Source organism: Bos indicus x Bos taurus, chromosome 26 (assembly GCF_003369695.1).
Source record: "Bos indicus x Bos taurus breed Angus x Brahman F1 hybrid chromosome 26, Bos_hybrid_MaternalHap_v2.0, whole genome shotgun sequence".
NCBI classification, from domain to species: Eukaryota; Metazoa; Chordata; class Mammalia; order Artiodactyla; family Bovidae; genus Bos; species Bos indicus x Bos taurus.
In genome coordinates this window covers 22,642,417-22,930,774 of record NC_040101.1, presented here as the reverse complement: position 1 = coordinate 22,930,774, position 288,358 = coordinate 22,642,417, and positions in this window count along the sequence as shown.

The window sequence follows — 288,358 nt, the reverse complement described above, 5'->3', positions numbered from 1 at the left end:
CATTGTTGGTATATAGGAATGCAAGGGATTTCTCTGTGTATTAATTTTATATCCTGCAATTTTACTATATTCATTGATTAGCTCTAGTAATTTTCTGGTGGTGTCTTTAGGGTTTTCTATCTAGAGGATCATGTCATCTGCAAACAGTGAGAGTTTTACTTCTTCTTTTCCAGTATGGATTCCTTTTATTTCTTTTTCTTCTCTGATTTCTGTGGCTAAAACTTCCAAAACTGTGTCGAATAGTAGTGGTGAGAGTGGGCACCCTTGTCTTTTTTCCTGACTTTAGGGGAAATGCTTTCAATTTTTCACCATTGAGGATAATGTTTGCTGTGGGTTTATCATATATGGCTTTTATTATGTTGAGGTATGTTCCTTCTATGCCTGCTTTCTGGAGGGTTTTTTATCATAAATGAGTATTGAATTTTGTCAAAGGCTTTCTCTGCATTTTTTATCGAGTAGATTTTGGCATTTTGGTTTCCTGTAATGCTGCTATGAAGTTCATATATAAGACTCTGTATGGATATGCTTTCATTCTTAAGTGATAATCTGGGAGTAGAATTGCTGGATCACAAGGTGTTGTCAACTGAAATTAAAAAAAAAAAAAAAAGACCCAACCTAAAATTTGATTTATGTTTTATTCAGTGGACAAAACTGAGGACATAAGTTTGGGACATAGCATCTCCAATAACTCTGATTGCTATTGGAATGGTGGGGAGTCAGGATATATAGATTTTTCAACAAAGATGAAGGTGGTCAGAACTTCAGAAGATGACTGTTAATTAAGGAAAACCAGATTATCTCAAGGTAACGAATTTAGCATGTTTCAGAATATGGGAAGATGCAAAAGCCTAGGTTCATTAAAATCACTCCTTTCATATGCACCTCAGCTGCCTGGAGCCAATACCCTGTGTTTTCTTGTCCTGCATTTTCTTAGGGTGCACCATGGGGGAGAGGGTGACTGTTGTGTGATAAATTGATAGCAGGATTATATTTTATCCTAAGTTCTCTCAGGGCTTATCATCAGGGCAGGCATAACACGATGGCTTGATGCCTGCAACATCCTTTGTTTACTAATATGGCAGGCAATGTTTTTCATTTACATTCTCTATGTATTTTTTTAAAGAAGTTATCTGTTTTCCAAAGAGGTTGAACCATCTTGAATTCCATTGGCACTTTGTGAGAAATCTGGTTCCACCATATCCTAAACAATTAGTTTGGCAGTAGTATTTTCCTTTTCAACCTGAATTGAAATGGCCTTAAAATGGCCTTAAGAAAAAGCCTTAAAACGACTTTTTTCTTACTTTTTACTCCTCTGAACAGAACCTCCAGTTCAGTGGAGAGGTGAATGCTAATGTAAATACCTGGTAGACAACAATAGATCATATGTTACCTATGTACCATCCCTAGAACCTAGCACAAAACAAGCATGCCGTAGGTGCTTTCTGGATAGTCATTAAAGAGTTCATAAGACTGTCTTCTCTACCATGGTCAGATCTGTGATGTGGGGAGAAAGCTTTTTGTGTTCTGTGAGGAGTGATTCAGATTGTGCAAGAATGTGAGAGACCATGTAGGAGACCAGTCCAGGCAAGAAGCAAGGATGGCTTTGGGTGGTTATCAGGATGTATTCAAGCAAACTATCAATAAAAAAGATAGGTGGGAAAGGAAACCTAGCATTATGTCTGGTACACAAGTGGAACTCAAATACTTGTTCTGAGTGGTGATGAAGGAGGGAAGGGGAAGAAGAATCAGAAGTTAAGTTTTACATGTAAATCAAAGAATCAAAGTTCTATGTTTCCCAGTGGTATTAGTGAGAATCCAGATAGACTAATGGCAACCCATGCCAGTATTCTTGCCTGGAGAATCCCCATGGACAAAGTAGCCTGGCAGGCTACAGTCCATAACGTCGCAGAGTCCAACACTATGAAGCGGCTTAGCGAATACACACAGGTAGACTAAACTTCCTCCCAAAATGTGTTGGCTCCTACTTGAAATATCTCTGAACACTTAAAGTCATGTCTAGTTAGCAGTATTTCTCTCATAAGACTGGATGCTTCCCTTTTGATCAAGTAATATTCATGATAATTCCTTTCTAAACCCCTCTCTAAAATTCATTTCCATATTTTAGGTATAATAATTACTATCAAGTGACAAATGTCCTTTCCATAATTTTTTTAAATAACATCAGCTTAAAATGATCAATTCTGAGACATTTCTGAGAAATGAACTATTTCATTTGATGTATACTATAATTCCTTAGTTAAGAATAGACAAGATAATTGAAATGGACTAATAAGCTCTAGTTTATAAGCTTAAATTTGATTTCCCTGGCACGGATCAGATAGAGTTGATTATTCAGTGTGCAAAAGATAGGATTGAGCAGGTTTTCTGACTGTGATGCTGGTTGCCTATGTAATAGTAATCTGCCCTTGCCTGTGTGTATATTTAGAGTGCAATTCATAGGAAAGAGAAAATGCCCTTCACCAGCTGGAGGTCTCAAGTCTAATCTTATTGGCCTAGAGTTATACTCAATATCTGACTGACGAATATTTCCTGCCACATGAATAAACAAAAATGTCACAGTCCTCAGCAATTGCAGCCTTCCAATGTGAGCTGGTGGAGAAGGAAATGGCAACCCACTCCAGTATTCTTGCCTGGAGAATCCTAGGGACCAAGGAGCCTGGCTGCTGTCTATGGGGTCATACAGAGTTGGACATGACTGAAGTGACTTAGCAGCAGCAGCAATGTGAGCTGGTGAATCCTCAGAACGCTGGGCTGGAAGAAGCACAAACTGGAATCAAGATTGCCAGGAGAAATATCAATAACCTCAGATATGCAGATGACACCACCCTTATGGCAGAAAGTGAAGACGAACTAAAAAGCCTCTTGATGAAAGTGAAAGAGGAGAGTGAAAAAGTTGGCTTAAAGCTCAACATTCAGAAAACTAAGATCATGGCATCTGGTCTCATCACTTCGTGGGAAATAGATGGGGAAACAGTGGAAACAGTGTCAGGCTTTTTTGGGGGGCCTCCAAAATCGCTGCAGATGTTGATTGCAGCCATGAAATTAAAAGACGCTTACTCCTTGGAAGAAAAGTTATAACCAACCTAGATAGCATATTGAAAAGCAGAGACATTACTTTGCCAACAAAGGTCCGTCTAGTCAAAGCTATGGTTTTTCCAGTAGTCATGTATGGATGTGAGAGTTGGACTGTAAAGAAGGCTGAGCACCGAAGAATTGATGCTTTTGAACTGTGGTGTTGGAGAAGACTCTTGAGAGTCCCTTGGACTGCAAGGAGATCCAACCAGTCCATTCTAAAGGGGATCAACCCTGGGTGTTCTTTGGAAGGAATGATGCTGAAGCTGAAACTCCAGTATGAAGGGCACTCAAAAAGGAGAAGAATACCTGTGATCTAGTAGCTATCAGACCACCATAGCCACTCCAAGTGAACGCCAAGGAAGCTCAGGATGTGAAAACACAGGATACTGGCCCCAGATAGCTAAGATGCACATAAGAGGAATGATTTCAGTAGGCCCAGATTCTTGCGTATTCCAATACACAGAAAAACACTAAATTCCTTAATTTGGAATATCTGGTTTTCATTAACAATAATCTTTCAATATTGACACTTTGTTGCAAAATTTATGTATAATTTCTGTATAACCAGGTTGCCTCCTTGAAGCAGTTCTGTCAGGGTTACTGGAGATGTGTCTCCCAGGTTTGAAGTCCTAAAAATTCCCATCGAAAAAGACATAACTCTCAACTTTAAGGCTGTGAATATTTTTTAATTCAACAAGACACTGTGCAGATTAGTACTTTGCCTCTACAGTCTTCTAGCAGATCATAGAACTCTGTTGGCAAAACTTGTGAGACTATTTCTAAAGACAGCAGACATTTATGGTATCTCCTGTATTTTAAATACTTCTATTCATCTGTCATCTGAGCCCTCTTCTAGAGATGAGAAATTATTAATATCATTAGCATAAAATAATTGGGAAAATATGAGTTTGAATTGACTAATATTGCCATGAAGAACATAGATGCTAAAAATAGAGAATAATGGCCCTTAACTGAGCTTAATATGTAGGGCATTAAGGAGACTTGACCAAGGAAGTCTGTAAAACTAGGGATAAAACAAATAGCAGCTTGTAAAATTTTAAGCTTTTTGTATTGAACCATACCTCGACCAGAATATTTAGAGAGCCGCATCATGAAAATGGCTTTGGGCTTGAAGTTAAGAAATATGAATCTATGAGATGTCTTTGCAGGACAGGTTGTATAGAAAGTATATGCTGAATATTATTAAATCCAGATTTTTACTGGACTATTAGCTATACAGAACAAACAGGACTGATGTGGAAGCATAGGATTTGGCCAGGGAAGTGGAAAAAATATGACAGCCTTACCAAGCATTTGCCCTTAGGGCACAGAAGAGCAAAGATTACCTATTAGAAGAATTCCATGTTGGGTGAAATTGTACAGTTGATTTACTCAGTCATTGGTTCAGATAAGATCAGATCAGTCATTCAGTTGTGTCTGACTCTTTGCGACCCCATGAATCGCAGCACGCCAGGCCTCCCTGTCTGTCATCAACTCCCGGAGTTCACTGAGACTCACATCCATCGAGTCAGTGATGCCATCCAGCCATTTCATCCTCTGTTGTCCCCTTCTCCTCCTGCCCCCAATCCCTCCCAGCATCAGAGTCTTTTCCAATGAGTCAACTCTTTGCATCAGGTGGCCAAAGTACTGGAGTTTCAGCTTTAGCATCATTCCTTCCAAAGAAATCCCAGGGTTGATCTCCTTCAGAATGGACTGGTTGGTTCTCCTTGCAGTCCAAGGGACTCTCAAGAGTCTTCTCCAACACCACAGTTCAAAAGCATCAATTCTTTGGTGCTCAGCCTTCACAGTCCAACTCTCACATCCATACATGACCACAGGAAAAACCATAGCCTTGACTAGACGAACCTTTGTTGGCAAAGTAATGTCTCTGCTTTTGAACATGCTATCTAGGTTGGTCATAACTTTCCTTCCAAGGAGTAAGCGTCTTTTAATTTCAATAAGACTTGCCCTTAAGTATCATTGTCTTGTTCAGCAATTGGCTAAGATCATCACATACACAATAAAACCTCAGTTCAAAGATTAAGATGAATCCTGAAGAAGTTACTAACAAAAGTTTCCAGGTACTTTTTGCAGCTGTCTTGAATTATCCTTGTTTGAAGAGAACTTTGGTGGATCCACAAACATTGTGATACCAGCATATACCAACCATGAGTGCTAGTTTGATTAGGACTACAGACTTATGTAAGCCTGATTTTTAATTTTTCTTCAGAAAAAATAATACACATTAACATAACCGTATATAATTACATTACAGAAGGCATTGGTCCGCTAGTTTTTTTTTTGTTTGTTTGTTTGTTTCTGTTGTGTTGTTGCTGTCATATAGCCCCAAAATACTTAATTTAGAAGGATGACATCATGCTATGGTATTGAGTCAGGAGGGTTACTCTATAATAGATTAATAGGAATACTTTTCTCAGACAAGAGAAATCAAAGGATGTTCAGACAAGGGGATAGGAGTAAACAATGGCACCAGGTGAATGAAATTCAGGTGGCTAAATGTGACGTTTTCCACAGTGGTATATTCTGTAATACAACTGACCAGAGCCCCAGCGTGTACAGCTTGTGGTGGGCCAGGTGCTCTGGACACAGCTGTACCTCCAAGGCAGTGACAAAGGTCCAAAAAGATTGGCTACTTGTTTCAAATCCTTCTGTGTGACCTGCTTCTGAGCATGGACCTGCCACCGGCTGGAGCATGTAGGATTTTGAAACGTATAAGTGTCCAAAGAGGGAGAAGCTCTAGTAGTGGAGAGTTACTTGGGGTAGAAGTCTGCCAACCAGAGTGGAGAATCTCATTTTCTATAATGCAAAGGTAATAGAACATCATTCAAAATATTACTGAATTTCTCACTTCTTTTAGATGAAAGTGAGTGTGAGCTGAGTGACTGGGATGTAATTGAATGGACACAAGAAGGGCATCAGGAGATCTAACCTTGTGCTTAATTCTTATTCTATCTTCTTTTATGATCCTAAGTTAATCCTTTTCTCACTTGATTTCATTAGAAGTTATTTGTTCTATTTAAACTAGTATTTTATTATAAAGTCTTTTAATTTAAGTGATAATAGTTAACCTTGTAGGAATGTTTGGAAGAAGGCTCAAGAACACTTCCAGGGTTTGGTAATGTTCACTTCTTCTGAATGGCAATTACATGGGTGTATTAACTTGGGTAGGAAATTCATCAAGTTATATCTGTGCTTAAAAAAAAAAAAAAACACCACCAGTCTAGTAACGATCTTAAATCCTTACCGAAAAAAGGTCAGATAAAAGTATATTTCTGTCTATCCTGCTTTGTGGTCATAATCGTAGGGGTTACCCATTTCCAGAAGAAATCTGAGATGAGAAGTAACTGTTGGTAGAAGAATAACAATAGTAACCTCAGCATTAAACCAGAATGGTCCATTCTTGTAGTTAATCCTTATTTAAATAATGATTTAATGTGGTTTTTTTTCCCCTTAAATAATAAGACCTGAATACTTCATTGTGAAATTGTGTTGAGGCATTATATATTTAATAAATTTGAGGCATTAGCAGAAAGCTATAGTTAGTTATCAAGACCTTAGAATCTTAGCAGCCATATTATCACTCTGTGGTGATATTATTTCACATCACCATGAAACAGCTTATTAAGCTTGTCAGAACAGAGAGACTAGAGCATATGAACCAGATTGCAACCTATCTTGTTAGAACAGATCACATTTAGATAAATGTAGCCCATCATTTGTCATTAAACCAAAATTTCACTTACACTAGGGCTGTGTTTTAAAATGAGAGTGTTCAAAATAGTTGAGAGTTAGGAAGAAGGAACTCCTATATTTTTGGCACTGAACTCTGGTGGTTTCAGGCCATAAAATTAGAGTTGGGACCCACTGAAATATGGTCATATTGAATCCCTCCTCTTGAAGAAATGGAAGAATGAATTGGAAATTTTGAGATACAGTCCCTTGAACAAAATTGAGAGCAAAGAATATCCTACAAATACCAGTGCCAAAAGGGCTAAGTTAGACTGCTGTTTTTAGGAGAGGAATCATAAGGGTATAAATTATACAACCATTTTGGAGAGTTATCTGGAAAAACTTAAAAAAATGAAGTTATATGCAGGCTAAGAGTCAGCATTTCTACTAGACATGACTACATCAAATGTACACAGATGTTTCATTCCAACATGGTAGTAACAATGGAATTAGGGTTATTTCTAGTTTTCACTAAAAACAGAAAGAACATTGTGTGATCATAAAAAGGATACTAAAACTAGTGGAAATGAGTGCAATAGAAAGACATGACTGAACATGAGTTTACCTTACAGACATTTATTGGTGAAAAAGCAAGTTGTAGACACTGGGTAAAAATATTTTATAAAGCTTAAAAAACATGGAAGAGGAATGTCCTATATTACAGGAATCCACATATGAGTGGGAAAGAGATGAATGGGAATGATAAACATCAGACTTGTTATAGCAATTACCTCTGAGAAATTGAGGGACAGGTGCAGTTTTGCAATGAGTCCAATGTATATGGTTACTCATTAGTTGTTTTGCTTTTTTGTTTGTGTGTCAAATATTTATAAAATCTGGAAAGATCAAATTTGTATTTCTTTACTTATCCATTTACCCACATACTCATTCATTAAGTATGCGTAGCTTCTACTTTGGATGTGTGCATGTGTGTGTGTGTGTGTGTGTGTGTACACGCACAGTCAGTCGTGTCCAACTCTTTGGGGCCCCATGAACTGTAGCCCCTCCAGGCTTCTCTGTCCATGGGATTTTCCAGGCAAGGATACATACGGAAGTGGATTGCCATTTCCTACTCCAGGGGATCTTCCCAACCCAGGGATCGAACTCACATCTCTTGCATCTCCTGGATTGGCATGTGGATTCTTTACCACTGCACTACCTGGGAAGTCCAGTTTGGATGAGACCATCATCTAAAAGCTAAGAAAGCAGAAAATTATAAGCCATCTCCTTTTCCTCAAAGAGTTTATATTTCAGCTGGGATTATAAATCTATCAGAAATGGGTATTTAATATCTAAAGTATCCAATTATTTTTAGAAACAAACTTTAGTTTTTAGAGTATTTTCAGGTTTACAGCATAAGTGAGCAGAAATCACAGGAAGTTCCCATATAGCATCAACCCACCCACAAACGCACAGCCTACCCCATTATACACATCCAGCACCAGGATGGCATATTTGTTATAACTGATGAACCCGCACTGTCGTGTCTTTCCCATAAGCCATAGTTTACTTTAGGCTTCACTTAGTATTGTATAGTCTATGGGTTTTTACAAATACATAACACTTCTCTGCCATTTTGGTGTTATAGAAAATGTTCCTCTGATTCGTATCCATCCTTCCTCTTACCCACAACTGACAATCACTGGTATTTTCACTGTCACCTTAATTTAACCTCTTCTAGAATATCATGTAGGAGAAGGCAATGGCAACCCACTCCATTACCCTTGCCTGGAAAATCCCATGGACGGAGGAGCCTGGTAGGCTGCAGTCCATGGGGTCGCACAGAGTCGGACACGACTGGAGCGACTTAGCAGCAGCATCAGAATATCATGTAGCTGAGCTTATACAGTAGAAAGTCTTCAAATTGGGTTGTTTTGCTTAGGAATATGCATTTAATATTCCTCTTCATCTTTGCATAGCTTGATGGCTCATTTCTTTTTAGTGCTGAAAATAAGTCCATTTCTTGGGTATACTACAGTTTATTTAGCCATCTACCAGATGAAAGAAATCTCAGTGTATCCAAGTTTTGACAATTACAAAGCTTCTATAAATATCCATGTTTAGGTTAAATGTGGACATCAGTTTTCAGCTCACTTGGATAAATACCAAAGAACATGACTGCTGGATCTTATGGTAAGCATAATTTTAACTTTGGAAGAAATTATGGTAGTTTCTTGTAAAGTGTGTACTACTTTGCATTCCTACCAGCACTGAATGAGATTTGTTTTTGTTCTAGATCCTCATCAGAATTTGTCAGTTTTGAGTTTCACAATTCTATAGGTGGGTAGTGCATTTTACTGTATTTTTATTTGCAGAACTCTAACTGCAAATAAATTGCATATGGTGTTGGGCATTTTTAATCAGTATATATTCTGTAAGGTGTCTGATCAGGTGTCTTTACCTTTTTAAGTAGCTGATTGATATCTGTGTTGAATTAAGAGTGTTTGTGTATTTTAAATAACTGTCTATCATATTTCACAAAGATTTCTCCTAGTCTGTGGTGTATCTTACTCTCTTGGCCGTTTCTTTTGTAGAGCAGATTTTAATTTTAATGCATTCCAGCTTGTCAATTTTGTCAAGAATTATGCCATTTTGATTTGTACCTAAAAGTCACGGGGATACTCAAGGTCATCTAATTTTTTCTCCTGTGTTCTGGTAGTCTTGAAATTTTGTGTTCTATGTTAGGTCTATGATCAACATTTAGTTAAGTTTTGTGAAAAGTGAGATATATGTCTATTTTTCTTTTCTTCCTTTTGCAGGCAGGTAGATGTCCACTTCTTCTACTAGCAATTATTGAACTCTTATCTTTACTCCATTGTATTGACTTTTCTCTTTTTGTCAAAGAGGAGTTGGCTACATCTTGTGACTTTCTGGGCTCCTTATGCTGTGTAAGTGAATTGTTTGTAGTATTTTTTTCTGACATAACAATTACTGAAGCTTTATACTAAGTGCTGAGGTTGTGTGGCGTCAGTCGTCTTTGTTCCTCTCCATTGAGTTGGTTATTCTGGATCTTTTGCTTCTCCCTATTACTTTTTGAACAAGATAATGTTCTGGGATTTTGATTTGCATTGCATTGACTCTAGAGGTCATTTTGGAAAGAACTGACATCTTTGCAGTATTGAGTCTTCCTATTCACTGACATGGACTATCTCTCCATTTCTACAGAAGGAAATGGCAACCCACTCCAGTAGTCTTGCCTGGGAAATCCCATGGACAGAGGAGCCTGGTGGGCTACAGTCCATGGGATGGCAGAAGAGTTAGACACAACTTAACAACTAAATAACAAACAAAAATCTTTCCATCTGTTTACTTTCTTTATTTGATTAGTTTTATGGTTTTATTGGATGTTTTTGCTAGTTTTATACCTACATCATTGAGGAGGGTACTGTTAATGTAAAGAATAATGTGTTTTTTAGTTTCAAATTCCAGTTGTCCATTGCTGGTATATAGGAAAGCAATTGATTTTCATATAGTGTCCTTATATCTTGTATCCCTACTTTAATTATTGCTTAGGTTTAGGGCTTTTTTGGTCATTCTTTCAGATTTTATATGTAGAAAATAATAGCACATGTGATCATTTTTATTTCTTCTGTATTAATCTCTATGACTTGCATGTCCTTTTCCTATTGCATTAGTTAGGAGTTCCAGATATTCAAAAGTTGTGTGAGGGAACATCTGGCCTTCTTCTTAATCTTAACAGAAATGATTCTAGTGTCTAACCATTAAATATAGTGCTATATGTAAGTTCTTGGTAGATATTTTTATCGTGTTAAAGAATTTTCCTTTTATCCCTAGCTTGCTGAGAGTTTTTCATGAACAGATTTAAAAAACTGTCAAATGTTTTTTCTTTATCTTTTGATATAATCATATGGTTTTTATCCTTAGCATCTTGATATGTTGTATTATATTGATTTCTGAATGTTAAACCAACCTTTCATAACTGAGATATTCACACTTGATCATAAAATATAATCCACATACATGGAATTCAATTTGTTATTATTTTATGGAGGATTTTTGTGTCTGTGTTCATGAGAGATACTCAACTATAGTTTTCTAGTTGAGAAATTTCATTTTTGTTTGTTTTTGGTATCAGAGTAATGCTGTCCTTGTAGAAAGAATTAAATATTTCCAGTGCTTCTATCTTCTGAAAGATTATAGTGAAGTGGTATAATTTTCCTTAGAATTCACAAGTAAGTTAATCTGACATTTTGCTTTCTCTTTTGGAAGATTATTCTGCTTTTTAATAATCTTGAGGACTGTATTTCTTTTTTTTTCTTTCAGATTCATTGAGATATAATCAATATACATGGCTTTAAATTTAAATTGTACAATTAAATGATTTGACTTACATCAGGAAATGATTACCATAATGGGTTTAGTGAATATCCATCATCTCAAATAGGTACAACATTAAAGAAACAAAATATTTTTAATTGTGGTGACAATTACTGGATTTATTCTCTTAATAATTTTTGTATGTAACATTCAGCAGTGTTATCTTAATCGTGTTGTATATTACTACTACTTCTACTTTACTTCTCTTCAGTTCAATTCAGTTCAGTCGCTCAGTCATGTCCAACTCTTTGGGACCCCATAAATTGCAGCACACCAGGCTTCCCTGTCCATCACCAACTCCGAGAGTTCACTCAGACTCACGTCCATCGAGTCAGTGATGCCATCCAGCCATCTCATCCTCTGTCGTCCCCTTCTCCTCCTGCCCCCAATCCCTCCCAGCATCAGAGTCTTTTCCAATGAGTCAACTCTTCGCATAAGGTGGCCAGAGTACTGGAGTTTCAGCTTTAGCATCATTCCTTCCAAAGAAATCCCAGGGCTGATCTCCTTCAGAATGGACTGGTTGGATCTCCTTGCAGTCCAAGGGACTCTCAAGAGTCTTCTCCAACACCACAGTTCAAAAGCATCAATTCTTTGGTGCTCAGCCTTCACAGTCCAACTCTCACATTCATACATGACTACAAGAAAAACCATAGCCTTGACTAGATGGACCTTTGTTGGCAAAGTAATGTCTCTGCTTTTGAATATGCTATCTAGGTTGGACATAACTTTCCTTCCAAGGAGTAAGCATCTTTTAATTTCATGGCTGCAGTCACCATCTGCAGTGATTCTGGAGCCCAAAAAAATAAAGTCTGCCACTGTTTCCACTGTTTCCCCATCTATTTGCCATGAAGTGATGGGACCAGATGCCATGATCTTCATTTTCTGAATGTTGAGCTTTAAGCCAACTTTTTCACTCTCCTCTTTCACTTTCGTCAAAAGGCTTTTTAGTTCCTCTTCACTTTCTGCCATAAGGGTGATGTTGTCTGCATGTCTGAGGTTATTGATATTTCTCCTGGCAATCTTGATTCCAGCTTGTGTTAATTTGATATATTTCATTTTTAAAAATTGGTCCATTTTTATGTAAGTTATCAAATTTGTGGGCATAGGGCTGTTCATAGTATTTATTATCTTTTTAATGTCCATGGTATTTAAAATGATGTTTTTCTTGTTTCTGATATCATTACTGACCCTTTTTTACTGATCTATCTAGGGGTGTATCAATTTAATTGATATTCTCAATGAACTCCCTTTGGATTTCATTGTAGTTTTCCTGAATTTAGTCTTCAGTTTTCTTTATTTCTGCTCTAAATTATTTTTCTTTCCCTTGCTTTGAATGTAACTTTCTCCTTCCCTAAGGCAAAAGTTAAGATTATTAAATTTTAGATCATTTTTTTTCCTAACATGTTGTCAATGGCTCCTACAAATTTTGATAAGTTGTACTTTTTTTTGTTAGTTCAAATTTTTTTTCATCTAGGTGTTATTTATGAGTTTTTTTGTTTAATCTCCTTGTGTAGTGGGATTTTCTATTTATTATTCTGTTACTGATTTATAGTTTAATTCTATTGTAGTTTGACAGCCTACATTATATCCTTTCTTTTCATTTGTTTAGGTGTGTATAGCCCAGATGGAGTCTATCTAGTGACTTTTCCATATCAGCTTAAATAATGTATGTTCTACTTTTTGGAAATAGTCCGTAGATGTCAATTGCATACAGTTGATTTATAATGCTGTCAAGTTCAATTATATCCTATGATTTTGACTGCTGTATACATTTCTAATAGTTAAAAGTCTCCAACTATGATAGAATTGCAGGAAAATAGATTTCCTACAATTAGCTTTTGCTCCATGTTTGAAATTCTCTTGTTAAGGATTGTTATGTCTTTTTGGAGATTTAAGAACTTCATCTGTATGTAATGCCCTTGTTTATCCCTGAGAAACTTTCCCTTTTTGAAGTTGTTGCTGTATCTGAAATTATTGCAAACTACTTGCCCTTTCTTTACTAATGTTAGCATGGCATATTTCCCCATTTTGTTTTTTAACATATGTATACTTAAATTGTGTTTCTTATTGACAATATGTAATAGTTTTTTTTTTAATTGAGTCTAACAATCCGTATTAATTGGAGTATTTATGTTTAAAGTGACTATTGATGCAATTGGGTTAATATCTATCATATTTGTTACCATTAGCTATACATTGCTCTTGATGCAATTGGATTAATATCTATCATATTTGTTACCATTAGCTATACATTGCTCTTGTTTTTATATTCCACTTTTCCCACTTTTATTAAGCATCTTATGATTGTTTACTCTCTACTTCAGCATAGCATGCTCAGTCATGTCTGACCCCATGGACTATAGCCTGCCATGTTCCTCTATCCATGAGATTTCCCAGGCAAGAATACTGGAGTGGGTAGCCATTCTTTTCTCCAGGGGATCTTTTTGACCCAGGGATGGAACCTGTGTCTCCTGTTACTCTATTCAGAGTGTATCACTATACTGTTTTACTACTTTTTTTTTTTTTAATTAGTTGCCCTAGGATTTTCTATATTCACTTACAACTAACCTGCTTCCTTTCAAATAATACTGTGCCTCTTTATTAGTAGTGTAGATATATTTTATCATACTGAATATTCCTAACTTTTCTCTCTTATTCCTTATATCTTTGTTGTTGTTCATTTCACTTATACAAAATCATCCATACTTAGGTACACACACATATAACGTACATACTTGAATACATTATTGCTGTTACTTGGAACAAACTCTGCTAAGAATATGAAAAATGAGAGGCTAGCCATTATTTTTTACCTTCTTCCTTATTAAGTGTTCTTCCTTTTATATCTAAGTTTCTGACCTATATGATTTTCCTTCAATCTGAAAAGCTTAATATTTCTAATTGGGAAAGTTTACCTGAAATGAATTCTCTCAAATTTTGCCTACTGAGAATCTTTTATTTTCTTTTTTACTTATGAAGGATAATTTCTCAGGGTACAGATTTGTTGATTTTCCTGTTAATTCTTTAAATATTTCACTTCAGTCTCCTTGCTTACAGGGTTTCTGAGAAGTCTGATGGAGCTCTTTCAATTTTGATTGATTATTTTTCCTGTATTTTGGATATGCTATGCCTAAGTGTGTATTCTTTCCATTTTTGCCTTTTTCTTATTTGGTGTTCCCTAAGGGTCCTGGATCTGTGGTTTGGTGTCTGACATTAACTTGGAGAAATCCTCAGCCATTATTACTTCAGATATTTGTTTCTTTCTCCTTATGGTATTTCCATTATGTGTTCAGTTCAGTTCAGTCACTCAGTCGTGTCCAACTCTTTGCGACCCCATGAACCACAGCACGCCAGGCCTCCCTGTCCATCACCAACTCCCAGAGGCCACCCAAACCAATGTCCATTGTGTTGGTGATACCATCCAACCATCTTATCCTCTATCATTATGTGTAAGTAACAACTTTTTCCCAGAGTTCTTGGATACTAACTTTTTTCTAGATGTTTTTTATTTGCTTTTCAGTTTTGAAAGTTTCCACTTATGTGTAATCAAGTTCAGATTCTTTTCTTAGCCACATTCAGTCTACTTGGAGCCCATCAAAAACATTCTTTACTTTTATTAGTATTTTTTTTGCCTCATTTTTATTTATTTACTTATTTTGATTTTTTTTTCATCCCTCTGCTTTCATCATCTTTCTGTTTTGGTATGTTGTCAATTTTGTCCATTAGATTACATAGGATATTAATCATTATTCTTGTTCTTTAAAATCCTGATGTCACTCTAACATTCTTGACACATCTGACTTTGGTTTTGATGTGGCTCAGTTTCTTTGGACTATGCTTTCTGACTTTTAGCATTCTTTGTATTTTTTTCTGCAATAGCTAGACATGATGTACTAGACAAAACTATAGTAAATATGTTATTTATGTAATGAGTCAGCAAAAACAAGACCGGGAGCTGACTGTGGCTCAGATCGTGAACTTCTTATTGCCAAATTCAGACTGAAATTGAAGAACGTGGGGAAAACCACTAGATCATTCAGGTATGACCTAAATCAAATCCCTTAGGGTTATACAGTGGAAGTGAGAAATAGATTTAAGGGAAGAGATCTGATAGACAGAGTGCCTGATGAACTATGGACGGAGGTTTGTGACATTGTACAGGAGACAGGGGTCAAGACCATCCTCAAGAAAAAGAAATGCAAAGACAAAATGACTGTCTGAGGAGGCCTTACAAATAGCTGTGAAAGGAAGAGAAGTGAAAAGCAAAGGAGAAAAGGAAAGATATAAGCATCCGAATATAGAGTTCCAAAGAATAACGAGGAGAGATAAGAAAGCCTTCCTCAGCAATCAGTGCAAAGAAATAGAGGAAAACAATAGAGTAGGAAAGACTAGAGATCTCTTCAAGGAAATTGGAGATATCAAGGGGACATTTCATGCAAAGATGGGCTCGATAAAGGACAAATGGGATGGACCTAACAGAAGCAGAAGATATTGAGAAGAGGTGGCAAGAATACACAGAAGACTGTACAAAAAAGAGCTTCATGACCCAGATAATCACGATGGTGTGACCACTCACCTAGAGCCAGACATCCTGGAATGTGAAGTCAAGTGAGCCTTAGGAAGCATCACTACGAACAAAGCTAGTGGAGGTGATGGCATTCCAAATCCTTAAAGATGATGCTGTGAAAGTGCTGCACTCAATATGCCAGTAGATGTGGGAAACTCAGCAGTGGCCACAGGACTGGAAAAGGTCAGTTTTCATTCCAATCCCAAAGAAAGGCATGCCAAAGAATGCTCAAACTACCACACAATTGCACTCATCTCACACGCTAGTAAAGTAATGCTCAAAATTCTTCAAGACAGGCTTTACCAATACGTGAAGTGTGAACTTCCAGATGTTCAGGCTGGTTTTAGAAAAGGCAAAGGAACCAGAGATCAAATTGCCAACATCTGCTGGAACATTTAAAAAGCAAGAGAGTTCCAGGAAAACATCAATTTCTGTTTTATTAACTATGCCAAAGCCTTTGACTGTGTGGATCACAATAAACTGTGGAAAATTCTGAAAGAGATGGGAATACCAAACCACATGACCTGACTCTTGAGAAACCCTGCAGATCAGGAAGCAACAGTTAGGACTGGACATGGAACAACAGACTTGTTCCAAATAGGAAAAGGATTATATCAAGGCTGTATATTGTCACCCTACTTATTTAACATACGTGCAGAATACATCATGAGAAATGCTGGGCTGGAGGAACACAAGCTGGAATCAAGATTGCCGAGAGAAATATCAATAACCTCAGATATGCAGATGACACCACCCTTATGGCAGAAAGTGAAGAGGAACTAAAAAGCCTCTTGATGAAAGTGAAAGAGGAGAGTGAAAAAATTGGCTTAAAGCTCAACATTCAGAAAACTAAGATAATGGCATCTGGTCCCATCACTTCATGGCAAATAGATGGGGAAACAGTTTTGAACTTTATATTTTTTTGGCTCCAAAATCACTGCAGATGGTGATTGCAGCCTTGAAATTAAAAGACGCTTACTCTTTGGGAGGAAAGTTAAGACCAACCTAGATAGCATATTAAAAAGCAGTGACATTACTTTGTCAACAAAGTTCCATCAAGTCAAGGCTATAGTTTTTCCAGTAGTCATGTGTAGATGTGAGAGTTGGACTATAAAGAAAGCTGAGCACCGAAGAATTGATGCTTTTGAACTGTGATTTTGGAGAAGACTCTTGAGAGTCCCTTGGACTGCAAGGAGATCCAACCAGTCCATCCTAAAGGAGATCAGTCTTGGGTGTTCATTGGAAGTACTGATGCTGAAGCTGAAACTCGAGTACTTTGGCCACCTGATGCAAAGAGCTGATTCTTTTGAAAAAACCCTGATGCTGGGAAAGATTTAAGGCAGGAAGAGAGGGGACAATAGAGGATGAGATGGTTAGATGGCATCACCTACTCAAAGGACATGAGTTTGGGTAAACTCTGGGAGTTGGTGATGGACAGGGAGGCCTGGCGTGCTGCACTTAATGGGTCCCAAAGAGTCAGACACAACTGAGTGACTGAACTGAACTGATGTAATGTGTGTTAAGGGAGTCAGGGGAAAAGAAGTGTTCTGCAATGTTGTCATTTTGTGTTAGTGTTCTAGTGAGCCTGTGCCCTTATTGTGTAAACTTCAATATATTTCTTAATACCTGCTACCTCACATGGGACAGGATGAGTGGAAGGGGCTAAATTTGTGTATTTCCCTTTTCCCATGTAGAAGACTAAAGGTAGCTGAAGTTGGGTATTTCCTTTTCTCCACTCAGGCCAGCTGATTTAAAAAACAATGCCAGTTTTAGGTTTTGGTAACATTTACCTTGATGGCATTCTCTGTTAACAGCAGACCTAGGGTATTTTAACATGACTGTTTTCCTCTTCCCTTGGCTGGAAGCCAGAGAGGAGTTTTCTGATTGTCACATGAAGACCTGGTAGAACCCTTGGAGTGAAAACTCATGAAAATATGGGGACCAGTCATGACTGTGTCCCTCTGGAATTTTTAATCATCACATTGAGCTTCAGCAATGTATCAGTTACAACTTAGGCTTTCCTGCCTTGTTGCTGTTTCCCACAGAGGTTTCTGCTAGTGGGTTTCTCCTTTGGTAAATTATACTTCCCTGTATCCCTCCTGTCTTTCCCCATTTGGAGGGATGGGGAATGATTTGTATTGTGATTTCACTCCTCTGATTGATCTTAGATGACTCTTTTTTCCTACTTTCTTTGGCCATTTATGTGTTGGGGCAGAGTAACTTAGAAGCTTCTTACCTGACAGAAATCAAAAGTCCTCTCAGCTATTCCATAAAGGTATTAACTTTCTAAAAATCACTAAGCAATAGCATACAAATAACCAGTATCCTAGAAACATGGCAAAAAAATGAGGGAGATATAAGGAGTAAGGGATTTCCTGGTGGCTCAGACAATAAAGAATCCACCTGTAATGTGGAAGACCTGGGTTTGATCCCTGCATTGGGAAGGTTCCCTGGGGAAGGGCCTGGCAACCCACCCCAGTATTCCTGCCTAGAGAATCCCCATGGACAGAGGAGCCTGATGGACTATATAGTCCATGGGGTCGCCAAAAGTTGGATAGGACTGAGTGACTAAGCACTGCACAGCACATAAGGAGTAAAGCAACACCAACGTTACAAGCATAACTGTTTTTACTTAGACACCTTGCTTTTTCTCCAGGCTATGGTAAAATTCATTAAATTGACAAGTACTCCTACTCAATTCTAGATTATTTAAAAAATTCTCTATAATCACCAAGATTCTACAAAGAGTAAAATTTGTTGTGTTGACTGCCTTTTTATTATGTCTTGTTCCGCACAGTAGATTTTCAGATAAGTAAATTAAAGCATGGAAGTATTACACTTTGCCTAATGTCCCTAGTGGCCATTTTCAAGTCTGAGTTTAAGCTGTGGAGCCAGATACTTGGCCTCTAGCCTAATAACTTTATGTTTTTGGAGCTAGCCTAGCTTATTTATGTACCAGTCCCATAATGTGATAATGGAGGAATGAGGAAGTCCCCCAGGGTATAGATTCCTGGGTTCACTGTACATTTAATTTCTGTCAAGAGCTGTCCTTCACAATTTCATAAAATGTTCTACCTCAAGAAACCCTGGAAAAGATCTCTTCATCTATTCTGAAATTTCTTTATATATTCCTAGGCAATTCTCTGAGGTGTTTGTCAACTACTGTTACTCAAATAAGATGTCATGAATAGATGTATCCAGGATATACTAGGTTAATTAAAATGAATCAGGTTTCCATTCTGCAGGATTTTCAATCTTTCAAATGGTAACATGATAGCACACCTGAGAGAAGATGGAGTTTGCAGCACTTCCTGAACATTTTCATCCATAGAACCATATAGCTTTTATTTTATTGCAAATAACTAGTCCTATTTTGGGAAGCACAGGTTTAAACAAACAAAAAGTTTTACTGAAGAGACGTCTAGGGCAAAGAGGTACAAGGATTTATTGGTGGTCATACAGTTGATGAGTGGGTGATGGAAGAAACTGAGTAGGGAAAGAAGTTCAGGGAGATAATGAACTAAAAATTTTATTCAAAGAGCTACAACATGTTGCAATACTTCACAGTTTGCCTAATGATAACAAAACTAAACTTGATGGCAAAACAAACTAGGAAGTGATGTGCATAAATTATGTTTCATACTTTTAAAAGTTGTCCCTCGTAATATTACAGACCCATATGGAAAGCTCACATATTGTTTTTGGCAAAAATGATAACTCTTGCATTAAATTTCTATTTGACATCTGGAGTACAAAAGAGATTTACTTAGGTAGTTATTCCCGTATTGTTGTTCAGTCACTCAGTTGTGTCCAACTCTTTATAACCCCATGGACCACAGCACACCAGGCTTCCCCATCCTTCACGATCTCCTGGAGCTTGCTCAAACTCATGTCTACTGAGTCGGTGATACTTCCAACTGTCTTGTCCTCTGTCATCCCCTTCTCCTCACATAGAAATGTTTTAATTTAGCATGTGTTAAATTATACTATAGGTCCAGATTATTAAAGAAGTTCAAGCTGCTCTACCTACACTTGGCATTTTCTATGAGGGCACTAAACAGAGACCCATCTGGGTTAAATAGCAAGGTCTCACAATTTTGAGTGGATGTATTTGTGCATGTATGTGGCAGAGCTGGGACAGGCACCTAGTTCTCTTCATTCCTGCAGCACAATACTTTCAATCCTGTTGTTGACATTGACATTACAATGTCAACTTTTGGGCAATGACAACACTATATTTGTAGTTCAACTTTATTTTTGTAGGAAAGAGGGATGATCCAAGAATACAAAACACACACAATACATTTTTCCCTGTTCTGCTATCGCAGGCTGTGTCTATTACATGCTTAAAGTCCCTTAAATTCAGCTTGTTTAAAACAACTATATCACCAGTAACTGCTTCTCCTTGTCATGGGCCAGTATTGAACAAAGCCATTTGTTATGGATCTGTCATTAGCGTGCTCAACACTCCTGGGGAACAGGATTGACCCTGAAGCAGAATAAACATATTCTGTGTCTGCAAGGACAACATTCCTAACAAAATCAATGTAAGACCAGATGTAGATTTGAACCAATAAAAACTCAGGGAAAGAATACTCGCTCTGTATTAGAATATGACTTCCTGTGTAATAAGTGATCTTGTAAAATTTTACAACATTCGAGTGTATCCTAGGAGGCTTTTTCTTATTTCTCAGGTTGGAATCAAACTAAACAAAGAAGGTAGATAGGCAAATAAAGGAGAATAGAATTGCCTGATTAAATTTCATCCTATGTTAGCTGAAAATAGTTTCATAAGAAAAAAATTAAATTAAAAACCCTTCAGTTAAAATATGCTTTATTAGCTTGAGTGTTTTATTTCTAAATTTATCCAAAGCTAGAATGTGTGCTTTAATTTTCTATTCTAGCTTCCCAAGAACTGATAATTTGTCTTGAATTTCTTCCATCCAGTACCTATGTATCTAATACACCCTGAACCTCAGAAACCACTGCAAGGGATAAGGTTAAGATTAAGATAAGGTAACCTTAAGATAACTTGCAAGATGGTAACTTATCAGTAAAAGCCAGTTCACATTAAGGGAATGGAACTTGGAGAAACCTTTAAAACCACTTAATCAGTAGTTCCCTTTACAAAGTTTCTGTGTGCAGAAAGACATTCAAAGCATAGGAAATAACAGAAAATAGAAAGGTATATTTGCAGCTTTCTCAGCTTCACAGTTTAGACTTTTGTTCAGAACCAGCTTCAGTCTTATTTTAATTGAAAGTTTTTAACATGATCTGTGAAGCAGTAAGATTCCAGCAGGTAGAATTCATTGAGGGAAATAGTTTCCTGCAATAATATGTGATTTATCCACTAACATCTCTGCTATATAGAGGAAAGTATTCACGCGGTTGTCATTAGTTTAAAAGCTGCTACAGTTCTGTCAGTATAATTTTAAGCCATTTAAGATTGTTAGTTGGAAAAACATATTTGAATAGGTATATAATTGTTTCCAAAGTAACAGCCTCTGCATTTTTTTCTTTATTTTGATTTTTAAAAAAATATTTTATTGGAGTATAGTTGATTTATAACGTTGTATTAGTTTCAGGTACACAGCAAAGTGAATAAGCTGCACGCGCACACACACACACACACACACACACACACGTATCCCTATGTTTTAGATTATTTTCCATAAAGGCCATGACAGAGTACTGGGTAGAGTTCTCTACCGCTATACAGTAGGTCCTTATTAGTTATCTATTTTGTATATACTAGTGTGTATATCGGAGAAGGCAATGGCATTCCACTCCAGTACTCTTGCCTGGAAAATCCCATGGATGGAGGAGCCTGGTAGGCTGCAGCCCATGGGGTCGCTAAGAGTTGGACACGACTGAGTGACTTCAGTTTCACTTTTCACTTTCATGAATTGGAGAAGGAAATGGCAACCCACTCCAGTATTCTTGCCTGGATAATCCCAGGGACGGGGGAGCCTGGTGAGCTGCCGTCTATGGGATTGCACAGTCGGACACGACTGAAGCGATTTAGCAGCAGCAGCAGCAGCAGCAGTGTGTATATGTTAATCCCTGTCTCCCAGTTTATCCCTCCTCTCCTTACCCCTGGTGAACTTAAGTTTGTTTTCTATCAATACATCTGTAACTATTTCTGTTTTTTAGGTAAGTTCATTTGTATATTTTAAGTTTCTAGATATAAGCAATATCATGATAATTGTCTTTCTCTGTCTGACTTACTTTACTTAGTATGTTTATCTCTGGGTCCATTAATGTTTCTGCAAATGACGTTATCTCATTCTTTTTATGGCTTATATTCCATTGTATATATGTATCATATCTTCTTCATCCATTCCAATGTTAATGGACATTTTTGCTGCATCTATGTCCTGGCTATTATAGAAAGTGCTTCAAGGAACATTGTGGTGAATATATCTATTTGAATTATGGCTTTTTACAGATATATGCCCAGGAGTTGGATTGGTGGATCTTAAGGCAACTCTATCTTTAGTTTTTAAAGGTACCTTTGTACTGTTCTCCAAAGTGGTTGTACCAGTTTGGAACCATGCCTTTTCATTTGTAACTAGTTACACTAAAACAGAATTAGCCCTTTTCTACAGATGTGAAAAACAAACACCTTCCAAGTCCTTCATTAGAAGAAAGAACATTTCAGACCCAGTTTTGCCTGGCCCTGAGTATGAGAAAGATATCTTAATTTCTCTCTTAAATGCTTATCTAATTGATTATCCAAAAGTATCAGTTGAGTCTCTGAGATTCCTATTGTTTTAAGGTTATTTCTCCAAATTTTATATGAAATTATTTTATCCTAAATAATTCTTGCTAAAATTTAAGCATGATGTGTTTGTATTCAAGGAAACTTCCTAAAACATATGCAAATATATACACACATACGTATAAAATAGCAAAAAGAAAATCAGAAGGGGAACACTCAGAACACTTGAAATTAACTTAATAGAATATATTGTATCTTTCTTAGAGCAATTATTAAATGTTCAAAACATTATGAAAAATGTTGGATATAAAAGTAGCTCTTGAAAGAGAATTACAAATAGCAGGGTAGGTCAGGAATATCAAAATAATCTGCTTTAGATTTAAAAAGCAAAAGAATAAGATGAATTTGTTTACCTATATGGGTAAATTGTGTATATTCCTGTTTCATAAGGTTATGGGTTCATACACACTGCAGACTAAGAGGCCAGTCATGCTGTGTTCCAACATAAGTTTCTACCTGGAAATTTTCTGGACTCATCTTTCTGAGATACGCCTAAGTCAAGAATTGAGTGAGTGTCATGCTTTCCCCATTTACCAGCCTCATTATTCTGAAGTGGGTAGGCAAAGCAAAGTGAAAAGTGGTATATTGTTACTTTAGGGGAAATACATATTTTAAAGGTTCTCAAAGTTTTTACTATGTCTACTAAGCCTTGACTGGGGTTTTTCAACATTTGTCCAGATGTGTGAGATACTCTTCCTCTTGTAGTTGGGTCATTGCAGCACTTAGGTACAGGTATTGCTATAGCCACTATCATTACTTGGCAACTCTGTTTACTGAAAACCAACTCTACAATTAGGACTGTGCCAGGAAACTTACAAGTACCTCATATACTTGCAAGGCAAAAGAGGTGCCCATGTTTCTTGGAGCAGTCATTGCTTAATATACTAGCTCAAGGTCTTTGAGAAATTCTTTTACTTTCTGAATCTCTCTCTCTCTCTCTCTCTCTTTTTTTTTTCCATGTGTAAAGTGAGTCTTCTAGTGTCATTGACCTATAGGGTTTTTTAGTATTCAAGTGCTCAACACATTTCCTGAAACACATGGTATCTGATAAGGCTTTAATATCTAGAATATTTTCAACAACCTAATTCAAAATGGAGAAAGGGCTCAAAAAGCCTTCTCTCCAAAGAAGATGTGCAAGTTGCCACTAAGCACATAAAAAGATGTTCATCACTAATCATTAGAGAAGTGAAAATCAAAAACTACAATGATATACCACTTGATTCCAACTAACATACTAACGTGCATCCAATTAAAAAATAAATGCTGGTTTAAAACTTAAAAAAAAAAATCCTAAAATTAAAAAAAATCAAAAACTAAAATCATGGCATCTGATCCCATTATTTCATGGTAAATGAATGGGAAAAAGTGGAAACAGTGGCAGATTTTATTTTCTTGGGTTCCAAAATCACTGTGGACAGTGATTGTAGTCGTGGAATTAAAAGATGCTTACCTCTTGGAAGAAAAGCTTTGACACACTTAGGGTGTTGAAAAGTAGAGAAATCACTTTGGCAAATGGAGATCCTTTTAGTCAAAGCTACAGTTTCTCCAGTAGAGTTGGACCATAAAAAAAGCTGAGCGCCAAAGAACTGATGCTTTCAAATTCTGGTGCTGGAGAAGACTCTCGAGAGTCCCTTGGACTGCAAGGTGATCAAATCAGTCAAGCCTAAAGGAAATCAACCTGAATATTCATTGGAAGGACTCATGCTGAAGCTCCAATACTTTGGCCACCTGATGCAAAGAGCCAACTCATTGAAAAAGACTCTGATACTGGGAAAGATTGAGGGCAGGAGGTATGGGGGCATAAGAGGATGAGATGATTTGATGGCATCACCAACTCAATGGACAGAAGTTGGAGCAAACTCAGAAAGATAGTGGATAGTGAAGGACAGGGAAGCCTGGTGTGCTTCAGCCCATGGGGTTACAAAGAGTCAGACATGACTTAGCAACTGAAAAACAATCCAAAACAAAACAATACTGACAATATGTGGAGAAACTTGAACCCTTCTGTTCTGTTGGTGGGAATGTAAAATGATGTAACTCCTATGCAAATCAAAATGGTGGTTACAAAATGTTAAAAATAGAATTATCAGATTATTCAGTACCTGTATTTCTGAGTCAAAAGAATTGAAAGCAGAGTCTTGAGAGGTTTGTTCATAACAGCATCATTTGCAATAGCTAAAATGTGAGTGACTGAAGTTCTGTGAATCCATGAATTAATAATCAAAATGTGGTACCTATGCACATTATTCAGTCTTAAGGAAACTCTAACTTGCTACACTACATGTGATACTTGGGGGTATTTAAGTGAGATGAACCAGTCACAAAATACTAATACCGTATAACTTCAGTTGTGTAAGGTATTCAGAGTAGTCAAAACCATAATGACAGAAAGTAGAATAGTGTTTGCCAGGGGCTGGGTGAAAGAGGGAACAGATAGTTACTGTCTAAAGGATATAGAGTTCCAGCTGTGCAAGGTGATGAGTTTTGAGGATGGAAGATAGAGATAGTTGCACAACAATATGAATGGACTTAATACCCCTAAACTGAATACTTAAAACTGATCAAAACGGTACATTTTGTGTGTTTTCCTACAATAAAAATTGAAAGAAAAAAATCATATCCGATTCTTTAGAACTTTGCTGATTCTACTACATACAGGACTTTGTACACTTTGAAGGCTGCCTGTGTACCTACCTCTAGCAATTTTAAGCATTTGGGGAAAGACTTCTACTCATCTTGTATCACTTTTAAGTTAATAACTTGTTAATTCAATAGTAACTTATTAAATCCCTTCTGATATGCTTGACACTATGATAAGCCTAATTTACCTTCCTAAATATTCATAACACATTCTTTAGATTTCAAAACCTTAACATATTCTTTAGATTTTAAAAATGATTCCATTCATTTTGCTTTATTTAAGAAAGTGTTTTGAACTATTTTGGTTTTACCTTTTGCTAGTTGCTTCTGTGTAACTCGTCTGTTCACGGACAACACCATCAGTGTGTTAACCTGTCTTTGATAGATTCTCTTTCTGTGCCTTCATTTTTATCTTTTTTTTTTTCCTGTTCTTAAGAAACTTAAAAAAATATATCTAGTTCTTATTTTTATTTTTCTGCAATTCAAATTCTGTTCTTGAAAGCCTCCAATGTGAATTGCTTTGTTTCCTAGTTATCTTTTGTTACTTCACTCACATGGTTTTATTTCTCTTTTATCCTTTTACCCTGTTGTTTCTCTTTTTCTCTCTTTGGATTTATATTTCAGCCATGTATTCATTAATTCCTGAAATTTCTTTGGGTTTATATTATTTTAGTCATCTTTCCAATACCATTCTTTGCCATGATCTGCATTTTCATGCATTGAACCTAAATTATTCATATTTTCTTTAGTACAAGTGAGAACTTTTAAAGTGGCACATAAATGGTGTTTCTTGCTCCATATCTGTTGCTATAATTATCAAATTCCTTAATAGGAATTTAAGGGATGATTCGATTTTTTTTTTTCTGATGCCTACTTTATAAGCAATAAAACTAAGGTAATACGAAACTTGCCTAAGGAAACACAGCTAGTAAACAGTAAGCAGAGTTAGGCAGTTAGCTTATACCAGACGTTGCTTTTAGAGTTCATGGCATGGGACCCTGTCAAATACTTTTCTTTTACTATTTATTTACAAATACTATAAACAGAGAAATGCATATATAGCATAAGTTTACCACTTAATTAATATTTATAGAAGGAACACACTTATATAACCAACCCCTAAAATATGACCAGCTAACCAGAAGCTTGCTCTTTCTTTTTCCTCTTCCAGTCTTCTACCAGACCTTGTGGTTTATCAGGGTTCTACTTTTAACAGTAAAGAATAATTTGTTTGTTTTTGTACCTTATAAAAATGGAAAATACAGGATCTACTTTGCTTTATTTCTTTCTTCAGTCAGTTCAGTTCAGTCACTCAGTCATGTCCAACTCCGCAACCCCATGGACTGCAGCATGCCAGGCTTCCCTGTCCATCACGAACTCATGGAGACTTGCTCAAACTCATGTCCATCGAGTCAGTGATACCATCCAACAATCTCATCCTTGTCATCCCCTTCTCTTTCTGCCTTCAATCTTTCCCAGCATCAGGGTCTTTTCCAATGAGTCAGTTCTATGCATCAGGTGGCCAAAGGTTTGGAGCTTCAGCATCAGTTCTTCCAATAAATATTCAGGACTGACTTCCTAGGGTTGACTGGCTGGATCTCCTTGCACTCCAAGGGACTCTTGAGAGTCTTCTACAAAACTACAGTTCAAAAGCATTCATTCTTTGGCACTCAGCTTTCTTCACAGTCCAACTCTTACATCCATACATGACTGCTGGGAAAAATCATAGCTTTGACTAGATGGACCTTTGTCCTAAAAGTAATATTTCTGCTTTTTAATGGGCTGTCTAGGTTTGCCAGAGCTTTTCATCCAAGGAGCAAGTGTCTTTTAATTTAATGGTTGCAGTCACCATCTGCAGTGATTTTAGAGTCCAAGAAAATAAACTCTTGTCACTGTTTTTATTGTTTCTCCATCTATTTGCCATGAAGTGATGGAACTGGAGGCTATGATCTTAGTTTTCTGAATGTTGAGATTTAAGCCAACTTTTTCACTCTCCTCTTTCACTTTCATCAAGAGGCTCTTCAGTTCGCTTTCTGCCATAAGGGTGGTGTCATCTGCATATCTGAGGTTATTGATATTTCTCCCGGCAATCTTCACTCAAGCTTGTGCTTCATCCAGCCCAGCATTTTGCATGATGAACTCTGCATATAAGTTAAATGAGCAGGGTGAGAATATATAGCCTTGACATATTCCTTTCCCAATTTGGAACCAGCTCATTGCTCCATGTCCAGTTCTAACTGTTGCTTCTTGAACTGCATATAGATTTCTCAGGAGGCAGGTAAGTTGGTGTGGTATTCCCATCTGTTTAAGAATTTTCCAGTTTGTTGTGATCCACACAGTCAAAGGCTTTGGCATAGTCAATAAAACAGAAGTAGATATGTTTCTGGCATACAGTCCATGGAATTCTCCAGGCCAGAATACTGGAATGGGTAGTCTTTCCCTTCTCCAGGAGATCTTCCTAACCCAGGATTGAACCCAGGTCTCCTGCATTGAAGGTGCATTCTTTACCAGCTGAGCCAGAAGGGAAGCCCATTTCTTTCTTAAAAGATATTCATCATATCCATCTAGTAATTTTTGTTGCTATGCAATATTGCCATTGTGAGCATATTCTTCAATTTTTCCATTCTAATGTTGATGTGAATAGTTGTTTTTTTTTCCTATAACAAATATTGCTTTATTCCTATATTTTCATCTTGCTTAACGTTTCCAGTAAGTATAACCATAGGCTTCCTGGGTCATATCATGTGCTTTATTAGATTACCCTGAATAGTGTAATGGATGTGCAAATTAACTCACCAACAGTGTGTTAGAACTCTGTTTTATTGATAGCTTGAATATCTCACAGCCAGTGGTTGGCACTTATCTTTTAATTTACGCCATTCATATTTTATTTTACTATGATGTCTAAAGTTGAATATATTCATAAATTTATTGCCTGTTTTGGTATGTTTTTGTTTTTTTTTATAAAGAGACGAACCTTTTTTTCCATTTTTTTCTGTTGGGTTCTGTGACTTTTTCTTAGTAATTTGTAGGTGTTCTTCACAAATTGTAAATTGCAATGCCTTTGTCATATGTACTGCTGCCAGTATGTTCTGCCAGTAATTTGCCTTCTACTCTTATGTTAATGTCCTGTAGGGAACATACATTTTTGTTTTAATACATTTTGGTATGTTTTCCTTCTTGTTATAGTTTTTGTGTTCTATTAAAGGGCTTTACTCACTCTACAGTAAAATGATGTCCTCTATTTTTTGTGTTCAAAAAAGATTTTTTACCACTTCTTGTATTTATATCTGACATCAATTTGGAACTTATTTCTTTTTTTTAATTAATTAATTAATTATTTTAATTTAATTTTATTTTTTAAACTTTACAATATTGTATTAGTTTTGCCAAATATCGAAATGAATCTGCCACAGGTATACCTGTGTTCCCCATCCTGAACCCTCCTCCCTCCTCCTTCCCCATACCATCCCTCTGGGTCGTCCCAGTGCACCAGCCCCAAGCATCCCATATCATGCATCGAACCTGGACTGGCGACTCGTTTCATACATGATATTATACATGTTTCAATGCCATTCGAACTTATTTTTAAGAAATGAAATTAATGTCTCTATATATCTTCTAATCTGAATTACCTAGGTGAGATGACCATTTCCCCCCACTTTACTGCAGTTAACTTTGTCAGTGTGAGAAGTCTAGCATAATTTTTGTTATTTATGTGTATACTAATTCTAGATGTTTGATTTTTGAATGCTTATTTTTTTACAATTTAATGCTCTTGTAAATGGTATCATTTACAATTTATTTGTGTGTGCATGTAGAATAACATTTTGGAGTATTTAATCATGTGTTCTGTGACTTTGCTACATAGACCAATTATTATTAATGTTTTGTCTGATATCATTTTGATTTTCTAGATAAGCAGACTTGTCTTCCATAAAGTATAATTTTATTATTTTAAAAGCCATAGGGTGTTTTTTCATTGTTTTATTTCATTTGCTAGTACTCCTAGCATAATATGAAATAGAAGTTGTAATTTTTAAACTTAAAAACACACAACAAGAGAGGAGTGGGCTTAGTTTTATTCAGTGTCTTACTGAGGACTGTAGACTGGGAGACAGCCTTTCAGTAACTCAGAGTATATTGCTCTCAAGAGATAGGGGAAGAGCCAGTAGATATATGAATTTGGGGGCTAGGAAATGCATGTAGTCAAGCACACATCTTCTAAAATATTACTGCTAATCATGAAAAACAGATATCTTAAGTTAATGATTTTAGTCTTTTTCTGTGTGTGGGAAGATGCAACAATCTGGGGTCACCTAGAAATGCTTCCTGAGATGTACATTTTAAGTGTCTAGAGGTCTGTTTATCCAAAGCACACAATGGTTCATCCTGTTTTTTTCATCCTGAATTCCAATCAGGGCATACTGTGAGTGGGTTACTATAGTTGGTTTCTACTAAATTCTTGTATAACTGGATTATGAGTGACAATTTTTGTTCTTTTTGAAATTCACATGTAATAGAGATTATTTTCTGTTGCCTACTCTCAACGGGGAAGCATTTCAGTATTTAAGTATTGTGGGTTATCAGAGGTCACCTGTCAAGTGTTGGCATGCACGTCTGGTTCTGTGTGAGAGGGCAGCAATTATCTTCCTTCCTATCACTCAGTGTTTTTTTTTTTTTTTTTCTTTAATAATCTGTCTCATGTTTTCACTAACCATTCTGTGGCTGTCACTAACATTGTCATCACTGTTACACTGGTGCTTCTTTTTTTCTGTAATGAAGCCACCAATCCAGATTCCATGGAGAGATTCTGATGGAGAGTATTTCCTTCAAGATGATGTACAAAAGTACAGAGACCTCATGGTTGAGTTCAAAATTTGTTTCTAGACAAATTGATGGCCAAGACACATTATATACTCCTTAGGTATTGCTCTCCCAGCATCCACCAGAATAATATGATATCCTCAAACACTTCCTAATCCAGTGCCACTCAGCTCTGTGTCCACTGCTTTTGAGGGTTTCCTGGGGTCTTCCTCTCTAGTTGGTATGAAATTTAAATTGTGGAGATTTCCCAGAGCATTGACGTTCACAATGTTTTCTATTTCTTTGGAATAAGAGTGGCATCTTCAGCCTTAACTAGCTTCCTGGATTCTCTGGCTGCTAAAGGAATTGATATTTTTAACTCCAATATCTTCTGCCTCTGAGCTCATGAAGAGATTCATCTGATCTACTATATAATGTCCAAGTCATTTTTTTGCCTCATTCAGGCCAAGAGTTTCTCTTATTAATAGAATTCAAATAAAATCTGAAGCTAAGGAATATAATTCACATTCTGAGTAGGGGAAATTTTGCAAGCAGTCTTTAAAATTCTGCTTCTTCACAATTTGCCATTGTTCAGCTCAGAAAGCAAAGCTGTAGAATCTCTTAATATTGTGGTAATTAATACCCAATGTGTAATGTCTCATTTTATTCAATTTATACTTAGTGTGCCCTGCCAAAATGTAATAAAGAAAACACTTAAAAAGCCACAAAGGCATAAATTATTAAAACATTTCCTCCTGAAGCATGATTTTAAATAATACTTAGTGCAATGTCATCTAGGGCATTTGGAGATTATAGTTTACTAATAAATATCTTGGCTGAGGTTCATTCTGCAGGCAGGGATAAATGCAAGTTAGATGTATCTGTCTTCAAAGGTGAATAGATGCCTGCACAGGAAGGGTGTTGGATGCCTTTCATCTGTCCTAAGAAAGCTTGGTTGGTGAGACTTTCTGGAAAAATTGAAGAGAGTAGTGAAGGGTGGGAACTAGGAGCATCCCTGACCCCAAATCCTTTCAGAAAGGATACTTGCTCCAGGATAAGGATAAGCAGAGAACAAGTAGAAGACATGCTCTCAAGATTTGTTAGGATAGGGAGAGAAGATACGGAGAGTGCTAGAGGTAGAGAGATGCCAGCCTCTACGGAGATCAGATAGTAGGAAAGAAGAAAACCAAAGGTCATGGATCATGGTTTTTACTGATTTCTCTCTTTTTAAAAATCTTTAGATGTGAATAGAATGGTCTCTTAATAGTTTCACAGCAAAAAGTCTGTGTGTCCCTAAATTGCTTAGTATTTTTCCTACTTTTATGATCAAAATGAAGAAATATTAAATGTTCCAATGATACTGGACACAACAGAAACAGAAGAGACCTATTTATAATGTCATATTTTGTTGAAAAGCTTTCACAGGTCCCAACTATAAACCCTATACAGAGCCCACAGGGGAAAAAAGAAGGAAAGGGGATATGAACTGCTTTAGCCAGAGTAAGCCTTTCTGTAGCACAGGTGCTGAAGTTACTGTTTACAAAAGGCATGAGGTTGTTCTCCAGACGGGGGCATGTACAGCAGCTCTTGATCCCCTTATGGAGGCCATTTTTAAGGGTGTGACTCCACTCTGCCTGGAACAAGTATCTTTTCTGGAAGGCTCTCCAGGAGTATCCTGGGAAATTCTGTCATATCCAAATGTGACTTCCTGGTTGGAGAGGAACCCATAGACAGAACTCAATTAAAAGCAGTTTTACAGCTTAAAACTAAAATATAATACTCCCAAATGCATTCTCTATTTAAAAATGAGTAGGTCAGACTTGGTACTTCAACATTCCATTGCCTTATCCTTTAATTCCCCTCTATTTTTCTATGCCTTCTTTACATTCATTCTCCCTGGAGAGTCTATTTCAAATCATTTTGAGATACATAACAAAAATAACTTTTGTGCCTACATACTTTGGTTCTTGTTCCAATTGGAACTTGTTAAAACAAAAAAAAAAACGTGGGATTAGTTCTCACTGGTTGAAGCTTAGTTTTTCTACTGTGTTTAAAGTGAGTAGAGGGAACTTGTAACAGACAGCTTGTCTTATTTTAAAATCTGAAACTTTGTACAGGAAATATTTAAGATACTTTTATTGTAGCATTTTTGTCATAGAAAAGAATAAAGAATAACTGAAACTACCAAAAATAAAAGAATAGTTGTATAAATGATGGTGTATCAACATTGTATTAATGGAATGCTATGCAGTTGTTCAAAAGCATAAGATAGAACTACATAATGATAGGAGAAGATTTATAAGTCTTAAGTGAAAAAGGAAAATTACAGACTAATATGAACAATCCAAAACCATTTAGTAAACTCTCAATAATGTATACACACAAATATAAGACACACATACATGCATGTATAGAAGTAGATCTGAAAGGGTGCGCATCAAAATGATAACTATGAGTACTTCTGAGGATGTCCCGAAACTGTGAATGGAAAGAAGACATAGATTAAAAGAGTATTATGTCATGTGTGATAAATAAAAAGAATACAAAGACAATAATAGTCTATATGTTACCTCTGAGAATTAACCAGAGTAACATCTTGTCTATTTGTTTTTGTTCTTTTTGGTTAAAAGTTACATGCAAATTATAAAGAGTTTAAACAATGATGAAAAATATCAAAGTGAATTTGAAAGCCTAATCTTTATATTAGGTGAGCATGATTCAAGACAGCTCTAAGTATGTAAATATGCAGATACACATTCATTAAAAATAATTAAAATCAAAATTCATAAAAGATGCATTAATGCCAAGTTCACTTAATTATAAGGGGGAGAAACTGAAACAGTTGCTGAATTTCAAGTAAATGTCTCCTCATCACAAGATGTACCGTTTCTTAATTTATTCCTTTAAGGTTAAGATAAAGGTATTAAAGATGACGATAGAGTCATTACGGGTTTCTTGTTTTGGTTTTCATATTTATTTTTAGACTAAGATTTTTCTATGAAAGATGAAAATTGATCTCTCACATTAGTTCTTATAATCCTTTTCCTTTAACTGTTTATTTTTGCTAGCTATGCTAATATTTTACTGTTTTTAACATTTTTTTCTGTGATCATCAATTCAATTTAAGACAGAGTCTAAATAAGAATGGATCTGCTTCTCACCATCAGTTCCCTTTTTAAAATCAGTTTCTTCAGTCCTGAGTTCTTTGTTTATACTGCTATACTTTAGACAGATTTTGAAAGATTTTTTTCCCCAAAAAATGAGTTTATGGGCATTTTATTCACTGAGGAATTCATATTTGGGCCTCTTAGATAGCTGTTATCCACACTTTCAGAACACAGATGTTCATCTTTTATTTTTTGTTATTGACTTTTTATGTAGGGAAGTCTGAGACTTGTTATATTTAAGGGATTTCTGTGAAAAATCAACTTTTTGTTCATATATGACAGAAAATTTTGTTCTTATTCTTGAGTAAAGTAGCATAACTTGTATGAGTTAGGATTAAGTGCTGATTGTCAAATTTTTATAACAGACTGTATGTTTCTCTAATATTCAAGTCATGTATGGATGTGAGAGTTGGACTGTGAAGAAAGCTGAGCACTGAAGAGTTGATGCTTTTGAACTGTGGTGTTAGAGAAGACTCTTGAGAGTCCCTTGGACTGTAAGGAGATCCAACCAGTCCATCCTAAAGGAGATCGGTCCTGGGTGTTCATTGGAAGGACTGATGTTGAAGCTGAAACTCCAATACTTTGGCTACCTGATGTGAAGAGCTGACTCATTTGAAAAGACCCCGATGCTGGGAGGAATTGAAGGCAGAATAAGGGGATGACAGAGGATGAGATGGCTGGATGGCATCACCGACTCGATGGACATGGGTTTGGGTGGACTCTGGGAATTGGTGATGGACAGGGAGGCCTGGTGTGCTGCGGTTCATGGGATTGCAAAGAGCTGGACACAACTAGTGACTGAACAGAACTGAGTATTCCAGTTTTAAAAATCAATTTTAGAGAAATATAGATATTTCAATTTCTTGAACTCTTTTGCTAACTGACACCAAATTTTACCTGGGGACATCTTTAAAATGTCCTCTAATTATTTGATCTCTACTTACTTCTTCATATTTGAACATGTTATATTTTTTCTTCTGTACTAATTTAACATTTTAGTGGCAACTATGTTTCATGCTTTTTACAAGTTGTTCATCAAGTCAACCTTGATACTGAATTTATCTGAGGTTTATACTAATCCCCCTCATCTACTTCTGTTGTTTTTTCCTCTTGTCTTTAAGGTCCTCTTTCATTAAATGGAAGTTTTTGTTGGTGTTTCTACTGCGGTGAGACTTGAGGAGATCTAATTAAAAATAAAACCTCCTCCGAACTCAGAAAACTCCTCCAAAACATTGAGGATACAGAATGTCTTACTATTGAATAAATATTAAAACAGAATGGCAATAGGATAACAATAGTAGGTAACCTTTCCCAATATTTGCCATGTTCCCCACTCAAAGATAATTGGTTGACATTCAGCAGTGCATTTAGTTCTCATAAAATCTTTATAAGGTGATTTTTAAAAAATTCTCATTTTACAATGAGGCTCAGAAATAAGAGTAACATATATTGTCACACAACTGGTAGAGACTGCATTTAAGCTTAGGTTTCTCCAACTCTAGAAAGCCTATTCTCACCACTTTGTCTTATTGCTTTCTTCCTTCCAAAGTTGTTTATGATACATCAGTAATACAACTTACATTAGAATATATAAATATAAAAACAGCATTGTTGGGGGCCAGCGTGAGGCACTCTGCCCATGGCAAAGGTCATGAGGAAGGAGGCTCGACATACGCAAAGGCGGGATCCAGCCTCAGGAGTCCCCCTGGAAATCCTCGAGCATCTACCCCCATAACCAGAGCCTGCCTACTTTACTACTTTGTGCTCTACACCTCTGACTTTACGGGGGCCTGTCCCCCACCACCTCTTTTGGAGAAGGAGTTAACTTAGAGCTCCAGTTAATAATAATTCCTGGGCGTGATAAGAGTGTTTTAACCTACAAACTCCTCTGAAGTTTCTCTAGCCTGCCTGACAGGCTTGTCCGGCCACATGTGATTGCTCACAGCCTCCCAACTGTCAGAGGCATGAGATGCTTTAAACCTTCTAAAACCAGGTTCTTTAGAGAAGTTAGAAAATTATTAGTATAAGTATAGTGGGCTGATTAGAAACTGTATTGGTGAAGGGTTTTTCATTTGTTGAGCCAATGTTTACTGCTAAGTCTCCACATCCCCTGCCCTTATACACATTAATGAATATATAGAAGAAATAAGTATTAACCTTTGATATAAATCACGTTAGACCTTAGGCCAAGTAAGGCCTTCTTTCCTTAACTAAAACCCACTACACCCTCACCCTATAGGAATGTAACTTTATTTGAGTGACGTCTGTTTTAAGAATAATCACCCCTGTAGAAATAAGTGTTGACTGACCGCTGTCACAAGGAGAGGGTTGTAAATTGTCAGCAGGTCCCCCTGGCCAGAAGATGATGTAACACCCCTAAGACCTCTGTATACATTTGTGTGAAGCACCTGACTTTAATAAATGTCAGGACTGCTGTCCCCGTGTGACTTTTGTATAACATCTCAGTGTATAAAAACAGACTCTGGAAAATAAAGAATTGGAATCAGTTCCTCGAAATACTGGTCTCCCCATGTCTCTCTCTCTCTCTCAAACTCTGGCTGAGTCTCCATCTGGAGCACGGAACCTGCCATGCTTACTAATTATGCCTGGGCTTCTAAGATCTGACTGGGGAGGCCTCAGTGTCTCCTCTCCTTCGGGAGAACAGAAGGACGCCTGCGGCCTGTGTAAGTGGTGCAAGCTACTTGTCTTGAAGTTTTATTGGTCTCCCACGTAAACCAAGCTACTCAGCCTCTTTTCTCCACTGAATTTTCCTACTGAGCTATCCTCATTCTATTACTCTTTATATCTTTGATGAATATTTAAATAGTCACCGACACTGTCTCCCCTTCAAATACCCTGGATCAGTGGGGGCTGGACCCCGGCACAGCATGTCATTATTTTATTTTTGTCCTTGCATTAAAACCTATGTGATGCTTCCTTTTGTCACAGAAAATTCTCTGAGCCTTGTAAAATGAAGTATAATACTGAGCATTATAAAATGAAGGTTCCTACTGAAGTTTTTATCTTGAATATGATTTTTTTTCTATATTTTTTTAATTTTTTCTTTTTTTTGAATATGATTTACTTACTTATTCATTTTACACTTATTCAATAAAATTTTTTAACTCCCTTACATGACAGAAATCTTCCTACATGATAAGAAGAGATTATGAATTAATAAAAACTCCCCTCAAATTCCACTGGTAGTGATTATAAATAAAAACATTAAAATTAAAGAAAATATATCTAAGAAGTAAGGAATGTAAAAGATTTTCTTTAAGAAAAAAAGATGTGGTATTTCAAGAGGTGATTTTAGAACAGAAATTTGAATAAAGTGAGGGTGAGAGGTGATTGCAACCATGAAATTAAAAGATGCTTACTCCTTGGAAGGAAAGTTATGACCAACCTAGACAGCATATTAAAAAGCAGAGACATTACTTTGTTAACAAAGGTCCCTCTAGTCAAGGCTATGGTTTTTCCAGTGGTCATGTATAGATGTGTGAGTTGGACTACAGAGGAAGCTGAGTGCATAAGAATTGATGCTTTTGAACTGTAGTGTTGGGGAAGACTCTTGAGAGTCCCTTGGACTGCAAGGGACTTCAAACAGTCCATCCTAAAAGAGATCAGTCTTGGGTATTCTTTGGAAGGACTGATGTTGAAGCTGAAACTCGAATACTTACACCTGATGCGAAGAGCTGACTCATTTGAAAAGACCCTGATGCTGGGAAATTTTGAGGGCAGGAGGAGAAGGGGACAACAGAGGATGAGATGGTTTGATGGCATCACCGACTCAATGGACATGGATTTGGGGGTACTCCAGGAGTTGGTGATGTACAGGGAGGCCTGGCCTGCTGCGGTTCATGGGGTTGCAAAGAGTTGGACACGACTGAGCGACTGAACTGAACTTAACTGAGAGAGATGTTAAGGCCTAAGGAGGTAACTTTCCAGGTCACATAAAGGCACATTTAGAGGTCATGACATGAGAAATAATTTAGAATGTTCAATAAATAATAGGTTGAGTTGAAATGAATTAGAAATGCTTTGCAGATTTTGCCCTGGAAAATTTTTTAAAAAATCTTTCACGTTATATTTTTCTTTATTTTGTGTTAGAGAACATTTAAATTCTTGGTCACCTGCAAGTTATTAAGTCACAGTGACTTAATGATACTAGCAATGGATATGCAGTTAGAGTTTATACATTATATACTTGGCATATTTTCGAGGTCTAGTTTTGTGGAAAATAACTCCCATATGACCCTTATTCCATTCTCATCTCTATGATTATCAATAAGGAAGTAGCCATTTTGGATTATATGAACCATGATTGCAGAGAGGCCTCTGATCCAAAATTTTTGTGTCTTCCTCTCAATAATGTATTTAGCACCAAAAAAAGGTGTCAGAGCTGTTTTCCTTTTTTCTAATTGCTGAAGGAAAAATAACCAAAGCTGTGGAATCCCTTCTTGTTCCCTTCTACCCTGTGGAAATTGTGTTTAAAAGAGAAATAAAATGAACTATAAAGAGGAAAATATACACGAGTGGTATGAGAAAGTACTGCTGACATATATTCAATTCCTAGTTCCATTTCTTCCTGAAGTCTTGCAGTCTTCCCATCACTGAATTACCTGAGATACTACAATAATTTTTTTTATTGTTTTCCTTTTGATTAGGTTATTTTGGACTGAGTTTATTTAACAAAACTATACTACTGCTTTTTAACATGTACAATTTTATCTGATTATAGAAATAATTGTTAGTTGCTCAGTCATTTCCGACTCTTTGTGACCCCATAGACTATAGTCTTCCAGGTTCCTCTGTCTGTGGAATTCTCAAGGCAAGAATACTTGAGTGGGTTGCCATTCCCTTCACCAGGGGATCTTCCAAACCCAGGGATTGAACCCAGGTCTCCTGCACTACAGATAGATTCTTTACTGTCTGAGCCATATATCCTTATATGAAAAGGCATTTTCTTAAGGCATTTGTATCAGGTTCCTCATCTATTAATTCTTAATGTCTTTATAAGATCATGTAAGTAGTAAATTGGATACCTTCATTCAGATTGCTAAGGCACAGAAAATCATGTAGAAAAAAAGGGATGACAGATTTAGTGTATAGGACTTGCATTACTGACAATTTCTTTGACTTTTTATACCTAAAGATTGAAGGCAAAAGGAGAAGGGGTTGGCAGAGGATGAAATGGTTAGACAGAATCACTGACTCATTGACCATGAATCTGAACAAACTCCAAGACACAGTGAAGGACAGAGGAGCCTGGCATGTTGCTGTCCATGGGCTTGCAGAGTTGGGCGTGATTTAGTGACTGAACAACAAGAGCAATGGATGGCAGGGGAATTTAATTCAGATGATACTGACCTGCGGAGTTACAGTTGGGCATATTAAACTGCATGCCAGTGAATACAGGAAGGGAACTGAGGAGAGACGTAGATGAGCACATGTTTGCTGCCCGTTGCTGTTCAGTTTCTAAGTCGTGTCTACTTTTTGCAGTTGCTTCATTATCTTGTGGTTCTTGATCATGGATTTGGTTGTTTTTCCAAGGACAATGGGCTTCTCTGGTGGCTCAGTGGTAAAGACTCTGCCTGCCAATGCAGGAGACCCATGAAATGCAGGATCAATCCCTGGGTTGAGAAGATCTCCTGGAGGAGGAAATGGCAACCCACTCTAGTATTCTTGCCTGGAAAATTCCATGGACAGAAGAGCCTGGCAGGCTATAGTCCATGGGGTCACAAAGAGGTGGACATGACTGACCACACAAATACAAGCAGTCTGTCTACAATTTAGGTACCTGCCTATCTTTGGACTTCCCTGATAGCTCAGCTGGTAAAGAATTTGCCTGCAGTGAAGGAGACCCTGGTTTGATTTCTGGATCAGGAAGATCCCCTGCAGAAGGGATAGGCTACCCACTCTAGTATTCTTGAACTTCCCTTTTGGCTCAGACAGTAAATAATCTACCTGCAAAGCAGGAGACCTGGGTTTGATCCCTCTTGGGAAGGTCCCCTGGAGGAGGGCATGACAACTCACTCCAGTATTCTTGCCTGGAGAAACCCCATGGATAGAGGAGCCTGGCAGGCTACAATCCATGTGGTCACAGAGTTGAACAGGATTGAAGGACTAATCATAGCATAGCTAAGTCCAAGTAGGTTAAAATTCAGTATGTTTGAAAGAGGAAGTTTGGTTTTAGAGAAGGAATGACATCAGCTGCTGGGATAGTAGAAGTGCAGACAGACTGCACTAGAAGAATACTTTTTGAGTGTTTTTTATTTAAATTCTCTGGCTCATTACTTCCACTAACTTCCTACTCATAAATTGACCTCCATTGGTATGTATTGTCTCAATTTTCTCTTCTGTTAAAATGAAAAATGTGCCACTTAAATCTAATTATTCTATTGTGTATCTCTACTTATCCTAGCCTCCTATTTAGAAATTCTGCTCCCCTGGTTAGACCACATTCTTTCCTATATTTTCACTTCTCAAACACACACACACACACACATACACACACACACACAGCAAAATGTAATTTTCTTCAAGTTCCTGTCTTGTTTCTAATTTCTCTTTATAGAAGAATATTTTGAAGAGTGGCATATATTGGCTCCATTAATCATTTCTCATCAGTTATTCCCATGGCCACAAATACTGTTCTATGATGAAATTCCAATTGATTTTTCTTAATCCTTATTATCCTCAAACTCAGTTCAGTTCAGTTCAGTCACTTAGTCATGTCTGACTCTTTGTGAGCCCATGGACGGCAGCATGCCAGCCTTCCCTGTCTATTACCAACTTCTGGAGCTTACTCAAACTCATGTCCATTGAATCAGTGATGCTATGAAACCATCTCATCATCTGTCATCCCATTCTCCTCCTACCTTCAATATTTCCCAGCATCAGGGTCTTTTCAGATGAGTCAGTTCTTCACATCAGGTGGCCAAAGTATTGGAGTTTCAGCTTTAGCATCAGTTCTACCAATGAACACCCAGGACTGTTTTCCTTTAGGTTGGACTGGTTGGATCTCCTTGCAGTCCAAGAGACTCTCAAGAGTCTTCTCCAGCACCACAGTTCAAAAGCATCAATTTTTCTGCTCTCAACTTTCTTTATAGTCCAACTCTCTCATCCATACATGACTACTGGAAAATACAAAGCTTTGACTGGATGGACCTTTGTTAGCAAAGTAATGTCTCTGCTTTTTTAATATGCTGTCTAGGTTGGTCATAACTTTTCTTCCAAGGAGCAAATATATTTTAATTTCATGTCTGCAGTCACCATCTGCAATGATTTTGGAGCCCCCAAAAATAAAGATTTGGATTAAAGATTTACTGAGCATGGCCCCATCTATCAGAACAAGACCCAGTTTCCTCCTCAGTCAGTCTCTCCCACCAGGAAGCTTCCATAAGCCTCTTATCTTCCTCCATCAGAGGGCAGACAGAATGAAAACCACAATCACAGAAAAACTAACTAATCTGATCACATGGACCACAGTCTTGTCCAACTCAATGAAACTATGAGCCATGCCATGTAGGGCCACCCAAGACAGACGGGTCATGGTGGAGAGTTCTGTCAAAACATGGTCCACTGGAGAAGGGAATGGCAAACCACTTCAGTATTCTTGCCTTGATAACCCCATGAATAGTATGAAAAGGCAAAAAGATAGGACACTGAAAGATGAACTCCTCTCAAACTCAGGGTAGAATTCAACATTACTGAACATTTTTATTCCTTAAAATATCCTCTTAGTTTTTCTCCCAACTCTAAACCATTTCCTCATTATTTATAATTGATCTCAGTTTTTAAATTACAACCAATATTTATCTTTCTCTCACTCTGTACAGTCTCTTGAATCACCTGTACTTCCATGGCTTCTGTGGCTGTTAGTATTCTGATTAGTCTACATTCTGTTTCTCCATCTAGGCTTAGCCTCTCATCTAGATATTAAATATATCCTTTTATGAGTGTGACACCACAAATGAGACTATAATATCCCTCCCCACCAACAATGACTGTCAATACCATCAACAAAGTTTCTTAAATCAGAAAATGAGAAGTCATTCTTGACTCCTTTTTCCCCATTGGCTTTACATGTTTAAGAGCATCAGGTTAACCATGTAATTACATCCCTACTCTCTCTCCATCTCCACTGTCACAGATATCTTGAGGCACCATTCAAGTCTCTTCTTCAGAATGTAGTCACTGTTCTTTTAGTTTCCAGAGGTATTGCCTGATGCCAGCTCCCATGAGTGTCTCTGTTGCAACGGCCCCCATTTGAGGGGTTTAATTTCATTCAGTGTTAAGCTCCTCCCCACATACAGCCCATAGCCTAAGACAGGTCCATTTGCTTTAAAAAGGAAAAACACTCTTGCCTCAATGTGAAATTGCCTCAGGGATTCCCAGGTGGCGCTAGTGGTAAAGAATCCATCTGCCAGTGCAGGAGATGCAAGAGATGTGGATTCCATCCCTGGGTCGGGAAGCTTCCCTGGAGGAGTAAGTGGTGGCCCACTCCAGTATGCTTGCTGGGAGAATCCCATGGACAGAGAAGCCTGATAGACTACAGACCATAGGGTCGCAAAGAGTCAGACAGGACTAAAGTGACTTAGCATGCAGGATTTTTAAGGGCTAGTTGAGACCTGTGTTTTATCAGCAGCATCATTTAATCTCTTCCTCTGCCCAAGCCTTCTTCACTCACCCAGCTTCTCCAATAAAGACCTGCATATTGGTCTCTTTGTAAGAATCTGTTGTGAGATTAACTATCACTTTTTCCTACACTAGTTTCTCTTGCTTGCCTCCCTGACTCTACTTTTGTACTTCTGGTAAATTTGCCACACTGTAGCTAAAGTGATCATACTAATATCCCACTTGGTTCTGTGGAATCTTTGCTAAAAACAATAACATAAATTCCAATTATAGTTAGGAGAGATTTTAACATCTTCTACTTTACATGATAAATGTGAGATCAAGGAGTATGCCTGTCTTATAAATTCCATAATCTCAAATTCCTGACATTTAGTAAATACTTAATATTTTAATATAAATACATGATTGGTTATGTACCCTATGTCTGAACTCCTTTATCAATAATAGTGAGGAAAAAAAAAAACTAGTAAACTAAATAATCTAATCCTACCTTCTGCTTTGCCTTGAATTAGCTACACGACCTTATGTTACTTTGGAAGAATTTTGCAGGCAATATAATTAGGAGATTTTTCAGATAGCTGATTTCCAAGAAGTCTACAAGAATGATATTATGCAGTGTTTATGTCTATCAAATTATTTATCAACCTGTGTCTGAGTTCACAAGTAAGCAAGTGAAGAATATAAGAACAGTTTACAATGATCAATAAAGTATTATTTTTACTTGTCTGAATTATTCATATTGCCCTTAAAATGAGAAAATGCTCCCCTATATCTGTCCCCATCACTCTTTAAGTACTGAATTAGGCACCTGGAATACATGTGCCAGATATTCAATACATGAGTACTAAGCAGAGGTTAACTAATGTCTCCAGGATAAAGCAGAGCAGAGATTAAAACAAAGCTGTGTAGATTTTGGTTAGCTTGTAATCACTAAGATGTACTTTGTAGAAGGTCACAGTGGTCAAACCATAATTGCAATGTAAGATTATTTTTCTTTCTAAGTGAGTCAAAATGTAAATATTCATATGTTGAGGAAATATCTGTCAATTTCATGTTTATAAAAAAAAGAGCACTGGTTGGCCTTCAGTTAGTTCAGTTCAGTCACTCAGTTGTGTCCAACTCTTTGCCATCCCATGAATTGCAGCACGCCAGGCCTCCATCACCAACTTCTGGAGTTCACTTAAACTCATGTCCATCAAGTCGGTGATGTCATCCAACCATATTATCCTCTGTCATCCCCTTCTCCTCCTGCCCCCAATCCCTCCCAGCATTAGGGTATTTTCCAATGAGTCAACTCTTTGCATGAGGTGGCCAAAGTATTGGAGTTTCAGCTTTAGCATCAGTTCTACCAATGAACACCCAGGACTGATCTCCTTTAGGATGGACTGGTTGGACCTCCTTGCAGTCCAAGGGACTCTTAAGAGTCTTCTCCAACACCACAGTTCAAAAGCATCAATTCTTTGGCGCTCAGCTTTCTTCACAGTCCAATTCTCACATCCATATATGATCACTGGAAAAACCATAACCTTGACTAGATGGACCTTTGTTGGCAAAGTAATATCTCTGCTTTTGAATATGCTATCTAGGTTGGTCATAACTTTCCTTCCAAGGAGAAAGTGTCTTTTAATTTCATGGCTGCAATCACCATCTGCAGTGATTTTGGAGCCCCCCAAAATAAAGTCTGCCACTGTTTTCACTGTCTCCCCATCTATTTCCCATGAAGTGATGGGACCAGATGCCATGATCTTAGTTTTCTGAATATTGAGCTTTAAGCCAACTTTTTCACTCTCCTCTCACTTTCATCAAGTGGTTTTAGTTCCTCTTTTCTTTCTGCCATAAGGGTGGTTGGCCTTACCTGTGTGTAATTTTACAAAACAGTAAACTCCTATTGAAAAATTTGGAAATCATCTCTTATGCAGTAAATGGTAAATCACTAAAAATCTCTCTTCAGTAAATAGAATTTCAGTATCCTGGTGTAAATTCTTCTAGAGTCAAGATAGTTTCCTTTTCCTAATTTAGTAATCTTTAATATAATAGACAATTTTAGGTAATATTTGATAAGTTTAGTAATAAACTTATATTGCCAGAAAGATATATCGATAGAATTCCAGGAAATGACATACTGCCTCTGGAAACCTTGACTCAGTGGAGCCAAATGTATTAAGACTGCTATGATTAATGGTTTCAGAACTGTTAATGATCAAAATAAATGCTCATCACCATGCTAAGACAGATGTGTTAGTCTCCGAACACAGTGGCAACTGTGTTGATTGCTGTGGTGACAAAGAAATGCAATCACAGTGGCTGGAGATGTTACTGTTAATCATGGGTGTAATCTTTCTTACACACTTTCTTACTTTACACACATGAGTTGAATGTTAGTGGGGAAATTGTGGTGGAGAGAAGGTGATCTTCAAGGTTTCCCCACTTAACTTTTAGAGACTTGATTTCTGTGCAAAATGTAAATAAGACATGCAGGTCATTTAGCAGGATTGTATATTGTTAATGTCTTTGCTTCTGTGATTATATTTGGTTACAGAAAATGTTAAACATTTGGGGAAGCTGGTTGAAGGGTAACACAGATACTCTTCATTTAACAAAAAATCTGCAAAATTCAGCTCTCTTATTGCAAAATAAGACAGGGGTGGCTTTGGACCAGACATGTATAATAATGAATCCCTGGCCCTATTACTCTAAAGGGTCATCACTCTGTCTCTGGATCCCAGTCTGTTCGTCCATTAGAGCAGAATGTCACAACTTTTGAATGAAACTGAGGTTGTTAGCTCATTCCAAAGCATACCACAATTTTAGGAAGTATAAGTGCTTTTATGAATGGTGTCACCTCTGTAAACACTAGACTTCTATTTCTCTGAAACCTGAGCATTGCCATTACTGCCTGGAGAATGGGATGAGAGTAGAATATTTACAGCTTAAAAGGCTTGGTAATAAATTATTAACCTCAGCAAAATATGTCAACCTAGTTTACAGAAAGAATGGCACATCACTACGTTTTCCCTGTTAAAGTGAGCCATAGGCCTTCTGTCTGCCCCTTTTGGTAACCTGAATGGTCTAGGTTGAGGACACTTGAAGTTTCATCAACGCGTCAGAGGCCCTAAATAACTGAAGTTCAAGAAAGCACATCTTGCTTGTATGGTTTGTGTTTGTTATGTGAGGGTGGCAGTATTCAGTCGCTCAGTCATGTCCAACTCTTTGTGACCCACGGACTGCAGCACTTCAGGCTTCCTTATTCTTCATCATCTCCCAGAGCTTGCTCAAACTCATGTATATTGTCAGTGAGGCTATCCAACCATCTTCCTCTGTTGTCCCCTTCTCCTCCTGCCTTCAGTCTTTCCCAACATCAGGGTCTTTTCCAATGAGTCAGCTCTTCACATCAGGTGGCCAAAGTACTGGAGCTTCAGCCTCAGTTCAGCATCAGTCCCTCCAATGAATATTCAGGATTGATTTCCTTTTGGATTGACTGGTTTGATTTCCTTGCAGTTCTAGGGATTCTCAAGTTTCATATTTCAGTGTATAAGCCTTAAGAGAGAGAAGCTTTTATTTGTATTTTGGATGAAGAAGAAGCTTAAGTTAATGAGTCCTGTACCCATGACCAGGTATTCATCTAGAAGGTTTGGATATTCAGAGCTAATGGATAGCCAGATGCCTTTGGAACACATAAGACTTTGGCTCTCAAATCTCTATTTTATGTTTTATGAGATAAGGAAAAGGCAAATGGGAGACTAAAGGAAAAATGAGTTCAGAAAAATAGGAAAAATGAGATAAATAAAAGAGAGTAAAATAATAGTTGCTAAAAATAAATTATAAGAAATTAAAATCTGAAATCATGATCTTTCTGTAATTGGCTGGCTGTCTACTCATCAGGCAGTATCTAATGTGATGCTTATTTTTATTTTTGGGGGCGACCTGTTGGAGATGCATCTGCTCTGTCTCCTCTGATTTAAGAAACTAAAAAATCCCAGACATTCTAACATCTTGACAGGCATTCCAAATCACACTGGCTTTAAGTCCCTCTGATTGTTCTGACTTTCCTGAAGCAGCTCTGGGGTCTCAGCTTGCCTGGCTCACAGGCCTTATGCACCAGTTTTTGACTTCTGAGGATAAGAGAGAGATTATCTAACATGAGAAGTTGTGAAACAGTCCCTCAGTTTTCCCTGGAGAGATGGCTGTACCGTCTCTCTCAGTGGGTTATGTTGTGAGTGCTCGCTCTTCTTCCAAGTCATTGATTAAAGAGACTCTGGGGTCTCTTTAATGACTCTATCTGAGAAACCATCCATTCATGCTTACTTATAACACTTATTACTATTATAATTTTCTTTACTACTGGTGTTCTCATGATTCAGAACATCTTCCTTCTCTTTTAGATCATTGTCACTCCATGATGATGGTTCTAACTCTGAAAATTTAAACCAGGCTATAAGTCAAGAAACACCTGGAGTAACAGGCAAATTTGGCCCTGGAATATGGAATGAAGCAGGGCAAAGACTGATAGAGTTTTGCCAAGAAAATGCACTGGTCATAACAAACACCCTCTTCCAACAACACAAGAGAAGACTATACATGGACATCACCAGATGGTCAACACTGAAATCAGATTGATTATATTCTTTGCAGTCAAAGATGGAGAAGCTCTATACAGTCAGCAAAAACAAGACCAGGAGCTGACTGTGGCTCAGACCATGAACTCTTTATTGCCAAATTCAGACTTAAATTGAAGAAAGTAGGGAAAACCACTAGACCATTCAGGTATGACCTAAATTAAATCCCTTATGGTTATACAGTGGAAGTGAGAAATAGATTTAAGGGCCTAGATCTGATAGATAGAGTGCCTGATGAACTATGGAATGAGGTTCATGACATTGTACAGGAGACAGGGATCAAGACCATCCCCATGGAAAAGAAACACAAAAAAGCAGAATGGCTGTCTGGGGAGGCCTTACAAATAGCTGTGAAAAGAAGAGAAGCAAAAAGCAAAGGAGAAAAGGAAAGATATAAGCATCTGAATGCAGAGTTCCAAAGAATAGCAAGAAGAGATAAGAAAGCCTTCTTCAGCGATCAATGCAAAGAAATAGAGGAAAACAACAGAATGGGAAAGACTAGGGATCTCTTCAAGAAAATCAGAGATACCAAAGGAACATTTCATGCAATGATGAGCTCAATAAAGGACAGAAATTGTATGGCCCTAACAGAAGCAGAAGATATTAAGAAGAGATGGCAAGAATACACAGAAGAACTGTACAAAAAAGATCTTCACAACCCAGATAATCACGATGGTGTGATCACTGACCTAGAGCCAGACATCCTGGAATGTGAAGTCAAGTGGGCCTTAGAAAGCATCACTACAAACAAAGCTAGTGGAGGTAATGGAATTCCAGTTGAGCTATTCCAAATGTTGAAAGATGATGCTGTGAAAGTGCTGCATTCAATATGTCAGCAAATTTGGAAAACTCAGCAGTGGCCACAGGACTGGAAAAGGTCAGTTTGCATTCCAATCCCAAAGAAAGGCAATGCCAAAGAATGCTCAAACTACCACACAATTGCACTCATCTCACACGCTAGTAAAGTAATGCTCAAAATTCTCCAAGCCAGGCTTCAGCAATATGTGAACTGTGAACTTCCTGTTGTTCAAGCTGGTTTTAGAAAAGGCAGAGGAACCAGAGGTCAAATTGCCAACATCCACTGGAACGTGAAAAAGCAAGAGAGTTCCAGAAAAACATCTATTTCTGCTTTATTGACGATGCCAAAGCCTTTGACTGTGTGGATCACAATAAACTGTGGAAAATTATGAAAGAGATGTGAATACCAGACCACTTGATCTGCCTCTTGAGAAATTTGTATGCAGGTCAGGAAGCAACAGTTAGAACTGGACATGGAACAACAGACTGGTTCCAAATAGGAAAAGGAGTTCCTCCAGGCTGTATATTGTCACCCTGTTTATTTAACTTATATGCAGAGTATATCATGAAAACGCTGGACTGGAAGAAACACAAGCTGAAATCAAGATTGCCGGGAGAAATATCAATAACCTCAGATATGCAGATGACACCACCCTTATGGCAGAAAGTGAAGAGGAACTCAAAAGCCTCTTGATGAAAGTGAAAGAGGAGAGTGAAAAAGTTGGCTTAAAACTCAACATTCAGAAAGATCATGGCATGAGTCCCATCACTTCATGGGAAATAGATGGGGAAACAGTGGAAACAGTGGCTGACTTTATTTTTCTGGGCTCCAAAATCACTGCAGATGGTGACTGCAGCCATGAAATTAAAAGATGCTTACTCCTTGAAAGGAAAGTTATGACCAACCTAGATAGCATGTTAAAAACCAGAGACATTACTTTGTCAACAAAGCTCCGTCTAGTCAGATCAGATCAGTCACTCAGTCATGTCCGACTCTTTGCAACCCCATGAATCGCAGCACGCCAGGCCTCCCTGTCCATCACTAGCTCCCGGAGTTCACTCAGACTCACATCCATTGAGTCAGTGATTCCATCCAGCCAGGTCATCCTCTGTCGTCCCCTTCTCCTCCTGCCCCCAATCCCTCCCAGCATCAGAGTCTTCTCCAATGAGTCAACTCTTCACATGAGGTGGCCAAAGTACTGGAGTTTCAGCTTTAGCATCGTTCCTTCCAAAGAAATCCCAGGGCTGATCTCCTTCAGGATGGACTGGTTGAGTCTCCTTGCAGGCCAAGGGACTCTCAAGAGTCTTCTCCAACACCACAGTTCAAAAGCATCAATTCTTCAGTGCTCAGCCTTCTTCACAGTCCAACTCTCTCATCCATACATGACCAATGGAAAAACCATAGCCTTGTTCCATTGGTCATGTGTGGATGTGAGAGTTAGACTATACAGAATGCTGAGTGTGGAAGAATTGATGCTTTTGAACTGTGGTGTTGGAGAAGACCCTTGAGAGTCCCTTGGACTGCAAGGAGATACAACCAGTCCATCCTAAAAGAGATCAGTCCTGGGTGTTCATTGGAAGGACCAATGTTGAAGCTGAAACTCCAATACTTTGGCCACCTGATGCAAAGAGCTGAGTCATTTGAAAAGACCCTGATGCTGGCAAAGATTGAGGGCAGGAGGAGAAGGGGATGACAGAGGATGAGATGGTTGGAAGGCATCATCGACTTGATGGACACGAGTTTGGGTGGACTCCAGGAGTTGATGATGGACAGGGAGGCCTGGCGTGCTGTGGTTCATGGGGTCGCAAAGAGTCGGCCATGACTGAGCGACTGAACTGAACTGAACATAGATTTAGGAAATGTTCTTGGAGAATTCAAAGTCCTATAAGGGACTCAGAAGTCCACAACAATATTTTACTAATATATTGTAAACCTTATAATTCTGGTTATGGTAGAGTTACTTTCAGACTCACTTTTGTATCCTAAGAAATTACAGATATTGGCCAAGATTATAAATCCACTATCTTAAGGCATTAGATGTTGGACTGAGTGGGGTGTTTTTCCTTGAAGAAAGGAAATTCATTAGATGAGTATTATATTCAACCCAAATGTCTGCTAGGAACAGTTCGCAAATGTGCTAAATGTTGGAGCATGAGCAGAGAGTTATAGTTTCATTGTATGGATGATATAGCCAAGTTTAGAGAAGTCAAGATAACTTCAGTTTGCAAGACAGGGTACACTAAAGAAGTACCTGAAATTTTCTTGGGATTTATTCCTTTGTCCTTTGGTAAATTCTAGGTGGCATGTGGGCAGAGTACATTTACACAAGGCCTAGCAGAAACTACATGAGGAGTTGAGATCTGGACAAAAATTTCAGATGTTGCAGCCACCTGCGGATATGTTGAAGTTTTGACCTAGCTAGAGTGAAAATGATTTAAAGAATAACATGAGTTTTCAGTTGGGATCCTAGAATGGCAGTGAATTTGTACCTTATTAAAGAGGAAGATAATAAACTTTCATTAATAAAACTAAAAACTAATCCTTTACAGGATCAAATCTAACAATTAAACTGTTTTTCTTTAAAAAATGAAAACACATACAAACACACAGAATAGATATTTATACAGTATATATGTGCACATAGATAAATATGAAGTATTTGTATATATACACATATAGTATAGAATAAAGAATATTTTCAAAATATAAGCAGATATGAATACACACAGAAAAATATAATATAGTAGAAAAAAATTAGTAGTTACATATGAGACAGACATTGGAATTGGCATACATGCTTTAAAAATGTTGACTTTAGAGGAAAATTAACTAGATAAATATAAATTTAAAATGTTCACATAGGAATTCTAATTCTTAAAATATTTGAAATTTAAAATCCAGTGGATGCATTTAGAAACAGATTGTATGTAATAAAAGTTTAAAAGTAAAACCAAAGATGGTTGAAAAAAAGCATGCAAAGATAAAAAAGAATATGATAGAACTATGAGAAAATATCAAACATTTTATCACACATATAATAGTAGTCACAAAATCAGAAGAGAGAAAGTGCAGCAGAGAAAACATATCAAGAAATAATGACTTAATAATATAAGTCGTATTAACCCAAACATTCAAAAATCTTAGAGCCACAAACAATAAATAAAACTAAAACCTAAGACATCATAGAAAAACTGCTGAAAATCAAAGTATTACAAGGAGAAAGATAGACAGTAAATAATAGACTTAGGTTTGATTCTTCAGGAAGAGAAAAAATCCAAAATATGTACTCATCCTACAATATAGTTTCAAAAAAATGGAGAAAATTGATATAAAAAGCAAGTGATGGTGGGGTGGGGTGAGGAGAAGGGATTAATGGACAAAAAACAGAGGATATTTTAGGGCAGTGAAGATACTGATACTGTAATGATGGATACATGTTATTCTGCTGCTGCTGCTGCATCACTTCAGTCGTGTCCGACTCTGTGGGACCCCAGAGATGGCAGCCCATCAGGATCCCCCATCTCTGGGATTCTCCAGGCAAGAACACTGGAGTGGCTTGCCATTTCCTTCTCCAATGCATGAAAGTGAAAACTGAAAGTGAAGTCTTTCAGTCATTTCCGACTCCTAGCGACCCCATGGACTGCAGCCTACCAGGCTCCTCCGTCCATGGGATTTTCCAGGCAAGAGTACTGGAGTGGGGTGCCATTGCCTTCTCCATACATGTTATTCTACATTTGTCTAAACCCATGGAATGTAAAATACCAAGAATGAACCCTAATAAAACTATGGACTTTGGGTCATTATCATGTGTCAGAGTAGGTTAATCAACTGTTACAAATATACCCCTCTGAGAGATGTTGATAATATGCATTTTTTTTTCATCTTAAAAAAATGTGTTGAAGAAATGCAAGATGGTGATCACTTACATAAAACTCACTCCTGGGGTTATATTCTTTTTATTTATATGTTTTTTTCCCAATAAAGTTTTAATTAAAACAAGAACAGCAAGTACTTATGTAATTTTCAATACTCCTCTCAAGGTAATAGATTAAATAGAAACACAGATCAATGGAAAATATAGAATCCAGAAATAGAAAACTTGAAGAAAACATAAGAGAAAATCTAGGTGATCGTTAGTTTGGCAGTGATTTTTAATATACAGCATCAAAAGCAGAATGTATGAAAGAAAATAAATTGGTATGTTGATCTTTATTTAAATCGAATCCCTGGGTCACGGCTTTGCCAGTAGAGGGGTCCCACCTGAGCAGAAATGACCAGGCACTGGTACACTCACCACGCTTAGTCACTGGTTGGAAGCTGCCTGAGGATGTATAGTCTTGAGTGAAAAATTCAGGGAGATTGTATAGTTGCTAACACTTGGAGGTTGCTAGTGCCAGCAGCACTTCTTGAAGCTGAATGGAAAATTCTTTTTCTTAAATTAAAAAACATATTGGAGTATAGTTGATTTATAATTCTTAGATGAATATCTGAGCAGAAAAAGCAGGAAGAAAGTCAGCCAGCAACACTTATGGCTCTGTTTGTAAGGTGTCTTGTAGTGTTTCCATTTAAAGTAGACCATTACCCCCATCAGGCCATGATTCATGACCTGTACACTTTTTATATAATTCATAGCTTGCATTCTGTTTGGATACTGAGTTGGTCCTATTAATGTTCAAAAAACAAAGACAAAAGCCCTTACTAATTTCCTACTCTGGTGACAGGCACTGGAGTACAGTTTTGATGCTGGAGAAATAATGAGAAAACATAGTCCCTTTTCCCTTTCTGCATGCGGCCTCAAATTTGCCTCAGTATAAGTGAATAAAATGTTAAGTTGTCATGTTACTAACATTTCTGTGCCAAGGATCCTTTATTGGGAACCTCTGAGGTTACCGACTGATACCTATTTAACTCTGTATGTCTTTGACTTTCAAAGGCACTTAATAGTTATTTTTAAAAGGTTCATCTTGCTGGGAGGATAAAGCATAAATATATTAAAGAGTTAAACATTATATATATATATATATATATATATATTGCATTAATGAAACAATACAAACGGGATTACAGGTAATTCATTCTCAACAGATAGTGTTAAATGAAATGGAGTTTTGAGTACAGAAGAGAAAAATAGAAAACCTAGCTATTTTGCCACAAATACTCCACACTTTCCAAAATTAGGAAAACAGGTAGGAAAAATTCTAAATTATTTTGGAAAGAAACATGCAAAAACATTGGAAAAAGAAGTGTATGGAGAGTGTGGGAAAGGTAGAGATCAAGGCGCTTTTTCAGCCCAGTGTTTACCATCGTATAAATTACTGTTTAGTAAGTTGGTAGTTGGTAAGTGAGCACCTCAGATTAAGGTGAATGAGGGTGAATGTGGGGATGAGGGTTGGGTGACAGACTCATAATTTTGGAAACAATAACTGGCCTGCAGTAGGCACCTCTTTTGAATTCACGGTCATGGTTTTCACATGTTGAAGAGTTTTGAAAATATTCTGTTCCCAGGATTAATGACCACAGCATCTCACTGGGCACCGAGGAAGCTATTTTCTCTCATCTCTTCACTTAAAATTGATTGTTTTTACCTTCAGTTTACTATCTTAGTGTTCTTGGTAGTTTTACACATTTGTTAGCTTTTTTTAAAAAAATCAACCATTTATTTTAAACAGAAATCAAAACCATCTCCAGATTTAGTTTTTGCTAACAAGTAGGGTCAAGGTTAATGATTGAGTATGTTTTGCTATACTGCCCATTTAAGCCCATCCCGGTAACCTTGGCTGGTAAATCATCTGTGTGCTGTTCTGCAGCTTTTAGAATTAAATAATTTCTTCATCTAATTTTTCTATTTCCCCTGAAGAATAAAACCCTGAGATCCTACCTCAGTTCATGGAGCTGCAAAGATATTAATCCTTTTACACTCTTGCCAGAGAATTCTACCATTTGTGTTTCCAATTCCCATATTCAAATAGGCAAAAGCAGTGAAAGATGTTGACTTTGCAGGTAATATTCTCCTTGTGACCTTTCTGAGGGCATTACAGAGAGTGGGGAGCCTGGATGTAGACAATGAAGGCAAGGAGCAACTCTCAGTGTGCACTTTTATACTCCCTGCAGTTATTATCAGAACAGCTTTTGTGTGAAAATAGGGCAGGAGAGATCCAGGTTTGGTGGGGCCTAAAATGTGTGAATCAGGCACTCTCTGTTTTAAACAAGATGACGTAAATACAAATTTAGGAATAAAGTTTCAGCTTCATTAGTTCCCAGTGATTAGTATTTTATCCACTGTAGTTAATGCAAAGCTACAGAAACTCAGGACCGTGTGAGTGAATTTCACAGAGCAGTTAGACTTCAGAAGAGACTCCTATAGGCACGTCGGGAGTGGTGAAGGAGGGCTTAACATAGGAGCGAAACATGGTTCAGTTCACCCAACCTACCTGGACCCAGCCTGACTCTCCCTGTTTGAGGTCTTTCGTGTTGGGCTTTTTGGGTCTTGAACCTGACAGTTCAGTGTAAGCCATTATGTTAATGTCCACTGTTGAAATTGGTGTTCAACTCAGAATGTTTGGAAAAGTTGAGAACACAACCTTTTGTTTCTGATTCTGCCTTGTGTCTTCCACTGTCTACCATAATATGTATGAGAAACTTCACTAACTTAACCTTAACACGATGGTAATAGTCACAGTCCAACTTATATGTTTTCCAAGACCCTGTGTTTTTCTCTCAGGACATCATTACAATAAATTTACTTTCGTTTCTGCCAGCATTTAAATGTTTTTCTCCTGTGGTGCTCAGGAACCGTTTCCTTTCTCTGAACTGAAGTCACATCCTTCATTCATTGCAGAGACCTGCAACCAGTGGATTCTTTATGCACTAGTTCCATTTATTCGTGACTTTGAATGATGCACCTTCCGAATGATTGATGATTTCTGCCTACCTGTCTAATGCCAGGAAATCTCTTCACTCTAGTAATCCAAAAGTAAACTTGAATTTAAACATCAATTAGAAACTTGCTCTGTAAGGGGAAAATGTTAAATGAGGACCTCTTAATTTGTTATCGTGTCGGTTCTCAGGTGTTAATGTAAGCAGTGTTTAACAGTGCACTACCTGTGGGGAAAGACATTTAAACAAAGATGGACATTGCAGCTTAGACTTTGCACTTTGGAAAGATGTATTTGCATTTCCAAATATGTGTGTGTGTGTGTGTGTGTGTGTGCGCGCACACACAAGTGTGCATTCCTATGCATTCTTTATCTATCTCTGTCTCCTCACACTGAGAATACAGGGAAAGCCTAAGGGTAAACTGGAAAGAATGACCTGGAAAATAGAAGCTACTAGATCATTAGTTAGTGCTGTGTTTTGTATATGTAAGAATGTGTGTTAAGTGCTATTACAAAATTCAGAGCCAGTTAAGAAGGCACTAGTGAAACTCTTAGAACATATTTGATTTAAAAAGGCAGCAAACAAGTTTTCACATGGAAACTTTTTTTTATCTTGGAGCAGATAAGAGGTAATAGTTCTAATAGTTTAGAAAATCTGTCTACACACCTCTGAATTCGAGCAGGTTCCATTTGATTATTTTCAGTGCCTGATAGTTCATTATGATGAATCTATTTTCAACAACATATACAATCATTTACCTGACAAAAGTGTATAGCATCACCACTAGGTACCAAGTTCTAGTCTAGGTACCAGAAATAAGACAGTACACAAAAGAGAAGGTTTCTATTCTGTCAGAGTTTATAGTCTAACTGGAGGAATATATTTCCATGTGTTTAATTATAATTGCTGTAAAGAGTAAGGAATAAGAAAGTCTAAGGGAATGGCTACCCACTACAGTATTCTTACTGGAGAATCCCAAGGACAGAGGAGACTGGAGAGCTACAATCTCCGGGTGTCAAAGAATTGGACACAACTGAGCAACTAATACCTGAATATGTACAAAGCAAGTAATATTTACAATGATTCTCCTATTTGGAATTCAACTACCAAAGGACCTGAAAAGATGCATCTAATGGTTTTTAAACATTAGACCACCTGACCTGCCTCTTGAGAAACCTGTATGCGAGTCAGGAAGCAACAGTTAGAACTGGACATAGAACAACAGACTGGTTCCAAATAGGAAAAGGAGTACATCAAGGCTGTATATTGTCACCCTGCTTATTTAACTTCTATGCAGAGTACATCATGAGAAATGCTGGGCTGGAGGAAGCACAAGCTGGAATCAAGATTGCCAGGAGAAATATCAATAACCTCAGATATGCAGATGACACCACCCTTATGGCAGAGAGTGAAGAAGAACTAAAGAGCCTATGATGAAAGTAAAAGAGGAGAGTGAAAAAGTTGGCTTGAAAATCAACATTCAGAAAACTAAGATCATGGCATCCAGTCCCATCACTTCATGGGAAATAGATGGGGAAACAGTGACAGACTTTATCTTTTCGGGCTCCAAAATCACTGCAGATGGTGACTGCAGCCATGAAATTAAAAGACGTTTACTCCTTGGAAGCAAAGTTATGACCAACCTAGATAGCATATTACAAAGCAGAGACATTACTTTGCCAACAAATGTCTATCTAGTCAAGGCTATGGTTTTTCCAGTAGTCATGTATGGATGTGAGAGTTGGACTATAAGGAAAGCTGAGCACTGAAGAACTGATGCTTTTGAACTGTGGTGTTGGAGAAGACTCTTGAGAGTCCCTTGGACAGCAAAGAGATACAACTAGTCCATCCTAAAGGAAATCAGTCCTGAATATTCATTGGAAGGACTGATGTTGAAGCTGAAACTCCAATACTTTGGCCACCTAATCTGAAGAACTGATTCATCTGAAAAGACCCTGATGCTGAGAAAGATTGAGGGCAGGAGGAGAAGGGTACGACAGAGGATGAGACGGTTGGAAAGCATCACTGACTCAATGGCTATGAGTTTGAGTAAACTCTGGGAGTTGGTGATGGACTGGGAGGCCTGATGTGCTGCAGTCCATGGGGTCACAAAGAGTCAAACACAACTGAGAGACTGAACTGAACTGAATATTCATTTAGAATTTCTGCTATTGATGCAATGTAAAGGATGAGGGGGAAAAATATTTGGCTCTGGTGACTGTAGAGAACTCTTGTGGGCTACCTGCCCCTTGTTGTTAGTTTGCTTGTGTGTGTGTGTGTAATTTTTTTTTTTTCCTGAGGATCCAGGGTTCAAAAACTGATAACCATTGAGGAAGGCAGAAATGAGGGCAGAGGGTATGGGAGTCTTCAGAAAAGCAACAGCTTTTTACAATGTAGGGCAAACTCAAACCACGTTCTTGGTTCAGTTGGCTCAACTGCCCTCCCACCAGGTTTTGTTCAAACCTTGGTTATGTATGGAAATACATTACAGATAGCAATGGATATTTTTAATGGGTTAAATATCACCTATGTTTGCTATTGAAAATAATATTCATTCTGCTGCTGTCAGGTAAAAATTTCTACAGTTATCTGTTGGGTCTTGCCAGTTTACAATGTTGTTCAAGTCTTCCACTTTCTTACTGATACTCTGACTAGATTGTGAATTATTGCAAGTAGGTATTGATATCTCAAACAATATTGAAAATTTTAATTTCTTACTTCAGCCCAGTCATATTTTGCTTCACACATTTTAAGGCTCTGCTGGTAGGAGTTTATCTGTTTATAATTTCTATCTTACATATGGATTGATGCTTTTTATCATTATAAAATATGTTCCTTGTCTCTAGACACATTTTTTTAAAATCTTTTTTGTTTTTTATTTCTTATTAATTTTTATTGGAATATAGTTTTTATAATTCTAGACACATTTTAAATGTACTTTATCTAATATTAATATTGCTACTCCAGCTCTTAAGTTTACTGTGCACATTTCATATATTTTATTTTTATATAAATAAAAATAATATTTTATATATTTTATATTTTCATATGTATAAAATAATAATTTTATATATTTTCATCCTCCTGTGTTCAATGCCTTTTTGTCTTTGAAAATGTCTCTTTTATAAAGCTTACTCTTGGATTTAAAAGAAAAATCTGACAGTCTCTGTGTTTGGATTGGATTGCTTAATCCATTCAAATTTAATGCTGTTATTTGTATGATTGGTGTTATTTCTGACATTTTGGGTTTACTTTCTACTCATATCCTTTTGTTCCTCATTACTTTTTATTGCCTTGTCATTTCTAACTGCATATTTTCTAGTGTACCATTTTAAAATTATTTTTATTGGAATGTGGCTGAATTACAATGTTGTTAGTGTCAGGTGTATAGCAAAGTGAATCAGGTATACGTATACAAATATCCACTCTGTTTTAGATTATTATCCCATTTAGGCCATTGCAGAGTGGCATTTCCTGTGCTATACAATAGTTCCTTATTAGTAGTGTGTATATGTCAATCCAGGTCTCCCAATTCACTCCTCTCCCTTTATCCCCTGGTGACCATAAGTTTGTTTTCTACATTTGTAAACTATTTCTATTTTGTAGATGAATGCATTTGTACCCTCCTTTTTTTTTCCACGTTAGTTGGTGATGGACAGGGAGGCCTAGGGTGCTGCGGTTAATGGGGTCGCAAAGAGTTGGGTATGACTGAGTGACTGAACTGAACTAATGTGTTAGTCGCTCAGTCATGTCTGAGTCTGTGATCCCATGGACTGAAGCCTGCCAGGCTCCTCTGTCCATGGGATTTCCCAGGCAAGAATACTGGAGTGGGTGGCCATTCCCTTCTCTAGGGTATCTTCCTGACCCCAGGATTGAACCCGGGTCTCGAGCACTGCAGACAGATTCTTCACCGTCTGAGCCTAGATTCCACATTTAAGTGAAATCATATGATGTTTGTCATACTGAATGAAGTAAGTCAGACTCAGAAAGATAATTGCTAGCTCTATCCATGTTGCTGCCACTGGAATTATTTTGTTCTTTTTTGTGGCTGAGTAATATTCCATTGTATATGTGTTCTACATCTTCTGTGTCTATTCCTCTGTCCATGGACAATTAGGTTGTTTTCGTGTCCTGGCTGTTGTACATAGTTCTGCAGTGAACTCTGTGGTGCATGCAACTTTTCAAATTATGGTTTTCTCCAGGTATATACCTAGGAGTGGATGGCTGGATCATATAGTAGCTGTAATTTCAATGGGTTGGCCAATAAGTTAGTTCAGATTTTTCCATGAGATGTAACAGAAAAGCCTGAATTAACTTTTTTGGCCAACCTAATAGTTTAGTTAGAAAACATAGGCAGAATACTTGCTTACATAAATTGCAGCAAGATCTTTTTTGATCTCCCTGTTAGCGTAATGAAAATAAAAACAAAAATGGGATTTAATTAAAATTAAAATCTTTGCCTAGCAAAGGAAACAAAACAAAAAGTAACCATCAGAATGAGAGAAAATATTTGCAAATGAACTGACCAAGGGATTAATCTCCAAAACATACAAGCAACTCATGCAACTCAGTATTAAAGACAAACAAACAAACAAAAAAAACAAAACAAAAGTCCAGTCAAAAAATGGTCAAGAGATCTAAAGAGACATTTACTCAAAAAAGACAAATATATGGCCCAAAAGCACATAAAAGATGCTCACAGTTACTAATTATTAGTGAGATGCAAATCAAAACTACAATGAGGTATCACCTCACATCTGTCAGAATGGCCATTAACAACAACTTTACAAACAATAAATGCTGTAAAGGATGTGGAGAAAAGGGAACCCTCCTACAATGTTGGTGGGAATGTAAATTGGTACAGCCACTATGGAGAACGGTATGGAGTTAAATTGTGCAGATTAGATGGTGCTACTGTTGACCAGGGTTCAAAGTTTTTTGCAGTTATCATTATTACCCTACTGTTTTAAAGAATTAAGCTGAGAGTACTAATAAGCATCTGAAACTCTATGTATGTTTCTCAAAAAAGTAGATAAAATTCTAATCAAGTGTTCATGTTATACCAAAAAAATTAAAGATGAAAACAAATTAAAAAAAAAGTAAAAAACTAGCTTAAATTTCCTTTTTAAAATTTATTGTATTTGCTTTTTAATTAATGCTTTTCCTAGAAATTATAAATTTTTTCTTAACTGGTTTGAAATACTACAGATTATTTTCAATTTTATACAAAAATTTTTCTCTGGTACAGCTTTATTCTCTCCCTCTTTTGTGCTATTACTGTCACAGAAATTATATCTTTATAAATGTCTACATAGTATTACAAATTTTCTGTATTCAACAAACAAAATTATAATTTATAATAAATTTACTGATATATTTACTTATGTGTATTTGGATGACTATATAGTTACACTTTATTTCAGTCTAAAAGATTTTTTGTTTTTGTACACCGGGTTATTGTTACCATCTTTCTAAATTCCATATATATGCGTTAGTATACTGTATTGGTGTTTTTCTTTCTGGCTTACTTCACTCTGTATAATAGGCTCCAGTTTCATCCACCTCATTAGAACTGATTCAAATGAATTCTTTTTAATGGCTGAGTAATACTCCATTGTGTATATGTACCACTGCTTTCTTATCCATTCATCTGCTGATGGACATCTAGGTTGCTTCCATGTCCTGGCTATTATAAACAGTGCTGCGATGAACATTGGGGTACACGTGTCTCTTTCCCTTCTGGTTTCCTCAGTGTGTATGCCCAGCAGTGGGATTGCTGGATCATAAGGCAGTTCTATTTCCAGTTTTTTAAGGAATCTCCACACTGTTCTCCATAGTGGCTGTACTAGTTTGCATTCCCACCAACAGTGTAAGAGGGTTCCCTTTTCTCCACACCCTCTCCAGCATTTATTATTTGTAGACTTTTGGATTGCAGCCATTCTGACTGGCGTGAAATGGTACCTCATAGTGGTCTTGATTTGCATTTCTCTGATAATGAGTGATGTTGAGCATCTTTTCATGTGTTTGTTAGCCATCTGTATGTCTTCTTTGGAGAAATGTCTATTTAGTTCTTTGGCCCATTTTTTGATTGGGTCATTTATTTTTCTGGAGTTGAGCTGTAGGAGTTGCTTGTATATTTTTGAGATTAGTTGTTTGTCAGTTGCTTCATTTGCTATTATTTTCTCCCATTCTGAAGGCTGTCTTTTCACCTTGCTGATAGTTTCCTTTGATGTGCAGAAGCTTTTAAGGTTAATCAGGTCCCATTTGTTTATTTTTGATTTTATTTCCAATATTCTGGGAGGTGGGTCATAGAGGATCCTGCTGTGATGTATGTCAGAGAGTGTTTTGCCTATGTTCTCCTCTAGGAGTTTTATAGTTTCTGGTCTTACGTTTAGATCTGTAATCCATTTTGAGTTTATTTTTGTGTATAGTGTTAGAAAGTGGTCTAGTTTCATTCTTTTACAAGTGGTTGACCAGATTTCCCAGCACCACTTGTTAATATTTTGTATCTCAAATCTGCTAGCAACAAATTGTCTCAGTTTTCATTTATCTGGGAATTTCTCAATTTCTCCCTCCCTTTTTAAGATAGTTTTCTCAGATGTAAAATTCTTATAGTCATATTTTTTCATCTTTTTGTCTGTGTCATCCCACTGCCTTTTCAACTCCATGATTTCTAATAAGCTACCTATTATCAAGTCTTCTCCTGGTAAAAATGAATTTTATTTTTCTTGCTGTTTTCAAGAATTTGTCTTTTGCTTAAAGTTTGTTTATGACATCTTTAGGTGTGGTTACATTTGAGTTTATTCTCTTTGAAGTTTATTGAGCTTCTTGGCTTGTAGATTGTTTTTCTTTTCCAAACTTGGAAAGTTTTCAGCAATTATTTATTTAAATAGTCTTTATTCCATTTTGTCTCTATCTTTTCCTCTAATACTGTGTTTATGAAAATATTGAGATATTTGATGGTGTCCTTCAATACTGAGTCTTCTTTTTTTTTTCATTTTTTTCTATTTCTCAGACCAAGTAATTTCAAGCTTTTTTTTTTAAATTTTAAATCTACCATCTCAAATGTGCTATATTATTTTAAAAATCAAAGCTTTTGTACTTTTTAACTCTAAAATCTGTTTGATTTTTAAAATCATATCCATCTCTTTTTTGATAATCTATTTGGTGAGACATCATCCTCATGCTTTCTTTAGACATGTCTTCAATTAATTGGATTTAAAGTTTTTGTTTAGTAAATCCAACATTTTCAGGGATAGTATTTATTGAGTTTTTATTCCTATGAAAAATAATAAACATTATTTTATATTTCCTTTTTCTTTATATGTCATGTTATTTTTTGTTTAAATCTCTCCAGTCATTTTTTTTTGGATAAAGTATCATCAGATTGTTGAAAGTTTTCGGTTAGTCTTCAAAGTTCCAAAAAAGTTTATTTTACTAATTGTTTCCTAGTGTTCTCATTGCTTTTATGAAGAAGACCTATTTCCTATGTTCTTATGCCCCCACACTGGAATCCCTTCTTTTTTTCCCCCTAATCATTTTTAAGCACAATATTCTAGTGATCTGAAGGCCAGAGATCTGTGAAGATTTTCTTTTTTTATATTATTTTTGTTATATCCAGAGGAAGTTGTTATCTTTATTCACTAGCATCCTTTCTTGCCATCAAAGAATATTCATGTAGGTGGAAGCACTGAATAACTGTTGATATATCAATATGAACTAATGTCATGTTTATTTAAAATTTTCTTAGGTATATTGTTGCAATGTGTTTTACTTTGCATGCAATGCCAAAAAATATATGAATAGTCAGTTTTAAGGACAAAGATATGTTTCTCTTCATATCTTTTCAAATCCCATATCTGCTGTGGCATGATTTCTCTAAAAGGCAGTATATTGATTAGGTGGTACTTTGGTATTGAAAGTGAAGGTATTAGTCACTTGGTCATGTCTGGCTCTTTGCAACCCCATTAACTGCAGCCCTCTCCATGGATTTTCCAGGCAAGAACACTGGAGGGGGTAGCCCTACCTTCTCCAGTGGATTTTCCCAACCCAGGGATAGAACCTGGGTCTTCGGCATTGTAGGCAGATTCTTTACTGTCTGAGCCTCCTTCTGATTCTTTACTGTTTGAGCCATCTACTGGTATTAGCACTTTCATTTCTATAAAATCAAATTGTCACATGAAATCCCCAGGAGACGCATCCTTGAGATAGTCCTTTTACCTGGGGCTTTTACCTTTTTTTTTTTTAACAATGTTTAGGTGAATTCAATTTTCTGAGGCTGTAAATCATTTCTTTCTGCCCCAGGTGTCAGATTTTTCTTTAATTTCAGGTCTTCTATGACTTTATGAAGTTGAAACAAAAGATCATGCAATGACATCAAACAAAGGAGTCTTTTCCCTAGAATTTGGGAGAATGTAATAAGGAATTTTAGATAATTATTTACATGGACTCTGAAGCATTATTGGTGCACCAGATTCCTGGAACTTCAAAATAACAGCATCAAGTTTAGTGTAAAGTTCTGTTTAACTTATAACTGAGCACCTGAACTGACTGACCTTAGCACTGGAAATCAAAACCAGAGTTCGTTTAGGCTGAACACTAGAAATCAGCCTAGTAAGGCTGAACCTGGAGATGTAAGCCTATGTGATTTCACCTGTTCCAGCCTGTCTCCTCAGATAGAAACAAATTCTTGAGATGCTTTTTACTGTAAGAAATTGAACTGAGTTAGTAATACCTGGTACTCACCTAAGAGTCAAATTCCATCTCTTCCATTCTCTTTCTCTACCCTCTTCCTATGTTTTTCTTTCACTCATTTTGATTCAGCAAATATTTATTGACTCACTTCAGTTTAGTTCAGTCGCTCAGTCGTGTCTGACTCTTTGAGACCCCATGAATCACAGCATGCCAGGCCTCCCTGTCCATCACCATCTCCCGGAGTTCACTCAAACTCACATCCATCGAGTGGGTGATGCCATCCAGCCATCTCATCCTCTGTCATTCCCCTTTCCTCCTGCCCCAATCCCTCCCAGCATCAGAGTCTTTTCCAATGAGTCAACTCTTTGCATGAGGTGGCCAAAGTACTGGAGTTTCAGCTTTAGCATCATTCTTTCCAAGAACATCCAGGGCTGATCTCCTTTAGAATGGACTGGTTGGATCTCCTTGCAGTCCAAGGGACTCTCAAGAGTCTTCTCCAACACCACAGTTCAAAAGCATCAATTCTTCAGCGCTCAGCTTTCTTCACAGTCCAACTCTCAAATCCATACATGACCACAGGAAAAACCATAGCCTTGACTAGACAAACCTTTGTTGGCAAAGTAATGTCTCTACTTCTCAATATGCTATTTAGGTTGGTCATAACTTTCCTTCCAAGGAGTAAGCGTCTTTTAATTTCATGGCTGCAGTCACCATCTGCAGTGATTTTTATTGACTTCTATGTGACAAATTCTAGGGTATACAACTTTATTAACACAAGTAAATGATACTGACACCATCTTTCAGGGAACTTGTTTTTATGAAAGAAGGTAGCTACTTTTTTTCTATTTCTGTTTCTATTCCTACTAAATATGTCTACAATAAATGACAGGGATAATACTCTAGAAATTTTGCTTTTTTGCTAATGCTTGGTGATTCATATTATGAAAATAGTCAGTTCTTAGATCAGTGCTAAGGCTGGATTCAGCATCTGAATGTGTCCCATGTATTTCATCTCTTTTCTTTTTGACAGTGTATATGCTGCTTTTATTCACCTCTGTATTCACGTGGAACATGAATTAATACTGTCCGAAGACTTTGAAGCTTGAAATAGTTGTAAGAGATAATGACCCGTGGAGTAGTGAAGCCTTTCTTTCCCTCTGCTCTTCCCACAAACTAACCCCACATTCTTTGGTTTTCCTGATGCATGTGTTCTCCTGAACTGGAATGCCAGCATTCCATTTCACCTTTGTGTGTAAATATCTTTGAAAAGCAGAGGCAAGACCAGAAAGTGGATTTTCTTCGATGAATGTGGTGAATGAAAACAGAGCATGGTAACTGGCCCTCTGAAGGGTGGGGAGGGATAAACCATTTCAGGAAAGGGTGAAGAGTCTGGATTTTAGTTATGTAAAATACATATTTATCCAGAAAAAACAATAAATAAAATTTAAAACTTTATTTTGTTTTAAAACATTGTATCCATTTATCTATGTGCTGTGCTGTGCTTAGTCGCTCAGTCATGTCTGACTCTTTGTGACCCCATGGCTCCCCTGTCCATGGAGATTCTCCAGGCAAGAACACTAGAGTGGGTTGCCATGCCCTCCTACAGAGGATCTTCCCAACGCAGGGATAGAACCCAGGTCTCCAGAATTGCAGGCAGATTCTTTACTGTCTGATCCACCAGGGAAGCCCTTATGTATCTGTACTCCATGACAAATACAGTCATTCTTTTCACTATTTAACCTTAGATAAAACGAGTTTTTCTGTTCTGCAACTAAATTAATATATTTTTTTCAGGACAAAGATTCCCATTTCAATAAGCTTGTCATTTCCACAAAGACTTAATAAGGAGCCATGAGATTTTTCATGTAGATTTGACTTTTCTAGATGAGAGATGATAATTTCCGATATTTGCATAGTACATCAGACATGACAGACTTTAATATTGATACATAATATTTTATTACACACTCAAAACCAGTTCTTTAATTCCTTTATGGTAAGTAACATGCTTTGTATGATTTCAATTCTTTTATATTGTCAAGATTTGTTTTATGAACTAGGATAGGGTTATCTTGTTTAATGTTGCATGCACACTTAAAAAAATCTGTTTTTTACTATTTGGGTGTAAAATATCCTATGAAAGGGATTAGAACCCATTGATTGATTATATTATTTAATTATTTTGTATTCTTTGAGGATTTTGTCTATAAGTTTTATTTATGACTAATAAAAACTCCACCACTATAAAAACAAAACAAAAAAACAGTTCTGTGAAATGGAGGCCATAAGAACCATTATCCTTATTTTACTTTTTGATAGAAACATATTCACATAATATTGAGTATCTACTATGTGTTATTGGCTTCCCTGGTGGTGCTAGTGGTAGAGAACCTGCCTGCCAATGCAGAAGACTTAAGACTCATGGCTTCAATCCCTGTGTTGGGAAGATCCCCTGGAAGAGGTCATGACAACCCACTCCAGTATTCTTGCATGGAGAATCCCATGGACAGAGGAACCTTGCAGGTTGCAGTCCATAAGACCACCCTGTGTGTTATCACTGTGCTATATATTGCATATACATATTTGAGGAATGCATTTCTTGCCTATTAGAGACTCACATCTAATAGGACATTCAAGCATGTGGACAAATAATTAGAATATGATAAACTGATTCTGTTAACACTGTATTATCTTACATGCAAGGTACTAATGAGTGTTAGAAGTTGCCATTATTATCACCAAGGATCCCATGTTTCCAGTCAACTCCAAAAGGGAAATAAAGGGATAATGTATATTTGTGCAGTAATGCTTGAGCTGAAATATAAAGAAGATAATTTTACCAGGAAGATATTGTCAAGAGGGAGGAAAACATTCTCTAAAAAGTGATAATTTTATGCAAAAGTATGACAGCATGCAATAGTTTGATGTATTGTGTTTTCATGTAATTTCATAGGAGGTGACATGCCTTTTCCAAGATCATGCAACTATTTCACAGTAGACATTTGGTTTGAATTCACTGTCCTTTTCATAGCAATCCTTCTCTCCAGTTGCAAATGGCCAGACTATGCCTATCACAATGCTTTGAGAGTCTTTAATAGACTGGTGCCAAACCTCCCTCAAATGTGAGCTCAAAACAAATCATCTTGGATATTCTGAGTTCCATGCAACATTTTTTTGCCAAGAGGAATACCTTTTTAACAGAAAATTGAAACGATTGTGCTCATGGAATTATTATCGCAGGAATAATTAAGTGTAATTGAAAAAAAAGTAAGCCAATTTGCCATAGGTTTTAGCTATTGCACTGACTGTTTAAGTTTAATGAGCTTCTTGATTCCCTAGATGTTCAAGCAGACTGTCCTCTAAAATATGGTTTTGTTTGGCAATTTATCTCTGTTCACCTCTCCAATTTGAAAGGGGAACCGACCAAGTTGCTCCAATCAGGACTAAAATAATGAAGGATGGTCAATTTATAATCAAATTATTATTACTGTTGGGAACAGATTAATTTGGTGTAAATTTATGAGTGAGTTACCTTTGAGCAATAATTAGCTCATCATCTCAGAACTTATTATCATGTTTCTGAAGCTGGTTAGAGGATACAGTCTCTTGCTTAGAGTCAATAGTCTTATTTCAGATGTTCTGGTAATTTTTAGTAGTGTGCTTAGAAACAGTGAATACTTTCATATATCTGTTGGCCATTTATATGTGTTCTTTGGAAAAATGGCTATTTATGTCTTATGCTCACTTTAATTATTTGCTTTTAATATTGAGTTATATGAGATTCTTATTTATTTTGGATATTAACTCCTTCAGATCAGATCAGATCAGTCACTCAGTCGTGTTCGACTCTTTGCAACCCCATGAATTGCAGCACGCCAGGCCTCTATTGATACTATTTGTAGACTGTTGTTGTTTAGTCACTAAGTCATTTCCATCTGTTTGCAACCCCAAGGCCTACAGGACCCAGGGCTCCTCTGTCCTCCATATCTCCCAAAGTTTATTCAGATTCATGTCCATTGAGTTGGTGATGCTATAAACTCCATCTCATCCTCTGAAATCCCATTGTTCTTTTGCTTTCAATCTATCCCATTATCAGGATCTTTCCCAGTGAGTCATCTATTTGCATCAGGTGGCCAAAATATTGGAGCTTTAGCTTCAGCATCAGTCCTTCTAATGAAATTTCAGGGTTGATTTCCTTTTGAATTTGAATTGATGTCCATCTGAATGCAGAGGTCCAAAGAATAGCAAGGAGAGATTAGAAAGCCTTCTTCAGCGATCAATGCAGAGACATAGAGGAAGACAATAGAATGGGAAAGACTAGATCTCTTAAAGGAAATTAGAGATACCAAGGGAACATTTTATGCAAAGAAGGCTCAATAAAGGACACAAATGGTATCGACCTAACAGAAGAAGAAGATATTAAGAAGAGGTGGCAAGAATATACAGAAGAACTGTTCAAAAAAGTTCTTCAAGACCTAGATAATCATGATGGTGTGATCACTCATACTCTCCTAGAGCCAGACATCCTGGAATGTGAAGTCAAGTGGGCCTTAGGAAGCATCACTATGAACCAAACTAGTGGAGGTGATGGAATTCCAGTTGAGCTATTTCAAATCTTGAAAGATGATGCTGTGAAAATGTTACAATCAATATGTCAGCAAATTTGGAAAATGCAGCAGTGGCCACAGGACTGGAAAAGGTCAGTTTTCATTTCAATCCCAAAGAAAGGCAATGCCAAAGAATGCTCAAACTACTGCACAATTATACTCATCTCACACGATCGTAAACTAATGCTCAAAATTTTGCTCCAAGCCAGGCATCAGCAATACGTAAACGTGAACTTCCAGGTGTTCAAGCTGGTTTTATAAAAGGCAGAGAAACTAGAGATCAAATTGTCAACATCCAATGGATCACCGAAAAAGCAAGAGAGCGCCAGAAAAACATCTACTTGTGCTCTACTGACTATGTCAAAGCCTTTGACTGTGTGGATCACAGTAAACTGTGGAAAATTCTGAAAGAGATGGGAATACCAGACCACCTGACCTGCCTCTTGAAAAACCTGTCTGCAGGTCAGGAAGCAACAGTTAGAACTGGACATGGAACACAGACTGGTTCTAAATAGGAAAAGGAGTACATCAAGGCTGTATATTGTCACCCTGCTTATTTAACTTCTATGCAGAGTACATCATGAGAAACGCTGGGCTGGAGGAAGCACAAGCTGGAATCAAGATTGCCGGGAGAAGTATCAATAACCTCAGATATGCAGATGATACCACCCATATGGCGGAAAGCAAAGAAGAACTCAAAAGCCTCTTGATGAAAGTGAAAGAGGAGAGTGAAAAAGTTGGCTTAAAGCTCAACATTCAGATAACAAAGATCATGGCATCCAGTCCCATCACTTCATGGGAAATAGATGGGGAAATAGTGGCTGACTTTATTTTTCTGGGTTCCAAAATCACTGCAGATGGTAATTGCAGCCATGAAATTAAAAGACACTTACTCCTTGGAAGGAAAGTTGTGACCAACCTAGACAGCATATTCAAAAGCAGAGACATTACTTTGCCAACAAAGGCCCATCTAGTCAAGGCTATGACTTGTCCTTCCAAAGAATACCGAGGACTGGTCTCCCTTAGGTTGGACAGGTTGGATCTCCTTGCAGTCCAAGGGACTCTCAAGAGTTTTCTCCAACACCACAGTTCAAAAGCATCAATTCTTCAGTGTTCAGCTTTCTTTATAGTCCAACTCTCACATCCATACATGACTACTGGAAAAACTATAGCTTTGACTAGACAAATCTTTGTCAGCAATGTATTGTCTCTGCTTTTTAATATGTTGTCTAAGCTAGTCATAGCTATTCATGCAAGGAGAAAGCATCTTTTAATTTCATGGCTGCAGTCACCATCTGCACTGATTTTGGAGTTCAAGAAAATAAATTCTGTCACTGTTTCTATTGTTTCTTCATATATTTACCATGAGGTGATGGGACCACATGTCATAATCTTAGGTTTTTGAATGTTGAGTTTTAGGCCAGCTTTTTCACTGTCTTTCACTTTCATCAAGAGATTCTTTAGTTCCTCTTCTCTTTCTGGCAGTGTCATCTGCACATCTGAGGTTGTTGATATTTCTCCCAGCAATCTTGATTCTAGCTTATGCTTCATCCAGCCCAGCATTTTGCATGATGTACTCTTCATATACATTAAATAAGTGGGTGACACAGCCTTGATGTACTCCTTTCCCAATTTTGAACCTGTCCGTAGTTCCAAGTCTGGTTCTAACTGTTGCTTTTTGACCTGCATACAGATTTCTCAGGAGGCAGGTAAGGCAGTCTGTTATTCCCTCTCTTTAAGATTTTTTCAGTTTTTTGTGATCCAACAGTCAAAGACTTTAGCATAGTCAATAAAGCAGAAGTAGATATTTTTCTATAACTCTTGCTTTTTCTATGATCCAATGGATGTAGGCAATTTGATCTCTGGTTCCTCTGCCTTTTTTAAATGCAGTTTGAACACCTGGAAGTTCTTGGTACACATACTGTTGAAGCCTCTGTTGGAGAACTTTGCTAGTATGTGAGGTGAGTGCAATTGTGTGGCAGTTTGAGCATTCTTAGATGTTTCCTTTCTTTGAATTTGGAATGAAAACTGACCTTTTCCAGTCCTGTGCCACTGCTGAGTTTCCCACATCTACTGGCATATTGAGTGCAGCACTTTCACAGCATCATCTTTTAGGATATGAAATAGTTCAGCTGGAATTCCATAACCTCCACTAGCTTTGTTCATAGTAATGTTTCCTAAGGTTCACTTGACTTCACATTCCAAGATGTTTGGTTCTAGTTGAGTGGTCACTCCATGACGTTAACTGGGTCATTAAAATCTTTTTTGTTTAGTTCTTCTGTATATTCTGTTTCTTTTGTATAGTTCTTCATTACTTAACCTGCTTTATTTACAAATATTTTTCCTGTTCAATAAGTTGCCTTTTTATTTCACTAGTGGTTTTTTTTCACTGCATAACAGATTTTATTAGGCCTCATTTTTTTGTTTTGGTTTTATGCCTCTCTCTTTTGATCCAAAAATATTGGTATATGTAAAAATGTGTTCTGTCTATGCTTTTTTCCTAGGAGATTTATGATTTCAGGTCTTACATTAAGGTCTTTAATCAATTTTCAGTTTATTTTTCTATATGGTATGACAAGATGTTCCAATTTCAGTCTTTTATATGCAGCTGTCCATTTTTCCCAGCACTAATTATTCAAGAGACTGTTTTTGCCCATTATATATTCTTGCCTCCTTTGTCATTGACTAATTGCCCATAAATGTGTGGATTTATTTCCACGCTCTCTGTTTTGTTCCATTGATTTGTCTTGTGCTAGTACCATGCTAGATTTTTAATGTTGTCTGAATTCAAGAAAATTTACATGTCCAGCTTTGTTTTTTCTAAAGATTGCATTGGCAATTCAGGATGTTTCTTTGGTCCATGTAATATTTAGAATTATTCTAGTTCAGTGAAAAATGTCATGGAAAATTTGATAGTTCAGTTTAGTCACTCAGTCGTATCCGACTCTTTGTGACCCCATGGACTGCAGCACACCAGGATTCCCTGTCCATCACCAACTCGCAGAGATTACTCAAACTCAGCCATTGAGTTGGTGATGCCATCCAACCATTTTATCCTCTGTTGTCCCCTTCTCCTCCTGCCCTCAATCTTTCCAAGCATCACGGTCTTTTCAAATGAATTAGCTCTTCACATCAGGTGCCAAAGTATTGGAGTTTCAGCTTCAACATCTGTCCTTCCAATGAACACCCAGGACTGATCTCCTTTAGGATGGACTGGTTGGATCTCCTTGCAGTCCAAGGGACTCTCAAGAGTCTTCTCCAACACCACAGTTCAAAAGCATCAATTCTTCAGTGCTCAGCTTTCTTTATAGTCCAACTCTCACATCCATACGTGACTACTGGAAAGCTATTACATAGCTTTGACTAGACAGACAAAGTAATGTCTCTGTTTTTTAATATGCTGTCTAAGTTGGTCATTGCTTTTCTTCCAAGGAGCAAGTGTCTTAATTTCATGGCCGCAGTTGCCATCTGCAGTGATTGCTTTGGGTAGTGCAGACATTTTAGCAATTTTAAGTCTTCCCATTCAAGACAATGGATTATCTTTCCATTTCTTTGTATCATTTTCATATTCCTTCTTTAATGTTTACAGTTTTCAGAGTTTAGGTCTTTTACTTCCTCACTAAAGTTTATTCCTATGTGCAATAGCTTCCTATTGTTCTTTTAGAGTATTATTTGGGACATAGTGTCTGCCTGTCCCCAGTGGCTTTAGTGGGAGTATTGGATTTTATGAGAATGCAAGTTGCATCTTGAGCTTCCCTAATGCCTCAGCTAGTAAAGAATCTGCCTGCAATGCAGGAAACCTGGGTTCAACCCCTGGGTTGTGAAGAGTCCCTGGAGAAGGGAAAGGCTACGGATTCCAGTATTTTGGCCTGGAGAATCCCATGGACTATATAGTCGCAAAGAGTCAGACATGGTGATCGACTTTCACTTCTCAAGTTGCATCTTTCTTCAGGGTGTGCTGTCAGCTGTCACCTTGATTGGAGGTGGCAAGTCTAGGGCCAGAGCCAGATGTGAGCCAGAGCTTCACCTATGTTTGGTGACTGTCATCACTCTATCAAGGGCAGTGTCAGGTCGCAAGTAACTGTAGCAGAAGGCCCTTGGTTGGATTCGAGTCTGTTCAATTTCTTTCAAGTGTGTGCTCTCTCCCTTCTGAGCACTTCACCCTCAACCAAGAGCAGTGTTGGCATGGGCACTCGGCAAAGACCAGAGTGTGGGCTATGACAGTGATGCTCTCTGGCTGCTGTTGGTGTTCTAGACTGTCTCTGATGTGCCACCTGTGTAAGCACCAGCACTTGATGCCCCACCCTGCTCAGTTGCCTCTTTGGGTTTGAGCTGCATCAGTGTCTCATAGCCAGTCTTTCCTTGATCATAACAACTTTCACTCTAGGGTGAAGCGAGCTGAGGCTAGCAGGGCGGGAGTATTTGCTCAGCTCAGGCTGTGGTGTTTGTTAGGGCTAAGGGCAGTGTGGGATACCAGTCAGCCATCTATGTGGTTTCAATGTGCCCTCCATGAACTGCCCATGGAGCAAGTAAATGTTCATGCGTTCCTCATGAAAAAAGTCCAGGCTTTTCTTAGGCCTCCTGCTAGTCCCGTAGCCCTCCAACCAGCCAAGTAGACTTATCTTTCCTTCTATGGACCCCTGGGCTGGGGCACCCAATATGTGGCTGAAACCACTCACTCCCCAGGGAAGATGTCCGCTCACACAGTTTCCCTTTTCCTCGAAGTCCTCTCCCAGGGGAATGGGTCCTGAACTGATGGCTTCTGTTTCCTTCTTGCATATGGACTTTTCTTACAGCCTTGGTTGTGCAGGGAGTCTTTCTCCCAGTCTCTGGCTAGTTTTCAGTGAGAATTTTTCTACATGTAGATGTGTATTTGATATGTTCCTGGGGGTTAGGGGTGATTGCTATGTCCTTCTGCTCTGCCATCTTGACCTGAGTTCAGCGTGGATCCCACTTTAACAATAGTTCTCTGGTTTTGAATTTCACTGTGGCTGTTTACTGACCTCATCTGTTGAGGCCTTGTTTGCCTGAGTGAGATGCCTGTGCTCTTCACTCCCCTTCTCCATTGTGAGAAGCTGTTGAGTGGTGCAGGCTTGCATCTTTGGGATGGTCCAGGGTGTCACAAACCATCACAGTGAGGACCCTGGTGTTAGCATTCAACTAGTTTCTTAGAGAAAGTGAAGTAAAAGCTCCTGTGCTGCCAGTTTGAGCAAAATGCAGTAATTTCCAAGAGGGAGTTGGCTATAGCTTTTCCTAAGGTGGTTGTGGTCAAGTCAATGCAAACCCAGCATTTTTTGACTCGCGCACATTTTAAGACATTAAGTTAAAAATGACAGGAATATTTTAACTATCACATGCTGGATGAAGTTCATAAAATATATGGGAAATTAGTACAGATATTTCTGCTTGGAAGAGCAGGGTTCCTGAGAACCATAGTGCCATGAGGCATTATCTTGCTCATAAGCAGTTCAGTGGTCATTTTGAGTGAATGTAGGAAGCTTCTGTCCTTTGGCAATTCATCTTTCACCACACAGATAAAACCCCTATACAGAATTCTCCATTTTGAAAGATACTTTTGTTTGTCAGTACCGCAGGATCAATAAAAACATTCAAAATGAGTTGTTAGCCAGCTATTGTACATTCATAATATGCATTGAGAATTTATGTTCAGAGAGTGCAGTTAAGTGGTTAAGGGTGCTGCATGGGTCATCTCCTTAACTCCCACTGCCTCATGTGAAATCCTCTTATAAATAAAGGAAGCTGAAGCAAAGAGAGGGTAAGTCTGCACAGTTAGTAAATGGAGCTGCTGCTGCTGCTGCTAAGTTGCTTCAGTCGTGCCCGACTCTGTGCGACCCCATAGATGGCAGCCTTCCAGGCTCCTCTGTCCATGGGATTTTCCAGGCAAGAGTAAATGGAGCAGTGGGTTGTAAATCTGGGAGGATGTGATTCCAAAGTTCACATCCTCAATCTTCGTGCTTTCCTGGCACCTGTCAAATATGGTGTGCATAATCAAGCACTAGAGAAAACATATCCATCCTTCTCACTTCTTCATTTCTATAAAAGCATGGTTCTTTAACAGGCACCCCTAGTGGGTGTATCACTACCCAGTACTCTCCCGGTGGGGAGCATGCTGAAATCGGTTCTTATAGACTGACAGCTGTTGTGAGGGAGTGTTGAATCCACCTGGGTTTTATCTCCTTGTAGTTACCTCTCAGAATAAACTGCTCATTTTAACTCTGGTATCAGGAGATAAAGAAAGCATCTTATGTTACAGTATGTCTGGGTAGTTTGTATTTGGACCACAGAATAAAGGGCAGATCTGTATCTTGGCTCTTGGAGGCATCAGTCATCTGGCCATCTCTAAGCTTTTCAGTCTAATCCTTAACACTCCTCTTCGTCTACCATATCCTGCAAGTTTATCTGGATTACCACATGGCCACTACGCTACGCTAAGTCGCTTCAGTCGTGTCCGACTCTGTGCGACCCCATAGACGGCAGCCCACCAGGCTCGCCCGTCCCTGGGATTCTCCAGGCAAGAACACTGAAGTGGGTTGCCATGTTCTAAAGAATTAGGTTCTTTACTTCCCAACTATAGCTGTTAAGAGTTAGAGGAATAACATTTGTCAAATATAACTTTTGGTTTGATGATGAGTCCAATGCTTTCCCAACTTATTAACCTATTTACAACAATGAGAAGAGGTTTGTCATTATCTGATACAAAAACTAACTTCTTTTATGAACTAAGAATTCTATGCCACTTTTAACCAGTAAAGACCTACTGTATAGCACACAGAACTCTGCTCAGTGTTATGTGGCAGCTATGGATGGGAGGGAAGTTTCAGGGAGAATGCATACATGTATATGTATGGCTGAGTTACTTCACTGTTCACCTGAAACTATCACACCATTGTTAATCAGCTGTACCCCAATACAAAATAAAGTTATTTTTTAAAAAGGAATTCTATGCCGTTTTTATGGCACCGGGAGATTAGGAGACCAAGACCCAGGAGGCTATTCTTACATCCTGAGGAAAGCTTAGTCTTGCTTCTATTGTGAGAGACTTAGAATTAGCTATTGACTAGTAACCTTTTTTTTTTTTTTTTCCTTCTGCTTTGAAACATTAGACACATACACCTGTAATCACAGTAAAATTTTAAAGTCATAAAATATTTACCATGCCATGTCTAAGACAGATGACACATAGTGTATTACTCAACAGTTTAGTAAATTATAGATACAGACACTAAAATTGATGTTTTCAGGTGAAAACAAACCTTTCCTTAACAATATAGTCCTTTTATCTGGACTGTTTTTATTTTTATTTTAAAAGTGTTTTCTGCACACCTTTTAGAAGATAGACATAAATTTAGGCTATAATACTTTCTGACAGGCATTCGTACATATTCTTTTGACTGTATCATTTATCTAGAGTCCTGCTGTTCCTTACAGTATATGGCTGCCTCATAAAAGGCTATTTCTAAGAACCTATTTGCTAAATGAATAAACTACTGTTAAAGTGAATTTCTCAAAGTTCTGAGCAACTCCCCTATGGTTTTGGTGTCTCAATGAAAGGACTGGCTACATCAATACATTCTTAGTCCCTGGAAAATAAGTACATAGCTGTAGGCATTGCTAAAATATGAACATGTCAGTAGCTTTTCTTTTGTAGATTATTGAAACTGTTTACTTGCTTTTTTGTTTTATTCATTTTCTCTTTAAGTCATATTGTGTCTGCTACTTTTTTCTTGTTCAACAATTATTTCTTTTCTCTTTTTCTTTCTTGCAGTACCCATAGGTGTCAAAGTATTTATATGTGTTTAATAGTACAGAAGCTTTAGAAGGAAAAAAAAAAAAAACATACTTGCAAAGAAGAAAGTAAAAGAGTTGAGAATTTTGGATCCCAAAACACACAGAATCTTTCTATCTTCCTAGGATAGTATGGTATGCCATATGAAGAAATAAAAAACATTATTCTGGAGGTTAATGAAGACATGTTGAATGAGCCCTTAATTCAGAATCTTATAAAACAAGATTGTTATAAAACAAAAAACTGAGAAGAAGGTACTCAGTGAACTAGCAGAGCTGAAGAATGAATATGATGACCTCTGTGAATCTGAACAGTTTGGAGTTGTGATGAGCTCAGTGAAAATGTTGCGGCCTTGTCTCAATAACATTCTTTTCAGGCTCACATTTGTAGAACATGTAAACAACATCAAACCTAGCATCATAGCAGGAATTCTGGCCTATGAAGAACTGAAGAAAAGTGAAAGCGTTAACGGAATTTAGAGTTAGTTCTTTTGGTTGGAAATTACATGAACTCAGGTCCAAAAATGCCCAGTCTTTGGGTTTTAAGATCAACTTTCTCTGTAAGGTAAGAGAACATCTTATGATGCCAATTTACAATAATAATCTCATCCATGAGAGGGAAGTCACATTAAACACCAATAGTATGTAAGCCAAAAAAGTATGCTTTAAAAGGATGAATTTTATGGCATGTGAGACCTAGGTTCAATCTCTGAGTTGGGAAGATCCCCTGGATAAGGGAACAGCCACCCACCCCAGTATTCTGGCCTGGAGAATTCCATGGACAGAGGACCCTGGGAGGCTACAGTCCATGGGGTCACAAAGAGTCAGACATGACTGAGTGAAGTCATCATCAATAGATATTTGTTTATTGAAACTAATTTATAAAGCTTTATAATTGTATTTTAGGTTCTGTTTTGGGAACAGGATAAAAAAATAATGAGGCTTAAAAATGTTCTCTGAGAGCTCACAGAGTTCTCAATATTGTGAAAGTGACAATTCTTAGTCAAATTTTCAAGCATAACCAATGGACAACTATTGAGCACCATTTTATAAAACAGAGTTCAGCAGAATTTTTCTGTCAATTGCTAGATAGTACATACTTTAGACTTTGCAGGCCATAGACAGTCTTCTTCACAACTAATACTTAACTCTGCTATTGTAGTTTGAAAGTGGTCATGAACAATATATGAATCAATTAACATGGTTGTGTTATAATAAAACTATTTAAAATAACAGGCAACAGGGCATACTAGTCCGTGGTTATCTTTGGCTAATTCTTCCATACAAATGAATAAGGATAGCATGGTTCATGGTAAGAGGAGTGAAAAAAGTAGCAGGTAGTCTTGAATTCTCATTTACTGATCCAATCACTTACTCTGTGCCAAGCATTGTAAAATTGAGACTTCTTTTCTTAAAGTTCACTGCCTACCAGCTCCAAACAAATACTCTGCAACCTGATCTTTTGTATCATCCCTCAGACCCTGAAAGATACCACCTGTATTCTGCAAATAATGGGGCCAAATTTGGAGAAAATAATTTTTGTAATCTAAAACAGTAGAATTTTTAGGAACAAAATAGAATGATGGTTATCACGAACTAGGAAATTGGGTGGCCTGGGAAGGTGTTAAGGGTTACAAACTTGCAACTAGAAGATGTACAAGTTCTGGAGCACTAATGCATAGCATAGTGATTATAGTCACCCATACTATATCATATACTTCACTGCTAAGAGACTTCGTCTTAAATGTTTAGATCACGCGCACACACACACATAGAAATGATAATTATGTGACCTGATAAAGGTGTCAGCTTAAGCTATGATGTTAATCATATTATTATATATAAATCAGTCAAATAAACACATTAGACATCTTAAACTTCAGTTCAGTCATGTCCGACTCTTTGCAACCTCGTGAACCACAGCGTGCCAGGCCTCCCTGTCCATCACCAACTCCCGGAGTTTACCTAAACATATGTCCATCAAGTTGGTGATGCCATCCAGCCATCTCATCCTTTGTTGTCCCCTTCTCCTCCAGCCCCCAATCCCTCCCAGCATCAGGGTTTTTCCAATGAGTCAACTCTTCGCATGAGGTGGCCAAAGTACTGGAGTTTCAGCTTTAGCATCAGTCCTTCCAATGAACACCCATGACTGGTCTCCTTTAGGATGGACTGGTTGGATCTCCTTGCAGGCCAAGGGACTCTCAAGAGTCTTCTCCAGCACCACAGTTCAGAAGCATCAATTCTTTGGTGCTCAGCTTTCTTCACAGTCCAACTCTCAGATCCATACGTGACAACTGGAAAAACCATAGCCTTGACTAGACAGACCTTTGTTGGCAAAGTAATGTCTCTGCTTTTTAATATGCTATCTAGGTTGGTCATAACTTTCCTTCCAAGGAATAAGCGACTTTTAATTTCATGGCTGCAATCGCCATCTGCAGTGATTTTGGAGCCCCAAAAAATAAAGTCTGTCACTGTTTCCACTGTTTCCCCATCTATTTCCCATGAAGTGATGGGACCAGGTGCCATGATCTTAGTTTTCTGAATGTTGAGCTTTAAGCCAACTTTTTCACTCTCCTCTTTCACTTTCATCAAGAGGTTTTTTAGTTCCTCTTCAGTTTCTGCCGTAAAGTTGGTGTCATCTACATATCTAAGTTTATTGATATTTCTCCCGGCAATCTTGATTCCAGATTGTGCTTCTTCCAGCCCAGAGTTTCTCATGATGTACTCTGCATATAAGTTAAATAAGCAGGGTGACAATATTCAGCTTTGATGTACTCCTTTTCCTATTTGGAACCAGTCTGTTGTTCCATGTCCAATTCTAACTGTTGCTTCCTGACCTGCCTATAGGTTTCTCAAGAGGCAGGTCAGGTGGTCTAGTATTTCCATCTCTTTCAGAACTTTCCACAGTTTATTGTGATCCACACAAAGGCTTTGGCATAGTCAATAAAGCAGAAATAGATGTTTTTCTGAACTCTCGTGCTTTTTCGATGATCCATCGATGTTGGCCGTTTGTCTCTGGTTCCTCTGCCTTTTCTAAAACCAGGTTGAACATCTGGAATTTCACAGTTCATATATTGCTGAAGCCTGGTTGGAGAATTTTGAGCATTGCTTTACTAGCGTGTGAGATGAGTGCAACTGTGTGGTAGTTTGAGCATTCTTTGGCATTGCCTTTCCTTGGGATTGGAATGAAAACTGACCTTTTCCAGTCCTGTGGCCACTGCTGAGTTTTCCAAATTTGCTGGCATATTCAGTGCAGCACTTTCACAGCATCATCTTTCAGGATTTGAAATAGCTCAACTGGAATGCCATCACCTCCACTAGCTTGGTTCGTAGTGATACTTTCTAAGGCCCGCTGACTTCACAATCCAGGATGTCTGGCTCTAGGTGAGTGATCACTCCACCGTGATTATCTGGGTCATGAAGATCTTTTTTGTACAGTTCTTCTGTGTATTCTTGCCACCTCTTCTTAATATCTTCTGCTTCTGTTAAGTCCATACCATTTCTGTCCTTTCTCGAGCCTATCTTTGCATAAAATGTTCCCTTGGTATCTCTGACAAAATGTTGTCTATTGGAGAAGGGAATGGCAAACCACTTCAGTATTCTTGCCTTGAAAACCCAATGAACAGTATGAAAAGGCAAAATGATAGGATACTGAAAGAGGAACTCCCCAGGTCGGTAAGTACCCAATATGCTACTGGAGATCAGTGGAGAATAACTCCAGAAAGAATGAAGGGATGGACCCAAAGCAAAAACAATACCCAGTTGTGGATGTGACTGGTAATAGAAGCAAGGTCTGATGCTGTAAAGAGCAATATTGCATAGGAACCTGGAATGTCAGGTCCATTGGTTTGGTTTGGTCAGTTCAGTCACTCAGTTGTGTTTGACTCTTTGCCACCCCATGAATCGCAGCACTCCAGGCCTCCATGTCCATCACCAACTCCCAGAGTTCACCCAGACTCATGTCCATCAAGTGAGTGATGCCATCCAGCCATCTCATCCTCTGTCGTCCCCTTCTCCTCCTGCCCCCAATCCCTCCTGGTGTCAGAGTCTTTTCCAAGGAGTCAACTCTTTGCATGAGGTGGCCAAAGTACTTGAGTTTCAGCTTTAGCATCGTTCCTTCCAAAGAAATCCCAGGGCTGATCTCCTTCAGAAAGGACTGATTGGATCTCCTTGCAGTCCAAAGGACTCTCAAGAGTCTTCTCCAACACTACAGTTAAAACGCATAAATTCTTTGGCCCTCAGCTTTCTTTATAGTCCAACTCTCTCATCCATACGTGACCACTGGAAAAATCATAGCCTTGACTAGATGGACCTTTGTTGGCAAAGTAATGTCTCTGCTTTTCAATATGCTATCTATGTTGGTCATAACAGGAGATGGTAAGAATGAACGTCAACATTCTAGGAATCAGCGAACTTAAATGGACTGGAATGGGTGAATTTAACTCAGATGACATTATATCTACTACTATGGACAGGAATGCCTTAGAAGAAATGGAGTAGCCATCATGGTCACCAAGAGAGTCCAAAAGCAGTACTTGGATGCAATCTCAAAAACGACAGAATGATCTCTATTCGTTTCCAAGGCATACCGTTCAGTATCACTGGTGATCCAAGCCTATTCCTCAACCAGTAATGATGAAGAAGCTGAATTTAAATGGTTCTATGAAGACCAACAAGACATTTTAGAACTAACACCCAAAAAAGATGTCCTTTTCATTATAGGGGACTGGAATGCAAATGTGTGAAGTCAAGAAACACCTGGAGTAACAGGCAAATCTGACCTTGGAATATCGAATGAAGCAGGGCAAAGGCTAATAGAGTTCTGCCAAGAGAACGCACTGGTCATAGCAAATACCCTTTTCCAACAATACAAGAGAAGACGCTATACATGGATATCACCAGATGGTCAACACCGAAATCAGATTGATTATGTTCTTTGCAGCCAAAGATGGAAAAGCTCTATACAGTCAGCAAAAACAAGACTGGGAGCTGACTGTGGCTCAGATCATGAACTCCTTATTTCCAAATTCAGACTGAAATTGAAGAAAGTAGGGAAAACCACTAGACCATTCAGGTATGACCTAAATCAAATCCCTTATGATTATACAGTGGAAGTGAGAAATAGATTTAAGGAACTAGGTCTGATAGAGCCTGATGAACTATGGACAGAGGTTCCTGACATTGTACAGGAGATAGGGATCAAGACCATCTCCATGGAAAAGAAATGTAAAAAAGCAAAATCGTTGTCTGAGCAGGCTTTACAAATAGCTGTGAAAAGAAGATAAGTGAAAAGCAAAAGAAAAAAAAGAAAGATATAAGCATCTGAATGAAGAGTTCCAAAGAATAGCAAGGAGAGATAAGAAAGCCTTCCTTAGCAATCAAGGCAAAGAAATAGAGGAAAGCAACAGAATGGGAAAGACTAGAGATCTTAAACTTATGTAATGTTTTATGGAGTTTATATCTCAGCAAAAGTACCATGGGTCATCAGAAAATAATTTTCAAAAGTGAACACACATTTGAGAGTTTATTCTGTATCTATGTGATTAGTTTACATGTTGAGGCAGAATATGAACCTTAGAAGAGTCCCTGGTGATCAGTTCTGATGCCACCTGGTTTTACCAGTTTCACAACCTGTACCATTCCCAATTATCTTCTTGACTCTAGGTGACTATGATAGGACTATTCACACTCCTTCAAATACCTGAGTAAGCAACTATTATACATCAACAGCACTATTTTTGCAAAGTAATAAATAGTTTTATTTATTCCTCTCTAGGGTTTTTAAATTATACTGGTCCATCACTAAAGCACTGGACTCGTGTTTGTACTATAGAAATATATGATATAGGAGGCAGCTTTGCATGTAATAATCTTGTATACTTGCACATTAATCATCATTTCATGGATTATAAGATAAATGTTGACTATCCTTTGATTTATAGATAGTCTAAATGTTCAAAGTATACTAATAAGACTGAACTTATTATTCATTTTATATATGCAAAAGTGAACAGAAGTAGTAGTCTAATTGTTTTCCAGATACACTGTATTATTGAATATATTGTATATAAATACAGTTAATTAGCTTTCTGTCATCACCTCTGAGGACTGAAACTGACACAATTTTTGATATCTTTCTAATACCCATCTCATTGAGCTTTTCCTGGTTACTATCTCTAAATTGACTATTTTTTAATCATATAAATCCTTCAAATCTTTTATTCATTTTAAACATTATCACATATGGGCAGGAATTGTTATTCATATACTAATTCTCTGAAGTACTTAGCATGTTAATTTTTTTTTTCTCAATTCATTATGTTTAACTGTGACTGAGCTTTGGAAGGTCCCTGACAACCTTAAACTTGGAGCCAAGTCCTCCCACATTGCCTTGGTAATGTGAGAAAATATAATAATTGAGACTATTTCTATAGTATAGTCTGATCTTGGTCTCTGCTGTCAAGTTAATAACATGAATCTAAACTTCTCAATTGAGATAGGATTTATAGTTAAGAGTATTTTAATTAGCATTTATGAAATGTGTAAAAATAACTAAAGATAATAGGTCAATTTTAATTGTAGTATAAATGTTTCTTTTTCATTTTTTTTAAACAGTTTCTTCTGATATATAACATGATAATGTTAAGGACCAGATTTTATATATATATACATACCACATATATGTGGCCTTGTATATATGTGTGGTATTGTATATATGTGGGTGGCATTATATATGTATGTATATGGCATTGTTAGAAATGACATGCATGAATCATATGTATAACCATGGTTATAGCATCATATATAAACCATACATATAACATTGCTGGAAATTAATGAAATATGAATGAATGAAATATAATTTGCATAAAAACTGTAATCTAATGTATCATGGGCATGTGGACTAACAATTCTTAGATTGAAATATAATGTAGACGATTTGAACAACAATGTGTAGGTGACAGATAATGGGAGCTTATTTTATAATAAGCTTCTCATTATAAAATATAAATTAGAGATAAATAAGTAAGGCTAGAATAATACATATAATTATGGATGAGAGTTGGAGACATCAATATGAACCATGTTTAGTTTAATATAAATATAGATGATTACATATAAAATATTTATATATATCAGAGATTAGATCAGATCAGTCGCTCAGTCGTGTCCGACTCTTTGCAACCCCATGAATCGCAGCACTTCAGGCCTCCATGTCCATCACCAACTCCCGGAGTTCACTGAGACTCACATCCATCGAGTCAGTGATGCCATCCAGCCATCTCATCCTCTGTCTTCCCCTTCTCCTCTTGCCCCCAGTCCCTCCCAGCATCAGAGTCTTTTCCAAGGACTCAACTCTTCGCATGAGGTGGCCAAAGTACTGGAGTTTCAGCTTTAGCATCACTCCTTCCAAAGAAATCCCAGGGCTGATCTCCTTCAGAATGGACTGGTTGGATCTCCTTGCAGTCCAAGGGACTCTCAAGAGTCTTCTCCAACACCACAGTTCAAAAGCATCAATTCTTCGGCGCTCAGCCTTCTTCACAGTCCAACTCTCACATCCATACATGACCACAGGAAAAATCATAGCCTTGACTAGATGGATTTTTGTTGGCAAAGTGATGTCTCTGCTTTTGAATATGCTATCTAGGTTGGTCATAATTTTCCTTCCAAGGAATAAGCGTCTTTTAATTTCATGGCTGCAGTCACCATCTGCAGTGATTTTGGATCCCAGAAAAATAAAGTCTGACATTGTTTCCACTCTTTCCCCATCTATTTCCCATGAAGTGGTGGGACCGGATACCATGATCTTTGCTTTCTGAATGTTGAGCTTTAAGCCAACTTTTTCACTCTCCTCTCTCACTTTCATCAAGAGGCTTTTGAGTTCCTCTTCACTTTCTGCCATAAGGGTGGTGTCATCTGCATATCTGAGGTGATTGATATTTCTCCCGGCAATCTTGATTCCAGCTTGTGCTTCTTCCAGTCCAGCGTTTCTCATGATGTACTCTGCATAGAAGTTAAATAAGCAGGGTGACAATATACAGCCTTGACGTACTCCGTTTCCTATTTGGAACCAGTCTGTTGTTCCATGTCCAGTTCTAACTGTTGTTTTCTGACCTGCATACAAATTTCTCAAGAGGCAGATCAAGTGGTCTGGTATTCCCATCTCTTTCATAATTTTCCACAGTTTATTGTGATCCACACAAAGGCTTTGGAATAGTCAATAAAGCAGAATATACATGTGTGTATATATGTGTTAGCATGCACAAATACAAATTTTGTCTGGTGAAATGGCTTAATGAAACAACACTCCAATAATAAAGGGCATACCTAACATCCAGATCTTGATTTCTAATCTGCTCTTCAATAAAAAGGAATAAGATTCTTTAAACACAGAGCTGATTTTAGCACTGGAACATGACATAGACTAAAGGTTCGAGTATCTTATAGTGCCAAAAAAATGTTTTGAAAAAAGAAAAAGGACCATTGATGGGAATATGTTATAGGGACATAGGAGTCAACTGAAAGATGAAAAAAAGATAAGAAACAAAATAAAGTAGTATTGGTTTATAACCTAAAATATAGATCCGAGTCCATAGTGATAAAAATAAATAAGTAAGTAAGTAGTGGAGAAGCGATGGATCTCTTATTCAGATAAATTCCACATAACTATGGCAGGTACTCTGCCCTAAAGGATAAGAGTATGATTTCCCATTTCTCAAGTCACATTGTGACTCACTTCCTCCAAAGGTACACAGTGTGAAAATGGGGTGAAGAGAGTAATTTTACAGTACAGAAAACCAACAGTTACTATCTGAGCCATATGATCAAGGTCAACATCTGTGGTGATAAATCACATTGATAGTATGAACTCTTGATATGATATAATGAAAATGGCACATTACCACTCTGGTCTTTCTCCAGAATTCCATTGAAAGTGAAAGTTGCTCAGTCATGTCTGACTCTTTGCAACCCCATGGACTATACAGTCAGTGGAATTCTCCAGGCCAGAATACTGGAGTGGGTAGCCTTTCCCTATTCCAGGGGATCTTTCCAACCCAGGGATCTAACTCAGGTCTCCCACATTTCAGCAAATTCTTTACCAAGTGAGCCACAGAGGAAGCCCAGAATTTGGGAAAACAATGGCCAAATCCTAGGGAGAGGTATTTTACATTATATCTTACCAGTTATTCTTGAAACTATCAAGATCATCAGAGAATAGAAAAGTTTGAGAAACTGTCAGAGCCAAGAGGGTCCATACATGGCATGAGGACAATAAGTAATGTGGTCTCCTAGAGAGGATTCTGGAACAGAAAAAGACTGTAGATAGAAACTAAAATCTCAATAAATCATAAACCCTAGTTGACAACAGGATATCAACCCACATTTATTAATGTGACAGATATGCTATGCTAATTTATTAACATATACTTAGCTATGTCATAATGGAAACACTTGATACTATATTTTCAAGTATTTTTAGAACTTAAACTACTAAAATTTTATTTTTAAAATGTAGCAACATGGTTAATTTCTTCTTAGACATGGGGCACATGTCTGCACCTGAACTTCTTTGAGACAGATTTTTTTGCACATGTCTAACTATACGATGTGGAAAATTCTGAAAGAGATGGGAGTGCCACCACCTGTCCTGCCTCTTGAGAAACCTGTATCAGGTCAGGAAGCAACAGTTAGAACTGGACATGAAACAACAGACTGGTTCCAAATACGAAAAGGAGTATGTCAAGGCTGTATATTATCACCCTGCTTTTTTAACTTAAATGCAGAGTACATCATGAGAAATGCTGGGCTGGAAGGAGCACAAGCTGGAATCAAGATTGCCGGGAGAAATATCAATAACCTCAGATATGCAGATGATACCTTCCTGGTGGCTCAGCTGGCAAAGAATCTGCCTGCAATGTAGGAGACCTGTGTTCGATCCCTGGGTCAGGAAGATCCCCTGGAGAAGGAAATGGCAACCCACTCCAATACTCTTACATGGAAAATCCTATGGACAGAGCAGCCTGGTAGGCTACAGTCCATGGGGTTGCAAAGAGTTGGACACAACTGGGCAACTTCACTTCACTTCATTTCACCACCCTTATGGCAGAAAGTGAAGAACTAGAGAGCCTAAGATGAAAGTGAAAGAGGAGAGTGAAAAAGTTGGCTTAAAGCTCAACATTCAGAAAACTAAGATCATGGTATTCGGTTCCATCACTTCATGGCAAATAGATGGGGAAACAGTGGCTGACTTTATTTTTTGGGGCTCCAAAATCACTGCAGATGGTGACTGCAGCCATGAAATTAAAAGACACTTACTCCTTGGAAGGAAAGTTATAACCAACTTAGATAGTGTATTAAAAAGTAGAGACATTACTTTGCCAACAAAAGTCCATCTAGTCAAGGCTATGGTTTTTCCAGTAGTCATCTATGGATGTGAGAGTTGGACTATAAAGAAAGCTGAGCACAGAAGAATTGATGCTTTTGAACTGGTATTGGAGAAGACTCTTGAGAGTCCCTTGGACTGCAAGGAGATCCAACCAGTCCATCCTAAAGGAGATCATCCCTGGGTGTTCATTGGAAGGACTGATGTTGAAGCTGAAACTCCAATACTTTGGCCACCTGATGCAAAGAGCTAACTCATTTGAAAAGACCCTGATGCTGGGAAAGATTGAGGGTAGGAGAAGAAGGGGATGATAGAGAAGAGATGGTTGGATGGCATCACCGACTCAATGGACATGAGTTTGGGTAAACTCCGGGAGTTGGTGATGGACAGGGAAGCCTGGAGTGCTGTGGTTTATGGGATCACAAAGAGTCAGACACGACTGAGCAAATGAACTTAACTGAACTGAACTATACCCTGGCTGTTCAGACTGCTTGGGATTTAAACAAACTCTCAAAAGCTCAGTGTGCAGTAAAGCAACATGTCAGTTAATCATGACCCAAACCATATTTTTTTTAAGTTTTTTTTTTTTAATTTTATTTTATTTTTAAACTTTACAATATTGTATTAGTTTTGCCAAATATCAAGATGAATCCACCACAGGTATACATGTGTTCCCCATCCTGAACCCTCCTCCCTCCTCCCTCCCCATACCATCCCTCTGGGTCGTCCCAGTGCACTAGCCCCAAGCATCCAGTATCGTGCATCGAACCTGGACTGGCATCTCGTTTCATACATGATATTTTACATGTTTCAATGCCATTCTCCCAAATCTTCCCACCCTCTCCCTCTCCCACAGAGTCCATAAGACTGTTCAAACCATATTTTAAAACCACACATGTATAACTTTGTTTTTGTTTCTCAACATTCTTTCTAAATGTGCACAGTAGGTGATCTTATCTGTCCCTAAATGAAAAGTCTTCCAGGATTGGTATTTTTATCCTGACATCTTAGTTTTTGGAAAATTGTATAGAAGCTTTAAATAACATCATTTCATTAATCTTATTTCCAATATTTTTGCCAGAATGTTGAAATACATTCATATGTATTCAAGTACTATTCAATTTTCAGATATTATTTCTATTAGAAATTTGTTATACATTATTATGCTAGTCTTTCAGTGGTTATTATAGGAATTACTATACATATCCTTGATGTATTATAGTCTACTTAATACTTTAAATAATTTATAAATGATACAAGCTATGATAAGCTTCATTTCCTCCATTACTATGATCTCTGCACTACTGTTAACATATTTTTCTTCTATGTGTTATAAAGTTTATGGCTCATTGTTGTTATGTTTGTGTTAATATTATAATTTTCTATATAGAACCACATAATCAACATTTCTTCCAGTACCAGGCTTTATTCTGGAAATTCTTTCAGCCTATACCAAGTTTATTTGCACTAAATTATACACTATTTCTTATATGATGGCATCTAACAACACAAGATTTGCCAGAAAATATTATTCTGTCTTATTTTTTAAGGACATTTGCATGGAGTATGTAAGTTTGGTTGCTAGGTTTGTATTTTTTTAATATTTTCTTTTCACTTTTTAAAGTCTTGTTCAGTTGTCTTCTGATATCTATAGGTTGTGGTAAAGAGACAGTCATAATCTTATTGCTAGTTAAATTAAATTGTCTTTATTTTATATCCATTATTATGACTTTCTATTTCTTTGGCTTATGGGAGTTTGTACTAGAGGTACTTTCCTTTGTTTATCTAACATGGGTTTTACTGAGTTTATTTAATCTGGAATTAATGTCTTAGTTTTATAAACATTTCAGCTGTGATTTTATTAAAAATATTTATCCTTTATCTTTTGACTTTTATATATTTTTCCTTTCACCAGTACAAGTCAGTATGTATTTTGATCTTTGACTGTTTTTTCTACATGTTAAATGCATTGTTTTGTTTGTGCCATTTTTTTCTGTTTACATTTTATACTGATCTGTCTTGAAATGCATTAATCTTTCTACTCCATCCTTATACTCATCCAATGAATTAATTCTATGTACTTTAAATTTCAGGATGTTCATTTTATTCTTTTTTTTTTTAATTTTATATGTCTGAAATTCTCTACCTTTAAACTAATCTCTCCATGTTCCCTTTATTTTCTTATCATGAAAGTGAAGTGAAATGAAGTGAAAGTGCAAGTCACTCAGTCATGTCCGATTCTTACGACCCCATGGACTATAGAGTCCACGGAATTCTCCAGGCAGAATTCTGGAGTGGGGAGCCTTTCCCTTCTCCAGGGGATCTTCCCAACCCAGAGATTGAACCGAGGTCTCCTGCATTGCAGGTGGATTCTTTACTAGCTCAGCCACGAGGGAAGCCCAAGAATACTGGAGTGGGTAGCCTATCCCTTCTCCAGCGGATCTCCCCAACCCAGGAATCAACCCAGGGTCTCCTGCATTGCAGGCGGATTCTTTACCAACTGAGCTACATTTTTATCAAGGGGTATTATGTAATACATAAAGTATATGTGAAAATGTTTATAATGATCACTAAATCTAGCATCTCTATAATCAGTGAAATTATTTTTTCATTGAATAATATCATTTCTCTGCCTCCTTACTCTTTAAGTATTTTTAATTTAATGAAAAATGTGTATATAAAAAGTAAATATTTAATGATTTGATTTTACTCAAGAGAGATTTTTTCCTTTAATTTTATTAGAAAATCTAGTGAGAAGCTGATAATTTCAGTCTATTCAGTATTTGGGTAGGTTCAGGACTGGATTGCAGCTTTCAGTACATAAAGGTCTGGTTTCTATTGTCTCATATATAAAACCTCTTGTATTTTTGTTAGAGTAGCCTCACACGTTTTTGTTTTCTAAGCACTACAGGTTTGTAGACATTTTGCTCTGTATTGTAGTAGCCAGCTTTCCAGACAACTATGCCACTTTGTAACTAAGTAATAATCCTGTGGAGAAATCCTTCAGTGCTTCAATAATAATATTTTATTTTTTATTTATCTGTTTGTCACAAACTATTATTTTCCCTTGTATTTTTCTCACTAGTAAAGATTTTTCTCCCATTGACACACTCAATCCTCAGTCCATGCCCCAAATCTGAAAATACTCTTGGAGAAGAAAGCAGCCAGAATTCTCAGCTCACCTATGAATGACTCTTCCTCACTGAAGTTTTAGTTCATCTAGTTTTATTTGTCGGAGAAGGCAATGGCACCCCACTCCAGTACTCTTGCCTGGAGAATACCAGGGACGGGGAGCCTGGTTTGCTGCCATCTATGGGGTCGCACAGAGTCCGACACGACTGAAGCGACTTAGCAGCAGTAGCAGCAGCAGTTTAGTTTGTATTCACAGCTCTCTGATAACTTTTATATGAACTTTCATTTTATCTACTTTTATTTTGCTTGCTATAGTGAGATTGATGATTTGCCATTACCTGTCTTCTACCTGGAAATGGAAGAAGATAATGCTATTATGTCATATTTTACTTCTTCATTGATTATAGAAGTTATTCAAAAACTTATTTATAAAATGGTCATACCAAGTAATATAACTGAACAATATATTCAGAAAGAAATTATATTGATTTGGCTGGGAGGCTGAATCTATGATGTTGGGTAAATGTCTTTTTTCTATGAAATGTAAATAATGCCTTCTCCCTACTTATCTTTCAGAGAAACTCTGAGAGTTTTTAAGTTGGAAAAAAAAATCCAGATCTTGTTTATATCTAGGATGAGATAGAAGTTGCATAATGCAGGGAAATATTTTTTGTATTTCCAAGATGTTCATAAAGTGGACAACTTTTACAACATTCTTTTAAGTTCATTAAAGAGTCTTAGCCTACTATTTAGAGATCAAAGGACCTAATCCTATTTTTAAGCCACTTTAATTTGGTGTATTGCATACCACAGAGACACTGTGGGTTTAGTTCTGGAACACTTGAATAAAGTGAATATTGCAATAGAGCGAGTGACACAGTTTTTGGTTTCCCAGTGCTTGGTTTATTAAGCTCTATTAAGTATAAAATAGCATTATGTCTAAGAAAACAATGTACATAATTTCATTTAAAATACTTTTTTGCTAAAAAGAATGGTAGCCGTCAACTGACAATGCAGGGTTGCCACAAACCTTTAATTTGTGTAAAAATAATACCAGTATTCAACATCTATGAGCCACAGTAAAGCCAGTGCAATAAAATGAGATATGACTGTATAATCAGAGATTGGTTTCAGGTCTATGCCAAAATATGTTGATTCTTGATTATATTTTAAAGGACAATCCCAGGATAAGAGATAAGAATCAACATATTTGCTCCACTTAGCTTTTTTGTTTGACTTTATAATAAAAATGACCTAGTATAGAAGTTTTCTTTTCAAATGATATTTGAGAGAGCCTTTTGAGACCTAATAAGTCATTGTTCTAGGCTATATTTCAAAGCAGTATCTCTTTAAAACAGGAGAATTTAAATTGAATATATATATATATATATATATACACACACACACACACACACACATACATATATGTGTATAGTAGGGCTTCCCTGGTGGCTCAGCTGGTAAAGAATCCACCTGCAATGTGGGAGACCTGGGTTCGATCCCTGGGTTGGGGAAATCCCCTGGAGAAGGGAAAGGCTACCCACTCCAGTATTCTGGCCTGGAGAATTCCATGGACAGTCCATGAAGTCGCAAAGTGTTGGACACGACTGAGCAACTTTCACTTTCGTGTGTATAGTATATATGCATATGTGCATATATGTATGCGTACACACATGCATGCATGTATATACACATATGTATATATGTGTATGTGTGTGTATACTATTACAAATTGAGAAGAGTTGTATAAAACATTTAATCTTGTAAAAGACGGTCTAATTTCAAAACCCAGTTTCCCCACTAACTAGATGTAATCCCATGGATCCCATCAAGAAGGATACTAGTGCTTGTGCTCAGTCATGTCTGAGCCATGACTCTTTGCAATCTTATGGACTGTAACCCACCAATAGACTTCTCTCCCTATGGGATTTCCCAGCAAAGGATACTGGAGTGGGTTGCCATTTCCTTCTCCAGGGGATTTTCCCAACCCAGAGATGGAACCTGAGTCTCCTGCATTGGAGGGGGATTCTTTACCACTGAGCCATCAGGAAAGCCCAAGGGTACTAGTAATCTTTGCCTTAGAAAATCTTTCAAGTATATTTATTGTGTATGCATGAATGGCACCCCACTCCAGTACTCTTGCCTGGAAAGTCCCTTGGATGGAGGAGCCTGGTAGGCTGCAGTCCATGGGGTCACTAAGAGTCAGACATGATTGAGCGACTTCACTTTCACTTTTTCACTTTCATGCATTGGAGAAGGAAATGGCAACCCACTCCAGTGTTCTTGCCTGGAGAATCCCAGGGGCAGGAGAGCCTGGTGGGCTGACATCTATGGGGTCACACAGAGTCGGACACAACTGAAGTGACTTAGCAGCAGCAGCAGCATGTGTATGGACACATATTCACTATTATTTTGTATTGCTACCTTTCCAGGGTATCACCTCATGCCAGAACCCCAGAGCTTGAGTTCTGAGAATCGGGTCAAGGTTTCTGATCATTGAGGCTAAGATGGCAGAGTAGACTCCTCCTCACCTCTGATCTGCAGCAGAGGATAGACCTCTCTCACCAGAAAGAGTGCACCAGCTTATGGAAGGGACCTATGGCTGCAGAGCCCATGCTGCCAAGGGGAGGGTTTCCCTACAGCCCTGGGTGCACAGCTCAGCTCAGGATATGGTGCTCTGGGCCATGGCAGCACCTGCCTCACTGGTGACTTCAGTGGAGCCCCTCTGTGTGAATTGCTTGGGCTGAGCCTACACGTGGCAGCAGCCCAGTCCAGCCTAGCAGTTTCTACCTGCCTGGCACTGCCTCTAACCAACATGCTTGATGCTTCATTTTATTAAGTGTGAAATAGCATTATGTCTAAGGAAACAATGTGTATGCTTAAAAAAATATTTTATTGCTAAAAAAAATGGTAACCATTATTTTACCTGACAATGCAGGATTTAAAATTGGTTACCTGAGCACCTGACCGCAGTGCTGGCCAGCAGAGAGCCCAACACCACCAGCTTCTCTCATGGATTCCACGATGGGAAAAGTTGGCACTGGTGGTGGGTCTGAAGGGCTCTTGGTCCTACATCCTCAGCTTCTGTGCCGGTGGGTCCTGCTGACTCAAACCTGTACACACAGATTCTGACTGCATGGGGCTCCCGTCACTAGGGCTTATGGGGCAGAAATCCTGCCAAGCCCTTGCCATCTTTGCAGATGCTGCCCTCTGCAGCCAGAGGGAGACTAAATAGGAAGAGAACAAGGAGTGGGTTGAGGTGGGAGCACCAGCCCCTTGGGATGCTCTTGGAGGGAGAGCACCAGGACTGTGGCTCCAGAACATGACTTGGGCAAAGCCACCAGTTTCCAGATGTAGAATTTGAGGTGACATCATACACAATCAATCATGATCCACTGGTTTACATTAGCACAATAGAAGGAGCTGTGACACTCTGGCAAGTCTAGGATAAAGAAATAATCAAAGCAGGTTGAGTGATCTGTTGGAGAACAGACATAAATGGGGCTTCTGGACCATGGAAGTGCTGCAAATATCTTCCCATCTTCTGAGAACTATACTTCACAGTTTTGTGCTACAAAACTGCCATGGTTTCTTCCAGAAAAATCCCTAATTCTTGATTTGTTGGCCAGAATTTGTGGAGGTAAAGACCAGACCAAAAGGAGAAGGGGTAAGTTTATAATGTCTGGGGTTTGGTGGAGAAGGGGTTACATTTTCACATGATCTGTGCCCTTAGTGCATTCTTTTTTTGAGAAACTGTCAGTGTACTTTTTGTGATAGAACCCTTCCACATTTTCTAAAAGACACCCTGTGTCTGTGTGTGTAGCTAGAACTTTCCATCTTACGTGGTACATGGATCAGATATTTCAGTAACAGCACTCCCTCCATTCTCTCATTACCTATCCTTGTCTAGGGAATAGTATCAATAAAGATTTAGCCTCCCCTTTATGAGGAGAGGAAAGAAATTTCTAGGTTACAGGAGGCTGACACTGGAGTTTGAGCTTTTGGTTTAATAAAGCAGATTGTTAATGGTGAAAGTTAACTATTTCCAGAAAGGTTTTTGGTTTTCCAGAATCTTTTACATCTGCAATCTGAGAGCCCTGTTCTAGTTTAAGCTAAACTTGGAAAACAACTTGCCCAAATAATAAGGAAACAACTTTTATGGAAAAACTCAAGACCATTAACAAAGTATAAAAAATCTCCAGCCTGTCATTCAGTAGGCAAGAGACCATTAAAAGTGACTAAAAATTAAAAAAAAAAGGAAACTCAGTCAAGAAATTGAGAAATTTATTGTGATATGCAATGATTTCCCTGCCTAGTAGCTTTTATAATGTTTGCAAATGTAATTTATTTGCCAAAATCTTTTCCAGAGAGGTAAACATTAGTAGGTAGTGCTTGCTACTATATTTTTTAATAATGAAAGTCATGAACATTAAAAAATAATCTATGGATTCTCTTGGTATGCAGATACAGATTGTAGGAGGGCAGACCAGGCCTGTGTTTATTATTGATGTTTATACCATCAAAACATCCACAGGATTTCCCATGATACTCGGTATTCTTTTCAACAGTGGTCATCAATATATGAAGCAAAATCATGTTTCCCTCAGACTGAAGAGTTTGCCCTTATTTCCTACCTTATCTATTGTAGTTTTCATGTCATGACCACGATAATTAATTCTTCAATTTGAACTTGGATTTTACTAAATTAGTTGAATAGCCATCCCTTTTCTTTAAATAATAATGCAAAGCTTTTGACATTAAAGGACACTTTTAAAAATGGGCATGTAGTTATCGTCAGACAAAGAAGCAACAGACTTAGAAATTGTTTAAACTGTAAATTATCACTCATGCATTATTACCTCTTTAATCTAGTCGATTTCTTAAAATATATTGGAAAGAGTGAGAAGATTATATTTTGGACTAATCAATAATACCACTTATGAATTGCTCTAAACAATTTCTACCATTTTTGTCCAAGCTCAGTTGCTTGTAAGTAGAGTAGACTTTAGTGGCATTACAATTTATAGAGTGAAAGACAAAGAATTCTAGGATAATGCAGTAATACAGAGGTGGATTACTAGATGTTTTTGAGTATCCTAACATATTAAGTACTCTATAGAGTCATCTTTTCCTTAATACTCCTTCACTCAAGACTTCCCTAACCACCCCCACAACATGTACAGCTTACATTTTCAGTAATTCACACCGATTGAGGAGGGAGAAAATTGTTATTACCCAAGTTGTCAAAAAACTAATGCATTCAGTTTCCTTGAGTCTTCCTGATTTGGTCCACTTTGATAGGAAGCTGTATACAATATTTGCATTATTATATTTATATATAATACTTACATATTTATATATGGAGTTTGTAAATAAACCTTCTTTGAAGGCAACTTGCCAAAATAAAAATCAAAGTGAATAAGTAAGTTCTAGTTCAATTTATTTGCCGTATGTGTGATCTTGGCAACTTGCTTATGATTTGAGTCCAAATTTTTCCATCTTTAAAGTGGATAATATCTTTCTGGATTAGTTTACTTCAAATCATACACCTTCAAATGAAGAAGAGTCTAATGATATTACCAAGTTCTGTTTATACATATAGTACATTACTTCTTTCCCACCACAAATCCCAAGCTTGAAGACCCATTTGGGAGCTCTTATGACTTAATTTAGTTTTCTTCTCTTATTAAATAAATTCTTCCCAAATCTTTAGGGCAAAGTTATCACACACCCACTTAACCTATGCAGTCTTGAAAATTGAAAGTCTTTTCCAAGAAGGTCTGCTGATCTCAACAACATTAGAGATATACATGTATGATACTAGTAAGCTGCCTTACTAGAATTTTTCTCAGGAATTCCCTTTTCTATCCTATTCCTTTAAAGATAGATCTATAACAGATATGTCAATTAAGGTCATGGGTATATTGTGACTCCCTTGCTCTGTAGCCTTAGCTGGCCTATTTGGAACCATTGACAGAGTTGGGATAACGTGTGCAGAATCCTTTGGTCTGAAAGACAATTGTATTCAGTATTTTTCATGTACAAGACTGTTTACTTCTGCCCACTCGGGGATGATGTACTATGCCTGACTCAATCTTATAGAGTGATATTTAGTGTGCTAATGCATGTGTATGTGTGTGTATGTGTATGTATGTATGTCTTTAGTATATCCTTACTTCTAGGAGTTTCAAAGTACCACACCATCAATAGTTCATTAATCATTTCCAAATTCTTATTAGATAGAGGGCAATCACTGGTGTCTTTTAACATATCTTTCTCAGATTTTTATCCCGGGTTTAATTTAAAAGTTTTTCACTGGCAATGCATTTATAGAAATGATCATCAAAAAAATCATCTTCAATAGTTTTCATGATTATTTTAATATTATTATATTCTTAGCACTGTCAGTATGAAAAAACATGACTCTGATTATTTTCCATGTACCTCCATCTTTGAGTAGACATGTACCAATCTTTCCTATTAAACTAAGGGCCCAATCTGGGGCATTTTAAAATTTCGTCTAATCTCTTAGTTCTATACTTACGACCTCATTTAATTTTTGATTCTTATGTAGCATAGGTGTTATAATTCCCATTACCTGAGAAAAATAACTGAAGCTTAAAAAGGGATCAGTGATTTGGCCAGGTATATACAGGATATTGGAGAAGGAAATGGCAACCCACTCCAGTATTCTTGCCTGGAAAATCCCACGGATGGTGGAACCTGGTAGGCTACAGTCCATGGGGTGGCAAAGAGTCAGACATGACTGAGCAACTTCACTTTCTATACAGGATATAAGGCCCTTCCAGATGGTTCAATAGTAAAGAATCCACCTGCCACTGCAGGAGATGTGGATTTGATCCCTGGCTTGGGAAGATCCCCAGAGTAGGAAATGGCAACCCACTCCAGTATTCTTGCTTGAAAAGTTCCATGGACAGAGGAACCTGGTGGGCTATAGTCCATGAGGCCACAAAAACTTGGACGACTATGTGACTAAGCACACACACACACATACAGGATGTAAACAACACAACAGGAAATCCAGTTGATTTGTTACTAAAGCCTAGAAGGTGTCTTATGTTTTAGATTTTAATATTGGATGGAAGAAATGTATTTTGAAAAATAATGTATTTTAAGTAATTCAATTTTGGGTATATTTCTTTGAACAATGGGAGCTAGATAAATCGTTGGATACTTCATCTGCTTGTAGAAAAATATGTTAATGTGAGCCTGCCACATTACATTCCTTATCTGAAATGGTGACTTAGTGGTTCTTTCATCCACCCATCTCTTAATTTATAGTTATGGAATATGTACCTGGTAACTTAAGAGCACTCCGAGTTTTCACCAGACTATCTTATATATCTGTGGTGCTTCTGGGTTTAGAGTCCTTTTCTGAGTTGTCAATGAAATCTGATTCTGTTGCGAGTTTGGAGATGAAGAGTTGACAGCTTGAGTCAATGCTTTTCTAAAAATATATTTCATCAATGATTTATTATTGTTGTGGTTGTCAATAGACAACTAATGGTGAATTATTAGTCTATGCCAGATCTTATGTTAAACACTACAAATTCATGGTCTCATTGACTCTTTTCTTAATTATTTATTTTTAACTGGAGGATAATTGCTTTACAATGTTGTGTTGTTTTCTGCCATATAACAACATGAATCAGCTATACATATATGCATGTCACCTTGCTCTTGAACCTCCCTAACACTTTCCACCCCATCCTACACCTCAAGTTTGTCACAGAACACTAGGTTTGAGCTCCGTGTGTCATACAGCAGTTTCACCAGCCAGAAAAACAAACAACCAGATTAACAAACAAACAAATTAAAAAGTGGGCAGAAGACCTAAACAGACATTTATCCAAAGAAGACATACAGATGGCTAATAGATGAAAAGTGCTCAACATCGCTCATTATTCAGTTCAGTTCAGTTCAGTTGCTCAGTTGTGTCCGACTATTTGCGACCCATGAATTGTAGCACACCAGGCCTCCCTGTCCATCACCAATTCCTGGAGTTCACCCAAACTCATGTCCATCGAGTCAGTGATGCCATCCAACCATCTTATCCTCTGTCATCCTCTTCTCCTCCTGCCTCCAATCCCTCCCAGCATCAGAGTCTTTTCCAATGAGTCAACTCTTCACATGAGGTGGCCAGAGTATTGGAGTTTCAGCTTTAGTATCAGTCCTTCCAAACAACACCCAGGACAGATCTCCTTTAGAATGGACTGGTTGGATCTCCTTGCAGTCCAAGGGACTCTCAAGAGTCTTCTTCAACACCACAGTTCAAAAGCATCAATTCTTTGGTGCTCAGATTTTTTCACAGTCCAACTCTCACATCCATACATGACCAATGGAAAAAACATAGCCTTGATTAGACATACCTTTGTTGGCAAAATAATGTCTCTGCTTTTCAACATGCTATCTAAGTTGGTCATAACTTTCCTTCCAAGGAGTAAGCATCTTTTAATTTCATGGCTGCAATCACCATCTGCAGTGATTTTGGAGCCCCCCCCCCAAAAAGTCTGATACTGTTTCCACTGTTTCCCCATCTATTTCCCATGAAGTGATGGGACCAGATGCCATGATCTTCATTTTCTGAATGTTGAGCTTTAAGCCAACTTTTTCACTCTCCTCTCTCACTTTCATCAAAAGGCTTTTTAGTTCCTCTTCACTTTCTGCCATAAGGGTGATGTCATCTGCATATCTGAGGTAATTGATATTTCTTCCAGCAATCTTGATTCCAGCTTGTGTTTCTTCCAGTCCAATGTTTCTCATGATGTACTCTGCATAGAAGTTAAATAAGCAGGGTGACAATATACAGCCTTGACGAAGTCCTTTTCCTATTTGGAACCAGTCTGTTGTTCCATGTCCAGATGTAACTGTTGCTTCCTGACCTGCATATAGGTTTCTCAAGAGGTAGGTCAGGTGGTCTGGTATTCCCATCTCTTTCAGAATTGTCCATAGTTTATTGTGATCCACACAGTCAAAGGCTTTGGCATAGTCAATAAAGCAGAAATAAATGTTTTTCTGGAACTCTCTTGCTTTTTCCAGGATCCAGTGGATGTTGGCAAGTTGATCTCTGGTTCTTCTGCCTGTCTGTCATTATTAGAGAAATGCAAATCAAAACTACAATGAGGTATTACCTCACAATGGTCAGAATCAGTTCAGTTCAGTTCAGTTGCTCAGTCCTGTCCTACTCTTTGTGACCCCATGAATTGCAGTACACCAGGTCTCCTTGTCCATCACCAACTCCTGGAGTTTATCCAAACTCATGTCCATTGAGTCGGTGATGCATAGCCATCATCAAAAAAATCTACAAACAATAAATGCTGGAGAAGGTGTGGAGAAAAGGGAACTGTCAATACTTTTTAGTAAGATTCTTCACTTGATTTTTTTTTTTTCCATAAAACGTTAGGGAACAAGATCATTTGATTTTTCACTTCCAGAGGCGCCAACAGGAGGAGTTAGTAGACATTTAAGAATTATTTGGTTGTTTAGAGGACAGAGAGATTTGAAAATAATCGCACAAATCTTGCTTCATTTTTTCTGGACCTTATGTAGACCTCAACCCCAACTGAAAGCAAATCTTGAGCATTTTCTTTATGTTTATGTGTATGCATGTGTATGTATGCTTACATACATACTCATACATGTACTCTTTATAATCTATAAAAGTATAAATGACTTATTTTAAAGTACTGCTGATTCATTTCTAGCAGAGTTTGATTATTTAGGCTGATTTCTTCATACTAATTCAGTATATTTCTGTTTTTAAGGAAGGAGGACCATGATTGTTTTTGTCATCTTTCTGGTCAAGTAGAAAGAATTGAGGTGTATGATAGAGTGCTTTATGCCAAGTTAGTTGGTAACCACTTTTATTATTGAATATATTTGTTTCCTGCAAAGTGCTCTCCTTAATATACTAGGCATATGCATGGAAGTAAAAATGGTTATACAAATTAAATCAAATGATATCTCTCAACATTTTAATCTTCATAGAGGTTTATATACAAAAAGAACAGTTATTATTAATTTTATTACAGTAATTTGAGACATATAAACTGATAGTTTGAAGCGGCTCAGGGAGAAACACTGAATCTCTGAGTTAAGCATCACAGGTAGCTTGATTGGGTGACCTCCTAGCTTGTTGGGTCAGGGAATTTGAGGTCACACCTAATCAGATTATATTTTTCTACATATTGTTGATGAAACATAAATGATACTAGTTTATTATTGTACATTTTCTCCTCATAATCACCTCCCTTTGATTAGCAGCTGAAAGGAAAGGGGCGTTCTTATTATCAAACCTTATTAACATTGTCCTCTCTATAGTGGATAGGTTAGGAAAAAATGTCCATTTAAGTTTGGCTATGTTATCAACAAGTAGAACCTGATGAGTCAGTATAAAAAAGTGCAGGATCAGGAATCAGACAGCCTGAGATGATGTCCTGCCTCTTAGTGAAAATGTGATGATGAACAAAAGTCATTAGTATTTCTAAGCTTTAGTTCTCTGGGCTGTAAAATGATGCAAAATTCAGTATCTGCATCTATGGTGGTAGTGAGGACTGAACAAGTCATCCAAATAAAGTATTTATCCTAATGCCTAGAATATACTAAAGATGTCAGTAAAAGTTAGCTCTTTTGGTTAATAACCTGTTCTAAAATTCTGTTAGTAATACTCCATGTGCAAGAGATACTTAGTGACACCCAAAGTTTATTATTCCTGGGAAGTAGTAAATGCTTTCATTCATAGAAAATGGGGGAGCTCAAACTGCAGTGGGTACTTAAAGCACTGTGTTCCCTGTGTCGTCAGGAGAGGAAGCCTCCTTGTCAATGGGGCTCCGATGATGAAATGTTCTCCATGAGAGGCAGTGCACAGCGCACTTATCCTTCTATTGGAAGGCAGTCTTGCTGGCTTGATTAGATGGGTGGCTGGGCAGGAAATCTGAGTTGCTGGGTTCAACTGATGGCAATTTCTTCATTAATTGGTTAAAACATCTCTTGGTGGGAAGGGAAAGATCCAATTCACTGTGCAGTCATCCACAGTAAAGTACATGGAACATTTTTACTTCCTGACAGAATCCATTAAATCATTTTAAAATTCCTTAAATGAGAACCAAGTTTGTCCAAGTTCCTTCACCTGTAAAATGGAGGGAACCTGGCTTCCACTTTTGAGGTCTCTGGTGTCCTAAGGCCAGAGAAGCTGGTAATGGAAACCTTGATGCATTTATAACAATCCAGGTACCCAGTGGATATTTCACATTCGGTTTTGGTAGGTTGTCAATTCCATTTTTCACACTTTTGGATGGGGTTGGTCATCTACCCAGTGCTACTCTCAGTCTTAGTACGGTTGGTTTTAGACAAAGTTGGAAGGATCCAAAGGTTGTAGGGAAGGAAACCAACATTTTCCAAATCATCTATTTACTTATTGCTCTCAGCATCGTAATTGGTGCGTGTCTGACCTACTGTCACAACAAGCTTTGGATAATGGAGACACAAACAGGGGACCAAGACTTGGGGAAAGGAGTGGGGAGGAAGAAAACGAGGCATAACTTTTCCTCTGGATTTTATTTGTCATACAGATAGAGATTGTGGATTAGAGGTTGTGTGTGTGTGTGCATGTATGTGTGTGACAATGCCTGTAATTTTAGCTGGACTACACCTTCTCACATGACTTTATTCTTTCCCAATACATAGATCCTCTACAAACTGTTCACCAATAGGCTGCAGAGCAGTCCTTTTCAATAGAACTTTCTGGAGTTCTGCTTTGTTATGCACAGTAGCTTTTAGCCACATGTGGCCTTTTGAAATGTACCTAGTGCAGCAGTGAAACTGAATTTTTATTATTTTAATTTAAATTATTAAAACATTAATAGTTATATGCAGTCAGTGGCTAGAATATTGAATAGTGAAGTTATATACTCACTATTGATTGACTTAATCTGACAGCCCTATACAAAGTTCAGGTGGTCTTTCATATCCTTTGAGTGATTCTAAAGCCTAATGCATTGATCTCAAGTGAAAGAGACTAGCTATGCTGTGCAAAAGGCCATCCTCAAATTGGATATTTCCTCTATGGTTGCTTATATACTCCTTACTCTTCCATGGTTGCTGGAAGTGTTTTCAGCTTTTTGCATCATCAGATCTTTTATTTGAAACCCTGGAACAGAGTGTTTGGTTAGCCGGATTCCCAGAAATGCTTATCAGCCCAGAGGCAGCCATTTAACCTGAAGGGGTCATTGAGGCTGCCTTCTTACTGGGAGGTGAGAGTAAGAATTTAGAGGCAAAGACCTTTAGAAATCACGAAGTGCAGTATTTTCTAAGTGTGTTATATGTGATGCTATGGTGTGTGAGATGGTTTTAGTTTGGTGGTACAATAGTATACTCTGATGTGATAATTTAAGTAGTTAAGCTTAATGTGTAATTTTTAGTTAATATTTACATGGTATCTCTTTTTTCCTGGTTCTTTTGTCTTTTGTAATACTACCCATACCAACTCAGTGACATTATGGGGAAAGAGAATCACGTTGTGTGTGTGTGTGTGTGTGTGTGTGTTTTGTTCCCTTGGCCATGTTGTGTGGCTTGCGGGATCTTAATTCCCCAACTAGGAACTGAACCCAGGTCCTGGTAGTGAAAGTGCTGAAGCCTAACCACTGTACCACCAGGGAATTCCCGAAAGACAATCACTTTTAAAAATACATTTTAAATTTAGAAAACTGTATTCTAACATGAAAGTATCTGTGACTCACTTGCTTTTCAGCACTTAAATCATTTGACTACTATCTGTCCAAATGGGAAAATAATTCACGTAATTTCCTATCTGGAAAAAAATCGAATACATTTGATGGAGTCAGGGCTGAAGGAATGAGCTGGAGGCTTTGGCTTGAACCTGGGACTGCTGGAAATGTGGATTTGTAATTCACAGATTTGTTTCTTTGTTCCCAATCCCCATGACAAACAAGCTCAGTTTTTTAAAGTAGGTTCTACAGTCTTTTTTTTTTTTTTTTAGTCCTTGATTTGATTGAGACATATTTTGATGGAGATATAAAGAAATATATTATCACTCTTTCCTTTGAGCTCACTGTCTGGTTGGAGAGATAAGTTGACTGGCTCTTTGAATAGTAGGAGAGTAAGAATAGTTGAATTAATTAAGTTTAATTACATTTCTAGGGCCAGTCTTTGAGGCTCTGTCCCTAGATGAGGTGGAGCTCATTGACTCAATAGAACAATGTGAAGCTGGCTTGCTGTAAGTCCCAGCCATCTTGTTCAAATACCATAGATGCATTTCTGTTCCACAAATGACTCTTGGACATAATTGTTTATTCCTGGTGAGGAATTGACTCACATTAAGGAAAGCAAGCTTTTCAGAATCATTTTAGAGGATTACAGTGCAGTTTATCCACTCTCAGTCTATTCTTTGCTCCTGTGATTTTCCTGTGCCCTTGTGAAATGAGGGATTCATTTATTCAAATTTGATTAAATAATTGAAAGAACAAAAATGGATAACTACTGCTTAATTTCTTTATTTTTTCTTTCATTTTGATTTTTCACAGTGACCTATCATAGATTCATGGAGAAGAGTCGAGGGTTAGAAATGGGTCTTAATATGAAAGCCAGTGAGAGATGGAGAGCAAGAATGGGTGTATAACTGGGGAAGGAAAAGGGTATGTGACTGACTTTATGAATGCTTTGACAGGTGGACCAGAGCCATTACTTTTAATGTGAAGGCAGCACTGTGGCTGAGAGAAAATCTACCTAATTAAGAGTTGGGATAACCAATTATGTGGAAACTACACCTTCATCACTGCATGAATGGACTTTTAATAGTAACAGCTTCAGCTCAAGATATTCGGGTCATTTAGGTAATTGTATAAACTTTTGTTCAACATACGGATTATATCAAGGTGTCAAAATGTCCTTTCTGTGGCCGTGATCATGAATGCAAATGTCATAAGTGATGTCACAGCATGCAGTGTCCTCAAGTCTCTCTGCCTCTTAAGTCCCTCCTTTCCATGAAAACAGGAATTGTATAGCTCTATCCACTTTGTCCAAAACACAGTTCTGTTTTTCTTTGAATCTTAAAGCTATAAGTGCCTGCCATTTGGTTTTAGGTACAGCCTCTTCCAAGAATTGAATTACCCATCAAAGCCAAAGAGTGTGGGTCAGAGGCTGAGTTCATTACCACTCTGGGCCACCCAGTACAGTTAACAGTTAGTTTTATTTCTTTCTTCAAAAGAAGCTTATGTTGACTTAAAAAGAAATTTTATCTTTTTTTGGTAGAACTGGCATATTTGACTGTGTATTTTGGGAACTCTCCCACCCCAGGCTATAGAAGGCAAGGTGGAGACAAAACCTCTGAACTCTTTCTGCATTCTTAAGCAGAGCATTACTATTACAAGACAAGTTTGTAGGAATCAGTAAAATTATATGAAGGGCAGTAAAACAGCTTATTAGTGTAGAGTCAGGCTTATCCATTTTATAAGGTCTGTATAATTAATTATTAAAGGGTAAGACATTTGCAGAAATTGTAAAAGCATTCCATTAAGGTCAAGGTGATTAAGATTCAAGTTTAAACATCTCCAGCCTCTGTCTTGGGACAGAACTCTCTATTCTATCTATCCCAGATTGAAAAAAAAATTTTTTTTTCTTCTTTTAAACACAGTTTTCTACTTATAGACTCCACTTTCTGAGGTATCTTCATTCATACACTCTTGACAGGCATACCCCACTCGGATTCTGATATGTTCTAAACTGGACAAGAGAAACCTGAAACCACAGACAGGAGATTTGACCCCAGGTCTTACCTGCTACTTCCCAGCTCCAAGACCTGAAATCAGGCACTAATCTGCTGTGACTTCTTCTCTTCCCATCTGTGAAAAATTGCTACACTACTGACCATTTCCTTGGTAGGTTGCAAAGGTGTCCTAATATATGAGAGCTGCTGGCACCCAGGAATTTCTGCCCACACAGTGTTCATAGTTGAATCTTTACGTGTGTGTGTGCTAAGTTGTTTCAGTCTTGTCTGACTCTCTGCAATCCTATGACCATAGCCTGCCAGGCTTCTCTGTCCATGGGATTCTTCAGGCAAGAATAGTGGAGTGGGTTGCCATACCCTCCTCCAGGGGTTCTTCCTGACCTGGTGATCAAACCCCTGTCTCTCAGGTCTCCTGCATTGGCAGGCAGGTTCTTTAACACTAGTGCCACCTGGGAAGCCTGAATCTCTATGTAATTTCTTCAAAATATTACTTTCAGGCAGTTTCCCCAAGTAAGAAGGGTCTCATATTTGCAAATGGGGCAGACCTATGATAATCAGCTCACCTTTCAGCTGTGAGCTTGTACTGTAGAGAAACTTGGGCTTTACATCTAGAATACTGTTTTTATGTTAAAGAAGGAGCACTAGACCAGATTTAGGAGAATGGGGTTTTATTCTGACTCTACTCCAGATTAGCAGTGTGATTTTGAGCAAATGAGATAATGTTTCTAGCAATGATTCCTTATTTGGCAAATAACCACATAACCATGTGAGTCAGACCTCTGGAGTAGAATTCTAGCTCTGTTGCATGCTGTGGAACCTTAGAAAGGGACATGATCCCTGTGCCTCAGTCTCCTTCTCTGCAAAGTGAGCATAGCAGTCATACTTACTGCACATTAATTTACCCAGCACAAAACCTTCCATTGCTTTAATGTGCTTTGGGGTCACATAAGGAGACAGCTTTCTCTTTACCAACTCCCTACCTAGAAGATTTGGGGAAACCTGTCTGATAGTGCTTTTTTTTTTCCTTGATTATCTGTGTGGTAGAGCAAAATACTGAAACACTTTATTAATATAATATATGCTGAGATGCTGAGAATGGACTGCTAGGAAGAAAAAAAAGACAAGATAAATGGGAAAGGAGAAGGAAGAGGAGCAGAATGAGAAAGGGGGAAAGGTGGGAAGGAGGAGATGATGATGAAGGAATAGATCAATCCTCTGATAAGTAGCTGTGTCCTTGTGCATTTTTTTTTTTTTGGAGAGGGACAGGAATGTTGCTCGTGTGCCTTCAGACTCCACACAACAATGAGTGCAGAAGACTGCTCCTCTCCTGGATTCAAAGGTAGGTGGCTCTTCCTACACCAGGATTGTTTTCTGAGCCATGGAATGCTCTCTTTTATGGTTTTGAGTGGAAGCAGGTTCTTTCCCTCCCTGTGACAGCCCCTAGGCGGCCTCAGACCAGCTAGACCAAAGCGAGGAACTGCACGGGGTGATTGAACTGAGGCGTCTGTCTAGGGACTTAGCAACGGTATGTGGTCTCGGTAGTGCATTCTTAGAAATTATGATATTGGATGAAACATGAGTTCATGATCGTGGAGAGAGAAAAAAAAAAATTGGCCATGGAATCCAAGACTGTCTTCTGTGACTTTCTCCAATACTAGCTAAGTGCCACTTCCCTTCATCTTTGCTGGGTTTTATTTTGTGAACTTCTTGGCATTGGACATGTAAGCTTTGGCTTAAAGACTGTTAGATGGAGCATTGGGCTGAGAGTCAATAAAGTGTTGACTGGTCCAGGTTTTGCCACTAATGGCAATGATGGGAAGAGTAATAACTATCCTATTGCTTATGATATTGGATATTAAATCACAACTTTATTACACTGGAGTCAAATTTGAGACAGTAGATATAACATGATAGGTCATCTAATGCAGCCATGGGTGATACCTCCACTTGTTAACATCTGGACAATTGAGACCATAGCTTGTCTAGGTAGCATGCTGACTCAGGATACGGCTGATCCTATATTTGGGGAACACTGATTGTTATAAAGGCGGCACATGGGGTTGATTTTAAAAGGTAAAAGATGCTTCTGGAAACTTAAGCCTAGGTGCTATCAGGAACCAACAACAAAGATCACCCAGAGCTCAGGGCGTGCCTGTGTCTGACCCCTGTTTCCTGCTCAGCCCAGGTAGATAGTCATCTTGTTGGTCCCGGTGCAGCGATCCCCTACAGATGCAGTTCATGTTTTCCTGGTAACGCAAGAGCAGAATCTGAATAATTAGATGTCAGTCACGTACCTCATGTGCCTCTATACTTGGTGAAACACCCTCTATTGGTTCCTATTTATACCTATCCTCTGTTTTAGACTGAAGGGAGTTCACATCTGGTAAACTGGAGGATTCAGTAGTAAATTGTGGTATAGAGCCATGTAACCTGCTGCTTCTTAATATATTTTCTTAATATATTCTTAATATGTTTTTTTTTAATATATTCTCTAATATATTTTCAAAACCAGAAAATTCTGCTGTTTGAATCTTTAACTTTGATTTTACTATAGAACACAATGATAGTGGTGGATTCTCATATGGGGAAAGGTTAGAAGAAAGCTATGTGGATACAGGTTAGTGATGGAGGGGAGACATGGTTCTCCACACCATTCTTATTTCATTTAAAATTTTAAGGATCCAGTAAATCGGTTAAAAGTATCAGATCTCGTTGTTTCTTAGACCATCATCTAGAGAGAATATTTCTCCCCAGCCATTATGGAGCTCTTAAATTTTATAGCAGGGAGTGGTGAGTGATGAGGTGCAGAAGAGAAGATGCCTGTAGGCAGCTTCACTGAGGCATGTGTATCAAAAATAGCAACATGTGACTTTGTACAAAAAGCCAAATGGACACTGAGGCCTCCTGACACTGTATATGAAAGAGTCTTAATCATCTTGTTTTCCAAGAAGCACTTAGGAACTGAGAAGTAGAGCTTACATAGGGTGCCAGTTCTGCCCCAGACAAGGAGAATGGGGTACTCTCTGAAGGCCACAGTGGCCACACAGAGGAAGACCAAGCCAGGGAACCAGGAGCCAAGCCTTAATCTCTTATTCTGGTCAGTGTGCAAGTATTCAGGATGCCAGATGAGGGGTCCAGGGACCTGAAGCAGTGCTTGAAGGATCACAAAGGGGCTTGATCAAGGTTAGATCAAAGCCATGGGCCACAGCTGGGAGAGACATACACAGCACGGAGTAGACGAGTTGAGTCCCAAGTCAGGCAAAAGCAGTCATGTGGACACTAATTCCAAATGACAGAGCAAGGCAGGTAGTTAAAATTCTGGGAAAAAGTCAAATGTCTGGCAGGAACTAAAGGAACAAAACTGAGTAAATAGATACTCCTGGAAAAATGAAAGAAAAACAAGGTCTTTTTCTATATGACAGAGTCACTTCATCCCAAGTGGTATGTGTCCACCTCTTAAAGTGGGGTTCTAGCCTCACCTGGGGCCTTACTGGATCTTTTGAGTGGTAATAAAGATGCCTGTGAGAGATGAGACATAAGAGCACACTTCAGTTGTTCTCTCCTGCAGCCACAATGGATGAATTCTCCCAGCTGGAAACCCTTTGACTTACCCGGCTCACTGATGATGGCAGAGCAAGCTCAGGATATTGGCTCCTTGATGCTTTTGTCATCTCAGTGCCCAGATGGTGCTTTCAGTGCATCACCTGCAGTGATGCTGATAAAGACTTGGTGGTGAATACTGTGTCTGCTCTCAGCCCCTCTGCAGTGTCAGTGACCAACAATTAGGGTCTCTCTAGGGATGTACTCAGAGAAGGCAATGGCAACCCACTCCAGTGCTCTTGCCTGGAAAATCCCATGGACGGAGGAGCCTAGTAGGCTACAGTCCATGGGGTTGTGAAGAGTCGGACATGACTGAGCGACTTCACTTTCACTTTTCCCTTTCATGCATTGGAGAAGGAAATGGCAACCCACTCCAGTGTTCTTGCCTGGAGAATCCCAGGGATGGGGGAGCCTGGTGGGCTGCCGTCTATGGGGTCGCACAGAGTCGGACACGACTGAAGCGACTTAGCAGCAGCAGGGATGTACTCAGGAAGAAACTGTACAAACAGTGCCTCCAGGTGGTTATTGGTGCCGCATGAGAGAAAAAGGCTATTTCCAAATACCACCCATTTTTTGATGTGATATTCTGGGGAAATTAAGTCACATGCAAGCATCTTGGCATTGCATACCATTCCTCTGCTTTTCTCTGGAGCCTGTGTTTGTGTTGTTATTGTTCTGATTTTCAGACTCTCAGAAGAACCCCCAAACCTCTTTAATACTTTCTTTTACAAATTTGATCTTCTTATTTTAATTGTTGGAGAATAACCCAAAAGTACCATTGCTGCACTAAAGGCATGCACTGCATGAAGCTGAAAACTGGCAGGGAATTCCCCCCACTAGAAGCCAGGTTTTTCTCACCAATAATGGCAAAGCTATCACTGTATCACATGATCAAATTCCAGCTGCTAGAATAGTATTCAAGACATCTTTATTGTTATGAGAATGCATTTATTATTAGTGAATAAAAATATCAAAGCTGTGTGCCTTCCCAGTCATCTCTGTCTCCCACAGAGCTGCTTCTCTTTGTGTCAAGCGAGCTGTTTCCAGGCCTGGGGGCTGGAAGTGCTGGAGCAGCTGCTATTGATGAGGCTTCCTGTGGAAGCCTCAGTGGCAGGGGGTTTTCTGGGCAGAAGCCTCCAGAATACCGGCACTTCACCTGGATTTATTGTAACATCTTTTCTCTTTGCATTATAAACATAATTTTTGGTGAATACTTTTTGTTGCATTTTTACACTGACAGTTACATGAATTTAAGTGTCAAAATGCATATAACTTCCCATTAGAAATAAAAATTTTAAAGAAAAATGTGCATGATATAAACAAATGATATGTAAAAATTTTAATGTGAAAATCTTTAATATATAACTTATAGGTTTTCCTGATTTTTTTCTGTCCATGGATTAACATATTGCATATGAATATGTATGTTTAGATTTATATATACACACAAATATACAAATTGGGTCATAATATACACATACAGGGCTTCTCTTGTGGCTCAGCTGGTAAAGAATCTGCCTGTAATGCGAGAGACCTTGGTTCAATCCCTGGGTTGGGAAGATCCCCTGGAGAAGGGAAAGGCTACCCACTCCAGTATTCTGGCCTGGAGAATTCCATGGACTATATAGTCCAGGGGGGGTCACAAAGAGTCAGACACAACTGACTGACTTTCATTTGATATACACATACAATGTAATCTTTCCCTTAGTATTATTTTTTAGTCATCTTTCCATGTTGATAATTCTGAGTCTATCTCCTTCTATTTAATGACTATATACAATCCCATTTGATAAACTCATCTATTTATTTTCATTAAACCATCAACTCTATCCATAATTTGAATTACTTTTAAACCAAATGAACCAAAGCCTACCTTTGTTCATTCACTAAAGCAAGATTGACCATGTCTGTTGCTTATTCCAACCGGAGGACTAGAAAGTGAAATAAACTAATCTAGTAGAAGTTCAAAAATCAAGAAACATGGAATAACCAACCAATAATTTTAAACAGCATGTTAACTGTACTTTGAAATGGTATGCTCAATCTGTTTTTCTTCAACCTCTACCTTTTAGATATTTTTAAATTTAAAGACAGATTGTTCATCTGAAAACAGCCCTGTAAAGAAGGTACAAAAAATCTGAAAACACAAGGGCAATGCTGTGTTTGTGTACTACAGATCAAGTGTGTTTATTATTAGAGCTGTGATGAGTAATGGAAGCAATATTGGTTATGCTAAAAATGTGAGCTTATTAATTTTATATAAATACTTACATATAATCTAGCCAAAGTTTTTTGTTTCCCTTTTCCCAAGAATCCTTGATTCCAACTTGCTGACTAGGTGAAAGAAAGGTTCAGAGCTAGCTAGTTATCAGTTATATTTGTAACCAGGACAAGGAAGAATGGAAATGATACTTCAAACTTGCAGAATATATTTGATTCACTAGAGATCAGTTGTTGGATGCCTTTGGTTCATAATTGCTTGTATTTCTAATTTGTTGTGTAAGAGTGGACTTAAAAAGAAACATTTCTCCTTGGATAATTAGACACATAGGGATCATGTCATTCATTCCTGTCTCCTCCTCCATTAAGTCTAGGGACTTCCTCCTTAGAACTCAGTGGTTATTTCCTCTGGGATACCTTGGAGATTTCTCTCTTTTAAAAAATGGAAGCTATGAATTTCAATTGATTTGTAGTTTAAACCACCATAACTCAAGTGTGGTGGCAACTCCAATGTTTGCTCAGCAGACCATTAAGCCTGTCACTTTCCAAAGCAGGTTTCAGAGCAGAGTTTGATTTAATTAGCCAAGCACAAGAAACAAAAATTTCCAAGTGCTTTATGCCTGAGGCTTCATGCTTGGGTTTCTCTTGGCTTTTGGCATTTAAGTTCAAGAGATATAATCTAGGCAACATGACCCTATGAAGACTGAGAACCAAAATATAAACATAGTTTCATAAGAACACAAAGGGAAGATTGGATAATAAAGATGTGAGTCCAAATAAATCACCTTTCTCACTTTTATATAAATGATACAAATATTTGGATGGAAAAAGTAGTTACTAAAGTTAGAGAGTTACACCATGAGGTTAAGATTTATTTGATTTGCTTTTTTTAATCTTTTTTTGTGAAGTTTGTCTCCTTTACACAGAGGGGTTCAGGTATGAAGATACATTCCTTCAACATACAAGTTAACTAATTTTGGAGTAGTCTTTTCTGCTTAGGTAGAAAACAAAAAGAAACAGAATAAAGCTTCTCATCCATGAAACGTGACAGTGAGTGGTTATTCCTTCCCAGAGTTGTCTTAATTACTGCTTACCCAGCTAGAACAAAAGGGTCATTTATGAGAAATTGGGTAATTTTTAAATGTTGGTAACAACTCAACATTTAAAAACTGAGTATTGTAAAAGTATAATCCGTGACCTTAATCTGACCCATGGGCTCCAGGTTATATAAAACCTCTTAGATTATAAACTTCTTGAGGAAGTACATAACCATCCCCTCTTCCCCAAGGCCTGTTATATATGATGTTGAGTGAATATTTTCCAAATGAGTAGATTATTATCAAGAAGCAACCATAGTAACAACTGCAGTTGTCATTGGTAAGTAGTCGCTACTTAGTCATTTCCATCACAGTACCTTTGAAAGGATACACTGATCATAATCTGTCTCAAAGCAGAGGAATTCTTTTTAAGCCAGGATGTCCTGTGTTCTGACTGCAGTGTTGGTTTCTAAGCATGTTCTGAAGTTGAAAGGGAACCTGTGTATCATTTAGCCAATCTCCTTTTGTTACAAATGAGAAAACTGAGGTCAGGACTGCAGATACAGCTAGATGTCATATTGATTCCTGGTCCCCTGGCTCTAAATGCAACAGTCCATGATATCCGTTTGGCTCTAAAATACTCCAAATCTGCTGTGTAAGCAGATGCCCTCTCTGCCTCTCATCCTGCTCCTGAACGGCTGCCTAATCCTGCTTTTCCAGATCTTTCCTGTGGAGTCTACATCCACTCTCAACTTGTATGTTTGAAATCTGTTCTGAAAATTGAAACTCACTCTCCTAAATCTCTTTAGCATTTACTTTCCTTTTGAATCTTAACTGATAATTACATTATTTTTATAATGTGTTTCTTTTTTTTTTTTTAAGTTTTCCCAATGATAATAGTAACTCCTTGGGTAACATGTTGAAGATACTTAATAAGTAATTATTATAAAAGTAATGAACAAAATTCCTAACACATTTACAGAATAGAAGGGAAAGTGTGCAGAACTGCCAACAATTACTAGCTACGTGATGCTGGGCTAATAGTTTAAACATCTCTGCACTCAAGACATTTAAAATGAAAAATTACATAAGAATAGTACCCATTTTAGTGAACTATAGTAAGGATTAAGTGAAATGAAATGCTGAGTGTCAGGCCTGACCTTTTTGAGTAGAGTGAGTTAGGTTGGTTGAAAGGGCCTTGCTTACCCCATACATCACAAGGGAAAAGTCTCCATATTTGGGCTTCTTTCACAATTTCTAGGTACAGTCGGATACAATAAAAATAGCCTCCATAGGGTCCCAGTGCTGAACTAGGTTAGTGCTGAACTTAGCAGCCTACCAAAACAAACTTGGGTTAGCCAGGAAGAATTTTAATGCTGCAATTATAGTCACTTACTTTTACATTTTATGCTCCTTTAGGGTTTGCAAGCTCCCCAGAGTAAAGTTTACATTTTGCTCAGATTCTTAGTCTCCTAAGGTCCTAAAAAGAGTTGTGGAAATGGGTTTAATCCTGGGCATTGTTTCCTTGGTGTGATAGCTGCATAATTAAAAACAGATTTGGAAGAACAATAGCATTCTTAAGTTTAACCTCTGATTGGAATACAAATAGTTTTAAAATGTTTAAAAAATAAAGTCGCACTTTCAAAGGGTCCAGCTCTTTCCCACTTTCCTCATTTTCTACTGTTGTTATCTTCTCTTAACTCCTTGGTCCTCTGCTAACCGCTTTCCACCATATTTCCATACTCTACTAAGACTATTGTTTTAGAAAGTCACAATTTTCTCTTGTGTTGTTTTTCAGTTGCTCAGTCATGTCTGACTCTTTGCAACCCCAGGGATTGCAGCACGCCACACTTCCCTGTCCATCACTATCTCCTGGAGCTTGCTCAAACTTGTGTCCATCGAGTCAGTGAGGCCATCCAACCATCTTGTCTTTTGTCATCCCCTTCTCCTCCTGCCTTCAATTTTCCCAGCATCAGGGTCTTTTCCAGTGAGTCAGCTCTTCACATCATGTGGCCAAAATATTGGCGCTTCAGCTTCAGTCCTTCTGGTGAATATTCAGGATTGATTTCCTTTAAGATTGACTGGTATGATCTCCTTGCAGTCCAAGGGACTCCTTGAAAATTTCTCTTAGTAGGGTGGCTATACATCCCCATTTACATCTGTTTTCTTGACATAATTATTAACAGCATTGGTTTTGATCTCCAGATTATCCTGGAATGGATAATAATTTGTGCTGCTGCTGCTGCTAAGTCGCTTCAGTCGTGTCCAACTCTGTGCAACCCCATAGACGGCAGCCCACCAGGCTCCCCCGTCCCTGGGATTCTCCAGGCAAGAACACTGGAGTGGGTTGCCATTTCCTTCTCCAATGCATGAAAGGGAAAAGTGAAAGTGAAGTCGCTCAGTCATGTCCGACTCTTCGCGACCCCATGGACTGCAGCCCACCAGGCTCCTCCATCCATGGGATTTTCCAGGCTAGAGTGCTGGAGTGGGGTGCCATTGCCTTCTCCGATAATTTGTAGGCTTGCCTATATCTTTGTTACCAAAAACAGAGGCCCTTAGGATTCAATCTCACTGATCCTTTGGTTGTATGTGCCACAGTGGGGACTATTGTCTAAGACATTATTTCTTTTTACATTTTTAGAACATATTTTTGACAGCAGAGCCATAAAGATATAAATCTTAATGGCTAATAGGCTCATTTACCTATTACCTGTGTGACCCTGGAAAATTTCCATAACACCTGTATGTGTGTATTTTCTGTAAAGTAAGGAACAATAATACCTCCCATACAGAATCGATATAAATAGGTTCAAAAGTAAAGCTTCTAATGTAATTGGCATGGTGCCTAACACAGTAAGAGGAAATCATTCCTCTTTGTCTCTTGCTTCGGGAAATCTCTTGGCTCTGATGACTTCCCACAGTCTCCTCTTATCTCTGTGACATGTCCTTTTCTCCCTTTCTGTCACCTGCCACTTTCTCTCTGTTTATCTCTCTGTCCTCTTTGTCCTTTGCTGTGGCAGTTATTTTTTTTTGGGGGGGGAAGGAGGGTTGATGTGTGTGTATGTGTGTGTACACGTGCACACACACAGGGCTGTGGTTAAAGAACATGGCCAGAGCAGTCTATATTGGTACAAATGAACAGCAGTACCCCAGCAGTTGATGAGAGCTGAGGAGATGCAGAGTAGTGAGTATCCAGCCATGTGCTGAAAAGGAAGGAGGCTGCACTGCAGAGGAGAGAGGGCTCCGAGGCAAAGGCACGCAAAGGCTGGCAGAAGGAGGGGGAAGATCTGTACTTCAGGTGAGACACCTGAGGCAAATGGAAGCCATGCCTATTGTTTTATTTTTTAATCTGCTTGAGAGATGAGGCCCCGTATTAGAGATATTCAGGGTATGAATGAATCAAAATATGAATATCTTTTATGTGTACCTTTAGAATCGGGAAGAAAATAATCTTTCCTGGGTAAGAGTAGGAACAGGCACTTTGGAATCAGATGGTTTTCTGGGCTCAGATTTTCCTCTGTTTGGGATTATAGGACAAGATCTGGACTTTCTAGGCCTCAGGCTTTCATCTGTGCTTGAAAATAGAGACTTAGAATAGTTTGACTTGAGTTTGTATTCTGGCTTTCCTAATTGACAGTGTTATAGCCTGTTAAATGGGATAATAATAGTGCCTCCCAACAAGATGATTGTGAGATTGAATGAGATGGTGTGAGTAAATGCTTGGAGTATCTTACAGAGTTGGCAGATCTTAGATTCTATAAACATCTTTGTTACTGATGTTATTATTCCACAGTATTCTGAAACTTAGTTTTCTTGTCTATAAAATTGGGATGAGAATCACTTTTTAGAGATGTTGGGTGGATTTATTGAACAATTATTTGTAAATGCCAGGTACATTAAGAGTCAGTAAATAAATCACAAATGTAAAGAAACCTAAAGCAATGTACGGAGAGATGCCAATGTATGGGCATGGTGGAGAGATCTGACAGAATGTGGTCCACTGGAGAAGGGAATGGCAAACCAATTCAGTATTCTTGCCTTGAGAACGCCATGAACAATATGAAAAGGCAAAATGATAGGATACTGAAAGAGGAACTCCCCAGGTGAGTAGGTGCCCAATATGCTATGGAGATAGTGGAGAAATAACTCCAGAAAGAATGAAGGGATGGAGCCAAAGCAAAAAGAATACCCAGCTGTGGATGTGACTGGTGATAGAAGCAAGGTCCAATGCTGTAAAGAGCAATATTGCATATGAACTTGGAATGTCAGGTCCATGAATCAAGGCAAATTGGAAGTGATCAAACAAGAGATGGCAAGAGTGAAGGTCGACATTCTAGGAATCAGTGAACTGAAATGGACTGGAATGGGTGAATGTAACTCAGATGACCATTATATCTACTACTGTGAGCAGGAATCCCTCAGAAGAAATGGAGTAGCCATCATGGTCAACAAAAGAGTCTGAAATGCAGTACTTGTATGCAATCTCAAAAACGACAGAAAGATCTCTGTTCTTTTCCAATGCAAACCATTCAATATCACAGTAATCCAAGTCTATGCCCCAACCAGTAACACTAAAGAAGCTGAAGTTGAACGGTTCTATGAAGACCTACAAGACCTTTTAGAACTAACACACAAACAAGATGTCCTTCTCATTATAGGGGACTGGAATGCAAAAGTAGGAAGTCAAGAAACACCTGGAGTAACAGGCAAATTTGGCCTTGGAATATGGAATGAAGCAGGGCAAAGACTAATAGAGTTTTGCCAAGAAAATGCACTAGTCATAGCAAACACCCTCTTCCAACAACACAAGAGAAGACTCTAAACATGGACATCACCAGATGGTCAACACCGAAATCAGGTTGATTATATTCTTTGCAGCCAAAGATGGAGAAGCTCTATACAGTCAACAGAAACAAGACTGGGAGCTGACTGTGGCTCAGATCATGAACTCCTTATTACAAAATTCAGATTTAAATTGAAGAAAATAGGGAAAACCACTAGATCATTCAGGTATGACCTAAATCAAATCCCTTATGATTATACAGTGGAAGTGAGATATAGATTTAAGGGTCTAGATCTGATAGATAGAGTGCCTGATGAACTATGGAATGAGGTTCGTGACACTGTATAGGAGACAGGGATCAAGACCATCCCCATGGAAAAGAAATGCAAAAGAGCAAAATGACTGTCTGGGGAGGCCTTACAAATAGCTGTGAAAAGAAGAGAAGTGAAAAGCAAAGGAGAAAAGGAAAGATATAAGCATCTGAATGCAGAGATCCAAAGAATAGCAAGAAGAGATAAGAAAACCTAAAATAGAGGAAAACAATAGAATGGGAAAGACTAGAGATCTCTTCAAGAAAATTAGAGATACCAAGGAAACATTTCATACAAGATGGGCTCAATAAAGGACAGAAATGTTATAGACCTAACAGAAGCAGAAGATATTAAGAAGAGGTGGCAAGACTACACAGAACTGTACAAAAAGATCTTCACGACCCAGATAATCACGATGGTGTGATCACTGACCTAGAGCCAGACATCCTGGAATGTGAAGTCAGGTGTGGGCCTTAGAAAACATCACTACAAACAAAGCTAGTGGAGGTGATGGCATTCCAGTTGAGCTATTTCAAATCCTGAAAGATGATGCTGTGAAAGTGCTGCACTCAATATGCCAGCAAATTTGGAAAACTCAGCAGTGGCCACAGGACTGGGAAAGGTCAGTTTTCATTCCAATCCCAAAGAAAGGCAATGCCAAAGAATGCTCAAACTACCACACAATTGCACTCATCTCACATGCTAGTAAAGTAATGCTCAAAATTCTCCAAGCCAGGCTTCAGCAATATGTGAACTGTGAACTTCCTGATGTTCAAGCTGGTTTTAGAAAAGGCAGAGGAACCAGAGATCAAATTGCCAACATATGCTGGATCATGGAAAAAGCAAGAGAGTTCCATAAAAACATCTATTTCTGCTTTATTGACTATGCCAAAGCCTTTGACTGTGTGGATCACAATAAACTGTGGACAATTCTTCAAGAGATGGGAATACCAGACCACCTGACCTGCCTCTTGAGAAATCTGTATGCAGGTCAGGAAACAATAGTTAGAACTGGACATGGAACAACAGACTGGTTCCAAATAGGAAAAGGAGTTCGTCAAGGCTGTATATTGTCACCCTGCATATTTAACTTCTATGCAGAGTACATCATGAGAAACGCTGGACTGGAAGAAACACAAGCTGGAATCAAGATTGCTGGAAGAAATACCAATTACCTCAGATATGCAGATGACACCACCCTTATGGCAGAAAGTGAAGAGGAACTAAAAAGCCTCTTGATGAAAGTGAGAGAGGAGAGTGAAAAAGTTGACTTAAAGCTCAACATTCAGAAAACGAAGATCATGGCATCTGGTCCCATCACTTCATGGGAAATAGATGGGGAAACAACGGAAACAGTGTCAGACTTTATCTTTTTGGGGCTCCAAAATCACTGCAGAAGGTGACTGCAGCCATGAAATTAAAAAAAACGCTTACTCCTTGGAAGGAAAGTTATGACCAACCTAGATAGCATATTCAAAAGCAGAGACATTACTTTGCCAACAAAGGTCAATCTAGTCAAGGCTATGGTTTTTCCTGTGGTCATGTATGGATGTGAGAGTTGGACTCTGAATAAAGCTGAGTGCTGAAGAATTGATGCTTTTGAACTGTGGTGTTGGAGAAGACTCTTGAGAGTCCCTTGGACTGCAAGGAGATCCAACCAGTCCATTCTGAAGGAGATCAACCCTGGGATTTCTTTGGAAGGAATGATGCTAAAGCTGAAACTCCAGTACTTTGGCCACCTCATGTGAAGAGTTGACTCATTGGAAAAGACTCTGATGCTGGGAGGGATTGGGGGCAGGAGAAGAAGGGGATGACAGAGGATGAGATGGCTGGATGGCATCACTGACTCGATGGACGTGTGTCTGAGTGAACTCCAGGAGTTGGTGATGGACAGGGAGGCCTGCCGTGCTGGCATTCATGGGGTCACAAAGAGTCAGACACAACTGAGCGACTGAACTGAACTGAGAGCAATATATAATGGGGTTGATTAAAAGTTATTTTCACTAATTATATTATTTGTATACTTGTCCTTCTCATTTTCCTCCATTCCTTTCTATTTCAGGGTTTGTCTCTCCTCTATCCTCCTAAAATACAGACTCCAAAATCTAAGGACTGTGGGTGTCTTCCCTGCCCTGCACTTTGCACAGTTCCTGTGTATGATAGATGCCCAACACATGTGAATTGAATTAGCATAATAAAGCGAGAGAGAAAGCTCAATGGAAATTGTGGAATCAAAAATGCAGATTTAGTGGCTGATTAAAAAAAAAATTGTCATTGAATGAATGTTCTGAATTATTTGAAGAGTCATTAACATGACGACTAGTCTGTGCACTTTTCCTGGGTCATAATTCAGCTACCTGATATTAAGTCACTGGTTGATACAGAGATGCCACCTATCATTGAGGTCCAGGGTTGTTGAACTAATTTGTCCTGGTTGGAAGGTGACTATGGTAATTGAGTCATGGTAAAGGATGTGAGGTTACATCTGGCTCTGGAAAAGCCAATGGAAAGGTTTAATGCAGGGTTAATTTGTCAGTTAATGTCATGGATGCTGGGTTTATCTAGTGTTGTATAATTATTTTGCACAATATCCTAGCACATGCTGCTGAAGTCTGTCTAGGAACTGATTGGCCTTTTGATGTTAATGATGGCAAAGTCAGGGTTCCCTGTTTGGTAGACAGTATGTTTGGTCTCCTGCTTTCATCCTGAAGTATCTCACAAAAAGACATCTATTTGTGTCTCTGTGCAAAGAAAAGCATGAAGTAATTACTGAAATAAGACCCTTATTTGGGCTAGAGGATACAACTTAGTTGCATAAGCTGAGTTAACCATTCATTCATTTTGATGCATATATGCTTCAGAAGACATCTTTGCATTCAATTGTGCCCTGTTTCCCTCATCCTCTGCCCTTCAGAATCTCTGCCTGTGTTTTAAAAACAAACAATAAATAATAAAAGACTAGTCAGAGAAAAAATTACACTTATTTTGGTAGGAGAGGCATAAAAGTCTGATTTTGTTCAAATTTTTGGTGCCTAAGAGACAATTGTCCCTGGAAATTAGGATTTATTGGAAAAGTTATGTCCACTGAGCAAAAATATAACTGATTGTTACATTCCCATTTTCTTTGTCCCCTACCATGTACAGTGCAAGCATCCTATAGCCAAGATACCACATCTCTTATCCCCGTCTTCAAGTCTGACTGTTTTCAAGAAAAAAGGAATAATTACAAACAGAATGCTTATAAATGCTGAAAAATGAGTTTGTTGGCTAAACTTGCTTTTAACAATCTCTGACAGTGGCTTGTTCTTTTCAACTTTATTGTTGATACGATAGACATCTGTCAGATCATATTCTAGGAACGAAGGGGATGAAATCAATAAAACAGGTGTGGTTCCTGCCCTTATGGACTGACTGAGGGTAGTGATTCTGGGCACTTCTGTCGCCCATCATTTATTCCCTGTTTTATTCTCCTTTCTTTCTACCTTGTCCTCTGGCTTCTCTGGATTTTCACTTCTTCTTTATAGCATCTGAATTAGGAGTGAATGTTGTTGTTCAGTCGCTCAGTCATGACTGACTCTTTGAGACCCCATGGGCTGCGGCACACTAGGCTTCCCTGTCCTTCACCACCTCCTGGAACTTGTTTGAACTCATGCCCACTGAGTGGGTGATGCCATCTAACCATCTGGTCCTCTGTCATCTTGTTCTCCTCCTGTCTTCAATATTTCCCAGCATCAGGAACTTTTCCAATGAGTAGGCTCTTTGCTTCAGGTGGCCAAAGTATTGGAGCTTCAGTTTCATCATCAGTCCTTCCAATGAACATTCAGGATTGATCTCCTTTAGGATTGACTGGTTTGATTTCCTTGTAGTCCAAGGGTCTCTCGAGAGTCTTCTCCAACACCACAGTTCAAAAGCATCAATTCTTTGGCACTCAGCTTTCTTTATGGTCCAACTCTCACATCCATACATGACTACTGGAAAAACCATAGCTTTGACTATATGGACCTTTGTTAGTGAAGTAATATCTCTGCTTCTTAATACGCTATATAGGTTTGCCAAAACTTATGTTCCAAGGAGCAAGCATCTTTTAATTTCATGGCTTCTGTCACCATCTGCAGTGATTTTGGAGCCCAAGAAAATAAAGTCTGTCATTGTTTCCATTGTTTCCTCATCTATTTGCCATGAAGAGATGGGCCTGGATGCCATAATCTTTGTTTTCTGTATGTTGAGTTTTATGCCAGCTTTTTCACTCTTTCACCTTCATCAAGAGGCTCTTTAGCTCCTCTTCACATTCTGCCCTAAGGTTGGTGTCATCTGCATATCTGAAGTTATTGAAATCTCTCCCAGCAATCTTGATTCCAACTTGTGCTTCATTTAGCCCAGCATTTCACATGATGCACTCTGCATATAAGTTAAATAAGCAGGATGAAAAACAGCCTTGATGTACTCTTTTCCCAATTTGGAACCAGTCTGTTGTTCCATGTCCAGTTCTAACTATTGCTTCTTGACCTGAATACATGCTTCTCAAGAGGCAGGTAAGGTGGTTTGGTATTGCCATCTCTTTAAGAGTTTTCCACAGTTTATTGTGGTCCTCACTGAGGCTTTAGCACAGTCAATGAAGCAGATGTTTTTCTGGAATTCTCTTGTTATTTCTATGAATTCACTTGCTTTTTCTAGAATTCCCTTGCTTTTTCTAGGAGTGTATGGGGTTCTAGACCAGTCCGTTCTAAAGGTGATCAGTTGTTCTTTGGAAGGAATGATGCTAAAGCTGAAACTCCAGTACTTTGGCCATGTCATGCAAAGAGCTGACTCATTGGAAAAGACTCTGATGCTGGGAGGGATTGGGGGCAGGAGGAGAAGGGGACGACAGAGGATGAGATGGCTGGATGGCATCACTGACTCGATGGACATGAGTCTGAGTGAATTTTGGGGGTTGGTGATGGACAGGGAGGCCTGGCGTGCTGCGATTCATGGGGTCACAAAGAGTCGGACACAACTGAGTGATTGAACTGAACTGATTGATGAGGTTCTAGAAATAAAACATCCATGTCCATGAAAGGATAATATATTGTATCTACTTGTGCAACTGTGTTAAAAGTTCTAATCTCTGAAAAGGAGGCAAATTGAATTCCTCCAGGAAGATCAGATGTGGTCACAGTGACCAATGAAAGGGAGGCTTGAAGAAGAGAAGTTTAAGCGATACAAACCACCACCTGCCTGTAGTGGCTTTTCAGTACATGTGTGCTGAAATGAGGGGCTTCCCAGGTGCCACTAGTGGGGAAGAATCTGCCTGCCAGTGCAGGAGCCATAAGAGATGCAGGTTCAATCCCTGGGTTGGGAAGATCCTTGGAGTAGGCCATGGCAAACCACTCCAGTATTCTTGCCTGGAGAATCCCATGGAAAGAGGAGCCTGGTGGGCTACAGCCCATATGTTCACAGAGAGTGGAACATGACTGAAGTGACTTACCATGAGCCCACGGTGAAATGAAGCTGGTTCAGAAAGCAAGAGAGAGTTCTTGTATCAGGACCTGCAACCTAGTACTTTGCCATAGTTTCTCTCTTTTGAAACATAAGCCAGCCTTTGCTTTCTCACACTTATAGGAGCTTGTCTCTTCATTGGTATTGTCTAGTCTCTAAGTCCTGCCTAACTATTGAGACCCCATGAACTGCAGCATGCTAGGCTTCCCTGTCTTCCAGAGTTTGCTCAAACTTATGTCCATTGAGTTGGTAATGGCATCCAAACATCTCTTCCTCTGTCACCCTCTTCTGTCCCTGCCTTCAGTCTTTCCCAGCATCAGGGTCTTTTCCAATGAGTCAGTTCTTCACATCAAGTGGCCAAAGTATTGGAGCTTCAGCATCATTCCTTCCAGTGAATATTCAGGGTTGGTTTCCATTAGGATTGACTGGTTTGATCTCCTTGCAGTCCAAGGGACTCTCAAGAATCAACTCCACAGTTTGAAAGCATCAATTATTCAGCACTCAGCCTTCTTTACGGTTCATCTTTCACATTTGTACATGACTACTGGTAAAAACATAGCTTTGAGTATATGGATCTTTGTTTGGAAGATGATATCTCTTCTGCTTAATATGTTATCTAGGTTTGTCATAGCTTTCCTTCCAAAGAGCAAGCATCTCTTAATTTCATGGCTGAAGTCACTGTTCACGGTGATTTTGGAACCCAAGAAAATAAAATCTGCCACTGTTTCTACTTTTTCCCCCATTTATTCGCCATGAAGTATGGGACCGGATGCCATAATCTTAGTTTTTTGAATGTTGAGTTTTAAGCCAGCTCTTTCATTCTCTTCTTTAACCCTCATCAAGAGTCTTTTTTAGTTCCTCTTCAATTTCTGCCATCAGAGTGGTATTATCTCTTCATTAGGAGTCTAGATGCTCATCCAGTCTAAGGAAAGCATTTGTTAGGAATCACTCATTACCAGCTTATGTGCCATATATTCTTTGTTGCCATGCATTCTTTTAGTTAAGTCCTCATGGCAACACCAGGAGGTTAAGTATTTTTTGTCCTTATTTTAATAGATAGTAAATTAGAATCAGAGATAAAGTTACTTCCAAGATTTCACTGATAGTGTATGAAAGAACTGCTGCTGCTGCTAAGTCACTTCAGTCACGTCTGACTCTGTGTGACCTCGTAGATGGCAGCACACGAAGCTCCCCCATCCCTGGGATTCTCCAGGCAAGAACACTGGAGTAGTTTGCCATTTCCTTCTCCAATGCATGAAAGTGAAAAGTGAAAGTGAAGTCGCTCAGTTGTGTCTGACCTTCTGTGACCCCATGGACTACAGCCTACCAGGCTCCTCCATCCATGGGATTTTCCAGGTAAGGGTATTGGAGTGGGGTGCCATTGCCTTCTCCGTTTGGATTTTAGTCTGTTAGACTGAGACTCGCCCCTCGCCGTGCTTTAATGTTTGATTCTTTTATTTTTTCATTTTGGGAGAGAAAACCTAACAGTGTTTTCTCTTTTCCAAGATAAAATTAGGGTGCTTACACATGGTGTACGTGTGAATGGGTTTGTGGTTGTTCTGTGTATGTGTGCATGCATACAATTCCATGTGTGTTCTAAAATAAGAGGCATGGTAGTCTCAACTCAGAGAATGTAGCTTTTGGCCAGGAAAGGAAATTTCCTCAGAGTAATTTGAACATATCTCAAATAAATAGTTGGAGACTTGTTACCCAATCTTCTCAGGGGAGTCATGGTATCTCATTTCATTTTTTTTTTATAGGGACCTAGCCTGCAGTTTATGAGCATCATCTTTTCAGCAGGCAAGAGCAGGCTTATATTAATGAATTTCTTCTCACTCCAACACCTTCAAAGGTGAGGAATGGGAAGGCATTACAGGGAGTAAAGTTACAATCCAAGAAGGGACTGCGCGAAATAGATACCTTGTTACTCATCTCAGCTGCTCCCTGGTATGTCTTACTCCCCATCTCCCTCAGTTATGAATTTCATTCTTGACGACATCCGAGTGAGACTCTTATGGGCATGCTTTTATTTTATAAACTGGTATGAAGATTCAGGGATGTAGACACTTGTTTAATTCCAAAAGCCTTACTGGAGAATATTTTTTAAAATGTTTTCATGGGTTTTCTTATCTGGTAAACATGAATCCAAAAGCAGATAATGGCAGGACAAAAATAAATGAACTATTTCTAGAATGTAGATTTGAGGAATAGAGAAAGCTAAGTGTGGATCCTGGCTCTGGTGTTTATGGGACCTGGGGAAGGCTTAAATCACAGTCTTTTTGAGTCTCCATTTTCTCACCTGTACTATATTGATAATACTTAACATCATAAAGTTTTAGGGAAGATAAAGTGAGTTAGGTGCTTAAGTGTCCAGCATATTACTATGACTAAGTCAGTACTCACTAGTAATAATCAACATTAACAACAATTTTTAGCTGTACCTAATATTTTATTGTTTACCACACACATTAATATCTTGTCATTTTGTCTTTACCACAGACAGACATGTGCAACTTTATTTACTTAATTGAAACACAAGATAAAATAGCTGATTTGCTTGGATCCTCATGATTGTGGGTTTTCCCCCCCAAAAATAGACTCTTTTGTCTTCATTAGACTTAGAGATTAGCCTGAACACTATATTTGAGGCAGGTTCTGACCTTCCAAGAGAGAACCAAATATCTTAGGGAAAAGTGATCCTTTCTGATTTCCCAGCTCATCAGTGGTCCTTGATCGAGGACCTTAAACAACAAGATATCAGCATAAACCATTCCACCTATGGCAAATGCTTCATGAATATCATGGGCCTGCATTTGTTATTCTTATTTTAAGGCATTGGTTATCCTTACTTTTCTGATGCATTTTAAAAGAGCAGTAGTTCTATTTACCTTTAAACATTTCCAGAAATTCTCTAGAATCTGGAGAGTTTAGGTGCCAACCACAGGATGAAGATTTTTGTCTCTAGTAGAGGATGGGTTAGACACCATTATATGATTTCAAGACTTTTGACCTTTGAATTTTTACCTAGAAAAAACTTCTGTGGAGGATTTGCTCTCTATCAGACACTGAGCTTCAGCCTGAAGAGCCACTGTGTCTCTCTGAAGAGAGAAGATGAAACCTATATAGAGAAACTAAAGAATAAGCAAGGACAGAAAACATACATTTCAAGGAGAGCAAAGCACTTCAAAGTTAGAGAGAGCTTGAATTTCAAATGAGAGGAAGATTACTGGAGATTACCAAAATTCCCAGAATTTTGCCTGAAAACTTTGTTGTGATGGCAAGTGCATTTTATAATCTGGATTCTGAATTACTGGTACTTTGGGGTAGTGGGATAAGAAAAGGAAAATAGGTTGAGAGCATTGGTCTCAGAAAGATTTTGTTGTTGTTGTTTAGTTCCTAAGACATGTCCAACTGTTTTGTGACCCCCTGGACTACAGCCCTCCAGGCTTCTCTGACCATGGTGCTTCCTAGGCAAGAATACTCGGGTAGGTTGCCATTTCCTTTTCCAAAGGATCTTCCTGACCCAGAGATCGATTCCATGTCTCTTATATTGCAGGTGAATTCAGTATTAATAAGCCACTGGGAAAACCCTCAAGAAGATTAGGGGACAGGAAACACAGAAATGAAAATGAAGCATCAACTTTGACACTATTTATTGCAATCATGGCATCAGGCATGGCTAAGGTTTTATCTGAAGCTCAATCCAAAAGAGATTTTCTTCCAAGCTTACATGATATTGACAGCATTTAATTCTTACAAACTGTAAGAATGAAGGCCTCATTTTCTTGCAGACTGTTGGCTAGAGGCTAACCTCAATCCCCTTTTACAAAGCCTTCTCAGCACAAATGCTTCTTTCCTTAAAGCCAGCCAGGGAGAGACCCTGCTTTTATGCTGGCTCTTATAATCATATGTAATGTATCCAAGCACACATAATTATGGACCTTCCCAGGTGGTGTTAGTGTAGAGTCCACCTGCCAATATGCGGGAGACTCAAGAGACTCAAATTCAATCCCTGAGTTGGGAAGATCCCCTGAAAAAGGAAATGGCAACCCACTCCAGTATTCGTGCCTGGGAAATCCTGTGGACAGAGGAGCTTGGTGAGCTACAATCCATGGGGTTGCAACACATACTATATGCATCTTGTCACTTTTACCACACTTTGTTAGAATCAAGTAGCAAGTCTTGCCTGTATTCTAGAAAGTAAAATTACACAAGGGTGTGACTACTAAGAGGCAAGGATTATGGAAGACACCCTGCAATCTGTCACAGATTTTAAATTGTTGATCTTTGAAATATCTTGTTTTAACAAAAATGCATTGAATTAGTTCTATGTTTGGGGATCTTTTCCCATCAAAGTGGAGGCTGCAGAGATGAACAAATCTCAGTGTGTTTTTGAGAAGCTTGCGATCTGAGTAAAGAAGATAAAATGTAAGTAGGTAACTCGAGGATGAAGCATGTAGGAGATGAATCGGGACAGGGCAGTGGTTTTTGGAATTAGGAATGGATTTCCTCTGGAGGGTAGAAGACTTTTTATTAGGCTTATAGGATAGATGGGATTTGGAGCAACAAAGAGCAACACGATTGTGAGAATGCACCACAGAGATTTTGACACAGCCTTGAAGTTAGGTTTGATCCCAAATATTGTCATTAAAAAAGTCGGAGGACCTTTTCCTTTCTGAAAGTTGATTAATAGAAGTATTGATAACTAAGAGAGCTATTAGAAAGAAGAAATGATGTGGTGCCAGAGTCTTAAAACAGAATTAAAAGCTTTGCAAGGGATTTCTTGCTAGGCCAATATCCTGAGAGACAAGTTAATTACATAGCAGTGACAGTTCAAAATGTCTTATGCAATCCTATGAAAGTTTCTTAAAACCCTATTCTAGTTGTTTATAATCCTCAGACACAGAAGTTAGAAGCCAGGAGAGTGAACCCAGATGAAATCTGTTTCCACTCTTTAGATTTATAATGTGGCTTGACTTGAGCAGTGGCTTTGCTGCCTTCGTCAAGGAAAGTAGGTGGAATTTCCCTCAGCGAGGACTCATCTGTCATCTTAGTGCCCTTCAGAAAATAACAACTTGTTATTTGTCAGGAAAAAATATAAAGGATGCTGTTTCCCTGAAGTATTTTGTCCCATGAATATTTCTCTAGGAGAACAAGTTGTCAGTTATCAGCATGGTAGCACTGTTAAGAACTTTCATTTTGCTTCTTTCTTTTCAACCACTTCCAAATTATAACAAAATTGAGAAAATCGTGCAACAATACTTGCCATAACCTAGATTCTGAAACTCTTGACATTTCCCACCTTTTCTTTTATAGTTCTTTAAATCTACCATACATATAGATGTGTGTGTATGTGCAATATTTTTGAACCGTTTAAGATTAAGTTATAGACATGACCCTTCACCACCCTAAATACTTTCCCATGCATTCTTTACATCAGAGGATTTGCCTAAGTGTCCACAAAACATATCAAAATCAAGTACTTAACATTAATAACTGCAACCATCTAATATATATATATATATATATTCTGTTAATAATCCAGGCTTTTTTTCATTTTTTTACAGGAAGTATCATAGATATTTTGACATATCCCTCAGTATCTATCATACAGAGTTTTGCATTGCCCTAAAACTTCCCTGTGCTCTGCCTAGTTTACTCTTCCTCCCCATCTTTCCCAATAAGAATACTCTTGCCAAAGGCTGCATAGTTTTCTTTTATCAGAATATCATATATTGGGTAGGCCAAAAAGTTCATTCAGGTCTTTCTGTATCTTACGAACATTTTGACCATCCCAGTAGCTGGAATCATATAGAATGCATTCCTTTGAGATTGGCTGCTTCCGTGGTGGCTCAGAGGGTAAAGCATCTGCCTGCACTGTGGGAGACCTGGGTTCAATTCCTGGGTCAGGAAGATGCCCTGGAGAAGGAAATGACAACTCACTCCAGTACCCTTATCTGGAAAATCCTGTGGACGGAGAAGCCTGGTAGGCTACAGTCCATGGTGTCGCAAAGAGTCAGAGACGACTAAGCGACTTTACTCACTTCACTTCCCTTACTCAGTAGTATACGTGTTAAGTTTCCTCTATGTCTTTTTATAACTTGAGAACTCATTTCATTTTAGTGCTGAATAAAGCACTCCCTTTTTTAGATGTACCACAGTTTATCCACTCATGTACTTAAAGACATCTACTTTGCTTCCAAGTTTTGAAAATCATAAATAAAACTACTGTAAACAACTTTATGCAGGTTTTTGTATGGATATAATTATCAGTTTCTGTTATAGCAAAAGTATGTTGAATTTTGGTGGTGGTGGTGGTTTAGTCGCTAAGTTGTGTTCAACTCTTGTGACCCTGTGGACTGTAGCCTGCCAGGCTCCTCTGTCCATGGGATTCTCCAGGCAAGAGTACTGGAGTGGGTTGCCATTTCCTTCTCCAGGGGATCTTCCCACCCCAGGAATTGAACCAAGATCTCCTGCACTGCAGGCAGATTCTTTACTGATTGAGCTATGAGGGAAGCCCTGAGTTTTGCTAGGAACTGCCAAAATGTCTTATACATAGCTGTACTATTTTGCATTCCCACCAGCAATGAATGAGAGTTGCTTTTCCTCCATACCCTGGCCAGGATTTTGTGCTGTCAGACTTTTGGTGTTTTCTGAGCTTTCTTTATCTGTGGTTTGGTGTCTAACATTAATAGAATAATTCTCAGATACTGTTCTAAAGATTTGTCCTGTTCCTTTCTTCTCCTTTTGGTGTTATTGCATGCACATGTTATTTTGTGTGTGTGTAGTTCTCTTACAGTCCATTGATATTTTCCTTGATTTTGTATTCTTTTGATATATTTTATGACACAGAAATTTTTTCATGTCCAATCTACTAATAAGCAAATCAAAAGAGTGCTTTTTTGTTATTATATTTTTGATCCTTCAGTTCAGTTCAGTCACTCAGTCGTGTCCGACTCTTTGCGACCCCATGAATCAGAGCACGCCAGGACTCCCTGTCTATCACCAACTCCCAGAGTTCACTCAGACTCACGTCCATCGAGTCAGTGATACCATCGAGCCATCTCATTCTCTGTCATCTCCTTCTCCTCCAGCCCCTAATCCCTCTCAGCATTAGAGTCTTTTCCAATGAGTCACCTCTTCGCATGAGGTGGCCAAAGTACTGGAGTTTCAGCTTCAGCATCATTCCTTCCAAAGAAATCCCAGGGCTGATCTCCTTCAGAATGGACTGGTTGGATCTCCTTGCAGTCCAAGGGACTCTCAAAAGTCTTCTCCAACACCACAGTTCAAAAGCATCAATTCTTCGGCGCTCAGCCTTCTTCACAGTCCAACTCTCACATCCATACATGGCCACAGGAAAAACCATAGCCTTGACTAGACGGACCTTTGTTGGCAAAGTAATGTCTCTGCTTTTGAATATGCTATCTAGGTTGGTCATAACTTTCCTTCCAAGGAGTAAGCGTTTTTTTTTTTTTTCATGGCTGCAGTCACCATCTGCAGTGATTTTGGAGCCCAGAAAAATAAAGTCTGACACTGTTTCCACTGTTTCCCCATCTAATTCCCATGAAGTGATGGGACCAGATGCCATGATCTTTGTTTTCTGAATGTTGAGCTTTAAGCCAACTTTTTCACTCTCCACTTTCACTTTCATCAAGAGGCTTTTGAGTTCCTCTTCACTTTCTGCCATAAGGGTGGTGTCATCTGCATATCTGAGGTTATCGATATTTCTCCCAGCAATCTTGATTCCAGCTTGTGCTTCTTTCAGTCCAGCATTTCTCTTGATGTACTCTGCATATAAGTTAACTAAGCAGGGTGACAATATACAGGCTTGACATATTTCTTTTCCTATTTGGAACCAGTCTGTTGTTCCATGTCCAGTTCTAACTGTTGCTTCCTAACCTGCATAGCATTGCTTTTTAGTTCTTTCTTAGCATTTACATCTCTCTATGAACATAGTGCTTTGCTGCTCAGTCTTATCTGACTCTTTGAGACCTCCTGGACTATAACCCACCAGGCTCCTGTTTATTGGATTCTCCAGGCAAGAATACTGGTTTGGGTAGCCATTCTCTTCTCCATGGGATCTTCGTGACCCAGGGATTGAACCCAGGTCTCCTACATCTCAGGTGGATTCTTTATTATCCGAGCCACCAGGAAAGCCCCTCTATGAACACAGCCTGTCTGTTATCAAATGCTGTTTACTTTATCCAGGTACCCTTGGCATATTAATTATAGTTTTATATTACTGGTCTGATAATTCCTACATCCTTTATCTGTGTTTGGATGCTTATCTGTCTTTTCAAACTGTGTTTTTGCCTTTTAGTATGCTTTGTAAATTTTTGCTAGCTGGACATAACCTGGTAAAAGTCACTGTTGTGAATAGGCTGTTAGTATTGTTTTGGTGACGTCTTGAGGGTGGGGAAGTGTTCTGATCTGGTCCTAAGTCTATCTGGCAAAATTGGGACACTGTGCCCATTAAACAACAATCCCCCATTCTCAAGACTCCCTCTGATGCCAGATTAATAGAGTTCTGGAAATGGATGATGGTGATGGTTGCATAGTAATGTGAATATACTTAGTGATTCTGAACTGTACACTTAAAAATAGGATGGTGAATTTTATTTTTATTTTGTTGTAATGAAGAATAAATAATAAAGCAACTTATTAGTAATTTAAGTGGCATTTAGATATTTAGAAAAAATATATTTTCAGTCTATATATATATGTCAATCATGAGAGTGAGGATTGCTATCCCTGATCCCTAGGACATCATGATACCCACTTGGAAGTTTTATACTCCTGTTTAGCTAGATGTTTCATGTTCCAGGATAGTGCTTGGTGGAAGTTTGGTAAAAGAAAGAAGAGGGAGGGTAAAGGAAGACATCAAAAGCATAAATTGATATACAGTCTCTGGAATATCATGCTTTTCCTTTTCCCCTTTGAACACTCTTGGCTGAGTCAGGTTTCATGCAATAGTCCTGCTTTAAGTCTTTTCATTGAAAGCTGCAGTTGAAACAACATAACATCAATTGCCATCTCCACTTTTTACAATCCCTCCAAATCTCACCAAATGCTACTCATTTTATGTAACAATTCAAGATACCAGCAACTTGATTTTCAGTCTTTCCTTTGTTTAAACTCATGTATTTTTGTCAGAGGCCCTTTTATGTGGATAAATGTGAGACTGCTTGCTCATTGCTGCCTGATTTATACATTGTTTAGTCTGGAAAAAGGTAAGTGTAAGGCAAACACAACTTGATAAACAGCACTATTACCAGTGAGTTAAAACATCCTTGATATCATTAGAAGATCCTTTCTTAGCAAGTATTAGATATTCAAGCAGTATCTTGTCTACTTTCTTTCAGGAGGGTATGATTTCTAATCTTTCAATATCGTAACCTAAAATCCTGATTTTTGACTTTGAATTAAACCATGCATTCTATGGTCTGGATCACTGCATCTTGCATCCCCAAAATTCATATGTCAAAACCTATCCTCCAAGGTTAGGAAGTGGGGCCTTTCAGAGATGATTAGGTCATGAGGGTGGATCCCTCCTGAGTGGAATTAGTGCTCCAGGAAAAGAGGCCCAAGAGAGCTCTCTCAGCCCTTCTTTCGTTTGAGGTTACAACTAGAAGGTCCTGGTTGTGAACCAGAAAGTGGGATCATAGCAGACACTGAATCTGGTAGCACTTTGATCTTGGACTTCCTAGCTTTCAGAACTGTGAGAAATAAATTTATATCTGCAAGTTACCCAGTCTATGGTATTCTGTTTGTGCATCCTAAGCAGACTAAGAAAGAAAACAAGTTCTGAGAAGTGGAGGTGCTGCTGTAATAAACACCTGAAATGTGGAAGCGGCTGTAGAAATGTGAAATGGGTAGAGGCCGGAAGAATTTGGAGATGCATGCTAGAAAAAGTTTTCATTGCTATGAAGGGACTGTTAAGGGTGATTCTGATGAGAGCCCAGAAAGAAAATAAGCAAGCTGTAGTGAAAGCCTCCATTTTCTTAGAGAAAATCTAAATGTTCAATGAACAGAAAGTTGATAGATATATGGGCAGCAAAGGCCATTCAAATGAGATCTAAATGGAAATGAGGAACATATTATTGACACCTGGAGGAAAGGCAATCCTTGTCGTGAAGTGGCGAAGAGTTTGGCTGAATTGTGTTTGTGTCTTGGTATTTTGCGGGAAGTGAGTGATGAAAATGGTATTTGAATGAGGAAATTTCTAAGCAAAACATTGAAGGAGCAGCCTAGTTCCTTCCTTCTGAATGCTTCAGTAAAATGTGAGAAGAGAGAAATGATTTAAAGAAGCATTGTTAATCAAAAGGGAAGCAGAAATCAAATTTTGAATTACTCTCAAACTACCTCTATCGGATTAAAAAAAAAGTGAGCCTGTTTCAGATAGTACACTAAAGATGTGACTAAATTTGATAAGGATATTAGTCAACCCTCTAAAAAGAAGTCAGTATCTCTTTTCTAAGAGAATGAAAGACTGATCCTAAAGGTAATTTGCAGTTCATCATGGTGACCACCCCAACCAAGGGCCAGGGTTGGATGCAGAATAATTTCAAAGGAGGGGCCAGTCTATGATAATTTTTTTGGCAGCCCAGACTAACTAAAGCACATTCCCTAATTCCCTAATATGATCTATTTGCGGGGGTGGGGGGGGTCTTTTTAACTTTATACTTCTCTGAGGAAGAATGACATTTCCATACATTTGTTTACAGTTGAGAATTCCACTGACTTTCTGTTCAGGAAGCAAGAACGTATGATACAGGCATGTAAGAAAGGGGTGGGCTGCTGAGCAAAGTGAAATGTGCAGCATCCCTGGATTTCTTTAAAGTGATGCTGAACAGCTTGTGGCATTGTAAGAGGACGGGGATTCAAGAGGGGACACTGGAATAAACAGCCCCCGGGTCATTTTCAGTTCTGAGAATTCAACAATTCCAGTTGGAAGAAAGTCTCCTCACACACATGCTGTATCTAAAGAAAGTGTTGAACTTAGAGTAGAAGAATCTTCAAGGTGACTTTCCCCCTTTTTATGCCTTGCCTTCCTGCCCTGATTTTCTTTTTCTATTTAACTGCTTCACAGAGGATTTAATCTTGATAACATTTCTCTAATGGTCACTTTCTGATTAGCTCTCTTAAGCTCAGCCAAGATTTAACTGGGCATTTACTTCCCTTCATCTCCTAGTCTGGAGATCTTGCATTGTTGCTTCACAAAGCTGAATATCCGTAAGGAAGTGCCTTTTTGAAGGCAGGTAGCAATAAGTAGAGATAAGTAAACGGGGACATGTGCTGTGTAACAGATAACTGGGAATATTGGTCAGATAGAAGGCTACTGACTCCCCTTGGTAGCAGGGCCACTTTCATAGTTTGCTTTTCTGGATACAGTGGTAACACAGTCTAAAGGTACACGTATTGCAAGAAATAATGTTTCGTTATTTCAAACTGCCTGGCTTTCCTAAATATAAAAATGCTTTGTTTGATTTGTTTTTCCTTCACACTCTTAGGAAGAGGTCAGAATGCATCATAGTTCAAAGGCACCTGGCTTATTTCAATTTTCCAACAGGGCCTTCTCACCCAAACAGTGATCACCCCTCGCATTTAGAGCATTCCTGCTAAATCCTGCATGTGCATATGTGTGAGCATTTCTTCCATATTATACATGGTAGAGTCTAGAGAAAGGGAGAGGTTTTTTTTTTTGGTTCTCACAGATGAAGTTTTTACTTTTACTGAAAAAAATTGTAGTTAATCAGACTCTCTTGGGACTGTCATGGCCAAATAATACTGAGGTCAAGAAATATGTCTCACCCTGTCTGCTCAAATCTTCCAAAGGAGTAGAAAATAGCATGACACGGGGAAATAAGCCGTAGATGAGGAATATGTAGGCCTCATTCTAGTTCTGACTCTGAGTTGCTAAGTGACTCAATGCATGATTCCATGTTTCTTGGCACCAGCTTCCTCAACTATCAAATGGAAAGCCTAGCCTGACAGTATCTAGGGCTACTTCCCACCCTAAAATTTTGTTAGACATCATCTTTCATGACTTAAAACAGTAAGCGATGCAATCCCACATCTTTGCCATGAAGTTACTACTCAACCTTGTGGGATCAGAAGACTTTTTGTGTTGTTCCTAAGCAGCATAGTCTATAGAATACAAAAGCATTGTTTGTAAAATTTCCAGGTGACCCTTGTCTATGAGTCTCCACATTTATCAATTGCTCTGGCACCAGTGATAATATCTAACTTTTCTGTGGTTGAACAGCTAAACTCTACCCTGGATAATCATGTGGGTTGTGAAATCATATAACCTAGGTTAGAATCCTGGCTCATTTACTTGCTAGTCTGTGGGCCTAGGTACTTATTTTACTTCTTCAATCTTAGTTTTATTCTCAGCTGGGAAATTTTTGGAATTTATAGCTACTTAATTAGGTAGACAAGAAAATAAAATGTGACAATAATATGAAGCCTAGTAACATGAAAACAACGCGTTGAGTACATATCAAGAAATATTAGCTAGAATTTTTATCTGTCCAAATTGGTTATATATTTTTGCTTCATAGATCGCTTAAAAACTGAGTAACTTTGGGCAATGATCATTCAATTTTCCCCCTCAGTTTTCCGGGGTCAGGGATTTTTGAGGCACCCTGTCCTGTGTTTCAGGTCCAAGGTGTCTCATGAGACTTTGGTTCAGGTCAATTGCCCCAATTCTTTGTGTCCAATTCTTTGTGACCCCATGGACTGCAGTACGCCAGGCTTCCCTGTCTATCACCAAAGCCCAGAGCTTGCTCAAACTAATGGCCATTAAGTTGGTGATGCCATCCAACCATCTCATCCTCTGTCATCCCCTTCTCCTCCTGCCTTCAATCTTTCCAAATATCAGGGTCTTTTCCAATGAGTCAGTTTTATGCATCAGGTGGCCAAAATATTGGAGGTTCAGCATCAGTCCTTCCAATGAATATTCAGGACTGATTTCTGTTAGGATGGACTGGTTGGATCTCCTTGCAGTCCAAGGGACTCTCAAGAGTCTTCTCCAACACCACAGTTCAAAAGCATCAATTCTTTGGCACTCAGCATGAGACTTTAGTTGGATGTTAATGGGCCTCACTTAAATGGCTGGAAAGTTTGTGCTGATAGATTAGTTTCTCTCCATGTGAGCTTCTCCTTGGGGCTGCTGGAGTGTCCATAGCAGCTAGCTTCCCCTATAGCAGGCAACCTGAAGGGCCAAGGCAGAAGGTGCTGTGCCTTTCATGACTTAGACTCAAAAACCATATACCTTCATATCCACCTTATAATGGGTATACCATCAGTCCAAATTTAGTGCTAGGGAGCATGAATTTCAGGAGATGAGGATAATTAGAAGCTATTTTTTAGGCTGGGCTCACCTGGTGGCTCAGCAATAAAGAATCTGCCTGCCAATGCAGGAGACATGAGTTCAATCCCTGGATCAGGAAGTTCCCTTGGAGAAAGAAATGGCAACCCATTCCAATATTCTGGCCTGGGAAGTCCCATGAACAGAGGAGCCTGGCAGGCTGTGGGGTCACAAAAGAGTCAGACAAGACTTAGGGACTAAACATCGACTGAGTGCTGAACAATTGATTCTTGTGAACTATGATGCTGGAGAAGACTCTTGAGTCCCTTGGATAGCAGAGGAGATCAAACAACTCAATCCTAAAGGAAATCAACACTGAATATTCATTAGAAGGTTGGTTGCTGAAGCTCTAATACTTCGACCACCTGGTACAAAGAGCCTACTCATTGGAAAAGACCCTTATGCTGGAAAAGATTGAAAACAAACAACAACAAAAAAAGGGTGGCAGAGAATGAGATAGTTAGATAGCATCACTGACTCAATGGACATGAATTTGAGCAAACTCCAGGAGATAGGGAAAAACAGGGAAGCCTGGTGTACTATAGTTTTATGTGCTATAGTCCTTGAGTTCACCAAAAGTCAGACACGACTTCGTTACTGAACAACAACAACCTATAGACTGGCCCTCAGTCTACCCTCTGGCCTCAGTGATATACAATCTCCTATCGTGAAAAGTGCACTCACTACATCTCAAAGCCTCCAAACTCCTCATCTGAGTCTAGCATCACTGAAAAATCCATGATTGCATCATCTAAGTCAAGTCTTGGTGTAGAAATTGCTTATCAGGTATAGTTCCTCAACATGGCTCCTGCACATGTGGAGAATTATGTACCAAAGAAGCTACATTCCCTCACACAGGCAATACACACACTGTGAAGCAGATAAAAGCTAATCACCACAGGCCTTTTCATACAAAAAAGGAGAATATGGGAGCACAAGGAGTTATTAGATAATAGCAATTTTGAAATCCAACAGAGCATATGTTGGCAGTTCCTTAATAATAACTTCTACTGGCAAAAGAATCCACCTGCAATGCAGCAGACCCAGGTTTGATCCCTGGGTCGGGAAGATCCCCTGGAGAAGGAAATGGCAACCCACCTCAGTATTCTTGCTCAGAGAATTCCACAGACAGAGGAGCTTAGCAGGCTACAGTCATGGGATCTCAAGGAGTCAGATACAACTGAATGACTAACACTTCTACTACAAAGAATTATGTGCCAAAACTCTTAGCTCTGCCTTCTGAGTTCCTCATACTGAGGCATATTACTTCTTCCATAGAAAATGGCTAGTATCTGAAATTAATAGAGGTATTCCAGCTTTCTTTTGATTACCACTGGCATGGAATATCTTTTTCCATCCCTTCACTTTTAGATTAGCTAAGGCTTTGTATATAAGGAGTTTTACTTATTTTTTTTTAATCTGGAAAATCTCCCTTAAATTTGGTGACTATAAACCATTTAAACTGATTACTGATATACATGCATTAAAATGGAATATCTTGCTCTTTTCTGTTGTATTTAGTCTTTGTTTCTTCTTCCTCCTTTTCCTTTCTTCACTAATTTTATCTAAATCATTCATTAATTAAGATTTCCTTCATTTTTAACCTTTTTTTCTATTAAGAATCTCATCCAGGGTACCATATTTCATTTTGTTATCATGACGCCTTGTGTTCCTCATGAGTTTGTCTCAAGCTTAGACTAGAGTTATGGGTTTTGTAGAGGAAGATCTTTCAAACAAAGTGTCATTTTTGTAAGATCATTTAAAGAAGACATACTAATTAACCTGACTCATCACAGTTAATGTTTGTCTTGATCGCCCAGCTAACATAGTGTTATCAAGTTTCTTTACTGTAATATTCTTTTTTTTGCTTCCAATTTTCTTACTGTGCTTTGGCAAAGAAGTCAGTATGCACAGCCCACATGTAGGGAGAAGAGTGTTATGACCCACCTCCTTGAGGGTAGGGTGAAAGTGAAATATTTCTTCCTCACTTCTGGATTCTTCTGCATAAGAGAAGAATCAGTTCAGTTCAGTTCAGTCGCTCAGTCGTGTCCAACTCTTTGCGACCCCATGAACCGTAGCACACCAGGCCTCCCTGTCCATCACCAACTCCCGAAGTCTACCCAAACCTACGTCCATCGAGTTGGTGATGCCATCCAGCCATTGCGTCCTCTGTTGCCCCCTTCTCCTCCTGCCCCCAATCCTTCCCAGCATTAGGGTCTTTTCCAATGAGTCAACTCTTTGCATGAGGTGGCCAAAGTATTGGAGTCTCAGCTTCAACAGCAGTCCTTCCGATGAACACCCAGGACTAATTCCTCATAAATTATTTATTTAATAATAAATTTTATTAATAAAGATTTAGTTTTTAACCACTAACATTCCATTATATGGAAGTATCATTGTTTATCCATTTGATTACTGACAGATATTTGGTTGATGCCAATTTGTGGCAATTATGAATAAAGATCATGTAAACCTTTGCATGTGGGCATAGCTTTTTGAAGTCAGTTGAGTAAATATCTATGAGTACAATCACTGAAATGTTTAAGATTAGTCTTAGTTTTGTAAGAAACTTCTCTCTGTCTTCCAAAGCAGCTATATTCTTTTGAATTTTCACTGGCAATGAAAAGGAGGTATTATTGCTCTGCATCCTCTTGACCAATTGATACTTTATTGTTAGGCATTCTAACGGGCATGTCATAGTTAAATAAACTTTACAAATTATTTTATCTGCTATATCAGCTGATCATTTATACTTCTTGTTAAACTTTTTAGTACTTGTTCTCATGTTTACAATAAACTTTTAAAATTAATCTAAAACCACTTTCAAATAATACTATGTTGTCTCATATGTAGTGAAGATACCATATAGCAGAATATTTTCAACTCCTCCATCCTTTGCCTTGTGACATTGTTATTCATTTCAGTTTTATGTATATTTTAAACAACCTATATGCTGTTATGGATAAGGCAATTGCACCCTACTCTAGTACTCTTGCCTGGAAAATCCCATGGACAGAGGAGCCTGAAGGGCTGCAGTCCATGGGGTCGCTGAGGGTCGGACACGACTGAGCGACTTCACTTTCACTTTTCACTTTCATGCATTGGAGAAGGAAATGGCAGCCCACTCCAGTGTTCTTGCCTGGAGAATCCCAGGGACGGGGGAGCCTGGTGGGCTGCCATCTATGGGGTTGCACAGAGTCGGACACGACTGAAGTGACTTAGCAGCATATGCCGTTAATATTATTGCTTTAAATATTTGTCTTTTATGTAAATTAATTAAAGGAAGCATTAAAAGTTGTATTTGACTTCATTCTTTCTTTTTTGAATGTTCTTCAAGATTCTCACGTTGATCAGTTTTCTTCTAACCAAAGAACCTAACGCTTCTATATGATAGGACTTTGGGAAAATTTATATTTCTCTTGACCTTTGAAGGAACATTTCTTTGGATTTAGAATTTTTGCCTGACATTTTGTTTTTACTTTTGTTATTGTTTGTTTTTCTGTAAGCACATCAGACTTTGATTCTTTTGTTCTTTTTGTTGTATGACCTCTACTTAAAAGTTGGCTGTAATTGTTCTCTTTGTTTCTCTGCAGATAATGATTCATCCACATGGCTACCTTCAAGATTTTGTCTTTTTTCCTGTAATTTGTATGCTATGTGCCTAGTGTCTTGTTTTTCATTTTTCGTTTATTTATTTTGTCTTTGTGTTCATCTTATTAGCATTTTCTGAGCTTTTTGGGTTTACTGCCCATTACTAATTTTAGACAATGTTTAGCCATTATTACTTGGAGACTGCTGATGAACCTTGGCATGATATTCTCCATTTCTGTTACTATGTCACTGATTTCCCATATTTCCTGTGATTCTTTGTTATATTTGCCATCTCTCTGTTCATGTTACTCATCTAACTTTGCATGTTGTTTACATTTTACATTAGAGCCTTTAACATACTAATCATATTTATTTAAAAAATTCTACTTTGATATCTGATTCTGGTTCTGATTAATGTTTTTCTACTTATGGCTTTCTTTTTTCCCCTTGCCTTTCAACTTGTCTTGTAGTTTTATTGTTGTTTTATAGAGAAATAGATGCTGAAGCAAACTGGCATTTAGTGTGATAATTTTTACTTGGGCCAAAAGTTGGTCTGTGTATTATATTGGTTGTATTTACTGGTGCCAAAAGCTTGAAATTTAGTGACCTTATTCTGTTTCTCCTCTTGGCTTTGGAGCTTCTCTTTGGGGAGGCTGTGTCTCCCAGCTATAATCCATTCTCCCAGCTGTAATGTCTCCCAGCTGTAATCCACTATTATTTTTACAGTAGGCTTATTAACCTGATCATAGAGTACGGAGAAGTGGGGAGGGTTTTCTAATCTTCTGAATAATTCTGTTATTTTGAGTGAATATCAAGTCTCTGTATGAAAGATGTGGCATTTACTGTGTTTCTATTCATTCTCTAGGAAAATAACTCTCCCCTCACCCCCACCCCCATGCTTCTTAATCCCTTTTTATCTACAGTATGTCTCCAGTATCCTGTCTGTGTTCTAAACCTTTCTCCCCTGTAGATTATTACTTTTATATCATTTTTTTCTTATGTAAAACAGGGAGGCTGAACGGGGCTGGAGCACTGCATAGCCACATTCCATTCCTTTAGGTGGGATGGGATTTCACTATCGCCCTCTGCAGATTTCCTTCCTGAGATAAAGTTCTGTAGAAAGTTCCAGTCAGATTTCACAGTGGTTATTCTTTTCCTCTCTTTACCCATCTGCAGTCATGGGAAATGCTGTCTTCAGATTAGCCCATTTCTCACTGTGAGAGGCTGGTGGAGTTTTTGGAATAAAGCTTGTGAAAGTGTGGAGACCTCCCTTGACTGCAGCTCCCAGTACTTTCTTCTTACACTAGCACACACTTGGGCAGTAACCATTTATCAGTATTTTTTATTTTTGTGTACCTAAATGTGTCCAGAATCCAGACAGGCAACTCTTGGGTCCTGTGTCTCCCTAGATGTATTTGTCTTTCCAGATTTTGAAATGATAATTTACCCTAAAACCTCAGTTATCTGATGGAATAAATAAGTTTTTGTTCTTCCATTTTTATAACTTTTCTCATTAAAAGAACAGGAATGCTTACTTCAGGGTCTTTACAATTCTGAGCTTAACACAAAGCTTCTTGGTAAGCTTTTAAATAACATTCTCTGTAGTATACTGAAACGGGTATGACATTTCAAATTTCTTTAATATAGGCCATTATAGAGGTGAAATTTCATTCAACTATTGAAGAAAACTATTAGAAACATTCCTCAAAGCATATGAGCAACATATTAAATCTAAATATCAGTTTTATGAGCCCAGGTTTATCTTTTTCCAACATACTATCTCTTTATTCTTAATCCAACATCTTTAGAATTTATTTTCACACACATTTCCTGGGCATTTTACATATACATTTTCTAAGTAATGCAGTTCATTTGATATATATTGCAGCTTCTCAGGGGTCATACTTTGAATCCCACCCTCACAGTCTGCCGAGACGGGTCTTGTTACAGGTCCTAAAGCAATAGGCGTGATGTGTATAGGGGTGATAATGCACTAAATAATCATTTCCTGGTACTATACTTACTTCATAGAAGAGTTTTTAAATTTGTTAGGCAATGGTAATAGTATTGTACTCAGAAGAGGAAGATCTGCTTTGAATTTACAAGTCAAATGCACCTGCTTCATCAGACTCTTCCCAAGTACCCCCATCCTAAATTCTAGGGTCCCCTTCCTCCCCAGTGGACACCTTAACTTTGACATAAAAAAAATCACAAATTTGGAAATTGAACATGCTGTCATTTAGCCATCTGCATGATGAGACTTTGAATTTGGTTTTCAGAACTCTCAATCCTGTAGCTAGAGATGATAAGTTTTATTTGGGGGCAATCACAGAAACTTCTGAGTCTCTAAAATTGCTCTTGACCTGGAAATTTAAAGCCCTGAGTTCATAATGTTATTCTGAGATTTCCAGTGAATTGAAAGTAACAAATCAACCATAATTACTCTTTATTTTCACTAAAATGTTTTACGACAGCATCTGCTTCTATAGGTATTTGATTACAATCATTAATAGATGATCATTTAATTAGTTTCTTGGCCACTGCATGTCATAGAGCAATGCTATTTCATTTACTACTGAGAGCAGATTAAGTTAAAGCCTCTAAATTTAATCATATCAGGGAATAACTTTCATATCACCCATAATTAATTCTGAGAAGCTGTCCTTAAAGTCCTTTTCCTCTGAAACTGTTTCCAGTATCAACTCCAGAGTTCAGAGAAAGGGAACCATCAGGGATGATATAATACAATGTGTTACTATAACAATTTGGTCACATAGAATTTTGGAAGTTGGTAAAATGGTCTCAATTTGTCTGTTCCTTCTAACTCTGGTTATGTCTTATGAAAGATATAGGACAAGTTGTTTGGATGGACAGATATGTTTGAAATGAGGTAAAGATTCAACTGGATCATGTGAGGAAAGAGCAGGAAACTGAATCTCTCTCTCTCTCACTGGAACATGTGTTAACCTTGCCATTATCAAGCCTCCAAATTTACTGCCACAGTTGATATTCAAAAGAAGCTGGGGTTCTTGCTATACCCACCCTAGGATGCAGCCCAGGGTTTAGAAATAGTAAAGCAAGAGATTCCATATATCTGGACCAACTAGTATGACTGTTACCTACGGCAACAAGATGAACCAGAACATCTGCAAAACGGTATATAACCTCCAACAGGTCCTGCCCTATGTTGACCTTCTGAGAGTATAAATGACTGCTGCTTTATTCCACCTTCCAAACTTCTTACTTAGATTTTTCTAGTGATAAGATGAACCAGGAACATGCAGGGCTTGAGATACTGAGACCTAAAGAATGTAATGTAATTATATTAATCACTGAATGGGAATACCTGAAAGAATAATAGTATTAAGTTTGGGTTTATTTTATTTTTGTTTTCTTCCCTGGTGGGTTAAATATCAGCAAGTGATGCTAATTATCACAGATCTGTGTTTGCTACCTCTAATCTCTTAGTGATTTTCCAAAACTGCTTTGTTCAAGGAATGTTCCCTTGCTGACAGATTTAGAAACAAAACTTTCTCCTTGGCTCTTTGGCTTCTTATCTGTTGTGACAGATCTATTATCCAAGTTGCCTTCTCAGATCCAACTTGTCATTGAACATCAACGCATTTATTCAATTATAAATATATCAGTACTTGATAGACATGTATCAGGGACATGGAAGGAGCTTAATAAATACCAAGAAGCATTTTTAAAACCTACTGTTTAAATACCTAATAAATGTGACAGAATCTAAGCCCCCAGAATTCTTAGTGTTCTTTGAAGGTATGAGCCAGATTTTAGGACTGAAGAAGTGTCACATGGGCACTCAGACAGCCTGACCTTCTGATCTTGCCATCTAGCAGCACAGCAGGAGGCCCACTGCCCGCAATGCTCTTCTTGTCAGGCTGGCAGAAGCTGAAACTGAAAAAAAGCAAAGCAGTTCTCTAATTTTCACAAAGCCAATTTATGGACTGGAGCCTTGAATCCCACACTTTAAGTATCTGAGATTTCCTTCTGTTCTCTTGGATTTTAACTCTGCAAGGTTAGCAGTTTTGTCTTGTTTCCTATCTTCCTCTTTTTGTTTCTCTGCAAAGAATGCTATGAAACACATTTGAATTTTATGAAGTATTTATTTTAGTATAGCCATATATACTGTTTGTCAAACACATACAGTGGATGTGAAGCATTTATATGGACTTTAAAGCAGGGCCGTAGTTTCTTAAATTAGACATCCTATAAATGAAAGGGAGACATGTGTTAGCTGAAATGAAGGAAGGTTGGCTGGGAGGGGACTTTCTCCTCTGTTTCCTTGAGTTAATCTGGAGGCTGCTGATTTATAGGCTCCTTTGATGGATCATCTTCCTCTTGAGCAGGAAGAGAGTCAAACCTCTTGCTAAACCAGGTAAATTAATTACTGTAAGTTATCCTCTGAAATTAAAGCCCCACAGAAATGAGTCAAGTTTCATGTTTTCCAGTGAAAACAGCAGAGGCCTGGCTTTTTAACTGCCTTGGCAATAAATTCCAGATGAATGTTAGAATGACCCAGGAAGCTTTTTAAGCAATGATGATGTCCGGGGCCCTAATTCTTAACATTTCCTAGTATTTCAAAATATTTAAGTGTAATATCTTTGATATAGCAATTTTTTAAAGCTCTCAGGTGATTTTTTTTTTCCAGCCAAGATTAAGAGCCACTGGTTTGCCTTTTCCAGAGAGCTTGATGATAATCTAGAGTAATTTAGAAGTATCATTGGGCCCGATTGAAGTTTCTTGATTCTTTTCACTGTCAAATAAGCATCATGTATAGCCCAGAGATATAGCCACACTGAGATACACACACACACACAAATGTATTACAAGAGATTCAGACAGTAGAGATACATGCACACCCACAAGGAAACACATGTATAGGTATACCTCTGGGCACACACTGACGTGGACAACAGTATCACAGAGGGGTTCATGCTGAAACAGAGATGCTGATATGTGACTGATATATGCTGATATATAGAGAAATATTTTGTTTTTCTTATTTGAGTGGGGTGAATGATTAACCTCACTCTCATGCCTTTTCCACTCCTGCTCCACACTCAGAGACGTAGGAATTTTTTCCTAACTATTATGATATGTATCACTTTTTTATATTTTCACTTATTAATTTATAATTGTTTGAAATCCTCTCTTCCCTTTATATGAGCTTCTCTGGTGGCTCAGACAGTAAGGAATACATGTGTGATGTGGGAGACCTGAGTTTGATCCATGGGTTGGGAAGCTCCCCTGGAGGAGGGCATGGCAATCCACTCAAGTATTCTTGCCTGGAGAAGCCCTATGGACAGAGGAGCCTGGCGGACAACAATCCATGGGGTTGCAGCGAGTCGGACTTGACTGAGTGACTAAGCTCCCCTCTCTGATTTCTTCTTCAACAGAGCAATTCATGATTCCTATGTCAGATCCTGGATTTTTTTTTTAATAGTGCAGAATTTGGGAGTTAATAAAAAAAGCCAGGAGCCTAAGTTGATGTGAATGACAAATAACTGTGCCAAAGATTGAAGGAGGTAGGGAGAAAACATATGAGTCTGCTCATCAGGTGCTAAGTTAAAAAGAGATGTTTTGCCCCAGAATTAACTGAAATAAAGGAAAAGAGAATACATTGAGGATATTCCAAAATAAGTATGCAAACTTAAGTATGAGACACATTAAAAAAATAAATTTTCTGAGTGGTTTCAATAACTCATGTTGATATTTACAAGGATACTACAAGTTGGGTTCAAATTAATTTGAATTCACTTTTGGTTGTCATAATGAAATCTCTTAAAGTGTGACTCAATGTCAGGACTGCAGCAAAGATCTGCTTAGTTTGAAATGATCGATTTAATTCTTGGAAATTTCTTTGGTTGCCCCTAAACCTTTCTCCCAAAGATATTGTTTGTGTCTGAATAGCAGAGACTGCGCTTCATTCCTCCTATAGGAACTCTACACCGCCTTAGATGTATTATTCACTCTGTAATCATCTGTTAGTATAAATGAGTGTGTTTTGCATATTATCATATTATCACCTTCTTAACTAGCTGATAATGAGCACTGTATGTAAGGCCTAGGCTAAGATTGATAAATGTCTTATTTAATCCCACAAATAAGCCTAGGCTCATGAGGGATTGTTGCAATAATCCATGCTAGAGATGGCCAGTTAATGAGCTAGGCCATAGTCTAGCTCATAAAACTTAGCCTTAATCCCCTGTATAATATTATAAATTGAATATTCACTGGAAGGACTGATGCTAAAGCTGAAACTGCAATACTTTGGCCACCTGATGTGAAGAATTAACTCTTTGGAAAAGACCCTGATGCTGGGAAATATTGAAGGCAGGAAGAAACAGGGAAGGTAAAGGATGAGATGGTTGGATGGCATCACTGACTCAATGGACATGAGTTTGAGCAAACTTCAGGAGTTGGTGATGGACAGGGAAGTCTGGCGTGCTATAGTCCATGGGGTCACAAAAAGTTGGACACAACTGAGCAATGGAATGGATAATATTATACTTATTTATCTTTTGGGCAAACATTGATTGAGAACTTGTTAGCCCTTATTTGTCTTCAGATGTGACTGCTCTCCTATAGTTACTAAATGGTGGAATTGAAATTTGAGCCCAAGGAGCATGACTTTGGCATTTATACTCTTAATCAGTGCACTGTAAATTTTTTAAAAAGAGAAATAAAAGAACCCAAGTGGGAGAAAAGATGTATACGGTCAGGCAGAAAGCCTTGAAACCTTATGACCAGTCACTAGGAGAGGTTGCTGATTCTTCAGAGACCACCTCAAGTACGCTGTTGTTATCCAGAGTTAGGGTCAATTAAAGCTTCCTTAAAGTCCCTCTAAGGAAGGAGAAAAAATTTAACTTCATGAAATTTCTACTATATGCCATGCCCTTTGCAACATGAACTGTCTTATTTAGCATACAAAAAGTAGTACCACAAAAGTGGGACTTGCTAACTTTTTACAAAAGACGATGGAGGCTCACAATTGTTGGTCACAGTGATATTTTCTGCAGTAGTAAATGTTAGGAAAAATACAAATGCCCAATAATAATGATAAATAGTTATATAAACTATTGTATAGCCCATTCCAATAGCAGTTCGAAGGCAATTTAATGTCATATGAAAGTGTTCAGGGTATAATATTCACTGAAAAAAACCAAAGTACCAGCTTATTTGCATGGTATAATCTGAGTTTTATGTATAAAAATTACTCACTTGGTACAGGGAAAATGAAATGGACCTAAAGTAAGGAGCCTTTGCTCAAGAATGAGCGTTCATGTTTCATATATCCTGAGCAGTAAAAGCTACAGTACTCTCTGCCCTTTGGACTGTTGCTCATTAGATATGCTGCTCCCATCAGTCTCAACCTCTGGCTGATACCCCTAAATTCAGAATTTTGTTAGCAACCAGGCCACCTGCCAGAATCTTCCTGCTAGTGTCCTTGGCTCTGTCTAGATCTTCTCTTCTAGTTTGCCCTTGTCTCATCCTACACTAGCCTGACATAGTCCATGTATATCCTGTTTTCTTTTTTCTCATACTCTTGTTTGACAGAGGAAGCAGCTAATGATTCAAGCCCAAAATTGCTGACTCTGTAGCAGAATATACTTTGACAAATGTGCTCTGTGTCAACACTGTCCATGAAAAAGTAGGACAAACTTCAACTTAAAAAAAAAAAATGACCATACATTCCCAAATTGTGTCCTTCCTTTTGGCCATAGGAAAACACTTTCTCTTTGTTTATAATTTTTATTTGTTCTTATCAAGGTATAATTGACATGAAACACTTCAGTTTCATGTGTACACTGTAATGATTTGCTATTTATATACACTGTGAGTGATATCAGTTCAGTTCAGTCGCTCAGTCGTGTCCAACTCTATGTGACCCCATGAATCGCAGCATGCCAGGCCTCTCTGTCCATCACCAACTCCCTGAGTTCACTGAGACTCCCGTCCATCGAGTCAGTGATGCCATCCAGCCATCTCATCCTCTGTCGTCCCCTTCTCCTCCTGCCCCCAATCCCTCCCAGCATCAGAGTCTTTTCCAATGAGGTGGACAGAGTACTGGAGTTTCAGTTCCAGCATCATTCCCTCCAAAGAAATCCCAGGGCTGATCTCCTTCAGAATGGACTGGTTGGATCTCCTTGCAGTCCAAGGGACTCTCAAGAGTCTTCTCCAACACCACAGTTCAAAAGCATCAATTTTTTGGTGCTCAGCCTTCTTCACAGTCCAACTCTCATATCCATACATGAACACTGGAAAAACCATAGCCTTGACTAGACAGACCTTTGTTGGCAATGTAACATCTCTGCTTTTGAATATGCTATGTACGTTGGTCATAACTTTCCTTCCAAGGAGTAAGTGTCTTTTAATTTCATGGCTGCAGACACCATCTGCAGTGATTTTGGAGCCCCAAAAAATAAAGTCTGACACTGTTTCCATTGTTTCCCCATCTATTTCCCATGAAGTGATGGGACCAGATGCCATGATCTTAGTTCTCTGAATGTTGAGCTTTAAGCCAACTTTTTCACTCTCCACTTTCACTTTCATCAAGAGGCTTTTTAGTTCCTCTTCACTTTCTGCCATAAGGGTGGTGTCATCTGCATATCTGAGGTTATTGATATTTCTCCCAGCAATCTTGATTCCAGCTTGTGTTTCTTCCAGTCCAGCGTTTTTCATGATGCACTCTGCATATAAGTTAAATAAGCAGGGTGACAATATACATCCTTGACGTACTCCTTTTCCTATTTGGAACTAGTCTGTTGTTCCATGTCCAGTTCTAACTATTGCTTCCTGACCTGCATACAGATTTCTCAAGAGGCAGGTAAGGTGGTCTGGTATTCCCATCTCTTTCAGAATTTCCCACAGTTTATTGTGATCCACACAGTCAAAGGCTTTGGCATAGTCAATAAAGCAGAAATAGATATTTTTCTGGAACTCTCTTGCTTTTTCCATGATCCAGCGGATGTTGGCAATTTGATCTCTGGTTCCTCTGCCTTTTCTAAAACCAGCTTGAACATCAGGAAGTTCACAGTTCACATATTGCTGAAGCCTGGCTTGGAGAATTTTGAGCATGAATTTACTAGCGTGTGAGATGAATGCAATTGTGCAGTAGTTTGAGAATTCTTTGGCATTGCCTTTCTTTGGGATTGGAATGCAAACTGACCTTTTCCAGTCCTGTGGCCACTGCTGAGTTTTCCAATTTGCTGGCATATTGAGTGCGGCACTTTCACAGCATCATCTTTCAGGATTTGAAAGAGCTCAACTGGAATGCCATCACCTCCACTAGCTTTGTTTATAGTGATGCTTTCTAAGGACCACTTGACTTCACATTCCAGGATGTCTGGCTCTAGAGGAGTGATCACACCATCGTGATTATCTGGGTCATGAAGATCTTTTTTGTACAGTTCTTCTGTGTATTCTTGCCACCTCTTTTTAATATCTTCTGCTTCTCCTAGGTCTATACCATTTCTGTCCTTTATCAAGCCCATTTTTGCATGAAATGTTCCTGTGGTACCTCTAATTTTCTTGAATAGATCTCTAGTCTTTCCCATTCTATTGTTTTCATCTATTTCTTTGCATTGATCACTGAGGAAGGCTTTCCTATCTCTTCTTGCTATTCTTTGGAACTCTGCATTCAGATGCTTATATCTTTCCTTTACTCCTCTGCTTTTCACTTCTTTTCTTTTCACAGCTATTTTTAAGGCCTCCCCAGACAGTCATTTTGCTTTTTTGCATTTCTTTTCCATGGGGATGGTCTTGATCCCTGTCTCCTGTACAATGTCATGAACCTCATTCCATAGTTCATCAAGCACTCTATCTATCAGATCTAGGCCCTTAAATCTATTTCTCACTTCCACTGTATAATCATAAGAGATTTGATTTAGGTCATACCTGAATGGTCTAGTGGTTTTCCCTACTTTCTTCAATTTCAGTCTGAATTTGGCAATAAGGAGTTCATGGTTTGAGCCACAGTCAGCTCCTGGTCTTGTTTTTGTTGACTGTATAGAGCTTCTCCATCTTTGGCTGCAAAGAATATAATCAATCTGATTTCGGTGTTGACCATCCGGTGACGTCCATGTGTTGAGTCTTCTCTGTGTTGTAAGAAGGTGATATATTGTTTTGCCTATTCATAATGTACAAAGATATAACACATGCTTTCGAAATGTGGTGCTGAAGGAGACTCTTGAGAGTCTCTTGATAACAGGGAGATCAAACCAGTCAATCCTAAAGGAAATCAACCCTGAATATTCATTGGAAGTACTGATGCTGAAACTCCAATACTTTGGCCATCTGATGTGAAGAGCTAACTCATTGGAAAAGACCTTGATGCTGCGAAAGGGCAGGAGGAAAAGTGGGTGGGAGAGGATGAGATGATTGGATGGCATCATCGACTCAAAGAATTTGAGTCTGAGCAAACTCCAGGAGATAGTGAAGGACAGGAAAGCCTGGTGCACTGCAGTCCATATGGTCACAAAGAGCTGGACATGACTGAACAACAATGAGAAGTATACTGTGAGATGATCACCATAAGTCTATTAGATATCCATCACCATACATGGTTACAAAATTTATTTTTCTTGTGATAACTTTAAGACTTATCTCTTAGTAACTTTCAAATATGTAGCACAGTCTTATAATAACTATATATGGTCATCATGCTGGACATTATATCTGGTGACTGTTTTATAGCTGGAAGCTTGTTCCTTTGATTTTTTTTTTTAAACACATTTTGGCCATTCCCCCCACCCCAGTCTGTTCTATTGTTGAGGTTGGAGTTTTTTTCTTTTTAGACTCCACACATAACAGAGATCATATGGTATTTGTTTTTCTCTGACTTTTTTCACCTAACACAAAGACTTGAGGTCCATCTCTGTTGTCTCATATGGCAAGATTTCATTCCTTTTATGACTGAATAATATGTTATTGCGTGTCTGGAGATATATATATATATATATGGGTGCCACATTTTAAAAATTGTTTTATTTGTTTATGGGCATTTAGTTTGTATCCATATCTTGACTATCTTAAATAATGATGAAATGAGCATGAGGTGCATATATCTTTTTCAGAAAGTGTTTTTGATTTTCTCAATTAAATACCCAGAGGTAGAATTGCTGAATGTTATGGTAGTTCTACTTGTAAAAGAATGAAACTAGAACACTTTCTAACACCATACACAAAAATAAACTCAAAATGGATTAAAGATCTAAACATAAGACCAGAAACTATAAAACTCCTAGAGGAAAACATAGGCAAAACACTCTCTGACATACATCACAGCAGGATCCTCTATGACCCACCTCCCCGAATATCGGAAATAAAAGCAAAAATAAACAAATGGGACCTAATTAACCTTAAAAGCTTCTGCACATCAAAGGAAACTATCAGCAAGGTGAAAAGACAGCCTTCAGAATGGGAGAAAATAATAGCAAATGAAGCAACTGACAAACAACTAATCTCAAAAATATACAAGCAACTCCTACAGCTCAACTCCAGAAAAATAAATGACCCAATCAAAAAATGGGCCAAAGAACTGAATAGACATTTCTCCAAAGAAGACATACAGATGGCTAACAAACACATGAAAAGATGCTCAACATCACTCATTATCAGAGAAATGCAAATCAAGACCACTATGAGGTACCATTTCACACCAGTCAGAATGGCTGCGATCCAAAAGTCTACAAATAATAAATGCTGGAGAGGGTGTGGAGAAAAGGGAACCCTCTTACACTGTTGGTGGGAATGCAAACTAGTACAGCCACTATGGAGAACAGTGTGGAGATTCCTTAAAAAACTGGAAATAGAACTGCCTTATGACACAGCAATCCCACTGCTGGGCATACACACTGAGGAAACCAGAAGGGAAAGAGACACGTGTACCCCAATGTTCATCGCAGCACTGTTTGTAATAGCCAAGACATGGAAGCAACCTAGATGTCCATCAGCAGATGAATGGATAAGAAAGCAGTGGTACATACACACAATGGAGTATTACTCAGCCATTAAAAAGAATTCATTTGAATCAGTTCTAATGAGGTGGATGAAACTGGAGCCCATTATACAGAGTGAAGTATGCCAGAAGGAAAAACACCAATACAGTATACTAATGCATATATATGGAATTTAGAAAGATGATAACAATAACCCTGTGTACGAGACAGCAAAAGAGACAGTGATGTATAGAACAGTCTTATGGACTCTGAGGGAGAGGGAGAGGGTGGGAAGATTTGGGAGAATGGCATTGAAACATGTAAAATATCATGTATGAAACGAGATGCCAGTCCGGGTTCGATGCACGATACTGGATGCTTGGGGCTGGTGCACTGGGACGACCCAGAGGGATGGTATGGGGAGGGAGGAGGGAGGAGGGTTCGGGATGGGGAACACATGTATACCTGTGGCGGATTCATTTTGATGTTTGGCAAAACTAATACAATTATGTAAAGTTTAAAAATAAAGTAAAATTTAAAAAAAAAGAAAGAAAAAATTATAAAAAAAAAAATAGATGTACCAGTTCCCATTCTCACCAATAGGGCATAGGATTTCCCTGTTTCCACACCCTTGCTAATACCTGTGTTTGTCTTTGTGATGATAGCCATTCTTACAGGTGTGGGATTATATCTCACTGTTGTTTTGATTTGTGTTATCCTTTCCTCATTGTATACTACTGATTCCTTTGTGTGAATTAATTGACCATATTTGTGAGGTTACTTTTGGGCTTTCTATTCTGTTCCATTGATCTGTATCTTTTTATTCCACTACCATACTATTTTGTTTCTGCAACTTTATAATATAGTGTGAAATCAGGGGCCATGATCCCTCCATCTTTGTTCTTTCTCGGATTGCCTTGGCTATTCAGACTCTGGTGATTTCATATGAATTTTGGAATTGTCTGTGAAAACACCATTGGAATTTTGATAGGATTATGTTGAATCTGTAGAATGCTTTGGCTGGTATGGATATATAGAAAATATTTCCATTTATTTCTGTGTCCTTCATTTTCTGTCTTTTTGTAGTTTTCAGTATACTGGTTTTGCCTCATTGCTTAAATTTATCCCAAGGTATTGTGTTATTTTTGTTGCAATTGTAAATGGAATTGTTCTCTTAATTTTTTTCCTGATAGTTTAGTATTAGTGTGTAGAAACGCAAGATTTCTGTATGTTGATTTGGTATTCTGCAATCTTGCTGATTGATTTATTCTAAATTCTCAGGTGGCATCTGTAGGGTTTTCAATATATGATATCATGTGGTTCTGTAAATAATGACAGTTTTACTTCTTCCTTTTCATTTTAGCGACTTTTCCCCCCATTGTCCAATTGCTTTAGTTAGGACTTCCAATAATAGGTTGAATAAAAATTACAGGAATGAGCACCCTTGTCTTCTTCCTGATTTTAGAGAAAAAGTTTTAAGCTTTTCACCGTTATTACTGTGGGCTTGTCCTTTATGGCCTTTATTAATTTCCTCTATACCTATTTGTTGAACGTTTTTGTCATAACTGAATGCTGAATTTTGTCATCTTTTGCATCTTTTGAGATGATCATGTGATATTTATCCTGTATTTTGTCAATCACATAAATTGATTTTGCCGATGTTGAACCATGCTCGCATCCCTTGTAGTGACTTTTGATTTTGTATCTCATGCAATTATAGAAGGTCCATACTAGGACTATGCAATGGAAGTACACAAATCACACATGTAGTATACACATGTAATTTAAAATTTTCTAGTATATGCATTAAGATATGTGGCTACTTTTGAGGTAAATGAAATAAAAAGAAACCGGTCATCTTAATAATGCATTGTAATTCAATTATTTAAAATATTAGTTCAACAAATAATGAACATTGAAATGGAAATACTTCATATCCTAGGTTTTATGCTAAGTTGCAGAATTCAGTTAGTTTTTATTCTTAAAAAACATTTCAACTTGGACTAGTCCTATTTCAAGTACCAGCCTGACATATTTGGCTACTACCTACTGTCTTGTTTTTGTTGTTGTTTAGTCACAGTGGTGTCTGACTCTTCTGCAATTGCATGGACTGTAGCCTGCCAGCCTCTTCTGTTCATGGGATTTCCCAGGCAAGAATACTGGACTGGGTAGCCATGCAGTTCTCTAGCTACTGTGTAGGATAGCAGAAATCTATACCCAATATTCTTGCTTTTACTCCTCAGTTTACCTAATTTAAATTTGGATGAAAGGTTAATGAGCACTCAATCCAAAAGTGAATTGTCAGAAATCCCTTTTTCTTAACAGAGAATTTAGCCACAGAGCCTCTGTTAATGACTTCATGGGCAAGAGATAATGTATTTTGTAAGAGGCAAGTTTTCCATTTGTTTAATTAAATAAAGACAGAGGTTAAAGTTACTAATACTTGACTTAACTTTAAGAGGTAACTATATAGGAGCCTTCACTGTTTCTCTGAAACACCAGAGCAAAACCTTGCTAGGAAGAAATAACAGCCACCCAAGTCAGTGGCAGGGCTTCCTTGCTGGCTCACTGTTAAAGAATCTGCCTACCAATGCAGGAGATGTGAGTTCAATCCCTGGATTGGATTGGGAAGATTCCCCTGGAGGAGGACACGGCAACCTACTCTAGTATTCTTGCCTGGGAAATTCCATGGACAGAGGAACCTGGTGGACTACATTGGGGTTGTAAAGATGTCAGACACAACTGAGCAACTAAACAATGACAGCAAAGTCAATAGCAAGGGGCCTGCTGGGCATTTTCAGAGCCTCTTCGGGGGAAAGTTTCCCTTCTACAGTGATTCTTACAAGTTATTTAGGCAAAAGTTTACACAGTTCTGCAGAGTTCTGGGATGATCTGCATACCAGCTGTCAGTGATTGCACAGGGTAGACATTTCCTTTTCTTCCTTTATTCATTTTGTACATAGAATATGCCAATATAGTCACAGTTTTGTAATTGTTATCATATTTCATCCATAGAACCAGTAGGCAGCTGAAAATGGGAAGGGATGGGCATACTTACTACTGAATATTTTCCTTTGTTTCAGAGCTACTTGCTCACAATCTGTAAGCAAATCTGGTACAACACAGTATCATTACATATCCAACATATTGACCTTTGCTCTCAAAAGAACTTTGTATCTGTTCATATCTTTTCTTATATATTACATTATTTTCTCTGTTAATTCCTTCTTTGTGAACTATATTAGGCACTTGTCTTTACAGATAAAGAAAGCAATACTCAAGAGGTTATGAATGGATTACCCTATGTTTGTTTATTACTTTGCAAATTATCTTCCACACTATTGCTAGGGTGATGCCATGTGGTAGGAAATCTGTGTATTAATACCCTGACCCAAGAGATTCCCTGCTGCTATCTGACTATAATATAACCTCCTTGATTTGACCCATGCATGCCTCTTTGATCTGAGCCCTTATCCCTCTCTTAAGCTTAATTTCTCACCTCTGCACATTCAGAAGGCTACTCAATACTAGCATATGGAGAATAATCATAATGGATGTTACTGAGTACTCTCTGTATCCTAGCTATTATTTTGAATGGTTTCCATGTATTAGCTTATTCATTGAAAGCATAGGAAGTACTTAGTATTCTCCCCACTCATTTTAATTAGTTGTATCAGCTGTTTACACCCTAGATAACCACTATAAAAAACAAAGTTTTTATATTTCCACCCCTTAGGAATTCCCTTCTTGCCCCATTTTAGCCAATTCCTCAATAAAATGAGATTTCAGATTTTAAGAGCTCTGTATTTTATTGTATAGTATTTAAATTTTAAAAGGATATCACAGGCATAAAGCATATTGACTTCATAAGTGCCCCCAGCAATTAGATTTCTTATTCAATTTCTTACTCAAGTTTCATTCTCCTTTTTCCCCCCCTCTCCTCACTCCCAGGATTACCTGATTCTTAGTCAGACACTGAAAAATCATCTAGGAATGATATATTATGGCCAAATTCAATTACTTACCATCTTGACCAATTTTAGACAAATAGTCAAAGATTTGAAACAAATATGTTTTAAATACTATGTATATCTGTCCTGTACTTCTTGGATGTTAGGCGCACTTACTGTGTAGCAATTTATGTAAAGATCAAGGTCAAGGGTGTAAGTTAACGGTAAAGGTGAAGAATGTGGGCCTTGGGGAAATGCAAATCCAAACCACAATGAGCTATTACCTCACACCTGTTATTAATAAAATCAGTTCAGTTCAGTCGCTCAGTCGTATCTGACTCTTTGCGACCCCATAGACTGCGGTATGCCGGGCCTCCCTGTCCATCACCAACTCCTGGAATTTACCCAAACTCATGTCCATTGAGTCGGTGATGTCATCCAACCATCTCATCCTCTGTCATCCCCTTCTCCTCCTGCCTTCAATCTTGCCCAGCATCATGGTCTTTTCAAATGAGTCAGCTCTTAGCATCAGGTGGCCAAAGTATTGGAGTTTCAGCTTCAACATCAGTCCAAATAGCTGTCACCGAAAAAGACAAGTGAGCTGGCCAGGATGTGGAGAAAAATGGACACTTGCACACTGTTGGTGGGAATGTAAATTGGTACAGCCACAATGAAAACAGTATGATGTTTCCTCAGAAAATTAAAAATAGAAACATATGATCCTGCAGTCGTACTTCTAGGTATATATCCGAGAGAAACAGAATCACTATCTCAAAGAGATATCTGTACTTTCATGTTCATTTCCACATTCAGAATATTCAAGACATGAGAACAACCTCAATGTCCAGCAAGAGATGAATGGATAAAGAAAATGTGATACCCACGCACACACTCATACATTCATACAACGGAATAAGATTCAGCCATTAAAAGAAAAATATCCCATATTCTACAACAACATGAATAAACTTGAAAGAAATTATGCAAAATTAAATAAATCAGAAAAAGAATGGCAAATGGTATCATTTATTTCTAGAATCTATTAAAGCTGAACTTAAAGGAACAAAAAGTACATGGTAGTTGCCAACAGCTTGGGTGTTGAGGGGAGACGGGGAGATGTTGGTCAAACAGCCTAAACTTCAGTTATAAAGTGTGTAAGTCCTGGGGATCTAATGTTGAGCATGATGACTATAGTTAGCAATAATATATACTTGAAAGTTGTCCAGATAGTAAATCTTAACATTCACACACACACACACAGACACGCACACACAAAAGAGATAATTATGTTAGGTATAGAGGTGTTAACTCACCTTATTGTGGTAATCATTTGTACCATGAAGTGAATCAAATCATCATTTTGTATACCTGATACTCACATAATGATGTGGGTCAATTATATCTCAGTAAAGCCAGAAAAGAAGAAAAAAAAGGAATATAGCACTTTCGGTGACACTTCTTGACTTTGAATCTGGCTCTCCGTTTTATGTACTTAGTCACATCCTTATAAGAGTGGTACAGTGAAAGTGAAAGCTGCTCAGTCGTGTCCAACTGTCTGCAACCCCGTGGACTATACAGGTCAGGATACTGGAGTGGGTAGCTGGTCGCTTCTCCAGGGGATCTTCCCAACCCAGGGATCGAACCCAGGTCTCCCACATTGCAGATGAATTCTTTACCAGCTGAGCCGCAAGGGAAGCCCATAAGCATGTATCATTACCTCTATTTAACAGATGAGGAAACTAGGGCTTAAAAATATCAGGTGATCAGGCTAAATTACACAGCCAACCAGAAAAAATGGAAGGATCTGGCCCAGATCATCCTGAAGACAAAGTCCAAGCCCTCAGTTAAGGGATGGTGACAGGACTCAAAACTGCCGGCTCAGATCCCTTTATCTTTGTCACTGGTGTCTCTTTTGATGACTCTTTCCTGCTAAAAGCAGAATGCTATTTTCTAGAACAGTTCAGATCATATATAGCTGAAAATTATAAGAGCTCTCTTAGGGGGAATTTGTTATGCTGCTGAGTGAGGAATTTATTTCATAAAGATGCTAAAGATGCATTTTTAAATTTAGTTCTCATATACCCAGGGTTTCTATTGATTAAAATCAAATATTTATCTCTTGATTTTTTAACATTGTTGATATTTTAATAGAACTTTTAATAATGCTAAACTTTTCAAATGACATCATTGCTGCTGCTTTAAATATTTGTATTTTTTTTATGTTCAGAACCACACTGTAATTCTACATTTCACAGGCTTATGGCGTTGTTTAAATGTGCTTCCTTCTTGTGGTAACAGTTGAATCTATCCTGATACTGATATTCTTTTTTTTTTTTTTTTCCAGAGTTAGTACCTTTATTTATTTATTTATTTTAATTTTATTTTATTTTTAAACTTTACATAATTGTATTAGTTTTGTCAAATATCAAAATGAATCCACCACAGGTATACATGTGTTCCCCATCCTGAACCCTCCTCCCTCCTCCCTCCCCATACCATCCCTCTGGGTCATCCCAGTGCACTAGCCCCAAGCATCCAGTATCATGCATCGAACCTGGACTGGCAACTCGTTTCTTACATGATATTTTACATGTTTCAATGCCATTCTCCCAAATCTTCCCACCCTCTCCCTCTCCCACAGAGTCCATAAGACTGTTCTATACATCTGATATTCTTTATAAAATGAAACATTTATTGTTAACAAAACTGATTTTTTTTAAGACTTTGTGTATTAGCATGACATTAATCTTACCTCAAGAAGAATTTAGGTAAGCTTCCACCTTGTATATACATTTACAAAAGTTTCCATTTATTTTACAATTATTAAGCACTGCACTCTGCTATTACTAATTAGATGCTAATTAATGTCTTTTGCTTGCTCATTTTTGTAATCTTCCTTTTCATATCAGGGCTCCCGAAACTGTAAATTTCATTAATGGTTTTATCTGCTCTTTAAACAGATTGTGAAGCAAGGTAGTCATTTTGAAAATTATAGAAGGCCAACATTTATATTTGACAAAAACACAAAATTCTAAGGGATATTATTAACCTGACAGCAATGAACAATTTCAGTGAAAATGCTCCACAGCAAGGTGCATTATGAATTTCTTAGCTGATGTAAATCAGTCCTTGAAATTTTGCCTTGAACATTGAGGCCCTCAGAAACTACAAGAAAAAGATTAAAGAACAAAACTTAGAATTCAGAGTAAAATGTTTTAAAACTAACATGTATCAGGTATATGCTTATTTAATTTCAACTTTAAACAGCCCTGATGTATGGCAGATTAGTCCCTTTTTATAGAGGAGAAGACTAAAATTTTCAAGGCTTATGTGTTGGGTTGGAGGGAGGAGGCCAGTGGATGGGGTGTTATGTGCAAAGGTCCAGAACTCAAAAAAGCATGGCAAGACAGTGGTCATGAAGGAAGAGCTGAGCAGAGACCATTGTTGCAGGCAGCATTGACATATCGGAGGCCTCTAGGGTAAGGTTCCAGACTGGTGACTCATCCGCTGTCTCCTGGGAAGAGCTCTCTCACCACCACAGTGTGAAGGATGAATTTAAAATGATAAGAGAGGAGAAACTTGCAAGCAATAAAGAGAGATATAGTGATAGCTCCTACTAGGATACTGGTGAACAGGTTTTTGTTTTTTTTTTTAATTGACGGATAATTGCTTTACACTATTGTGTTGGTTTCTGCCATATGTCAACATAAATCAGCCTTAAGCATATCTATGTCCCCTCTCTCTTGAACCTCCCCCCAGCTCCCACCCCATCCCACCCCTCTAGGTTGTTACAGAGCCCCAGTATGAGTTCCCCGAGTCATACAGCAAATTCCCATTGGCTGTCTATTTCACATGTGGTAGTGTATATGTGTCCATGTTCCTCTCTCCATTCATCCCACCCTCTCCTTACCCCACCCCCTGTATCCATAAGTCAGTTCGCTATGTCTGTGTCCCCACTGTTGCCCTGCAAATAGGTTCATCAGGTAGTTTTTAGAAACATTTTCAGAGTAAACTGATAAAGCTCATGTACAGTTTGGGTGAATTTGGCTAACACTGAGGGACAGGGAGGTGTTGAGTACAGCTGTTCAGGTGTTCAATTTCCAAAACTGGGTAGAAAGTGAAATTTTTGTTCAAACAAAGAGCTTTGGAAAGGAAAAACAAAAGCAAAGGAACTAACGTAAGTTGGGTTGACAAAGGAAGTAGACTCTGAGGCTGTAATTTGCTTGCAGCAGTTTTGCTGGGGAGTCTTTCAAGAAAGTGTACCTGTAAGTGAGTGAGGAAAAGGACGCTGCAGAGAAATAAGGTGGAGGAGATGTAGTTGCAACATGGGCCTCATCCATTCCCTCAGGGAGCCTGACACTTTTCAAAGGCCTTCCAATTTGAGGCAAACATTGGCCAGTAATTGATAGGAGATTCCTCTGTGGGGCAAGAGTCTAACCTCCGGTGAGTCAGTTCCCATCAGTCCCTGAGGAGAACTCACCTGAAGCTGCAGCAAGCAGTCCTCCTGTCAGCTGGAAAAGTAAGTGAATTGATCTTATAGAGGCTGTGGGCAATGTATAATATGCACTACATTCTTTCTTTGCACCTCTAAATTCCACTGGAAACAGCTTCTCTAGGAGTCTCATGGGACTTTTTCTGGGGAAATTTTCAACAGAATGGATATTGAGACAGACCATACCCCTGTGATCAGAACTGGTTTGGGGACTGGCATTGTCACTGAACTTTTCTTGTATTCTGCACTTTAAGACTTCCCTCACTCTTGTGTGAATCAGTGGTTCACATGGTTGGGTGATCTGATTCTTCCCATTGAGGAGTGAGAACTACTGATAACCAGTCTTCTCATGGCCACTGGCACTTGTTAATTTAACATCAAAAATTGGATAGGGGAGAACCAAGAACCACTACAAGGAAACATTGAGCTGTCCTACTTCATCATGACAGAAATCTAAGCTCTGCTTCCCATCCCTGTTGTGTAACAGCAACACCACGTCTTTCTGGTGATTGAGGTTAGTTGCTGCTCCCAGATGAATGACGTCTTTCTTTGTCTACTGGTCTCTCCAAGGGAGTACCTTACAGTGCCCAGGCAAAATCCAAACTTAAAGTTTGTTGTCTTCTCCTCTGGTGGAAGCCTTCTTCTCTTTATAACAGAACATCTATTTTTCTGCGCTAAATCTATAGGAGTTAAGTCTCATTATATGCTGCCATGAAGCATATAACTTCTTATACCTTTAAACCTCATTATATACTTTATACTTTTAAACCTCTTATACTTTTAAACCTCATTTTCAATTGTCCTCACAATCAATAAACTGGTTTTATAATGTATAGCAATACTGCTTCTAAAACACAAGTTAAGACTCATAAGAAGCATTGGAGTCAAGCAGTTTAAATATAACTACCTAGGGATTTTGTGTTGGCCAAGAATAAATATAGGTTAAACTTGAAATTTTTAATTTTTTCCTGCTCATTTTGGGTTAAAATGGGATTCATATTTTACAGTTGAGGTGCTAGCTGAAGCACTCTCATTGTTCTGTTTATTGAATACAGTAAGCCAATCACATAAGGTGAAATGCAAATTGATTTTTAGAGATAGACAATAGATATGTCAAGAGAGTGACCAAGGCTTGAGGTTAGAATGACTTGGAGTGTTTTCACATGATCTGAGAAGCTTGTAATGTACCTGTCTCTTTTCAGAAGAGAGGTGTAGACAGCAGGTTGAATTATTGAGGCTGTATGTCAGAGGCCAGGTTTTGATAAGCTTCAACTCAAATTTTTCTTTGCTTGAAAATATGCCAAACTTCTTTGCTGTTTCTCTTTCTCTCTCCCTGTAATACTAAGTATAACCTAACATCAGTAAATAAAAGACCAGTCCTTGTATTCTATGTTTTTACACTTTGAGTGGCTTTTACTTATGAATTTGTGAATAAAGCTGTTTTTGTTAATTTTGTATTCAAAACCATGATGTATGTAACACAGTCAAGTTTTAGATATAACTCTAAAGAACTGATGTGTGAATTTGTGAAGAACTGTGGTGCTAGAAAATACTCTTGAAAATCCCTTGGACTCCAAGGAGATCAAACCAGTCAATCCTAAAGGAAATCAACACTGAATATTCATTGGAAGGATTGATGCTGAAGCTGAAGCTACAATATTTTGGCCACCTGATGCAGAGCCGACTCATTGGAAAAGACTCTGATGTTGGGAAAGATGAAAGGCAAAAGAAGAAAAGGGCAGCAGAGGATGAGATTGTTAGATAGCATCACCAATGAAATGGGTGTGAATTTGAACAAATTCTGGGAGATAGTGAAGGACAGGGATGGTGTCCAGGAAGTCGCAAAGAGTTGAATACAACTTAACGACTGAATAACAACAACAAAAGAATTGATCCATCCATTGTTACCTAGAAATGACCCCTCAAATTGAAATTGCAAAAGCCTCCAGTTCTTGATGACATTTACAACCTGCCCTCCTGAAACATTATACAACTTTCTCTACTGTCCCTCTGCCAGTGTTTTTCCTCTAACTCTTAATTGTGGGACCCTGCCACAGTAACTTGAACTTCATATACATCACTTTAACTATAAAAGAAGAAGGTCAAACATTTCTTCACAGATTATTGTAAAAATAATAAGATAATCTTTTTCTTTGTCTGGACCTATTTTTTCTATCACCATCACTTAGTTTTTGGGAAGATCTCAATCCGGACAGGCCTTTCAGTCTTGCAGAGTAACCTTTCCCTTTGAGAAAATTTGAAAGTAAATTGACAGTGTTAGTTGCTCAGTCGTGTCTGATTCTTTAACCCATAGACTGTAGCCCAACAGGCTTCTCTGTCCATGGGCTTCTCCAGGCAAGAACACTGGAGTGGGTTACGATACCTTTCTCCAGGGGATCGTCTCCACCCAGGGATCAAACATTGGTCTCCTTCATTGCAGGCAAATTCTTTACTGTCTGAGCCTTCAGAGAATCCCAGTATTTCTCAAAATGTGGGTCCCAGCTATCAGACTTACCTCAGTTCAATTCAGTTCAGTTCAGTCGCTCAGTCGTGTCCGACTCTTTGCGACCCCATGAACTGCGGCACACCAGGCCTCCCTGTCCATCACCAACTCCTGGAGTTTACACAAACTCATGTCCATCGAGTCGGTGATGCCATCCAGCCATCTCATCCTCTGTTGTCCCCTTCTCTTCCTGCCCCCAATCCTTCCAAGCATCAGAATCTTTTCCAATGAGTAAACTCTTCACATGAGGTGGCCAAAGTACTGAAGTTTCAGCTTTAGCATCAGTGCTTCCAATGAACACCCAGGACTGACCTCCTTTAGGATGGACTGGTTGGATCTCCTTGCAGTCCAAGGGACTCTCAAGAGTCTTCTCCAACACCACAGTTTAAAGGTATCAATTCTTCTGTGCTCAGCTTTCTTCACAGTACAACTCTCACATCCACACATGAGTACTGGATAAACCATAGCCTTGATTAGACGGACCTTTGTTGGCAAAGTAATGTCTCTACTTTTTAATATGCTATCTAGGTTGGTCATAACTTTCCTTCCAAGGAGTGTCTTTTAATTTCATAGCTGCAGTTACCATCTGCAGTGATTTTGGAGCCCAACAAAATAAAGATTTACCTCAGATGATGGCTAAACACTGAGATTTTTCAGCTTTACCCAAGATGCATTGAATCAAATCCAGTGATGTTTTCCTTAGAAACTTTTTTAGAAGCTTTGCTAAACCTTGCTTCTGAGGCTTACAAAATTGTAACAATGACCAACCTACTTTGTTCCTATTGATATAGGAGCTTTAAAGGGGATAAAAATAGAAAAAAGTCTTTCTAGGCTTAATGCATTTTTAGTTTTGAAGGAGTAACTGCCAAGCCTTGTCTTCCCTTACACCACCCAGACGATCCACTCCTGCAACCACAGCTACACTTGTTGGGATGTATGGACCCAGCTTAGCTCTCATCCAGGCTGCAAGCATGGTACACAGGCAGTGCTCCTTAATCACTCCAAATAAACTGAGTGTATCTTATAAACAAATGCATCAGAAAAGCAACCACAACCTTATGTGCTCTAAAAGGAACCTCAGACTCCAACACTTGGATCCACAGGCATCTGGAAATTCAAAAATATCAGGGCATACTCACAAACAGCCTCCAAAATATCACCAGCTCTGCAAAACAGGTGTAAAATGAAAACTTGCTCCTGCTGGATAAGATAATCTTCTCATTAGCTCCAAGCCAAGAGCAAAAGTGAAACACCTCATTAAAAATTCTCACTTTTGTATGTCTTCTAACCCATGTGAGATGTGGTTTTCTTTTGCTCCAGGAGTTCAAACTGACCAGCATTGCATTGTAAATTTTTATCTTTTCATTTAATAAGAAACATGCAACAAAAAAGCACATAAACATGTTCTAAATTATTTTAAGCCAGACCTAAAATCTTTTGAAAATCAAGAATGAAAATTTCTAATTTTTTTTTATAAATATAGTCTTAAAAAGAGAAGTTGGGGATTTAGAGGGTTGCTAAATAGCCCCTCTCAGCCACTTTCATATTAATGTTATATGCATCCCCACAGGTATTTTTGCAAACACACACACATACTTTTTTGATGGAAGCTGAGAACTCATGGTAGAGAAACAAAATTTGTGACTGAACACTCTGATTCCTGATTCTTGAGATAGATAATTCATTAGCCTATTCTCTAATTTTACTAGAGAGTAAAAAGATCTAAACATTCTTTATGTGTTGGCTTCTTACTGTATATTTGTTCTTTCTTCTTACTTTGTGTCTGCTTTTTGCTCTCCTTCTATGCATTTCTGTCTACCTTCTAACCTCTGTGTCTATTCCCAGGGAATAATCACTATTTTCCTTCTGTCTATGATAAATACTTGTTGGAAAGCTTAACAACTTCTTGCCTAAATCATCACCCCTGTATTCTTTTCCTCCCCAAAATTGTATAATATGGTTTGTGTGCAGAGGCTGGTTTTATTATTTTTAGATTTAGTTTATATTTTATGCCAAATTTAGTTGCTTTTGTCTATAAACATATTTTAAATTGTCATGAATATAGTTTTTATTGATAGCATGCGTACCTATAGTAATTGCCTGTGCTTGTGTATGGACATGCATTTGCTGTTGTTCAGTTGCTAAGTCGTGTCCGATTCTTTGTGACCCATGGACGGCACCATGTCAGGCTTCCCCGTCCTTCACTGTTTCCTGGAGTTTGTTCACGTTCATGTCCATTGAGTTGGTGATGCTATCTAATCATCTCATCATCTGCCACCCACTTCCCCTTTTCTTTCAATCTTTCCCAGCATCAGTGTCTTTTCCAATGAGTTGGCTTTTTGTATCAGGTAGCCAAAGTATTGGAGCTTCAGCTTCAGCAACAGTCCCAGTAGTTCATACTCTAAAGCATTGCTTTTTCATACCATTGTTTCCAATCTACAGTCCCACCCATTAATGCAACCATCATTAATCATTTCTGACTCTAGTGCCATGGTAGTTAACACGTAATTGTTTATAATATGTCCCTAACACCATATATTTGTTTATCAAATAATGAGCTCTTTATATTTTGCTAAGCTCTCCTCCTTGTTATTTCTCGTTTGATATTGAATTCAAAGAGAGAAATCCGGTGAAAGGCAATGAGGAAACGGGGGTCACTGCGTCACTCTTTTCAGTGTTCTAGTGCTCTTAGGATTAATGTCTGCCCAAAGAAAACACTGATCCAATACCAGAGGTCATTCAGTCATCTCAAGGATGGGGGCTTATGGAAATGTAGGGCTCCATGTGTCACTGCTTTTATTCATTTATTCCATTGTAGGATAAGATATGGATAATCATTCATAATCCTTTGCATGACCAGCAAGCTCAGGCAAAATTAAACAGTCTTTGAGATGTTTTGAGAGTTGCCTTAACCATGACCTGTCTTTCCTTTTCTCTGCCATGTACCTGCCTCTTAATGGTATCACATGTGTAAGCAAACATGGAGTTTTACAATTGTTAAGATAAATGAGGTGCAGTATAAATCCCATTGTTTTATCTTACTGTACTTGGGGTTGATTTTCTAGATCAATTATTAAGAAATATAGCATTATTGCCTTGTCTCCTTAAGGCAATGGATGAAGGTTTACCATAATTCAGTGCCCCAAATTCATCTGGAATAAGCCTGTGGTTGATTGAAGATGTTAGAGGGAAAGAGTCCTTGTAATGAAAAGTGAAAAGAATCATTAAAGTTGGTAAGAAAAAAACTTGGTAGAGAAGAATATGCATTAATGGCTAGTGTGCAGAAAACCAATAGAATAGCCTTGTCAATGAATATCTAATCAGAAGGAAACTTTGTAATTTGGATGTAAACAAAATCATTCACTGAGCATAGATTTAATCTGAGACTTTACTTAGAGAACTAGATACCAAAGACAGTGTCATGAAATAATAATGAGAGGAAGAAACAAGAGAAGGTGGTGGGGGGAGGACAGGATGAGGTTGACAGCAGCAGCAATGACAACTTAACAAAAGAGGAATTGAGAGGTAAATTAGCTGCAGTAAAATCTACTTGCTTATAAAATTGCTGTAATAATATGGTCTTCCTTTCCCTCTTGTTTTTAGAAAAGTATACATAACTTACAATCACACACTTTCTATATAGATGACATAAATACTGCAAAATACTAATACTATCATTTGGGGGATTTTTTAGCTTTCAAAAATCATTGATGTTTATTTAGTAAGTTTAATCTTGATTAACTGCATAAGATGGGTGGTTAGGAGGTTTAGGTAACCTACAGGATGTGCATTGCTTGTACTGAACCTGGGCTTGAGCTCCCTTCTCTTTTTTAATTTTTTAGTTGAATTACTGTTGATTTACAGTGTTGTGCCAATCTCTGCTGTGCACAAAATGACTCATTATACACATATTGTTGTTGTTCAGTCGCTCAGTCATGTCTGACTCTTTGTGACCCCATTAACTGCAGCACACCAGTCTTCCTTGTCCTTCACTGTCTCCCAGAATTTGCTCAAACTCATGTCCATTGAGTCGACATACATTGTTTTTTACATTCTTTTCCATTATGGTTTACCAGAGGAATACTCAATATAGCTGCCTGTACTGTATATTAGACCCTTGTTGTTTACTTCATTCTAAGTATCACAGCTTGCATCTACCAACCCCAAACTTCCGCTCTATCGCTCTCCCTTGGCGACCACAAGCCTGTTCTCTTGTGGACTCAACACGACCTGTGAGTCTTGAACTCCCTGCACTTTAATTCTTTAGTTCTTTTAACTAAATGTCAAGACTCAAAATGACTAAAACAAAACCCCTGACTGTCTTTTAAATATATTGATACTGTTTTAAAGATAGTATTTCCCTCTTTCTGGTTAGCAAATTCCAAACCCTTCTTCAAATACACCTGTTTCTTTCTTCAAAAATATTTCTTGTCCTTATTATATATTGTATATGCCCAAAACTGAAATGAAGAATATGAAATACACACACACACGTGCACACTCATGCATATGTGCACATGCATGTGTGCGTGTACACACACACTCACACTTTCTCTGTCTCTCTCATACTTCATCGATAGTCTTCCCAGTATACCAAGCTCCAAGTCAAAATTTGGAAATACAATTCAGCCTATTAATTTAGAACATAGTTTTTTTAAGTCAATCAAATCTGCCACAAAACTGATACAGGGATGATGTTAGGCAGATAGTCTGACTTCTCTAAGCTTTATTTCCTCAAATGTAATATAGTGAAGTAATAAAGCCTAGCTGTTATGAACATATGACATTTTGTCTGCCACTTTTAGTATTTTTCCAAATGATTCCAGATGTGGTGGCCAACAATAAAGGGACTTTCTCCCTGGACCTCCAGGCTTGCCATGGGAACCAGAATAGGCCAACAACAAGAAGTCTTCCCCTGAAATGATGATACTGCTTTAAAAATGAACACGTGACCCAAGGCAGATCAATTAATGTTCTTCCTTGGCACTTCTCAGCTAGAATAAGTAGGGCTACCTATAACTTGTGGTAGGTGACTATATCCCCGCTGCATAGGAGTCATGTTCTTAACAGAAAAGAAAGATACTAGATCTAAAGGAAGAGAATGAGAGAGAAAAATAAAATACATAATTATTCTCAGTATCAGACTGACAGTTGTCTTTCAATATTTTGAACTGCCATTATCTGCTAACTACATATACTTTCTTAACCTACATTGAGTTGAAGTTTGTAATAGAAATTGCAAGAATCCTGATTAATATAATACCTTGAAAGTTTGTAGGGTTACAATGAGCATTAAATGAATTAATGCATGTAAAAAGTTTTAGTGTATTGTCTGGCACACAGTAATTATACAATAAAGGTTTGCTAAGATGATGATGATGGCAATGACAGCAGAGCCTTTTCTTCCTTAGTCATTCCTGGTGTTTCCCAGAGAGCACCATATGAGGAGTAGGTACTCCCTCTATTCTGTCTGGAATTCAGAAGGAGCTAAAGAGTTAAGACTGGAAAAGAACTTTGAATGACATGAGTGAATAATCAGTTTCTGTTGTCAGATCTAACCACCCCTTGCTTTCCATCACTTTTATTTTCATTCATTCTTATCATCGTCAACTCAGATGGAAACCTCAACTCAGGCTTAGACTTGAAAAAACAGTTCAATCTCGGCTCCATATGTTTCTGTTTGGAGGAGCAAATGCATTTGTTATCTCGTGGGCACTGTAACTGTGTGAAGCTGATTACAACTGGCTGTCATTTCGTGAATTTAGAGTCCTAGATCATTCTCTTCATTCTCAAGTGTTCTCTGCAGCTGTCTTGAGAAAGGAGACTCCAAAGATAGTACAGAGTGAAAGATTTTTGTGAAATTACAAAAAAATAGCATTGATAACAGTTAGTTCTTGTAAGCCTCATTAAGATGATGTACAGATAAGGGAATTAGAAGGGTTATTAGAAGTGTTAGAAGGGTTTGAAACAATTTGGGGAAAATGTGATATCCATCATATACTTAGTACTTCTGATCACTAGTTGTCATTGTCTTCATCTGTGCCCACATTATCAATGATAGTATTGTACTTAACCCCTGAACCCTAACTTTGCAACATACAAGTACATTTGCATTGCGTATCCAAGAGTCTAATTAATAACTTTTAGGTAAGGACTTTAAACAAAGCAAAACCTCCATTGAGATCAAAGAATAAGTCAACTCTGAGAATAGAAAAATGAAGGACAAATTCTTAACTTTCATCTCTTTACTGTGGACTTTAGCCATAGTTTGGAATTTAGATTCTGTGATTGCTTTGGGGAATATATAAGCAATATCTAAATGAAGGGTTGCCGTAGGAGTTTGTTTTAGACTTTCCATATCTCTGTGAGGAAAGCCGTCATGGAAAAACTAAAATGGGTTAAGGAAGCAAAGAGCTGTTTTAATATGTGAGTATTAACCAAACTTTTTGAATTATAAATAACTTTATAATCAGGACAGATGCTCATTGACATCCACATCCACATAGCTAGTCCATATTCCTAAGATCCTTTCCCCTTGGACGTGGTGATGAGAATAAATTCTGGTCCATGGCAGGTAGACAGAAATAATATAGTCCACTTCCATCCTTTTCCATCTCCCTAGCTCGTTTTGCTTACCAAAAGAAGGGATTCTGCACAGGAATATAAAGAAGGGAAGAACCTGAAAATGGATGAAATATGAATCTCTGTTAGGGTTATGGAAAAATAGGCAACAATGAAAAATAGGGGGGGCTCACTGGGGATATATTATTCATGCATTTTTAATAGATTATTAATGCATTTATGGTGTTAAACAGTGAATGATTTGGCAGTATGTTTATATAGCAGATAAGGATACTTTCACTAAGTAACATAATAGTAGTAGTAGGTAGGCCCTTGAGCCCCTTAAGAATTACTTATTTACATTTTAAATATCATCTGATAACTGTGTTTTACATTGCTAACTATATCAATAAAATTGCATTGCAAATCAAAAACAAAATACAGCGTCTTGTATTTGTGACACTTAAGACCATGTTTTAGCTCACCATTATTAAACAAATAATGCCCACTTTTTAGTTGAAGTACATGATAATGGCTGATTTATGTTATTTATATCACATTTTAATGTTCTTTGGTTGAGGCAGTCTAGTAGGAGGTTTGTTACTTAGTCGCTAAGTCGTGTCCAACTTTTGTGACCCCATGGACTGTAGCCCACCAGTCTGCTCTGTTCATGGGATTTCCCAGGCAAGAATACTGGAGTGGGTTGCTATTTCCTTCTCATATTATCCAAGGGCCAGCTGTACTTACCTCAATGGGTTGTTGCTAGAATTATTAACTGACATATAAAAAGCAGAATCATCAAAATTACCATATTTTCACAACTTGGAATCTGCAACCTATGAGACAAGATGATAATTTTTCACATCAGTAATGCTGCCTGTAAGACTTTGTAGAAACTTAAGAGTTCTACGGGGTTTTGGAGATCAACTCTGCCTTCTACTCCATCCCCAAACCTTCCCCAAGCAGCCAGGATAACATTTGTAAAATGCAGACCAGATCATGTAATTTCCCCCACAACACCTACCCACCTATTGTCATGCAATATATTTCAGTGACTTATTGTTGTTTTCAAAATTAAATTCTCTAATTGGTTTACAAAGCCCTGTGTGGTCTTATCTCTAACCATGACTCCAAGATCACTTTCTCCACATTCCAGACTCTTCTTATTTTGTGGGGAGGGGCCCCTAAAGTGCACGATGTTTCTGAAGCCAGAGGGCCTTTTCATTGATTATTTCTAAGCTGGGAATACTTTTCCCTCATCTCTTCACCTAGCTACATTTTTCAAATCTTAAGCCTTTCCTAAGAAAGATAAAATTATCTTACTTCTCAGGCTAGGTCAGATCCTCTTGTAATACGCATCCATAGTGTTGGATAATATTGTTCTTACTACCTACCACAGTCCATAATTGTGTAACCAGACTATGAACTCTTGGCTGAACTACTCAGATTCACCCTCAGGACAAAAGTTGTCTTGGGGGTTCCCTCAAATTTTAGTCTTATTTATACATGCCATGCCTGAAGAAAGTCCTCTTGCTAACTGTGACATCTTGCTTCTAATGATTGCTTGGCCCAGAAGTAGAAAGTTCAGCCTGCCTTGCCCAACTCAGGAAATCTCAGAAGGTTGTCTCAGGATAAGATGGTTGGATGGCATCACCAACTCAATGGACATGATTTTGAGTAAACTCCGGGAGTTGGTGATGGACAGGGAGGCCTGGAGTGCTGCTATCCATGGGGTCCCAAAGAGTTAGACATGACTGAGTGACTGAACTGAACTGAACTGAAGTCAGTGCCAGACTTCCTCATGGTGATGACTGAGGCCTTTGTTGATCTTGTGTTACAACCCAGAGAGAGTAAGAGAGTTAGTTGCTCAGTCATGTCCAGTTCTTTGTGACCCCATGGACAGTAGCCCGCCAGGATCCTCTGTCCATGGAATTCTCCAGGCAAGAATACTGGAGTGGGTTGCCATGCCCTTTTCCAGGGAATTTTCCCAACATAGGGATCAAACCCCAGGTTTCCCGCATTACAGGCAGGTTCTTACCACTAAGCCACCTACAGCTCCTATTACAACCCAATTTCTACCCAGTTTTGCTTCTGCTTCTTCCTTCCCACAGGTGGTGGTCATAAAACAAAACTTCATTCTAATTTCCATCTCAGAGTCAGCTTCCTGAGGAACACACTTTACAACAATCTCTTTGGGATTTTCTGGACTGGTATTCATCCCCTCTCATTTTCAACTCCATGAGGACAAGAACCGTATCTGTTTTTATCAGCTTTGTATCTTCAGTATCAAGCTTAGATCCTAACACATCAAAGGCCTTCAAAAATATATTTCATGAATTAGTAGCATCAAACTTTATACTTTATGAATGTAGGAAACTCTCTATAAGGCCCAGATGATTAACATGTTTCCTCTGCCCCACCTCCCCACCTATCCTGTTTTTTCTTCCTTTGTTCTTCTCAGGGAAGAGCTCATACAGCCCTGTCACTAGGAAGGAATATTATTTTTATTCCTTGCAAAAGGCAGCTTTCCTTTTAGGTCAAATAAAGTTGCTGTGTCCAAGTGACCACTGGTGAGTGGCTGTAAGTCTGCAAGTATTGATGGTAACTGAATATCATCCTCTGATCTATGGAACATTCCCAGAGAACCCAAGTCCAAAAATACATCATTCTGACAGTAGTGAACAGAACTCAGCTAACACCAGTATCCTTTAATACCCTTTGTTCATACTTCACAGGTGGTGCTAGTGGTAAAGAACCTGCCTGCCAATGCAGGAGACTTAAGAGATGTGGGTTCAATCTCTAGGTTGGGAAGACTCCTCTGGAGGAGAGCATAGCAACCCAATCCACTATTCTTGCCTAGGGAATTCTATGGACAGAGGAGCCTGGTGGGCTACTGTCCATAGGGTTGCAAAGAGTCGAACACAACTGAGTGACTTAGCACACACACACACACACACACACACACCCTTTGTTCACCATCATTGCTAAGTAAGAAGAAAATATTTTAAAGGACTAAAGAAACATGCCAGGTGCTATTTGTTCTCCATATAATTTAGGGTGCATTTTGAGCTGCAAAAGATTTTAATAAGAGGTTCATCATTCAGATTTTGAATTTGAAGAGTGACATAGTTGATTTGTTTTTCTTACTAGTTCTCTCTTTTCCCTTGTTCTACTTCAGAAGTGATATAGTAAGAACAAAATTTGTACCTTTTGAATTGCAAGTTCAGTCTTTGGTGCCAAAACAAATATTTTTGTAGAAAAGTGCTGAAATTTGGTTCAGGCTTAGGGAGTATACTAAGTGTGCTTGTGTTTAATTTTGTGTATGCGTGCCCTGTGGTTCTTCAAAACGTGTCCCTTGTTGAACTTCCAATGAAGGTTAATAATGTCCAGCTGCCATTTCAACCACATTGAGTAAATAGTTACTTTGTGGATGGCGCAGTTAAAGAGCCTGAACGCTGCAATTAGAACTTAATATTCTATATTCAATTACATATCGGCTTTCCTACTTGCTAGTAGTGGGTTCTCAGACAACACAGTATTTAATATCTCTGAGCTTAACTTAGTATATGACAATGATACTCAGTGTGATAGTGAATTTTAAATGATCTAGTAAATATATCAAGGTATCCGTTAATGCCAGATGTTTCAAGAATTATGACACATTTGGCCTCAAGTACCCCAAACACTTCACTCACACCTTTCTTGCAGCCTCATCAGTAGACTGGGAGAACAGAAAGAGAAGGAAAGACCATGTCTTTTTAATCTTTAAATTTTTAGAACTAAGCCCAATTAGCCTGATTGACAAATAGCCTCTTAATAACTGTTTAATCTCTAAATTTATGAATTTAAGTTTATAATGGGTCCTGTCTTCATTAAAAGTGTGATTAGGCTTGTATCCCTATAGTTAATTAATGTTCTCAGAGCCTTAAAGATGATAAATAAACATAGCATTAAAATAAAAATTGAGTTTCACATGTGCAGTCTCCTGATTTGTTATCATTAACAAACACTTGATAATTCACAATTTTGTGTGGGGGAACATAAGTGTTTAGAGCTATTATAAATAAGGATTAAGGCAAGAAGAGGTTACTGGTTTGAACTAGAATCAACTGCTTTTTCCAAAATCAACTGATTTTCCAAAACAATATCCCTTCATGGTGTCATTATCTATTACTATATAATAAACCACCTCAAAATTACAACCCCAAGTTATTACTATCTCTAACAGCCAGGAGTACAGACTGAACAATTCTCACTGGGTTATCTCATGAGATTCAGCTATGATGCACATGGTACCCCTCTGTGTCTGTCTCTTTCTGTCTCGGTCTCTCTCATCTCTCTCTCACTCACCTAGCTGTTTATCTATCATATCCCTTTCTGTATTGTCTCATCTTCCAGGGTTCTCCACACAGATAGGGCTTTTATACTATATTGGTCTCATAAAATCTATACTTCTAATGCAGCAAATGTTTTCACACGGCCAGAAGCAGAATTTAGGCCAGTTAGGGCTAACCCCAGGACTTGCACAGAATCTTAAAGGAAAACACTCTTAAGCATATCAGTGAGATAATTTTTGTCTCATGTGGAAGTAATTACAAGATTCTTGTTTGTATGAAGAAGACTCAAGATGAAACAGTACAGAACTTGGCTACTTTGAGATTCTGTCTGCCCTCTAAACTAAAATTGCACCTGACAAGAGAGCCTCTAGACTACTCTTTGGGAAAGAAGTCCAAAAGACTTGCCCTTGAATTTTCATTTGAAAAAGTTCAGGAAACCAGCCCAGTGATAGCTGTTGTCTGTACCTCTTATTTCTGAAAACTGTACCTATGAAAACATAGGTCATAGTAATAAGTCTATAAGCATGTCAGTACCTTGATTCTCTACTGACAGAAGCTAGGAAACAGCCCTGGATATTGAGGTAATCACTGATCCTAGATTTGTCTAGGATCTCCAGAAACGGAACACTCTTTCTTCATTTTTAAAAGTTCAGTTCAGTTCAGTTCAGTCGCTCAGTTGTGTTCGACTCTTTGTGACCCCATGAATCGTAGCACACCAGGCCTCCCTGTCCATCACCAACTCCCGGAGTTCACTCAGACACACGTCCATCAAGTCAGTGATGCCATCCAGCCATCTCATCCTCTGTCGTCCCCTTCTCCTCCTGCCCCCAATCCCTCCCAGCATCAGGGTCTTTTCCAATGAGTCAACTCTTTGCATGAGGTGGCCAAAGTATTGGAGTTTCAGCTTCAGCATCAGTTCTTTCAATGAAAACCCAGAACTGATCTCCTTTAGGATGGACTGGTTGGATCTCCTTGCAGTCCAAGGACTCTCAAGTCTTCTCCAACACCACAGTTCAAAAGCATCAATTCTTTGGCACTCAGAGTTACCTCCAAGTAATTCTAAGGCACAATGAAGAGTTAAAATTTTTATCCAAGTAAGTTCTCAAACTTTTGTTGGTATCAGAGTACTCTGCAGAGCTAGTTAAAATCCAGATTGCTAGGCTCCATCATTAGAGTTTCTGATTTGTTAGGTAAGTTGTGGGCCCTAAAATTTGCCTAATAGGTTTTCATGTTACTTGTCTGCGGACCACATTTTTTAAATCAGTGCTGTAGAGCAGGGATCAACAATTTTTTTCCTAAAGGGTCTGTATCTTTGAAATCTAAATAAGCACTGCTGGCTTATCCTCCTCTCTGGATTTCCAGATTTGTACTTCACCAATGCATAGGATGCAAGAGTGCATTGGCCATCCCCAACACAACTGGGCAGTGTCCCTGGCCCTGCTCCCGGGCTGACGGGCCTGCACGACAGGGGTCACCCACTCGAGGACCAAGCGCGGACCAAGCGCTGCACCCCTCCTGGACCAAGCCTGGGCAGTCGGTTGTCCTTGCTGAGGGTGGGGCAGGTCTTTCCGGCCCAGGTGATCGCCTACCCTCATCCTCATCTCCTGGGTTTCCGCCACACATCGGCCCGCACCAGGCACCCGGCACACCCAGCTCCTGTGCTCACTTCCCTTCTGTTATCCCAGGTGGTGCTAGGTGTAAAGAACCCACCTGCCAATGCAGGAGACATTAGTGACTTGGATTAGTTCCCTGGGTAGGGAAGATCCCCTGGAGGAGGATATGGCAACCCACTCCAGTGTTCTTGCCTGGAGAATCCCATGGACAGAGGAGCTTGGTGGGCTACAGTCCATAGGGTCACAAAGAGTGGGACACAACTGAAGCGACTAACACACACACACACACAATGTATATGAACAAATTTTAATAATCCTCTTCCTCACCCATGCATAAGCTTTTCAGACTGTTTTATTTTTCACAATCTTATGTCTTCTACTTCTTTATGGACCACTATCTCTGAAAGTTCAATAGTTTCTGGGCTTTTTCCAGTCTGAATGAAGTAGGCTAGTTCTAAATACCTATGCTGAGTATGAGGGGGATGGCAAACTTGATAAATCATCTTCTTGTCAGTCCTGAGATCACCAGTGTCAAGAGTAGGCAAATAAGAATTGATCCTCTGTGAAAAACAGGATATAGAGAAGGGTTTCTCATCCTCAGGATTATTGCTTGTTGGGGCCTGATAAATCCTATACATTGCAGGGTATTCAGGGATATTTCTGGTCCCTAACTACTAGATGTCAGTTGCAATCCCAACTAGGTTGTGGCAAACAAGAATGTCCCCAAATACCACCAAGGGCCTCTTAGTTCAGTTCAGTCGCTCAGTCATATCCAACTTTTTGCAACCCCATGGACTGCAGCACGCGAGGATTCCCTGTCCTTCACCAATTCCCAGCGCATGCTCAAACTCGTGTCCATTGAGTCAATATTCCATCCAATCATCTCATCCTCTGTCGTCCCCTTCTCCTCCTGCTTTCCATCTTTCCCAGCTTTAGGAACTTTTCTAATGAGTCAGCTCTTTGCATCAGATGGCCAAAGTATTGGAGCTTCAGCTTCAGCATCACTCGTTCCGATGAATATTCAGGATTTATTTCATTTAAGACTGACTTATTTTAATCTCCTTGGAGTCCAAGGGACTCTCAAGAGTCTTCTCCAACACCACAGCTCAAAAGCATCAATTCTTTGGCACCCAGGTTTCTTTATGGTCCAACTCTCATGTCCATACATGACTACTGGAAAACCATAGCTTTGGCTAGATGGACCTTTGTTGGCAAGGTAATGTCTCTGTTTTTTAATATGCTGTCTAGGTGTGTCATAGCTTTTCTTCCAAGGAGAAGTATTTTTTAATTTCATGGCTGTAGTCACCATCTGCAGTGATTTTGGAGCCCAAGAAAATAAAGTCTGTCACTGTTTCCATTGTTTCTTCATATATTTTCAATGAAGTGATGGGACCAGATGCCATGATCTTAGTTTTCTGAATGTTGACTTTTAAGCTTGCTTTTCCACTCTCCTCTTTCACTTTCTTTTTTTTTTTAAATTTTATTTTATTTTTAAACTTTACAATATTGTATTGGTTTTGCCAAATATCAAAATGAATCCGCCACAGGTATACATGTGTTCCCCATCCTGAACCCTCCTCCCTCCTCCCTCCCCATACTGTCCCTCTGGGTCGTCCCAGTGCACCAGCCCCAAGCACCCAGTATCGTGCATCGAACCTGGACTGGCGACTCGTTCCATATATGATATTATACGTATTTCAATGCCATTCTCCCAAATCATCCCACCCTCTCCCTCTCCCACAGAGTCCAAAAGACTGTTCTATACATCAGTGTCTCTTTTGCTATCTCGTATACAGGGGTATTGTTACCATCTTTCTAAATTCCATATATATGTGTTAGTATACTGTATTGGTGTTTTTCTTTCTGGCTTACTTCACTCTGTATAATAGGCTCCAGTTTCATCCACCTCATTAGAACTGATTCAAATGTATTCTTTTTAATGGCTGAGTAATACTCCATTGTGTATATGTACCACCGCTTTCTTATTCATTCATCTGCTGATGGACATCTAGGTTGCTTCCATGTCCTGGCTATTATAAACAGTGCTGCGATGAACATTGGGGTACACGTGTCTCTTTCCCTTCTGGTTTCCTCAGTGTGTATGCCCAGCAGTGGGATTGCTGGATCATAAGGCAGTTCTATTTCCAGTTTTTTAAGGAATCTCCACACTGTTCTCCATAGTGGCTGTACTAGTTTGCATTCCCACCAACAGTGTAAGAGGGTTCCCTTTTCTCCACACCCTCTCCAGCATTTATTATTTGTAGACTTTTCGATCGCAGCCATTCTGACTGGCATGAAATGGTACCTCATAGTGGTTTTGATTTGCATTTCTCTGATAATGAGTGATGTTGAGCATCTTTTCATGTGTTTGTTAGCCATCTGTATGTCTTCTTTGGAGAAATGTCTATTTAGTTCTTTGGCCCATTTTTTGATTGGGTCATTTATTTTTCTGAAATTGAGCTGTAGGAGTTGCTTGTATATTTTTGAGATTAGTTGTTTGTCAGTTGCTTCATTTGCTATTGTTTTCTCCCATTCTGAAGGCTGTCTTTTCACCTTGCTTATAGTTTCCTTTGTTGTGCAGAAGCTTTTAAGTTTAATTAGGTCCCATTTGTTTATTTTTGCTTTTATTTCCAGTATTCTGGAAGGTGGGTCATAGAGGATCCTGCTATGATGTATGTCAGAGAGTGTTTTGCCTATGTTCTCCTCTAGGAGTTTTATAGTTTCTGGTCTTATGTTTAGATCTTTAATCCATTTTAAGTTTATTTTTGTGTATGGTGTTAGAAAGTGCTCCTCTTTCACTTTCACAAGAGGCTCTTTAGTTCCTCTTCACTTTCTGCCATAAGGGTGGTATCATCTGCATATCTGAGTCTATTGTTAGTTCTCCTGGCAGTCTTGATTCCAGCTTATGCTTCATCCAGCCAAGCATTTCACATAATGTACTCTGCATATAAGTTAAATAAGCAGAATGACAATATACACCCTTGATGTGCTGTTTTTCCAATTTTAAACCAGTCCATTGTTCCATGCTTAGTTCTAACTATTGCTTCTTGACCTGTATACAGGTTTCTCAGGAAGGAGGTCAGGTGGTCTGGTATTCCCATCTCTTTAAGAATTTTCCACAGTTTACTGAATCTACATAGTCAAAGGCTTTAGAGTGGTCAGTGAAACAGAAGTAGATGTTTTTCTAGAATTCTCTTGCTTTTTTCTATGATCCAATGGATGTTGGCAATTTGATCTTTGATTCCTCTGCCTTTTCTATATCCAATTTGAACATCTAGAAGTTCTCAGTTCATGTACTATTGACACCTGTCTTGGAGAATTTTGAGCATTACTTTGCCAGCATGTCTGATGAGTGCAATTGTGTGATAGTTTGAACATTATTTGGCATTGCCTTTCTTTGGGATTGGAATGAAATTTGAGATGGCCTCCAGGAGACAAAATTGCCCCAGTTGAGATCCACAGTTATAGAACACAATAATTGTTTTTCATTTCCATCAGTGACTGTCATGACTGTGCCCTTTCCCAGAGTGTGTGCTGTGAATTCCCAACTTATGAGTCATTCTTTATTAAACGACTACTGTGTCTACTATTTAGTGGAGGCTTCACTGAAAAGAAAACAATCATACTCTTATTTTCAGGGAGATATGCCTAACTGAAATCAGAAATGCTTTTGAATCTAATTTGAAGGGAAACTACTTTATTTGGCTCAAAAACATTTTGAATTATCTGCCAACATATTAAAAATTGGGGAAATCAGATAATGGGATTTCAAGTTCCCTTTTAACTGGAAAAATCTAGTGACATTGGACAGCAAGGATATCAAATCAGTCACTCCTAAAGGAAATCAATCCTTAATATTCATTGGAAGGACTGATGTTTATGCTCCAATACTTCGGCCACCTGATGTGAAGAGCTGACGTATTGGAAAAGACCCTGATGCTGGGAAAGACTGAGGGCAGGAGGAGAAGGGGGAACAGAGGATGAGATGGATGGATAGTCTCACTGACTCAATGGATAAGAGTCTCAGCAAACTCTGGGAGATAGTGAAGGACAGGGAAGCCTGGCATGCTGCTGTCAATGGGATCACAAAGAGTTGGATAGGACTTAACAACTGAACAGTAACAAATAATGTTGCATTTGAATTCCTTCAATGATTAAAGATTGTAGTGGCTGACTTCATAGATGGGCTTGTGCTTTTCAGATTATTGGAGTCCCTATTCATCTGATTATCCTCACTCTCCCATTCTCTTTGTTCATAAATATTTGAGATGCAACGCTTTGTCTTGGATTGTTGCATCTAAATGTTTCCAGATGATTCTAGGGTGGTGGGATTAACCAAAGGAGAGAATTGACATGAATTCCAATTTACAGGTAGAAGTGACAAATTAGAACCTTGTCCTTTTAAAAGTTTGTCTTCTTTTGCATTTAGCCATCTAATTCTGAATAATGAAAAAAAAATCTTTAAGCACTATTTAGTTGAGGATGAAGTGTAGAAACAATAAGAAAATGATGTTATAAATATCAAAATAGGTTTGTTTCTTGCTTATTTATTGGTAGGTTTTTCTCCTTAATCTGACTCAGTGTCTGCTGTTGATATGATGGAAACATACTTGCAAAAAAAAGTTGAAATGATTTCCTCCAAGGCAGAACAGTGGCAGTTATAAATAATTAAAATTAGTTTTACACTTGCAATTGAAGACTTCCTCTTTGAAATAATGCTTGAGCTTTGGCAAAAGTGTGCATTGTAAGTCACACTTTCTAAGTACATAAAACTGTTTATGTTGTAGACAAGAGTATAGATGTGTTCAGTTCAGTTTGGTCGTTCAGTCGTGTCCGACTCTTTGCGACCCCATGAATTGCAGCACGCCAGGCCTCCCTGTCCATCACCAACTCCCGGAGTTCACTCAAACTCACATCCATTGAGTCAGTGATGCCATCCAGCCATCTCATCCTCTGTCGTCCCTTCTCCTCCTGCCCCCAATCCCTCCCAGCATCAGGGTCTTTTCCAATGAGTCAACTCTTCGCATGAGGTGGCCAAAGTACTGGAGTTTCAGCTTCGGCATCATTCCTTCCAAAGAACACCCAGGATTGATCCCCTTTAGAATGAACAGGTTGGAGCTCCTTGCAGTACAAGGGACGCTGAAGAGTCTTCTCCAACACCACAGTTCAAAAGCATCAATTCTTCAGCGCTCAGCTTTCTTCACAGTCCAACTCTCACATCCATACTTGACTACTGGAAAAATCATAGCCTTGACTAGACAGACCTTTGTCAACAAAGTAATGTCTCTACTTTTGAATATGCCATCTAGGTTGGTCATAAATTTCCTTCCAAGGAGTAAGCGTCTTTTAATTTCATGGCTGCAATCACCATCTGCAGTGATTTTGGAGCCCCAAAAAATAAAGTCTGACACTGTTTCCCCATCCATTTCCCATGAAGCGATGGGAGCAGATGCCATGATCTTAGTTTTCTGAACTTTGAGCTTACCTGGTATCATATCTCATTATCAGATCTCTGTTCCTTTTGTTGAAACAAAAACTGCTTATTAACACAGTGTCTATGCATCTTAGAATGTGACACTGTTTTGGAGATGAATGATAACTACACTATATAGAGATCAAGAACAGTGAAGGTTTAGAAAGCATGTAAACCCACTTGTGTCTCTGTTTATTGATCACTGGTAATGTGACCATTGTGAGGGGAAACATGAATTTATAACTGTATTCACTTAGCTTACTTATATCTACATTTAAAGAACCACATATGACTAGTAAATATCCTACTGGACAACTCAGATCTAGAGCCTTTTGGTCACATTCCACACTGCAGGTTGGTTTTCAGAGCAGTATGAAATGAATGATAATGATTTATAAGGAGTTTAGACCAAGGTAACAAAGGGCTAAAAATTAAGTCAGTGTTCTTCAGAGAAAGGGAACCAACATGGTAGGGATATGTATGCGTGTGTGTAGAAAGAGAAAGATTTACTTATTTATCCATTTATTTTAAGAAATTAGTTCATGCAATTATGGAGGCTGGCTAGGTCCAAAATCTGCAGGGAGGCTGGGTGGTGGGAGGATCAAGAACTGAGAAAAATTTGTAGTTCAATTACAAAGGCAGTCTGCTGGCAGAATTCATTCTGTCCAGGGGAGGTTAGTCTTTGGTTGATTAAAGGCTTCAACTGGTTGGATGATAATCACAAAGATAATGATAATCTCCACCCACATCATAGAGAATAATGGTCACTCAAAGTTCACGTAGTTAAATATTAATCTCATTCAAAAATTACCTTGCTAGAAATATCCAAAACAATGTTTGGCTAAATTTCTGAGCACTGTAGCCCAATCATGTTGACATAAACTTTAACCATCACAACTACTCTAAAGAGAAGAAAATCTGGTCTTCTATAGAGGAAAGAGAAAATATTGAAATCTTAGACCAATGCAAGAGGAGCAACCATGGAATGGATAGCCATCTAAAACCTTTGTGTTTTTCCTTTCATTTTGATCCTTTTCCTCTGGTTACAAGAGCAATTCATATTTTTAAATTGTATTATTACATAAATATGACTTAGAAAAGCAAATGTGTGTAGGATTGTGCTATATCAGCTTAAGACTGAATGCAACACTTTTCTGAATACTTTTATCTGTATAGTTTTGTGTTCAACTTGGGCAAAAGAAGGAAATTATGCAAGATTTAAAAGACAGTAGTACAGCAAGTAGTACGTCTGTTGGGAGGCATCACCATTAGATATATTATGAGGTGATGCTGAACTACTCTACAGATATCAGCTTCTCTTTATTTTCCTCCTCACCATGTTCATTATGTCTCCCCACTAGCTGCTTTTGCAGACTAGCAGTGACCCCCAGCCTATGAGTTGATGGACAGCTGAAGATTCAGAGAGGCATGAGCCATAGGGTGGTATTATCTCCCTGTGTTCATCTCCATGAATCCCACCACCATCCCATTTACCATCTTAGACATGCTTGGCTCCTAAGATTTCCCTACACATTTCAACATATCCTCCCACGTTAGTGTTTTGGGAAACAGGAGATGCAATTTCGATCCCTGAGTCTGGAAGATCCCCTGGAGAAGGAAATGGTAACCTGCTTCAATATTCTTACCTGGAAAATCCCATGGACAGAGGGCTACAGTCCATGGGGTTGCAAAAGAGTGAGACATGACTGAGCAATTAAACAACAACTTCCATAATGAAGTCTTGACTGAGACAAAGCCATCTCATGTTCACTGTTACGTTCATCTGTGCTGCTATGAAGCTGTGCAACCCCATGATGAATTTATGTAGTTGCTTATTTTGAACCTCAATGGATAATTTGGCAGTTATTCTGGTTAGATTTTGTTCAAGAGATTAAGAACATCATTTGATTCTTTTGAAATGATTTGAGTTGCTGGCTCAAGTGATTCTTTCAGTTTAGCAAGGCTGTCATCCATAAGCAGTCAAACAACTTTAGGAAGTAAGCTCATAGAACAGTAAGTGAAGAAGTAGACAAATGTCCTGTCCTGGTATGGATAAATCAAACACTGGGATCGATGGGACGTGGATAGATTGTAATGATACAATCTTGAGGATGAAAGACTACATGGAAAGAGTGGCTCTAAGAATGTGGAGAGATTGTTCTGACTCTAATCTGATCACCAATTAAAATGTGTATGGTACACACACCAATAAGCATCTCTCAGACACCACCTCGGTGTCCTACAATTCAACTCAATTCTTTCCTGAAGACAGTATCAGATCCCACAGGTTAAGAGTTCAGACCTGTAAGACTTCCTCCTCATACCAGCACACTCACTCCCAGTTCCAATGGCAAGTCCACTTGTTATCAGTACCAGTGCTTTTGACCTAATGGCTATAAATTAGAAGTTCCTATGACTCCCTCATCATGTTTGATTAATTTCCTAGAAAGGTTCACAGGACTCAGGAATCTAATTTATTCACTGTGTGCTTAGTCATTTAGTCATGTCCGATTCTTTGGGACCCATGGATTATAGCCCATCAGGTTCCTTTGTCTATGGAGATTCTCTAGGCAAGAATACTGGAGTGGGTTGTCATGCCTTTCTCCAGGGAATCTTCCCAACCCAGGGGTCAAACCCAGGTCTCCTGCATTGCAGGCAGATTCTTTACCATCTGAGCTACCAGGGAAGTGTATAGTTTATTCATTAGATTATCAATTTATTGTTTAAGGACATAACTCAGAAACAGCCAAATGGCAGAAGTACATGAAACAAATTACAGGCAAGGAGCAACACACCACTATGTCCTTTCCAGCACACCACTCTCCTCATGTCTCCATGTGTTCATTAACCCAGAAGTGTTCTGAGTTCAATCCTTATTTTTTTATGGAAGCTGTATTATATAGACATGATTGAATAAATTATCAATCACTAGTGGTTAAAATCAATCTCCAACTTTTGTACTTCCCTGCCTTCCATGGAGATGGAATTGAAAGTTCTAACTCTCTAGTTAAAGATGGGTTCCCTTGACAACTAGTGCATCTCCTCCCTTCTCATCCTGAGGTTATATATGGACTTTTTAGGTTATCTAGGTCACCTAATTAACATAACAAAAGACACATTATCATCCCTCTTGTCAGTTACATTCTAAGAGTTGTAAGAGTTTTTAGGAGTTCTGTTTAAAAAGCTAGCTTAAATCAATATTCAAAAAACTAAGATCATGGCATCTGGTCTCATCACTTCATGGCATATAGATGGGGAAACAATGGAAACAGTGAAAGATTTTATTATCTTGGGTTCCAAAATCACTGCAGACAGTGACTTCAGCCATGGAATTAAAAGATGCTTGCTCCTTAGAAGATCTATGACAAACCTAGAGAGTGTATTAAAAAGCAGAGCCATTATTTTGCTACAAAATCTGTATAGTCATAGCTATGGTTTTTCCAGTAGTCATGTATGGATGGTGAGAGTTGGACCATAAAGAAGGCTGAGTTCCAAAGAATTGATGCTTTCAAACTGTGATGTTAGAGAAGATTCTTGAGAGTCCCTTGGACTGCAAAATCAAACCAGTCAACCCTAAAGGAAATCAACACTGAATATTAATTGGAAGGATTGATGCTGAAGCTCCATTATTTTGACCACTTGATTTGAAGAGCTGACTCACTGGAAAACACCCTGATGCTGGGAAGGATCAAAGGCAGGAAGAGAAGTGGACGACAGAGGATGAGATAGTTGGATGGTATCATCTATTTGATGGACACAAGTCTGAGAAAACTCCAGGAAATAGTGTAGGATAGACAGGCCTGGCATGGTACAGTTCATGGAGTCACAAAGAGTCAGACATGACTGAGCAACTGAACAATAACAGTAAAGGAGTTCCCTGCCAAAAAGGGAGACAAAGACCAAACATTGTGATTTTTGATAAGAAATATCACAGAATTCAGTGTAGTGATATTTCCTCTACTTCCCAATTACTAATACAGTTCCCCTTTTGGAAAATTTTCTTTGAACTTTTTAGTATTAGAATTCCCATTTATCAGATTTTCTAGAAATGTTAAATCATTAATGACAAAGAGAAATTTTCTGGTTTTCCTTTCCTTCCTCACACAGATTTCCTTCCTCACGCATGAGCTGATATTCATGTCTATTTAGTTCTTTGGGTTCAGTGATTCTCCAAGGTGTCTGATAACAGCAGTCTTTTCATCACTGCAGATCATGTCGGGAACTGAAACCTCAGATCCCAGCTCACCTGCAAACATCTGTTTTTCACTGATAACACCACTAGGCACATATTTTAGGTTGGTTTTCTTTTTTTTTTTTTTTTTTTTGCTCTGTGAAGTGCCTCTCAAATGCATCAATTTGCTGAGGAGGCTTAGCGACTTGAGGTTATGATGTGAAGCTAGTAATACCGGGTTGTATAATGAAGTAAGAACTGGTTTGCATCACTAGCTAGCTGTCTGACCCTTGGTAAGTTATATAACCACACTGTACTTCAACATTCTCCTTAGTGAAAGACATTACCTGTGCCACACGCACATTACCTTACCTGTGCCATGTTCCCACATTACCTAACCTGTGCTACACCCACATCTTCTTCAGGTTGCTGTCCTATTCAAATATAATGTTATATATAAAAACCAGTTGGAGGCTGAAATGTATCCCTATTATCCAGGACAGTTATCATTTTTTTAAATAAAAGAGAAGCTGAAGAAGAAGAATGGAACTAATTTTGTGACTTTGCAATAGTTTACCTGAAAGTTAGACTTTTCTGGATGGCAAAACCAGTTTCAGGGGCAAATCGTATTGTTTCAGTCCATGTACCATTAAATTGCTGCCGTCTGAAAACTCTTACTTCTGACAATAATCATTTTTAGAGTTTGGGCAATATATTGATTATATGGTTTAGTGCAATGATTCTTCACCTTGGTTTCTCATGATGATAGCTGTGGCCCTGTGAAAACTTACCATCTTTATCTGAATCAGAATCCCTGAAGATGTCCTGTTCTTTGTATTATTGACATAGACTCAAAAATATTGATGGATAACCAAGAATCAATTTGTTGGCTTAGAAATGGCACCAGCTTTTGAGTCAGATGCACCGTTGTCCAATTGTATGACCTTGGGCTAAGAATTCTATAAAGTATGACAATAAGTAGTATATTTCCAGGCTGTTGTGAGATTAGGAAGTTACTTATCCAGGGCATTTAATTAAGCAAGAACTCCATAGTGCTAAACATTGTGATTATATTCTGCCATATAGTCTGTACTGTTGTTTCCCAGGTCTTTGTCTTGTGGCCTCAATTTCATTTTAAGAGTTCCACAGGTGCTCTTTGAAGGTGAGACTATGATTTACTTTTCTTATATATTCTCTGCATCACTTAATAGAATGTTGATTATACAACATGTAGAAAAATTCATTGGCAGAAAAAGTATTTGAAGTTATTCTCTTTGTCTAGTGTAATTAAAACACCAAAAATTCATTCTGGTCTAGTAATCAGAGTTTTAAATAAAATTCTTGGAACATTTTCTCATCTGCAACTAGACCACACAGAAATGCTTTGTAAGTCAGTCTATGAAGCCCTTGGTTGAGAGATTGTTTTTACAGGAAACTTTGTACTAAATCCTTCTATTGGTTTAAGAAGTGTCAGACAGTTTTGCGTACATTTTGAGGACAGTGATTGAGCAACATTTCTAAAAGTATTGATAAGAAGCTGTAATTAAGAAATAGGATTAATGGGACAACTTCGGTGGGAGAGGGTTCAGGGTATAATTTTTAAGAGCTTGGGTACAGAAGCAGTTTAAGTTGGATGCAGACCAGAGAAAAATAAAAGGGCCTGAAAGGCATATACTGAAGGGTACGGGTGACAAGGATTGTCCCTGGGAAGAATAGGAGTCCTAGGGTCCGCCCTGGCTCCTGCATGATTGTCAGTCAGGCCAAATAGAAAGAAGGCTGGAACTTAAGATGCAGTGAGTTTGGGGAGGAGTATAAGAAGGAAAGCTAAAGAAAATAAGGTCTTTACCTCCATCCTAGATGTCTTACATATGGTAGAGTTCTGAACCCACAGATGAAGAAAACGGTTTTAGTCTTGGTGCTCTAGAAAGAGCTAATGGGAAAACTGAAGTAGGGGTTAGCATTCCATCTGGACTGAGCATGCTATATCACTGTGTGACCATTCTTGACACTAACCACACTGAGCAATGTAAAGCATGTGTGTGGCTCAAAGACATAATTTCTATGATCTTTTATTTATGAGATTATGTTTTAAAAGGCTACTTCTGTCAGATGCTTATTTTGGTATTCAAGATCTCTGTAATGTCATTATTTTTGTGCTACCTTTCTGGTCTCTGTGGGTATTCAATCCCACAAACTCTGAGTAAAGTTATGTCAAAAGCTACAGGTCTTCACTGTAGTCTCTCTATATCATTCACCTTTCACTACACATACCATGATTCAATGTTATGCTGGTTTGTGATTTCTTTCCCATATCAAATGAACAACTGGACCAAGACATTAACAGCTTTGATGTCTTATTCTGAATTACTGTGTCATAGATGTGCATTGGGTTGGGGATCAAGGAAGTGGTACAGAATCCTCTGGTTATGAGAGATCAAAAGAAGAGGCAGTCCTGAAGTCAGGAAAGCAAAACTAGTTTTGGGGACAGCCCCAAGTCAAATAGTAATAATGAAGGTTAAAACTACAAAGTTTCTAAAGAATAAATCAAGCCAGTAACCCAGCCTTTTGAGCACATGATAGGAACCAGAAATAGAGATGATACCTGCCATGGACAGTTTCCCATCTACAGTTCTCTCTATCAGGTAGAAGGGGTCCAAGTTGGAGATGACTTGAGATGCAGCTTTGATAGTATTTTTAGCTGGCTGAAATAGGCTGTCACCACCTCAAATCAAGATGTATTTCTAATGTAAGAAAGTAGCTACTCCTACTGTTTTCTCACAATGCTCAGGGAAAACAACAAAAACAGAGTTTTGTGAATCAATTAATCAAACAAGAGGATTCTGATAAGAAAGAAAACATGGAAGGTTACTTTGAAGTTGATGATTGCATGAGCAAAATTGCTCTCACTAAGTGGAATTTGGAACTTACAACATATTTGGAAACATTCTGAATTTGAGGTCTTTGTTTTTCTTTGTTTTCCCAAACACAAGGTTTAGTTTATTAATATTTCATTGTCTTTCACAAATAATACTGTGACCTTTTGGGGTCAGCTGGTGGTAAAATTAAATACTTTTCCAATGATTCTAGTATTCTGAAGACATGAGTTAATTTGTCCAAGGTGACTGAATGAGTTATCAACCAGCACAGTCCCACTTAGTCCATTAGATTGAACCGCTTCCTGTGATGAATAAACTAAAGGCCCCAGATTGGTGATTCACTAAAGCAAAAGGGATGACACTTTTCTTGTTTTAGCAGTGGATTCTCATATGCTTCCACTGTGCCTTGTAAGCGACAATTGTGATTTCCTTTAGGTAAATCTCTTTCCTCCTCCTCTTAATGCAAGTAGTTTTGTTAATATCGTTGTGGATCTGACATGCCGTCTATTATGGTGCCCGTTGTATCCCTCTGCTCTTGTTCCAGATGGCGTCCATAATTACCTTTGCAGATGTTGTAAGGGGACTTCAGTAAGTAAGTCAATAGTGAAACTCAGCAGGTAATAAGATAGGCTTTTTCAGGAAATCATAGGAAAACAAATATATCCTTTTTGTCATAATAAAGTACTATGTACTAAAAGTCCAACATTTCTTAGATATTAGGAAATGCATTTTCTTTAATTTATGATCAGAAATTATTACTTGTTGGTAATTAGAGTTATGGAAATAATTTGAATAGGTAAGAATCACATTCCTCTGAGCTAATTAAAACAAAACCTATTACATGATTATAAATTTTGCATTTTATTTGAATTTAGAGATTTGGAAGTATCTTGTCAGTAATGGAAAGAAAGACAGGTGCTTTTATCCTCAGGTTGTTGGTGAGGAAACTGAGACTCTAATGGGTTATGCATCCATCTATGGTCATAAAGCAACCCAGTGGAGAAAACAACCAGCCTCTGTTAATCTAGTGTCTTTTTCTATTTCCCTAGCAACACATTTTGTCTTCTAGATAGCAAACACCAACAGAGACGCATGAGCTAGACATTGCGTCTCCTTCCTGTAACTCATCTTATCAGGAAAGCAGAATGAGGTTTCTGTGAATTTCTTTAGGATAAGATAATAGATTCTGGCATCCTCTATCCACAAAAGAAGTCAGGAAGCAACTTTTCACAACAGTAATGCCAATCATGTAATTTGAGGTGGTTCTTGAAAATCATAAACTCAAACATCCAACCCATTGCACAAAGCTCTCTGGTCCAGGTTCAGAGAATTTTTAATAAACCCAATGTTAGTAAAAACAACATTTGATTTGCCTGTATATCTGCATTTTGGGCAGAGCTTAAGCTTGTATTCCACTCAGATTCAATGCTGCTGCTGCTGCTGCTGCTGCTAAGTTGCTTCAGTCGTGTCCGACTCTGTGTGACCTCATAGACGGCAGCCCACCAGGCTCCGCCGTCCCTGGGATTCTCCAGGCAAGAACACTGGAGTGGGTTGCCATTCCCTTCTCCAATGCATGAAAGTGAAAAGTGAAAGTGAAGTCGCTCAGTCGTGTCTGACTCTTAGCGACCCCATAGACTGCAGCCTACCAGGCTCTTCCGTTCATGGGATTTTCCAGGCAAGAGTACTGGAGTGGGGTGTCATTGCCTTCTCCAACTCAGATTCAATAGGGTATATCAACGACTGGGAGAGAAGGATAGAGAGATAGAGGGAGGGAGGAAAAAGAGGGAGAAGAGGTTCTATGACCTTTCTAACTTTATCTTGGAAATAGAATACCTTGATATCTCTCACAGTCACAGACTTGCTCATTTGTTCACATTCAAGGAGAGGGAACAGAGACCTCAACTCTCAATGCAGATGTGATATTATCCTGAGAAGACCATAAAGATTAGGATGCATGAATACAGTGCTTTCCTATAGTATCTCTGATAGTTGCTCATTTTAATTCAGACTGAATATTTTTATAGTTCAGTTGATTTATTTCATTTTTGTGCAGTGTTTAAGTTAAAGAACATTTCTTGTTAGAGTATTTGAAATCAGTCTCCTTCCTCCTATAAGTTAGCCTTAGGTCTGTCTTGTGCTGATCATAAGTACAGTTTTGCTCGTTATAAATAAGGAAAGATTTTGGTAATTTGGGCTTCCCTGGCAACTCAGACAGTAAAGAATCTGCCTGCAATGCAGGAAACTGGGGTTTGATCCATGGGTCAGGAAGATCCCCTGTAGAAGGAAATGACTACCACTCCAGTATTCTTGCCTGGAGAATTCCATGGACAGAGGAGCCTGGCAGCCTACAGTCCATGGGGTTGCAAAGAGTTGGACACGACTGAGCAACTAACACCTTCCCTTGGTAATTTCAATGTTCTACATCAAATATTCTACCTAGAAATGCTTAATATTAAAATAAATATTATTATAAAATATTTTATCTTTCTAAATATTTTACTAAAGACACCTTGAATTTCCAGTGCATCATCATATTGAGATGATTCCTGCATGTATCCTGTGTTGGTCATGTTCATCTCTCAGCATCCTTTAAATTCTCTAACAGATAATAACATTTAATTTCTCTCAAAATGTCTGCTGTTAGTGTAAAAGTAGTAATACATGTCATCTAGAGAGGGGATAGGGATTTTTTTCAGTAGGATGCTATTAAGCAGCAGATTAATGAGATATTCCTGTTTCATCATGATTAATTGGTAATGTTATTTATGTGGTGGTAGGGGATAAAATTATAAACTGCACAATGAATTGACTGATGAGTGGAAAGGATAAAGAGAATTGCACTCTAACTCCTAAAAACACTGTAATATAAGTAATCTAAATGGGAATTTATTGTATCAAGGGAAAAATAATTAAGTTGTTTGTATGAATAAATTAACTTTAATAATAATACAAAATCTTATTGAATAATGGATAGTACAGGAGATTGTAAAATTGCTACATTCCTAAAAACACAAGACCAGGGCAAGCCAAGACTTCATTTGGAGTCCAGCAAATTACATCTGAAGTCTTTATTCATATTGAATGATATATGTTCCATACTTTGTCATTTTCAGGAGTATCATATACCTGATAACAATTTTAAAAAATACAACTTACATGTTGAGGGACAATCTGAGGAAGTGTTTAGTATGTATTCATGCAACTTAAGGGTGAGATAACCAAGAAACAATGGTTTGTTAAGAGTTAGTACATTAACGAATTTTCTGGTTAGAGCAAGCGTCTTTTATTTTCCATGGATTTTAGTTGGGCTTATTGGAGGCAATATTCTAAAGGTTTGGGGCATCTGCTTTACATTAAAAGTGTTATTTTATGTCTTTACTACATTGAAAGAAATCAGAAAGGGGGCATCCTTTGAAATATTCAATATCTACAAGACTTGACCAAGATAGGCAACTTTCATTCTGACTCAGAGTTGAAAACACTTGAGTTAGATTTGTTAACTGGGATGAAGTGAGTTAAGTTTACTACTGCTGCTGCTGCTGCTAAGTTGCTTCAGTCGTGTCCAACTCTGTGCGACCCCGTAGACGGCAGCCCACCAGGCTCCCCCATCCCTGGGATTCTCCAGGCAAGAACACTGGAGTGGGTTGCCATTTCCTTCTCCAATGCATGAAAGTGAAAAGTGAAAGTGAAGTCGCTCAGTCGTGCCCGACTCTTAGCGACCCCATGGACTGCAGCCTACCAGGCTCCACCATCCATGGGATTTTTCAGGCAAGAGTACTGGAGTGGGGTGCCATTGCTACAGAGTGGCTATATTAGAACAGCAATAATTGTGCTCCCCAAGTCTTATTGACAATGAGGCTAGAAAAAATATTGGTTATTTTAAATTATACTTACATATATAGAAATTGTAGAAATTTAATCTTGATTTTTAATGGGCTGTATTGGTCATCCAATTTTTATTTGGTCAGTAATCTGTTATAGAAATTTAGACGGGTTTCTTTTTCCATTTTTTATAGCCATGTATTTATGAATATTTTTTAAGATAATTTCATAGTTGGAAATATTGAATTAAAGTCATAGATATGTTTAATCATTTGAAATGTGTTGATCAATACATATTGCCTTGTTGAATGACCAAAACATTATGTATACATTTTTATAAAAAATAAAATTTTCATAATTTGGTGGCCAAAACTTGTCTTTGGCACTGGTTTTCTTTCATTAACACACACATACATACACACACATTTGAGTTCTGGAATTGTTTTTTCTTTAGTTTTTACACATTTTCCATTTAGAAAACATTTTCCATTCATCATCTTCTAAATTACCTGTCCATGCCTTTTTGAATTATAATACAGTTTGACTTCAATTTAGTGCTTATATTTTGGATTTTCTGGCAGTTAAAACCCTAGATCAAACTCAACGTCTAGGTTCAGCCACAGCTTTGACACTGGGAAGCTACATAATTTACAGTGAGGTCTTTTCCTTTCTGTGCCTTGATTTCCCCATTTAAAGAATGGCTATAATACTTCCATATATTTCATCAAAATGTCATGATGTTAAATGAGATTACGACAGCTCCTTGAATGTCTCTTAGGTGACTGATTGAAAGGTGAATTTACATCTTAATTGCTCTGTGCATTAGTTATTTTCAAGTTATTCCTGTTTTAGCACCCTTTAAGCTTGTACTCTTAGAAGTTTGAAGGTAGTTAAGGCTTTAGAGATCATTCTTAACTTTCCCGTCTTCAGTGCAGTTCAGTTCAGTTCAGTCACTCAGTTATGTCCGACTCTTTGCAACCCAGTGAATCGCAGCACGCCAGGCCTCACTGTCCATCACCACCTCCTGGAGTTCACCCAAATTCATGTGCAGCAAGATGGTGATGCCACCCAGCCATCTCATCCTCTGTCGTTCCCTTCTCCTCCTGCCCCCAATTCCTCCAAGCATCAGGGTCTTTTCCAGTGAGTCAACTCTTCGCATGAGGTGGCCAAAGTATTGAAGTTTCAGCTTTAGCATCAGTCCTTCCAATGAACATCCAGGACTGGTCTCCTTTAGGATGGACTGGTTGGACCTCCTTGCAGTCCAAGGGACTTTCAAGAGTCTTCTCCAACACCACAGTTCGAAAGCATCAATTCTTCGGCTTTCTTCACAGTCCAACTCTCACATCCATACATGACCACTGGATAAAACATAGCCTTGACTAGATGGACCTTTGTTGGCAAAGTAATGTCTCTGCTTTTTAATTTGCTATGTAGGTTGGTCATAACTTTCCTTCTAAGGAGTAAGCGTCTTTTAATTTCATGGCTGCAATCACCATCTGCAGTGACTTTGGAGCCCCAAAAAATAAAGTCTGATACTGTTTCCACTGTTTCCCCATCTATTTGCCATGAAGTGATAGGACCAGATGCCATGATCTTAGTTTTCTGAATATTGAGCTTTAAGCCAACTTTTTCACTCTCATCAAGAGGCTCTTTAGTTTCTCTTCACTTTCTGCCATAAGGGTGGTGTCATCTGCATATCTGAGGTTATTGATATTTCTCCCGGCAATCTTGATTCCAACTTGTACTTCATCCAGCCCAGCGTGTCTTATGATGTACTCTGCATAGAAGTTAAATAAGCAGGGTGACAATATACAGCCTTGCTGTACTCCTTTTCCTATTTGGAACCAGTCTGTTGTTCCATGTCCAGTTCTAACTGTTTCTTCCTGACCTGCATATAGGTTTCTCAAGAGGCAGGTCAGGTGGTCTGGTATTCCCATCTCTTTCAGAATTTTCCACAGTTTATTGTGATCCACACAGTCAACAAAGCATAGTCAATAAAGCAGAAATAGATGTTAGTGATGTGAGAAAGGAATCAAGTTGGACACGACTTGATGACTGAACAACAACAGCTACACAGACTTAACTAGTTTAGTTTCTCATATCAAAAAACTGAAAATGATATACCACATTTCCATAGTGGGAAATTCAGAAATAAATTATCAGTTCGGTTCACTCAGTCATGTCTGACTCTTTGCAACCCCATGGACTACAGCAAGCCAGACCTCCCTGTCCATCACCAACTCCAAAAGTACACTCAAATTCATGTCCATTGAGTCGATGATGCCATCCAACCATCTCATCCTCTGTCATCCCCTTCTCCTCCCACCTTCAATCTTTAGAATATAAATAAAAGGGAATATAATCCTGTCATGACCTAAATACATGTTCATGATGACTATTATTAAAAAAAAAAATACTGATCACAAAATAGCATATATGGCATAGTTCTCTGTGTTTAAAACTATATACATGCATCTATGAGGTACTGGGAGAAGGCAACGGCACCCCACTCCAGTATTCTTGCCTGGAGAATCCCATGGATGGAGGGGCCTGGTGGGCTGCAGTCCATGGGGTCGCTGGGAGTCGGACACTACTGAGTGACTTCACTTCTCACTTTTCACTTTCATGCATTGGAGAAGGAAATGGCAACCCACTCCAGTGTTCTTGCCTGGAGAATCCCAGGGACAGGGGAGCCTGGTGGGCTGTCGTCTATGGGGTCGCACAGAGTCGGACACGACTAAAGCGACTTAGCAGCAGCAGCAGCATGAGGTACTGAGTATAAGCAATGTCTGTATTTTGTTGAAATTTAGAGTGTGTAATTTTCTGGTGAGATAATGGTATTTTAATATTTTAAAACTTTTTCAACTTTTCAAATATTTATAATTATTATTTATTTTTTCTACAAAACCAAAAATAAGAGAAAAATTCTGATTCTATGTATTTTCTTTCACTGTTGATAGTAGTTTTTGTTAAATTCTCTAGCTGTCCTTTTCAATTCTCATTCCATATGTAGTTCCTGACGATCCTAGCCAGAAGACATTCTTTTTTTTCCATTCATTTATATCTTTCTAGGTAAATGAAACCCTGGAGTTTCTTGTATTTTATTGTAGTTAGTAAACCTAAGTTTTGGGAATCATTTTCTTCAATTTAAAACACACCGTTATACGGCCAGAAACACTGCTTAATAATTGTCCCTCCCAAGAGAGATATTTTATCTTCATACCCTTGACTGAGGATGTTCTCTGATTTTATGGCAATGTTATCTGTTTAGATGTATGAATGACTTGGGAGTAATCATGCTTCTCAAGAAACAATGGTAATTGTCAGGCTATTCAGCAAGTGAAATGAGGTCTTAGAATGCCAATTTTAAACACATTTCCTTTGTGTATTTTTATAAATAAAATGTCAATTTTGGGAGAACATGTCATTTCTCAAAGTTAATATGAAGGAGGAAAGCATTCAAATATTTGCTTTATGAAGGGAAACTTATTAGAATGAACTGAACTTTCATAGATAAGTTTGATGTATGACATAGGGAACCCAATGCCAGTGTTCTGTGACACCTCTAGGGGTGGGATGGGAAGGGAGTTGGCAGGGGGGTTTGAGAGAGAAGGGACATATGCATATCTAATGCTGACTCATGTTGATGTATGACAAAAACCATCACAATATTATAAAGTAATTATCCTCTAATTAATAAAAAAGGAGTTACTACATGGATAAGTGTGTGCATGCTAAGTCGCTTCAGTCGTGTCTGATTTTGTGTGACCCTGTGGACTGCAGCCTGCCAGGCTTCTCTGTCCTCAGGATTCTCCAGGCAAGAATCCTGGAGTGGGTTGCCATGCTGTCCTCCATGGTACCGTCTCGATCTAGGGATCGAATCTGCTTCTCTTATGTCTAACCTGCCTTGGTGGGCAGTTCCTTTACCCCTAGCACCACCTGGGCATGGACTTAAAAAGAAAGGTGATTTATTTTTATTCCTAGTCTGAGTTTGGTATATTTTGTTATATTTATGCTTGTTTATATGTAATATGTTATATTTATGCTTAGAAGTATTCATCACTGATAGGCAAATGAGAATAACAAGAGCTATCAGTAACTGAGCATTTAATGTGTATAGTCCATGCAATATATTTTAGTTGCATTTTAAAATATGATTTCCATAGTGATCCTTTAAGATTTAAAACTACAGTGACCTCCCATTTCCCTATGAGTGCACTAGAGTTTAGCAACTTTTCCTAGACTGAAAAAATAGCAAGTACTGGTAGTAGATGTTATACTTTGACTCATATTATCTAAAAATAACATCCAAACTCTTCATCATTGGGCTAATATTTCCAAATAATGTTTTTTGGACCTACTGGCTTTTTGTTTTATTACATTTGTTTATGTATGTTATTTAAAAATTTGGTTTGTAAAAGAGCCTGACCTTGAATGACTTTGATAATGGATTAGAGCATGTGCTGTCTGCTTTATATTTAGCTCATTGACAGTCTCCTAAAACACACTTTGTTCAACTTGCAGATAACAATTTTTCTTCCATTTCATGCAAAATTGATTCTCATGCTTGTTTCTGCTTTAGCAATGGACACTCATGGGCCCATCGCTGTCGCCAAATGACATTTTTTGTTGACAATATCTGGTAGGGTCCATCACAGTATATCCCAAATATTAGCAACCAGTTAAAAATTAAAATGAAGGTTGTTATCATGAACCTGGAAGTGTGAGCTGAAGAGTGCAGGGCAGACCAGATCTCGCAGGCTCACTCTGGGCGTTCATGTTTCACTCAGGGCTCGTCTTGGAAACAGTAGGAGGTAATTGAAATTTATCACCCGGTGTGTTTGGTCCTCCTCTCTACACGTTCCAGCCTCTCCTATTCTTTGTGTTCTTGTTTCTCCAGGGTTGCTTATTTTCTTCCCTTCAGGTCTTTCAAGTCCCGCTGCTCTTTCTGAATAATTACTGTTGAACACCATAGACTCTGCTAAGTGTTCTAAATTTTGTCAAATCCTGATAGCAGCCCTTCAAGGCTGGAAAAGATTAAATGATTTTCAGGGCCACAAACTCATGAAAGGGTTAATATGAGCTCTTAATTTAAGATTACCTGCTTATAAAGGCAGTATTTTGTTTTTATACAATACGTTTTTTTACTAAGCCTCCCGCAAGTATAACACATCCTCAGGAATTATTCTGGCTCCAAGTATTTTCCTAAGACGTAGATTTCAGTAGTGATATGGTTGCTCTCCTTTCAGAGGGATCTATTTATACTTTGAAGTTTCTATCTTACAGATGAATGTGAATTTGTATTTTCTCTGGATATTTTATGTAGTGGTTGGCATTTGGAAGTAGTATGTTTTGGGTCAGCAGAACTCTCCTGTGCTTTTGAAGTGGTCTCAAGTACAAAAAAGGCTATTTTTGTATAAACGTACCATGTTTTGTTATCATGACAATAAATAGGGAGGTTTACATTTGGGCTTTTTCCAGCATAAAGGAGATCAGCCTTTTCTTGGGAATAAAAATTTTAGTTTCCCCAAGGATCTTACAGATGGACAAGTTATATCGTGACCACTTAGACTTTTCTTTCTTCTGAGCACTTTGCTTGACAATTCTATGCTGCTGCTGCTGCTAAGTCGCTTCAGTCGTATCTGACTCTGTGCGACCCCATAGACGGCAGCCCACCAGGCTCCCCTGTCCCTGGAATTCTCCAGGCAAAAGCACTGGAGTGAGTTGCCATTGCCTTCTCCAATGCATGAAAGTGAAAAGTGAAACTGAAGTCAGTCGTTTCCAACTCATCGACCACATGGACTGCAGCGCACCAGGCTCCTCCGTCCATGGGATTTTCCAGGCAAGAGTACTGGAGTGGGGTGCCATTGCCTTCTCCACAATTCTATACCTCGAGATATATGTACGAAAGGGAAGAAATTTATGTTTGTGCCCCATGCATGTAATATATATATGGATGTGCACATGCATGGAAGCAGTATGTCTTTATTATGTTATGCTTTGTAAATTAGTAAATAAAAGTATCACATTATTAGAAACTGAGAAAAAAAGGTAAGATCATAAAGAAGGAAGCTTTATGCAAGCTTTGCTTTTTTGTTCTATCATTTGTTAGTAAAGAAGTCAACTGAATCTGCATAATTTTAGATCATCCTGGCACTTCATAATTGACAAGTTCAAGAAAGTCAGGGATGATCTCTCATCTGTTGCTTTGAGTTGCTTTGTTAAGACTATAAGAGACTGATCTAGGTTGGTCCTTAGGTTTAATAAAGAATCATTTGAAAAGGATATAATTAGTATAATCTAACGATAAAAAATGTGCAGCAACACAACCACAGAGTTGCTATTAAGCGGTTCTGTGACTAACCAGTCCCATTTTGTAAATTACTTGGTCTCTTTATGTAGGGATATGGGAGTTCTCTGAGGCCAACAAGAGGGTAATTCAGGTCTGGGGCAATGTTTCATGCAATTATGAACTCATGGTTTTAGGGGATGTCTTTGTGAAGATCTGATTATTCAAATACATTTATATCATGAATGAGAAAAGCATATCTAAGGAAAGTCTCCTTGGATGTTTCTAGTTTTCTAACAGAATTATTTTGGCTGAAAAGAAAAAGAAGCCATCTCAGAATCCCTTAAACAAGGTCAGAGGTAGGGTGAGGTTCAGACTTCATCCAGTAATCCAGTAAAGGTGCCTTTTTTTTTTTTTTTCTGACGCCTCCCCCCCGACCCACGTATACCTACCTGTCTCCGTGTGCTAGTTTAATTCCCAGGATGCTTTCCTTGTGGTTGCAGTGTACTTGCACCAGAGACTCAAGTATGTTCCTCCTTATTTAAACCTGAGAGTGGTAGAGATTTCTTTCTTAAAAATATCAAAAGGAAGTCCTGAATTTTAACATAATTACAAAGAAAAAAGTATGGTCAGGGTAATGCAATGGTCTGATGGCCTTAGCTCTGCATCACAAATCTCTTAAACTAACATTATGGCAATCTACATGAAATTACAGTAATTTCTTTTAACTACCACCCAGTGAAAAATCTGAGACGTGTGAGACAAGTGAAGAATGGAAATACTGGATAGGAGACAAAGCACCATCCATTACAATATTGTTTTTAAGTTATTTCTTTTGTTTCATGGTCTTCTGTATTACTAACTAAATAGCTTCCCTCCTTCTACTTCTTTTGTTTTCGTGGCAAAATAGAAATAACATAAAATTGATCATGTTGGTTCTAAGCGTCGAATTCAGTGGCAAGAAGTATTTTCACAGTATAGTGCAACCGTCACCACTATCAATTTCCAGGATGTTTTCTCATCTCACACAGAAACTGTGCCCATGAAGCAATAATTTCCCCTTCTCCTCTCCCTCTATTACCTGCCAGCCTCTGTTATAATTTGTCTGTGAATATGCCTATTTTAGGTACCTCATGAGGGTGAAATCATGCAATATGTGTCCTGTGTGTCTGACCTATTTTACTTGACATAAAGTTCCTGAGATTTTGTCTGCATTGTAGCATGCATGACAGTGTCATCATTTGTTAGGGTTGAATAACATTCCATTGCATGTATATATTAATATCATATTTTATTTATCTTTTAATCTGTCATTGAATCTTTGGGTTGTTTCCACCTTTCAGCTTTTGTGAATAATGCTGCTATATAAGCAATTGGTTGAGTCCCTGCTGTCAATTATTTTGTGTACGTAGATCTAGAAGTGGAATTGCTGAATCATATGGTTTAACTTTTTGAGGAGTCACCAAAGTGTTTTCCACAGTGGCTATACCATTTCACACATCTAGAAGTACACAAAATTTGTCTACATTCTCATCAACACTTGATATTTTTCTGTTTTGTTTCTTTGATTTTCTTAAATAATAGCCTCCCTAATGGATATGAAGTGGTATCTCACTATAGTTTTAATTTGAATTTCTCTAAAACATCTATTTCTGCTTTATTGACTATGCCAAAGCCTTTGTGTGGATCACAATAAACTGTGGAAAATTCTGAAAGAGATGGGAATACCAGACCACCTGATCTGCCTCTTGAGAAACCTATATGCAGGTCAGGAAGCAACAGTTAAAATTGGACACGGAACAACAGACTGGTTCCACATAGGAAAAGGAGTATGTCAAGCCTGTATATTGTTACCCTGCTTATTTAACCTATATGCAGAGTACATCATTGAGAAATGCTGGGCTGGAGGAAGCACAAGCTGGAATCAAGATTGCCGGGAGTAATATCAATAACCTCAGATATGCAGATGATACCACCCTTATGGCAGAAAGCAAAGAAGAACTAAAGATCCTCTTGATGAAAGTGAAAGAAAGAGGAGAGTGAAAAAGTTGGCTTAAAGCTCAACATTCAGAAAACTAAGATCATGGCATCTGGTCCCATCACTTCATGGGAAATAGATGGGGAAACAGTGGAAACTGGCTGACTTTTTATTTCTGGGCTCCAAAATCACACAGATGGTGATTGCAGCCATGAAATTAAAAGACGTTTACTCTTTGGAAGGAAAGTTATGACCAAGCTAGACAGCATATTAAAAAGCAGAGACATTACTTTGCCAACAAAGGTCCATCTCGTCAAGGCTATGGTTTTTTCGGTGGTCATGAATGAATGTGAGAGTTGGACTATAAAGAAAGCTGAACGCCGAAGAATTGATGCTTTTAAACTGTGGTGTTGGAGAAGACTCTTGTGAGTCCCTTGGACAGCAAGAAGATCCAGCCAGCCCATCCTAAAGGAGATCCATCTTGGGTGCTCATTGGAAGGACTGATTCCGAGACTGAAACTCCAGTACTTTGGCCACCTGATGCAAAGAGCTGACTCATTGGAAAAGACCCTGATGCTGGGAAAGATTGAGGGCAGGAGAAGGGGACAACAGAGGATGAGATGGTTGGATGGCATCACTGACTCAATGGACATGGGTTTGGGTGGACTCCGGGAGTTGGTGAAGGACAATGAGGCCAGGTGTGCTGCGGTTAATGGGGTCGCAGAGTCGGACACAACTGACCAACTGAACTGAACTGAATGGTTGCTGATTTTGAGCATCTTTGCATTAGCTTATTGGCTTTTCTTTTTTTCTCTCATCCTCTTACTTTTTTTTTTCTTGCATTTTTAATTAGTTTCCCCTATTTTTCTCTTCTTTATCTTCCTTCCTCTTACCTTCCCACCTTTTTCCTTCCTTCCTTCCTTCCTTCCTTGAAGAACATGGTGAAACATGAGTTGACTCTGTATACCCAGGGCTCTGTCCCTTCTTCATTCAATCAAAACCCTAACTAGCCCAGAGTTGCATATCTGGTAGATAGAAATCAGCATTCATAATTGTGTGTTTGACTCTGACTTCAGAGCTCTTAATAATATGCTACTAACTTCAACAGGAACCTCTGAGATTTATTTACACACTGTTAATATACGGCTACTGTGTTTCAGGCATTGTTCTAGGTGCTAGGGATACACCCTTAAATAAAAAACAGTAGTCTATCTTTTTGGAGCTCACTATATAGTAAAAGTAAAAAAATAGAGGTTTCAGTGCATCTTCTGAATAACAAATAAATGTACCATTTCTCTATGGACCTCAGTTTTGTCAGCTATAGAATTGTAACATTTTACTATCAGTTGGTAAAGAATATGCCTGCCATGCAGGAGACCCCGGTTCGATTCCTAGGTCAGGAAGATCCACTGGAGAAGGGATAGGCTACCCACTCCAGTATTGTGGCCCGGTGAATTCCATGGACTGTATAGTCCATGGGGGTCACAAAAAGTCCAACACAACTGAGCGACTTTCACTTTCACTATAAGTTATCATAGAGCCATAGCATTCTCTGACTATGAAAAGAAAGTGAACATGTTACTTGCTCAGTCATGTCCAACTCTGCGGCCCCATGGACTATAGCCCGCCAGGCTCCTCTGTCCATGGGATTTTCCAAGCAAGCATACTGGAGTGGGTTGCCATTTTTTAAAATGCCTTTCCATTTTTTTTCAGTTCTAATCCCAATCCAGTCTATCTTTAGGGCACCTATAGTTCCTTTAAGAGCTTTCAATGCATTTCATTTTGTACTATTTGTCATAGACTCTCATTGGCCTCGTGGAAAAGCAAAAAAGGGCATATTTTCTAGGTGATCAAGCTGCTGCACTGTGTTGGCTTGGTAGCAGCAGTATTCTGCCAGCTCTGCTCCACCCACGTTTCCCCTCCTACCTGCACCAGAATGCTGCTGGCTGGTGGCCTGCCACCATGCTTGCGGGCTCCCTGCCATTCTCACAGATGATGGGGTCAAGGCATCATGTGTCAGAATCAAATGAAGTCATTAGAAATTATTGCCAACAGCTGTTCCTGGATTTTCATAAAATGAAATGATCCTCCCACCAGGGCCTCAGAAGAGCCATGGGTCAATATGGTTGATTTTCTAAGCAACATGCTAAAATTTAGGCATTTAACAGTTTTTTCCCCACCACTAAAGAACATGGGGCATATTGGAACTGGTGATAAGAAGATTTGGGGTGTAAGTTTGCCACATGATATTTTTTTGGCTGAAAATGTTTGTTATTTGATACCCATCTCAGTTTTCCGCCATTAATTTTCAACAAATAGTTTAGTCATTCACTTTTATACACTGATATATTTTAAGACTCATATTAGAGGTATATATTATCAATAAAATTTCCTTAAGGAGTTCACAGGACTTACAGATATATAGGGCTTAAATGATTTTTCTCCGTTTTGGATTTAAAAAAATGGTATGGTATATAACAACAAGAAATATAGACTTTTCAGAAATGAACACGCAGATAAAAATGGTGATACCCAAATAAAAGCTTTGTTTTTGGTAGTTAATCATGTATGAAATATTTAAAGACACCCAGTTTCAGAGGGAAAGAGCAGAGAGCTCACCTTCATGGGTGAGTGAATAGAGGAATAAAGGGAATTGCTGACTTTGCAATTTTGTTGACTTTGCAAACATGACAGTTCAGACCTTGTTATGTGTGGGGAAAATAATCTTATTGATTGTTCTCACTTATACAGGGGATGAATGGTTCCAGTAATATGCAAAGACATGCTGTGATTCCTATCAAATAAGACCTGACTAGCCAGCATTCTAGCATTAATTTTTCTTCTTATTTGAGCAAATTGGTCCCCTCTCCTCTGTTTTTAGGAATCTGATGTATCATTGGGCTGCAAAGAAGTAAACTGATAGTAACAAGATAAGACTTTGGCTTTCCAGGGAAGTTGAAAATTTTACAATATGTCTAAAACACTTCGTACTTCCTAGCAGATGAAGCAACACATAACTAAGTAAATTGCCTCAAGAATAGTCCTCAATATACATTAATTGTCCATATATTCTGTCCAGTTCACTCTCTAAAACTTCTTGGTTGAATGGTCCATTTTACGGTCTACTGTCCATATAACCAACAGATCTTCTTTGCATTATCTCTGAGAATTCAAATCCTAAGACAAATAAAGTCCAACACTTTGCAGGAAGAGATTTGACCAACAAGGAGGAACATGTCGTAACAGAAACTCTGTGTCTGTTCCCTATAATTAAATTCTCTTGACAACTCAAATACTTTTATATACTCCAAAGCCAACTAGTGTGATATTTGCCTTATTGCTTTAGAGAAAGGGGTGGTGGAAGTTAGGCAGAAATAAAATGATGATAAAACTCAATTGCTTGTTTAAATGGCTTCCCATTTCTGGCACAGAAGGATGTGATATGTATTTAATAGGCCATAGCTGAGCATTATGTAGTTGTGAACAGCAAATTGCTGAAAATAGCGAAATGGAACGTTCTTTTCCAGGTTGGTAAGTATGGCTGCTCCTAGGAGAGCTCGAACAGTAACTCCAACAAAAGAACTAGAAAGGCATTTTTAAGAAGATGGCATATAAATAAGATAATGACTTTTGAAGTAATGTAGACATGTCATTAAATAGCTATGTAATCTTAGGGCTCATGCTGATTAATTAAAATCTCAATTTCCTCATCCCTATAAAGTGTGTAATATTCCTGTCTTAAAAGTTTTATGAAGATTGAATGAGATCATAGATGTAAATATATGCACATACACATATATATTATAACATAATTATATAGTCCATATATTATATGGTATAGATGTAGACATACATATGCTGTGTGAGTGTATACATATACTATGTTAAAGAATATCTCATATCTAGGAAAAGCTAGTACATTTTATAATCAGTGCCACTCCTGTGTTTGGAACTAAAGATCTGTGTTACCTCTCTTTCTCTGTGTTTTTCTTCCATGATTTAGTCTTATCCAGGTTCTGATTGTGCATGCAGGACTTTATTATTTCTTTGCTGTGTATAGTTTTAAAGCCTTTATGTTGCTCTTTGAAACAGTCTATGCTTACAGTATATCCAGGGTAGCCTTTTCTACATTTTTGTCCCTTTGACGTCTCCATTCAGTAAAGTTGGGACAATTTACTTGTGCCGTGTTACCAAGTTTTATTCTTGTGTGTGGTTTTGTTTCCCAATAATTATTATTCCATGTTTTCCTTGGACACACATTTAAGAGAACACTTCTACATTTCAGAGGCTCTTTGCTTTGTCTATTCATTTCCCATCTTAAATACACCTAAGGTCCCCCTTTATCCTCCACGGTGGGAATCACACCTGTAATTGCTGGTGTTACCACAGCAACTTCACACACGAGTTTCGGAGGTTTTATTTCTTCATCATACAACATCATGTTTGCTGAATCCAGAAATCAGAAGGTCTCATATCTTACGAAAGATAACAAAAGAAGACTGGAGAAATAAAGAACTGTATAAGCATCTTAAAAAATAAATGAAAACTAAAGGGTAGAGACAAACTGCTTTATTTAATCGGTTGGGATTCAGGACAGTACAAGTCTTTCTGGAATATGAGGGAAATGGGAAAAGGTAGCAACATAATGGTGTGTGGGTATACACACGTCGTGTATACACCGTTATACATAATGGTGTGTAACTTTATACACCAAGCACAGTAGAAACTTGTGTTACCTCTTCCGCTTCTGGACATATAAATCAGTTCAGTTCAGTTCAGTCGCTCAGTCGTGTCCGACTCTTTGGACATATAAATACATGAGTTAAAATAACCTTTGTCTGCTGTTTCAGCCTGTGAGTTTTGGCAATTCACTTACCCGCTATGGTCTTTTTTCTCACATGTAAAATGTGGATGATAATTCTTACCTCACTAGATTCTGTGGAGTAAAAGAGATAAAATATGTAAGATTTATTAGAGTGTTTGGAATATAAGTGCTCAATAAATTTTAGTAATGATCAGTAATATTATGGATTGTGTCTTATTTTGGAAACTATCTTGGTCCATTTTATGCATTTTTCTATATTTGCAATAAAATGGTTAATGTTATCACCTCCAAATCAAGATTAAACAACTAAATATTCCAAGAGCTAAGCAACATACATACTCATATAAAGAACAGAACTGGATTTACTCTTATTTGTCTGGCTCCAAGGCTTTCTTTTTTTAACATAGACATCTAATATATAATAAATACATCATTGTTAGACTTACAGTAGCTCTGAAACTATTGGGTTGGTCAAAAATTTGTTGGAGTTTTTCATATTATGGAAAACCGGAATGAACTTTTTGATCAACCCAATGACTTAGCATGCATGCACACATTTGTTTATTGAAAGAAACATCAATTTATATAGAAAATTTAAAAATAAAAATAACTGTGAGCATTTAGTATTTTTAAATAGGAAGCACTCCAAATAATATATCTGTGTGTGTGTGCTCAGTCATGTCCAACTTTTGCAACCCTGTATACTGTAGCCTGCTAGGCTCCCCTGTCCATGGGATTTTCTAAGCAAGAATATTGGAGTGGGTTACCATTTCCTATATCACCATGCTAATTGCAGAGGGGTAATCTCTTCCAAATTTGGGAGAGGGGGGAAGGTCCAAAATGCAGCTCTTATCTAATGTTCCCAGAGCTTGGGGAAACATGAGTGAACAAAAGATTAAAAAAAAAAAAAATTCTGCTGCCTCTTACTATACATTCCAGTGAGGAAAGACAGGTGATAAACACGATAAAGAAACTTTAAATGTGTATTTTAGAAAATTGTAGATTTTTTAATGATGATATTAATAATAACAGTATAACAGAGAAGGCATGATTGGAGAGTCATCACCCTTTCAGATGGGAACTCCTTAAAGGTGATGTTTGAGAAAGAGTTTAAATAGGTAAATAAGTAAACCATGGTGGGTATCTGCTGACAAGAAGTCCAAACAGAGCAAATGGTCTGTAACAATGAAGCGGCCGGCGTGGTGCACTGAGTGACCGAAGGATAAAGTGAACGTAGTTGAGCTCAGAGAGATTGCAGTGGGCCAGGTCCTGTAAGGACACCGACTTTACATAGAGAAAAGAGGAGACCTTGGAGGTTTAAGTGCGAAGAAGCATGACCCAACTTAAACTTGGTTTAAATGCTCTGGTTTCTATAGAAAATGTAGACTCAGTGGCATGGTTTTCTCATTCCACTGTTATTCCTATTTCTCTTCTGCCATGCCTGCATCTAGAACCTAGACCACTCCTCCCTTAAGTCTTAGAAAGGGGAAGGTTCATGATGTGGACTGTTGACCCTTGAAGAGAGAACAGAATTCCTCCCATCCTACCAATTGTTCAACATTCTAATAATATATGAAATAAATGTAGTATTGCTAAAACAGTATGGCAGAATAAACACTTCAAATGAAAAGATAAAAATTAACCAGTAGAGAAGACAGGAAAGTTAAAATCAAGTCTTATGTAATAATATTTATTATAAGTCAGGTTCATCCCGCCTCTGTGTTGCATCCCTGGAATTCAGATTTGCAAAGGACTGAAAAAAAACTTCTTGTGCTCTTCAGTCTGTTTACCCTCTCCAGAGAAAGGGAATGCTCATATCTATTGATCACTTTATAGAACTAAACTATCTATCCACTGTGTTACCAGTGAGAGATAATTAGTCTTTAAAGGCAGATTATGCAATGCAGTGATTAACAATCTCTTGTTTTTTAAATTGATGTTTAATTTAAATGTAATAAAATACAGATTTAGTTTTGATTGCAGCTACCACCACAATATGTAGAACTATTTTTTATACTACCACAGAAAGCTTTTTTTGTCCCATTTGTACTATAAATGTAGATTAATTTCATTGTTCTAAAATGAAACTGATTCATCTAAATCAAATCACACAAAATGTGCACTTTTGTGCCTGACTTATGCCACTGACCATACTGATTTTGAGATTAATTGTTGAGATTAAATGAACAACAATAGCAGTTGTTCATTCCTTTTGTTGTTGCTGTTGTTTAGTGACTAAGTCACGTCTGACTGTTTTGTGACGCCATGGACTGTAGCCCACTAAGCTCCTCTGTCCATGGGATTTCCCAGGAAGGAACACTGGAATGGGTTGTCATTTCCTTCTCCAGGGGATCTTCCTGATCCAGGAATTGAGCCCCAGTCTCCTATATTGGCAGGCAGCTTCTTTACCACTGTGCCACCAGGGAAGCCCTCATTCCTTTTACCTTCATGTTATTAGTGAATGGATTCCACTATAGGATATATGACTTTTTGTTTGTTTATTCTCTTGATGACAAATATTTGGATTGAGCCCATTTTTTACTGTTATAGATAAAACAGCAGTGAATATGTGTAACATATGTTACAAACATAAGTTTACATTTCTCTGTTTAAATCCCAGTTGTGGAATCATTGGATCATAGAGTAAGTGTGTATTTAACTTTATAAGAAACTGCCAAAGAATTCTCCAAGGTGGTATGACATTTTCTACTCCAACTATGATTATAAATGAGTCTATTTGTCTCATTTATTAATAGTTTTTCTACTTTTTCTTTGTTTTGAAGTTCGTATTAAACGTGTCAACATTTAGGACTGTACTCTCAATTTTCTACTTCACTATTTTTGAATTATCACTCTATATATCTCATAATACTCCTTTTGTTGTTAAGTCACTTCAGTCGTGTCCGACTCTGTGTGACCCCATAGAAGGCAGCCCACCAGGCTCCCCCGTCCCTGGGATTCTCCAGGCAAGAACACTGGAGTGGGTTGCCATTTCCTTCTCCAATGCATGAAAGGGAAAAGTGAAAAGGAAGTCGCTCAGTCATGTCTGACTCTTCACGACCCCTTAGTGTTTGAATAGAATAAATTTCCCCATTTCTTACTTCAAAGTTTATTATGCTTTTTAATAGTGAATCACATATACAGCACATATTTGGATAGTGCATTTAATTCATTTATAAAATCTCTCCCCTTTAATTTTAGTAAATAGTCAATTTATATTTAATATAATTATATATTTGGGGTTTTTTTCTCTCTTTTAACACACCCTCTTGCTAGTTTTTCTGTCTTTATTGTTTTGTATTTTTTTGATTCTTCTTTTCTGTATTCTTTCACATTATTTCTAGCTATTAATATTTAATTTTGCCTACTTTATTAACATTTTGCCAAATTTCTTTGCATATTGTTATTGCTGTTGCTTTAGTGATTACAACATGTATTCCAAATTTATTCAGTCTATTTTGAATTAATATTGTACAACTTCATGAAACTTCAAACAGTATAATTTACTTTACATCTTCTTTCCATCTTCTATGGTATTTTCACACACTTTACTTCTATATATGCTATAAATCTGAAAGTATATCCTCTAAATTTTTTTAAAGAGTCAGTTGTCATTTAAAGATTTTAAAGAAATAGAAAAAATATATTTAACCATGTGTTTATCATTTTCACTTGTTTTATCTCTTCTTGTAGGTTCAAATTCCCTTTCAATCTTCTATTCAGCTTAACAAACTTGCTTTAGCATATCAGGTGTAGTTCACAGCAGCTGGTGATGGATTATCTAAAGTTTTATTATTCTGAAATATTATTTTTTAAAATATTTTTACTTGATATAGAATTCATTTGACTACTGCATATCTCTGCACATCAATTCTTTTAAAGAAGTTATTCTATTGTTATTTAGCTTCTGTTGTTTCATTTGCGAATTCAGGCATCACTCTAACTGTTTCTCCCTTGTGAGCTATGGGTACTTGTTTTCCTACTGGCTCATTGTAAAATATTCTCTTTATCTCTATTTTCCAGTGGATTTAATAAGTTTCAGGTGTGGTTTAATGACTATTGAATAAAGACATAAGTATTTCTGCTATGTAACAATTCTTTTTGATATAAATGATTTTTCTCTTGCTTTTTCCCTAACTCCCAAACTACCTCAGAAATACTCTGGTTGATTATAAAGTTTAAACATTTCTAAAAAAATTTTTTTAATATTTATTAGCTAGCTCAGAGTGACTTAATTGATATTCTTGTGAACAATTCAACATGTATTTACCCAAATGTAACAGAGCTTATTTCTAGTCTTCTGTTTTTCCCTGTTTTTCTTGACATTTTTTAGCATGTTTTATTTTCATTAGTGTCTATTTTTTGGTAAAATCTATTCCAAAAATTATACTTTTCTCTCCCTCTGACTTCTCAAGCTTAAGTTTTAATTCAACTTCTTTTTTTTTTTTTTGCTGTTCATTTTTCAGTTCAGTTCAGTCACTCAGTTGTGTCTGACTCTCTGCGACTCCATGGACTGCAGCATGCCAGGCTTCCCTGTCCATCACCAACTCTGGGAGCTTGCTCAAACTCATTTCCATCAAGTTGGTGATGCCACCTAACCATCTCATCCTCTGTTGTTCCCTTCTTCTCCTGCCTCCAATCTTTCCCAGCATCAGGGTCTTTTCCAGTGAATCAGTTCTTCTTATCAGGTGTCCAGAGGATTGGAGTTTCAGCTTCAGCATCAGTCCTTCCAATGAATATTCAGGACTGATTTCCTTTAGGATTGAGTGGTTTGATCTCCTGCAGTCCTTGTAGTAAATCTTAATGCCAAACAGGAACTTTGACTTACAATTGTGGAAAAGAAAGTATGGTTTGACAGAAACAGTTTTATGATATTTCATCATAAGTGTGGAGATTTAAAAAGATCATCCAGGTATCTACTAAAATGTTTCAGCTTTAAAAGTATTCTAAAATAAGCTGAATATAGACATTTATTATGTAACTATATTGAAAATTCAGAAAGTTGGAGTAGTCTGAGTTAAAGGACAAATCATGTTGATATAATGTTACACTTTTCAATTAGTGATATACATATCTATGTTAGTGTGAAAAATAACTGATTCAAACTTGAGTAGTAAAATGCTTCAAATGCAGGTCACAAATTATAATGAAAACTCACTGCTAGGATGACTGGGCTGATAGATCATTGATCTGTTCAATGGTTAGCAGAAATCTAATACTACATCAGCTCTGCTATTGTACATTTATCAAATTTTGGAGTCCAATCCAATAAAAATCCAATAACTTTCTTATATCATGTGACATACATCTTAGGGTGACTAATTCTAACTGTTACTGTATTGCTTGCTGTGTGGGTATCACTGCCACATTGTGAAGTTTCCCTCTTAAAGGTTTCATTTCCTTTGCCTATATCAAGACTGATCAATCCTATCCACTCTATTTGCAAGTACAATGTATTAATTTACAAATACAAAGTTAGGGTGGTATTTGATTGATTACACTATCACCTGCTAATCACCTGTTATGCATCACTAAGCTTCCAATTATTTGGTTCTATTCAGTATTGTGATGAGATATGTAAAATGAAATTGTTTTAGTAATCTCAACTTCTTCATGGGATTTCTAATATTTGAATAAGTATGAAATGAAATATTTTGATAATATTTAAGCACTGAATCCTCTATATTTTCAATCACAAAACAGTGTGGTTTTAAAAGAGCGGACCCCATACTCCCAATTATGTGTATTGTGTGTGTGTGTGTGGTGGGGAGATTAGTTTTCCAGAATTTTTTGAAATGGAGGTCATGAATTTGCTTCTGACCTATAAAGTAATGTTTAAAAAATCTTTTCCATAAATAGACTAATTTATGGGTATATAATGTGTGTATCTGGAATTGCATATTGCATTTGTACCTCTTGTCTTCTCATTCACCTTTCCTCCAGACTTATTTCTTTCACTTCCTTGAACAACTATTTCACATTTGAGAAGCAGGATAAAATTGAAGCCAATTCATTGTGGAATCTGGAGTCAGGCAGCAAGGAGTCATTTTCCAGCTCTGCCACTTGATCGTTCTGTAACCTTAGGTAAATCACATAGCCTCCCTTTTCATATAGAATAAGCTTAATGTTAGTACCATTCCTCGTATAGTTGAGTTAATATTTCAACGTAAAATCGCATTGTGCATTAGCCATTATTATATTATTTCATTGTTATTAACCAGTAAAAATCATGTGTAGTGGACTTCAGTTGAGTTACTTTTTGACTACCTCATTCTCCTTACTTTGATAACAATCTCTTGAAATTCCTTTGGAGCCACCTCTCCATTGTACATGGCTCTCACCCTTTCCTCCTCTAGGCAAAGGTGAATGAGTGAGCATCTTAAGCAAATCAGAACTTCTCTCTCAAGAGATTGAATCTTGAGCTGTAACACAAGGGTAGATTTTGAAAGAATAGGTTGAAGCTAATATATACCATGAATGGCATTCTTAGGAGAATGTACCTTAGTCCTTGCCACTCAGATTTTCTTAGTTTTCCTATTATGGCATTTCCCTTTTAAGGGATTGTTTGTTCAGATTCTCCATTGTTTTCTCTAAACATCATATCCTTCCAATATATTCCTCTGTATCTTTACTTTAGCTCGCATTATTTTCTCTTCTTGTAATCGAAGGACCCTAACTGGGCCAATGTTGTTCATGCTATTCCATACTTTGTACCTGTAATTATTTCTTTATTTATACTCTGCTTCTTCTTCAAGCTCTAATTTATCCTCTTTCCTGTTCAAGAAATTCCTGACAACCACAAGACTCCATGACCTCTTCTATTCTAAAGATTATTACTTTTTAATAATATGTATACTTATTCAAGTATTATATATTTCCCTATATTATTAGCTTTCTTTGTGTATATTTATCAATTATAAAAATTGCAGCATGACCAAAAACTGAATATTAGTGTAACTAATTTTTTTAGCTCTAGATTTGGTAGATTGGAAAATTTGTCTGGGCTTCTTTGAGATGTTGGCGATGTCCTGGACTCAGTCATGCCTTTGCATCCAGATGTCAGTTTAGCTGGAGGATGATTTTCATGGTGGTAGTGAGGATATAGAGCTGCAGTGGCTCATTCCTTCCAGGTTTTAACGTCAGTGTCCAGCAGGGTAGCGTGGCCTTGTTTACACAGTAAAGGGTCCCAAAATCAGCAAGAGAGGACTAGCTCAAGTTCTTTCCAAGTCTCTACTTGGAAATCTCATCGACTGAACAGGTCATATGACCAAATCCAGAGTTGATCTGTAATGGCAACTAGACTCCATGCCTTGATAAAGGAAACTATAACATATTATGGAGATTGTTTCAATGTACTACATACATAGACATGTAGAGATGGAATTTATCAGGAGTACCCAAAAATACATTTCTTTATATAAGGGGTGCTGAAGAGATGACCAACAAGCTTTTGTGAAATACTTCCATTGATTACAAATTCACTTCCTCAAGAAGAAGCCATTCACATTTAGACCAAATCTTTTTTGAAGTTCTAATTTTCTTAATTAGAAAAACCCTAATTCTTACATGTGAGTTCTAGTTTCTGGATGGTTAGAGTAAGCTTGCTCCTTTTTCTCATGGAAAAAATTTTCAGATATTTGTAAAGAGCTATCGTGTATGCACTGAATCTTTTCTTCCCTAATCTACTTTTTATTCTATTAATTTTTCCATGTAGGAGAGAGTTTCCTGTCAGTCCTGTCACAATCTCTGGATACATTCCAATTAACTTATCTTTCCAATTAACTTATAAAATGATGGGGGAAATAGGCTACAGTAGATCTACTACTTAACATTAAGGGACTATTTTAACTTTGTAGTTTTGAAGAAATCATTGTTTAAGTGTTTGAAGTGAGTTAAGTAGAAGGAAGTGTTATAAAAAATGAGATGTCTAACAGTGTCTTTCCAGGAACCCACTTTTAATAATCCAAATTTCAATCTTGCTTGCACTGTGAATGGAAATCTATGAGTATATGACATCTTGTTCTTTTGATCAAATGAACTCAGTGGGTTAGCTTCAATGAAAAAAGAAAGTTTCCTATAAAAATAATTTATGAATTATATAATTTAGGAAGAGATAATTTATTTCCCCAAAGGATGTGCCATAACCTTCTTCAGAGTTCATTAAAAATATTGTGTATTCCAAAAATCAATTTAGGTGAATTTCAAGACTGTGTCATGCATTTATTATATGAAATGAAGTATTCCAGTAATCATTAACGTGATTCAAGATTGGAATCTCAGTATGATGGATTCATTAATCTACTATTTAAGGAGCCAACTTCTGAATTCAACAATACCATTGAATGTACTATATTACGAAAGGGCTGCATAAGGACGACTGTGGGGAGAGGGGTAGTGAGTCAGGAGAACCTCAAGCTTGAGTCTAGGTTGGGGTCACTGTTGAGATTTAGATGTGCTTGAATATGACTAAAGATAATGGTGAACTGGTGATGTGACTTGGATTTCTTTATCTAGCAGGTGATAGAAGAGATGCATGACACAGACTTTTCAAAGGGTGAAACAAAATTTATTGATCAGAAAGGAAAAAAAATTTACATGCTAAAATTTACATTTTAAATGTCTTATTGCTTAATTAGAAGTGTTACTAAGTCTAGTTCTTGCCATTAAATATAATGAATTATTATTTTTATTTAAGTGAGATTATCCCTGTCTCAAATAAAATTGTATTATCTTACACTAGAACTTAAATTAACAGATTTTCAAACTAGGATTTCCTGTCATGGAAGATATGTACAGTTTGGCCTTGAGATATTTGGGCCTTATATTAACACAACTAATATGAAGACTCAGATATTCATATATAGGCATCTATGGATTTGAGCTGTTGAAGACCTGAAGAAGGACTTTTCCTAACAAATATAAGATTTTAAATATTGAAGGAAAAATGTATTGTCATAGTTTTTCACTAAATAAATAGGTAAAAAATGTAATATACCCCAGGTTCTTAACCTCTTTGACTACATCACAACCAGAGCGTCTTACTTCTCTATTTGTAATCATATCAATCGTATTTCCTTCAAACCCATGCCACATGATCAACAGTGGGAGGTATCAAAAAAATAATTTGACCTCGCCATTCATTCCATAGACAGCATTTTTACATGATTAAATATGGTGTTTCCCTACAATACACACCAATTCAACAACAGAAACTCTGTTTAAAAAAAAAAAAAACAGTTTTATAAACTTAAATTTTGTATATATTTTGCTGCTGCTAAGTCGCTTCAGTCGTGTCCGACTCTGTGCGACCCCATAGACGGCAGCCCACCAGGCTTCCCCGTCCCTGGAATTCTCCAGGCAAGAACACTAGAGTGGGTTGCCATTTCCTTCTCCAATGCAGGAAAGTGAAAAGTGAAAGTGAAGTCGCTCAGTCGTGTCCGACTCTAGCGACCCCATGGACTGCAGCCTACCATGCTCCTCCATCCATGGGATTTTCCAGGCAAGAGTGCTGGAGTGGGGTGCCATTGCCTTCTCCATTGTATATATTTTACTAGATCAAAATTCTGAATAGTAACTTGAAATATATATTTTAACATAACAAGTTAAGTGCAACTTGACTTTCTACTCCCCCCATCCATAGCCTATATTTATTTCTCCTGCTTAATTGGCTTGCCCTGCTGTTGTTAGTTTCTGTGTCTTTGTTCGTTATATCACCATCTTCTAGACATGTTCTTTATGCCCTTCCTCATCCAGCTAACTCTTAACTATACTTTAAGATTTAGATTACGAGACATCTATAGGGAACATTTGCTTATTCCCAAGGAGTATCAGGTGTACCACATCATTATTTTCAAAGCATATTTCTGTGGCAAAACTTGCATAAAATATTTTGTTTCCTTAACAGAAAATTCTCTGAAATGTACTAGAGTCCCAGGGAAAATATGGGTGAGACATCTTCTAATAAGAGAGCCTGTTGTTTCTTCAGATTCTAGGAAGGGTCCAGAGCCCAGATAAAGTTATGTTCTGACTTCTTGACCTGTTTGGCTCTCTATCTTAGTAGTGAGAATAAAATTTTATTCTTATCCATACCTTTCACTCCTAACACAGTTTTGGTATCTGCACAGTACAAGCATAATGCATGAGAAATAAACTTTTGCATGATATAATTCAATGATTTGTGGTTATTCACGCTGTTCCTCTTAACCCAGCTTTGCCAAGGTGTATTTTCTTAGTATGAATCACACCAATTTCTCCAAAGGCAGAATTTCAATTTGGACCATGGAGATGTCATTAGATGACTAGAAATATATTCTTAACAGTTAAATCTCTACTGTTGAGAATAAACATTAACCAGTTGCTTCCTAAGTGGAATGGTCTCAGAGATAGCTTCTACCCAGGCTTCTGTGAGACTTTGGGTCCCAGAAGAACCCATAAATTCAAAGTAATTCCCCCTCCCTAACAATCAAAATATAAGTAGCATTTATTTGGTGAAAAAGTGACTACATATTTTAAAGTATAAAAAATAAGTATGCTGGTACAAGCAAAATAGAGCTTCCCCAATAAGAAAGAAAAAAGAAGGAAAATAAAGAGGATTAGCCCTGCCAGATATTAAAGGAGTATTATACTGTTGTAAAACTAATGGATATGTCCTTGAGATAAGGCACCAAACCTCTTTGGAAAACTCCAAACATAGATGGGAATAGAAGTTGTGATAAAAGGAATGACATATACTTCTGCTAAATAATTCCTCCTTGCCTATTACCCAGAATTCAACCTGGTCCTCTCACAATGTGTTTTCAGGAACTGATGTGAAAGAACATTCAATTTAACCTAATTTATCACTGGCAGAAGATCAAACCCATAGCTTATGGAAGATTTAATCTGCTTTTCTTCTACTCAAGGAAATTACAAAAAAAAAAAAAATCCTTTCTCACTCTCTGTTAAGAACAAGGGCTCTTATCTTTTAAAGGAAATCAACAATTTTATTCACTTTGAAGTGGTTAATACACTGTTTCACCCATCGTTGGCATTCAACTATCTGTTATAAACACCACAATATCTGCAACCAAAAGATGCAAAGGGTTACTATTTTTATTTAATGTATTTGAGTTATTTAAATTCTTTCCAACCCAAAAGAATGAAAAAAAAGAAAAGAAATTCTAACCAGGTATTCCCTATTTTTTTTGTTGTTGTTTTTTGACCACTCAGAGCATGTTATATCTCTCCAAGGAGATAGTAGGGTCTCATCATATGCGTAGCAAATCAGATGATTACACTTGGCAGAGAATGGAAAAAAATAAAGCAACTCATTTCCCCTTGTTCTTCTTTCTCTATCCCGGTTGCTACCCATACTGAGTATTAGGCATGTGAATGGCACATAGACACATGAATAAATAAATGAATCCACACAGCTAGTACGTGACAAGGGCTATTAAATTTTGGATACTTATCATATGCCTGGTATTATGCTATATTCTCTAAATATATGTTTTTCCTACACAGCCCTCTAAGTACTATTGTTATTCTCATGAAAGGTGAAGAATTTGGAGCTCTGACTGGAAGTCATGCTTTGGGGGTAGGCTTTGCAATTTCTGAAGCTCTCTAATTCTATGACTATGAAGCCCATTCTGGTTGATGTCATATAGCGCATTCAAGTCCATTTCCCTACCCTTTACACCCCTCCCTAGTGCCAAATTACTCTGCATAGACTCTGCAGATGCAGAAATCTTTGGGAGGACCATATGCCCCTGCCTTCATAGCTCTTTCAGGCTTTGTTATTCTGATACTTTGACAGATAGCACAAAAATCTTCTCTATAAGGAACTGTCTCCTGTGGTTCTGCTTTGTGATGCCCTAAACCTTAATGATATTTCTATCTGGTTTCTGCCTGGGAAGTATTTGTATATGTGTGAAGTAACAGTCTACTGGGTAAAGAATACCAGTTTCTAGACCCTGGTCACTTTTTTCTGATTCTTTGTTTCCCTTTGACTTCTCAAAAATAACACTGGCTCAGAAATTGGTCCTTAAGATACTATGCATTTTGTTTCTCACTTAGTAGTTGATTACACTGTATGTTTTGGAGGCAGTGGATCTTTAAAGCTAAAATTTGAAATTAAGGTTAAAGAAATACATTGAATTGGAATACAGAGAAAACAGAATAACATTTTTGTTATCAAGCCCTTGATTCTTAAAAGGTAATGACTATAGATTTACCAAAGGATCGCCAGCAGCTTGAAAAGTGGTATTTGACTCCTGGTTCTTTGGGTTTTATGTATGCATGCAGGTGAGCTAAATGGCTTCAGTCGTGTCTGACTCTTTGTGACACTATGGACGGTAGCCCACCAGGCTCCTCTGTCCTTGGGATTCTCCAGACAACAATATTGGAGTGGGCCGCCATTCTTTTCACCAGGGGATCTTCCTGACCCAGGATTGAACCTTTGTCTCCTGCATTTCTGGCGGATTCCTTACCACTAAGCCGTCAGAGAAGCCTAGGTTTTATGTATATCCTGAAGATAGTTCACATCTTACGGCCTCACATATGCTTGGCTGTGAGAGGAGGTGGTGAGAATAAGGTTAAAAAAGAAAACAAGAATGCATGATCTATTATCAAATAATTACTTACCTATACATGAAATTTTTCATATAACCTTCCTAACATGATAGAATTTATACCAGTACCTTATATTATTAGAGAGGAAACTGAAACAGTAGGTGTATCTCACAATTGAGACTAAAGCCAGGATTTGCTGCAGAATTTTTGACTGCAGCATCTGGGCTTTTCCCTCTTGTGTTACACTGTTGTTCTGCTGTTATCTCTGGAGACTATGAACTATATCTAGAAATGAGAACCTAGTTGCTCTTTGATAATAAGGACTGAGACCTCATTGCTCAGTTCAACATTCAAATCATTGTAGCTTACTCTAATTGAGCATTTATTATTTGTCAGATATTTTTTGAAAACATTTTATGCTCATAATAAGAGTTAAGGTACTGTTTTTGGGCTTTCCTGGTGGCTTGGTGATAAAGAATCCCCGTATAATGTAGGAGACCCAGGTTTGATCCCTGGGTCAGGAAGATGCCCTGGCATAGGAAATGGATACCCACTCCAGTATTCTTGCATGGAGAATACCATGGACAGAGGAGACCGGTAGGCTACAGTCTACAGGGTCGCAAAGAGTCAGACCAGCCTAAATGACTAACACTGCATTGTTGTTGTATTTCTACTTTCAGTTGAGAAAACTTAATAAAAAAGATTTAGAAATCTAAATCACTTAATCAGTTTAACTGATTGGTTTCAATTCAGTTCAGTTCAGTCACTCAGTCATGTCCAATTCTTTGTGACCCCGTGGACTGCAGCACACCAGGCCTCCTTGTCCATCACCAAATCCTGGAGTTTACTCAAACTCATGTCCCTTGAGCTGGTGATGCCATCCAACCATCTCATCCTCTGTTGTCCCCTGCTCCTCCTGCTTTCATCTTTCCCAGCATCAGGGTCTTTTCAAATGAGTCAGTTCTTTGCATCAGGTGGCCAAAGTATTGGAGTTTCAGCTTCAACATCAGTCCTTCCAATGAATATTCAGGACTGATTTCCTTTATGATAGACTGGTTGGATCTCCTTGCAGTCCAAGGGACTCTCAAGAGTCTTCCCCAGCACCACAGTTCAAAAGCATCAATTCTTCAGTGCTCATCTTTCTTTATAGTCCAACTCTCACATCCATACATGACTACTGGAAAAATCATAGTTTTGACTAGACAGATCTTTTTTGGCAAAGCAATGTCTCTGCTTTTTAATATGCTGTATAGGTTGGTCATAAATTTTCTTCTTAGCCACAAGTGTCTTTTAATTTCATGGCTGCAGTCACCATCTGCAGTGATTTTGGAGCCCAGAAAAATAAAGTCAGCCACTCTTTCCCCATCTATTTGCCATGAAGTGATGGGACCAGATGCCATGATCTTAGTTTTCTGAATGTTGCATTTTAAGCCAACTTTTTCACTCTCCTCTTTCTTTCACTTTCATCAAGAGGATCTTTAGTTCTTCTTTGCTTTCTGCCATAAGGGTGGTATCATCTGCATATCTGAGGTTATTGACATTTCTCCCAGCAATCTTGATTCCAGCTTGTGTTTCATCCAGCCTAGCATTTCTCATGCTGTACTCTGCATATAAGTTAAATAAGCACGGTGACAATATACAGCCTTGATATACTCCTTTCCCGATTTGGAACCAGTCTGTTGTTCCATGTCCAGTTCTAACTGTTGCTCCTTCACCTGCATACAGATTTCTCAGAAGACAGGTCAGGTGGTCTGGTATTCATCTCTTGAGGAATTATCCATAGTTTGTTGTGATCCACACAGTCAAAGGCTTTGGCATAGTCAGTAAAGCAGAAATAGATGTTTTTCTGGAACTCTCTTGCTTTTTTGATGATCCAGCAGATGTTGACAATTTGATCTCTGGTTCCTCTACCTTTTCTAAAACCAGGTTCAACATCTGGGAAGTTCATAGTTCATGTATTGTTGAAGCCTGGCTTGGAGAATTTTGAGCATTATTTTACTAGTATGTGAGATGAGTGCAATTGTGTGGTAGTCGGAGCATTCTTTGGCATTGCCTTTTAACTGAATGGTTTAACCGATCGGTTTAAAGTTCAAACAGTTAACTGGTTGGAGATCAGATTCAAACCTATACAATTTGCCTGCAGTCTGTTTATGCTCTTGGCTATGCTGTTGCCCTTTCATATTCTGGTTTCTAGAACTTAGGGGTTATTGTCTGCCCTGGCTTCCCTGATTTATGTTATCAGTCATGCTGGTAAGGTTTACTGTTGCTGAGGTAGGCTCTCATGTCAGACTAATAGTGTTTTAGGTCCTGAAAAAACTGAAAAGTTTGTATTATCAAAATACTAAACTCTACTACTAGAGGAAGCAACATAATATTCCAAACAACCCTGCATAAGCTCAGATCATTAAAGCATCCATGTTTAAAATAAGGTCCATCAGCCATTTGAAGCCAGTGCTGGTTCTCCATTTAGATGCTCCTTGTCTTGACACAGATTGTTTTGGCATGTTTATAGCACAAGTCCACTTGGAAATTGGGAAAATGGCTTATTTTTTACCATGTTACATAAAAGAACCCCACATAAAAGCACAGACATGCGTGCACACACACAGAGCACTCTTTTTCCCACTTCCCTTCTATCACTGCTCTCATTCCCTTGATTTGTTGTTTGTATTCACTGCCCTTCCATTTTCCCCTCCTCCTGTTTTCTCTTGAGCATTCTTCAGTTTCCAACAATCCTCTGAAATTACTCTTATCACAGTTACTAATGATTTCTACTTTGCTAAATGTAATGATCAGTTATCAGACCATGTAAGTTGATCTATAAATAGTTTAACTATCCATTCCATTTTTCTTTGGACAACCTTGGTTTGTGTCTATTATCTTGTTTTAATTATTTATAGCTTCCACTTAAACTCTCTAATGCATCTGAGCATTTAGATAATAAATTATATGATCACTATCAGCAGTTTATGACCCAATCAATCCTCCACAAAACATTTTTTTATACTTGTCTTGCAAGTCACCACAAGCCTCCCATCTTCTCCTTGTCTCTTTGACTTCTGTTAATCTTTGCTGATTTTTCCTTGTTAATCCTTTTAAATACTTTAAGACTCACTAGCTGGGATTCTTCTCTTCCCCATGTATCTGTTTACCCTGGTGGTGGTGGTTTAGTCGCTAAGTTGTGTCTGACTCTTGTGATCCCATGGACTGTAGCCTGCTAGGCTCCTCTATCCATGGGATTCTCCAGGCAAGAATACTGGAGTGGGTTGTTACCCTATATACTCTCATTTAATTTTGTGACTTTATGTTAAATCCCAAATTTCTACCTTTAATCCAAACTCTTCCCTATAACTCTAGAGCCTTATACATAATGTTCTACTCTGTGTTTTCAGTTAAATGTTAGTAGACATCTCACATACCAAGGAAATGTTTATCACCAGTTCACATTTTGTCCCTCTAAGCCTTCCTCTGAAAACATGTTCAGTTAATGATGACCTCATCTTTTTCAAGTTTTCAAGCCATGCAAATCTTGGGTCATCCTCTAGTGATCTCGTTTTTCCATGATACACTATGTTTAAACACCTTTGTCAAGACAATCAGATTATTTTCTGTTACCTGTTTAATGCCTGAGAAGCCTTAACTGGCCCACTGTTTCTTTTGTTAAATGAACGTGTGTATTTTGATCCTAGGGAACTGATGCATAGCCAGAATGCCTGAACACGGCTGTCCCATATTTGAAGTATTGAAATATACCCTCAGTATTTGTTGTAATTAATCCATAAACTTAGTCCTTCACTCTTCTACTTACAGTGCCCGGTGGCCGTCTTTGCCTCTCCTTCATAGTCTTCCGACCTCGCTGTAGTCCAGTGTCTGAAAGCCCACAAGACTTCACTCCAGAGATGTGGGCTGGCAACCCTTTTGAACTCAAGCCATTCTGACTGTAAACTGTTTTGATTCTCTCTTACTGCTGCTTATCCTTCAGTGGGATCAGAAGAATGAATTGCTCTGAGTAACTGTAAAGAAATCACCAATGCTGATTACTATGAGATAAACTTAAGTTCTCTTTAACTCACTTTTGACAAAGTGCAACTGCCACTTCCTCATCTGAATGATTCCTTTCTCTTGGTCATACACTGTGGCGTTTTTAAAAGTAACAATTCTTTTGTGACTCAGTAACATCTCCTACATTACAACTACAGATAGTTTCATTTATACTCACATTCTTTCCACCTCTGCTGATGAACCCTCCTCAATCTGCCACATTTGGATACAGAATAGCAGTAACCATCTTTGACCCTAATGCGGTTTCTGTTTTTCTTTTGGCTGTTTCTTGGTAACAGAGATAATTAAGAAAAAGATTTTTGAATTAAATAAGGTTCTATTTTTTGTGTGTCTAAAAGCAGGGAAAGAGGGGTCCAGGAACGAGGTCAATTTAGGTCTCCTTGTGAAGAGAAGAAGGGCATGATGAAGTAGAGCTCTGAATGAAAACTTTTGAAACAAATCCTCATTGATTTGTGCATTGCCATAAATCTGTTAAAATTCATGTCCAGTGCCTATCTATTCATTTAGATATTGTTCATTTAGCAAAAAACTTCTGAATATTATTCACTCTATACTATTGGGAAGATCAGAAGTAAAGAATCCTCCTGCAATGTAGAAGACACAGGTTTGATCCCTGGGTGGAGAAGATCCACTGGAAAAGGAAATATCAACCCACTCCAGTATTCTTGCCTGGGTAATCCCATGGACTGAAGAGCCTGGGGAACTATAGTCAATGGGGTCGCAAAGAGTTGGGCTTGATTTAGTGACTAAACAACAACAACTGCGAAGATCAAACATAGATATGGACTCACATCTGTCAACTGCCTCAAAGTAATATCTGTAAACTAGTTGTCTAAAATTTGTAAAAAAAAAAATTTCAGAGAACATTCAAATGACATATTGGGAGAAACCTAGAAATTGGAACCTGAGGCATGCATTAGACACTTTGTTATCCTGAGAAGTTCAACTCTGCTAGAAGTTTGCATACGCCTCTACACAAAATCAGTGACCCTCAGTGTCTAGAACCAGCTGCCCTATAAGTCAGTTTGATGAGCCTCGTTGTCACCTATTAATGCTTACCTCCTGAAGTCTCAAGGCCTGCCCAAGATAGAATTACATTGGATAGCTCTTCCAGCCATACAGAGTCCTCTCCTTGAGGTAAAATTTCCTTACTCCTTTTACATTCCCCAAAATGTAAGGTAGTTATATAAGAATATTGACTGTGTTTATTTCTAACATTGGAAATTCAGCCTCAGCTTATTTCATTGATCCAGTCTCATTTTCCCCTGCCTATTTGATATAAATGGTTTTACCTCTTCTATTCATAGACTATTATCACATTTTTACCTGAATTCATTTACCCCAGTAAGCATCTGCAAAAGAGAGTGAGGACATAGTTTGATTGGCAATATTTATTACATGTATTATCTACAAAAAATTTCAAGAGAAATGAGATAGTTGATATTCTACAGTTAATTTAATACATGAGCGTTAACTCATCAATAGCTATTTGGTGCTTTCTCTATATTAAGTTCTATACTAGGTTTAGGATGCAGTGATGAATGAAACAGTCTTTACCCTAGAAGGAGTTTGGGGATAAAATGAGATCCTATTAGTAGTTTATTATTGAACTTACAATGTCTGCCAGTGCCATCAGCTTTTTCGCTGCATGTTAGCCCTCCCTCCCTTGTATTAAAATGTGTCTTGGTCATTTTCAGCAATTTCTCAACATCCATTTAGAAATGCCTTCTGGATATTTCTGAGCATTCTCTTCACTGCACTGTGGTACTAGGTCAAAAAGAGTTTGATTTTACAAAAGAATTTATACATGGAATATCGGGGCGGGGGTGGAACTAAAACAGAAAGGCCTACATATAATGAATGTCATCCAAAATGCTTATTATGTGGTATTTACAGATTTATTTTGCCCTTTGGCCTTATCTCCTTTTGTGCTTCCCTGTCTTATGTGTCTGCTATATCGCCATGGTAGTGTCAACCAAAAAGCAATGAGAGGCTGCAAGTAAGAAAAGAGCTTATTTGGGGTCTGAAATTCAGTCAATACAGATTCTAGTAAAACTGAAAGAGTGTTCTGAGGAAGATAGAATTCAGGAGCTCATAAAGACAGAAAACCATGAGGTTGTTGAAAGTTGCCTGGCAAGGGAAACAAAAGTATAAGTAAACCAATAGGACTGTTTACTTTTAAAAGTAAAGAGTCATAGAAACAGATAACAAGTGAGTGGTTGACAATGGGGAGAGGGGAAGGTGGAGGAGGAAATAGATGAGGGAATTTAAGAAATACAAACTTCCAGTTGCAAGGTAAATGAGCCCTGGATATGAAATGCAAAGTGTGGGAAATATAGTCAGTATCTCTCTATATTTTATATGGTGATAGATCATAGCTGGACTTACTCTGGTGAACATTTTGTAATATATAGAAATATTGAATTTCTGTTGTGTAACAGGAGCTAATATAGTGTTGTAGGTCAATTACCTTTCCAAAACCAACGAACTCTTAAGAATATAGATCAGATTTGTGGTTACCAAAGGTGGTGGGGGTGGGGGGAGAGGGAACTGGATAAAGGTGGTCAAAATGTATGAATTTCTGATTATAAGATATATAATTACTAAGAATGTAATGTACACATGATGAACCTAAATAACACTGCTGTTATGGTTTCTATGAAAACAGAGAACTGAGTAAATCTTTAGTTATCATCACAAGGAAATAATATTTTTTCTGTTTCTTTGATTTTTGTATCTATATGAGATGATGAATACTTACTTAACTTACTGTAGTAATCATTTCATGCTGTATATGAGTTATGTTTACATGTTTACATGTCTTTATGTTACATATGTTAATCTTATGCAGTGCTCTATGTCAATTATAACGCAATAAAACTTGAAGGAAAAAATTTTGCTTGGCAAGAATTGTGATTGACTAGCATGAGTCAGAAAATATTTATCCTTAAGGAATCATGATTCATTTTAGAGAAGGGTTTTTATAAGTTATTTTAGGGTAAGGGTTTGATAAGTATCTTGAATTTCTGGCAGATGTCTTAGATGACTACATTAGGACAATATGTGGTCAAAAGTTCCAATTCGAACAAATCTGAGAGATGCATAGGTAAATACTTCTTTAATGGCCTCCTGGCTCCAAATTAGGGAGTTCTTTTAGGAATTTTTATTTTCCTTTCACGATGGACAGGGATCTCTCGTTTCTAAAGTATTGTATAGAAAAAAAAAAAAAAAAAACAGAAATTGGTAGCATAGGGAACAATAACAGCAGAAAACTTATCTTAGTCATGGCAGGTTTTCAGAAATCTTCATGAAAGATGTTGATTCAGATTATGATATTATTGTATAGTACTATCTAGAATTTTTGTTTTTCCCCCAGCTTAATTACCAGTGAAGTCATCTTGGCAATTGGAATTTGATTTGTGATAAGATCTCTCTACTGAATGGTATGATATCAGGAAGATATGCCCCTAACTTGCAGGTCTGTTTTTGGCAGAAGGAAAAGTGGTAGTCTTTGTAGATGAGACTCATCCAGTCCATACACTTTGCTTTCTAACTTCCTCATGCTGCACCTTATTTTCCCAGCTCTTCTTTAGAACAATACCTATTGCATCATCTGACCTGAGGCACAAATGCATTTGTGTACTCTCAGCTACCCCCTTCATGTTGTCTAGTTTGTATGAGTCAAACCCATTCTATGCTGAGTCATTTGATAAATTCCTTTCTTTGTACTTTATAATGGAAGATAACCAAGTAATAAGAAGTGTCATTATTTCTGAAAACTAAAGCTACATAGAAGATTGGGTAGGGAAAAGGAATGCTGAGATCAGTGTGCCTCCTTAAATATTTAATCAGTTTAAAACAGTTTCAGTTTAATCAGTTTAAACCCTTCAGACTTGACTGTAGGGAATAGTTGTACACTGACTATAGACAGGCTGTGCAGCACTGGAGCAGCAGCTGTGCGGCAGTGGAGTGACTTGGAGGAGATACCCCATGTCCAGGGGCAAAGGAGAAGCCCAAGCAAGATGGTAGAAGGGGCAAAATCACATTTAGAATGAAACCCCATACCTGCCAAAGATGCTCAGAGAGCTCAAAAACACCTTGTCTGCACCAAGGCCCAGAGACCCTACAGAGACTGAGACAGAACTGTGTTTGAGTGTCTCCAAGAGGAGCTACCCCTCGTCCGAGGTCAGGGGCAGAAGCCGGAAGGACCCCGTGCCTGAAGGGCAGTGGCCAAGAGGAGTTACCGCACGTCCGGGGTCAGGAGCAGCAGCCTGAGAGAACAGCCGAGAAGAGCTACCCACGTCCGAGGTCAGGGGCGGCGGCCAGGAGGAGCTACCCCACAGTGGAATCCAAGGGTAGCAGCCGGGAGGAGCAACCTCACGCCCGAGGCCAGGGGTGGCGGCCAGGAGGACCAACCCCATGTCCAAGGAGCGGTGGCTGCACAGGCACAGGAGGGCCTAGAGGAGCTATCCCACATTGAAGGTCAGGAAGGGCGGTGGTGAGGAGATACCCCTCATCCAAGGTAAGGAGCAGTGGCTGCACTTTGCTGGAGCAGCTGTGAAGACATATCCCGTGCCCAAGGTAAGAGAGACCCAAGTAAGACGGTAGGTGTTGCAAGAAGGCATCAGAGGGCAGACACACTGAAACCATACTCACAGAAAACTAGTCAATCTAATTACATTGAGACCATAGCCTTGTCTAACTCAATGAAATTAAGCCATGACCATGGGGCAACCCAAGATAGGCAGGTCATGGTGGAAAGGTCTGACAGAATGTGGTCCACTGGAAAAGGGAATGGCAAACCACTTCAGTATTCTTGCCTTGAGAACCCCATGAACAGTATGAAAAGGCAAAATCATAGGATACTGAAAGAGAAACTCCATAGGTCAGTAGGTGCCCAATATGCTACTGGAGATCAGTGGAGAAATAACGCCAGAAATAATGAAGGGATGGAGCCAACACAAAAACAATACCCAGCTGTGGATGTGACTGGTGATAGAAGCAAGGTCCGATGCTGTAAAGAGCAATATTGCATAGGAACCTGGAATGTCAGGTCCATGAATCAAGGCAAGTTGGAAGTAGTCAAACAAGAGATGGCAAGAGTGAATGTCGACATTCTAGGAATCAGCGAACTGAAATGGACTGGAATGGGTGAATTGAACTCAGATGACCATTATATATTTACTACTGCAGGCAGGAATCCCTCAGAAGAAATGGAGTGGCCATGATGGTCAACAAAAGAGTCCGAAATGCAGTACTTGGATGCAATCTCAAAAATGAAAGAATGATCTCTGTTCGTTTCCAAGGCAAACCATTCAATATCACAGTAATCCAAGTCTATGCCCCAACCAGTAATGCTGAGTGCATCATGAGAAACGCTGGACTGGAAGAAACACAAGCTGGAATCAAGATTGCCGGGAGAAATATCAATAACCTCAGATATGCAGATGACACCACCCTTATGGCAGAAAGTGAAGAGGAACTAAAAAGTCTCTTGATGAAAGTGAAATTGGAAAGTGAAAAAGTTGGCTTAAAGCTCAATATTCAGAAAATGAAGATCATGGCATCCAGGCCCATCACTTCATGGGAAATAGATGGAGAAACAGTGGAAACAGTGTCAGACTATTTTTTTGGGCTCCAAAATCACTGCAGATGGTGACTGCAGCCATGAAATTAAAAGACGCTTACTCCTTGGAAGGAAAGTTATGACCAACCTAGATAGCATATTCAAAAGCAGAGACATTACTTTGCCAACAAAGGTCCGTCTAGTCAAGGCTATGGTTTTTCCTGTGGTCATGTATGGATGTGAGAGTTGGACTGTGAAGAAGGCTGAGCGCCGAAGAATTGATGCTTTTGAACTGTGGTGTTGGAGAAGACTCTTGAGAGTCCCTTGGACTGCAAGGAGATCCAACTGGTCCATTCTGAAGACCAGACCTGGGATTTCTTTGAAGGGAATGATGCTAAAGCTGAAACTCCAGTACTTTGGCCACCTCATGCAAAGAGTTGACTCATTGGAAAAGACTCTGATGCTGGGAGGGATTGGGGGCAGGAGGAGAAGGGGATGACAGAGGATGAGATGGCTGGATGATATCACTGACTTGATGGATGTGAGTCTGAGTGAACTCCGGGGGTTGATGATGGACAGGGAGGCCTGGCGTGCTGTAATTCACGGGGTCGCAAAGAGTCAGATATGACTGAACGACTGAACTGAACTGGACTTACTGAGCATGGCCCCACCCATCAAAACAAGACCCATTTTCCCCTCAGACAGTCTCTCCCATTAGGAAAGTTCCATAAGCCTCTTATCCTTCTCCATCTGAGGATATACTGAAAACAACATCACAGAAAACTAACCAATCTGATCCCATGTACCACAATGCTGTCTAACTCAATGAAACTATGAGCCATGCCATGTAGGATCACCAAGACAGACGGGTCAATGTAGACAGTTCAACAAAACGTGGTCCATTGGAAATGGGAATGGCAAACCACTTCAGTATTCATGCCTTGAGAACCCCATGAACAGTATGAAGAGGCAGGAAGATAGGTCACTGAACGATGAACTCCCCTGGTTGGTAGGTGCCCAATATGCTACTGGAGATCAGTGGAGAAATAACTCCAGAAAGAATGAAGAGATTGAGCCAAAGCAGAAACAACACCCAGTAGTGGATGTGACTGGTGATGGAAGTAAAGTCCTATTCTGTAAGGAGCAATATAGCATAGGAACCTGAAATGTTAGGTCCATCATCAGGACAAATTGGAAGGGGTCAAACAGGAGATGGCAAGAGTGAACGTCGACATTTTAGAAATCAGCAAACTATAATCGACTAAAATGGGTGAATTTAACTCAGATGACCATCATATCTACTACTGTGGGAAGAAATCCCTTAGAAGACATGGAGTAGTCATCATAACAAACAAAAGAGTCTAAAATGAAGGACTTGAATGCAATCTCAAAACCGATAGAATGATCTCTGTTCATTTCCCAGGCAAACTACACAATGTCACGGTAATCTAAGTTTATTCCCCAACCGGTAATGCTGAAGAAGCTGAAATTGAGCGGTTCTATGAAGAACTCGGAGAAAGCAATGGCACCCCACTCCAGTATTTTTGCCTGGAAAATCCCATGGATGGAGAAGCCTGGTGGGCTGCAGTCCATAGGGTTGCTAGAGTCAGACGCGACTGAGTGACTTCACTTTCACTTTTCACCTTCATGCATTGGAGAAGGAAATGGCAACCAACTCCAGTGTTCTTGCCTGGAGAATCCCAAGGAGAGGGGAGCCTGGTGGGCTGCTGTCTATGGTGTTGCACAGAGTCGGACACAACTGAAGTGACTTAGCAGCAGCAGCAGCATGAGGACCTACAAGACTTTCTAGAACTAACACCTGAAAACGATGTCCTTTTCATTATAGGGGACTGGAATACAAAAATAGGAAGTCAAGAAATACCTGGAGTAACAGGCAAATTTGGCCTTGGAATACAGAATGAAGCAGGGCAAGGACTAATAGAGTTTTCCCAAGAAAATGCACTGGTCATAGCAAACACCCTCTTCCAACAACACAAGAGAAGACTCTACACATGGATATCACCAGATGGTCAATACCAAAATCAGACTGATTATATTCTTTGCAACCAAAGATAGAGAGGCTTTATACAGTCAGCAAACAAAATACCAAGAGCTGACTGTGGCTCAGATCATGACCTCCTTATTGCCAAATTCAGACTTAAATTGAAGAAAGTAGGGAAAACCACTAGACCATTCAGGTATGACCTAAATCAAATCCCTTATGATTATATAGTGGAAGTGAGAAATGGATTCAAGGGATTATATCTGATACAGTGTCTGAAGTACTATGGAAGGAGGTTCATGAAATTGTACAGGAGGCAGGGATCAAGATCATCCCCAAGAAAAAGAAATGCAAAAGGGCAAAAGGGCAAAAGGGTTATCTGAGTAAGCCTTACAAATAGCTGTGAAAAGAAAAGATCAGATCAGATCAGTCGCTCAGTCGTGTCTGAGTCTTTGCAACCCCATGAATAGCAGCACACCAGGCCTACCTGTCCATCACCAACTCCCGGAGTTCACCCAGATTCACGTCCATAGAGTCAATGATGCCATCCAGCCATCTCATCCTCTGTCGTCCCCTTCTCCTCCTGCCCCCAATCCCTCCCAGCATCAGAGTCTTTTCCAATGAGTCAACTCTTCACATGAGGTGGTCAAAGTACTGGAGTTTCAGCTTTAGCATCATTCCTTCCAAAGAAATTCCAAGGCTGATCTCCTTCAGAATGGACTGGTTGGATCTCCCTGCAGTCCAAGGGACTCTCAAGAGTCTTCTTCAACACCATAGTTCAAAAGCATCAATTCTTTGGCACTCAGCCTTCTTCACAGTCCAACTCTCACATCCATACATGAACACTGGAAAAACCATAGCCTTGACTAGATGAACATTTGCTGGCAAAGTAATGTCTCTGCTTTTGAATATGCTATCTAGGTTGGTCATAACTTTCCTTCCAAGGAGTAAGCGTCTTTTAATTTCATGGCTGCAGTCACCATCTGCAGTGATTTTGGAGCCCAAAAAAATAGTCTGACACTGTTTCCACTGTTTCTCCATCTATTTCCCATGAAGTGATGGGACCGGATACCATGATCTTCATTTTCTGAATGCTGAGCTTGAAGCAAACTTTTTCACTCTCCAATTTCACTTTCATCAAGAGGCTTTTTAGTTCCTCTTCACTTTCTGCCATAAGGGTGGTGGCATCTGCTTATCTGAGGTTATTGATATTTCTCCCGGCAATCTTGATTCCAGCTTGTGTTTCTTCCAGTCCAGCGTTTCTCACGATGTACTCTGCATATAAGTTAAATAAGCAGGGTAACAATATACAGCCTTGACGTACTCCTTTTCCTATTTGGAACCAGTCTGTTGTTCCATGTCCAGTTCTAACTGTTGCTTCCTGATCTGCATACAAATTTCTCAAGAGGCAGATCAGGTGGTCTGGTATTCCCATCTCTTTCAGAATTTTCCACAGTTTATTGTGATCCACACAGTCAAAGGCTTTGGCATAGTCAATAAAGCAGAAATAGATGTTTGTCTGGAACTCTCTTGCTTTTTCTATGATCCAGCAGATGTTGGCAATTTGATCTCTGATTCCTCTGCCTTTTCTAAAACCAGCTTGAACATCAGGAAGTTCACGATTCACGTATTGCTGAAGCCTGGCTTGCAGAATTTTGAGCATTACTTTACTAGCGTGTGAGATGAGTGCAATTGTGCGGTAGTTTGAGCATTCTTTGGCATTGCCTTTCTTTGGGATTGGAATGAAAACTGACCTTTTCCAGTTCCTGTGGCCACTGCTGAGTTTTCCAAATGTGCCGGCATATTGAGTGCAGCACTTTCACAGCATCATCTTTCAGGATTTGGAATAGCTCAACTGGAATTCTATCACCTCCACTAGCTTTGTTCGTAGTGATGCTTTCTAAGGCCCACTTGACTTCACATTCCAGGATGTCTGGCTCTAGGTCAGTGATCACAACATCGTGATTTTCTTAGTCGTGAAGATCTTTTTTGTACAGTTCTTCTGTGTATTCTTGCCATCTCTTCTTAATATCTTCTGCTTCTGTTAGGTCCATACCATTTCTGTCCTTTATCGAGCTCATCTTTGCACGAAATGTTCCTTTGGTATCTCTGGTTTTCTTGAAAAGATCCCTAGTCTTTCACATTCTGTTGTTTTCCTCTATTTCTTTGCATTGTTTGCTGAAGAAGGCTTTCTTATCTCTTCTTGCTATTTTTTGGAACTCTGCATTCAGATGTTTATATCTTTCCTTTTCTCCTTTGCTTTTCACTTCTCTTCTTTTCACAGCTATTTGTAAGGCCTTCCCAGACAGCCATTTTGCTTTTTTGCATTTCTTTTCTATGGGAATGTTCTTGATCCGTGTCTCCTGTACAGTGTCACGAACCTCATTCCATAGTTCATCAGGCACTCTATCTATCAGATCTAGGCCCTTTAATCTATTTCTCACTTCCACTGTATAATCATAAGGAATTTGATTTAGGTCATACCTGAATGGTTAGTGGTTTTCCCTCCTTTCTACAATTTAAGTCTGAATTTGGCAATAAGGAGTTCATGGTCTGAGCCACAGTCAGCTCCTGATCTTGTTTTTGCTGACTGTGTACAGCTTCTCCATCTTTGGCTGCAAAGAATATAATCAGTCTGATTTCGGTGTTGACTATCTGGTGATGTCCATGTGTAGAGTCTTCTCTTGTGTTGTTGGAAGAGGGTGTTTGTTATGACCAGTACATTTTCTTGGCAAAACTCTATTAGTCTTTGCCCTGCTTCATTCCATATTCCAAGGCCAAATTTGCCTGTTACTCCAGGTGTTTCTTGACTTCCTACTTTTGTATTCCAGTCCCCTATAATGAAAAGTACATCTTTTTTGGGTGTTAGTTCTAAAAGGTCTTGTAGGTCTTCATCGAACAGTTCAACTTCAGCTTCTTCAGCATTACTGGTTGGGGCATAGACTTGGATTACTGTGATATTGAATGGTTTGCCTTGGAAACGAACAGAGATCATTCTTTCATTTTTGAGATTGCATCCAAGTACTGCATTTCGGACTCTTTTGTTGACCATCATGGCCACTCCATTTCTTCTGAGGGATTCCTGCCTGCAGTAGTAAATATATAATGGTCATCTGAGTTCAATTCACCCATTCCAGTCCATTTCAGTTCGCTGATTCCTAGAATGTCGACATTCACTCTTGCCATCTCTTGTTTGACTACTTCCAACTTGCCTTGATTCATGGACCTGACATTCCAGGTTCCTATGCAATATTGCTCTTTACAGCATCGGACCTTGCTTCTATCACCAGTCACATCCACAGCTGGGTATTGTTTTTGTGTTGGCTCCATCCCTTCATTATTTCTGGCGTTATTTCTCCACTGATCTCCAGTAGCATATTGGGCACCTACTGACCTATGGAGTTTCTCTTTCAGTATCCTATGATTTTGCCTTTTCATACTGTTCATGGGGTTCTCAAGGCAAGAATACTGAAGTGGTTTGCCATTCCCTTTTCCAATGGACCATATTCTGTCAGATCTCTCCACCATGACCCGCCCGTCTTGGGTTGCCCCACAGGAAACAGGCTTAGTTTCATTGAGTTAGCAAGGCTATGGTCCTAGTGTGATTAGATTGACTAGTTTTCCGTGAGTATGGTTTCAGTGTGTTTGCCCTCTGATGCCCTCTAGCAACACCTACTGTCTTACTTGGGTTTCTCTTACCTTAGGCGTGGGGTATCTCTTCACGGCTGCTCCAGCAAAGCGCAGCCATTGCTCCTTACCTTGGACAAGGGGTATCTCCTCACCACTGCCCTTCCTGACCTTCAACATGGGATAGCTCCTCTAGGCCCTCCTGCACCCGTCCAGCCACTGCTCCTTGGATGTAGGGCGGTCCTCCCCGCCACCGTCCCTGGCCTGGGTAATGCGGTTGCTCCTCCCCACTGCTGCCCTTGGAAAAGAAGTGAAAGGCAAAGGAGAAAGGAAAGATATACTCATTTGAATGCAGAGTTCCAAAGAATAGCAAGAAGAGATAAAAAAGCCTTCCTCAGCTATCAATGCCAAAAAATAGAGGAAAACAATAGAATGGGAAAGACTAAAGATCTCTTCAAGAAAATTTGAGATATTAAGGGAACATTTCATGCAAAGGTGGGCACCATGAAGGACAGAAATGGTATGGAACTAACAGAAGCAGAAGATACTAGGAAGAGGTGGCAAGAATAGACAGAAGGTAAGGTAAGTTACTTCAATTGTGTCCGACTCTGTGCGACCCCATAGATGGCAGCCCACCAGGCTCCCCAGTCCCTGGGATTCTCCAGGCAAGAACCCTGGAGTGGGTTGCCATTTCCTTCTTCAATGCATGAAAGTGAAAAGTGAAAGTGAAGTCGCTTAGTCGTGTCCAATTCTTAGCGACCCCATGGACTACAGCCTTCCAGGCTCCTCGTCCATGGGATTTTCCAGGCAAGAGTACTAGAGTGGGGTGCCATTGCCTTCTCTGAGAATACACAGAAGAACTACACAAAAAAGGCCTTTACACTAACAAACACATGAAAAGATGCTCAACATCACTCATTATCAGAGAAATGCAAATCAAAACCACTATGAGGTACCATTTCACACCAGTCAGAATGGCTGCGATCCAAAAGTCTACAAATAATAAATGCTGGAGAGGGTGTGGAGAAAAGGGAACCCTCTTACACTGTAGGTGGGGATGCAAACTAGTACAGCCACTATGGAGAACAGTGTGGAGATTCCTTAAAAAACTGGAAATAGAACTGCCTTATGATCCAGCAATCCCACTGCTGGGCATACACACTGAGGAAACCAGAAGGGAAAGAGACACGTGTACCCCAATGTTCATCGCAGCACTGTTTATAATAGCCAGGATATGGAAACAACCTAGATGTCCATCAGCAGATGAATGGATAAGAAAGCAGTGGTACATATACACAATGGAATATTACTCAGCCATTAAAAAGAATACATTTGAATCAGTTCTAATGAGGTGGATGAAACTGGAGCCTATTATACAGAGTGAAGTAAGCCAGAAGGAAAAACATAAATACAGTATACTAACGCATATATATGGAATTTAGAAAGATGGTAACAATAACCCAGTGTAGGAGACAGCAAAAGAGACACTGATGTATAGAACAGTCTAATGGACTCTGTGGGAGAGGGAGAGGGTGGGAAGATTTGGGACAATGACATTGAAACATGTAAAATATCATGTAAGAAACGAGTTGCCAGTCCAGGTTCGATACACGATACTGGATGCTTGGGGCTAGTGCACTGGGACGACCCAGAGGGATGGTATGGGGAGGGAGGAGGGAGGAGGGTTCAGGATGGGGAACACATGTATACCTGTGGCGGATTCATTTTGATATTTGGCAAAACTAATACAATTACGTAAAGTTTAAAAATAAAATTAAATTAAAAATAAATAAATAAATAAATAAAATGTAGGATTTAAAAAAAAAAAAAAAAAAAAGGCCTTTACGACACAGATAACCATGAAGGAATGATAACTGACCTAGAGCCAGACATCCTGGAATGTGAAGTCAAGTGGACCTTAGGAAGCATCACTTTGAGCAAAGCTAGTGTATGTGATGGAATTCCAGTGGAGCTATTTCAAATCCTGAAAGGCGATTCTGTGAATATGCCAGCAAATTTGGAAAACTCAGCAGTGGCCACAGGACTGGAAAAGGTCAGTTTTCATTCCAATCCCAAAGAAAGACTGTTCAAACTATGACACAATTACACTCATCTCACACGCTAGTAAAGTAATGCTCAATTTCTCCAAGCCAGGCTTCAACAGTATATGAACCATGAAGTTCCAAACGTTCAAGCTGATTTAGAAAAGGCAGAGGAACCAGAGATCAAATTGCCAACATCCTATGGATCATCGAAAAAGCAAGAGAGTGTCAGAAAAGCTTCTACTTCTGCTTATTGACTATGCCAAAGCCTTTGACTGTATGGATTACAATAAACTGTGGAACATTCTTAAAGAGATGGAAATAACAGACCACCTGATATGCCTTTTGAGAAATCTGTATGCAGGTAAGGAAGCACGGTTAGAACTTGACATGGAACAACAGACTGGTTCCAAATAGAAAAAGGAGTACATCAAGACTGTATATTGTCACCCTGCTTATTTAACTTATATGCAGAGTACATCATGAGAAATGCTGGGCTGGATGAAGCACAAGCTGTAATCAAGATTGCCAGGAGAAATATCAATAACCTCAGATATGCAGATGACACCACCATTTTGGCCGAAAGCAAGGAAGAAGTAAAGAGCCTCTTGATGAAAGGGAAAGAGAGTGAAAAAGCTGGTTTTAAAACTCAACATTCAGAAAACTATGATCATGGCATCTGGTCCCATCACTTCATGGCAAATAGATGGGAGAACAGTAGGAACAATAGGTTCCAGTTTCATCCATCTCATTAGAACTGATTCAAATGTATTCTTTTTAATGGCTGAGTAATACTCCACTGTGTATATGTACCACAGCTTTCTTATCCATTCATCTGCTGATGGACATCTAGGTTGCTTCCATGTCCTGGCCATTATAAACAGTGCTGCGATGAACATCGGGGTACACGTGTCTCTTTCCCTTCTGGTTTCCTCAGTGTGTATGCCCAGCAGTGGGATTGCTGTATCATAATGGAGAATAGCATTGAAACATGTATAATATCATGTATGAAATGAGTTGCCAGTCCAGGTTCAATGCACGGTACTGGATGCTTGGGGCTGGTGCACTGGGACGACCCAGAGGGAGGGTAGGGGAGGGAGGAGGGAGGAGGGTTCAGGATGGGGAATGCGGGTATACCTGTGGCGGATTCATTTTGATATTTGGCAAAACTAATACAATATTGTAAAGTTTAAAAATAAAATAAAAATTAAAAAAAAAAGAAGACAAAAAACAAAAAAAGTCATTTTATGGCTATTTTGAAACTGGCCATTTAAAAGTATATTTCCAGATAAATTTTGTAATCTAAAACCATTAAAGACCTTGTGATAATTAATATTAAAGGGACAATTATTCCCATTAACTCTTTATCACAAAAACATCATGAAATTATATCTCTCGTGTATTTAAGATATATTGTGCATGATTCTATAATTATAAATATACCTATGCCCTTTTTTTTTTCATTTTGAAGAAATCTTTTCAGGCAGCACTTATACATTTTTATAAGCAAATATCAAATAATATGTTTATGAAGCATTAAAATAGAGAACAAATTTTTTTCTTATATATTATATATTTGTAATATATATGTATGTATATATCATGATAACTTTAGTAAAATTAATGAAAAAATGAATGAAGTAGAAAGAATGAAAATCACAGTAATGAAGTGTTTCATGTAAATTTTACCTGGCGAACTAATATGAGCAGAATTCAGGTAGCAAAGACACTTGGTAGTACTTTAACTGAGACTTTAGTGATGACTATCTCCTCCTGATAAGTAATTTTTCTTAGTCTTCCTCCTCCTGTTCCTCTTCCTTCTCTCCTTGTCTTCCCTGTCTTCCTCCCTCTTCCTTCATTTATTCAATGTTGACAGTAACCCATGTGTATATACTGAGTATTCTTTTGTGAAATCAGAAAGAGACTCACTCTTTGTCTCTCTCTAGGACATGGAATATTGGAAACTTATTTTGGAGAATGCTGTATCATTTTGCCTTTGGTCTTCTTGTCAAATCCCAAAGTCCAAAGATTTGAAAGCAAAGTAATTGAATCTCTGAATCCTTGAGGCAATAGACTCAGCTTATGCTCTTTCTCAGTTGATTTGGTTTCTTAGAGTTGGCAGCAACCAAAATAGTCCCAGTACCTAGTAAAGTGATAGAGTTCTCTATCCGAGGGAGGCATTACAGGCTAGTATATTACTGCATAGTGAGAACAGAACAAATGGGCATTCAGCACCAGCTATTGGGTAAGAGAAATATTGGCAAGAAAAAATGAAGCAAATTATGGAAGGATTTCTACTGAAAATGTAGTTAGGATAGCTCTACCACTGTATTCACTTGGATGATCCTTTACACTGTGGAATGTTGTAGCTAATGAGCATCTAAAATGAAAAATGCTAAATTAGAAAAGTATTCTACACCTCTATTAAAAAAACATCAAAGCCCAGGTTCCTGCTTTGGTAATTAGGTAATTAGGTAATCCCTAATATGGAATATTCATTAAGGAAACAGTCCCTTCATTACCCTTGACTATGAGTCTGTGAATGTCTGTTGATACCCAGAGGTTGACTTCAAGTTCATTATTGTGATCTTCTATTAAAAATAACACCTTTCCAAAGAATCACTAAGCGTGACAAAAACATTAGCCTCATCACTATTCATGTATCTCTAGAGCTATGAATGAGATGTACCCTGAGATGAATTACTCTGAGTTTTAACTTACTACAATTTTATTTTAATAATCATTTACTGAACAGATAGAATAAAGGAAACAATGAAATAATTAGCATTGAAATAAGTCATATGTGTCTCTGCAGGTTGTTATCCACTCTGCTTGAGTGGAGTTAACATAATGGTAGGGAAAAAACCCTACAAGGATAGCATAAAACCTACAAGGAGAGCACAGAAGCGTAATTGATTGATCCACTTATGTATTCAATTCAGAGTGCCTTATTTTGTTTCATTGAGAGTTTTGTAATTATCCTTCTATTGTTTAATGTGAATGTGTCTAGTTCCACAAATATGTTGCAAGCTCTTTGAAGGAAATCTTCATGCTATCTCAGTGTTTAAAAATCTCCAAGGGGACTCGCGCGGCGACTCGGCCCGCAGCCGGGCGATGACGGGCGCGCGGCCGCGCGCGGTGGAGCGGCGCGAGCCCCGGGAGCGCGGCGGCGGCGGCGGCGGTGGCGGCGCGGGCGATAAAAAAAAAAAAAAAAAAAAAATCTCCAAGGGTATCCCAGACTTAATACAAGTACAGTAACGGACTTCTTCACCAACTGAAGACCAACTGCAAAGTCAAAATTATTGTATTAATATAACTAAAAGTGTGTTGTAAAGTATATAAGAATAATAGGTGGTGCTCATGGAGAGTTTAAGTATTAAGAAGGAATAAAAGTAGAAAGGAGGCAATAAGGTGATTCATCGGTACATCATACTAACAGCACAATTATTGTTTTTCAGTGTATGTTCAGCAGAGTTTATGCTGCTAATATGTAAGCCTGAGTAAGTAATTCATTTCAAAGATCAGCATCCATGTTTTTTTTTTTTCTTTTACCATATTTTACTAAATTCCAGTTATGCCACGGCCAATAGCATTGCTATTAAGTGTAATAAGTGATGTAACATAAATAAATTACCAGCTGTTGCTTGGTAGCAAAGGTAGTTATTGTTTTATATTTAAGTCCTTGAGCTGATCACTCTTTATAAATGAAAGAGGGTATTTTAGTACTTTTTTTAGTCTTATGAGATATATCTAAGAGTAGAAAGCAAAGCTGTTATGGGAAAATCAGAGACTGATTTTTAAAAATTGGTAATTCTTCCTTCTTATATTCTTAAATGGCTTACAATACTTGACATACCCAAGGGAAATGATTAAACATCTTGTCTAGATGTCTCGGACTTCCCTGGTACCTCCGATGGTAAAGCGCCTGCCTATAATGCAGGAGACCTGGGTTCAATCCCTGGGTCAGAAGATCCCCTGGAGAAGGATATGGCAACCCATTCCAGTACTCTTGCCTGGAAAATCCCATGGATGGAGGAGCCTGGTAGGCTACAGTCCATGAGGTCACAAAGAGTCGGACATGACTGAGTGACTTCACTTTCTAGGTGTCTTAGACCTGGTAACCTGGGAATGTATTTATGTTCATCAAAAAGTAAGATGAGAAAAATATCTGAGATTTTTGTATCCCAGATTCTCTGAGATTGTTATATTATCTCAAGTTGCTTCCTAATGATGAAGCTAAATTTCCCTGGTGATTCAAAAGCTGTTGAAGAGTGAGAATATCCTGCATTGCAGTTCTTTCTAATTGTCTGAATTGTCCCTGAAGCAGACCATTAGTACAGGGAAATTGGAGAACATGAAATGCTCATTAGCTGCTAATAAGGTATATAGATCCAGATCTAGGACACACAGGGAGGATAAGTTTCTTTCGCAATTGTTTTCACCTTTTGTCCCCTGAACTTCATAGCTGTATTGTTCTGAAACTCATTAATGGAGTTCTAGTCCTAGGACCTCACCAGAAGCTAAAGAGAATGTTAAAGTCAGAGGGCAGGCAAGTTTTCTGTAAATGAGAAAGAAATAAAAAATCACCAATCTGTGTCAATCACTGCCTCTTAAATAGTAGTTACAGAGGCTGAAGCTTGCACTAGTGTAATAGCAAATAATTTCTACTAGTAGCATTCCTATCTGTGATTGTTATCATACAGCTCTGCTCTGTGCTCATTTGGTTAATCCACTAGCACTTATTTGCTGAGTACCAACTATGAACCAAGAGTGGTGGAAGGTGTCAGAATTATATGTAAAATAATGTGGTTTAATTGTTGAGAATTCTTCAGTTTAACAGACAGAATCATCTATGATGCTTACTAGTGGTGTGAATTGGGATAGATTACTTTATTCTATCCCTCAGTTTCCTCATTTGTGAAATAGGTTTTATTATTTTTTTCCTGTCATAAAAGTGTGTGGTATTTTTAAAAAATATATGCCGGTAAAGAAGTTAACAGAGCATGTAAATGTTTGAAGATTATTAACTGTTGTAATAATTATTTTTAGTGGATGTCAAATGTGTTAGGCCCTATGCTAAATGCTGGAATAACATGAATAAATAATTTTGTCTTGAGAATTAGTGAGAATTTGACATTTTAAATAATAGCAAAAGAGAAAAGAAAGAGAAGGGAGATGAAAAGAGAATTCCATGTGACACGTGGGCTAGAAGCACAGAGGAATAAAGTAAATAGAACTTATGTGGTTATGAGACTTATGAATGGCTTCACAAAGAAAATGGTATCGGAGCTGTCTTTTGAAGGATGGTAGAAATCTGCCCCTTGTTAGAGGTATGTGGAAAGGCAAAAGGAATAACCCAAATAAACACAACTTAGCTAGCAAGTATCAATGGGGTTACAGGGCCTGAACTCAGAGCCAAGGATCTTTGTTCAAATAAGAATGAAATCCCTGGGTACCAGAAGGACACAGGTAAACCCTGAATTTGTCCCCATCTGCAATGGGGACATTGCAGATGCACACAGTCAGCAAGGTCAGGGATGCACCTCTAGTGAATGTGGCCCTTTAACCTAAGCACCTCAGTTTTACCATGCAGATCCTTACCGTGGCTTAGAATTAGAACCTTCTAGAATTTCAAGGTCCTCAATGCTGAGATCATTTGGCGCCATCTCAGAAATCATATAAATTATAAATAAATTGAATTCATTGACTGTTCTTCCTATGCACAGTTATTCCAGCTATTCAATATCATTTGCCTTTCCATACAAATTTTAGAAGTTACTTTTATATATCTACCAAAATTCTGCTGGAATTTTAATTATGATTGCATTCAATTTGTGGATCAGACTTTGGAGAATTGACACTGTGATAGTACTGAGTTTTGCAAGATAGGATCACAGAATATAGATTTATTTATTTGGGTCTGATTTTTTTGACAAGTGTTTTATGTTTTCAGTATACAAATCTTGCACATACTTGCTTAGATATGTTGGTTAAGAATCTCCCTGCAGTACAGGAGACCTGGATTTGATCCCTGGGTCAGGAAGATCCACTGGAGAAGGAAATGGCAACCCACTCCAGTATTCTTGCCTGGTGAATACCATGGAGAGAGGAGCCTGGCAGGCTACAGTCCATGGGGTCGCAAGAGTCAGACATGACTTAGCAACTAAACCACTATATTGTAGTAACATTATAGATTATATTTTAACATTTACTTTTCAATTGTTATTGCTAGTACATAGATATACAATCTATTTGTTTCTCTTGCTCTTGTTCCCTTTAAACTGACTTATTAGAATCTAATATTTTGTAGGATACTTGGGGATTTTCTATGCCATCATATCTTCAAGTTATATTTCTTGCTTAGCTTACCCATCTACTGACTTTTTAATTATTTTTCTTGCATTATTGAGATAATAGGTCTTTCTGAATGATGGTGCATGTCAAAGAGTGAATATACTTTTCTTGTTCTGGATCTTTGGGAAAAGCATAATTTTTCGCAGTTAAATAAGTTGTAGCTATAGAGAAGCAATGGCACCCCACTCCAGTACTCTTGCCTGGAAAATCCCACAGAGGGAGGAGCCTGGTAGGCTGCAGCCCATGGGGTTGCTAAGAGTCCGACATGACTGAGCGACTTCACTTTCACTTTTCACTTTCATGCACTGGAGAAGGAAATAGCAACCCACTCCAGTGTTCTTGCCTGGAGAATCCCAGGGATGGGGGAGCCTGGTGGGCTGCCGTCTATGGGGTCGCACAGAGTCGGACACGACTGAAGTGACTTAGCAGCAGCAGCAGCAGCTGTAGTTGTTTTGTTGATTCTTTATCAGTTAGAGGAAGTGTCCTACTCAGTTTGCTGAAACATTTTGTCATATCAATGGATGTTAACTTTTTTCAAATGTTTTACATCATTGTTTTAAATGATCATCTTTTTTTTTTTTCATAATGTGGTATGGTGAATTACATTATTTTTTATATATTAAACCAAACCTGCTGTTTCAGAATACATAGTACAGTCCTGATATATTATTTTTATATACTGAATTTAATTTGCTAACATTCACTGAGAATTTTTGCTTTTATATTTATGGGGGACATTGTGTAGTTTTCTTTCTTGTAATAATGTCTTGTTTGGTATCAGGGGAGGCTGGCCTCACACAATGAATTGGAAATTTTTCTCTCTTCCAATTTATGGAAGAATTTATATAGGATTAGTATTTGTAAGAGAGGCCATATGTCTGGACTTTTCTTTGTTGGAAGTACTGAGATACACATTCAAATTCAGTTTATTTAATATCTGAATCTGTGTGCTGGATACAGATACAATACTATTCAAATCTTCAGTACTTCTAAAGGAGACTTTAATGGTTTTTAATATTTCCTTATTATCTTATTGGGCTTCTCTGGTGGCTCAGATGGTAAAGAATCCGCCTGCAATGTGGGAGACCTGAGTTCCATCCCTGAGTTGGGAAGACCCCCTGGGGGAGGGCGTGGCAACTCATTCCAGTATTCTTGTCTAGAGAATCCCCAAGGACAGAGGAGCCTGCTTGGCTCCAGTCCATGGGATGAGAAAAAGCTGGACATGACTGAGTGACTGAGTACACCACAGTACATTATCCTATAAGCACTTGTAGGGTCTGTAGTTTTACCTCTGTTTTACTCCTGATACTGGTAATTTTTCTATTTACCTTATTTTAGTCAGAGTATAATGGGTATATCTAAATTTTACTTTTTTGTTCCATGTAGTCTTTCCTTTTTCTCTTTTACTATTTTCTGTTGTATTAAAGTACTTTTTAAAAAAATTATCAAATCCCATCTCCAAACACACACACATTAGCAGTGATTCTGTGGTTTACATAATTAACATACAATTTAACTTATCATAATCTATGGTCAAAAATACTATATATTTTCATTCATAATGAAAGAAATTTACAACAAAAAATATTTACATTTATCCTTCCATATTTTTTGACATTATCATACATTATATTGCATTTGCTCTAAATTCTGTAACATACTTTTTTTTATTCTAATATTTAACTACCTTTTAAAGAGCTTGGATACAGGATGCTTGGGGCTGGTGCACTTGGATGACCCAGAGGGATGGTATGGGGAGGAAGGTGGGAAGGGGGTTCAGGATTGGGAACATGTATACACCCGTGATGGATTCATGTTGATGTATGGAAAAATCAATACAATATTGTAAAGTAATTAACCTCCAATTAAAATAAATAAATTAAAATTAAAATAAATAAATAAATAAAGAGCCTGATAATAAAATGAGAAAAAATATTTTATATATATACATTGAGCATTTCCAGTATTCTTCATGTGTTTGTGTAGATCTATATTTTCTTTCTGTTCTTGTTCATTTCTCTTTCAAGAACTTCATTTAACATTTCTTGTAGTGCAGACATGCTGGTAATAAACTCTTGCTTTTTTTTTTCTTTAAAGCATTTTCTTTTTTTTTTAATCTTTGAAAGAACTTTCCACTGGATACAGAATGCTAGCTTGACAGTTTGAAAGATTTTGTTTTGTTTTTCCATCAGAAGTATACTAAAAATTTTTCTTTTTTCTTGTACCATTTTTGAAAAACATTCTGCTATCACTCTTACCTTTAGTCCTCAGTACATGTTACTAACTTCAGTACATGTTACTAACTTTTGTTTTGCTTGTCTGAAGACCATTTCTTTTATATTATATATATATATATATTTTAATAGTTTGATTATAAGTGCACTTGGCATTGTTTCTTTGTATTAAGTTGGCCTGTGCTTCACTTTTTTCTTTGGTTGACAGTTTATCTTAGTGATTAACAAATTCTGTAAAGGATCAAATAGTAACTGTTTTAGGTTTTATGTCCCTGTATCTCTGTCACATATTCTTTTCTTCAACCTTTTAAAAATATAAAGTTGATTTATAGATAAAGAGGTCATAGAAAGCAGACCACATGCTGAATTTGGTCTTTAAGAAATAGTTTGACAATTCCCAGTTTATATGTCCATCAGCAGATGAATGGATAAGAAAGCTGTGGTACATATACACAATGGAGTATTACTCAGCCATTAAAAAGAATACATTTGAATCAGTTCTAATGAGGTGGATGAAACTGGAGCCTATTATACAGAGTGAATTAAGCCAGAAAGAAAAACACCAATACAGTATACTAACACATATATATGGAATTTAGAAAGATGGTAACAATACCCCTGTATACGAGATAGCAAAAGAGACACTGATGTATAGATCAGTCTTATGGACTCTGTGGGAGAGGGACAGGGTGGGGAGATTTGGGAGAATGGCATTGAAACATGTATAATATCATGTATGAAATGAGTCGCCAGTCCAGGTTCGATGCACAATACTGGATGCTTGGGGCTGGTGCACTGGGACGACCCAGAGGGAGGGTATGGGGAGGGAGGAGGGAGGAGGGTTCAGGATGGGGAACACATGTATACCTGTGGTGGATTCATTTCGATATTTGGCAAAACTAATACAATATTGTAAAGTTTAAAAATAAAATAAAATTAAAAAAATAAATAAAGTTATAACTTAAAAAATGTTTCTTTCTACATAAAAATAAAAAAATGCTTTTTATCTCTACAAATATTTTTACTGTCTTCCCCTAATTTTCTGGTATTCCAATTTCATGTAAATTTTATCACAAACGATTGCCTTTCTAGTTATTGGTGCTTTATTCATTTAATTTTTTCCCCGTGCTTAAGATTTACTTAAGTAATACTTCCCATTGCTATGTCTTAAAATTTTAAGGTTTTTGTTTTTAAAACTTTCATATTTAGAATCTTTTATTTTTCCAATCTATTTTTAATATACATTTTACCACAAAGAGTTTCCTTTAATCTTTTTTTACATTTTTCCTTCCTCACTTTATCATGTTTTAATGGTTCCCTTTGCTCTCTTGAATGTAGAGAGCATATTTATAATTGCTGTTTCTCTTACTGGTGTCAGTTAATGCCATCATCTTCATTATTTCTGTATCCATTTCTATTGAATGATTATCTTTCATAATTAAAAATTATGCAAAGAATCTGGAGAATATAACTAGTAATTTTTAATTAGATAATGAGCATCTTAAAATTTTAGAATGAGAATTAGGTGTTGTTGTATCCCATCGAAGTTGACTTTTGTTGTCAAAAACTGAGATCTTAGAATCAAATTGCCCCTTCTAAGACTTAAGGCTTGCTTTTAATATTTTTAAGATTAGTTAAGTTTGCTCTTAATTTAGGGCTTTCTTCTACAACTGATTCAGTATTTCTCTGAAGATTTTACCTCATGTCCATTTATCATGTCTCACAGTTGGTAGACATATACACTATTTCCAGTCATACTTGAGTCCTGAGAAGAGTAAATACATTCTGTTCTTGTGGTTATTTCCTCTCACAAATTTGAAGTTCACTACTCATTCAAGGGTTCAAGGAGTGCCTTCAGATAATCAGAACTTTCTTTCCAAAGGATTTCTCCCTCTACAGTAGTCTGGCTGATGTATTTTAGCTTCACTGGACTCTCTGAACTCTGAACTCTGTTCTTCTAAACTGAGAAAGACTACATGGCTCTGTATAGATTCCCCTTTCTGCAACTTCTGTTTGAAAACTGCCTCAAAGCAGTTATCTGGACAATCCCAAGGCTGATCTCATGTTTTATTTTTACTTAGGAATCGTAATAGTGCACCAAGTGTTATTCAGTTTCTGAAAACCTTTGTTTCATATGTCTTGTTTGATTTTTACTGGTTATTTAAGACAGAGGGCCAGCAATGAAATCACACACATAGTAAATAAACACCCAGTTTGGGAGCCTTTCCATCCTGTGTGCAGATAGTTCTATACCCATTAGTACTGATGTTCTTCTGCCTGCTCTGGTTACTATTGTGAGATGGGATCTTCTATAACATGCTCATCTGGACTTCCTGGTTGAACTGTTGAGTCTCTTTCAGGCCACTATTGCAATTGTATCTATGAGTTTCCCAGGCAGTGCTAGTGGTAAAAAACCTGCCTGCCAATGCAGGAAACATAAGAGATGTGGGTTTGATCCTTGAGTTGTGAAGATTCCCTAGAGGAGGAAATAGCATTCCACCCCAGTATTCTTGCCTGGGAAATCCCACGAACAGAGGAGCCTGGCTGCTACAGTCCATAGGGTCTCAAAGAGTTGGACATGACTGACACAACAGGTACCCAGTAGTGGAGTTCATCATCCATGTTATCTACCAAGTTCAGTAAATTCCATTACCATCTTAATAAATTAAAGTAATAATTACTATTAAAATTAAAGGAGACTGCTACTGGAAAACAGTTATGCACGTTTTATAATATTATAATTGACTTTGTAAAAAAAAAAAAAACAGTGACAGTATTTAATGGAATTATTAATGGGAAGAGAAACATTCTTGCTAAATTTTATATACAAACATGTGGGTAAAACTCTGTCTTTACATTTGGATTCATTATAGTTTACCAAACTGTTTCTAACTGCAAAAATGAGGAGAGTCAACATAAAGTCCATTGAGGAAGTTCTGTTCTTCATTGGAAGCTTCTTTTGATGGTTAAAATTATCCTGTGTCACACCTTACGAAATGACTGCTCAATAATTAGAAGCCCATGGGTAAACCAGGCTAATTATACTGTTGATTTTTGTCTAATAATGATGTGTTCTTGTATGTATTAGTGAGTTTATTGGATTGCTAAATAAAGAATGTATTGTTTTTCCTTAGTTTTGCCAAAGCACAGGGGCTATAAAGTAAGATACTTTGGGTGAAAAATGTTGAATAATGGATTATAGGCTTCAGTTACTCTACAGTGCAAATCAAGTGTATGTAAAATTTAGAAAGCTTTGCTTTACACTTTAAAATCTTAGTAAATCAAGTATCACTTGTTGAGAAATTCTTCTTGACATGAGAAGAAGCACATCTAGAGTTGGAACAAGAAAGCACAAAATGTGGAGAAATCATTAAAGCTCAGATAACATAGAAAAGGATGCTTATTCTATAGCTCCTAGCTCCTAATTTTCAAGCTGTTTGCCCCTTTATTTGACAAGGGTAAGCCTTTCTACCTTGGTCTTCATGGACTCCCCATTTTAACCTACTTTTACTACTGCCTAAGATATATCACCAGAAATAAATTCTCTTCAAGGAAATCTGAATCAACAGATATTTTTAGAATATGTGTCATTTTATTCTCTTAGCTTATGTATCTCTACCTCTTGTTTACCTAAATTTGATGCCTACTTTAAAACCCTGCTCCTGTCTGCAGTATGAAAATCTTCCAAGACTACTCCAAATTTTGGCACATTCTCATAGAATGAAAATTCACTGTAACCAATTAAGTACTTGGTTCTCTGCTACTCAAATGATTCTCAGGGGTGACAATTTGCCCTCCCATTTGAACTGAAACTTGCCACATAGCAGAGATATTGACATAACAAATCAAATGAAGTTGTATTTTATTAAAATATTGTATATTTTTGGAACTAAGGAGCTACTGTCTTTTCTGGTTTCCATTTTGATCACTTAGTCACTTCTGTAAGATGCCAGCTGATTTTAGCTCCATGCCCTAGGCTTATGGTCTATTTCCAAACTTGGCTGAATGAACCATTTGATAGTTACTGACAAAAAGTTTCCTTCTTTGGTACCTCTCTCAAGTTAACTGACTTCAGTTCAGTTCAGTTCAGTTCAGTCACTCAGTCGTGTCTGACTCTTTGCAACCCCATGAATCGCAGCAGGCCAGGCCTCCCTGTCCATCACCAACTCCCAGAGTTTACTCAACTCACGTCCATCAAGTTGGTGATGCCATTCAGCCATCTCACCCTTTGCCATCCCCTTCTCCTCCTGCCCCCAATCCCTCCCAGCATCAGAGTCTTTTCCAGTGAGTCAACTCTTCACATGAGGTGGCCAAAGTATTGGAGTTTCAGCTTCAGCATCAGTCCTTCCAATGAAAACCCAGAACTGATCTCCTTTAGGATGGACTGGTTGGATCTCCTTGCAGTCCAAGGGACTGTCAAGAGTCTTCTTCAACACCACAGTTCAAAAGCGTCAATTCTTCGGCGCCCAGCTTTATTCACAGTCCAACTCTCACATCCATACATGACCACTGGAAAAACCATAGCCTTGACTAGACGGGCCTTTGTTGGCAAAGTAATGTCTCTGCTTTTTAATATGCTATCTAGGTTGGTTATAACTTTCCTTCCAAGGAGTAAGCATCTTTTAATTAACTAGCCCCATATTTAAGAGATCAATGATAAGGTTAATGGGTTAAAATAAAAGCTAGGTAAATATATGCTGTTTTATTTTGTTTCTGAGGAATGTGAGTATTAGAGGACAGTAGAGACTAGAAAATTGGAAAATAAGCAGTGAAAGTCTTATATTCAGATGTTCCTTCCCAATATGTTATATGGACCTGCCAAAAGTTTATTTTTATGGTTCTTCAGGAGCTCCCTGTTCTAAGGGAAAAATAAAAATCTCAGTCACGCCTGACTCTTTGTGACCCTATGGACTGTTGCCCACTAGTTCCTCTGTCCATGGGATTTCCCAGGCAAGAAAACTGGAGTGGGTCACCATTTCCTCCTCCAGGGGACCTTCTCAACCTAGGAATCAAGCCCATGTCTCCTGTAGCTATTGCATTGGGAAGTAGATTCTTTACCTCTGAGCCACCTGGGAAGCCTGAGGGAAGAATAATTCAGAACAAAGTCTTCATTGTGTTAAGATTTTGAGCACAGCTAGAGTTTGTCACTCATTTTATCCAGTTCCCAGCAGACTCTATTCTAACTTAGATATAAAGCAGGTGTTTAAAAGTAGACAGAAAGCAAGCATTATTACACTAAAAAATCTGTAATATAGTAGAGAACAATTCACAGTCCTTGAATTTACCTCTAACAGTACAACCATAGAGGATATAGAAATTGTTCTCATTCTCATCTTAATATGCCTTATAATTTATATATCTCAAGGGAACTTGTGTCTTCAGTGTGTTGTTATTATTGTTTGGTCACTCAGTTTTGTCTGACTCTTTGCGACCCCATGGCCTGCAGCATGCAGGGCTTCCCTGTCCTTTGTCATCTCCTGGAGCTTGCTCAAACTCTTGTCCATTGAGTCAGTAATGCCATCCAACCATCTCATCCTCTGTCATCCCCTTCTCTTCCTGCCTTCAATCTTTCCCTGCATCAAGGTCTTTAGTTAGCAGAAGTCAGAAGACACATTGTATGCTCAGTTGCTTCAGTTGTGTCTATTGAGGGAGTTTGTAATTTCCTTGTTTCTGTCTCGCCACAGCAAAAATTTGAAGTGATGGATGGATCAGTGTTTCAGGTCCATGTTACAGCTCAGTTTTATTTGGCAAGCAAAGGAAAATACATCCTGGAGTCATGAGGGCAGGCTGACCCAAAAGATGCAAAGAGAAAAGAAGCCCCCCAGCCCATTTTGGCTCCTTTTTTTAATACATTTTTTTTCTCCTCCCCCTGAGCCTGCCCTGCGTAAATTGGGCTAGCCAGGAGGGCTGTTTGTTTTACCTGAGGTTCTCACTCCATCATCAAACCTTCGTTTGTTCTATTTTCGCAGGCTTTTCCCTTCTTTGTCTTTAATCCACCACCATTCTGGACTCCCTTTTCCTATTCTAACTACCTAACATGTCCGACTCTTTGTGACCATATGGACAGTAGCCTGCAAGGCTCCTCAGGCCATGGGATTCTCCAGGCAAGGATACTGTAGTGAGTTGCCATTTTCTCCTTCAGGGGATCTTCTCAACCCAGGAATCACTGTGCCTCCTGTGGCTCCTGCTTTATAGGCAGATTCTTTATCATTTGAATCCTAACTGACCTGGGGGAAGGGAAATAGCCAGTCCCAAGCTCTTCTTACCTTCTTTTTGCTAGGTTTTTATCAGAAGACTTGGTAACTTCCAATAAAAACCTAGCAAAAGTAAGGTAAGATGAGCCTGGAACTTAGCTATTTCCTTTCCCCCAGGTCAATTAGGGTCCATACAATGCTTAGGCCTGGTTAGTTTCCCCTGAGGTCAAGGCTTGTTAAAAACTGAGTATTCTGGCATATTTGAAAATAGTTAAATTTACCCTTCATGTACTGGAACTGTACTACTTGCTGTGAGAAACTACTTGATCTTCTGGAGGCAAATATCACAAAATTTTGGAGGCTGCCTATGACTGATTGTCCCTGGTGGCTCAGATGGTAAAGAGTCTGCCTGCAATGCAGGAGCCCCACATTTGATTCCTGGGCTTGGAAGATCTCCTAGATACCAGGGAATAGCTACCCACTTCATTATTCTTGCCTGGAAAATTCCATGGACAGAGGAGACTGGCGGGCTACAGTCCATGGAGTCTCAAAGAGTTGGACTCAACTTGAGTGACTGTTTCTTTTTTTTTTTTCCTAAGACCGGCTCTCCCTGGAGTTTTTAACTCTCCAGAATTGTCCACACTTGAGTCTTAGCAATTTGTCAATAAAATTCATGTTTTCCTGCTCTGTCACTGGTTCCTGATGTTCTTTCTGCTCTTGGGTCTCTGTTGTGATGAATTGTGACCATATGTATTAGCCTATCTTTCTCTTAAGTCTTGAGGGCAGGTGTTGGCTCTGTGTCCTTCCTTCTCTTACATATCCAAGAAAAGTTGATTTTTCAGTCTGTTCGGCTTCTTGTTAGGATGGAGTACTGACTTTCAAGCTCCTTAATGTGGAACCATAATGCCATCATTTTTGTTGGGAGGAAAATTATGTCCAGATGTTAGTTCATTATATACAAATGTTAATATTGCTGGCTTTCTCCCCAAAGAGTTCTAAGCTTAATAGCCCACAGATACTCTTCTATTTCCCACTAATCTATAACCTAAACACTAAACCTAAACAGCCTACTATCTTCAAAGTGCCTAAGAAGGCCTGTCAACAAATCCCTTCATTAACTGTTCTGAATTGTTGAACTCTGAGTTGTCTTTATTTCCCTTAAAGCAGACACCTTCATCAAGCAGAAAACACACTTCAGACCATTTTATGCCTCATTTCTTTCTTTAAATTCAATATAATTCTGGTTCCATTTGAAATGATCTTACACAAAACAAATTCTTTTAAATTGTAAACTGATTTATTTAACTGATAACATTTTGTTTTTGGTGTTTTCTGCTTGACTTGACTCCATTATAGCATTCTATCATGATAGGCATTCACATACAAATTAAAAAGACCAAGAAAGTGCATCTGCAGTTAAGGGGGCTAATCAACACAATCAATGGGGGGCTTTCCTTTGAGAAATTATGCAAGATGAATTTTCCAAGGAAATCTTAAAATCAAAATGAGAGAAACTATCTGTGTATAATGATCTCTATGATTATGCTACCTAATTCCTAGTATAGAGAAACTTTTTTTTTATGCTGTGCTCTTGAATACGTATATTCCCTGAACTGTTTCTTAAATGGAAGCAAGATCTTCTGTAATGAAAATTGGCCCCAGAATGAGATTAAAGTTAATGAGAATCCTCCAAATAGGATATCAATGATAAACCCTGAAGTTTAACTTTCTACTTTCATAGGATTTCCAAGGAAATAACTTTATTTTTCCCTTAGACAGATGTGTTCATTTTAATAAAAACCAATCCAGATAAGAATGTTAGTAGAAAATAAGGATTTTGCATAATGCACTCCTATATTTGAGGGAAAAATCTCCACTAAATTGAGTAGTATTACCATCTAGTCATAAAAGAAGGATGGGTTAAAGGAAAACTGTGAGGTGAAAATTTCAAGTTGTTTTATAAAACTAATCTGTCTGAAAGAAATAGACGAAATAAAAATCTTACCTTAGAATAATTGTTCTTAGAGTTGTGGGCTTGTGCCAGCAACTACTCCCAGCAATTTCCACTTAAACACAAAAGAGTTCACCTACCACAAGATCAGATGTAGCCATAGAACATCTAGAAAATGCTCAGTATCTAATTACTATTCTTTAAGGGAATGATTTCTCCAACACTGTACACGATTTGTTTCTGGCTTGTCCAAATGGGGTATGAATCCTGTTTTGGCCCAAGAGATTTTTGTCTACCCTAGTCCCAGTTTATTTCAGATATGGTCACATCATCCAATCAATTTTGGAACTTATGCTAAAATCATTGGAGAAAGGGTTTTGTATTAATCAGATCTGGCTAACCTATGTCTAAGTAACAAGTAAACCCTGAAATTTCAGTGGCATTGAATGCTGAAGGTTTATTTTTCAATAATGCAAAGGATTGGATTACACTCATATATCTTGTAGCTATATTACTGGAATGTATATATATCCCCAAAGATACCACAGCATTGGATATAAAGAGCTGATTAATCCAGCAAGCTCTTAAGACTGGGCTTGGTCTCATTACTTCTAACTACATTTCAGTAGCCAGAATTAATTGTAACCCTGAACTTAGTGCTAGGGAAGCTTTAAAATTTAACTGTCTTTTGTGGCAATGAAAAGGACACAGTAAGGTCTATACATGGTACCATACCTGGCTCTTACACTAGGATTGCTAATCTCATCATAAACCCAGTGTAGCCTGTGATCCATTTTACATTCCGTAAAGAGATTACCTTTGAAGTAATATCACAGTAAGTCAATAATAATTTCAGTGGAATGAAATATTCCATTGATCTTAAATATTTGAGTATTTAGTGTTGCACGGTTGTCATTCAGCCACTAACTCATGTCTGACTCTACAATCCCATGGACTGCAGCCTGAAAGGCTCCTTGGTCACCTTTTATCTCCTGGAATTTGATCAAAATCATGTCCATTGAATTGGTGATGTTATCTAATCATCTCATCCTCTGCTGCCCATTTCTCCTTTTACTTTCAATCTTTCCCAGCATCAGGGTCTTTTCCAAAGAGTCAATTCTTCATATCAGGTGGCCAAAGTATTAGAGCTTCAACATCAGTCCTTCCAAAGAATAATAGGGTTAATTTCCTTTAGGATTGACTGGTATTATTTCCTTGTAGATGACGGCATTCTCAATAGTCTTCTCCAGCACCACAATTTGGAAGTATCAGTTCTTTAGTGCTCAGCCTTCTTTATGGTCCAACTCTCACATCTGTACCTAACTGCTGGAAGATCCATAGTTTTGACGATGTCTGTCAGCAAAGTCATGTCTCTGCTTTTTAATAAACTGTCTAGGTTTGTCATAGCTTTCCTTGCAAGGAGCAGGTATCTTAATTTCATGGCTAGAGTCACAGTCCACAGTGATTAGGGAGCCAGAGAAAATAAAATCTGTCACTGCTTCCAATTTCCCCCCTCAATATGCCATGAAGTGATGGAACTAATTGTCATGATACTGGTGCTTTGAATGTTGAGTTTTAAGCCAGCTTTTTCACTCTCATCTTTCACCCTCACCAAGAGGTTCTTTAGTTCCTCTTCAATTTCTGCCATTAGGGTGGTATCATCTGTATGTAAGAGGTTGTTGATATTTCTCCTGACAATCTTGATTCCAGCTTTTGATTTGTCCAGTCTGGCACTTTGCAAGATGTGCACTGCTCCAAAATCACTGTAGATGGTGACTGCAGCCATGAAATTAAAAGACACTTACTCCTTGGAAGGAAAGTTATGACCAACCTAGATAGCATATTAAAAAACAAAGATATTACTTTGCCAACAAAGGTCCATCTAGTCAAGGCTATGGTTTTTCCTGTGGTCATGTATGGATGTGAGAGTTGGACTGTGAAGAAGGCTGAGCGCCAAAGAATTGATGCTTTTGAACTGTGGTGTTGGAGGATACTCTTGAGAGTTCCCTGGACTGCAAGAAGATCCAACCAGTCCATTCTGAAGGAGATCAGCCCTGGGATTTCTTTGGAGGCAATGATGGTGAAGCTGAAACTCCAGTACTTTGGCCACCTCATGCAAGGAGCTGACTCATTGGATAAGACTCTAATGCTGGGAGGGATTGGGGGCAGGAGGAGAAGGGGATGACAGAGGATGAGATGGCTGTATGGCATCACTGACTCGATGGACGTGAGTCTGAGTGAACTCTGGGAGTTGGTGATGGACAGGGAGGCCTGGCGTGCTGTGATTCATGGGGTCACAAAGAGTCAGACACGACTGAGCAATTGAACTGAACTGAACTGAACACTGCATAGAAGTTAAATAAGCAGGATGAAAATATACATCTTTGATGTACTTCTTTTCCCAATTTTTAATTAGTCAGTTGTTCCATGTAAGGTTCTAACTCTTGCTTCTTGACCTGCATGCGGGTTTCTCAGGAGAAAAGTACGGTGGTCTGATACTCCCATCTCTGTAAGATTTTCCCATTGATTGTTGTAATCCACATAGTCAAAGACTTTAACATGGCCAATGAAGCAGAAGTAGATGTTTTTTCTGGAAATTCCTTGCTTTCCCCATGATCCAAGTAATGTTGGCAGTTTGATCTCTGGTTGCTCTGCCTTTTCTAAACCCAGCTTGTACATCTAGAAGTTCTCAATTTATGTACTGCTAAAGCCTAGCTTAAAGGATTTTGAGCACAATTTTTCTAGCATGTTAAATGAGCACAATGGTAGATTGTACATTCTTTGGCACTACCCTTCTTTGGGATTGAAATGAAAACTGACCTTTTCCTGTTCTGTGGTCACTGCTGAGTTTTCCAAATTTCTTTATATATTAAATGTAGCACTTTAGCAACTTCATCTTTTAGAATTTTAAATAGCTCAACAGGAATTCCATCACCTTCACTAGTTTTGTTTGTAGTAATGCTTCCTAAGGCCCAATTGACGTCACACTCCAGGATGTCTGGCTCTAGGTGAGTGACAACACTGTCATGGTTATCTGGGTCAGTAAGACATTTTCCTACAGTTCTGTGTATTTTTGCCACCTCTTAATCTCTTCTGCTTCTGTTAGGTACTTACCTTTTCTGTCATTTATTGTGCACATCCTTACATGACACGTTCCCTTGATATTGTTTTGTTGTTGATCCTTGTTTTGTTGAAAATACTTCAGAAAAGTTTTTGGAGTCTCTGGTGTGTCTTACCTCATGAACTGGTCAGAGCCCATGTCATGGAACATTGTATAGATGGCTTATTGAAGGTGCCATGAGTGGAAGGGTGTGGAACAGTTTGGAGGCCTTCACACTTATCTCAAAGAGAGTTCCTGACCGGTGCTGTCAGAAGATGCGGGCAGAATTAGTTAGCCTGGGTCCCCCTGAGCTCCCAATCCCCTAACCAGGCTCTTCAGATGTTAAGTAAATTCCCAACCTCCTATAATTCACTCTTGTCTCTTGATTAGCTTTGGGATAATATTCTCTATGAATTTTTGATTAATCTTTTCCTTCTCCTTTTAAGCAGAGAAGGATCTAAAATATGAAACTTGATGTGAAAGAGACAAAATTTTTTTCAGTTATACAAAATATTTACTAATAGACAGAGGCAAAAAGACATCAGTTCTCTCTTGTAAATATTGGGTTGGCCAAAAAGTTAGTTCAGCCTTTCCATCAGATGTGATGGAAAAACTCAAATAATCTTTTTGACCAACTCAGTATATTTTCAATCATTTGACTAATGTTATAAACTGAAATTAGGTATGTTTTTGATTGGAAGTCTATGTGCAGTTTTAAGGGCCAGTGGCTTATTTTCCCTCTTGAGCTCTAGGCAATCATCACCACAGACTATAATTTTCTGTCTCCTATATTGTGTGTGAAAAGCATTAGTTGGGTTTATTTTATTAGAGAAATTAATGGAAAAGGAGTCATCTATTGTGTGGATATATGTTGTCTTGTTGATAATAGTCTGATATTGTTTAATTAATCAGTATTCACCTCAACTTCCTATCATACAAGGTAATTTAATTTCTAGTAATTATTGATCCAACTCCTCTGTAAGGCTTTTAAGGGTATTTAAAAACAAACAAACAAAAAAACATATTTGTGGTTATAGGCCTCATGGGCCATGAAAAGCCATATTTCAGTGTTAATATTTTCTCTTGGATTCTTTATTGTTCTAAGAAAGTTCTTATCGTAAGTACTGGCACATGGTAAATCATGATTAAAAAGCAATGAATATCAACATTACTTACTGTTAATATCACAATACTATAATCTTCCCTTTTCACAATAACATCAATGGCATAATCTTTGGTAATTGTAAAGGATATCAGGCCATTTGAAGATATTAGATTAATAGAAACTGGTTTAAAATAAAAGCAAAATCAGAAAATCTTAAAAGTATTTTCAGAACAACTAGACAGAGGATCAGCAAGGAAACAGAACACCTAGACAACTCTGTCAACTAACTTGACATCTACATAACATCTACATAGCATCTATATAACATGCTACTCAGCAATAGCAGAAAATACATTAATGTTAGGTATGCATGGAATATTATCCAGAATAGACTGTTTTAGGCCATAAAAGAAACCTCAGTAAATTTTAAAATAATGAAATTAGAAATTAATAATAACAAGGAAATTTAGGGATCTCACAAACTTGTGAAATTTAAACAGTATACATGTAATGAGTTGATTAAAATTACAAGAGAAATTAAAAATACTTTGAAATAAATGCAAAAGCATATCAAAACTTAGGATATTTAGTGAGAACAGTACTTAGAGGGAAATTTAAAGTTGTAAATGCCTATATTAAAGAAAAACAAAAAGATTTGGCTTATTTCGGTTCAGTTCAGTTTAGTGACTCAATCGTGTCTAACTCTTTGTGACCCCATGAATCGCAGCACTCCAGGCTTCCCTGTCCATCACCAACTCCCAGAGTTTACCCAAACTCATGTCCATTGAGTCAGTGATGCCATCCAGCCATCTCATCCTCTGTCATCCCCTTCTCCTCCTGCCCCCAATCCCTCCCAGCATCAGGGTCTTTTCCAATGAGTCAACTCTTCGCATGAGGTGGCCAAAGTCTTGGAGTTTCACCTTCAACATCAGTCCCTCCAATGAACACCCAGGACTGATCTCCTTTAGGATGGACTGGTTGGATCTCCTTGCAGTCCAAGGGACTCTCAAGAGTCTTCTCCAACACCCCAGTTCAGAAGCATCAGTTGGCTTGTTTAGCTAAGTATAATTCATTCCAGGTCCATCCATGTTGTCACAAATGGCAAAATTAGATTCTTCTTTATGTTTAATAGTCTGTTGTGCATGTGCCTATGCATGTGTATGTGTGTGTATCTCACAATTTCTTTATCCATTCATTCTTTTTTTGGGCACTGAGGTTGCTTAGATATGTGGCTATTGTAAATAATGCTGCTGTGAACACTGGAGTTCATGTGTCTTTTCGAAGTAGTGTTATATTCCATTCAGATAAATATCCAACAGTGAGATTGCTTGATTTTATGTTGCTCTATTTTTAATTTTTTTGAGAGCACTCATAGTATTTCCTGTATTGGCTATACCTATTTACATTCCTACCAACAGTGCATGAGAGTTTTCATTTCTCTACATCCTTACCAACACTTGTCATATCTTGTCTCTTTGACTATAAGCATTCTTACAGATGTGATATCTCACTGTGGTTTTGAGTTTTGTTTGCCTGATGTAATATACAGCTCAGGGAATATAGTCAATATTTTAATAATTATTCATGAAGTGTTACATATAACATATCAAATTATTATGCAGTACATCTGAAACTTATATAACATTTGAGTGAATTATACTTATATTAAATCCAGCAACATATGAAAAATATTATATATAATGATTCAGTGACATTTATCCCAGAAATGTAAGGTTGATTCAACATACAAGATTACTAGAAAAAAGAACACAAACTGATCATTACAATAGATATATAGAAAAAAAAAAAAGGAGGGGGGAACATTTGAGAAGACTGCTAAGACAGTTTAATGAGAAAAGTAGAGACTTTTCAATAAGTAGTATTGGAACAAAGGAGAGAAGGAAATGGCAGCCTGCTCTTGTATTCTTGCCTGAAGAATCCTATCAACAGGGGAGCCTGGTGGGCTACAGTCAATGGGCCACAAAGAATTGGACATGACTGAGTGACTAAACAGCAACAATAATTGGAACAAGTCGATGTCCACATAAAGTCTGACCCTTATCTCACCCCAAGTAACAAAATTAACTCAAAATGACTTGACCTAAATATAATCACTAAAACTATAAAACTCTTAGAAGATAATATAGGTAGAAATCTTTGTGACCTTGTATTAGGCAAGATATGCTTAGATATGACCCCCAAAACAAAAGTGAACAGAGTAAAAAATGAACTGAACTTCATCAGAAATAAAATACACTGTTCTACAAAGTACATGCTCAAGAAAGTGAAAGAGAAGCCACAGAATGAGAGACCTGCATCTATTGTGGGAGTAGCATCCAGATTGTATAAAAAATAATAAACACGGAACAAAGACAACCCAATTTAAAAAATGAGCAGAGGATTTGAATAGACATTTCCTCAAAATAGATGTAAATATAGCTAATATGTGCATGAAAAAAAAACACTGATAAGAGACATGCAGAATAAAACAAATAAGACCACTTCACATCTATCAGGATAAATAAAATAAGAGGAAACAAGTTGACAATGGTGTGGAGAAATTGGAATCCTCATGCATTTCTGATGGTAATATAAAGTTGCCAACATCTGTTAAACCATATAAAAAGCAAGAGTTCAAAAAAAAAAAAAAATCTACTTCAGGTTATTGACTAAAGCCTTTGACTGTGTGCATTGCAACAAACTGTGGAAAATTCTTAAAGAAATGGGAATACCACACCACTTTACCTGCCTCCTGCAAACCCTGTATGCAGGTCAAAAAGCAACAGTTAGAACCAGACATGGAAAAATGGAGTTATTCCAAATTGAGAAAGGAATATGTCAAGGCTATATATTGTCACCCTGCTTATTTAACTTGTTTGCAGAGTACATCATGAGAAATGCTGGGCTGGATGAAGCACAAGCTGGAATCAAGATTGCTAGGAGAAATATGAATAACCTCAGATATGCAGATGATACCACTCTTATGGCAGAGAGCAAGGAAGAACTAAAGAGCCTCTTGATGAAAGGGAAAGAGAGTGAAAAAGCTGGTTTTAAAACTCAACATTCAGAAAACTATGATCATGGCATCTGGCCCCATCACTTCATGGCAAATAGATGGGGAAACAGTGGAAACAGTGACAGACTTAATTTTGGGGGGCTCCAAAATCAGTGTAGATGGTGACTGCAGCCACAAAATTAAAAAACACTTGCTTCTTGGAAGAAAAACTATGACAAACTTAGAAAGCTTATTAAAAAGCAGAGACATTATTTTGCCAACAAAACTCTGTCTAGTCAAAGCTACGGTTTTTCCAGTAGTCAAGTATGGATGTGAGAGTTGGACTATAAAGAAAGCTGAGTGCTGAAGAATCTATGATTTTGAACTATGGTGTTGAAGAAGACTCTTGAGAGGCCCTTGAACTGCAAGGCAATCCAACCAGCCCATCCTAAAGGAAATCAGTCCTGAATATTCATTGGAAGGACTGATGCTGAAGCTTCAATACTTTGGCCACCTGATGCAAAGAGCTGACTCATTAGAAAAGACCCTGTTGCTGGGAAGGATTGAAGGTAGGAGAAGAAGGGGACGACAGACGATGAGATTGTTGGATGGCATCACCGACTCAATGGACATGAGTTTGAGCATGCTCCGGTAGATGGTGAAGGACAGGGGAGCCTGGTGTGCTGCAGTCCATGGGGTTGCAAAGAGTTGGACATGACTGAGTGAACAACAACTCTATATATGTATATATACATATATATGTATATACTATACATGTGTTTGTATATATACACACACCCAGGGATATGTATATACACATACCAGGGATTGAATCCAGATCTCCTGCATTGCAGGCAGATTCTTTACCAGCTGAGCCACAAGGGAAGCACGTATACATACACACACACACACACACACTCACTCACACACTTACACACATAGTCATATACATATACATCCATGTCTGTGTGTATATACTTTCAAATGACCTCAAATACAGGGTGCTTTGAGGATTTTATTTTTCACTTACCTCCCTTATGAGCTCTGCTTTTGTATTTACATTACACTTCCAATTCACTTTTGCAATGTGATGTCTAAAAAGCACATTACTTGCAACAAATCAAAACTACTATCTTAGTCTAAATTCCTCCAAACCGATTTGCTTCCAGTGTTACAAATCCAGTGTTCTGAATCCTTATTATGATGACCAAACTTAGAAGCGATCTTTGATAACCTTTGTACCTCTTTCTCCCTGTATCTAGTATTATCATCAATTCCTGGCAGTTCTAAGTATCTCTTGGTTGTGTTGCTCAGGTAAATAACTGCAAACTTTTGAAATATAGTAGTTCCTGTGATTTCAAACCTCATATGAGAATCTTTTTTTTTTTCCAAAGGCATTAGTTTTATTTTTTTTCATTATTATTTTATTCTACTTTCATTCCCTTGTATAAATGTTTATTCTTTTTAAGTTTTATTTTATTTTTAAACTTTACACAATTGTATTAGTTTTGCCAAATATCAAAATGAATCCGCCACAGGTATACATGTGTTCCCCAGAGAATCTTTTTTAACACTAGTTAATGCCACAGTGATGGTGCCCTCTAAGCTGATTTGTGGCCTTTTAAAGTTTATCAAGAAGAAAATGCTTGGTATTACAGTTTAATAAGCTCAATAGTTCTAATGATATATCTTCTTCCTTTAGCAAACAAAGCTAATTTCCATGGTTGTAGAGTCAAGTAAATTTTATGCTTCTTTATTGCTTTAGATTTAATCTCTGTTGTTTGAGACATACTGTCAGTTGAACACAGACCCAATTGTCCCCTACTTTCCTCATAGGAATGAATTATATTTTCTTATACTCAGCTTTCAGTCTGTCACTGAAGGACCAAATGCAAAACAGGCTGATACCATGCTGGTTTAGGGCCATTTCACATTACATTGATAAATCATGCAGGCACAAGTCATTTGTCAAAAATACATTTACTTGAATCAAATTTACTTTGCGTGCAGGAGGTGCTGGATTCATATCTAGCTGTCACTAAATAATTTATCAAACTCTGATTTGAAATATAATACAAAGTCCTTAATAAAATTAAACAAACTTTTCTTTACCTAGGAATTGTATATTGGGTGAAACATACAGCTCATCACTGTATTACAATATCATTTTGGTGATTTCAATAGTTGAGAGGTTGGTGATGTATTGCAAACTAGACAAAATAAATTCAATTTAATATATGTTACAAATTACTGTTGATTTCAAAATGCTTGATATTCTTCACTTCATGTGTTTCTACCCATTCATGCCTCTTTTCTTCTATGAAATGGGGAAAAATTACTAATCTCATGTGCTAAAGACAAGGGATTTTCTTTTTTATTTGGTCTTTGAACTTCAGTACTTGAGGCAGTATTAGGTCTAGTTCATTAATGAAACACTCTCATGTACAAAGGGAAAAGATAGTACTTAGTATTTATAAAACTTGAAGCTTTTTGGGGTTTTGAGAGAAAAAATATGTATACTTGCCTGTTTTGAAATAATGGGAAGAGGGATGTCTGTGCCCTTTGAGCTGGTGAGCATGGGATGTTTCCCTGTCCCCAGCCAAAGGTATCCTAGGAAGTAGCTGCTAAGTCGCCTCAGTCGTGTCCAACTCTGCGCGACCCCATAGACGGCAGTCCACTAGGCTCCCCCATCCCTGGGATCCTCCAGGCAAGAACACTGGAGTGGGTTGCCATTTCCTTCTCCACCTAGGAAGTAGAGAGGTCACTAAAATATAATGGCTAACTATATTACCTAACTGTATATAGGCTCTAGAATGTGGCAGTACATCTTTGAATCATCGTTCTGTCGTTATCTTAGTTATCTAATCTTAAATAGCTTACTTAACTTCTGTTTTTCACTTCTCTCATATAGACTGGGCCATTATGGTATCTACGGAGAAGACAATGGCACCCGACTCCAGCACTCTTGCCTGGAAAATCCCATGGATGGAGGAGCCTGGTGGGCTACAGTCCATGGAGTCGCTGAGAGTCGGACACGACTGAACAACTTCACTTTCACTTTTCACTTTCATGCATTGGAGAAGGAAATGGCAACCCACTCCAGTGTTCTTGCCTGGAGAATCCCAGGGACGGAGGAGCCTGGGGGGCTGCCATCTATGGGGTCTCACAGAGTCGGACACGACTGAAGTGACTTAGCAGGAGCAGCAGCATTATGATATTTGTGGATTAGACTAAGTGGGAGAATTAAATCACAGAATCACTAAAGAGAGACAGAGAGTAACTTCACCAATATAATCTTTTTGTCAAAAACAATATCAACTCAGCTCCTACTTCATTTGGCTCCTTTCAAATGGCATTGAGCCTTTCTAGTTTCCGCCTGGCCTTAACTAATTTCTGAGATTTTTTGAGCACCTGGAATTTAATGATCACTTCTGGTATGCCAGTTCCTAGGGTATGTGTGTTGTGTCATTTGTGTGGTCGGGATATAGATGTATTCATAAATGACTGCTTTCTCAACCTCATCTTTTTGCACCCTTGGTTCGGCCCATAAAACTGTTGGCATCTTTACACTGTACTCAATTTTTCTAGACTGAATTTCTGAATCCTGGCCTACTTGGCAAGGCTGGTAGATGAAAGCTTATGGTGTTCAGCGAAAAATGAAAGCCAGATTTGTGGTCTCTGAAGAAGATTTAACTTAGGGACCAAAGACAGTCACTGAGAGCTTTGTGTAGTAGAAATTTTATTAAAGTGATAGTCACAGAACAAAAGCTTCTGGCGCAGACCTCAGAAGGGGGTAAAAGATTACCCGCCTTGCTAGTTTTAAGCAGGGCATTATGTATTTTTTCTGTTAGCTGCAGAGAATAGAAAAAAATACCTCAAGGCTGTGAAAATTTTGCCCAGACCCTTTCCTATCACATACATCCTGGGATGACATCAGCATGAGATTTGTCAGAAGGAACAGGTTAACCCAGAGTTCAAGGCTGTGGAAGTTTTACCCAGACCTTCTCCCATAACATAGCTCAAAAAGTCAAAAAGTCATGTCCTTGAGCAAGGGATACTGCTGCCTACAAGGCCTCCGTGGCTAAGGAAAAAGAATGTGAAAAAGAAAGAATGTTCACCTCCTCCTTAAAGAGGCCTTGGGCTTGGACTCCTTATCAACCTGCCTAAGTTAACTCTCTCCAGGCCCTTGACATTCTGTCTACCCTGATCTTGCTATCGACTTCTCCTGCAAAGATGAATTTCCTCCCCTATATCATCAGCCATAATCAAGCTTATTGTAGTAGATGGACTAATGACCCAGAGCCACAGTAATTCCATGTATCTCCTTTAGAGAAAGACCTTCCTCTTGAAATTTCTGAAATAGATCTACGTGAATATTGGAACATATCTGAAACTCTTCTTGTTGCCATACCGTTGGGCTTACATTGCCGAATGCTAGCTATCAGCAAGAGTCAACCCTTCAGTCTTCTCATTTATTTTAGGTTCAGGCAAGGCTACTTATTTCTTACTATGGGCTGGAATAGTAATGTTCTAGCTTGCTTTTCAGTTAAGCTACATGTAGTCAAAACAAAATTAAAGGATGCTGCATTTTCCTTTGATTATCACAAATGGTTTTTAAATTTTTTAGGCTATATTGAAAGAAGTTGGATTATGGCATCTATAAAGCTTTTGGAGAACATTTTTATTTTATTTTCTTTCTGTGTGCCACAAAATCTATCAATGAGAATTCTAAACGTCAAAGAATACTTTTTCTACATAGATAGGTTTATCGTACTATACTTGTGTAATTGCACTGCTGATAGTTTTTTTCAGCATCTGTATTTCTCTATAACCACTCCAGCGTTTATTATTTACAGATTTTTGATATTAGCCATTCTGACCAGTGTGAGATATCTCATTGTGGTTTTGATTTGCATTTCTTTAATGATGAGGAATATTGAGCATATTTTCATGTGTCTATTGTCTATCTGCATGTCTCCTTTGGGAAAGTGTCTGCCTAATTTTGATTAGGTTGTTTTTTTCTGATACTGAGTTGTATGGCATGTTTATATAATTTAATATTAATTCCTTTTCAGATGCATTGTTTGCAAATATTTTATTTTATTCTGTGGGTTGTCTTTCTGATTTTTTTTTTGATGGTTTCCTTTCCTGTGCAAAAAGTTTTCACTATGATTAGGTCCCATTTGTTTATCTTTGGTTTTCTTTTGCCTTGGGAAGCTGATCTAAGAAAATATTGCTATGATTTATGTCCAATAGTTTTGCCTATGTTCTTTTCTAGGAGTTTTATGGTGTCACATCATATTGAAGTCTTAAAACCATTTTGAGTTTATTTTTATATATAGTGTGAGGGAGTGTTCCAGTTTCATTGAAAAATATATAGCTGTCCAGCTTTCCCAGAACCATTCGTTGAAGAGACTACATTTTTTTTTTTTTAATTGTATGTTCTTGCCTCCTTTCTCATAGACCAATCTACCACAGTTGTGTGGGTTTATTTTTAGGTACTCCATTCTCTTCCACTGAAGTGTATGTCTGTTTCTGTGCTGGTATCATGCCATTTTGATTACGGTAGTTTTGTAGTGTTGTCTGAGTCTAAGAGGGTTCTACTTCCAGCTTTGTTCTTTTTCATCAGGATTGCTATGGTAATTTTGGGTCTTTTGTAATTCCATATAAATTTTAGGATTATTTATTTTCTTGTTTGGTTGCTAAGTCATGTCTGACTCTTTGCAACTCATGGACAGTAGCCCACTAGAGTCCTCTGTCCATGGGATTTTTTTAGGCAAGAATACTGGAGTGGGTTGCCTTTTCTTCTGCAAAAAACTTATCTGGCCCATACAGGGATTGAATTAATGACCTTGGTGTCATTAGTACTGTACTCTAACCAACTGAGCTAACCAGTCATATTATTTTAGTTTTGTGAAAAATAACATGGATATTTTGATAGGGATTGCCTTAAATCCATAGACTGCTTTGGGTAGTATGACCATTTTAACAATATGCTTCCAATCTAACAGCATGGTATATCTTTCCATTTCTTAGAATCAATTCTGATTTCTTTTATCAATATTTTACAGTTCTCAGCATACAGATATTTTACCCCCTTGGATAAATTTATACCTAGATATTTTTTGATGAGTTGTTAAATATAATTTTTAAACGATAAAGTTATACCATTATTAGTGTAAAGAAATGCAACAGTTTTCTGTATATGAATCTCGTATCCTGCTTCCTTGCTGAAGTCATTTATTGGTTCTAATAGTTTTGTTTGGAGTCTTTAGGGATCTCTGTATAGAGTATTATGACAACTGCAGATAGTGACAAGTTTAACCACTTCCCTTCCAATTTGTATACTTTTTATTTCTTTTTCTTGTCTGATTGCTGTGGCTAGCACTTGCAACATTATGTTGAATAGAAGTGGTGAGAGTGGGCATCCTTGTCTTGTTCCTCAATTTGGGAGTAAGCTTTGTCTCTATTTATGTCCTTTGTTTTGAAGTTTGTTTTTCTAATATAGTACTGCTGTCTTGCTTTCTTATCATTTCCATTTACATAAAAAATATTTTTCCATACCCTCACTGTCAGTCTGAGTGTATCATTTGCCCTGAAGTGAATCTTTTGTAGGCAGCATATTGCAGGTTCTTGTTTCGTTTAACCAATTTCCACTCTGTCTTATGATCAGAGCATTTACTGCATATTGATACTTAAAGTAATTATTTCTAGGAAGATACTTATAGACATTTTAATCCTTTTCCTATTGTTTTTGTGATTCTTTGTTCATTTCTTCTTTTTTGTTTTCCTTTTGTGGTTTGGTCTTTTTGTTGTTATTGTATGCCTTATTACCTTTCTTTTTGTTTTTCATGAATGTACTGTGTGTTTTTAAGTAGTCATTACTATTGAATTCAATTATGCTAATCCATACCTGTATCTAGTTGCTTTAAAATGATAGTCATACAAGTTTAAAGACATTCTTAAATACCTACATTCCATACTATATTCCCCACATTTTGTGATTTTGATGTCTTATTTTATGTTTTCATGTTTGTTTTCTATTGTTAATTGTAGGTATAATACTTTTATAATTTTTTGTTTGTTAATCTTTGTACTGACTTATTTACATGATCTTCAATTCTTTTATATATTTTCCTTTCCAATTATGATTTTCTCTTTTCTAGATATTCTTCCTTTTCTATTTAGGCAAGATTCTTCAATATTTCTTTTACTATAATTTTAATATTACTTAATTATTTTAGTTTTTGCTTATGTGAGAAATTCTTAAGTTTCTCCTTCTATTCTAAATGATAATTTTAATGGGTAGAGTATCCTGAGTTGCATAATTTTTCCCTTTCAGAACTTTGAATACATTATGTCACTTTCTTATGGTTTCAAAGTTTCTACAGAAAAGCCGGCTAGTACCCTTATGGGGGTTCATTTGTGACCAATTATTTGTTTTTTTCTTGCTATGTTTAGGATCCTCTCTTTAAGTTTGCCATTTTAATTATGATATGCCTTTGTGTGAGTCTGTTTGGGTTCGTCTTGTTTGAGACCCTCTCTGTGTGTCTTGTAAATGGATAGCTTCTTCCTTCTTCAGGCTTGGGAAGTTTTCAGCCATAGTTTCTTCATGTGAATTTTAAATCTCCTTCTCTCTCTCTTTTCTCCTCTGGCACCCCTAATAATGTTTGGTTGGCACACTTTATATTATTCCATAGATCTCATGTTGTTTTCATTTGTTTTACTCTTTTCTGTTCTGATTGAGTGATTTCCATTATTCTGTCTACCAGGTCACTTATTTATTTTTCTGCATTATTTTGTCTGCTATTGATTGTTTCTAGATTAGTTTTTATCTTGGCAATGAAGTTGTCTGTTTTTGATCGTTTCCTCTTCATAGTTTCTAGTTCCTTGTTACAGGGATCTTTGTTTTTATTGATAGTCTTCCTTAATTCCTCTGGCATTTTTCTTACCTCCTTTTTGAATTTGAGGTCTATTATACTGGATGAGATCTGTTTCATTATATTTTTTTTAGCATATTTCTCTTATTTTATTAATTGAGAGTACTTCCTTTGCTTTTTGTTTGTTTGTTTGTTGTACTTGAATTTCTCTGTCTCCATACATTTAGAAGAAAGAATTATCTGCTTTGGTCCTGAAGGAGTGTTTTAATGTGGCAGCATCCCTGAGTAAACTGTGTGTCCAGTGTTTCTGGTGCTAGTGTTGGTTATGGTTGGATCCCAGCCACATCTTTTCTCCAATCATGCTATTATCCTTTTCTTAGAGGGAGTGATTGGCATTTGTAGTGTCTAGAGCCTGTGGTGACTGTGAGGCAGGGGTTCCTCTTTGCTCTGTGGCTGTCTCTGCCTTTATTTCACATTTTTAAAGCTAATGTACATAGTATTAATTTTAATTGCTGATTGTTACTTAGATATAGAATACAACTTATTTTTATATTTTGGTCTTATATGCTAAAATCTTGCTAAAATCATCTCATAGCTGTGTTAGTTAGCTAGAACTACAACAAAGAAAGTACTAGAGACTTAGTGGATTAACAAATGTAAATTTAGTTTCTCATAGTTCTGAAAGCTAGAACTCCAAGACATGGTTTAGGTAGGTTTCAAGTTTTAACGATACCTCTCTCAATAGCTTGTAGATGCCACTTTCTCTCTGTGGACCTAGATATTTAGTGTTTCTTTGTGCATCCAAATCCCCTCTTTTTATATGAACAGTAGTCAGATTGATTACAGTATATCCTAAGGACCCATGTTTTTTACCTGAATCACCTCTTTGAAGACCTTATTTATAAATACAGTCATACTTGATGTACTGAGGGTTAAGGCTTTAAATCTGAATTTGGGAGAAAAAGCATAATTTATCCTGTTAACAAAATTTTTGTTAATTTTTATATAGATTCCATTAAGTATATGTAGATAATCATGCACTAGGCAAGTGAGAAGCATTTCTTCTTTTATAATTTATATTCTTTTTTTTTTTTCCTGCAGTTATAGAGAAAGTGTTATCTGTTATTCCCTGCTACTGCACAGTGGCCCAGGTAAGGGAGTATGTAAAATTATTCTTCCCAGGACTCCTGAAGTTAATCAGAATTGATGGAAAAAGCTGTTTTAGACTGCATCTGGGCTTTCCTAGTGGCTCAGATGGTAAATAATCTACCTGCAATGAGAGAGACCTGAGTTCAATCCGTGAGTTGGGAACATCCCCTGAAGAAGGGAACAGCTACCCACTCCAGTACTCTTTCCTGGAGAATTCCATGGACAGGGGAGCCTTGCAGGCCCCAGTCCATGGGGTCGCAAAGAGTTGGACACAACTGAGCGACTCTCACACATATTGCTAGAGAGTAGAAGGATATCAAATAACATCAAACATTAACAGAAATGAAAGTAGATTAAGTATAAAGCAAACTTGGGACTTTGTGAAATAGGACTATGAGAACTGATCACAGAAATATATAGAGTCTGTATGTACATCATACTGAAAAAGAACAGGGTATTATCTTGTTAATAGATCTTATTATGGGGGAAAAAAATAAGGTTAGATTTTTTTCTATGCTTTTTGTTTGGTTGCCATGAAATGCCAAAGAACTTTGCTTTTGCACAGAATGACAAAAGACATACACAAAGAGTAGGATATGAACAAAAATGTCCATATTGGCATTTATAATACTGAGAACTTGGTTATAGGTTAGGTTATAGATAATATTTTTACACCAGTTATACATATGAGGAGGCTGAATCTTGTCCAGAGTTTTATCTTCATAAAATGGCAGCTGTAAGATTTGAATCTAGGTCTATAAGATTAATTATTATTAATTATTTTATTGAACATTTAAGCTATTATGTCAGGCAAATTAATTTTTGAATATATAACTATTATTTTTAGAGGAGAAGCAGACTTTTCAGAGTTGTATTTGGTGCATTCAGTAAATTATAATGTGATTTTTAACAGTGTTGGGTGTCCATAAGGGTAACTGGGCAGTATCAAGATGAACCCTGATTATGAATATGAGTTGTATGTGAGAAAAATGAGTATCACAAGTATAATGGCAATAATTTTAAGATAGAAAGCTTAAGTGAAATTATGTTCTTGTTATCACCTTTCCCTTACTTCAGGTAAATTTTAAAAACACCATACTGGAGTAATATAATATTAAAAAATGAGATTCAACAGTCACCTATTTTCTTTTATTGTGTTTATGCCTAAGTACCTTTTATTTGATTATTGTTTTATACCAGTGAACAAAAACATTAATTGTCTTATATCAGTGAACAAACTGGTGTGAGGACTGCAGCATTTGAAAATTTGAAAAGACAGAGTTAGATAGATATAGACAGATATAGGGTGAAAGATCGACTGATTTTTAAGTGTTATACTTCATAAAAGTCAATTTGGCAAGGATGACATTGATGAATTATTGAGGGTAAGGGAGTCTTTGGGGAAAGTAAATACAATAAAATCAATCATTCATGGCAGTATAAAAGAACAAGGAAAGAAAGGTCAGTAGAGGTATATACCCCCCCAATGTAAGTTTTGCTATCATCTCACTATGCTCTATTAAGATAAATACACACAGAAAATTAGTTTCCTGTTATTTAAATCAAGCGTAATTGACTGTGTACTTTAAAAAGTCTCATAATTATTCTATGCAGTAAATTAGTGATAGTTTACCATATTTTCATAATATCAAAAGATGAATGTTATTAGATGAAAAAGTGAAAGTTAAAGTCACTCACTCTTATCCAACTCCTTGCAACACCATGGACTATCCAGTCCTTGGAATTCTCCAGGCCAGAATACTGGAGTAGGTAGACATTCCCTTCTTCAGGGGATCTTCCCAACCCAGGGATAAAACCCAGGTCTCCTGAATTGCAGGTGGATCCTTTACCAGCTGAGCTATCAGGGAAGACTTATTGAATGAAAAGGTGACTAATTCAAGGCAGGGATGTAGAAGAATATAATTAAATTTGAGAACTTTTGAAATTGGCACATAGAGAAAAAATGTCCAATAACCTTGAATGCATGAATAAAAGGAAGGAAATAAAATGCTGAAAGGTTGAAATGGATAGTTTGAAGAGTCAGACCTCATATGCATGTTCCACAACTTTAGAGCAATCATTTTCTATTTAAATTTTGGTGAAATTATATTGCATCAAGCCAGATACTTTGGTAGACCATATATCTAAATCACCAGTTTTAGTTTGAATAGCATCTTATGTATCTTTCATCATAGTCCATATTTTCCAAAAGAGAAAATTGGGCTTCAGCAAAGTTAATTATTTGAGATACTACCATTCAGTAACAGGAGAGCTGGAATCACAATTTAGATTTTCTAACAAAATATCACAGGCCTGAATGTAGACTAGCACAAAGTCTGGATTTGTACAGATGATCCATGAAAATAATTAGAATCATTAGTAAATGACCTGAATTTCAAACTATGGCCAGTGGAAATGCCTCAAAGATAGGTAGCCAGGTATTATTGAATCAAACTCAGGTCTGCTCACCCAACACACAGCAAAGTCAATTTACTTTTATCACCTATTCAGTACATAGTATGCTTTGTTATTTATTAAACCCCAGGGAATTAAGATCAATAAAATTCTGATACTTCTCCAAAGAAGACATACAGATGGCCAATGAACACATGAAAAGATGCTTAACATGGCTTATTATTAGAGAAATGTAAATCAAAACTACAATGAGGTACCACCTCAACAGTAAGAATGACCATCATCAAAAAAAATCTACAAACAATAAATGCTGGAGAGGATGTGGAGAAAAGGGAATGCTCTTGCTCCGTTGATGGGAATGTAACTTGATATAGTCACTAGGGAGAACTGTATGGAGATGCCTCAAAAAAGCTAGGAATAACACTATCAATACCATTGTTGTTTTTCAGTTCTACAGTCCTTTCTGATTCTTTGTGACCCCATGGACTGCAGCATACCAGGCCTTTCTGTCCCTTACCATGTCCCAAAGTTTGCCAAAGTTCATGTTCATTGCAATGGTGATGCCATCTAGCCATCTCATCCTGACGCCCTCTTCTTCTGTCCTCAATCTTTCCCAGCATCAGGGAATTTTCCTATAAGTCAGCTGTTTGCATCAGATGACCAAAATACTGGAGTTTCAACTTCAGCATCAGTCCTTCCTAAGAGTGTTCAGGGTTGATTTCCCTTAAGTTTGATTGGTTTAATCTCCTTGCTGTCCAAAGGACTCTCAGGAGTCTTCTCCAGCACCATAGTTCAAAGGCAGTAATTCTTTAGTGCTCCACCTTCTTTACCGTCCAGCTCTCACAACCATAGATGAACACTGAGAAGACCATAGCCTTGACTATACGCACCTTTGTTGGCAGAGTGATATCTCTGCTTTTCAACACTATTGTCATAGCTTTCCTGCCAAGAAGCAAACATCTTCTGACATCATGGCTGAAGTCATCATCTGTAGTGACTTTAGAGCCCACAAAGAGGAAATCTGTCACCGCCTCACCTTTTGCCCCTCTATTTGCCACGATGTAATGGGGACAGATTCCATGATTTTAGTTTTCTTAATATTTACCTTTAATCCAGCTCTTTCACTCTCCCCTTTCACCTCATCAAGAGGCTCTTTAGTTGCTCTTAATTTTTGGCCATTAGAATGGTATCATCCACATATTTGAGGTTGTTGATGTTTCTCCTGCCTATCTTAATTCTAGCTTGTAGCTCATCCAGCCCGGCTTTTCTCATGATGTGCTCAGAGTATAGATTAAACAAACAGGGTGACAGCAGACAGCCCTGTCATACTCCTTTCTCAATCTTGAACCAATCAGTTGTTCCAGATAGGGTTCTAACTAATGCTTCTTGACCCACATACAAGTTTCTCAGGAGACAGGTAAAATGGTCTGGTATTCCCATTTCTTTAAGAGCTTTCCACAGTTTATTATGATCCATACAGTCAAAGCCTTTGGTATAATCGATGAAACAGAGGTAGATGTTTTCTGGAATTCCCTAGCTTTCTCTGTGATCCCATGAATGTTGGCAATTTGATCTCTGGTTCCTTTTCCTTTTCTAAATCCAGCTTGGACATCTGGAAGTTGTTGGTTCACATAATGCTGAAGCCGAGCATCCAAGATTTTAATCATAACCCTACTAGCTTGGGAGATGAGTGCAATTGTCTGATAGCTAGTACATTCTTTCTTAATTAATACCATATGACCAAGAAATCTCACTACTGGGTATACACCCTGAGAAAACCACAATTTAAAAAGCCACATATACCCCAGTATCCACTGCAGCACTATTTACAATAGCTAAGACATGGAATCAAGCTAGATGTCCATTGACAGATGAATGGATAAAAGTTGTGGTACATATATATAATGGAATATTACTAATCGATGCGAACTAGTATAGCCATTATGGAGAACAGTGTGGAGATTCCTTAAAAAACTGGAAATAGAATTGCCTTATGGTCCAGCAATCCCACTGCTGGGCATACACACTGAGGAAACCAGAAGGGAAAGAGGCGTGTGCACCCCAATGTTCATCGCAGCACTGTTTATAATAGCCAGGACATGGAAGCAACCTAGATGCCCATCAGCAGATGAATGGGTAAGAAAGCTGTGGTACATATACACAACAGAGTATTACTCAGCCATTAAAAATACATTTGAATCAGTTCTAATGAGATGGATGAAACTGGAACCTATTATACAGAGTGAAGTAAGCCAGAAAGAAAAACACCAATACAGTATACTAACGCATATATATGGAATTTAGAAAGATGGTAACAATAACCCTGTGCATGAGACAGCAAAAGAGACACTGATGTATAGATCAGTCTTATGGACTCTGTGGGAGAGAGAGAGGGTGGGGAGATTTGGGAGAATGGCATTGAAACATGTATAATATCATGTATGAAACAAGTCGCCAGTCCAGGTTCGATGCACGGTACTGGATGCTTGGGGCTGGTGCACTGGGATGACCCAGAGGGAGGGTATGGGGAGGGAGGAGGGTTCAGGATGGGGAATACAGGTATACCTGTGGTGGATTCATTTCGATATTTGGCAAAACTAATACAATATTGTAAAGTTTAAAAATAAGATAAAATTTAAAAAATTAAAAAAAATAAAAGTGGAAAAAAAATAAATAAAAAGAACCAATTTCAGTCAGCTACAGTGAGGTGGATGAACCTAGAGCCTGTTATACAGAGTGAATAAGTCAGAAAAAGAAAAATAAATATAGCACTTAAAACATATATATGGAATCTAGAAAAATAATATGGATGAACCTGTTGGCAGGGGAGGAATAGAGAATAGACTTGTGGACACAGTCAGAGAAGAGGATGGGACTAATTAGGAAAGCAGAGTTGACATATATACACTGCCATGTATAAATAGATAGCTAGTTGGAGAAGGCGATGGCACCCTACTCCAGTACTCTTGCCTGGAAAATCCCATGGACGGAGGAGCCTGGTAGGCTGCAGTCCATGGGGTCGCAAAGAGTCGGACACAACTAAGCGACTTCCCTTTCACTTTTCACTTTCATGCATTGGAGAAGGAAATGGCAACCCACTCCAGTGTTTTGCCTGGAGAATCCCAGGGACTGGGGAGCCTGGTGGGCTGCCATCTATGGGGTCACACAAAGTCAGACACGACTGAAGTGACTTAGCAGCAGCAGCAGCAGTAGGAAGCTTAAACAAAACATAGGGAGCCCACCTGGTGCTCTGTGATTATCTAGAGGGGTCATATGGGGGGACTGGGAGGAAGGCTTAAGAGGGAAGGGATGTGTGTGTGTATGTGTGTGTATAGTTATAACTTACTCATGATGTCATATGGCAGAAACCAACACAACATCATAAAGCAATTGTCCTCCAATTAAAACAATAATAAGTAAAAAAAATAAATTTCTAATTTTATTTTATTTATGTTTATATTCATATAATGTATTGTCTGTTATAATTATTTTTTAAAATATTTATTAAGAACTTACTGCATGTCACTGGGAAATGACCAAATACTTGAGTAAGAATGTCATGATCTCTGCTCTCATGGAGCTAGTGTGAGGCTGGTAATGAATTAAAAAAAAAAAAAAAACTACAAAAGATCTTTGAAAATAGGTGTGTAGTAGGCTTCATGGCCTACTTGAAGTATTAATATCCCAATTTTAATATATGTAGACTTTGAAACCCTTCAATGAATTGTTATGGACAAGAATCTGAGAAATTTTATTTCAACTCCAGTGTTCCCGTTATTCCATCTATCTTAAGAGTTTTTATAGGACCACTGGCTTATATAGGTTCTTAACCATTTTAAAGAAAATTAGATTACAATGAAAAATCTGATGAAAGCTATAGCCATAAACTTGCTTCCCAGAAAAATACATTTATGAATTGTAGTTGATTTCTGGTCTTAGACTGTACAATATCCCTCTCCACTTCTGGTAAAATTAGCTTGATTTTCTTTTCAAGAAATTCTCTCTCTACTTATGTGTCACTGTGACTTGGTTCAGGAATATTCTCAGCTTTCTGGCCATAGTGATTGTTTGAAAATGATTTTTCATCCAAGTTGGCAAATTCTGGAGATACTGTGAAAGAGAAGCCTGCTCTTTCTGCTGAATTCATAAAGAAGATCCTATAAGGTTACAAGAAGGAAAGAAGCCAGAGAAACACTGAATCAAGAATTTGATAATATTCTTTGAGTCTATGGATCATGCCTAAAGCTATTATAGAATTTTACTTCTGAAAGTACTTTTTATAGAAGTAGCTGCATTCCCATTTTTGCTAAAGCTAATGCGACTTCAGTTTTCCGACACTTGTGACACAAAGTGTCTTATCTGTTATCTTATCTGTTATCTAAACTGTACAGCAGAATACCCACCATGAGAATCTCACTAGGCTCCCCTGTGAGATGCTTTCTAGAAGGATAAATTATCACAGAACTGTCGTGCTTTGGAGGAGACTGAATTTTTTGGAAGGCTACAGAAAGTTTGAACAAGTTAGCAACCAACAGATAGTCACAGAAAATTACCGTGAAAAGAGCTACTGTCACAGTTTCTTGGAGCAAAGAACAGGGAAATCACAGTTTTATGAACCTAACAAGAGTCACCACAAACATTTATTAGCACTAATTACATGAAACCTAGGTTTTGCTAGTTTGATGGAAAGAGTCAAAATGATGACATGGCTTCTATTCCAACCAACCTTGTGGTCTGAAGGGAAAGAGAACACATAGATGTAAAACCGTGAAAAACAGAAGTAAGGATCACATGAGTAGAATTGATAAACTTCTATGTAGGCAATGGGAGTAAAGAGTAAAGCAAGTTCAATGACACTTCATAGAGGGGGTGGCATTGCAGTAGGACCTTAAAGGAAAAGCAGTTTTCCAAATTTTGAAATTTTTGAAATAGAGGTAAATATTGTTAGAAGATACAGAGATACAGAGACAGAGATACAGATACAGATACAGAGATAAAGAGATACAGAGACAGATGATCACAATCCTAAGTGTAGAGGAGCACAAAGTATGAAGTTGTACAGAGGAGCCATGGAAATCGCCATTATCAGTTCAGTTCAGTTCAGTTCAGTCGCTCAGTCATGTCTGACGCTTTGCGATCCCATGAATCGCAGCACGCCAGGCCTCCCTGTCCATCACCAACTCCCGGAGTTCACTGAGACGCATGTCCATCGAGTCAGTGATGCCATCCAGCCATCTCATCCTTTGTCGTCCCCTTCTCCTCCTGTCCCCAATCCCTCCCAGCATCAGAGTCTTTTCCAATGAGTCAACTTTTCGCATGAGATGGCCAAAGTACTGGAGTTTCAGCTTTAGCATCATTCCTTCCAAAGAAATCCCAGGGCTGATCTCCTTCAGAATGGACTGGTTGGATCTCCTTGCAGTCCAAGGGACTCTCAAAAGTCTTCTCCAACACCACAGTTCAAAAGCATCAATTCTGCGGCACTCAGCCTTCTTCACAGTCCAACTCTCACATCCATACATGACCACAGGAAAAACCATAGCCTTGACGAGATGGACCTTTGTTGGCAAAGTAATGTCTCTGCTTTTGAATATGCTATCTAGGTTGGACATATCTTTCGTTCAAAGGAGTAAGTGTCTTTTAATTTCATGGCTGCAGACATCATCTGCAGTGATTTTGGAGCCCAAAAAAATAAAGTCTGACACTGTTTCCACTGTTTCCACTGTTTCCCCATCTATTTCCCATAAGTGATGGGACTGGATGCCATGATCTTTGTTTTCTGAATGTTGAGCTTTAAGCCAACTTTTTCACTCTCCACTTTCACTTTCATCAAGAGGCTTTTTAGTTCCTCTTCACTTTCTGCCATAAGGGTGGTGTCAATTGCATATCTGAGGTTATTGATATTTCTCCTGGCAATCTTGATTCCAGCTTGTGCTTCTTCCAGTCCAGCGTTTCTCATGATGTACTCTGCATAGCCATTATAGTCGTTAGTAAATGACTTGAATTTCAAACATTGACTGGTGGAGATGGTTCAGAGATGTGTAAACAGGTAATATCAAACCAAATTCAGCTCTGTTCACCTGACATGCAGCCAAGTCTATCTACTGAGAACCAGTTGTGGTGAAGAAGAGTATAGTATCTATTTGGAGAGAGCCAAGAAAGGAGAAAGTGTTAGTCACTCAGTCATGTCCAACTCTTTGCAACTCCATGGACTGTAGCCTGCCAGTCTCCTCTGTCCATTGAATTCTCCAGGCAAGAATACTGAAATGGGTAGCCATTCCCTTCTTCAGGGGGTCTTCCTGACCCAGGGATCGAACCTAGGTCTCCCACATTTCAGGCAGATTCTTCACCATCTGAGCCTCCAGGGAAGCCCAAGCAAGGAGAATCATCAACTAGTGCTCAGAAGACCCAAACTCCCTGCTTGTTACCCTGCTAATAAACACTCTACTGTCCCTCATCAAAACACCCTGTCAGTTGACTGGCTTTGCTGTGAGTCCAGCAAGTGGACTCAAGTTTAGTTCAGTGACACATGGAAGTGTGATGTTCTGGGTAGTTTAACTGATAACAGGAGACCCTAACTGGCAAGGAAAATAATATATATAGCTCCATACCTGAGTTTGGGGAAAAACATTAGAAAGAAAAGTTATTTTATTTCCCTTGAAATTGGGTTAGCACATGTTACCTAGTGCACTCAACCCAGGTCAACCTCTGATGATACTTCTAAAAAGTACTTTATTTCAAATTTTCGTTATTGTTTTTTTCAAAATTAGGCATGCAGCTGACTATATACTAACAATTCCATTCTTGGGAATTCATCTTCTAGATTATATGCCCTGTGTGAAATGATATGTATACAGAGAGTTTTATGGCAGCATTACATATAATGGCTATAAGGTTAAATTAAAATAAACCTAGTGTTCATTAATAGAGGACAAGTTAAATAGAAAACAAATAATAAAATAAATGAAGGTTTCCATGAATATAATACAAAATTCTGTAAAAATTTGTATCTAAAAATATGTGCAGAATAATGTGCATCATCAGTTCAGTTCAGTTCAGTCACTCAGTTTTGTCCGACTCTGCAACCCCATGGACTGCAGCATGCCAGGCCTCCTTTTCCTTCACCAATTCCTGGAGTTTACTCAAACTCATGTCCATTGAATCGGTGATGCCATCCAACAATCTCATCCTCTGTCGTCCCCCTCTCCTTCTGCTGTCAGTCTTTCCCAGCATCAGGGCCTTTTCAAATGAGTCAGCTCTTCACATCAGGTGGCCAAATATAGGAGTTTCAGCTTCAGCATCAGTCCTTCCAATGAATATTCAGGACTGATTTCCTTTAGGATTGACTGGTTGGATCTTCTTGGAGTCCAAAGGACTCTCAAGAGTCTTCTCCAGCACCACAGTTCAAAGGCATCAATTCTTCGGTGCTCAGCTTTCTTTATAGTCCAACTCTCACATCCATACATGACTACTGGAAAAACTATAGCTTTGACTTGATGGACATTTGTTGGCAAAGTGATGTTTCTGCTTTTTAATATGCTATCTAGGTTGGTCATAACTTTTCTTCCAATATGTAATCTTTATTTAAAAGATGTAGCAATCATTTATATTTGCTTCCATTTGATAAAGCTAGAAGGAAACATCTAAAGAACTAATAAAAGTAGGCATCCATAAAGAGGAAGTTAGAAAGTGAATGAGAAAAGAAGGGAGATAATGAATCATGTATCTGTATAGTTTCAAAGATTTTTGTACATATGTGTCTAATTTTTAAACTACAGAAGTATATAGTCAAACATAAACTATAGGAAATGCTAGCAAGAAAACTGTATTAAGCTGAACTTGAATTGTATATGTGGTTGGACTCTGATTCACAGCTCTCATAAAAGCTCTGAAGAAAAACTGAGGAGCATCTACATCTATACATACCTGGAGTCATTAACATCAGTAATCCTTTTAATTTTCTTTTGGACAATTTGTCTAATTGTTTCCCTTTATTATCAAATAAAGCTGAAGTTTAATGTGTGCCCCAAGGAGGCTTTGATCATAGAACACTGGGACAAGTTTAGTGGCTATCATCAGGGACCACTTCTGAGCTCAGTGTATCCTTGCCTTCAGTGTCAGAGGTTTTCCCTCCACTGTGCTTTCACAAGGGTACCAAGTTAGGAGAGGAAAACATAGTAAGCATCATCATCAAAGATTATGAAGTTGTCTCGTGTGTGTATGTGTGTGTGTTGGTATGAAAAATCACAAGGTTTCAGCCATGATAAGGATTATTGAGTCATAGGCACCACTTGAATGTACGACAGATGGGGTAGATAACTTATCACACCATTCCCAGCTTCTAGCACACTGCTGCTGCTGCTAAGTCAATTCAGTCATGTCCAACTCTGTGCGACCCCATAGACGGGCAGCCCACCAGGCTTCCCTGTCCCTGGGATTCTCAAGGCAAGAACACTGGAGTGGGTTGCCATTTCCTTCTCTAATGCATGAAAGTGAAAAATGAAAGTGAAGTTGCTCAGTCGTGTCCGACTCTTTGCGACCCCATGGACTGCAGCCTACCAGGCTCCTCCACCCATGGGATTTTCCAGGGAAGAGTACTGGAGTGGGGTGCCATTGCCTTCTCCGTCTAGCACACTACCTAATATAAAGTACATGTTTCGTAAATACTGATTGAAGGAATAAGTAAGTGATTTTGGAATTTAATTATTTCCTATCTTCTGGGCCCATCATCTCATGTATATTAGCATTCCTCTCTGTCTGTCCATTCATCTGTAATATGAACTCCATGAGGGCAGGAAATTATCAATAGATGTAGTAATAAGAACAGTTAACATTAATAAGTACTTACACCTGGTAACAGTCATTGTGGGATACATTATAAATACTGTCTTTCTCTCCTCCTGACAGAAGAAACAGGTTCAGAAGGTTAAATGACTTTCTGTGGTCACAGAATGTTCATGGCAGATCATCCAACATCCATATTATCAATCACATGCTATTCTGATATTTCTTGTAAATCTCACACAATGCTTAGTGGGACATTAAACCCTTGTGTATTAAAAAAAAAAAAAAAAGTCTGATATTAGGCAGCTCCCCTTTACCAAAGACCCTTTAGGTCCGCTATGTTCAGGAAATAACCCAACCCTGCACTGCTTCAGACCTCTTCTCCTCTTGAAAACTTGTTGTCTTTTATTTTCCTGATATTTATTGATTGATTTTGGTAAGCTGAAAGGGATGTTCAATTCAATAGGCTATCTCATAATTCTAACAGTAATACTAGAGATAAGTTTCCACTTTAAATATATAAAAATTAAGTCTCAGGGAGATTAAGTAACTTGGCCAATGTCAAAGAAATATGACCAATTTACTTCTGTGTATTAATACTTATTTGGGCCAAGGTCCAAAATATACTGTGATTACTTTGGGCACCCTTCTAACCATGTCTTATATTTACTGATCCAAGTGATTTTGTTTGTTTGTTTTCCTCATGCATTACTTCTCATTTATCTTATACCAAATTTTTAAGGAGAGCAAAGCATGGAGTCTCAAAAAGCTTATGATATATTATAATGTCATTGCAGGTCTGGGGTTGGTGCCTAGGTCTTCTGACTCCTTGCCAAGTTCTCTTTCACTGCAGGAAACCAATCTTTACAAGGAACACTTGTGAATTTTAGCACTGACCATTCTGCAAATCAGCAGCTGAAATTAGAAATTGCAGACCCCATAGTAGCATCATAAGGGTAATATTTGGGGGCATAGGGACTATGTTTGTTGTTTCTTTAGTCTAAACACCTTACTGTCTACCTTGTTACCATTAAAGACCTACATTCTCTTTTATCTAAGTTATCTTGATATCAGATTGGTTTCATATTGTAGAGAATTGGTGATTTTGGAAATCAGAGCTCATCACTCTTGGGATGAAAGAACATTTTGCTTTACTTTAATTTTCTTTCTCTATCATGTGAATTTAATACTTTTATGCATCGAGATTTTTTTGGGCTCCAAAATCACTGCAGATGGTGACTGCAACCATGAAATTAAAAGATGCTTACTTCTTGGAAGAAAAGTTGTGACCAATCTATATAGCATATTGAAAAGCAGAGACATTACTTTGCCAACAAAGGTCCGTCTAGTCAAGGCTATGGTTTTTCCAGTGGTCATGTATGGTTATGAGAGTTGGACTGTGAAGAAAGTTGAGCGCCGAAGAATTGATGCTTTTGAACTGTGGTGTTGGAGAGGACTCTTGAGAGTCCCTTGGACTGCAAGGAGATCCAACCAGTCCATTCTAAAGGAGATCAGCCTTGGGTGTTCTTTGGAAGGAATGATGCTAAAGCCGAAACTCCAGTACTTTGGCCACCTCATGCGAAGAGCTGACTCATTGGAAAAGACTCTGATGCTGGGAGGGATTGGGGGCAGGAGGAGAAGGGGATGACAGAGGATGAGATGGCTGGATGGCATCACCGACTTGATGGACGTGAGTCTGAGTGAACTCTGGGAGTTGGTGATGGACAGGGATGCCTGGAGTGCTGTGATTCACGGGGTCGCAAAGAGTCAGACAGGACTGAGCGACTGGACTGAACTGAACTGAACTGATGCATCGAGATTGCAGGAAAGACTTTTGTCAGATATCCCTGGCTTTGGTGGTAATATGTTGAGAAATGCACTTTCATTCTCTAAGTATTTTATTTATTAATTTTGGATGTACTGGGTCTTCATTGCCATATGTGTGCAGACTTTCTCTAGTTGTGGTGAGCAAGGAAGGGCTACCCTTTGTTGCAGTACATGGACTTCTCAGTGTGGTGCCTTCTCTTGTTGTGGAACATGGCTCTAGGCACACAAACTCAGTAATTGTAGTGTGTTCTTAGTTGCTGCTAAGAATGTGGGATCTTAGTTCCCCAACCAGGGATTGAACCCTCGTTCCCTGCATTGGAAGGCAGATTCCTAATCACTGGACACCAGGGAAGTCCCTGTATTCTCTTTTTTAGATGACACAACATGTTCAACCAATGGAAAGGACATGCTTGCTTCCTTTTAATATGGATGTATGTCAAGTGAAGCGCTAACCAAATTTACTCCCTGCTTCTGCTGAATAGCTTATCCTTAAGATGGCCTGAAGACCCTTTCTGCAGAGAGCACTCCAAATCACTGGAACTTCACTTCTGGAGAAATTATTCACAGTATCATGTTTTCTTTTCAAAAATACCCTAATAAACACAATAAATCATACAATTGGCTTATGTATTCTGAAGCAGATAGCTGCTATGTTCTACTAAATTTAAGCAAGAACATTATCAGTTACTTTAATAGGTGACAAAGTGTCATTCCATATATTACGTCTTAGACCCCAAACAGTGAGAAGAGCTGTCTTTAAAACTAGTGACTTTTCCATTATGCTACAGTGTAAGCACACAATAGTGAGAGAAATTACCTATAAAAGTGCCAATAGCGAATGAGAAGTGATAATAACAGACAAAGGCTGGGGGCTGAAGTGCTGCCCCTTACAGATCTAAGGAAATGCACAGTTGCATACTGGCTTATGATAGTCACTTAACTTTCATAATTCTATGTTGTATTTCACTTCAAACTCTCCAAAATCCTCTGTATTTCTTACTCTCTAGGAAAATCCATTTTCTTTAAAAATACATACACAAACACATATGCATACATACACAATTTCAAAACAAGGACTGTATCTCCAATTGATGGTCTCTGGTATACAGGTTCCTGGAAGAAGGTTGTTAGAGTTTTCTTCATATTTACATTTTTCTTGATGTTTTCAATTGAGAGAATAACAAATAGCTCCTTTAGTAAATATTATCAACCATAAGAAGAATTTGTTCTAATTTGTCTTGTTTTATGACTTCTAAGTAAAGAGATGTTTTCAGAGTATTTCATATCTTTTATTTTGCTTTTCTTTCTGTGCTTCTGCTTTCCTTTGAAGGTAGTATTTATTATTAGTAATAACTTCTCTTACAAATAATTGTGTGAGTGGGTACTGCAAATATCTTCAATTTACTAAATTGTAAACTTAGGAAGATATTGTAATTTATCAACTATGAGTTGGCTGGGATCAGCAGTGCAGTTCATATAGGGTGTCAATTCCAGCAGTAGCTGGTACATTTATCTAAAAACTCGTGTGATATAAAGATCAAGACAGCTTGTTCACTCACATCTGGTGCCTCATTTGGAGTGGGTAGAGCAGTTGCCTTCTGTTTACCCATTTCACTTTATACACAGCATCTCTGTGTGATTAGCTTGGGCTTCCTCAAAGTGTGGTGATCTCAAGGTATCAGTACTTCTTTCCTAGAGGCTAGAGAAGAAGCATTTCAGAAAACCAGGACATCAGCTGAAAATACTTGCATTGAAAGTCACAAGGTACCTCTTTTGCCATGTAGTATTGCACAAAAGGAAGTTACAGGGCAGGCCAACTTTCAAGAGAAGGGAATTATACTATGACACAGGTATTGGAAGGTATAGTTCCTGAATAGGTCATGTTTGGAGATTATCTACTTAAAAATATAGAGAAAAATAACCCCCCTTATCTTTAATTCCGATTCATTTCCTTTTTTTCTAATTTGGATCTAGGAATTCTCCACTACTGTGTAAATTGAATTAATTATATTGTCAGAAGAAAACATGAAATAGCTAAGAAAGAGCTTCTGCAAGATGACAGTTTTAAGGGTTAAAAGCATTTAGCATTTTTAGAGTATTTTTCATACTTTGGGAGCTCTGAAAATTTATTTGAACCTAAATTCTAATCCCAGGTAACACTGTATGTATTTTGTTTGTCCTAGATATGTTTTTGCAAGTATGAGCAAAATGAGTGCTCATGAAAGCCTACAGTTGCCTGTCTGTGGGGTCTGTTGTTTTGTATATTAATGAAACACTTGCCTCTCCTGCTGGGGAGACAGGTGCCAATGGTCTCAAAATCTCTTTGTATTTAGAAATGCTAGAATCCCTGTCTTCTCTTACTGGGGAGTTAAATTCTCCCCTAATTATTCTATGTCTGAGTGAGAGATTTTTACTTGGGCAGTTTCTCCCCTGAGAAGCCTTTTTTTCTTGCTGTATTCCTTTTCCCTTGGCTCTATTTTCATAGCCTTTCAGCACTTCTGAAAAAGCTTAATCATTTTTTTTTTTAAGTATCTGAGCAATTTTTCTCAAATCTTAGCTACAGTTTAACTGATTTGGAATAATGATGGAAAAATAGAATCTGGTTGCTCTGAATGCTCGTTTTTTGACCACTCCCCACTGTGAAGCTGTGTCCAACAGAACTTTTGAGGGATTAAATTATATTACTGTCTATTTATTGTGTAAAAATTTATTGATTGATTCAGTTCAGTTCAGTTCAGTCGCTCAGTCATGTCCGACTCTTTATGACCCCATGAATCACAGCACGCCAGGCCTCCCTGTCCATCACCAACTCCTGGAGTTCACTGAGACTCATGTCCATCGAGTCAGTGATGCCATCCAGCCATCTCATCCTCTGTCGTCCCCTTCTCCTCCAGCCCCCAATCCCTCCAAGCATCAGAGTCTTTTCCAATGAGTCAACTCTTAGCATGAGGTGGCTAAAGTACTGGAGTTTCAGCTTTAACATCATTCCTTCCAAAGAAATCCCAGGGCTGATCTCCTTCAGAATGGACTGGTTGGATCTCCTTGCAGTCCAAGGGACTCTCAAGAGTCTTCTCCAACACCACAGTTCAAAAGCATCAATTCTTCGGTGCTCAGCCTTCTTCACAGTCCAATTTTCACATCCATACATGACCACTGGAAAAACCATAGCCCTGACTAGACGGACCTTTGTTGGCAAAGTAATGTCTCTGCTTTTGAATATGCTATCTAGGTTGGTCATAACTTTCTTTCTAAGGAGGAAGCATCTTTTAATTTCATGGCTGCAGTCACCATCTGCAGTGATTTTGGAGCTCAAAAAAAATAAAGTCTGACACTGTTTCCACTGTTTCCCCATCTATTTGCCATGAAGTAATGCGACCAGATGCCATAATCTTAGTCTTCTGAATGTTGAGCTTTAAGCCAACTTTTTCATTCTCCTCTTTCACGTTCATCAAGAGGCTTTTTAGTTCCTCTTCACTTTCTGCCATAAGGGTGGTGTCATCTGCATATCTGAAGTTATTGAAATTTCTCCTGGCAATCTTGATTCCAGCTTATGCTTCTTCCAGCCCAGCATTTCTCATCATGTACTCTGCATATAAGTTAACTAAGCAGGGTGACAATAAACAGCCTTGATGTACTCCTTTTCCTATTTAGAACCAGTCTAATGTTCCATGTCAAGTTCTAAATGTTGCTTCTTGACCTGCATACAGATTTCTCAAGAGGCAGGTCAGGTGGTCTGATATTCCCATCTCTTTCGGAATTTTCCACAGTTTATTGTGATCGATACAGTCAAAGGCTTTGATAGTCAATAAAGCATAAATAGATGTTTTTCTGGAACTCTCTTGCTTTTTCTATGATCCAGCAGATGTTGGCAATTTGATCTCTGGTTCCTCTGCCTTTTCTAAAACCAGCTTGAACGTCAGGAAATTCATGTATTGCTGAAGTCTGGCTTGGAGAATTTTGAGCATTACTTTACTAGCATATGAGATGAGTGCAATTGTGCGGTAGTTTAAGCATTCTTTGGCATTGCCTTTCTTTGGGATTGGAATGAAAACTGACCTTTTCCAGTCCTGTGGCCACTGCTGAGTTTTCCAAATTTGCTGGCATACTTAGTGCAGCATTTCACAGCGTCGTCTTTCAGGATTTGAAATAGCTCAACTGGAATGGCATCACCTTCACTAGCTTTGTTTGTAGTGATGCTTTCTAAGGCCCACTTGACTTCACATTCCAGGATGTCTGGCTCTGGGTCAGTGATCACATCATCTTGATTATCTGGGTTGTGAAGATCTTTTTTGTACAGTTCTTCTGTGTATTCTTGCCACCTCTTCTTAATATCTTCTGCTTCTCTTAGGTCTATACTATTTTGTCCTTTATCGAGCCCATCTTTGCATGAAATGTTCCCTTTGTATCTCTAATATTCTTGAAGAGATCTCTAGTCTTTCCCATTCTGTTGTTTTCCTCTATTTCTTTGCATTGATCACTGAGGAAGGCTTTCTTATCTCTTCTTGCTATTCTTTGGAACTCTGCATTCAGATGCTTATATCTTTCCTTTTCTCCTTTGCTTTTTGCTTCTCTTCTTTTCACAGCTATTTGTAAGACCTCCCCAGACAGCCATTTTGCTTTTTTTGCATTTCTTTTCCATGGGAATGGTCTTGATCCCTGTCTCCTGTACAATGTGCATGAACCTTATTCCATAGTTCATCAGGCACTCTGTCTATCAGATCTAGTCCCTTAAATCTATTTCTCACTTCCACTGTATAATCATAAGAGATTTGATTTAGGTCATACCTGAATGGTCTAGTGGTTTTCCCTACTTTCTTCAATTTAAGTCTGAATTTGGTAATAAGGAGTTCATGATCTGAGCCACAGTCAGCTCCCGGTCTTGTTTTTGCTGACTGTATAGAGGTTCTCCATTTTTGGCTGCAAAAAACATAATCAATCTGATTTCGGTGTTGACCATCTGGTGATGTCCATGTGTAGAGTCTTCTCTTGTGTTGTTGGAAGAGGGTGTTTGCTATGACAAGTACAGTTTCTTGGCAAAACTCTACTAGTCTTTGCCCTGCTTCATTCCGTACTCCAAGGCCAAATTTGCCTGTTACTCCAGGTGTTTCTTGACTTCCTACTTTTGCATTCCAGTCCCCTATAATGAAAAGGACATCTTTTTTGGGTGTTAGTTCTAAAAGGTCTTGTAGGTCTTCATAGAATTGTTCAATTTCAGCTTCTTCAGCTTCTGGTTAGGGCATAGACTTGGATTACTGTGATATTGAATGGTTTGCCTTGGAAACGAACAGAGATCATTCTGTCCTTTTTGAGATTGCATCCAAGTACTGCATTTCGGACTCTTTTGCTGACCACGATGGCTACTCCATTTTTTCTGAGGGATTCCTGACCGCAGTAGTAGATATAATGGTCATCTGAGTTCAATTCACCCATTCCAGTCCATTTCAGTTCGCTGATTCCTAGAATGTCAACATTCACTCTTGCCATCTCTTGTTTGACCACTTCCAATTTGCCTTGATTCATGGACCTGACATTCCAGGTTCCTATGCAATATTGCTCTTTACAGCATCGGACCTTGCTTCTATCACCAGTCACATCCACAGCTGGGTATTGTTTTTGTGTTGGCTCCATCCCTTCATTCTTTCTGGAGTTATTTCTCCACTGATCTCCAGTAGCATATTGGGCACCTACTGACCCAGGGAGTTCCTCTTTCAGTATCCTATCATTTTGCCTTTTCATACTGTTCATGGGGTTCTCAAGGCAAGAATACTGAAGTGGTTTGCCATTCCCTTCTCCAGTGGACCACATTCTGTCAGATCTCTCCACCATGACCCGCCCATCTTGGGTTGCCCCACGGGCATGGCTTAGTTCATTGAGTTAGACAAGGCTGTGGTCCTAGTGCGATTAGATTGACTAGTTTCCTGTGAGTATGGTTTCAGTGTGTCTGCCCTCTGATGCCCTCTTGCAACACCTACCTTCTTACTTGGGTTTCTCTTCCCTTGGGCGTGGGGTATCTCTTCAAGGCTGCTCCAGCAAAGTGCAGCCGCTGCTCCTTACCTTGGACGAGGGGTATCTCCTCACTGCTGCCCTTCCTGACCTTCAACGTGGGATAGCTCCTCTAGGCCCTCCTGCGCCCTCACAGCCACGGCTCCTTGGATGTAGGGTTGCTCCTCCCGGCCGCCACCCCTGACCTTGGTCTTGGGTACCTCTTCTTGGCCGTTCCTGTGCCGTCACAGCCTGGCACTCTCAGCCACTGCCCCAACCTTGGACATAGGGTAACTCCTCTTGGCCGCCGCCCTTCCGGCATAGGGTCCTCCCAGCTTCTGGCCCTGACCTCATTTGCGGGTGGCTCCTCTCGGCCATGCCTAAGTGTACCGGTCGCAGCCATATACTTAAAATTTTGGATAATTGCATTTTATCATATACTTGTCATACAAATCTATGCCGTTCTTACTATAATTTTTATTCACATATCATAGATGATGAAATTGAGGTTTAAAGAGTAAAAGACGACTTATACCATAGGCAGTGCTCAGTCTGGTACCCAAAACCAAGCAATGTATTCATAGCATGTACTTCTAGCAATATGCTCTTTCCCATTCAAATAAAATATTTGGAAACTCCAGTATGGGAAAATGTTATAATTAGTGGATTATTTTGTTTATTAGTTCTTACTGTTGTTGTTGTTGTTGTTGTTTTTTAATGAGCTATTTGGGAAACCTCAGCACACTCAATTGTCTTGATAAACAAAGCTAAAAGACAATTGTCTGGTTTGTCCATTTACTTTTCTTTTTCCATCTTTTTCTTTCCAGAAGGAAATGACTAGTACATCAGTTTTTGAGATTTCTTATTTTTGTTCAGTTTATAATGTTGAGTTTTCTTTCCTACTAGTACTATAAGCTTGAGATATATTTTTATTGAAGCATATATGATTTGCAATATTGTGAAAGTGATGTTTTTATTTCAACATAAATTTATGATAATAAAGTAGCAGTCATCACATGGACTTTTTTCACCTTAAGGAACAGGGAAATTTTGAGACTTGGGAAATTCTGCAACATTTAGCAATTTATCATAGGACACTCCAGAGTGTTGTTTGGATTTATAAATTTGTTTATTGTAAAATAGAGTAACTGTTCTTACCAGTCATCTCCCAGTCCTTGAGCATTCATCTAGCAATCTATTAAAATGATTTACAATGAACAATTGACAATTTACTATAGCACATCCTCAGGGATATTTGAATTTAAAAGTAAGACTGTGAAGTGAGAGGAAATTTTTACCTTAAAGAAATGCATTTCAAGTGATATTTGTATTAGAGTTTCCCAGATAAACAAAACCAATTGAAAAAAATATACATATATACACATATATGCATGCATATATATGTACCTGTATATTTATATATAATAGATTTATTATATGAAATTGGTTCACATGATTATAGAGGCTGAAACGTTCAGACCCAGGAGACTCTAAGGGGTCCATTTGATTTCAAGGGCAGGATAAGACTGATGTTTCACCTTAAGTGTACCTATGTAAAGACAGAAAAAAAAATGTTATTCAAACCTTATTTTCTATTCAGTCCATCAGTAGATTGAAGGAGGCCCACCCAGGTTAGGAAGAACAATCTGCTTTACTCACTGTGTGAACTCAGATGCTAATCTCATCCCAGAAAACCCTCACAGACACACCCAGAAATAATATTTAACCAGATATTTGGGTGCCCTGTTGCCCAGTAAACTTGACACATGAAATTACTCCTTCACAATATTTTAAAATATGACCACTGATCATTTTTATGCATTTAGTATGCCACCTTTTGGGCTTCCGTGGTGGCTCAGAGGTTAAAGCGTCTGCCTGCAATGCGGGAGACCTGGGTTCAATCCCTGGGTCAGGAAGATCCCCTGGAGAAGGAAATGGCAACCCACTCCAGTATTCTTGCCTGGAGAATCCCGTGGACGGAGGAGCCTGGTGGGCTACAGACCACAGGGTTGCAAAGAGTCGGGCACGACTGAGCAACTTCACTTCACTTCATGCCACCCTTTAATCCTTACCTCAACCTTATAAAACCAATGTTTATCTTCATTTCACTTAAAAAATAAAACGAATACACAAAATCACTGTAGCTCAGAGAGGCTAACTAAGTTGTCCTGTATGATAGAGCTGGTAAACAGGGTAACATGATCTACTCCACCTATTTTTTAACCTAAAAACTAAAATAGCCAGCAGAATGGGTTTCTTCAGGAGCATCAGAAGAGTGCAGCTCAGGACATGCAACTGGTGAACCACATGCAAGTCTAGTAAAGCAAAGAAGGGGAAGCTCTTTTGTAGAGCAAAAAGGGAAAAGTGAAAGAGGCTATTATAAGCAAAGTCTACTGGAGTAAACTGGGAATTTGAAGGATAGTGACTTTTCATTGGCGGAGTGTGAAAATCTCTCCTTGTCTGAGCAATTTCCAGACAAAAAAAAAAAAAAAAACCTTTCTTCCTCCTACTGGTGACATAGTGAAGTCATGTCACTTCCTGTCAGAAATACAGGTGCATCTCTTCCTATCGGATTCTGTGTTGATGTCCAGTGGTCTGTGCATGAAAACTCCCACTTCAAGCCTCCTGACTGCATGTTAGTGAATTTTTTCTTTATAAATTTCCACAAGGGCAGATTGAACACCCTAATGGAGGAGAATCTAAAGAGACCAAAGATAGTCAGCTACAAGTGCCACTTATTCTACATACACACAGGTTTGTAGAAAGTTAGCTAGGATTCCCCCAGCTTTGCTGAGGCTATAATATTCCCTTCCTTTTGGGGTGGGCATTTAACTGATTTATTAAACAAAGTGTTAAAGTGTTTCCTGAGCATTAATTCCTGCTGAAAATTAAGTTTCTATCAGTGACTCAGAAAATCTTCAGGTCCAGTTCTTGAACATAATTAGAACCTGCTGCTGCTAAGTCGCTTCAGTCATGTTTGACTCTGTGCGACCCCATAGACGCAGCCCACCATGCTCCCCTGTCCCTGGGATTTTCCAGGCAAGAATACTGGAGTGGGTTGCCATTTCCTTTTCCAATGCATGAAAGTGAAAAGTGAAAGTGAAGTCACTCAGTAGTGTCCGACTCCTACTTTTCTATTACTCTCAGTAGGGACATCTCAGGCACAAGGGAAATAAGGTGGCCTTTATTTTGATAGAGGGTCATCTCTTTTATAGAACATCCACTTAGTAAGTGCTGTTGCTGCTGCTAAGTCGCTTCAGTCGTGTCCGACTCTGTGCGACCCCATAGACGGCAGCCCACCAGGCTCCCCCATCCCTGGGATTTTCCAGGCAAGAACACTGGAGTGGGTTGCCATTTCCTTCTCCTAGTAAGTGCTAGGAACTCTTAATCAAATGTATTTCACAAAAAGCAAAACCTTTTTTTCTTTGATCAGGGTTTGCTATCTGGCCACTGTTTTGGGCATAAGATGGATAAAAAACAAAACATTGATAATTTAAAATATTATTGTTCAAGGAATTTTTATGACCTTAACCAGACAACAGAGGGTATTAGAGGAAAACTGTTCTCAACCTGAGAAGTTTGTTGGTGCTCTTCAGTCCCCTAGATAGAAGCTTCAAACTATGAGAACAAACATATCTTTGCATTGTTTATTGCATGATAATTTTTAAACCAATTTCCATTAATTTCTCAAGAGACTCTTTGTAGCTATCATAATGAGCATCCCCCTTGTCCTGGAGATATACAATCACATGACGATAAGTTCCTTTATTTCACTCTCACAGAAAGGTGAGGTGGAAGAGGAATACAGTGTGCCCATGTCTCTGTCCATGTGCCCTGC